The sequence below is a fragment of the Tursiops truncatus genome, chromosome 11 (genome assembly GCF_011762595.2).
Source record: "Tursiops truncatus isolate mTurTru1 chromosome 11, mTurTru1.mat.Y, whole genome shotgun sequence".
NCBI classification, from domain to species: Eukaryota; Metazoa; Chordata; class Mammalia; order Artiodactyla; family Delphinidae; genus Tursiops; species Tursiops truncatus.
The window spans coordinates 89,915,252-90,203,609 of record NC_047044.1 but is presented as its reverse complement, the minus strand read 5'-3'; the positions used below and the strand labels follow the sequence as shown (position 1 = coordinate 90,203,609).

The window sequence follows — 288,358 nt, the reverse complement described above, 5'->3', positions numbered from 1 at the left end:
CATCTCTCATTAGCTTTCTCACTCCAATAGCCCTGGTGCTCAAGAAAACTCCAGCAACCTTAAAGATAATTTTCCTGATAACAGTGCTTAAATCCAAGTTTTGGCAAGACAACAGCAAAAATATGCCCCAGATTCCAAGTCTAATTTCATCTTAAAGAACTTGGATACACACACACACACACACACACGCGCGCACACACACGCGCGCGCACACACACACACACAGAAATCTCTAAACGCGTGTTGGTTTTCCGAATACACTTTCCTTTCCTTTAATGGACACTTTTTTTTAATGCAAAGCTTTCAAAGCATTTTCCACACTTTCTTATTAAGCAGAGTGTTTACCTTACTAACCATAGTTATCATTGTGCACATTAAGGGTTGTACTTCACAAGTACACAATTCCTTACCCAAACCCTTGCAACCAGATGTTTGCATCTTGTGAAGGTAACGTGACGCTTATACCACATACGTATTCATAGCAACCCAGCAGGGTTGTAATTAACACATTATTTCTGCAGCAAATCATATTCACACAAATTAGAACGAAGTTCATAAGTAGCCTCATAGCACCTCAGATTCGATTTGCTATCAAACAAGCACAAGTCGTCAGACTTTGTCACCAAATGAAATTTGAAAAAACAAACAAGCAACTTTTTAAAAAACTTTTGACTTGACCTTGCAGATAAAGCTGTTATGCACCTGTATGATGGTGCCACAAGGAGGAACTGCCTTGCTTGCCTTGCATTTGAGACTCTAAATGGCTATCGTTTTGAGGGCTTGATGTCTTCTGCCTCTTGTGTGCCTTCCATCCATTTTGTTGCTGTGACTTCCTCTACCACCTTCCTGCCCAGATACTTTATTATGTTTAATCGGCTATGACCTGAAAAAAAATAGATAACCAAGTTATTATAATCATGTATGAAATAGAGTAAGTAGATTATACATAAGGAGCGCTAGAGTTATTTTGTGATATGTGCATTTTGCTTGCATTCTTGACAACACCTATTTCAACAAGTTAGAGGCTTTGGTTTGCTAATGACTGTCACCTGTATTCACAATTTTTGAGATTTTTATCCTTAAAAAAGCAACTCTAACTTCCTGTTCTAAAAAAAAAATACAATGTCCCATTTTATAGATGTCACCAGTTTCAGAAACGGACATCTTGTGAAAGCATGCTATTCTAATATATGCATATATGACCTTTTGGTCATATGCAAATAAGCTGAGGGCTAAAGTTTATTTACTCTTGCACAAAAAATAAGTGATGACAATAAAGATTAAGGTATTTATAAAACCTTAAAGTACAATCTCAGGGTGACATTTCTAAATCATCACAGTCACTCGCCTGTATTTTTCTTCTTTACTCAACTTGCAAGTCCTTCTGTATTTTGACCCCACTCTGTACATCTACCTTCATTTATTAGTGCTCCTGCTGTGAGCTTTCCACAGCTCCAATATGTAGAGCCCTTCCTTGGTGTTGCCCACACAAGGCACACTTATCACTGCAAGACAAAGAAACCTGGGGAGGAGTGCAGAGTCATGACTGGAAATCAATGCAGGAATGTCCGTGATTCAAGTTTCCAGGAGGAAAGTAGCCAAAGCAAGTGAAAGATCAATACCAGGTGCTAAGAGAGTGACATGAAAGAAAAGTATTGAAAGCAGTAAGAACCCAGAAACCCAATCAGATGGCTCACTAGTGAGAAAGCATCTAAAGGCCTCTGATTCATTCATTCAGCAAAGGTTCAAGCACCTGCCAAGCACAGGGATGGGCTTTGGGGATATAAAAAGGAGCACAAAATGGTCCCCACCCTTGAGGGCTTGCAGTATTAGCAATTAAACAGACAGAAATAAATAGAGACAACCATATGCCATGTTGTAACAGCATAATGTAATACCAAGCACTATCTGAGCCACAGAGAAATGAACGCTCAACTCTGCTGTGCAAAATCAGGCTGGCATCACAGGGACTCACTTGACTGCCCTTCGCTGATCACCTTCGAACCTCCTTGCTGTTCCTCAAGCACCCTGGCCTGCTTCCACCGCAGCCCTAGCACTGGCTGTTCCCTGACCCCTAACGCTCTTCTTCCAGATATCGACAGGGCTCACTCTCTCACTTCATTCAGGTCTCAGCTCAAATGCTACCTCATCAGAAAAGATTTCTCTGACCAATCACCCTATTTAAAACTATGTCACCCGGGCTTCCCTGGTGGCGCAGTGGTTGAGAGTCCGCCTGCCGATGCTGGGGACGTGGGTTCGTGCCCCAGTCCGGGAAGATCCCACATGCCGCGGAGCAGCTGGGCCCGTGAGCCATGGCCGCTAAGCCTGCGCATCAGGAGCCTGTGCTCCACGACGGGGGAGGACACAACAGTGGGAGGCCCCAACAGTGGGAGGCCCGCGTACCGGGAAAAAAAAAAACCACAACACAACTGTACCACCCAAGGGGAAGGATAAATTAAGACTTTGGTATTAACATACACACACTACTACTATATATAAAATGGTTAACCAACAAGAGCCTACTGTATAGCACAGGGAATTATATTCAATACCTTGTAATAACCTATAATGGAAAAGAATTTAAAAAAAAAACAAAACGGTACCCCCAGACACACACACACACACACACACACACACACAGAAACTCAACTCTTTCTCTCTCTTTCTCCCTGTTGCCTGACTTTGTCTTTTTTTTCCTCAGCCCTTATCATAATCTGCAATCATCTTGTCCAATTATTTATTGTCTGTTTCCCTCATGTAAATTCTGTGAGAGCAGGGATTTATCATTTGTATTTACTGCTCTAGCCCCAGCACTGGACAGAGTTGAATGAGTGAATGAATAAATGAATGAATGAGGAGAAATTTGAGCTGAGTTATGAAGAGCATGTAGTGGCTTGTCAAGGGAACAAGGCGTGTGTGGAGGCAGAGGGAGGACTCAGAATGTACAGAGACACCAGGGTAATTAAAGGGAGTCAAGGCACCTTGGAAGGAATTTAGAGAGAAATAAAATGATCTGTGCTCAGCACACAGTGGGTTTTCATTCAACGTTACTAAGTAAATAAGTGAGAGAGCAAGTGAGTAAATGAGTGAATGAATACACGATTGAATTAATGATCAGGTTTTTGTCTTAGAAAATGTGTGAGCCTAGATGGGCGGAACAGAAGACAGGAAGTAGAGATCATTGAGAAGGCTGGTCTTCTACAAAGAGGAAAATAAAGAAGGCCTGAATGAAGCAAGTGGGAACAGAGAAGAGAGACCACACTTGCGAAGCAAGTAGAATTGTGATGTGATTGAAGTGGGGGAAGTAGGTGAACGCAGAGGATCCCGATGTAAGTGCCCAGATGGGTGGTGGTGCCGTGGACCACACGGTAAAACCAGGAATGGTGAAAGGAGGCTGCGCTGGGGAGATAATCTATCCTGGGTTGTACATCTTGGGATTGAAGTCTCTCTGTAATAGGGGAAGACAACTAATATGTAGTTGGAAGCGTTGACCTAGGAGAAAAGTCAAGACAGAAGACAGGTTTGGAATACCTTTATGGATGGATGTCTTTATCTTCAGGAAAACATGTTAGGATAAGAAGACGAAATTCGAGGATAATTTAAGAGGTCGAGAGGCAGAGGGGGGAAAAGGAACGTCCACTGAAAACTAAGAAGCAGCTAATAGAGTGGTAAGAGGAAAACTAGGAGTTTAAGCCCATGAGAATTAGCATGTGCTGTCTTGCTCATTACTGTAGCCCCAATGTCCTGGTACAGGATAAAGAGACATGCAAATACTTGTAAAAAAGGGAAGTAGGGAAAGAAGGAAAGAGGGAGGGATGGAAGGAAGCTTGAAAGGAGGGAACTGGTTAACAGTAAGACTACAAAGCTATCAAGAAAGATAATGGGACTGCCCCGGTGGCGCAGTGGTTAAAGAATCCGCCCGCCAATGCAGGGGACACGGGTTCCATCCCAGGCCGTGGAAGATCCCACATGCCGCGGAGCAGCTAAGCCCATGAGCCACAGCTACTGAGCCAGCGCTCTAGAGCCGCGAGCCACAACTACTGAGCCCACGTGCCACAACTACTGAAGCCGGCGTGCCCTAGAGCCCGCACGCTGCAACCACTGAAGCCTGCGCTCCTAGAGTCGGTGCTTTGCAACAAGAGAAGCCACCACCGTGAGAAGCCCGTGCACCTCAACGAAGAGTAGTGCCGCTCACCGCAACTAGAGAAAAGTCCGCATGCAGCAACAAAGACCCAACGCAGCCAAAAAAAAGATAATGATAGCTAAGAAAACTCAGATTTATTTTATTAAGGGATTATAACATGCCAGAGACCCTTTTAAGCAGTTCACACGGCTTGACTCATTCAATTCTCAAAACAACCTCGTGAAGCAGGGGTGATGATGATGATATGATGATGACGATGATGATTATCCCCTCTTTATAGATGAGAAAATGAGGCACAGAGAGGTGAAGTTGTCCAGGGTTACACAGAAAGTAAATGACAGAAGCAAGATTTCAAGTCCAGCCATCTCGCTCTGAAGCCTCTCTGCACAGATGGAAGAGCGAGTTTTGTGAGGGGCCTTGAGTGAGTATGGTTTCAATGGAGGGGCAGCTCTGTGGCCTGGGGAGGGGAAAGGAAGGCAAAGAAGTGGAGAGGGCAAATGTAGACTGCTACTGCAAGGCGGTTCACTAGGAAGAAAGAGGGACAGATAGTAGCTGGAAAGGAACACAGGGATGTCAGAAGCCGTTTTGTGGTTTGTTTTTATTTGCGGTTCGTGGGCCTCTCACTGCTGTGGCCTCTCCCGTTGCGGAGCACAGGCTCCGGATGCGCAGGCTCAGCGGCCATGGCTCATGGGCCCAGCCGCTCCGCGGCATGTGGGATCTTCCCGGACCGGGGCACGAACCCGTGTCCCCTGCATCGGCAGGCGGACTCTCAGCCACTGCGCCACCAGGGAAGCCCCGTTTTGTGTTTTTAATGAGCAAGTCTGGTGCATGTGGACTCGCTACAGTCTGTTTACATCACACCCCAGAATTGCTAAAAGAAAAATGAGGGGGTTGGCTGAAAAGACACTCAGGTTACTTCCAGCTCTGATTCTACTATTCCACAACTTTGAAATTCTTTCTCAGTGCAGCCAGATGGAAGATTTCGCTTGATAACATTAGTTGGAAAAATAATTTAATACACTTTTAAAGAGGTATATAAATAGAAGTCCAGGGGCCTCTTTGAGTTTCCTTATGATTCATGAGCTTTTCATCTTTTCACATCCTAGTCAGTGATGCGTCCTGTCTTTATGAGGAAGCTGAAGTTTTTCTTGTCTTTAGATTTGGCCTAAGAACATATTTTTACTTTCTTTTCTTAGGTTAGGAAAGAGTCAGGGTCATCTAGGTTCACATCCTTTTTCTCCATTGCCTTTTCCCTTTTGTACTCTACCCCTCCTTGCACAGGAAAAAATTAATTTAAGTGCAGGCAGTTATACACAAGCCATAATGTTTCTTTCACAACATGCCCTAAACTGTTTAACCATTAGTGTTGTTTCCTGCGATTCTTTCTCTGCTAACTATTCCTTGAGACACTTTTCCTCTTTCCTAAACTTCTCCTTTCCTCCTCCTCTATGACCAAGTGTAGTGGACACATACCAATCCCAGAAATTACACTAGACCCTCCTTTTCCCTCTATTCTTACCTTATGGAGCCCTTTATTGGCACACATCCTTCAGTGACACATATTCCTATCTTTTTCACACCTTTGAACAACTTTTCCATCTCTAGTTGCTCCTTTTCCTAGCCACGCAATGTCAGTTTTCAACGATCTCCTAGTAGGGCTATGAGATGGGGGAGAGATTGGCTATGGAAAATAGCAATATAAGACTCATTTCTTTTCTGGCTTTGGGATGTGTTTTCACACTTACCAAAGTTGGTACATACCCAAATTTGGAAAATCACAGCACTTCAAACAAAGTAAAGCGCTACTTGGAAGACATGTCTCAAAAGGAATTAGAAAGCTATCTACTTAGCTAATCTGTGCTCGTTGCCATTTCTCTTCTGGGCGCCCCTCCAGACAATGCATGAATGGTGTTTATCTCTTAGACAAACGCAAGTAATCTTCACAGAGAGATCTTTATTTTCCTCTCCAAAGCATGATATCTTTCTAGCTCTCAATTCCCCGGAGCAAGGTGATAATTAAAGTGTTTCAGGTTCAAAGGCCCTCTCTCTAAAATTCCTGATGAGCTAGTTTCAGACAGGAATGAGAGTAAACAGAGATGGCTATGATATCATAAGTGAAGCAGGTTATAATGTTAATAAGATGCTGAAAAGAAGACGTGTCTGCCTAGTATCAGTAATTGACTCTGTTCACATTTCCCTGACACATGTGAATCCAAATCCTATCGTTCAGAAGAGTCTTTATTTTGGCAGGTGTATGCACCAAGCAAAGATGAGCAGAGTGCAAATAAAGAACCTTTGTCAGTACTGTAGCCAATACCATGATAGCACCTCATTATAAAGAGACCTAAAACATTTCATGACAGCAGGCAACCTTCCTCTAGAAATCTCCATATCTCTGAAGCCAAATAATGATTTGCCCCCTTTATCTTTACAGGCTGTGCTTTTGAAATTATAAAATAGTTCAGAATACTCAGCAGTGATCTGGGACAACCCAAGTACTTCTTTCTTTATATATAAGGAAAATTTTCAAATATTGACAATGCTGATGATTTTCAACCAATTTAATCAGTTTAATCAGCAAGGATTCCTCCATCTTATTCTTTGTAAGAATTATTCTCACATTATCTGATACAATAAAAAAATAAGTAATATCTTCATTCTATTTTTCCTTATTTCTGCTTGTTCTTGATTAAAAATAAGCTAAAACTGAATTGTCAAACCAGGAAAATATTGCATTGGCTAAGAATATGGAACTTTTTTAGCTAAAAATAATTAATTTGCAAAAGGCCAATGCAAAATGCTTTCTCTCTATTAAACTTTTATATCTATTTTTACAAAGGCAAAATATATCTAGAACACGTGATTTATGCCATCTAATAGTGAGAATTCATCTGTATATGAGAACGTAAGATGCATCTGTAGAAGGAAAATTTTTCCCAAAATGAGTTTTTGAATTTCCTGTATTTCTGGGTCACAGTAGTTTCTGGCTGTGTTTTTGGTTTTTTTTTTTTTTTTTGCAGTACGCGGGTCTCTCACTGCTATGGCCTCTCCCGTTGCGGAGCACAGGCTCTGGACACGCAGGCTCAGCAGCCATGGCTCACGGGCCCAGCCGCTCCGCGGAATGTGGGATCCTCCCGGACTGGGGCACGGACCCGTGTCCCCTGCATCGGCGCCACTGCGCCACCAGGGAAGCCCGTTTCTGGCTGTTTGACAAGACCCATCTCCTAGAGCTTCTGATATTCCTTCCTAAGAGTCAGTGAGAAGAAGCTTCCTTTCACTTTCTCTGGGAGGAAAGGCCAGAACAACTCTCAGGCCACTATTCTCTCTCATGACCTCTTGTCCTTCCCTGCTTTTAGCTCCCAGGGGTCCTGCCAAAGATTGCCCATTGGTTTTAATCCAACTTTTTAAATGAGGGCTTAGAGAAGCAACTTAGAGTTGTATAACTTTTTCCTCTTGTTTTATAAAACATGAGATAAAAAGATTACTCTAAACTACTGACTTTCAAACACCTAAATGGCCTTGGCCATACCTTTATTGGCAGAGTCTAAGAGACCACTGTGGTCCCAAGACCCTTTATGAGGTGGAATCTTGTTTCTGAAGTGGATTTTGGAACATATGCAGTACGTATAAGAAAGTTGTCTTTTCCAGCCACAGTGGAAAACATCTGCTTTGCTAATGGATTTGACTCTACTTGCCAGAATAACTTCCCAGATGTTTTGAAAGCTCTAAACAACTGGAGCCTTTCGGATCTGCTCTGACTCAAAAATTAATTTACTAAGAAAACATGTAGGTCTGTGACATAAAAGAAAATAAAAATATTTCTCTTAACGAATCTGTAATACCAAAATATTTTACATATGGCCTCAGATTAATGGTCTTTTTTTTTTTTTTTTTTTTTTGCGGTATGCGGGCCTCTCACTGCTGTGGCCTCTCCCGTTGTGGAGCACAGCCTCCGGACGCGCAGGCTCAGCGGCCATGGCTCACGGGCCCAGCCGCTCCGCGGCATGTGGGATCTTCCTGGACCGGGGCACGGACCCGTGTCCCCTGCATCGACAGGCGGACTCTCAACCACTGCGCCACCAGGGAAGCCCCTAGATTAACGGTCTTTTATAGATTTTTAAATTTTTTTAAGATATGCATTCAGACAGGTATATACATAGTCTCTCGGAAGGGACTGGAATGCGAATAGAAAATTCTTTCCACTTTTCTGAATGCAACTAGTACTACTATTTATGCTCTTTTGTCAATTCCCCAGCTTTCAATAAATGATTTCCTGGTAAATATATGCATGTCCCGCTTACATTTTATCTTACTGGATCTGATTTAAAAAAAAAAAACTCCTAAATAGCATAAAAAGTATTTTATATTATCGACTGTTCAGCCTTCTTTAGCTTCTGCCTTGGCTATTTCTTCCTAGTTAGACTCCAGCTGCTGCTTTGTTGCTTAATATTTACATAATTTAAAGAGACTACTTTTATTTTGTTCTTTTATGATCGGCTGCCAAGCAATACAATATTTCTTTTTTCTGCCTCATTACACCTACTGACTTCAGTCTCTGTTGTTTTTCCTAACCCTGTTTGGATCTAAATCCTCTATGTTGTCCTTCCATTTCTGTGTTCTATTCAACTTTTCCTCTGCCTTCTTTACGAAATCCTCCAGGAGATCATACTCTCGTGTCCACCACAATCCAGAAATGCAAATGTTTTAAAAGGAAATTCTAAATTAAACAGAACAAATCAATTGTGCATTAAAATTTAGTATGTATTTTCCCTTATAAATACTTGCCAACCTTTTATATGTTTATTTCATATTATACATACGTTTCTAAACAGCAAGAACCTGTATTTTAAGTATGTTTTTAGATGCTAAAGCTGGTCAGTCATTTCTAATAACCACACTTCTTTGCATTCATCCCCTAGAATGTAGGCTTCATCTTGCCCACATCTGCATTACCAGTGCCCAAAGCAGAGCAGCTGCTAGGCACTCAATTACCATTTGCTGAATAAATCTAACACTCCATAGAGGAGTGGGGTCGGTGAGTATTATGTCCCAGTCTCTATGCTAAGTAATTTTACAAACACACACACACACACAGAGGCACACCCCATATATTCCACGTAATCTTCTCAAGAACTCAAGCAAGTATTGCTTTCCCCACTTTACAATTGAGGAAGCAGAAACTCAGAAAGGGAGGGAAGTAACCGATCCAAATTTACACAGGTAGAAAGTTGCAATATTTAGCTCCAAAGAAGGCTCTTTGAATAAAATGAGAGATAAACATGACCCATACAAATTTCTTTCTTTCCCATTTCTCTCTCTTGTGGCTGGTCCTGAAGAAAACTTTAAAAATACAACTGATGTTCAGTTCTTCTTTCCTTTGCCCACAAGACCTAACTTTTGGTGCCCACATCCTTTGACTTATCCATCCCAACCAACTCCAAAAGCTTGTCCTGTGGACACTCCTTCCCTCACCCAGGGCCCATGTGCCTGGATCTGTATGGCCAGCTATCCTCAGCTGTACTAAAGTCTGATTTCCCTTCAGCAATCTTGCATCTCATTGCTTCACAATACTTGAGATTTTGAGATTGAACACTTGCTTATTAGATAACACTTCTTCCCTAATACAGAAAAGCTGGAAGAGTCTAGAATTATTTGATCATGATTTTGTGGTCAAAATGTCTCTGCAATTATTGTAACCAAAAGCAGTGAACTTAAATTGGGCTTCCCTGGTGGCGCAGTGGTTGAGAGTCCGCCTTTCGATGCAGGGTACACGGGTTCGTGCCCCGGTCTGGGAGGATCCCACGTGCCGCGGAGCGGCTGGGCCCGTGAGCCATGGCCGCTGAGCCTGCGCGTCCGGAGCCCGTGTTCCGCAACGGGAGAGGCCACAACAGTGAGAGGCCCGTGTACCGCAAAAAAAAAAAAAAAAAAAGCAGTGAACTTAAATTGAGCTGAATAGAAGCTTAGGGGGGCACCTTGGCAGGAACCTGGTTGTCCATCTTCGATCAGACTTCACCGGACTAGGCTGACCTCTACTCTATTTCCTAAGAAGAATCCTAGTTGAGATACACAAATGCCTTTAAATTTTCTTATGTAGCTTCCATCTTGAAGTCAAAATTAGAATTTAGTCAATGGTAGGGTCCAAAAATGTAAACAGAAATAAAACTACCAGAAAATTTATTAATTATTGTGTCATTTTGTTAAGTTGCACAAACACACATTGAGAATACAGTCCTCCTTGGAAATTATGATGTCTGCTTTTTGCATATTTATGTAATTTAAATACACTGATGTAATCATTAATTTATTCAACAAGTAGTCGTTGAGTATCTACTGGATATAAGGCAATTAGTGGTACAAAAGAAAGATTTTAATCCTGTAATCAATATAAATATGAGCCCAAATGATTCAAATTTAAAGCATTTGTGATTGCTGTCAAAAAATAATAATAAAAGGACAAAATAGTTGGAGATTTCAGAGTGAGGAAGGATTATGAAGAGCCAGTGGGAATCAATGGTGATTTTGACATATTTATCTTTATATTTTACCTTATATTTTACTTACAGGAGCAATAATCGAAGTTTTTAAACACAAGCTATTTTTCAGACACAGTGGAGGCTGTTTATAGCACTACTGAATTGATTAGGATGGCTTTTGGCTGCAAGCATTAAAATATCCTATTACAATTTACTTAAGCAATAGTGAGACGTTAAGTTATTTCACTCAAAAAGCTGTCTGGAGGTAGGCAGTTCAAAAATAGAGGAAGACTTTCAGTAAAATCATAAACAGCATGGGTTCTTTCCATCTTTACCTTCTGCCAATTTTGTCATTGCAAGATGGTTAAAGAACTTTCTTTAGCATCATGTAGTCACACAAAAAAGTTTAAAAACAGTAAGAAAGGAGGTATTCTCCTTAAGGGCCTCTGTTAATAGGAAAGGAAATCTCTTCTAAACATCCCCAGCTAACTTTCCCCATGTCTTTTTGGCCAGACTTGGTTCACATACCCTCCCCTAGAGCAATCAATCATGAAGGGGAATAGGGTTGTCACGATATAGTAACAACTACATACACTGCCTCCTCGCCATCTCTCAAGTCCCCAATTTAAATAAACAATGTATTTGCATGGATAATAGAATTTTTAAATTACTGTTTTTAATTTAAAAACTAAAAGAATTATTACGATAGTTTTCTACTTGTCAACGATGGCTACAGTTCTGTCCATCAAAGGTATATTAATCTAATTTTAGTAGCCAAGAAACAGTAACTATTGTTTAGATGGAAATAGTAATTCATTGAGGTAAAGTTATATTTAATTTCTTTGTCATTTTGCCCAGTCTGTGATCCTAGTGGGTTCCAACTAGGAACTTGAGAATGAAAACTGGCCCATGTCAAGCCATTACTGTAGTGTCAGAGAAAGTACATAGCCAGTGGAATTGAATTAATACAGCTAGCGTATTTGGAAACATTGTATCTGCCAGTGTTGTACTCTGAATTCAGTGTTTTAATTTCTTATACCTTTTGTATTTAGCCAGAGTTCCAGCTTTCCACTTTATTCAGTCCGAACATTAAAAGTAGTAACTCTACTCTTATTATACATAGTATGAGAGAACTATTTTAACCATTAAAAAAAAAGCAAAAAGAGTTTGTTTTAACATCATGTGTCTTTGAAACAGCAATATAAATATTTTATTTATGGAATCTTCTTCACTTACACTATGATATTTCTAAGGCTATATTCTAGTCATCTATTACTGCATAACAGACCACCAAAAATGTAGCAATTTAAAAGAACAATAATCATTTTTTTGCTCATGAGTCTACAGTTTGGGCAGGGCTTTGCTTGTCCACCACAGCATCAGTTTGGGTAGCTTAACTGGGGCAGAATCCACTTCCAACATGACTCTTTTACTTAGCTGGCAAGTGTACTAGCTCTGCTGCAAACTCAACTGGGGCTATTGGCTGGGTACTTTGGGTCCACTATGCATGAGGTTCTCCATGTGGGCCTCTACACAGGACTGTTTGGGCTTCTTCATAGCATGGCGATTGGGTTCCAGAAGCTAATATTCCAATAGAAAACTGTCCATATCTTAAGGCTTAGGCCCAGCAGTTGTCATAACATCACTTCTGCTGCGTTGTAGTAGTCACACAAACCCTACCTAGATTAAAGACATGTCTCGTTTTTAATCTCCATAGACTGGAAAGAGAATTTGGTTCTATTTTCAAGGTTCATTCCCATGGAAATTCTCTATTCTTTATGGTATGTTATGGCCAAACCCTGAAGATTACTCTAGATTAGGGCTTCCTTGGTGGCGCAGTGGTTGACAGTCTGCCTGCCGATGCAGGGGACACGGGTTCGTGCCCCGGTCTGGGAAGATCCCATATGCCGCGGAGCGGCTGGGCCCGTGAGCCATGGCCGCTGAGCCTGCGCGTTCGGAGCCTGTGCTCCGCAACGGGAGAGGCCACAGCAGTGAGAGGCCCGCGTACCGCAAAAAAAAAAAAAAAAAAAAAAAAAGTCTAGATTAAAGCTTTAACTGGAAACATCAACATCCTCTGATATCTAAAATTAAATTGTGCACTTTGTATTTTATAAATTATGCTAATACTGCATATTATTTTAGATAATTATTTTGTTTGGGTTTTGAGTATTAGCAAGTCACAAGTTAATTTTTTTCTCTTTAAAGTTATTTGGAAATATTTGCAAATTTGAAAGCGAAATTAATAACAACGTGTAATTATAGAAACCCAGTTTTTTTCTGAGTCTTTTTTGTGGCATCACTTTACCCTTACAACATATACTGGGAAAGTTATCTTTCTCCCCTTACAACATATACTGGGAAAGTTATCTTTATCCCCTTACAACATATACTGGGAAAGTTATCTTTATCACATTTTTTAAGACAAAAGCCTAGGTATATTAATTAATTTTTCTTCCAAGATTACTAAAAATATTAGCAACAGAGTCAGGACTCAAGCTTAAGGTCCAACTAATGCTTTTCTACTCAGAAAATTGGTCAGAACAAATTCTCACCACAGAGAAATGTTGGTGTGTTATTTAATATGGTAATAATGACTAAGTAAGAAATGTCCCTTGCTTACACTTCTTTGTTTTGATCAATAATTCTTAATTAGGTAAGGTATTTTTTCCTTTTAAAAAGCAACATTTTAATTCTATAATCTGTTAAATATTTTTAAATTGTACTTTGATATTTAGTTATAAGAAAGTGAACTAAAACAGGAAATTTTTCTATTTGGAGTTAAATGGAACTTGCAAGATAACTTCTGATGGTAAATAAACAAAAATTATTATTATATACTGAGAGAATAGTGCTAACTCAGTATCAGGCACACTGAGGTAGTTTTCAATTAACTTTTTTTATGAGGATTATGTGCTTGGATTTTATAGAAATTGAAAGGTTTCATGACACAGTAAATGACAAATCTTATGGGCTTTCTTCTACTTATCATTTTGCTGGTATAGAGGAAAATGCCATTTTATTTCTTTGATTTGTGAGAAAACTCTCTGTTCTCTAGTTTTACAGGCATCGTTATTATTGTTTGTCGTTTATTGTTCAACAACAATGTGCACGATTAGGCATGAGCAGTCAAAGCAATAGAGAGGATAAAAAAATAAGTAGGTATTTGCACTGGCAGTGTTTTTCCTTCCAAGGATAAGCTATTCAGAGTTTCTAGTGCTCAGTCAGAACATCACTTCCTCCTTGAAAACTGTGATGATACTGCTATTTTCTCCCACAGGCTTTATATTACCTAACCAGTAGCTTCCTTGCAGTCTTCAACAGTCTACCTCCTCTTTCTACCTGGAGACTGTCACATCTGCAGAGTGCTGCACCTGTTCCTCTTCTGCTATAATTCTACATTTCCTGATCACAACTCCTAATATTCTGACTTCTAGCCCAAACTTTTCTATTGAGTTCCACACCTATAAGCCAGCATTTCTGTCTATATGTCCTACAGGATGTCATCCTTCTTCCTAAATCATTGACAGTTGCTCCCTTTCACCCACATCCACTAGGTCAATAGGTCCTATCAATTTCTTCTTAAAACACACGCATGTTTGCCAGATCCTTTTCATCCCCCTTACCACTAACGTCTTTCAGGTCTATATTTCTTTCCCATTGCAAAGGTCTCCTTACAGGTCAAGTTATCTCCAGTTTCACTGCAAACCATCCTGTGAACTGCTGCCCGAATGACTGTCCTCAAAATACAACTAAGATCACGTGACTATCATACTTGAAACATCTTCCTTCATCGCCTATAGAGTGGAGTCCAGTCTCTGTCATCAAATATAATACGCCCTCCATGATACGGCCCTTGCCTTCTTCTCTATTATATTTTTTCTCCATTGATTCCCCAAAATATTCATAGTTTCCTGAAAGAAACATCGTATTTTATCAGGCCTCCATACCTTCATAAGCACGCACACACACACACACACACACACACACCCTTTTAAATGGAATTATTCCTTCCCTCTCTTCATAGTTATAGTATCTCTGTTTGCCAAGACCTTGTGTAAACATAACCCTCTCTTTGAAGCTTTCCTCACCCCTCCATCTCTGCTGCAGGTGGTTTATTGCTAAATGTATTGTGCTACCAATTTTGCCTAAACCAAACATAACTTCTATTATCGCACTTACAAGATTGTATTTCTATAATCCTTCGCATGTCCATCTTCTGCAGAAAAGTATCAGTTCTTTGAGAGGAAGAACCATGACTTATAACCAGCAGCATCTGGCTGCAGAACCCTCCACAAAACCTACCAATTAAGCTGTGTAGTATGAATGGAAGAAAAATGTGAAGATAAACTATGCTAAATATAGAATGCTTATTAACTTCTAAAACTGTGTTGAGAGAGTACTACACTTTACTTTGAGAGAGAAAAGACTTAAAATTAGATACCCAGAAGAAGTAACACTTTGAAATCCAGTCACAATAAAAAAAAAAGTTCAGTCTGTCAGGTTTAAATAAGTAGAATCAGATGCTTTCCTATGTAATAATTAAAACCAGAAATTTTTCAGAAAACATGATTGGAAAAAAGCAAATGAAAGTAATTAACTTTCTAAACAATTACAGAGGCAGAAGATATTGAAAATTATTTGCTATTGTATAAAAGTTTTTATATTAGGAAAATAATAATGTGGAACAATGTGAAACACAGAATAATCAGCAGAAAAGGAAGAAACAAAATTATAAACAGCTACAGTAATAATAATTTCTACTATTTATTATTATATGCCAGGCACTGTGCTGGAACTCTATATGTTTTATCTCATTCTATTCTCACAACAGTCTTAAATATAGGTATTATTGTTTATCCCATTTTACAGATGAAGAACCTGTCTTAGGGGAGTTAATTAAATTATCAAAGTCACATAGTCTAGTAAGTGACAGAGCCAGGTCTTAAAGTCTGACTTGGAAACCCAAGCTCTTCCCTATTACACTAAAACAGAAATAATTCTTTAACCATGTTTGACCATGTTTCTTTTGTCCCTTAGTGAGGAGAAACTAGAAATCACATCAGAATCAAACTCCATTTTAACTGTGGCAGTTGGATGAGGCTAAATTTTGTGATCACGCTCTTGGGATCATGAGAGCAGCAGTTGGGAATGGTGTACTCCCTGAAGGGGCTACATATTCACCATGTCAATCATCTATCCACTAAGTAAACCCCATGTCCATAACTGAGAATCAGAGAACCAGTGACAGCTGAAGATGTGAGAAGAGAGAAGTTTCCTATCTCTTGGGCTAGAAAGCAGTCGATCTCTGTCTCCCAAAAAAGGAGATATGAAATGGTTTTGGTGGAAATTGATGACCTGCCCCTGGCACATGGATTTAGTCAAGGTGTTTGCCTGATCAGAGAAGGGGGACGAGAGGTGGGATTTGTGCAGAAGTTGTGCTTAATTCTTGGAGTTGCAAAGGCAGTGAACAGAAGGAAGCTCTGCCTGGCAAGGTAGATACCTCATGAAGGTCAGAGGCAACAGGTGGGCTCAAAATAGAGAAGCCTGGGTTAAACAGATGAATAAACGCTGTATACCGAGAACAGCAGGTGCCACAGAGGCAATGCCATATAAATGCTTGTCATTGTGATGGACACGATTTGATCACTGACAGTAAATATGATCTTAGTTTTAGTCACAGGCTGTTGAGGCCTAGACTTCTAAATCACATTACTCACATGAATGCCCGACTTTAGGATCCTTAGTACCTCCATACTGCCCTCAAAAGGAAGCTCAAATTCCTTAGCATGGCACAAGCAAGGCAATTCCTGAACAGTCTGATTGCCAATGTCCTCTCCCACCAGTCTTCTGTCACCACACACAGGCCCTCAAGTTCAAATATACTGAATTATGAGCATTTCTCCAAATGTGCTCTTCTCTTTTGCGTTTGGATATATGATACAGTTTCTGTGTGTAATTCACTTCCTCAAATGCTTTACCTAGTTCTGTCTCTGAAATTTATTCTTTGGGGCCCAGCTCAAGAGTCATCTTTTCCTAAAAAGAGTGGATATATGTATACATAAAACTGATTCATTTTGCTGTGCACCTGAAACTAGCACAACATTGTAAATCAACTATACTCAAATAAAAATTTTTTTAAAAAGGGTCATCTTTTCTAAGAAGCCTTTCAGGACTAGAATTCAGCTTTGGTACCCCTATTCACCCTTAAAACTCTATGGAGACTTAAACTTTTGCCTTTATCACTCTGCATTGTTATGATCTGTTTACTTATCTACTTCTTTTTTTACACTATGTGCATCTGGAGTGCCTGGCCTATGGCAGGACGCGATAATATTTGTTGAGTGAGTGAATGGCCAGTAATGCTCTTGGCCATGCATAGTCACTGCTCTAGTCCTAGGAGATTTGCATGTGCCCTTTCTTTTGTAAAAGTCATGTAGGCTGGTTCTTCCTTAAATTTGCAAATAAATCTGACCAAAATTGAAATTAGTGAGGAGGGCAGAAAAAGACTTAAAGAGAAAAATTTGACAATGTATTTTTCCCTTCCTTAGTTATAATCATTTAAGTTTTATTACTGATATTTTCATGTATTATACGAATTAAATTGATGATACTTAGGACATGTCCAAATGTATAAAATATAGATATATTATGTACTGCTTTCAACATAGCTCCTAAAGGAATTATGTCTTTTTTTTTTTTTTTTTTTGCGGTACGCGGGCCTCTCACTGATGTGGCTTCTCCCGTTGCGGAGCACAGGCTCCGGACGCGCAGGCTCAGTGGCCATGGCTCACGGGCCCAGCCGCTCCGCGGCATGTGGGATCTTCCCGGACCGGGGCACGAACCCACGTCCCCGGCATCGGCAGGCGGACTCTCAACCACTGCGCCACCAGGGGATCCCCTAATTATGTCTTTTTTTGTGTGTTCACTAATTAGATTTTCTCACTATGAACACTTTTTTGGTTGTTTAATTTTTTTTGAGCTTCGGAGTTTTTTATTGAAGTTGATTACATAGGCATGATTGATGGAATTATTGGCCACAGGATTGAGCTCAGTCTCTGGACCTCTCCCACCCCTTCCCAGTAGGTCTGATATCACACGGCTCAAAGCCCCAACCCTTTCATCACGTGGTTGGTCTTTCTGTTGTGAACAGCCCCCTTCCTGAGTCACTTGATTAGCATAAACTCAGGTGTGCTCCCAAGGCCCATCATGAATAACAAGGACACTCCTATCACTCAGGAAATTCAGAGGATTTAGAGTCTTCCTTGTAGGAATCAGGGACCAAGACCAAATTCTTCATCATACACCACTACCTAACAGGTGTGTTGTGAGGCTAATGCATTTAAAACCATGTGGTATATAATAGGCACTTGATAAGTAGTAATTACTAGTTATTATGTTATAGCTTATATTATAAACTATTAAGAAAAGGTCTTTGTATAATACCTGTAGAGTACCACATGCAAGAGGACACCTAACAAAGCATTCTTTTTTTTTTCTTTTTTTGCGGTACGCGGGCCTCTCACTGTTGTGGCCTCTCCCGCTGCGGAGCACAGGCTCCGGACACGCAGGCTCAGCGGCCATGGCTCACGGGCCCAGCCGCTCCACGGCATGTGGGATCTTCCCGGACCGGGGCACGAACCCGCGTCCCCTGCATCGGCAGGCGGACTCTCAACCACTGCACCACCAGGGAAGCCCTAACAAAGCATTTTGATGATGATGGGATTACTCCCTTTTTACTAAAGTTGTTAGGTCCCTTTGGAATTGGTAACAGGTTCTATGTGCAAAATAAAGACCTGCTAGCAAATGTTTTAGTTGTGGGGGAGAGGGGATTAAATGGAAAGAAAACAATTTTATATTGATTATGCTGACATTAAGATACATTTTAATTTAAACATTTTAATATACAGGATTCAAAGAGGGTTGAAATATGTGTTCTTTCTCACCAATGGCCTTTTGAAGATGCCTACAAAAGCTGTTGCCTCATTTGCTTGCAAAACCTCCTACCCGAGCGTATCATAATTTCAGTGAACTTATATCCCAGGCTGGATTCTTCATTGAGGAAGCCTATGATCACATTGTTAGAATTTTTAATGTTAGCTACATCACCAGCGATATTTAATGATGTGGGAACTATTATCTCTAATATAGTACTGTACACCGAGATGATGTAATCTTTTTTTTTGGATGACTTGAATAATATAATATATATATTTTTATATAGCAGGTTCTTATTAGTCATCAATTTTATACACATCACTGTATACATGTCAATCCCAATCGCCCAATTCATCACACCACCATGAACATTTTTTTTATTCTCCTTTCTCACTGGAAAAGAAAAAAAAAAAAAAAGATACACTTTCCCCTTAAACGAGGTGCAGTATTTGAAATGAATGAGAATACTTCAGGAAACAAAGATTTGATTAATTCTCCCAATGCATACCCACTATGAATTCACAGCTCTTTGTAAATAAGTTTTTCACCATCATATCATTTTCTGGCACTGTTACCCTATTCATGGAGTAGAAGAATGTATTGATCTGATCCTTGACCTAATAATCAAATTTCATTAAAATTTTAAATGATTGAATTACAACAGTCTGTAATAGAGATCAATACTTGCTTTTTAACTTAATACGTATTTATGGAACAAACTGTTTTGCTAGAAGTTTCTATTCCAGATTTTATGATCTTTCTATTTTAAATGATTAAGGGAGAGCACCCATTAGCCTCTCTGCTATTCCACTTCTAGGCAGTGTGAACATGTGTCCACAAAAGAACTTGTACATAAATGTTCATAGCAGCATTATTCATAATGGCCAAAAAGTGAAACAATCCAAATGTCCATCAACTGATGAATAGATAGACAAAATATGCTATATCCAAACAATGAAATATTATTTGACCATAAAAAGAAATGAAGTACTGATATAAGCTACAACATGGATGAACCTTGAAAACATTATGCTACGTGAAAGAAGCTCATCACAAAACATCACATATAATTCCATTTCTGTGACACGTCCAAAATAGGCATATCTACAGAGACAAAAAAAAAAGATTAGTGCTTGCCTAGGGCTGTGGAGGGTTTGGAGGAAATGTGGAGTGACTGCTAATGGGTTCGTGGTTTCTTTTTGGAGTGATGGAAATGTTCTAAAAATTGATTATGGTGACAATTGTGCAACTCTGTGAATATACTAAAAACCATTGAATTGCACAATTTAAATTGGTGAATATATTATGGTATGTGAATTATATTTCAGCAAAACTGTTAGAAAATACATAGAAGGAAAAAACCCTACATATTGCATAGAGAATATGTAGTAGACGCCCATTCAGATATCTCCAAAATTTTTAAATATGTTGTTTTGCACCAAATCTTTTTAAGAAACAAAAGGCTACAAAATAAGTTGAAATCCTTGGTCTTCACATTTTCCACCTAACCCAGAAATAACCACTATCATGAAGCTGGTGAGCATCGTTCCCATGCAAATTTTGATCATTTCACGACTTATGTGCATATCCATAAATAAAACATGAATCTGTTTTGAATGTTTCTGACATTTTACATCAATGGTATAATAAAAAATAGCTTTCAAACCTCACTTTTTTTACTTGGCATGGTATTTAAAAATTTTAAATGTCCAGTAAACATACAGACCTACTTCATCCATTTAAATTCTGTATAGTACTCCACTGTGTTAAAATAGCACAATTAATTTACCCATTGTTCTAGTGATGAAAATTCAAGCTGTTTCCAAATATTTACTGCTAGAAAAAACACTGGAGAAACCATCCTTGAACATGCTTTTATGGGTGTGTTTACCGAAGTTTATCTAGAGGTATACTTACTTGAAGTTGACAGTTTCTGGGTTAGAGGTTATGGTCAGTTTAATTAATTTCCAAAACATTTGTATCAATTTACACCTTTGCTGAAGTGTCTGAGGATACTAATTCCTTCCACCATGGCCATCTCTTGGTATTGTCAATCACCTCAAATTTTTGCTAACGTGATAACAGTGTTCAATATCTCATTGTATTTTAATTTTATTTTTTTGAATTCAGGTGTGATTGAGCATCTTTGTGTTCATTGTATTTTGGGTGTTGTTTCTGTAATATTTTTTCCCTATCCGTTGCTTGTTTTCCTATTGGGTTATTTATCGTATTCATACTGGTTTTCAGGAACTCTTCATGTATCACTATTTTGGATTGTAATCGTCTATTAGTTAATATATGTATTTCAAATATCTTTCCCAATTTTGGTTTGCTTTTCAAGTTTTTAAATAACATCTTTGTCAGATGCAGGTTTTCAACTTTTATATCATTAAATTTAACAATCTAGGGACTTCCCTGGTGGTGCAGTGGTTGAGAATCCACCTGCCAATGCAGGAGACACGGGTTCGAGCCCTAGTCCAGGAAGATCCCACATGCCACAGAGCACCTAAGCCCGTGCACCACAACTACTGAGCCTGCTCTCTAGAGCCCACGAGCCACAACTACTGAGACTGAGTGCCACAACTACTGAAGCCTACACGCCTAGAGCCCGAGCTCTGCACCGCAATGAGAAGCCCGCGCGCTGCAACGAAGGGTAGCCCCCGCTTGCCGCAACTAGAGAAAGCCTGTGCACCAACGAAGACCCAGTGCAGCCAAAAATGAATTAATTACTTAAAAAAATTAACAATCTATTCTTATGGCTGGTGCTTTTAGTGACATGAACAAATTCTGCTACATTTTTTCTAAACATTTTAAGGTTTCACTTGTCATATAATCCACCTGAAATTTATTGATTTTTTTTGTATTGTATGAAGTAGAGAAGTATTTTTCTCCTTTTCCTTAAATGGGCACTTATCCCAGAACCCTTTCCTCAATTGATTAATAACTGTTATACATCAAGTTCCCTGTATAGATTTTTGGCTGTTTCTGGTTTATTGATTCTTTCCCCTTGGTCTATTTATCATTTCTTGTGTGAATACGATGCTGTTTTAATTACTATATCATATAAGTCTTGCTATCTGGTTATTTTTTGGTACCCTATCAGCAATGTTTTGACCAATTACAGAATAAACTTGTGAAGGAAAATACTTAAGGAAATAGATTTCTCAAAATGATAAGATGTTGGCATTGATTTTGGAATGTTATTTGGAATAATTCACAGTGGTACCTGTTAGTGATACGTGCAACTATCTGAAAAATTTTTTTTTTAATTTTTATTTATTTATTTTTGGGTGTGTTGGGTCTTCATTTCTGTGTGAGGGCTTTCTCTAGTTGCGGCGAGCAGGGGCCACTCTTCATCGTGGTGCGGGGGCCTCTCACTGTCGCGGCCTCTCTTGTTGCAGAGCACAGTCTCCAGATGCGCAGGCTCAGTAGTTGTGGCGCACGGGCTTAGTTGCCCCGCGTCATGTGGGATCTTCCCAGACCAGAGCTCAAACCCATGTCCCCTGCATTGGCAGGCAGATTCTCAACCACTGTGCCACCAGGGAAGCCCAATCTGAAAATATTTTGAATCATGACCAGCTGCTATGATTTTGGCTTACAAAGGAAATTGCCTCTGGATATTGAATATTGTACCTACCACGTACTGATAGAAGGATTTTCATCTGAAGATGCATAGAACTCTGTTAAAATACTGGTGACGTGAGAAAGACTTGTTTTCAGTTTTTTTAGAATATAAAACTATGTGTATGTGGAATAATTATTTTAAAGGCAAAATAACCAAATTCTGAAATAGTAAGACACACTAATAGTAATATAAGTTTCTATAGTGCATGAAAAATCCATACACACTTATGTTTAAATGTTTATGGTAAAAATTATTGAATATACTGAAATATACAAATAGAAAAATTAAGAACATGGAAACGGTCTTACCATAGTAGTAATAAGTACTAGCCACATAGCAACTTTTCTGACACTGAGATCCCAATAATTGCCTGTTGGGAAATCTCCTCTGAGTACAGCATCATTAATTAAAACTCAACATTTCTCAAGATGCTTTGCCCACATGTCAGTTTCCCCTCTTGGCGTTCTTATTTCTCTCATTGGTATCAATGTCTTTACAGTTTCCCAGGTTCAAAACCTTGGAATTAGCCTTGATTTTTTACCTTCATGTAATCTATCTATGGTGGGCGGAATAATGGCACCTCCCTCTCCCACTCCCCAACGATGTTCATGTCCTAATCCCTGGAAACTGTGAATATCTTATGTTACATGGCAAGGGGAAATTAGGGTTGGAAATGGAATTAAGGTTGTTAATCTGCTGTCTGTAAAATAAGGAGATCATACCGATTTGTATGGGTGGGCCCAATGTAATACAGGAGTCCTTTAAGTGTGGAAGATGGAGATAGAAGAGTCAGTGTTAGAGTGATGCAGCCTCAGCAAGAGTGATGCAGCCTCAGCAAGATTCAACAGGTGATTTCTGGCTTTGAGGGTAGAAAGAGTCCACAAGCCAAGAAAGGCAGGCAACGTCTAGAAGCTGGAAAAGATAAGGAAACAGATCCTCCCCTGGAGCCTCCAGAAGGAATACAGCCCTGCCAACGCCTTGATTTTAGTCCAGGGGAACCCATTTCAGACTTCTGACCTTCCAGAATGGTAAGATAATACATTTGTGTTCTTCTAAACCATCAAGTCTGTGGTAATTTGTTAGAGCAGCAATGGGAAACAAATACACTGTCCACTCACCAATCACGTCTTCATTGGTTCTTACTTTACACTTCCTCTCAAATGTCTTTTTCATCTCAATTCCAAATGGCAGTATCTAATTCAGGCATTCATTCGTTAGCTCTGGATGCTGCAACAGATTCCTAACCACGATACGGCGTAAGCAGTCCTAAATTGTGAGTGAGGATACTTGGGTTCTAGCCTGTCTTTGTTATTAATTAGCTTGTGACCTAAGGGAACCTCTGTGCCAAACTTCCTCGCCCTCCACACAACACACACACACACCACATTCTCACGTTATCAGAAAACGGGTAAGTTAAATAAGATGATTAATTCATTTATTTCTAGCCCTTGTAAGGGTCACTGTATAGACTGTCTACCTCTTACCTCCTCACTTCTTCAGTCCATCCTATACATCAGTCCAGAATTCGTCTTAAATCCTACGTGGTATAAATTACACACATATGTACAAACTTGCGTTGACTTTTCGTGGCTCATAGGTTCAATTAGTCCCTATTAAGGATCTTTTACAATCTGCCGACTGCCCCAAATCCCTCCAACATTTTTTTCTCTCCCAGAGTATCCTGTCCTACCCATTTCAGCAAAACAGATCTACTCATTCATTCCTCAGACATGGCCCACTCAGATCCTCCCTCCTTCCTGCAATATCCATCCCACATATTTCTAGTTATCTGAGTCCCACTCTCTCTGTAAAGGGCCCAGCAACTACCACCTTCCACAATTATTGCCTACACTGTGTTTCTCAAATAAATTAAATTATGATCGGAACTGACAAATGATCTAAATTTTTCAACTCAACACTTAGTGTTGAGGATGGTAAAAGGCTGACAGAAGAGGGATAAAGAAAAAGAGAAACTAGCTCAAAGGGCTAAAGCTTTGCCTTCCAAGTCTCTGGGGAGAGTAAGGAAACAAATGTAGTCACAACTAATCTGGTATTTTCTTGCTTTACTAGTTCTCCCTTTATGGGTATGTCTTGTCTCGCAAAGTAAGAGCCTTTAATGACAGGGTCATTTCTCATATTTCTTTCTATCCCTGTCAACTAGAAAGAGTTTGATATTTTACTAACAATAGTTGCTCACTTGTTTGCTCGGTGTTGTAATGCATAAATAGCAACGACATTAACATACCAAATCCAGTTCAGTTTCCATAGTTCATGAGGGATACAAAATACTTAGACTGAAACAACGGGTTCAACCATCAAGTATTTATGAAAAGTCTACCTGAGCTCAGTATGTGTTAGCCAAATAATCCCCAATGCTGACCGTGTAGACTCTCACTTCATCTCCCTAATTTCTTGGCCTCCCAAACCCGCCTCCCTAGCAGCACTTTTCGGTATGTGCCAAACATGACGCATACTTCTCTAACCGCTCTCGAATGTCTCTGGATTCTGGGAGGGAGCTCCTCCTACCAGTGGTCCAAAGCCTATTTCACTGCAAGCTGCACAGTCACATAAATCCCAGAGATGGTTCCTTTCCCCCACAACCACCAAAAAAGATCAATTTCTTAAGAAAGTGGGCATCTGTGGAAGGTAGTATAAAAATTAATTCCCATCCTGCAACTTTACGAAACATTTTTAGATTTCCTTGATTTAGTTAACTCATAATAGCACTTATCCAGATTCTTGGCTTGAAACTCTGTGTCCAAACCATCTATTCAGCCAGTATTTTCAATTCTGACTATAGCGTCATCTCCATGGGGGCTTTATAACTTTGCCATCCTATTCTGAAACCAGGATTTCTTCCTGATCAACTTACACTCTCATACTCCATGAGGCTAACACCTGAGTTGCCACAATAGAGGTGAGCTCTTGACTCACGTCTGGGGTATTGGTTTTAACCCAAAGTGAACCTGAGTACTTGGTCTGAAATCTCAGACACCATGTCAGCACAGATCCATCACTGAGAATCTTAAGCGATAATGTTTAAGAACCGTTACATATGGTTAAACATTTGTTTCAATTGGCTGTTCTTTCTCTATAGTCTATTTTCTTTCAGTTTTCTTTTTCCTTTTTTTCCCCACACTTAAATTCATTTCCACATACATATTATACCAACCGTCAGTAGCGTACAAATGCCTCCTTCTTTGGCTTGTCAGTGACATAAATTTTCTCTAGCATATCCTGACAGGGGCATTGTATTCGAAATGTCATTTCCTTCTCTCATTTAGTCACAGATTTTAAGTCTCTTCCAAATATTCTGTCTTTCTCATACAAATTCTTTTGCCTGTACAACATTTTTTTCTCTCCCACACAGAACGTATATTTCTATATGACATAATAAAACTGGTAAGGAAATAACTGCTTCAGCTTTCTAAAACCATGATAGTATCTTGGAGCTAATATACTATAAATTAGTTATTTCAGTCATGTACATGTGTGTATACATAGATATACTTGCAATGCATAACCACCTTTAAACCATGAGTCATGTACAGACATACAAAGTCACACATATATATTAACTGTTGCTGATTTAAACATACAGTACAGGTCTACCCACATAACTACAATTTCTGACACTTCTATTTTCTCTGATCTTTCTCCCTCTCTTCTCCTTCTGAACTATGTTCATCACCACCAGACTATGATGAGTACATAGTCTCTGATGGATGATGTACTATGATGTACTGATGGGTAACCTGTCTATTGTACCCAACACTGCCTGGAACAGTATTCAGATGAAGTACTTTGCCAGAATGAACACCATTGGACATCAGAGGATAGTGCAAAATATTTCTTTATTTTTATGTACCATCTTACTAGAAGATATAGAATAAACCTTATATGGGCATCTTCAAGTCACCCTTCTGAGAAGCCACACTTGTTTTCTATCCCTCAGCACTACTGCTCTACCCCAGAACACCCTGTCTACATCGTGAGAGAGCAGAAGTGAATTTAGGCCTCTTTATACTCCTTCTTGGAAGTAGGCTTCAGTGTTTCAGATTCTTCAGAGCAGAGCAACTGTAAAGCAGACAAATCTTTTCTTTCTAACACTAGTAACCACTCAATGAAAAATTTCAGAGCACGATCATGCTATAAAGAACCAGAGCTGAGAATAGGAAAACATAAAGGGATAAAGTAAGTAGACAGACAGTCCTCTCTCTCCTACCACAAATATGTGACAGCTAGCTGGACATACCAGACAGAGGGGCTCAGAGCCTTGAGGCCCAGCTCAGGGTGGCCTGGACAAAACTCTGAATGACCTGAGGCTTCAGGCCTACATGGGACAATGGCTTTAGGCCAAGAGAGATACCCTGAACGGAGAGTGAGGCTTTGAGGAAATTGCCTGGAGATGTCTTGAGGAACTCAGTCCCGTCTTTGATAGGAGTGTGGCTCCTAGCATATAGGCAAAATTTGACTCATGCATGAGACTTAACAAGGAAGATATAAATAGCAATGGAACACGAAGCAAGAGTGTGTATAAAGAGTAAAAATGGGGAAAAGACCAAGTGCGAGCTTCAAGGTAATGTTGACAGTAATTCAGAAGGAATAAAACAGCCAAGGATGAAATCCCTTAAACCACTAAGAAGCCTAATAATAGAATATAAGCTCTGTAAGGGCAAGGATCTAAGGATTTGTTAGGAGAGGCAATCTGCTAATGGGCCCTAAGAGTCCCTGCACAGTCTTGCTAAGTATGCCAAGAATACCAGGTCTTCACTGGTCTTTACCTGGTTCATTTTTCTGGGTTATATTTGTAGCAAGTAACTTGCGAGGGAAGAGGTAACACCTCCCTCCAGACAAAGAACAGACTTGTTCATTCTGAAAGTGATGGATTCTCCAAGCGCAGTGCTCCTCTCCTGTAATGCAACCCAACGCCTGTGTAGGCAACCACGTAGGCCCGCCTGTGTCATCCTGTGGAAACTGGGGGTCGTGAGACACTGACAGAAGCAGACAGAAAGCTCACGCTGCCCGCTGTGCCATGAGTAATATAGTCCTTCATCTCTGACCCAAGAGTCTCATGTCTCTTGTCAGCGTGCAGACACAATAACAGGCTAGCTTATTAGCGTGAAAGTTGAGTAAATTCCCGCCCCTTCCTCAGCTCTATTCCCAGCATTTAGAATAACACCCAGCAAAGAGGGGTCATTCGAGTTGTTAAATGAGTCCCTCACTTAATGAATATTTGAATTTGCTTTATCTTACTATTAACCTCATTTATGAGCACTAAAATAGTTGATATATACTTGTGAAATCACATGTATATATTATTATTTATTTATTTATTCCTGATTAAAGGATCACGCTAGGTGTTCACTGCTCAAATTCACATAAAATGGAGTTAGTGAGATTTCCATTAAGAAATGCTGCTCATAATTTCTAAATATTTGTCAAATCATGTGCTAATCAGTTATGATAGATATTTGAGGGAAAGCATCAGAATCTTAATTATATTATATATCACATATTTTAATTTCATGTGTCTAATATTTTTTAAATGTGTTTTATGAAAATAGTGAATACCAATTAATAAAGAAATGAAAAAAGACCTCTCACCACTAATTTTACCCAGACCAGAAATCCAGATCAAGAAGCCCTGGGAAAATAAACAACTTAATTTTCCCCTTCACCCTAAGGAAGACACTGGTCTTAGAACCTCTGAAGCTACTGACATTAAGACCTCATGGATAATCCTCTCAGTTCTATCTATAATTGATTTATCAATAAATAAATAACCACTGATTAATGATACCTGTCAGCAGAATCTTTATCCAGTTATATACTAAAAAATAAAACAATTTAGACTTGAACTATCATTTGCAAGGCATGTGTGGTATACCAGTCTCTGCTATGTACTTTCACACCCACAGTGATGCAGAATCTCTGAGCAACACCTGGCAGGTGTCAAGTCTCTGCAACTGGCTCATTGTATTTTTCTCAATAGGTTGCAACACTTTTTGCAATGTGGGCTCCACACCTTTCTAAATATTTACTAATTTATGGGAAAGGCAACTTTCTTTTCCTGGTGAGAGGTTGTAGAATTTGTTTTAGCTGAAATGGAGAACTTCCTTTTTATTTCAAACAATGTGAAACTGTAAACTACCAGCAGTGGCACAAGTAACACTGGAACAAAACTTCAGTGAGCAAAATGGGTCATCAATGTTTAATTCAAGTCTTTAAATATGGCGGTTGCCTTGAAGTGATCTTACTGAATAATCTTCTCTAGATGTCTAAAAATATATTGAAGCTGAAAAGTGCATTATTATGAAGAGAGTAAATTGGGTCCATGTGGGTAACCTCGTTACACTTTTTACCACCACTCTTTCGTCTTTCTCCAAACAATTCACTCACATAGGATTCTGGAGCCTTGGGGTTTGGACTAATATGGCCAATTAAGTCCTATGTTTATAAATAAAGGTCAACTAAAACATTTAGATTATTCAGATCATCACATTTAGTGGAAAAAACAATGCCCTTTGAAGAAAAAGAAACGTGGAAACATGTGAATTTTCCTAGGAGGCGTTGCACCTAATAACAATACAGGACTTACTAAAATGTATATGTATTTTTATGTCATCACATAACAAGTATGACAAACATTAATGCAGATTTGCCTCACTTCTGCTCTGAAGCAGAATTTTTGAAGATGACCAATGATCTCATTACAACCAAATAAAATAGTCTTTTGAGTTCATTTTTAAAAGCATTTTTTATCCTTGTTAGTCACACGCACTTTCTTGCATATTCTTCTTTCTCCACTTAATATATTGATATTTACAGTCATCTCCTCACTAGTGTGTTGCCAGCACTGGAGGACTGAAGATCCTTGATGGTAGAGACTATCTTACTCCATTAAGTGTATTTCTATAATCGTGCCTACCTAAGTACTTGGAACACCTTAAAAGGTTAGTAAATGTTGGCTGGATAAATAAATTTGTATCCTCCTCTATTCAGTTTTCAACTTAGAGCTCTTTTAACTCTTCACACACTTCTTAGGTTTTCATTCGTATATGGAAAGCGCCTAAATATATCTGTCCATCCATCCACTCCTGCTATATAACGAGTCTTTCGACTCCAGCTGATTGCTGGATATTTCCCTCTGAATGCCATAATCTCGACATGTGTAAAATTAAAATCATAGTAGTCTCCACAAATTCAATTCATCTTCAAAACTACAATTCAAGAGATATTTCAATGTCAATATCAAGAGATATTGACATTCCTATGTAAACAGCACTCCCTAGACAATGCAGGTGAGGTGAACAAGAGTAAACCACAGTGTCTGCCCTCAAGAAGCTTACAGGCTAGTAAGGGAGATGAGCACTTGCAAGGTACAGGGTACAGCGTGGTAAGCATTATAAGAGAAGAGCAAACTAAGAACAGAAAATTCTGGAACTATCTCACAAACACCAATTCTTTGGGAAGTAAGAACATTTCATCAAAAGCTAGATATGAACTTCAAAAAAATTTTTTTTTCCAAAGTCCTGGATCATCCACAGATTCTTTACATTGGCCCCAATGCCCTACTTATATCCACAATTTTGGCTTCAATTCTTGGATCCTGACCTGCCATCCCACTTGCTCACCATTCTTAGCTTTAATGTGCCGGAGGTGGTCTGGATATCTCCCCAACCTTTAGATCCCTACTTGCTGTCTGGGAACTGGCATCCTGGCTCTCATCCATCTGGCCTTCCATGCACTCATCCAGCCTCAAGTTGTTTCTAAATCTGTAAGATGGGCTTCCCTGGTGGTGCAGTGGTTAAGAATCCGCCTGCCAATGCAGGGGACACGGGTTCGAGCCCTGGTCTGGGAAGATCCCACATGCTGCGGAACGACTAAGCCCGTACACCACAACTGTTGAGCCTGCGCTCTAGAGCCCGTGTGCCACAACTACTGAGGCCCATGCGCCTAGAGCCCGTGCTCCGCAACAAGAGAAGCCATCGCAATGAGAAGCCCGTGCACTGCAATGAAGAGTAGCCCCCGCTCACCGCAACTAGAGAAAGCCCGTGCGTAGCAACGAAAGACCCAACACAGCCTAAATAAATAAATAATAAAATAAATGAATTTAAAAAAACTGTAAGATGTATGCTAAGAGGAAGTAAAATATTATATTTCAGGAAATACTTTAAGAAAGAATTAGCATTTGACTTGAATATTAAAGGATGGGTTTGATTTTAAGAGGGCAGCAGAATGGGAAAACTCGTCAAGGTAGTTGGACTTGTATGAGCAGAGACACCAGAGAACATCTAAGGGCATATTCCAAAGAGAGTGGGTAGGATAATTTGGTGTGCTTGGGCCTGTTTGGTGCCCAGCTACGAACTTACTACTCTACTCACAGAGCAGGACCATTTGACCAATATTTTCCTCACACTGAAGGACTAACCCTAATATCAGAGAAAAGGAATAATATCATGCCATAAAAGGGGGAGTGGAAAGACCGAGAAGGAAGTAAACATGCAGTTAAAAAAAAAAAGCAGGAAATAAAGTAAAGCAGTAAATAAAGCTTGAGGGGGTGGCAGAGTTGCACAAAGGCAATTTGAGGGTGTGGGCGGTGTTGGAATCTTACATGATTCCTCATTCATCAGCCTGAGGCCAGACAGAGAGAGCTATGAGCAACAGAGTAACAGAATGGCACGCACTATAAAGAGGCTCTGGATGAGTACCCACCACATGAAAGCTATCCTCCTGTTTCCCTGAGCTCTTATCCTCTCCCGGGCAGTATCAGAGGACCCAAGAACTCTCCGTATTGGCCTATGGGTACCTCTAATGGCAGTAGTCTCTGTGGAGAGAACAGACTAATGCAACACTGTTCCTTATGATACATGCTTCATCTCCTCATCCCCATGGCATTTCTCTGATGTTGTTGCTGCCGCCAGCTTCGTCTCTCCACCCAATCTCTCCTCCTACTGAGGCTGCCAATGCCGCACCCACTACATCCAAGATGACTTGCTCTGAATTACGTGCTCTTTTGCTATAGCCTGGGCCCTGGGTTGTATCAATCAATTGTATGTTATGGAGATGAACAGATAGGGTGGAGGAATATTGTAGCATAGAAGAGAGAAAACGAAATGGTCCTTGGTAGAATAAGGTAGAATTTGTCCTGAGCTTTGAATGATAGGGGAAGGGGAATTTTGAAAGGCAATGAAGATAAAGGAGAGCTTTCCGAGTTTGAATAAAAATGTCAACTATGCAGCTACATGTAAAAGAATGGAATTAGAACACTCCCTAACACCATACACAAAAATAAACTCAACATGGATTAAGGACCTAAATGTAAGGCCAGACACTGTCAAACTCTTAGAGGAAAACATAGGCAGAACACTCTATGACATAAATCACAGCAAGATCCTTTTTGACCCACCTCCTAGAGAAATGGAAATAAAAACAAAAATAAACAAATGGGACCTAATGAAACTTAAAAGCTTTTGCACAGCAAAGGAAACCATAAACAAGACAAAAAGACAACCCTCAGAATGGGAGAAAATATTTGCAAATGAAGCAACTGACAGAGGATTAATCTCCAAAATTTACAAGCAGCTCATGCAGCTCAATATCAAAAAAACAAGCAACCCAATCCAAAAATGGGCAGAAGACCTAAACAGACATTTCTCCGAAGAAGATATACAGATTGCCAACAAACACATGAAAGAATGCTCAACATCGTTAATCATTAGAGAAATGCAAATCAAAACTACAATGAGATATCATCTCACACTGGTCAGAATGGCCATCATCAAAAAATCTACAAACTAGGGCTTCCCTGGTGGCGCAGGGACTGAGAGTCTGCCTGCCGATGCAGGGGCCGCGGGTCCGTGCCCCGGTCTGGGAAGATCCCACATGCCGCGGAGCGGCTGGGCCCATGAGCCATGGCCGCTGAGCCTGCACGTCCGGAGCCTGTGCTCCGCGACGGGAGAGGCCTCAACAGTGAGAGGCCCGCGTACCGCAAAAAAAAAAAAAAAAAAAAAATCTACAAACAATAAATGCTGGAGAGGGTGTGGAGAAAAGGGAACACTCTTGCACTGCTGGTGGGAATGTAAATTGATACAGCCACTATGGAGAACAGTATGGAGGTTCCTGAAAAAACTAAAAGTAAGGCTACCATATATGGTATATGCCCACTACTGGGCATATACCCTGAGAAAACCATAATTCAAAGAGAGTCATGTACCACAATGTTCATTGCAGCTCTCTTTACAATAGCCAGGACATGGAAGCAACCTAAGTGTCCATTGACAGACGAATGGATAAAGAAGATGTGGCACATATATACAATGGAATATTACTCAGCCATAAAAAGGAACGAAATTGAGTTATTTGTAGTGAGGTGGATGGACCTAGAGTCTCTCATACAGAGTGAAGTAAGTCAGAAAGAGAAGAACAAATACCATATGCTAACACATACATATGGAATCTAAAAAAAAATGGTCATGAAGAACCTAGGGGCAAGATGGGAATAAAGACGCAGACCTACTAGAGAATGGAGTTGAGGACATGGGGAGGGGGAAGGGTAAGCTGGGACAAAGTGAGAGAGTAGCATGGACATATATACACTACCAAATGTAAAATAGCTAGTGGGAAGCAGCTGCATCACACAGGGAGATCAGCTCGGTGCTTTGTGACCACCTAGAGGGGTGGGATAGGGAGGGTGGGAGGGAGGGAGACGCAAGAGGGAAGAGATATGGGGATACATGTATATGTATAACTGATTCACTTTGTTATAAAGCAGAAACTAACACCACTGTAAAGCAATTACACTCCAATAAAGATGTTAAAAAAAAAAATGTCAACTATGGAATGACAAAGTGTGTTTGGAAGTCCCGTGATAGAACTGTTTAGCAGGTGATAAGGATCCACGTAAGGAACTAGTGACATTCTGTTTTGTCTCGAAGCTAAATATTTTTTAAAATTTCATTACAGAAAGGGAGGATTAACATAAACAGTAACTTTTTATGAAGGTGGAATATTTTTTCCTTTCTTCATTGTTGAAGAGAGTTGAAAGTTGTCTTCAGCATAAGTTGAGAATTTCTTCTTAACATGGTCTTCACACAGAGAAAGGAAGGCACATGTTTAACTAGAATAAGCAGAATGAAGACATTTATCCCAGTGGTTCAAGATTCCCCAGGCACGGTTAGTGCATTTGCTTTGCGGGCCACTGGGGTGGTATTTAGAAGGGCCACAACCACTCCACACAAGAGCAGTTGTATGAATGAGAAAAAGACACCCCCTTCATCCAAGCAGGTATATTCTCACATAGGCACATAGACTGCTAAACCAACTGAGAGCTGGATTTAACCCCACTTGCCCCCTTAGCAGGTGCCCTTGGGTAGTGCACACACACACACACACAAAGCCGGGCAACCCTCAGGTTCTAGCTACATTTAAAGTGAATTGGGAGGCTCCACTCCTCTTTGCTGCCTGACTTAGAAATAGACACTTCAAAACGACAATTAGTCTATTTTCTGGCACACGACACAAACCTGGATTCCCTACTCCCACGCCATTTTTCCTGTTCTGTCTCTTTGAGATTGCATTTCTTGTAGTCTTGAGTGTTGAAAAGGGAAGATCAAACCCGTTTATTTAATGTCACAATCAATATTGATCCTAGGTCTATCTACTGGAATAGATTCTCTGTAGGCCGTGCTTACTGGGGCTCTCAGGAATTCAGGGAGAATTTATGAGCACAAATCTTTTTTCAGTTGGAGAGGAAGCACATTCAAGATGTACTAAAATAGCTGAAAAGAAGTGTAGTGCCCTACTTTATGAGCACAAGATGAGCTAGTATTTACTAGACAAAGAATTTATAGCTGGGAGAAGTAGATTTCAGCTTATAGGAATTTCTAACTGTCTTTGTCCTTGCTCCAATAGCTCATTGTAGAAAACTGGTTTCTGAGAGGCTCTGAAAAATGAGAAGGTCATAAACAATTGGATAATAACATTCAATTACTGGCTTTCTCAATGAATAATATTGCCTTATGGTTTAGTGCAATTGCAATTTATAAATAGCCACTTAAAATACATTCTTCTATTACATACAGTGAAATATAGCTTTTTAGATAGGTTATTACAATAGAAAGTAGCTACCTATAAACCATGCTTTCTTTTGAAAGATTTGCTGTAGGAATCTAAAGAAAGTGTGGACTGGAAAGTACTTTTTCAACTTACATAATTGTAAGACCAGATGAAGCATTTTATACTTTATGACATCTTTTAATTATAATACCCTGTTTTGTTGTCTCTGGTATTCATTTGCAATTACATGCAAGGCTAGCCACAATTTTTCTTAAGTTATAAAATATGGAAAAGATTCACAGTAGGGCTTCCTGTTTCAAACAACAAATGAACAAAGAAATTAGACAACTGAATCCTACCTTAACATCCTGTAGTATGACACTGAGCATGTCACTTCACATTTTGGCATTTTCATGTTTCAAATAGGTGTTTTAACTCCCATTACCCTAAGGTCTACTGTCACAAAATAAGAGCAATGATCACCTCATAAAGATCAGATAGAGTAAAAACTCTGCTACTCTCTTCCTAACATAAATCCCTATTCTGCTCTCCTTGTTGTCTTGTAAGAGATAAGGGTCAGTTCTAATGGCAAACTAGTGCTCAAAATATCTCCCATCCCTGAAGGTGTGTTTCATTACTTTCTACCTCCCCAAATTCTACTTATAATCCAAAGCCTCTCTAGCAAGCTCTCTCTAATCCATCCTCCCTCCTTTGAGATCTGACATCACTTATATACTCATCTAACTTTAATGTAATCCTATGCCATCTTACAGTATGTCTGTCTAATATGCATGAGCTTTGTTTCCCTAGCAACACTGTAAGCCTCAGAATAGAAAACAAGGTTTATCTCATTTTTGCTCTTGTATAGAGCTTGGTGTAGAGCCGAGCACAGAACTAGTGCTGCTCAATTTAATTCAGTAAAATTGATTCAGCTTCCCTCCAACATAGACTGTGTAAATTCCCAGGATGTTTGTTTTTGTGATCAATGATCACCCCCATATACATCTCCTCACCCACCACTACAAACTGTATATATATATATTTTTTTTTAACGACCAACACTCACCAGATTTAATCACCACTTAACCATAGTCTACCACTGAATCTCATCTAAAGAACAAGACACATAAAATTAAAATATGTCAAAGGAAATTTACATTAAGATTCACTTCCCTCAAGAGACTTATTAATAGTTTGAAAATTAAAAGTGTTTGAGAAGGCATAATCAGCATCATAATATGTGAACGGAGAATGAATGTGGACTACCTCATCAAATGCATGAAAAGAAGTAAAGAGGAGCTCTTAAAGTTGAAAAGACTGGATAAGGATATATCAAGAACAATACATAGGGGACTTCCCCGGTGGCACAGTGGTTAAGAATCTGCCTGCCAATGCAGGGGACACAGGTTCGATTCCTGGTCTGGGAAGATCACACATGCTGTGGAGCAACTAAGCCAGTGCGCCACAACTACTGAGCCTGCGAGCCACAACTACTGAAGCCTGCCCACCTAGTGGCCATGCTCTGCAACAAGAGAAGCCACCGCAATGAGAAGCCCATGCACTGCAACAAAGAGTAGCCCCCATTTGCTGCAACTAGAGAAAGCCTGTGCACAGGAATGAAGACCCAACACAGCCAAAAATTTAAAAAGTCAAATAAAATAAAAATTTAAAAAAAAGAAAGTTCTGTTTAAAAAAAAAGATCTAAAAAAAAAAAGAACAATACGTAGGTTTAAGAATAGATTTAGATAAATTCATGAATGAAAGATGCAATATAATCATCCAGAGGGAGAGCAGGAATATAAAATAATGTCTACTGCTTCCTGAGCACTTACTGTATATCAGGATCCATTTAAATGATGTCTCCTTAATCCTCACAATGATCCTTGGTGGGGGGGTGTACTGTCATCTTCGTTTTGTAGAGGAAGAAACTGAGGCATAGAGAGGTAAAGTTGCACAGTTAATCCATGGAAGAACTGGGATTCACCCAAGAAAATCTGATATCAGGTCTGGAGTTTGAAAACAGGATACCCATTTAACCATGTGGGTTTACATCTGATGGCAGCTACTGCACATTCAACAAGGCCCTGTTCTTTAAAAACCTGGAAGCCACTTTGATCTGAACTTCTTCCAAAGTTGCTCTGAGCACAGACTTTTTGTGCAGATACAACGTAAGGTGACCCTCAATGAGTCATACACCCTTGTATAATTTCCTTCCTCTGACTGCAGAATGGAAACTGCAACTTGCTCTAACTAAAAGAGTATGGCAAAGATAATAGGATGTCACTCCCATGATTAGATTACATCATATAAGATTCTGTCTTAGTAGACTAGACAAAGATACTCTCTTACTGGTCTTCAAGAAGCAAATAGCCATGTTGTGAACTGCCTATGGAGATGGTTACATGGCAGGGATCTGTGGGTCACTGCTGGGAGTGACTGTCAGCCAACAACCAACAAAAATCCAAGGTCCTCAATCACACAGTTACAAGTATATGAATTCTGCCAACAGCCTGAATCAACTTGGAAGCACTTACTTCCCCAATCAAGCCTCCAGATGAGAACACAGCCTAGCTGACATTTTGATTACAGACTTGTGAGACTGATAAGCAGAATTCTAAGATTGTCCCCAAGACTCCCTACCCACAGGTGTACACCCACCTTCCCCCAGTTATTCAATCAAACATTAAGCTAAGTGCTATTGTGAAGGGATTTTGCAGATGCAGTTAAGATCTGAAATCAGGTGACCTTAAAATAGGGAGAAAAAAAAAATAGGCAGATTATCCAAGTTTGGTCTAACCTAATTAAGTGAAGCTGAAAGAGGGACTAGGTCGGTCCTTGAGATATTTGAAGTGTGAGGAGTATTCGACACAAGGGAGATTCTCCATTGGTGGCTTTGGAGAAGGAGAGGGCCACGTGGCAAAGAGTGTAGGAGGTCTCTATGAGCTAAGAGAAGCTCCCTCCTGACAGCCAGCAAGGAAGTGCAAGCCTCATTTCTACAGCCATAGGAACTGAATTCTGCTTGGAAAAAGGATCATGACATCCAGTTGAGAACACAGCCTTGCCAACACCTTGATTTTAGCCATGCGAGACTCTAAGCAGAGAATCCAGGCACACCATGCCCAGACTGTCCAGACTTCGACACAACAATAAGCTAATAAATGGGTGGTATTTGTCGTAATTTGTTTAATTTGTTACACAGCAATAGAAAACTAATATACTTCTCATATTTAGAGTTGACATAAATTGAATTCATAAAATGAATTTCATAAAATGTAATTGAGTCATTTCAATTAAGCAAAAATGAAAATAGCCCGTACAATTGCCTGGAACATAGAAGATGCTAAGCATTTGTGGGACTTCTTTTCCTAACAAGCCTCTGAAATAGAGAATTTCTTCTATCATTGTCAAAGTGACCAGTAATGTTTGTAAGAAAAAAAATGTTCACCATTCAGAACAAGCGAAAAATACTATGCAATAGTCTATGGAAACACAGTGTAGCCAAACTCTCCTTTGGAAATCTGTGATTACCCAGGAATCAAAACCAAGAGAATAAAGTCACTAAACTTTATTTGCACAGCTCAGAATTGGAATTCAAAGAATTCAAGTTACTATCCTGGTGTTTGAAAGGTAGAATTTTAGGGGGAATTCCCTGGTGGTCCAATGGGTAAGACTCGGCGCTCCCAATGCAGGGGGCCCGGGTTTGATCCTTGGTCGGGGAATTAGATCCCACATGCATGCCACAACTAAGGGTCCACATGCTGCAACTAAACATGCCGCACTGAAGATCCCGCATGCCACATCTAAGACCCTGCACAGCCAAAATAAGTAAGTAAATAAATAAATATTTTTTAAAAATAGTATACTTTTAATATTTCATATTTTAAATTATTCCACAACTTACTATTTCTCCAACTTCCCAGCTTTTCACAGTAAAGTCCAAGGATACTGAGATCATGCGGAAAGTTTCAATAAATTGTCTCCTGACTGAATCATAAAACTTGGCGGCTGTGAATTTGTTTGTCATCTACATAAGATGATCTCTGTGCTGAGAATTCAAGTGCTTAAATTCTGGCCTATGTGTCATAGATAATTTGAGTATCGGTTCCAAGGTCTTGGGATACATTCCAATGTAAGTCTGTGTTGTCTGAAATTTGGAAATTCTCCTGCAGCTGAAAGCTTCTCACTTTCTGCTTTAAGAGAAATTACACACCAATTTAGTTCTATCCGAGACTATGCGGCCTAGAGGTGATTTCACATCACTGGTAAAAATCAATGATTCTCACATACATGCTTGTTGGCCATTTTAGCCCCTTGGGTTTTGAAACTTGTAAGTGATCTTGACCATTTCAGGATCCCAAGTATTAAGACTGAAATGAGGGCATTTAAATTTTACTCTTTAATAAGCAAGAAAGATTCAGCATGTTGCATGGCGACTTCAGGAGGGTTATGACTGATATTTGAGCACTACAGAAAGAGTTCGTACAAGAGTTTGTTTTCATTAGAAACAAGTTTGAATAAGGAACAAGGTACTTTTCAAGTTTGTGCTGGTAAGGGACAGGACTGGGTGCAATCTCCTGAATTTTTACTCATGTAAAAAATGTATGACCCCCATAAAGATAAATTTATCCTTTAAAAGATAAAGTAAATTTCTTGAGACAGTGAGCTTTTTTATGTGGGTTGTGAGTTTATCATACACAATATTTCTCTTTTTTCTGCAGGCACATTTGATTTTGTGTGTGTGTGGGGGGGTGCACTGCTTGTAGAATCTTAGTTCCCTAATCAGGGATTGAACCCCGGGCTCCAGCAGTGAAAGTGCCAAGTCCTAACCACTAGACTGCCAGGGAATTCCCACATTTGCTTTTGAATGGAGAAACAGGTCAATATTCAGTTAAGAATGTTTTCTTTCTTTCTTTCTTTCTTTTTTTACTTTAAACATCAACTAAATTTGCTATCCAAACCGCTAGTCCTGTCCTTAGAAATAACTCTCTGTTGTGAAAGATAATGTACTGCTTTAGAAATGTAGAGGTTCATTGTTTTTTTCTTTTTTAAGGAGCATAGTGGCATCTTTTGCTTATGAAAATACTATCTTCAGAGACTCTGACTGGTACTTAGGAATTCACAAATTCAATCTTATAAAGCTTTATACTCATGCTCACCAAAAAGGCTGGTTCACAATTTGATACAAAAAATATATAGGAAAAGTGCTACCCGTTAAGGATTCTGGAATGTCCAAGATATGCTCAATATATGTTGAACAATAATCTCCTTTTAGAATGACCTAGTGGCCTACCAGTTTTTTTCTAAATTTTATCCTTGTGTTAAAAGGGATGGGGATGGGCTCTATAAGATCAGTGAAACACATGAAACGTACACCAGGTCAAGGAGCCTTTACATATGGGGAAAAATAGAGGATTCTGAAAGCAATCTTCTAAACAGAATATGAATATTAAGAGATTCTGGAAGCCCGAAAAAATTCTTGGAAGGGAAGAATGATAGCCCAAGGTATGGAAAGATAAAGCCCAGTTAAGTACAATATAATAATCAGCTCTCTCTCGGCTCTCTAGCTATCTCTTGAATCACCTTTCTTCGATTTGCTTATGAGTCCCATTATTTCCCCACAACTCAGGTCCCAAAGCAGAATTCATTATCTTTCCTAAAACACTGCTCTCATGGATGGCATCACCACCAAATGCCTAAGACTCATCCTCCCACTCTTTCACGGCCTGTGTAGTCAATTACAAAGTCCCTTTGCTTAAAGCTTCTAGATACTTATCAGATTCCTTCCACTGCTTCACTCCCATTGCTTTGACTTTAAGACAAACCCTAACCGTGTCTTGTCTGAAATACTGTACTAGCCTCCTCCTAACTGGTCTCCCTGTCCCCACTGTCACCATGTCTATCCCTTCCCCACACTCCCAGCCAACCTCTGCTCTGCCAGAAAGATCTGTCTAAAAATCTTATCTTCCCATTTCCTTGTATGATCTCCCTTGGCCTAAAGAATACAGTCCAAACTCTTCAGTGTGACGTGGGAAGTTTTTGTGATTCTGCTTCTACTTGTTCAGCTGCTTTTCTCACGGTTCCTCCATATACGGAACGTCCTGCTCACACGAGGATGTCTTCCCCACGTGCTCTTCTCAGCCTGTGATTCCCTTTTCTCCCTTGTCTGTCTGATCAACCTCTACTTGTCCTTCTATTTCTTCTGACTGCCTACTCAGTCGATCTCATTTCTTTCATTCATCCATGAGCAAATAACTGTGAAGGTATAAAGCTGAATTAGCACACAGCCTACCCCCAAGAATCCTAGTCCAGTAGAGTTCAGTGTAAACACAGCAGCAGGTTGAAATGGGCACATGTACCGAGAGATGCCTGGCACTGTGCTGTGAGGGTTCAGAAGAGGGAAACAAAACAACGGGTTTTGCATTTGCATCCTGTTGCCATCTTTCTTAGCAGAAATTTAAAACCACAGACTGCAGGCTGATCCAATATAGTGTCTCAGTTATTCCCCAAACATTACATATTTAAATTTATTCCTAGCATAAGCCATAGCTAAATGCAGCAATGGTGTTGATATAATATCATGTACAAGTGAATGTATTTCCTTTTCTTGCTGTTTTTTTGCTAGGTACTAATATTCAACAAACATTTCACGTATAAACATGATATTGAAGTTCGTTCAGCTGTATTATTGTGGTTTATCTTTTGTTCTGGCTCATAATCAATGATTTTTTCCTAAATGTACTTCAGCTATCTGTATAATAATCCAGCCCCATTTACTTTATATTGTGGCTCGGTATCAGTTAAAGTACTTGCTGAAATACTGTAGTGGCATTTGCTTTACTGTATTATGTGATCTCCAGTTACCAGTAAACTTGCTGTGTGGCTGCGTGCTATGTGGCAGTATTCCAGGGAATCAAAGCGTTTCTTTTGAGATTTCAATTGCCACCTTTCAGGGTTAAGAGTTCTGCGAACCCAGAATTGATGCCTTCCTGCTGCATTACAGTATTGGTATTTGCATGAACCAAATAATACATTTTTCCTCACAAAATCAATTTCAGTACATGTTTGATAATGTGCACTCATCCCCACATCCCATAACACAAATTTCATTATAAAATGGAGGCATATTTTCTATACCAGCAAATGTCAGCAAATAGAGCACTTCCAGTTAAGGGATTTGGGGAAAGATCTGTAGAGGAAGTAACATTTCAGCTGGGCTGTGATGGATGGTTTTTTAGCAACACAGGACTTACTGAGAAAATAAAAGCAAGTCTAGGAGGAAAATTCATGAAGGTAGGAAAGTTCAGCGTGTAATTGTGGCCCCGCTGTAACTCAGGAAGACTACGAACAGTGTGTATAAAAGGAATTTTAGGAGGAAAAATTGAAAAGCTAGGTCGTGGAGCCAGATCATGGAGGCCCTGAATGAGAGGCTGTGAGTATAGAAGTTCATTCTGTAAGAAATTGGGAGCCATTTAAGGGGTTTTTGTTTTCATTGAGCTTTAATTGAAATATAACATCGTGTAAGTTTGAGGTGTACAGTGTGTTGGTTTGATAATTTATATATTGCAATATGATTACCACCATCATGTTAACACCTTTATCATGTCAAATACTTATTATTATTTTTTGTGTGTTGAAAACAGTTAAGATTTAGCCTCTTATCAACTCTGAAGTTTATAACACAGTATTGTTGACTATAATCACTATGTTGTGCATTAGATCGCCAGGATTCATTTATCTACTTGTTTGGGGTTTGTACACTTAAATATCTCCCTACCCCTGGGCCCTAGTAACCAGCATTCTACTCTCTGTTTTTACAAGTTCAGTTTTTTCCTGTTCCGCATATGTGAGATCATACAGTATTTATCTTTCTCTGTCTGACATCTCACGTAGCGTAATGCCCTCAAGTTCCATCCATGTTGTTGCACTTGGCAGGACTCCCTTCTTTCTCATGGCTGATTAATATTCCACATCTTTTTTATCCATTCATCTGCTAATGGACACTTAGGTTGCTTCCATATCTTGGCTCTTGTGAATAATGCTGCAGTGAACATGGGTGTGCAGATATCTCTGAAGGGTTTTTATTTTAAGAATGGAAAGAGTACAATAGCTGCCCTTTGAAAGAGATTAACCTGGCAGCAGCACTTTAAATGGATTAGAGAGGAGCTCTGGAAGGTGGGGGACACCTGTAGAGAGGCCAGGAGTGCACATAATGTACCATAAATACAATGAAAGTCTAAACCTGAGCAGTAACACTGGGACCCTGCAGAAAAAAGAGGAGAAAGAAAAATAGGGTAGAGATTGGATCGAGAGAATTCATTGGTTATTTGGATGTGGAAGGCAAAGGAAAGAAGAGGTAAAGTTTGCTGTTGGTACTTGGGAGAATGGTGGTATGAGTTAGGACAGAACTAGATGTTCATTTTGGAATGCACTGAATCACTGAATTTGAGGTGTCAGAGGTCATTCTGATGGAGCTTTCCAGTAGACAGTTCACAATTTAGGAGCAGGAAAGAGGCCAGATTTGGAGCTGCTGATTTGGTGGCTGTGTCAGCCACCAGTGTCAGGAATGTGCCTGACAAATGTCCTACTGTAGGGAAAGTAATTAACTGAAGGTCCCAGCTATTGGACTGTAAAGTCACCTCAGTATCGGAGCTGAGGACATACATCTCACAGGTGACTTCCAGACAATGAGTAGGTGCAGTAGCAATACTAAGGCAGACCAGCTCAAGAAGACAAAGCATTCCATGTAAATTTGTGCAGCTGCTATGGAAAGCAGTACGGAGTTTCCTTGAAAAACTAAGAATAGAGTTACCATATGATCCAGCAATCCCGCCCCTGGGTAGATATCTGGAAAAGATGAAAACCCTCGTTCAAAAAGATATATGCACTCCAATATTAATACCACCACTATTTACAAAAGCCAGGACATGGGAGCAACCTAAGCATCCACTGAAAGATGAATGGATAAAGACGTGGTACATATATACAGTGGAATATTACTCAGTTGTAAAAAAGAATGAAATAATGCCATTTGCAGCAACATGGATGAAGCCAGAGATTATCACACAAAGTGAAGTAAGCCAGACAGAGAAAGAAAAATATTATATGATATCACTTATATGTGGAAACTAAAAAATAATACAAATGAATTTATTTACAAGATAGAAATAGACTCACAGGCACAGAAAACAAACTTATGGTTACCAAAGGGGAAAGAGAGGGGTAAGGGTAAATTACAAGTATGGGATTAAGATACACACCACTATATATAAAATAGAGAAACAAGGATTTACTGCATAGCATAGGGAACTATACTCAATATCTTGTAATAACCTATAAAGGAAAAGAATTGGAAAAAATAGGTATATGTATATAACTGAATCACTTTGCTGTACACCTGAAACTAGCACAATATTATAAATCAACTACACTTCAATTTTAAAAAATAAGAAAGAAAGAAGAAAGAAAGAAAGGCAAAGCATCCCAATGTCGGCCAACTTTGGTTCAAGGACTCACCCATAGCTTTGCTGAACCTTCCATTGACTGTAGTGAAGTCTACAAGGTCCCAGCCACACTTCCTTCTTCCCATTCTTCTTCTCTCTTCCTCATTTGGGATCAGACTTGCATCAGGGTCTGATTTGTCTCCCAACCATATCCGACCTCTCCCCATTGTTTTTTAGCATAAGCATTTTACACTGGCCATAATTTCCTTATTTAATGCTGTCTTGGCATCTGCTTCTCAGAGCACCTAGATTAACACAATAGTTATTTGAAAGAGATGATAAGAGATGATATTAGAACAAAATTCTAATTTTGTTCAATTAGAATTAATGTTCAAAATAGTGATCTTAAAATTTTCTAAGATCTTGACTCATTAAAGCAATATAAAAGTATAAAATTTAACTCATAAATTATAAAATTATATTTAGTAGGTTATAGCTTTAATGTGAGGATATTATGCATTTATATTAAAAAGATTACTTTAAATGGAAAGGGGGAGTCATTATAAGAAATTCGAGCAGCTGATTGTATTAACCTCCAGTAAATATTCCAGCGTTACAAATCACTGAGTTGGAGTTACAGATAAGAGTGACCTTTGAGGCAATGCAGTACCCCAGGTAATTAGTATCTTTATTTTCCAGCTACTCAGAAAGATGAGGATCCATTTATGTTGTTCTTTGGAACCCTTTTCCAACTTTTTAAAACTTTTGAGCAAGATTACTGCTTCTAGTATTAAAAAATAAATTGTGATAATAGATGTATTTTATAAATAAGATGGATAAATACATTTTAAAAATCTGACTAACCAATCACTACAGCATATTACAATAAGTTTAGCAAACACTGTAGGTCTTTTTGATTGCAGGCAGCAAATAATCTAATGTTTCTCTTACACCATTGTTTCAAAAGAAATCCATACTCTCTAAAAAGGAATTACTTAGAATCAATCAAAGCAAATGATTTAATCAACATAATAATTAGGTTAGCAACTGAATCATTCACGAAGTTATGGTGTTCAGGTTTATTGATGTGAGTATTCTAAAGGCCAGTGTAATTTGAGAATTGTAGCTTTGCTAGAGAATGGTAGTGTATCTCTTTAGAGGTTAGAACTTGACTTTGAAGAAAATGTCCTATGGATAAGCCTTTACTCAAAGGACTTTTGCTTCTTCACATTCTTAGGAATTGTTTACTTTCTCTTTTGCATTAAGCTGTGGTTTAGAAATCAAGTTTGCTGTTAATTCTATCTCTGTTGGATGCCTTTTGACTCAGGAGACTAACAGACTCCTAAATGTTAGCAGAAACATCAGTTGATCTTTTGAAAGGTAACCAATGAATTTGGAGTTTTCTTGGCCAGACAAATCAGGGGATCACAGCCCAGTCCTGAGCTAAACTTAAGGACAATAAGATTAGTTCTGATATCTAGAAAAAGAATGGAACGTATGGGAAAATGCTAGACTTAGAAAAATTAATATTCTCTGATTTTTCTTCACAGTTAAAATTAACGGAAAGTTAGAAAGGCTAGAAACGTTGTAAAAACTTATATATGCACAATTAAAGAGTTGAATAATTACGTGGAAAGTTTGAATTATATAAAATTTTGCTATGAAAAAAAGACCCAATACAGATCTTTTCTTTTTTTAAAAAATCTTTATTGGAGTATAATTGCTTTACAATGGTGTGTTAGTTTCTGCTTTATAACAAAGTGACTCAGTTATACATATACATATGTTCCCATATCTCTTCCGTCTTGCGGCTCCCTCCCTCCCACCCTCCCTATCCCACCCCTCTAGGTGGTCACAAAGCACCAAGCTGACCTCCCGGTGCTATGCGGCTGCTTCCCACTAGCTACCTATTTTACGTTTGGTAGTGTATATATGTCCATGCCACTCTCTCACTTTGTCACAGCTTACCCTTCCCCCTCCCCATATCCTCAAGTCCATTCTCTAGTAGGTCTGTGTCTTTATTCCCATCTTACCCCTAGGTTCTTCATGACATTTTTTTTTCTTAGATTCCATATATATGTGTTAGCATACAGTATTTGTTCTTCTCTTTCTGAGTTACTTCACTCTGTATGACAGACTCTAGGTCCATCCACCTCACTACAAATAACTCAATTTTGTTCCTTTTTATGGCTGAGTAATATTCCATTGTATATATGTGCCACATCTTCTTTATCCATTCATCCGATGATGGACACCTAGGTTGCTTCCATGTCCTGGCTATTGTAAAGAGAGCTGCAATGAACATTTTGGTACATGACTCTTTTTGAATTATAGTTTTCTCAGGGTATATGCCCAGTAGTGGGATTGCTGGGTCATATGGTAGCTCTATTTTTAGTTTTTTAAGGAACCTCCATACGGTTCTCCATAGTGGCTATACCAATTCACATTCCCACCAGCAATGCAAGAGTGTTCCCTTTTCTCCACACCCTCTCCAGCATTTATTGTTTCTAGATTTTTTGCTGATGGCCATTCTGACCGGTGTGAGATGATATCTCATTGTGGTTTTGATTTGCGTTTCTCTAATGATTAATGATGTTGAGCATTCTTTCATGTGTTTGTTGGCAATCTGTATATCTTCTTTGGAGAAATGTCTATTTAGGTCTTCTGCCCATTTTTGGATTGGGTTTTTTTTTGTTATTGAGCTGCATGAGCTGCTAGTAAGTTTTGGAGATTAATCCTTTGTCTATTGCTTCATTTGCAAATATTTTCTCCCATTCTGAGGGTTGTCTTTTGGTCTTGTTTATGGTTTTCTTTGCTGTGAAAAAGCTTTGAAGTTTCATTAGGTCCCATTTGTTTATTTTTGTTTTTATTTCCATTCCTCTAGGAGGTGGGTCAAAAAGGATCTTGCTGTGATTTATGTCATAGAGTGTTCTGCCTATGTTTTCCTCTAAGAGTTTGATAGTTTCTGGCCTTACATTTAGGTCTTCAATCCATTTTGAGTTTATTTTTGTGTATGGTGTTAGGGAGTCTTCTAATCTCATACTTTTACATGTACCTGTCCAATTCTCCCAGCACCACTTATTGAAGCGGCTGTACTTTCTCCACTGTACATTCCTGCCTCCTTTATCAAAGATAAGGTGACCATATGTGTGTGGGTTTATCTCTGGGCTTTCTATCCTGTTCCATTGATCTATCTTTCTGTTTTTGTGCCAGTACCATACTGTCTTGATTACTGTCGCTTTGTAGTATAGTCTGAAGTCTGGGAGCCTGATTCCTCCAGCTCCTTTTTTCGTTCTCAAGATTGCTTTGGCTATTCGGGGTCTTTTGTGTTTCCATACAAATTGTGAAATTTTTTCCCAAGAAAGCATAACGCAAGTCTAAAGACCACACATTAGGTTTCCAGTAAGAGTCCCATTTCTATCCACTGGCATCCTACTCAGGTTATGCATCTTTTGCTGGCTTTGTGGGTTTACAGAATTGCTGTTTGTAGCTTGATGGTCTGCAGAAAGAATTTAAAAAGTGATTAACTTCCCTTTTTGTTTACACATAAGCATTTACTTTAAACATCAATTTCAGGTGAAATAAATAAAATTAAACTCTGTTTAGAAAACAGTAAACCAAGACATCTGTGATGCACTTCATCCTAATAACTTGTGCATTCTTCAGTTTGGGGAGCTATCAACTCTGCCTCATTGTTTGAAATGTTTTTATTATGTTCATCTATTTGGGGAATGATACTATGACTCAGAATTATGTGGTAAGAACTGTTTAGATGATACACAACACCAAAAGAATAAGTTAAAAAGAGAAAAACATAGCTAACCAACTGATTATCTTATTTAGGTGCACAGTATCTGTATAAGAATGAGCTCTATACTTAGACGAACTGGGTTCAAACCCCATTTCATGTATTTATTATGAAAGGAGGCTGATTAATAGTATCTACCTTTTAGGGTTAGCGAGATTAAGTGGGAGAATTCCTGTAAATCCCATTAGCACAGGGGCTGACACATAGACAGGGCTTGATGACTATGAGCCATATTGTTATTGCCAAGCTCAGCTGTCACCTCATCTGCGAAGCTCATCTCCCAAATCTTCCAAATCCTTTAATGAGAACCACCCCTTTATTTCTGTACTACTTTGGCATTTTGTTTACATCTCTCTTACAGCACTTCTACTGTGAATTACGGTTATCAACATATACTATACTGGTCTTCTGCATTAGATATTAGGCTCCAGATGGCAAGAAGCACGTCTTCTTCATCTTTATATTTTAATCTCAGTACCCCTTTCCCAAGACCTAATACGAGGTTTATGCGCACTGGACTTTAAATGACTGTTTATTAAGTTAACATGACATGTTCCTCGTCACCCTTCGGGTCTCATATCAAATGTCACCTCTCTGTTGACTGATTCCAAGAAGCCTCCTCAGCCCTACCCACCCCCTAACCAAAGTAACTCTACGACATCACGCTGTTTATTTCTTTCACAGTCCTTATGATTTGGGGAAATAATGTAATTAACATATATACTCGTTTGTTGTTTGTCTCTCCTGACAGAATGTAAGCACCATGATAGTGGAGCTCTTGTTCACACTGAATCCTTAGCCCCAGGACAGTCAAGAGTCAATTTAAGTACTCAGAAAGTACTTCTTAAATGAATCATTATACCTCCGAGGGCCCAGGTATGACAGTGGCAGTAGAAGTGATGTGTCCAGTGCCCCTCGTTTAAAGAGCTAGTAAAGTTGCTGATGGCTTTTGAATGTTTAAAAAGGTGACATTCAGGAACAACTGTGATAAGGTGCCAGTCCCCACCTCACTCCCTTTGTCTTTGCCATCCCCATCCCCCTCTGCTCACAGAGAGGCCCCACCTGCAGGCTTAAGTCCCAATGAATTCCCAAACCAATAATGGCATGAGGAAGGAAAGCCTCAAACAGCTGTTGGAGCCATGACTGAAAGAGTTAATGAGGCTCCAGTCATCCCTGCATGGTTTAGACAAGGTTTGCCTACATGCGAGGATCTGCCAGATAGTACTCCCCAGACAAGCACTGTCTCTTCGTATAGGTAATGCAAAACCCTGGTTCACTAGCGTCTGGAACATTGCACCATTTGAATGATGCAACCAAAGTTTTGAATTACTTTTATTAAATGTAGTAGATGAAGATGGTCTTCCACTTGGCTCATTCCCAAATCTGTATTGGGGTCTGGTGAATGACCTGGGGACTTGAGAACTAATCCAGAAGATCTGGTAGGATCTTCCGTAGAAATAGTGTTGGAGCCTGATCAGAACAAGGCCTTTTTGTTCTTTTTCTGATTGAAGAATACAGGAGTCTTAACCAATTATACAGAGTGTTTCATATATTATGGCGTGGTAAGAAAATAAACCCTTTTTGCCAGAATCTGTGACCTTGGTTTTTTTGTTTTGTTTTTTATTTTTGGCTGTGTCAGGTCTTCCTTGTGGCGTTTGGGATCTTTTTTTTTTTTTGTTGTGGCACACAAGCTCTTTGTTGCAGCGCTCAGGCTTCTCTCTAGCTATGCGTGCGGGTTTTCTCTCTCTAGTTGTGGTGCGCAGGCTCCAGGGTGCTGGGCTCTGTGGAATGCGACAGGCGGGCTCTCTCGTTGAGGCGCGTGGGCTCAGTAGTTGAAGCGCACAGGCTTAGTTGCCCCGTGGCATGTGGGATCTTCGTTTCCCGACCAGGGATCGAACCCGCATCTCCTGCATTGGAAGGTGGATTCTTTACCACTGGACCACCAGGGAAGTCCCTGTGACCTTGGTTTTAAAGAAATTACATGAGCTATGCCACAGTATAAAATTATCAACTCAGCTTCTCATTAACTAAAAGATGGTATTACTTGGACCAGAAATCTTGACTCTGAAGCTTCCAGGTTGGTGACCACGTGGAGGTGCCAGGATAGTGACACTCCCAGAGAGGGCAGGGAAGTGCCACATTCCTTCCCGCACACCTTGCCCTGTGCATCTCTTTTGCCAGTTGTTCCTGAGTTATATCCTTTTATAATAAACCAGAAGTAATCTAAAACACAAGACACAGAGACAGAACATCACATGGGGACAGAAGCGAGGACTGGAGTGATGCACTTACAGCCAAGGAACACTGAGGATTGCTGGCAACACCAGAAGCTAAGAAAAAAAATAAAACAGATTCTTCCCTAGAACTCTGAGAGAGAGCACAGCCCTGCCAACACCTTGATTTTGCATGTCTGGCCTCCAGAATTGTGAGAGAATAAATTTCTGTTATTCTAAGCTACCCAGTTTGTGGTACTTTGTTTCGGCAGCCCAGAGAAACTAGTATGGGTTCCTCTACATGCTGCCATGCCCATCTACGGATTAACCAAATAGTAACAAAATTTTCCTCTGAGCAAAGCATTCACTACATAGGGAAAGAAGCACAAAAAATTTTTTGCTTCTCAGAGGGTTTACTATAGTGGCTAGGTTGTTGCTTCCTGGAGAAGGATTGAATGCATTTTCAGTTGTGATGGATTCCCGTAATAAGAGTAAAGAAGGATACATGTCCTCTTCTGTGAAAATTGTAGAAATAGGTATGAAAAGAGGAGCCCTCAATGTTCATTATATAATGTTGGGTATAAATGAGAAGAGAATTGGTTTATCTGCTTTCCAGGGATAATTTGATGAGTCAGGATTTTAAATTATATCGTCTTTTCAGACAAAATTTAGATCCCCATGTGCTCAGTTGTATTCCACCGGAATTGCAAAGTTTTGCTGTAGGAAGACTTAGCAGGACAAATGAGTGATAAAACCATAAGAAATTAGGTTTTAGAAAAATGAAAACTAACTTCTGGGAAGTTGCTGGAATAACACTGGTCAAAGAATAACGCAAGTTGTATTTTTACACAACAGAATAGGGGCATTTCATACATGTAAATACGTCTCTCTTTCTTTTTGGCCACACTGCGTGGCTTGCGGGGATCCTGACTAGGGATGGAACCTGTGCCCCCTGAAATGGAAGCTTGGAGTCCTAACCACTGGAGCACCAGGGAATTCCCAATATGTCTTTATTAAAGAACAAAACTCGACTCTCTCACAGCCTCCAGCCAATCCACCAGCATAGTTTGGCTATGTGTCCTTCAAAGCATATCTAGACTCTGACCATCTCTCTTCTCACCCTCACTGCTCCCGCGCTAGTACAAGTTTCCATCCTTTTTCCTGGGGGTTATTGCAGTATGCTCCTAATTTGTGTCCCTGTGTTACCCCAGATCTTCTCACTGCTTCATTCAAAACTCTCCAGTGGGCTATTCAATTCGTTCTAAGTGATGGCCAAAGTCCTTACAATGCTCACAAAGACCTACATGGCCTCCCCCTGTGCCCCTGCCAGCAACCCGCTACCTCCCTTATGGTTACCTGCTACTGTGTCCACCTTGATCACTCCACTCAAGCCTCGGTGGCCTCCTTGCCCCTCCCATCCCCTGAAATGCTCTTCATGCAGGTAGCCACAGGGCCACTCCTTAATTTCCCTCGGGACTTTGCTAAAATGTGACTTAATCAGTGACCCTCCCTCTATCCCACTGCTTTTCTCCATATCTCTCACCACCACGTGTTGCACCATACATGTTATTTGATTAGTCTACCTCTCCATACCCGCAAGGTTCTGCATCTGCAGATTCAACCAACCTTGGACGGAAAACATATGAAAAACAAAATTCTGGGAAAGTTCCAAAAAGCAAAACTTAAATTTGCATTGCACCAGCAACTATTTACACAGCGTTCACACTGGATTTACAACTATTTACATAGCACAAAAATACTGCGCTATTTTATAAAAGGGACTTGAGCATCTGCCGATTTTGGTATCTGTGGTGGGTCCGGGAACCCATCCCCTGCTGACACCAAGGGACCCCTGTATTTATCTACTCTCTGTCTGCCCCCGCTGAAACATAAGTGCAGTGAAAGCAGAATGTTTGTATGTTTTGTTCACTGCTCTACCCCCAATCTTTAAGACATGCCCTGGACCACAGCAGCACTAAACAGATATTTTTTGATACATTTCACTCTACAGTTTTCTGACTCCTTCATTAGACTCTAAGTAAAGACTGTTTTATTCACCTATCTCTGTGCTCCATATATGTGCTTTGAATGAATTAATATAAAATGTTTTGAAAGAAATTTATAGCTCCATTTATTTTGAAATTCACTTTACACTGACAGCAAATAGCAACTAATAGGCACAGATGGTGTTACTTTTAGGTTTGTTTGTTTGAATAAAAGAGGAAAATAATTGAAAGCAACCAATGTTCATTTTGAATATTGATTTCTAATCTTCTTATTTTAAAATTCAAATTATGCTCTGAAATGTCCTAAAGAACTGAAGCAGACATTTTCAATTCCATGGACATTGAATCCATATTTCTTAGGTTGATGCAAAACTGAGGCTCCCTGTTCTCTTATTTTAAATCTCTCTCTTTTATTCCCCATTTCTATACACAGGGGATAAAGGGAAACATTCATCCTCGCAGAATGGCATGGCACGCAGAAGTGATGAGGGTTGCACTCTAAGAGGATTAAGCACACAAAGAAGATAATTAACTTGCTGAGGCCCTACAGAAAATTGTGGAATAGTAAGAGCAGCATTCAGAGTTTCTGTTATCCTAAGAAAGATCGATTCAAATAGCTACAGTGCATGCCTCAGAGTTCATTTGTAAGCCCCAAGTGTTAACATAAATGAAGAAGAATATTTAACCTTAAACGTAAGGCAGAGAAAATAAAATGTTCATAATTTAAAAGTGGCTTGCTTTTAAATATAGGCTGACATCTTGTTTAAGACCAAAACAGACTATATTTTTGTTACTGTCTTTAAAATCATTCACAATAGCAATAGAACTCCACATAATAAAATTTCACTAGGGAAAAATGATGAGAATGCAGAGATACTAGGCTTACTTCTCTAAATGCAAACCCTTATAGGTGGTTTAAATAGCTTCTTATAGGGTACTTTCCCTGGATGGGGAAATTATGAGCAATTTTAATTTTCCTTCTTTGAGCTTTTAGAGTCTTTCAAAAGTTTTATAAAGAACGTATAGTTTTTAATCAGAAAAAATTATGACAACTATAATGTGCTTCTATATTTTTCCTAGTACATATAATGCTCAGCCCTTAGACATTAGAAATGTCCCTCACGTGTTCGAAAGCAAAACGCCCAGTTGATTGGGCAGAAAAACAGCTCCAAGGCTACTGAATTTGACTCATTCCCTTAGTGCTGTTTATTGTAAATTGAAAATGTACTGCCAGACAGATAAGTCATCATCTAAGAAAAGTGAGTCAGAGCGGAACCACTTTTGACAGGCAACTGGACTTTGGAAAGAAAGGGCTAGAGAAAGAGAAACTAACTGGAAAGAATTGGAGATTTCTTTGATGCCTGTAATACCCTACATGCAAGCATCAGTGAGAAATGGGCAACAGTTAATGTTTTAGATTTTGCCTAATGATCTATTATCCTCTAAAATCTTGGGAATATTCACTAATACTCTTGAATACATTATTTCAGACAAGATTTAAAATCATTCTGACACAGATATGTGCCTTCAGGACATTCCCCACAGGAATATCTTTTCTCCTTCCACTCTCTGGCTTTGGGAAGTTTGGTTTAATTTGACCCAACTCTTAGGTCTCTGCCAACGCAGAGCTGCTATACGCAGAAGGCTGGTGGCGGTCTCTTAGTCTTGATAATACCAGCTAGATGAGTAATTCCTCTGGGTATCATCTGCAAGCCTAAAGGTGTAAATCAAGAAGAAAAGCAAAAGGAATTCAAGGGTGAAGGGAATTTCTGCCACCTTTTAAGTAGTGAGATGGGGCTAATTGGAGCAGAATTGGTTGGGACAATACAAATAAATATGAGGTGTTTATAAGGAAATTGATGTAAATTTTAGATAATTAAAAACCACAATTTTCTTAGTGTGTATTCAAATATCTTATAAATATAAACAATATATTATAATGTGTCAGTTTAAAAACAAAAATATTTATGTAAACCAGGCACAATCCCTTCAGTTTCTTCAGCATTATAAATGGGGCAATACATGGGAAGAGTGCACCATCTAGTGGACAAAGGAAAAATACATTTTTGTGTAGGAAGTGGGGGGCAGGGTTAAAACCCTTTAAGCAAATGTTAGCATTCCTCATTATACTATTTTATTAACCAAACACTTCTTTCTTAATTCAGCATCAAGTAGATTCAGATATTTTGATATATACAGTGCTTTAAAACACGTAAATGATTTTGCCAATACATTCTATTACTTTTTTTCTGTTTAAAAGTGTAACACATGCCATTGTAGAAAATTTCTAAACTACAGAAAGGTACAGAGAAGAAAGTAAAATCTATAACCCTGCTGCTTAGAGACAACACAGTTAACATTTTAATGAATTTCTTTCAACTCATTTTCTATGCATTCACAAATGTTCATATAACTGACATCTCAGAAAGTAATGTTTGAAGGGTGCTTTAAAACATTAAAGTTACACTACGTGTTTTTAACCATGCGATTAAAACTTGCTATTGTTCGGGGAGGTTCCTTTCCTGGAGGGAATAAACTATGCATTGCATGGATAAGTGAGAGAATATCTTATGTTTAGGAAACTGCGAGTGGCTCAATACTGTTGGAAAGTGAAGTTAGACGTTTAAGTTCAGTGAGAAGAATGAACAGGAGTTGGAGAGGTATGTGGAAACTGGATCAAGAAGAACCATGGGTATGCCAGTTGGATATGTTGTCTGTTGATAGGGATAACTATTGAGGAATTTGGGGTAATGGACTGATGTTATTGGATATGGATAGCACACAATAATAAAAAAAAGTAATTTGATACTAATATGGAGAGCAGACTGAAATAATGTTTCTCCAAAGCTTGCTGTACTTTATTTTTTTTAATTTATTTATTTTACTTATTTATTTTTGGCTGTGTTGGGTCTTTGTTTCTGTGCAGTGGCTTCTCATTGCGGAGCAAGGACTCTAGGCTCGCGGGCTCAGTAGTTGTGGCTCGCGGGCTCTAAAGCGCAGGCTCAGTAGCTGTGGTGCACGGGCTTCATTGCTCCGTGGCATGTGGGATCTTCCCGGACCAGGGCTCGAACCCGTGTCCCCTGCATTGGCAGGCGGATTCTTAACCACTGCGACACCAGGGAAGCCCTGGCTGCACTTTAGAACTACCTAGGGAGCTTTGAAAATACTGATCCCTGGGGCTTCCCTGGTGGCACAGTGGTTGAGAGTCCACCTGCCGATGCAGGGGACACGGATTCGTGCCCCAGCCCGGGAGGATCCCACATGCCATGGAGCGGCTGGGCCCGTGAGCCATGGCCGCTGGGCCTGCGCCTCTGGAGCCTGTGTTCCGCGACGGGAGAGGCCGCGGCGGTGAGAGGCCCGCGTACCGCAAAAAAAAAAAAAAAAAAAAAATACTGATCCCCAACTCCAGTCCAAACCAATTAAATCAAGATGCTTGGGAATGAGATCTTTTAAATAGTTTCCCAGATGGTATTATTATACAGCTTGGGGTGAGAATCACTAAAGAGAGATGAAACCAGAGACGGAAAATACCACTAAGAAGGGAGTTGCATTAATTAGGTCATGTGAAAAATTATGTGTGCCTAAACTAGGTTACTGACAGTAGAGGTGTGGAGAAGTTGCGTAAGCGGTAGAATTGACGCGAGTTGATAATTAATTGAACACAAAGTATGAAAAACAAAAGAATTAAAGATTATTCTCTAATGGTATCTTGGCAGATGGTGTCAGCAGGAAATACAGCTGATTGGGCAGGTGTGGGGGAATCAGAAAGTGTTTTAAGAAGCAGCTACAGGGACTTCCCTGGTGGCGCAGTGGTTGAGAATCCGCCTGCCAATGCAGGGGACACGGGTTCGAGCCCTGGTTCAGGAAGATCCCACATGCCGCGGAGCAACTAAGCCCTTGCACTACAACTACTGAGCCTGCTCTCTAGAGCCCGTGAGCCACAACTACTGAGCCCATATGCTGCAACTACTGAAGCCCACGTGCCTAAAGCCTGTGTTCTGCAACAAGAGAAGCCACCCCAATAAGAAGCCTGCGTAACTCAACAAAGAGTAGCCCCAGTTCGCCGCAGCTAGAGAAAGTCCATGAGCAGCAATGAAGACCCAACACAGCCAAAAATAAATAAATAAAATTAATAAATTTATTTAAAAAAATAAAAGCAGCAGCTACAATTTCCCTTTAGATTCATCACCAATGACACAAACACACTTAGATATATTTTGTTTGCCTGTTGAGCCAGATAATGTCTCTCAGCTCCACCCCACCCTTTAATTCTCTCCTTTGGTGACCTTGGGACCCAGACTACAAATCACATCTTTCCTCCACTAGGTTCTTCCAGCAGGGGCATGAGAGGAAAACTGCAACACTGGGAAAGAAGAGGGATTTGCTCTTGCCGGTTTGCCTTTTTGGTGGCTCCCTGTCTGACAGGGGTTCTACTGAAAATCGCTTAGGCCACACATTTTTCACCCCTGTAGACATCATGCCTTATCTGTAGCCACCACTGACTCCAATTTGCAATTTTTTCAGCACTTGTAGAACCAGCCTCAACCCTACCCCACCCCCGCACAGACACCAGCGGCCAACAATCCGGTGTCTCCTCCTCAGAGGTCTGGGTTTCAGCACCCCAGGGACCCCTCTCTAAATTTCTAAGTTTTTCTCTTTGTTCCCTTTGCTCCTTCAGGCCTAGGGATGGTACATGCTTCCAGAAGTTGCTATTTACACGACTCCTTAGAGTTCTCTTTTTACTCATTTAGTTGTTATCACCTTTATATCTATATGACTATTCCTTATATTAAGCTCTTTCTACTCAAATAACTTGTGTAGTATCTATCTCCTGACTTGACCCTAGAGGGCCACGTTGGGTAAAAAAGTGCACCCTCAGCCCTAATTTGGCCTGACCCTCATTCTAAGGGCCACCACTCTATATTCTAGACTAAATAAACACTGAGCTACAATGGCCGTTTCAGCAGCTCTTTTTATAGAAGAGTTAAATAAGCATTTCCAATCAGTAGAAAGTATAAAAACCTAGAAGTTGTGGCTTTACCTAATTCTTTCTCTTGTACCACACAAGGGAGAGAGGAAGAGGGAAAGCCTCAGGGCTTCAGATTGTTGTCCTTTGTTTCTGAACTCTATCTCCCCAAACTCTAACACTCTTCCTGCAGACCTTGCTCAAGCCTCCACCATCAAGGGTCTCCACCCATTTTCTCAGGGAAATTCAACTTCTTGCCACTTGAGAAAGGAGCCACGTTCTTGTGTGTAGTTAAACACACAGGCTTTGTTCACAAGGTGATGGGGTTTTCCTGGGCCTGAGGTTTCCCAGAGGGACAGAGGAGTTTGCCAGTGGCCCTGAGGGCTCTGGTTTTGTGGGGCAAAGATGGTGAGTGCTCTGATTCCAGATTGGTCTCTTCATCAGTGGGGCACTCTTACCATTTTCCACTTGATTTATAAAAGAACAAAGGGGACTTCCCTGGTGGTCCAGTGGTTAAGACTCCAGGCTTCCACTGCAGGGGGGCACAGGTTCGATCCCTGGTCAGGGAAATTCCACATGCCACATGGTGTGGCAAAAAAAAAAAAAAAAAAAAAGAACAAAGGCAACTCACTTCCATGAGTCTTCTTCCCAAGACAACACAATCTAGCATTATATGAGGAAGGTATAATCTTCATATTGATGTGACTTTAACTCTACTTTTTTGGGAAAAAATAACCTTTGAATTCCTAGATATGGACCTTCTGGCTTTTTCCTGAGCATGTCCATGTTACTAGAACCATCACTTTAGTTAGGAATTGCTCTGTATGAATCACTTAGGGAAAATGCCAGCCTCAAATGGATTCTTTCTGACAATGTAATATTTCCTCTCAGTAAAGTGTAAGTGATGGTGGAGGAAGGGGATCTTTTTTATCCCATCAAACTGTCTCTAACTCTATCTCTATCTCCATCACTTTCTATCTCTGTCTCCATCCACAAAACCACCACAGGGGGTGGGATAGGGAGGGTGGGAGGAAGACGCGAGAGGGAGGGGGTATGGGGATATATGTATACATACAGCTGATTCACTTTATTGTACAACAGAAACACAACATTGTAAAGCAATTATACTCCAATAAAGATGTTATTAAAAAAAAACCCACCACAGCTGATCTTTTGTCCAAAACACTAAGGTAGGAGCAATATCAAAATTATCCATATTAACTGTCTCCCTTCTCTTCACTTGGAATATAATTTGAGATTTCATACCCTACAAGCAGTGGATTTCATTCTAAAATCATAAACTAAAAAGCTTCTGCACAGTAAAAGATAACAAAATGAACGGGAGAAAATATTTGCAAACCATATATCTGATAAGGAGTTAATACCAAAATATATGAAGAACCCATACACCTCAATAGCAAAAACTCAAACAATCTAATTTTAAAATGTGCAGAGGAACTGAATAGACATTTTTCCAACAAAGACATTCAATGTCCCACAGGTACATGAAAAGGTACTCAACATCACGAATCATCAAGGAAATGCAAATCAAAACCACAAGGAGATATCACTTTATACCTGTTAGAATGGCTACTATCAAAAAGAAGAGATAACAAGTGTTGGTGTAGGTGTGGAGAAAGGGGAACCCACATGCACTGTTGTCGGAAATGTAAATTGGTGCAGTTACTATGGAAAACAATACGGAGGTTCCTCAAAAAATTAAAAACAGAACTACCATATCATCCAGCAGTCCCACTTCTGAGTATATATCCAAAGGAAATAAAATCAGTATTTCAAAGAGATATCTGTCCTCCCATGTTTATTTTAGCATTATTTACAAGTAGCCAACATATGGAAACAACCTAAGTGTCCATTGATGGATGCATGGATAAAGAAAATGTGCCAAATGTGTGTGTGTGTGTATATATATATATATATATATATATATATATATATGTATATATATAATGGAAAATTGTTCAGCCATAAAAAAGAATGAAATCCTGCCATTTGTGACAACATAAGTGGACCTTGAGGGTATTACGCTAGATGAAATAAGTCAGATGGAGAAAGACACTGTATGATTTCTCTTAAATGTGGAATATAAATTTTAAAAAAAAAAGCTCATAGCAACAAACATAAAATGTAATTTAAAAATATGCCATGTAGGGCTTCCCTGGTGGCGCAGTGGTTCAGAGTCCACCTGCCGATGCAGGGGACATGGGTTCGTGCCCTGGTCCGAGAAGATCCCACATGCCGCGGAGCGGCTAGGCCCGTGAGCCATGGCCGCTGAGCCTGTGCATCCGGAGCCTGTGCTCCGCAGCGGGAGAGGCCACAACGGTGACAGGCCCGTGTACGGAAAAAAATATATATATATATATTTTTTTTTTTTCTTTATATGTAATCTCCATAAGTAATCTTTAAATAATCACAGATTTGTAATTTTCTTTGCAACGTTTATGCCTTATTGGGTTACCTAAGCATCTAGTTCAATGCTGTATTGGAGTGATAGTGGTAATCATTCTTATTTTGTACCTGACCTAATAGAGAGTGATTAAGTGTTTCATCATTATGTGTGCTGCTTCTTTAAATATTCTATCAAGTTAAGGAGGGCCCTTCTAGTTCTGGTATCTAAGTTTTTATCATGAATGAATGCATATTAAATTCTGTCTAAAATTTTTTATACAATACAATGAAATACATATTGATATCATTTTTCTTTTTTAGTCTTTTAATGTGGTTAATCATATTAATTGAAGTAATCTTTTAATGTTAAACTGACTTTGAACCCCACACGATTGATCATGATAATAATACTCTTAGAACTCAGAATCCAAATGAGTAGGAACTATACATTCTTTAGAGACAAAGAAGTTTTCAGTTGTAAAACTTACCTACACACAACAAGCAACAAATGGACATATATTAATATTTTACTGACTAGCTCTAACTTGTGTCTTTATTTACCTCCATCAGTAATGCATCTATTTATTTAATAATCATTTGTTGAGCATTCACTAAATGTCATTCACTCTTCTGGTAATAAGAGTACAAAGATGACAAAGACATAACCTTTCCCATTAAGGAGCTCATAATTTAAATGTGAATGGAGTGTGTGTGTGTGTGGGCTGGACCACAGGGTGAGGTTGGCACAGAGAGAACAAAAGATAATGGAAAACATATACAGTAAGTGCTCTACTATAGATGAATGAACAAAATGCTAAGGAAATAAAATGGGGAAGTACTTCAAGTGTTCCTTCAAGTAATTAGACTTGAATCTTCAATGAAGATACATGTTTATCACCAAAAGATGATGCAGAAGGAAACACTGAGAGACTTTTGTGCGGATTAAATATGTGTTATATGCCAAGACATTATGGCCTGGGGGATAAAGCAGTGAATAGGCCACGAAAATCTCTGATGTTTTCGATTGACTTTCTAACCAACATCAAAGGAAAGAAACAACTTGCCCAGAGAAAGGACCTTTCCTGCTCAGTACAGCTTTTGTATGAGCACTCCATCAACTGTTCTGGATGCCACACAACGCAGCGATATCCAAACTGGGCAGACTGCAGGAAGATAATACCAGCGTTTCTATTTATATTTAGTTTTTAGATTCTTCTAGTATTTCTATTTTTGTCTATGCACTAACATGAACGTAATTTACAAATTGTTATCCATAGACTTGGAGTGCGGACTCAAGTTTTATTGATGTGGGTATTTCATCCAAAAATTTGAGGACCACTGCTCTAGAGTCCTCCGAAGTCCTCAAAACAAAAAGTAATTTGAATTTAACTGTCTTGAAAGTTACTTAACACTTCTAAAACACTAGCAATGGAGGAATGTTACACAGCATTAGGGGTGGCTGGGGAAAGTACTTTTCTTAAAGGCCTTGTAGACAATCCCGGAGGAGCTGCCTATATAATTGTTAATAAAGATTGAAAGAAAAGTTCTTAGTGTTTGCAGGTTTGGGGCGCCGCTGGGAACAACTCTGGTTGTTCAGCTTAAATGTTCTGATACTAAGCAGAGTCCAACTGGTTGGACTGCTCGGTGCGTAATCCACATGGGCCGCCAGGTTCAGGGTCTGAGCGGAGAAGGACCCGCTTTCGCCCCCCCCGCCCCGAACTGCGCCCGAGAACAGCAAGGCCGCGACCGACCGCTCAAAGTTGCTCACCGGGATTTTTATCCAGAGCCTAGAGCGCTGCCAGACGCCGTGCGTAGCGGGCGCAGGTCCAGCGTCACGTGTTCAACGAACGCTGATCTCGCGCCTGCGCGCTGCCGTCCTTCTGGCTCCACTAAGCCTCTTCTACCTGGCGAACCCGCCTTCCCGCCGGATCGTCACTTCCGGCGTACGCTCTGCGTGGTTGGTGTCGTCACTTCCTGCCTATACCGGTGTAGACGGTGTGGGTCGTGGCCGCGGATTCTGCGGTTCTCCCCTCCCCTACTCTCCTCCCTCCCTCCCTTTCCCTCCCTCGACGGCGGTCGGTCGTCCGTCGCAGACTCCCTGACCCGTCCCTAACCCCTTTCTGACCTCGGGGCCACCGGATTGGCCTTTTCCCGTTTCCCGGCCCAACCCCAGAGTCAGGGCGGGGGCCTTGAGGAGGCGGAGGCGGTGCCACGGAGGAGAGAAAAGACGAGACGACCCTCGGCTCCCCCGCCGGATCGCACGGCTCGCAGCCACCATGGCGATGAGGCAGACGCCGCTCACCTGCTCGGGCCACACGCGGCCCGTGGTGGATCTGGCCTTCAGTGGCATCACGCCTTACGGCTATTTCCTGATAAGCGCTTGCAAAGGTGAGCAGGGCCGCTGATCGGGCCCCTGACGGCTGGGACTGGGCGGAAAGGGAGTGGGGGCCGGCACTCCCCTTTGCCGAGCGGACTGCGGCTCTCGCAGCCTTTGAGGTTAGGGTCCACGGTGGGCTGATGGGGAGAGGAGTAGTGTTACGGTTTCCTCAGCTGACACCCAGGGGCTTTGCTAAGTAATGCCCCTAACCAAGGTCTCTCATTTTAGCTTTATTGCTATTTCTGGAGAAGCTGAACTGTGCACTTGCTTAGACGCCCCGGCCAGCAGACACCGTAAATAATCTTTCAAGGATTCGGGGAATGCAGAAACTAGGCCAGGCCTTGTTTTACACCTTAGTTTACAAAGACTTGCTACTCCTGTTATCTCATAGGATACTGTTTGTTGTATGGAATTTTTCATTTTTCAAATGGAAGCTGAGACTTACTGTTAAGAAGTTCGTCCAAAATAAGACGCAAATCTAGATTGTTTTGAGGCAGATCAGTAGTCTTCTCACCGAATTACAAATGCTTCCCAAAGAGAGTGTCCAGCTCGGTTCTTCAGTTAATTTATTTCTGGACGTTCCTTAGTGATCCCTGTGAGTGAGAATAGTTAGACAACAAAAGCAGTTTTCCACTTTGTTTTTCAATATGATCATTTTATGTTTGAATCTTAAATTTTAAGTAATCTAAACTTGTAAATCACATGTCTTCTTAAATATCTTTTAGATGGTAAACCTATGCTACGCCAGGGAGATACAGGAGACTGGATTGGAACATTTTTGGGTCATAAGGGTGCTGTTTGGGGTGCAACACTAAATAAGGACGCCACCAAAGCAGCTACAGCAGCTGCAGATTTCACAGCGTAAGTGCCGCCGAAAATGGCCACCTTTGGAGTTGTCTGTGGATTGTGTTCTGAAATGATCAAAACTTCAATCAAAGTATTCATAGAATTCTCACTGCCTGCCATATAGAACACATAGTGTTTGATCTCACCAAAATTCCACCCTGATCCTGCCTGCTTCTTTCTCTTAAATAGTTCTCACAATGTTCAGAGACTTAAATGACTAAATTCTGCATGTCTGGATTGGGACCCAGGAATCTGCATTATTAACAGACACTTCAGATAATGAATGTTGATGGTCATGCTTCCAAATACTGCCCCACATGTGCTGGCTGAGTGGTATCATTAACTCCTATGACTTCCTAGTGCTTAATGACCCCACATTTTTAGCCCAATTTCAGTCTCATTTTTGTTAGACATATTTAAAACTCCCCAACTCAATTATTCTTCATATTTTAAGTTTTTTAAGACTGAAATCTAAATCATTCTTGATTTTTCCCTTCCATCTAGATTATCATCTTCTTTGTTGATTCTACCAGCAGAATGTTTCCTGACCACATTGTTTGTTATGCCTCGGCCACTGCCATATTAGTTTAGGTCCCTAATACTTGTCCTTTCCCATCTGTTCATCCTCCCTGGTGCTGCCAGTTGTATTCGTGAACACAGATACAAATATCGTCATGTCAGTTCTCCATCTCATGATCTCTTGTCTTCCCTGTGCTTTGTCGGTGGTCCATGATGTTGGGTGTACATTAGAAGCTTTTAAAATACTCAGATGCATGTATCTAGAAATTCTGATTTAGTTGGTCTGGGGGTGCTGTCCCGAACATCAGTTCTTTTCCTTGAAGGTCTAGGTGATTCTGATGTGCAGCCTTTAACCACTGGCCTAAAGGTTAAATTTCACTTGTTGGCTCTTGAAAATTTGGTCTCATCCTAGTTCATCATTATCATCATCTGGCACTGCACACTGTATGCCCCACAGTCTAGTTATACTAATATTGTTGCCAGAATACACCTTACTATTCTGATTTTTGGCCTTTGCGTGTGTTATTAAAGTGATTTGCGGTGACCCACTTTCCCCATCTGAACATGTGTCATATATAACTTTGGTACCTCTAGTTCCTAATTGTGTTTGTGATTTAGCAGGCACTTAAATGCTTAAACTAAGGAAGGCAATGTCAAGGGCTGTTGCACATGTAATACTCTATTAAAAGATTTGAGGCTCTGGAGAGTAAAAGTGGTCTTGTTGATTTTTTTTTTTTTTAACAGAATTTCACACTAGGGAGCAATTGTAAATGTGTTTGTTGCTCCTTTGTATTAAGCAAATTAAACATACTAAGTTTATTATGAAAAATGAAGGCAGATTGATTGAGTGGTGGATACATGACTATATATTTGATGAAACTCGTAGACCTCTATATCTTGGAGTTAGTTTTACTATATGTAAGTTTTTAAAAATAAAATTTTTAAAATAAGAGGGAGATATAATCCCATGCTTATGTGGGATTAAATTTGAGACGATGAGAGAGCAGTAAGAAAAGTTGTAAATGTCAGTATGAACTTTTTTTCTGTGCCTTCAATGAATAGATGTTATTATGTTCATGAATAACCATTGTAAGGCTTTGCACGCTGCCCTATTGTGATTGTATGAAGTTCTGGTAAAATAAGGAACTGCTTGGTTTTATGTCAGTCCTGTAATGTCAACAGCTTCAGGTCAAATGTTGCTGTAGATGTCAGCATGTGTGCTTATAATGTGACAGAGACTCCTTTGATTGTTAATTATGAGAGGTGAAAAATAGGAAGTAAAAGTGATTCTCAGACGAGGAAGACTTGAGGAGTGTTGGAAGGTGAAGGTGCCCATTCCTTCTTTTTGCTCACACTGTTCCCTGTGTTAAACTTCTGGCTCTTACAGTACTTATTGATTTCAGTGTCATTGCTTTTTGAGGCCAGAGGCCATGTTTTATATTTTTTTGTATCCCTGGTTTGTTCAGTACTTTATGTTTGTCAAATAAATAAGTTAAGGAATTTTTCTAAAGTAGAAGGATAAAGAATGGACGAATTATAGATCTTGGTTTTGCTTCTAAGACATTTGTGTCTGCCATGAGTTCAGCTTTTTTTTTTTTTCCCTTTAACTCCTCCAAAGTTTGTTTTTTGCTCAGTCCAGTAGGAGCATTGTCATTGGGAATGAATGTCATTGATTTTATAACAGAGATGGAAAATTGGAATTAAAAGCTCTAGATTTCAGATATTTGGTAAGTGGATTTTACAAATGTCATTATTGAAACTAGGTCCCAGTTTGGTGGTAAGTTAATAGTTAATAAAGTGGTATTTTAAGTTAAATATAATTAGGTAATAAATGTAACAAGATCTTAGACACTATAGACATTAGCATTAAAAGAGACAAGCTTTTGTTTTTTGTTTTTTGTTTTTTGTTTTGCGGTACGCGGGCCTCTCACTGTTGTGGCCTCTCCCATTGCGGAGCACAGGCTCCGGACGCGCAGGCTCAGCGGCCATGGCTCACGGGCCCAGCCGCTCCGCGGCATGTGGGATGTTCCCGGACCGGGTACGAACCCGTGTCCCCTGCATCGGCAGGCGGACTCTCAACCACTGCGACACCAGGGAAGCCCCAAAGCATTAATTTTAATGGGGCCATATTGTCTGTGTTTGAACCCAGGCTCCATCCTTTAATAGCTCTGTGACCTTGTGAACTTTATTTAATCTCTTTTTTTTTTAGTTTCATCATCTATAAAAATGAGAATAGTAATAGTGCCTACCTCTGGTTGTGAATATTGAATAAGTTGATATGTTTCTAATATTTAGAATATTGCCTAAAATCTAATAACTATGTAAGTGTTACATGTGTAGGGTAACACTGGTAGCTACCACCCCTACTAGACCAAAATCATGTGTTATTTTGGAACTTCTGTGCTAAAGCCATGAAACCTTTCGGTTTCATGCAAGGAAATTTGAGTAGATTTAAATAACAAGAGGGAATAGTTTTGGGTTCTTCCCCCCTCAGTTAAGGCTCTCAGGTGCCATCATACAGTGAGAAAGATGTAAGCGTTTACATTAGCCAGGCCTGAGTTTATGCGCTAGCCATGCTGTGTATTTTCAGTTTGATCATGGGATGCTTCTTAAACTTTGGTTTTCACATCTGTGAAATGAGTGTAAGTCTGATTTTTGTGCAAATCAGAGAGATCTTTCTCCACTTACATGGCTGGAGTCTAGCATAGTGTCTGTTACATAGTAGGTACTCGGTTAATGGACGCTGAGTCTTACCCTTCAATTGCTCTGTGTCTGTGAGGTGTGGGAGTATGTGCATTCTTTGTTTATATTCTTCTCTTTTAATGACTTGTATGGGGTCTGCTGTTATGGAACTTGACCCAACTAAAGAGCTCCCCAGCTTACCTGATTAATCGTAGTTGGTATAAATTATTTTGGGGTGATTGTTTTTGTTCCCTCATTCTTAGGTTTCTCAGAAAATTCATTAATTTCATGTTTATCTAAAGGATAATTTTGTTCCTATTTCTTGTGGAGAAAATATATTCAGCAGAGCCGGTCCGTGTGTCAGTTTAGAATGTTAACTTGAGGTAATTCGGGCAGTCAAGTCAGCTGATGTGTACACTGTCCCTGAAACACCATCCTCTTTATGTCTTTTAATTCATAGAGCTAATGTTAGCACTACATCTCCTGATCCTCTTCTCAGTCCCTCTACTGTCTTCATCTGGAGAGTGCCAAAAGTAAAGAAGATGCCTGTGCTCTGTCCAGAGGGTGCTTAAGTAGATCTAGTACAAGTGACTAGAACATGCTCTGTCGAGAGTGCCGAACTCAATTTTACTAGTGTTTCTAAATAGGAGGAAAACAACTAGATGCGTGGGGCTTCTGGATGATACTCCTCCAGTCACTCCAGTGCCTTCCTCCTCACCAGTGAATGGACATGGTCTAAGCAGCATATTAAGATTTTAAGGAGTTTGGGGAAGATGATTGAATATACTTGAAATTAGTATTTCTAAAGACATTGCCCAGAGTTCCTTTGAGGTGGCATCATATGAACAGGATAGAGGTTTCAGGTACATTTGATGTTTTCTTCACTTTTGACACCTTCTGTTATTGCAGCAGTCTAATCTTTGTGAACTCTTATCACTGATTTCCCTGTCATTAAGAGTAAGCATATGTAAACAAAAGTTAAAGCAAAGCAAAGTTAAACACAGTAGTCAGTATAAGCTGAGCTTTGTGGAAAAAACAGAAAGGAATGGTTAATGGAGGCGAGATAAATAGAAGATTTAGTGAAAAGATGAGGGTGAGTAGAACTGTGATAGCTGAGAATGTAAAACACATGCTTAATAGAACAATATGAGCAGAGACAGAGGAGCCTGGAAGAAAATACATGGCTTGTTTGAGGAGTGGTCTATAATCTGGTGTGACTAGATTAGGAGAAGTAATACAGAATGAGGTTGGGGAAGTAGGGTTGGACCAAGAGAGTTGAATTGGAAACGGGGGAGATTAGAACAGGTTTCCTGTGCAAAGAGAAATTAATATTTGAGAGTTTAGTAGCAGTACCACTCATAGTTAACATTGTTTCTCTCAGAACATATTTACTCAGCTACTCATGACTCAAGTATATAATTTGCAAGGTTTCTATTGTATCATCAGCATTTATTCCTGTTAGATGGTTCATGTTTCTTTACCGTTGCACATGCTATTAATGTTTATCTACAATGGCCTTTCCCTTTTTTTTCCCCTGACGTATTTCTACGTGCTCTTTAAGGCTACAGGTTTTGATGCTTAGAGTTTCTGGACTTTCTGGCGTAATTAGTGGTGTGTTTTTTGTGTTTCTGTAGTCATGTGTGTTTGTCATTTAATTATATTTCTTAAATGTATTATTTAATGGATTTTTTTTTTCATCTCAGCTAAAGCTAATGCTCTACTAAGGCAGGAACTTTCTTTGGGATCATTTTTTTCCTCCCTTTTGTGCCCTAGTACTGAGTCTAGAGTGACATACTTGATATATTTATTGTGTGTTTAATGAATAAATGAAGAAAAGATACTCCTTGCTTTTCTCTGTTTTTCTTTCTCCACTATTTCATTGTTCACTTTTTTCCTAAAAATAACTGTCAATTACATTAAAATGGAAATCTTTAGGGAGCGTAGCTTGTTCCTCATAACAGTTTCTTTTCCTGCGTGGAAAGTTTTCTTGTTTATTTTTCAATGACCTCTTCTGACCTAAAAGGAATTGTTTTTTTTCTTCTTCTTTACTGTTTAAGCTTTTTTATTTGGGGAACCCCTTACAGTATTTTTATGAACTATTATTTCATCATTATCCTCCAACGTATACACACACATACGTATGTGTGTGTAATCACATACATATTTTGGGTTGGGTTAGGGAAAATAACAGTTGAGAGATTTAAAATCTTCTCAACATTAGCATTATATAATCAAAGGCTGTTACTTTGTGTGGAAGTTAATTGGACTAGGATTTGAGAGTTTAAGAGTCAACTTTGAGGAAGAGATGGGGAGAATATTTTCTTCTCTACTGTCTTGTTTTAAAATTTCATGTAACTTCTGTCAAGGCTTTTCATTCTCCTGTAAAATTCTTTTAAAGGACTTCTTGTTTTTCATTTCTTGTTTCTCATGTACACGAGAGTAAAGAATAGAGAAAAAATATTGGAAAGGTGAAACTGAACTGGTTAAAATGTTTACAGTCTTGCTAAAAGGATATTATGGCTACAGGCTAAAATGAAAGTAAGAATGGATTGCTTCATGAAACTTGTTTACTTAAAATTTGATATTTTCCATTGTCAAAATTAGATTGTTATATTGTTTTTACCTTATCATGTAGTTATATAACATTTCAAATATCTAACTTATTTGGTAATTAATTATCAAAATTACCACATGTTTATCTTTTAATTTTACTTTTTATTTTTAGCAAAGTGTGGGATGCTGTCTCAGGAGATGAATTGATGACCCTGGCTCATAAACACATTGTCAAGACTGTGGATTTTACGCAGGTATCAGAAAATGTAATTTGTTTTAGGAAGTTAAATTGCTGTTATTATAGGGTATGACAATGGTTTTATATTTGATTGGTTTGTATATTTGGTTTTCTGGGGGGATATTTGGTGTATATTGGCTTATATTTGATTTGACTGTAGATTAAACTGTACACCTTTACAGTTGACTCTTGAATAACACAGGTTTAAACTGTCTAGGTCCACTTAACATGGATTTTTTCACTGATAAATACTGCATACTGCAGTATCCCATGGTCCACAGTTGTGGAATCTGCACATGTGGAGGAACTGCATGTGGGAGGAACCACATGTATAGAGGGCTGACTATAACTTATACGTGGATTTCGACTGTGTGGAGGGTGGGTCCCCTGATCCCTTTGTTGTTCAACTCAATGAGTATTTCTTCTTAGTTGATCCTATGAGGCTTTTAAGAACCCTGGAACTCTTGTATCAATACTTCAGCAATAGCAACAAATATCTGAAAAGCCCAAATAATGTTTCCCAGCCACTTTCAAAAAGGGAGAGGATAAATTTGAGATCATCACAGATGTGCTCCTCAGTAGGCAGCCGGATCAGGGCCGCTAAGAGAAGCCATGTGGAGGTGGTATGACATTTGAACTGGGAAGCTTACAGGGCTTGAGAAAGATAAATGCTCTGCAGTATTTTCTCAGGAGTAATTGGTCTGTATGCATCTCCTTGTGACATCTGTGAGCCTTATTTGGATTCTGTTTAGTGTTGAAGAAGTTTCAAAGAGATGTAGCTTTTAAAATGGTTAATCTAGTAAGATCTTACTTATGTGTGTTTTCAGGATAGTAATTGCTTGTTAACCGGGGGACAGGATAAACTGTTACGCATATATGACTTGAACAAACCTGAAGCAGGTAAGTGTAATTTATACGTATTTGTGGTTTTGTTTTCTTTTAATTTAAGTAACTTTTCCTGATTAAAGGAATTCATATTTAGTACTCAAATTAGGAAAATAAAGATAATCACAAAGAAAAAAATTAAAATATAGTCCATCATCCAGTATTATTAATTGCTGATAACGTCTTTAGCTTTTGGTTCATGTTTTTCCAGTTCTTTTTTTAATGCAGATATCTTTTGAAATATTGATTTATTTACTACATTGTGCTTGTATAGCCCTCCTACAATTTAAAAAATTATCATGGTAAATTTTTATTATGATACTGAGTCTAAAAAGGTGTGTAACAGTGTTAACTACATTTTGGTTAGAAGGAGTGGTTATTATCTGTAGAAGGTGAGAAGGGTAAGAATTCTCAGTGTGTATACATACTTAGACTTTTGAACCACAAAGGTGTATTAGCTATTCAGAAGAATTTTAAAAATCTGTAATAATAGTTTTTTCATGTCTTTAAATATTCTATTCATTCTTTCTAATGACTGTGTGGCTCTCTATTCTGTGGGTAAGTGAACTAGCCAATCTCCTATTATGGCTTATTTGGTTATTTACAAATTTTAAAGATTATAAGCAGTGTTGTGCTTAACACCCTTATAGTTGCATATACTTCCACAATTGTTTCTGTAGGATACCTACATAGAAATAGAATTGTTGGGACAAAAAGGAGGTATGCTTGGAAGCCATTGATAGATACTACCAAAGGGCCCTCCAGTGAAGTATAAAAATGTATCTATAGCTAACCTGTTCTAGCAAACACTGATAACTAGCTTTATCTTTGCCAATTTAATAGAAGAGAAATGATTGTCTTATTAATGTGCACTTGAAAAATTATTCATGAGATTAAAATACTGTTGAATACCATTTTAATGTACTTCTTCTGTGAACCAAGCACCTGTACATCTTTTTATTACTCATTTTAAAGTTTCTTTATTGTATTCTCAGTAGTCATTTGCTTTTAAATTTTGTCAGTAAGGTTTATGGTATGCACATTTTTAAAAATTGGGTGGTAAAACCTATCATTTCCTTTATGAATTCTCTCATTGCACAGAAGTTGTAAGATATACCTTTTCTTCCCTAGTCAGATATTCACCTCTATTTTGTAGTATTTCAGTGCTTTTCTAGTCACATACTATGTATTTTAAAAGCTACCAAAATATGACAAAAAGAATTTTGTTTCATTTATTATATATTAGTTAGGGTCTTAAATTTTGTATCTTGGGTACTACTGTTTATTCATAAGTCAATAAATTTTTGAAGTTTGTAAGAAAGTCAAAGCTACATTGGAAATTAAACAGTTGTTCTTGAAATATCTTTTCTAAAAGTACTTCTAAGGTGAGGAAACAAACTACCTTTGTGGATTATTGTCCTTTGGCACCTGGTAATTTTTCTCTTCATTCTGTCTAATAACCTTATGCCAAAACATAGCAAACTACTCTGACCTCACTGAATCAGTGTATCTGTCTGACTCAGCAAGATAGTTCAGGGCTCAGGTAGACAACTTCCGTCGTCTTTTACCTTTCTCAAAGCTGCCTTTTGAAAGTGGCCCTTCCACTGTCTTGCATTGGAAAGAAGAGCAATTAACTGAGCTTTTACTGTCTGTCAGAAACCCGATTAGAAACTTTAGATGATGGCTGCTGTAACGTGTGCATGGTTTTCATCTGTGTCTTGGTAGCAGTGTCTGTCTGTGTTTTGCATTCAGCTCTTGCTATCCACTCAAACATCATGCAGCCAAAGAGTAAGTTGGGATCATAGTACTGGTGTAGTGTTGTCTCTTTGGACATATCCACCACTGGCCAGCCTCCAAATTCCCACACGCAGAACTTTGGGAATAGAGATATTGTCGCTTGGGGGAATTTAATGTGAAATACCTCTAGTAACTCTGTATTTTTTTTAAAAGGCAAAAAAAGAAACTTTGAATGAATATTCTCATTTGATTCTTATACTCAAATCTAGGGTATAGTAACTATTGTTAATCCAGTTTCCAAGTGAAGAAATGTTGTCTTCAAAAGGTTGTGACTTGCCCAAAGTCAAAGTTGTGTTGAATGTTATTGCCTCCAACTTCTCCTTTCGCCCAGAGATAACAAGTGGTTTTGTTTTTGTTTTTTAAGTCTTTGGAAAGTCTCGAACAGAGACCTGTTCCCACCTTTTTTGATGCTCTTCTCTGCCAATAGTGGCTTGGAAGAGGGTCCTAGCATTAGTGTTAGCACTAGAATTAGCTCAGGCTGTCTTGTTCCTGCGTCCATATTCTTACTAAATTATGCCACCTTAGTTATTCTTTTATTTCACTGAAGTACGACAGTGCTTTCAAAAGCAGAAAAGTAAGCAGGAGGGAGTGGTGTATTCAGTCCCATCTACATGTATAGTTCTTGGGTTCCTTATCACACAGATAAATTTTTGTTTCAGTATGGGAAAACTAAATGTATCCTAGGTAAACATCAAGTTTAAATTGTGGTGGGCTTTGAAAAGTTGCAGTCTAATTTAAAACATAGTATTTCTTTTCTTTTTACATAGTTGTTCAAATATTGCTTAGTTTTAAAAATCAAATATTAACAAATGTATTTTAAATTGTTCTATCTTAAGACCCTAAGGAAATCAGTGGTCATACCTCTGGTATTAAAAAGGCTCTGTGGTGCAGTGAGGATAAACAGATCCTTTCAGCTGATGATAAAACTGTTCGGTAAGTAATTTTTCTTTAATAATTTAAAGTTTGAAAAATATTTGACCTTAGAGCTTATATTTGAAAGTTTTTTATAACTACTATGTAGGAAGAATCGTGTCTGAACATTACAACTTTGGCTGCACAGGGGTCACATTTTTCTGAAGCTATCCATTTACTGTTACAAACATAGAGCAGAATTCACAAGACAATTAAGACTACTGACACCTTTATACGCAGATGCTCTTAACCCGGGTCAGTGGGCAGGCTGGCCACAGGGTGTCAGTAAACCCCTGAAATTCTGTACACAGTTTTGTGAGCTGACACCTAATGTATTTTTCTGTGGAAAGATAACTATCAGACTCACAAAAATCAAGTGTAAGAACCATTATTTAGAGCAATGCTGAAATTGATTAGATTAGGAGTGTCTTAATAGCACAGTTTTCCTGAATCATTTGGGAAGTATATTTAAAGTATTAGTTTTGATTTCATCGACAAGCTACCAAATAATTTGATGTTTTATAGGATCCCAAAATTTCTCAGTATCATCTGTAATTTATGAGTTGGAGTAGAGGTTGTTTTACAGTTGTGGTTATTTCATTGGTTAACCTGCAGATGTAATTTAAGCTGTAAGCGTTTTTCTTAAATGAGTAAATACCTCCTTACTGTCCTCTTTCTCTTTTTTTTCTTCAGCCTTTGGGATCATGCTACTATGACAGAAGTGAAATCTCTAAATTTTAATATGTCTGTTAGCAGTATGGAATATATTCCTGAGGGAGAGATATTGGTAATAACTTATGGACGATCTATTGCTTTTCATAGTGCAGTAAGGTATGTCTAAGAAATACCTTCATTTTCTTTTCTGGTAATACAGGGGCAGTTTAAGGTACTTAAAAATTGGAAGGCATATGCTAAGGTACTTAACTCTTTTAAAGGCAAATTTTGGCCTATATTATGTATATGGAAGGAAGTGTTTCCATACCCAATAATAATGAGTTTTTTAAGAATTTGGTATACTTTAATCAGAGGAATTAATCAAATTAATTTCCAGATATTTAGGACATTTATTGGTAAAATTCACCAATGTTTAATCAGTATTTTTCTTAAAAGGATCACTAGACTGGTGCTGTAGTTTATATTGTTCATTACTCTATAAAACCTCTGTGATCTTGATTCTGCTATTTATTTCACTTCAAAATTTCAGAGAAATTAGTGATTTTTTTTTCTGCTTCCAAGTATGGTATAGACCTAATGATTTTTTAAAAAACAGACTTAATTTTTGTGACTGTAAATGTATTAAATGCTGATGTTGACAATTTAGAAAATATAATTTTTAAAAACCTCCAGTCCTACAGCCAAAAGGTTCGTGATAGCTATATTTTTTGCTAGTCTTTTTTCTTCGTGTGTGTGTGTGTGTGTGTGTGTATTACTATGGGTTTTTTTCTTTAGTTACTAGTACCCTAATGAATATAACTTTTATTTTTTATATTTTTTGCTGTACGCGGGCCTCTCACTGTTGTGGCCTCTCCCGTTGCGGAGCACAGGCTCCGGACGCGCAGGCTCAGCGGCCATGGCTCATGGGCCCAGACGCTCCGTGGCATGTGAGATCTTCCTGGACCAGGGCATGAACCCGTGTCCCCTGCATCAGCAGGTGGACTCTTAACCACTGCGCCACCAGGGAAGCCCTATTTTTTTTATTCTAAAATACTCTTAGCCATTAAAATTCTTTGCAAACAGTTTTACTAGGTGTTTTGCATCATAGGTTATACTAAATCATGTATCAGTTCCCCTGTTTTAACACTGCAGTGAGATTTGTGGTACATCTCTTGAATGTTTCTTTACAAGAGAATCCTGTAAGTAGAATCATCAGTTCAAAGGTTAGGAATGTCATGGCTGGAGCAGTCTGCAGCCTGCGTGCTGCTTTGTCACCTGACCCACCCTGCCTGCCACGGCCCTGGGTGGGTGCCTTCCACACGCTGTGCAATCTGCTCTCCAGTGGGTAGATTCACAGAGAAACATGACAGCAGAAATGGTGTTGGAACAGTGGAGATCAGCAGTTTTTCACAGGAAGCTTTGGGAGATGTTGTTTAGTGTTGTCTGCCTGAAGTTGGAACGAAGTTGAACAAACAAGATGAGTTTGGTGCTTTGGAAAGTGTGAAAACTGCTAGTGAACTCTGTTCTCCTCTATCAGGAGAAGTAAGTGAAATTAATGAAGCCCTTGCAGAAAAGCCAGGACCTGTCAATAAATCTTGTTGCGAAAATCAAGACGACACTGAGCAAACCCTTCAGAATTAGATGAACTAATGGGTGAAGAAGCATGTGAGAAATACATAAAATCTATTGAGGAGTGAAAATGGAACCCCTAAATAAACTAGTTTGAAACAAACAAAACAAAGGGTGGCAATGTGTTTAAAGTTCTTAGTAAACATGCCACTTACTTGATTTCCATAAGGAATATACCACATTATACTCTGACCAGCAGTCCTAACCTTTCCTCTAAAGGGCCATCTGCAGAGCTAAGCTTCACTGAATGGCAGAAGGAAAGAGAAGGCAGTCATAATGGACATGAGCAATTAAGAATGTAAAAGAGTTCATACACACTCAGTGAATTGATAATAATAGTAAAGTTATTGATAATAATGATGTTATTGCTCAGAACCATTAAATGATACAACTACGTTCATTGTTTCTGGATTTGGGCAGCGTGCAGCCCTGCTGTAGAACGTTGCCTGAAATGGTGGTGGTGGAGGTTTGCTGGCCTGTTAATATATTCTAACATTTAAGTCAGAAAGTTGCTATTCAGTGATCCTGCGTAAGTCAGCCTTAATTTTCATGCTTTGTAGTGTGTGATGTGGGAATAGGATGGCAACATTTCGGAGCTGAAATACTCTAACGTTGTGTGTTGGAAACCTTTCAGGATTTTTAGGGTTAGACTGGAAAAGAGCCGATGTCCAAACTCATTGATATTCAGGTGATGCTACTGTTATGCATTGATTTTTGTTATGTAGCTGTAGTCTCGGATTTCGTTATTGTTTTATAGCCTGATAGTTAAAAACTGATCCATTTTTAGCAGTTCTGTATTTCACAGTATTAAAGGTTTTTCCTGTTGCAGAAACTTATAAATTCTCAGCAGTTGAAAATAATATACAAATAATCCTTTATATTAATTACTTACTGTAAAAACTTTTCTATTTACAAAGATAATACATGCTTGTCCTAGAAAAATCAGCCAATGCAGAATTAAATTTTTTTCAAAGCAAAAATCCCAGTATATTAGCCATACTGTTTTAATTAGCCAGCCCAGTCATTTTCAGGAAGGCATTCACTGCACAAAGTGTGGATATCCCTCTGTGGAAGTATCTTTGTATTTTGCAGATGAACTTCACTTGGGCATAGTATCCTTCTGAATTTTTTATTTTTTTGCTAATATTATTTAGAGGGGTTTTTAAAGGTGTTTTTACTCTTTTTTTTTAAATTGAAGTGTAGTTGATTTACAAGGTTACGTTAATTTCTGCTGTATAGCAAAGTGATTCAGTTATACATATACATACATTCTTTCTTTATATTCTTTTCCATGATGGTTTATCACAGAATATTGAATGTAGTCCCCTGTGCTCTACAGTAGGACCTTGTTGCTATCTATTCTCTATATAATAATTTGCATCTGCTAATCCCAGACTCCCACTCCATCCCTTCCTCCCCGCCCCACAGCCACCAGTCTGTGTTGTGTCTGTGAGTCTGTTTCTGTTTCGTAATTTCATTTGTGTCATATTGTAGATTCCATATGTAAGTGATATCATATGGTATTTGTCTTTCTCTTTCTGACTTACTTAGTATGATAATCTCTAGGTCCATCCATGTAGCTGCAAATAGCATCATTTCATTCTTTTGTATGGCTGAGTAGTATTCCACTGTATATATGTACCACATCTTCTTTATCCATTCATCTGTCGATGGGCATTTAGGTTGTTTCCATGTCTTGGCTATTGTGAGTAGTGCTGCTATGAACATAGGGGTGCATGTAGCTTTCTGAATTATAGTTTTGTCTGGATATATGCCCAGGAGTGAGATTGCTGGATCATATGGCAACTGTATTTTTAGTTTTTTAAGGAATCTCCACACTGTTTTCCATAGTGACTGCACCAAGTTACATTCCCACCAACAGTGTAGGAGAGTTCCCTTTTTTGCACACCTAGAGGGTTTTTTTTTTTTAACATCACTGTGTTTGACTAAATGAATATTGGATTATTCCTTGAGTTTCAGAGTTTAGGAACAGTTTAAATGTATAATTGTTTCCTTATTTATTAACTAATAAAAATTTATAAATATTATCTAAATTTTTTTTCTAGTTTGGACCCAATTAAGTCTTTTGAAGCTCCTGCAACCATCAATTCTGCATCTCTTCATCCTGAGAAAGAATTTCTTGTTGCAGGGGGTGAAGATTTTAAACTTTATAAGTATGATTATAATAGTGGAGAAGAATTAGGTGAGTTGTCCTCCTTTTCTTAAAATGTAGTTACCTTGATGAAATGTTAGGTTTCAGTGATTAACACCTCAGCCAGTTTTTTAGCTGCTACTTTGCTTTTAGCTGTCTTGCTTTACCGCCCAATGAACTTAAACTTGTTAGAATTATACGCAAAGAATAAAAGACAATTTTATGTTTTGTTTCTTTGGGAAAACTGATGGATTTGGGTTGGGTAAATCAAACCTTGGTGAATAGACTAAATAGAATCTGTTTTAATTGGTTATGGTTCATCCTTTATTGCTTGAATGTAAGTGACTTTTAAAATTTTATTTATTTTTGGCTGCATTGGGTCTTCGTTGCTGTGTATGGGCTTTCTCTAGTTGCGGTGAGCAGGGGCTACTCTTCTTTGTGGTATGCGGCCTTCTCATTGCAGTGGCTTTTCTTGTTGCGGAGCACGGGCTCAGTAGTTGCAGCGTGTGGGCTCTAGGGCACGCAGGCTTCAGTAGTTGTGGCACTTGAGCTCAGTAGTTGTGGCTCATGGCTCTAGAGTGCGGGCTCAGTAGTTGTGGTGCACAGGCTTAGTTGCTCCACAGCCGGTGTGATCTCCCGGACCAGGGACTGAACCCCTGTCCGCTGCATTGCTAGGCGGATTCTTAACCACTGCGCCACCAGGGAAGTCCCTATAAGTGACGTTGAAATAAGAGATTCTTTTCCATTGTTTTTATTTAATGTCACTTTTCAAAGTTTTAGAATGTTTTGGCCACATGTTTTATGCTCTGAAAAAGAGAAGTAAATTATTTGCCTGGTATCTGAGGTCACAGTTAGTGAATACTGAACCTTGGACCCAGACATTCTTATTCCAAAATCTCATATTCTTTCTATTCTCATGATAATTTTTTACACTCATGGTAACATGATCATGATATTCTCTGGGGGAAGCTAGTGTGTGAGTGTCCTTGAGTTGAATAGACATGGAGACAGAACAGGATCACTTGTCTAGTAAACAGCTTTGAAAACTGATAAGGTGATAAGGCATTAGAAAGTAAATGAGAAAAGTTCATAACTAAGGATGTGCCTTAACCAGAACACCACCACTACTAATCTGTACATTTTCTCTTTAAACTCCATATAGGATCAGCATTGATCCTGTATCTTCATGTTCTTTGTGACAGAACGACTAGTGCACTCTAGGTAGATGGCTGGGAAATGAAGAGGCAGAGTGTGTAAAAGAGCTCCATCTGGTGGCTCTCTATAGTCATAATAAGAATTGGTTCCCTAGTAAACAGACAGTGAGTTTGGGATTTGGAAATGGGGATTGAATTCACAGACTTTAGATCTGCTTTCTGTAGATTTTAGAGGGGTTTTCATTTACTCCCTTTCTTTATTTTTATTGGGACATGGCGCCTCAGTTTTTTGTATTTTCTTTTTTTAGAGACAGTCTGAAACCATAGTGTGTGCTAGGATTGCAAAGGAGTAATCTTACAGAGATATGGTAGACATGATGAACCAGTTTGTGATGAGAATCACTTTATTTTTAATTAGGTATAGTTCTTTAACTTTGCCCTCATGAATTTCACATCTTCCCAATAATGTAGACAATATTTTCTCTAGTGTATCAATACTCAAATGTCATGTTTAAGTATTAAATTATCTAAAAGCCCTTCTCTTCTTTTTCAGAATCCTACAAAGGACACTTTGGTCCCATTCACTGTGTGAGGTTTAGTCCTGATGGAGAACTCTATGCTAGTGGTTCTGAAGATGGAACATTGCGACTATGGCAGACTGTGGTAGGAAAAACATACGGCCTTTGGAAATGTGTGCTTCCTGGTAAGAATTTTTATTCATGATTTTGTATCATTTTGCACTGTTAATTTTTTCAGTATTTCTGTCTTTATAGATTTTAAAGTATATAATATGGTTACAACAAGGAGAAGCCCCTGACTAATAAATCATCCACTGTGTTCTTTTGTTTAAATTTTTTTGTTGTACAATATATTCTGTTCCTAAATTTTTACCCTAGATCATTTGGTGAATGGAATACTCCTAATTCAAAATTTGCTAGAGGACAGTATAAAGAACTTATAAGTAAATATATTTAATCTCTGAATAATACTACTTAGTGATTCTTACTAGTAAAGTAGACATGTTTTTTAATAAAAATACTTAGTTAATGATCCCAGAGTAGTTGTAGTATGGATTTAAAAGTATGAATCTAAAAGACATACTTTTTTAGAACCACAATTATTAAGAAAGCTGTTCCTCTTATGTTTTGTAGCTCATCGCTTGGCATAGTCTCGGCGTACTCTTCTTGCTTGTTAAATGCTAGAAATTGCTAGTGATATTATAATTCACATAATCATCATTGCTTTTATTTTCATAGAAGAAGATAGTGGTGAGCTGGCAAAGCCGAAGATCAGTTTTCCAGAGACAGCAGAAGAGGAGCTAGAAGAAATTGCTTCAGAGAATTCAGATTCCATCTATAGTTCAACTCCTGAGGTTAAGGCCTGAGCATCAGGCAGATGTACACAACTTATGGACTAAAACAAACAGAGAAAAGCATCAGCCTCCAGAGTTACTCTCTGCTTAAGGCAAACATGAGCAGTAAATAATGAGGAATATGAATGAGCTCCAGTGCTGGAACTAACCAACTTGGTGATACCTGTAAGTGAAAACACAAGAGTATCAGCTGAAGGCGGATGGAGTGATACTCTTGTAGTACGATAGTCTGTTGTCTTCTTCATGAATATGTGCAAACCAACATCCAATTTCTCTTATTACAGGTAGATTTCTTGTAGCTGTTTATGTTATTATGAAGAGGGAAAATATATTGGCCTATTTTTCTGACTTTTCCCTTAAAGCAGAAAGCCATTTTTTTTTGCTTTAGTTATAAAGAAGAGGGGGAATACATGATAAAGTAACTGGTTTGATTTCTCTTTCATTGTACACTGCTTCTGAACATCTAATTGTTTTTAGTTGTCTAAATAAAATGCCTCTAAAACAAAACTGTGTTTGTTTCTTGGGAAGCATTGATAGGTTTGAGTTTTATAAATGGAAATTGCCAGAAAGTTTTTCTACATCATAACTATATTGAAAGACAACCCGGTTAAAGATTCTGTAGTGAACATAAATTGTTTCCTGATTTTGAAATTCAGTTACTTGTACTGGACTTTTGAAATTTTTATGTGCTTTGGTAGGGTTGTATATACCTTTCTTCCTCCTAGACTGGAAAGGCTTACTTGACCTGCCTTTTAAAAAAAAATTTCAGAATAATGACTTATTTAAATGATACTTGCTGGTTAAAAGAGAAAAAAAAAAAGCAATTCAGAAATAGCAGAGGGCTTCGCTGGTGGCGCAGTGGTTGAGAGGCCGCCTGCCGATGCAGGGGACGCGGGTTCGTGCCCCGGTCCGGGAAGATCCCACATGCTGCGGAGCAGCTGGGCCCGTGAGCCATGGCCGCTGGGCCTGCGCGTCGAGCCTGTGCTCCACAACGGGAGAGGCTGCAGCGGTGAGAGGCCCGTGTAACGCAAAAAAAAAAAAAGAAATAGCAGAAAGATATCAGAAAAATCACTCAAAATCCCACTACCCCCAAAAAAATTGTTAAGATTGAGTGAACATTAACACACATGAGTGTACCTCTGAATGTGTATATGCAGATAGATAGGAAAGATTTTATAAAAATGGGGTAATTGTAGACCTGCAATGTTTGTTTTACTTTATCCTTTTAAGTTCAGGTGGTATTCAGAAAGCCTTTTTTTTTTTTTTTAACCAACCTTTTAATAAAATGAATCAACTGAGTTTAGATTTGTGATACATTTATTTTTTAATATGGAAGGAATATTGAACTAGTAGTTTGTAAATACTTTAGAGAAATAAATAACATCTCTGCCAAATTGCTTTTTCTCTATCTTGTGAATGACCCTTGATAACTTTCCTTAAAAGGAATAACCAACCAAAAAATAAGTTTTTGAGGATTTCTGGTAAACTGGCGGAAAGCACAGTAGGCTGTGACTGCCTTAGAGGGCCAAGAGAGGTGTGTCATGGGGAGAGCCGACTGGTAATTCACACGGGGTCTCACAGCGTGAGGGTGTTTTCTTGTCAACTTGCTACATGCCTGGTTCTCTGCTTTGCAGCAGCAGTATTGTCAGTGTACCACAGACTCTAATCCTAGTCTGACTTATCTTAAATACAGTTGAGATTTATATGCACCAGGTTGGCATTTTGAAATTGCTTGGTATTTATGAAGTTTATGACCAAAGCAAGTCTCTTCTATTCAGGTTTCATAAAAGTCAAAAGAAAATACAGGGACTTCCCTGGTGGTGCAGTGGTTAAGAATCCATCTGCCAATGCAAGGGACACGGGTTTGAGCCCTGGTCCGGGGAGATCCCACATGCCGCGGGGCAGCTAAGCCCGTGCGCCACAACTACTGAGCCCGCGCTCTAGAGCCCATGCTCCGCAACAAAAAAAGAACATGATTCTGTTAACTCAGAGTAAAAAAAAAAAGAAAATAAAGGTGCATACTTACACCATCACTGGGTGGCATATAGCTTGAAATCTGTAAAAGTTGTTTTAAGTTTATGAGTTGAAGAATTTCAGGCCATGGAGCTCTGTCATACCATAACTTATACTTGTGTGATTAGCGAGTTCATGTTGGTCAGACCTCTGGTTGACCGTATTGTCAAGTTCTTAGGTTTTTAGATTCTGGTTACCCAGTCAAGTCATTTTAGGTTTTGGCTTTTGCCGGATTAATGATCGTTAGCTATAATCAAGGTGTTGGCAGAGCTGCATTCCTTCTGGAAACTAGGAGAGAATCTATTTCCTTTTTCCAGCTTCCAGAGACCACTGGCATTCCTTGGCTCGTGGTCTCTTTCTCCGTCTTCAAAGCTGGCAACATAGCATCTTCAAATCTCTGAGTCTCCTGCCACCCTCTTTAACTTATTAAAAGGACGTTTGTGATTACATTGGACCCACCTGGATAAACTCCTCAGTTCAAGATCCTTAACTTACTACCGTCTGTAAAGTCCCTTTTGCCGTGTAAGGCAACATTCGCAGGTTCCAGGGATTAGGCTATGGACATCTTTGGGGGGCCATTAGTCTGTTTACCAGACCTTCTAATGGTAGAATCCTATAGTAGAAATTTAGCAAAAAGTTAAAGTATATATTTACGAAAATTGCATTTGTCAAAGTCTCAAGTGTCCTGTGTGTTTCTAACCCAGTGGTCACTTTTCTCATCTTACTAAACCTTCAGCAGCATTCAGTAGTTGTCTACTTCCTTGTTTTTGAAATACTTTATTTTTTTCACTTCTCTGCAGCTTCTATCACACTCCTGGTTTTACTTAAATCTTTCTGACTGCTTCTGAATTTGCCAATTCCTCCTTTTCTGCTTCAGGTCTGGTCTATACTTTCTAGCTCTGCTCTCCAAAGGGAAAACTCATTGTGGGATTCAGTGTTTTCTGAAATCTTTCAAATTCATATATCCAGCCTGCTGCCCTGAGCACCAGAGTTTAATGGCATAGTTGATGTTCTACCTTAACCTTTAGTAAGCATCTCAGACTTACCTGTGGAAAACAAATCTTAATTTCTCAACCAAACCTATTTCCCCAACTTGTTACCCATTCTGATAATGGGCACTGCCTAAACTGAAAGACATAAAGTCCTTGAGTCTGTTCTCCTATCCCTATTTTTAGTCTATATGTAAGTCCTGTGGGTTCTCCTGAGTCTGTACTTGCCTCATGTCCACTGTTAACACCCTAGACCAGGCTCCCTCTGTTTCTCACGTAGACGGCTGCAGTGCCTTCCTAACTGTCCCCTCTTGCCCCTACTCCCCCACCCTGCCCTCATCCCATCCATTTTCTACACAGTAGGAAAGGTAATTGCTTTAGGGCTTGAAGAGGCTGAGTGACTGTCCCGTTTAAATCCATAGTGTCTTCCTATTATACCATGTTTTTACTATTTTCTGACTCTTGCTGCCTTTATGACTTTTCATTTTTCCCTTGCTTGTCCTGCTCTAGCCTCAGTGGCTTCATTTCACAAGGCCTTTTCACTTGGCTTGCTATTTCTGCTACTGGAGCCACTCTTAAATATATGCATGGCTGACCCTTTCTTGTGATTCAGGTCTCAAGTCCTGTGACCCTCTTGTCACTTGCTATTTTGCCCTATTTTATTCAGAGTTCTTACCAGTCTGAAATTACCTCGTATATTTTTTGTCTTCACCAATATTGCTTTGCTTAGAAAGGTGGCTGGTACATCATAAGTGCTCAATAGATGTTGAAACAAGTCCCTAAATGAGCACCAGATCTTACCAGACCAGTAAGATTATTTTTCAGTTATGCAGCAGACCATCCTCTCCACTGAAGAGTCAGACGTGGCCAGAACCTACTCAGAGCACTTGCCTCTCCAGTGAACTCATGTACAGCTTTATCGGACTTGAGGTCCAATAACCTAGGAGGACTTCAGCTTGTGTGATACAGTCTCCCCATCTCCACCCTGCTTCCCATTCCATTCTTCCTCTGGCACTTCCTCTCTGTCTTAACGTCATGGTAGCTCAAATCCTGCCTAAGTTTTAGTAATTTACCCTACGAATCATTGCGTGTCCATGTCATCTAGAGGTTTCTTCTAAGAAACCAGGGTTGAGCGCAGTCAATTCTCTTGAGAATTTTTCATGTCAGTAAAGTTCAACATATTCGTTTTAATGTCTACAAAATAGTAAAGATGTACCATAATAGCTTAAAGGTTACATGTGTTAATAGTTCAAATTCAATGGAATTATTAATTTAGCTGCCTGGTTTTGAGACGAAGGTGGAGGCAAATGGATGTAACTGTTCAGGATGGAGCGACAGAATGGGGAATTGAAAATGCAGACCAAGGGGAAATATTTCTCTTGTAGGAACCTGATGTTTTACACCTGAATATTTTCGGACAAACAGTGATTCTGTTGAGTTACATGTGGGTCTCACACTAGGGGGATTCCTGAAGAAAAAGAATCACTGGAGGAAGAACATTCTCAGATAGGCTTAGCTTTTCTTTGCTTAGCTATAGGAATGCACAGTGTGACAGTGTCACCTAGATCAGTGTGACTTTAAAATCAACAGAGTTCTTGGAGAAACAAATGAGGCATCTAACAAATTTACCTGTGGAAACAAGGCCGGAGTGTGCATCTAAATGATAGCTAATGAGCAGTAACCATCCTTTATAGGTTGAATCACTTTATATAATTAATGAGAGAATGGAACTTGGTCAAGTGGAAGAGAACTGGTGAAAGTTTACAGATGTGTGTAGAAATAGTATTTTTTTAATCTCTCCAATAACCCAGTGGAGATAGGTAGTATCTACATTATACATATGGGAAACTATTTTAGAGGTTAAATGACTTGTCTAATGAGTTTGGCTTCAAAGAAATAGTTGGAACAGTAAGTGTGTGGTCTGTAGGTTATATTGCCTGGGTTTGAACAGATTTGGTGGGGAGGGATCAAATAATTGATGGAATGGGCTTAACTCATACGAAGCACTTAATATTAGCTAGTGTTATGTATTTATCAGTGATTTCCCAACTTTGGGATTTGGTGGAAAAATAGATTAAAAAGGCGGGGGGGGGGTTAGGTGGGGGTCGATGGCAAGACTGAGTGGTCTGCCTCTAATTTTGCCAAGTGAGGCTATGAAAACATCTACCAGCACAATAGTCATGAAAGAAAGGTCATTTTAAAATCCAAGTTGGTAGTGAAGGGCATAGTGTCAGGACTGTTCTTTAAATTGAATAAAACTTCATAAAAGACTCAGTATAATTCTTATTTTTCTTATTTCACCATGAAGTAGGAACTAGATGTTCTAGAAGTCTCTCTGCAGTTCTGAAATATTTTGACTCTAATATTCATACTCTCCCCTAGTCCTCCCTGTTTCTACACTTTCCCCCATCTGATTTAGAAATACTGTTGACAGTCCATAACCTAAGTGAATTTTTACCTAAGGAACCTGTGAAGGACTGCTCTAAGAAATCATAAAGCCTTCGGTTTTTAAGTAAAAATAAAAGACACAGTCTTCATTTTCACCAAGAACTTCATTGAACAACATATTTACCCTTTTGTTCCACTACCTTCTGCCATTTTTCAGGCAACTTTGTAATTCCATCTTCCCAAAACTTTTTATCTTTTTGAGCAAAGAAGTGTTCCATGTGCCTTTTACAGTCTTCCAGGGAATTGGAGTTTATTTCATTAAGAGAATTTTGTAAAGACCGAAATAAATGGAAATCCAAAGATGCGACATCTGGTGAATACGGCAGATGAATCAGAACTTCTCAGCCAAGCTGTAACAGGTTTTGCCTGATCATCAAAGAAACACGCGGTCTAGCGGGCTTCCCTGGTGACACAGTGGTTGAGAGTCCGCCTGCTGATGCAGGGGATACGGGTTCTTGCCCCGGTCTGGAAAGATCCCACATGCCGCGGAGCGGCTGGGCCCGTGAGCCATAGCCGCTGAGCCTGTGCGTCCGGAGCCTGTGCTCCGCAATGGGAGAGGCCACAAGAGTGAGAGGCCCGCGTACCGCAAAAAACAAACAAACAAACAAAAAAACAGAAACATGTGGTCTTGTATTATCCTGATGGAAGATTACGCGTTTTCTGTTGACTAATTCTGGACGCTTTTTGTCGAGTGCTGCTTTAAGTTGGTCTAACTAGTACTTGTTGGAATTAATCGTTTGGTGGTATTTTATTTCACTTGCCCCACGATCTCTTCTGTTCCACATAATTGTACAGTATCCATTTTCATCGCCTGTCACAATTTGTTTTAAAAATGGAACATTTTCATTACGTTTAAGTAGAGAATCGCATGCAGAAATATGGTCAAGAAGGTTTTTTTTTTTTTTTTTGCTTAACTTACGTGGAAACTAAACATCAAAGCGATCAACATAACCAAGCTGTTGCAAATGATTTTCAATGCTTGATTTGGATATTTTGAGTATGCCAGCTATCTCCCACGTGGTATAACGTTGATTGTTCTCAGTTAATGTCTCGATTTGATCACTATCAACTTCAACTGGTCTACCCGACTGTGGAGCATAGACCAGGGAGAAATTCACAAACTACTTTTGACACGTTCCATCAGTCACAGCACCTTCTCCACACACTGCACAAATCTTTTTTTACATTTCAGTTGCATTTTACCTTTCTTGAAATAATAAAGCATATTATGCTGAAAATGTTGCTTTTTTTCTTCCATCTTCAATATTAAAATAGGTATACAAAAATTTACCAATTTTGATGCCTTTTTTTGTTTGTTTGCAGTACGCGGGCCTCTCACCGCTGTGGCCTCTCCCGTTGCGGAGCACAGGCTCTGGACGCGCAGGCCCAGCGGCCATGGCTCACGGGCCCAGCCGCTCCACGGCATGTGGGATCCTCCCGGACCGGTGCACGATCCCGCATCCTGTGCATCGGCAGGCGGACTCTCAACCACTGCGCCACCAGGGAAGCCCCTTGATGTCTTTTTTTAAATGCATGCTGATAGGACAGCTGTCACATACAATCTTAAAAAAACTGTGGGTCTTTTTTTTTTTTTTTAATTAATTTTGGCTGCGTTGGGTCTTTGTTGCTGTGCGCGGGCTTTCTCTAGTTGCGGCGAGCAGGGGTTACTCTTCGTTGCAGTGTGCGGGCTCTAGGTGCGCAGGCTTCGGTAGCTGTGGCACGCGGGCTCAGTAGTTGTGGCGCACGGGCTTAGTTGCTCCGCGGCATGTGGGATCTTCCCGGACAAGGGCTCGCACTCATGTCCCCTGCATTGGCAGGCGGATTCTTAACCACTGTGCCACCAGGGAAGTCCCACAAAATTGTTTCGCATGAAGTTAAAGACAACTAAGTGCCACTAGAGCCATCTTACGGAAAAAACTGAATGAACATTTTGGCCAACCCAATAGTTCATGCCCTTTGACCTTTAACTTTTGGATTATTCCTGTCTTCCAGGCCAGGTATGTTCTTGAGGTTTCAAGATAAATATGACATATTCTTAGAGCTTTAATTTTCACTGAAGGAGAAGTGGGGGTGGGAAGATAAGTAATTTATCCAGTAACTTTTTATTTAAAAACATATCCACAAAAAGGAATGGCATGCAAAATGGGTTAAAAGAATACAATAAAGACAATGTTACTCTTGTCAGAGCCAGTTTGGTCTCTAGCTCCAGATTGCATGCATAGCTTCTCTGCCTCTAGGCTGGTGATTCTTTGCATTTAGCTGGCATAAACATCATCAGAGGGAATCTGTTAAGAATACAGATTCCAAGGTCCTAGAGATTCTTTTTTTTTTTTATAAATTTATTTATTTATTTTTGGCTGTGTTGGGTCTTCGTTTCTGTGCAAGGGCTTTCTCTAGTTGTAGCAAGCGGGGGCCACTCTTTTTCCACTCCTGTTGCGGAGCACAGTCTCCGGACGCGCAGGCTCAGCGGCCATGGCTCACGGACCCAGCCGCTGCGCGGCATGTGGGATCTTCCCAGACCGGGGCACGAACCCGCGTCCCCTGCATCGGCAGGCGAACTCTCAACCACTGCGCCACCAGGGAAGCCCGGGGGCCACTCTTCATCGTGGTGCACGGGCCTCTCACTGTCGCGGCCTCTCTTGTTGCGGAGCACAGGCTCCAGACGCGCAGGCTCAGTAGTTGTGGCTCACGGGCCCAGTTGTTCCGCGGCATGTGGGATCTTCCCAGACCAGGGCTCGAACCCGTATCCCCTGCATTGGCAGGCAGATTCTCAACCACTGCACCACCAGGGAAGCCTGGTCCTAGAGATTCTGATTCAGTAGGGCTGTGGTGAAGCGTAGAATCTGTTTCAGGAAAAAAACTTTTGGGAGATTCCAATGTAGTAGTGGTCCAAAGAGCTAAGAGGCCTTACCTTAAGGATGGATACTTCAGAAGTTTCAGAAAGCAATAAATTTAAAAGGGAAGTCCACAAAGTGAAACTTAGCAACATTTCTTCATTAAAAAAACCCTCACTTTTTGCATTCCATCCCTAGTGTCTCTGAATGCTGCCAATTTGACATACGTTCAAACTGTAGAGATTAATTCCAGATTAGTACTGTGCAACAGGCCAGTTTTAGAAAAAATCCTTGAGAAATTCTTGTCAGATATATTGCAAAACTGTTTGCTACAGGAGGCTGTCCTGATTCTGGTTTTCCAACTAAGTTAGGATCTCACAGCTTTTTTTGGTTTCTTTTAATACATTTACATTATCCATGAATGCATAATGCATGGCTTGGAATCTGGCTTAGAGTTGTTATCTGCCTCTAAAAAATAGAATTCCATTTATTGCCTTTATATCTTTTAGGGATTTCTGGCCTCTCCAGCCAAATATCACCAGGAATAAATTTGGGTTTACTGACTTGCTGCAGTAAGGGAGAATACTCACCAGGGGAACTGTGAGATGTCTCAGTTAGAGGGTGTCAGAAATGACATAGGATTTGGGCTTGTGTCTGGTGATTTGGGGAAAGTTCAAGGAAGTGGGCCATCGCTCTGCATTGATGTTGGCAGGAAGGGGTGATAATTCCGACAGGGCATTTTAATTCTTATCTAAAATACAAGAAGAATGGGGTGAGGCTAAAACTGACAAGTAAAGAAGTGACAGTCACTTATAACAGCCAGGATTAGGGGGCTGTTTGGTCATTTTTGTGGTTTGGACAACGTTCATTTTTTGTGTTCAGACGTGATTACAAGGGGTCTTGTTTTTTATCAGGGGCACAATGGCCTTGGCTGATGTTGGTGTTCTGTGAAATTGTTTCACGTTCTACTGGGGAACACGGTGGTCTAGCTGTGAATGCTAGGCCAGCTCGGGGCTTTCAGGGTGAAGACAGAAATAGGTAAAATGCTATTATATAAATGAATGGGATGTAGACACTTTCAAAATGTTTGGCAATGGCTTTGTGCTGACAAGGCTGAGAGGCAGCTACGTGTGGGGGGAAAAGACTGGGATTACCTTTCCTATGTAGCCTATAATTGCTGTGTGAAGCTGACAGTAACAATCGTAGCTTCCATTTGTTGAGCACCTACTATGTGCCATGAAGTGTGTTGTACTAGATGCTTTACACATGTACAGCATCTTTGCAAGTCAAATCTATTTTGAACATCCCCATTTTACAGGCAGTAACATTCCTGGAACCAGCTAGTCATTAGGTGGAATTGTTGGTGTATTGAGTTGGACCCGTTTGGAGTCTGCTCCATTACATCAGGATGCCTCTGTTCATAACTTTGGTGTCTGTAGGTAGAGCAATGGCGATACAGTATATACTTGGCAGGATTGTTCTGGGATTCGAATGCTATCATCTCTCTGAAAGTACCTAGCATAGTAACTGGCTCATGGTAAACAAGCCATAACTAAGAGAGTTCCTTCTTTCAGCAGAGTGGAGCTGTCTCTGACCGTGAGTACAGAGTTGATTAGTAGCCTGTGTTGAGTGACTCCAGATAACTTTAACCTCCTGCTCACAAAAAAAGCCTGAAAAAATTCTTAGTATCACAGAATGAGAATTTTAGAGCTCCAAGATGTTGTCAAGGGACTTCCCTGGTGGCACAGTGGTTAAGAATCCGCCTGCCAACGCAGGGGACACAGGTTCGAGCCCTGGTCAGGGAAGATCCCACATGTCGTGGAGCAACTAAGCCCGTGCGCCATAACTACTGAGCCTGCGAGCCACAACTACTGAAGCCTGCCCACCTAGTGGCCATGCTCTGCAACAAGAGAAGCCACCGCAATGAGAAGCCCGTGCACCTCAACGAAGAGTAGCCTCCATTTGCCGCAACTAGAGAAAGCCTGCACGCAGCAACGAAGACCCAACACAGCCAAAAATAAATAAATAATTAAAAGAAAAGATGTTGTCAAGGTGCTTTCTTACAGATAAGGAAAATGAAGCTTAGAAGGGCAGTTGATGGCCCAGTGTCACACTTAATCGCTGCCAGAGCAAAGCTGAGACCCCAGTTCTTCCCACTCCTAGGCCCCCTGGTTTTCTAGGCCACAGAGTTGCTTCTCTTCAGGAAGCCAAGCGTAGAAGTCACATGGCACCGGGCCCCAGTTTGCTGGTTGGCCGCCCTTACCAGGCTAAGGGATCACCGCTCCCGTTTCAGGTGTGGGGTCCTCGACCTCTGGTCTCAGGCAGTAATTGGAAGGATCCTCTCCCTTCTTGTTCTGTAATCCTACTGTGAAAAGTCTCCAAATGCTTTTATTCAGTACATTCAGTAACTTAAGGGTTTCACCACTAGTTCTGGCAGCATGGTTTACGGGAGTTAGTACCCGAGTTCCGCACCTGGTGGAGAAGACCGAGGAATGCGCGCGACGGATTTTCCTGGCAGAGAAAAGGACCCGGGATCCCGCCTCCGCGGCGCGGCCGGGGGCTCCGCCCCCAGAGCGGAGAGGGCGGGGCGTGCGGCGCACGCGCGCGCGCGCGGAAGCAGGAAGGGCAGAGCTAAGGCAGGCGGGCTGGCGGGCGCGCGGGGGCGGGCGGTGCAGTGGCGGCCCTACCATGTCGGCGCACCAGGGAGGCACGGAGCTCGGTAAGGGCCCGCGGTCGCTCTCTCCCCTCTCCGTTGCTCCCGGTCCCCTGTCTCTTCGAACCTCGCGCCGCCCGGTGCCCTGGCCAGGGGTCCCTGGGCGCGTGCTCCCCGGGGCGGGAGGCGTAGGCTTGGGGGCCGCACCTGGGAGACACAGCCCCTGCGCCCGTGGACCCCGCAAACCTTGACTCACAAGCCTTATATTTATAAGCGGAAGGAATAGGAATGGATTAGACTTTTATCTTCCAACTCATTAGCTCACCTGGTTGCGAAGAACAGCAGCAACAAAAAAACCCCAAAGACCCCCAGACAAACCAGATGAAAACCTCCCTTCCACGCTCCTAATAGAATTATCTTGTGCGATTTAATGCCGGGTTTCCATAGGTAGGTGTTAACACAGCCGTATCCCCAGAGTGATCGTGCTGTTGGAAAAGTTGTCTCTGGACTATGTAACTTAATGTAAATTGTATGATTTTTAGAAGTACAGCGACTTTTAAAAGTGCTTGGATTATTTCCTCATTTATTTCATTTCATTGATGTTCTAAAATATTTCTGGCAAGAAAACTTAGTTTTGATTTCCCAAAATGTGAAAAATTCGCAATTCAAACATAGCAAAACCATGATGGAGCCAAAGGTTAAGGATCTCAGTTTAAGTATTATAGCTTGCATATCGGTATCCCGGATCTTCAGTTTAGCTCTGTGACTTTGGGCAAATAACTTAATCACTCTGTGCTTAAATTTCTTAATCTGTAAAATGGTTATAATAGCACTTACCTCATAAATTGGTTTGGAGATTAAATGAGAGGATGTTAATTGTTTGGCACATTGTGAGTACCTAGTGAGTATATAATAGTATTATATATATATAGTAAGTATGTAATAGTTTACTAGGTACTCACAATGTACCAAGTAAGTATGTACAGTAATAGTGTTAAAAGGTGAATTCTGTTTTTAGGGGCCAGTTTTGAGAGAATTAGCTATAAATTGTATGTAAGTCATACGGGTACACTTTTTTTCTTTAAAAGTGGCTGTTCTAACTAGAGTCTAGGCTTCATGAGATGGCCCAGAACTTTTGTCGAATGGTAAGAGCTTGTCTTTATAAAGGCAGGTGATTTCCTCACCGAACTGATTCGCCTTTACTCACTGCCCTTTAGCAGGTTATATTTTAAACTCTAGTTCTATCTTTGGAATGTGGACTTTAGTAATAAAGGAGTTCCCTAGATTGGAAGATCCAGAAAGATGGTGGATGGGGGATAGGGATGGGCTGTGGGTCTTAGTCATCTTGGTATCTTCAGGTTATGGCTGCGTGACTTTGTTCGCCATTTGATGCACTGTTATTTCCCCAAAACTTAGCAGTTTATTTTTCTTTCAAGAAACACAAACCTTTTTCTCTTTCTTTTTCTTATTGAGGTATAGTTGACATAGAACTTTTTTTACTTTATTTGCAAGAATTAGAATCACACCCATTCATTTGTTGAAAAGTAACAGTATAGACAAAAATCAATTGCTATGTAGAATAATAGTAAATGTGATTTTTATGCAGCTATTTAAATGATCATAGTTTTGTTTTATTCTCTTTGTTTAAATAACATCAGATATATTTCTAGGGTGTTTTTCCTTCACTGGTATTAATCATTAATCCAGACAGAGATTTGGCCTAAAATAAATTATTTGAAATATTTATGTACTAGAAAAAAAAATCATTCAGTATTAATTTATGCAGTTTATTAGTTGATGCCTTTTATAGAGTTTTCTAATTAAAAGTCTTTTAAAATAAACACTAACTTTTTTAAAGAAATAAACTTTTATTCCCTTATTACGAAGGAATTCATGTTTATTGTAAAAATTTTAGAAAATACAGTTGGAACAAAACAACTAAAATTATTACTGATAGTCACTAATTTATATTGTAGTGCATGTATATACTTCTTGTTAATAGACTTTTTTTTTTTAATAAATAGGTTCATTTGAGACTGAATCTGACCCTCATGATAAAAACTTCAAGGAAAACATTCTTTTATGGACCCATTGGACATGAGAAAGAAAGAACAGACCCTCTAATGTTCATTTTTATGTCAGTGTTTAGCGATCAATCCTATCTGTTTAAGATATTTTCTACTTAAAACATTAATTTCTGATTTTCTCCAACTTATACATAAAGCTAAAAACCTCTTTTTCTTTGGGCAGTGTTTGCCATTAAGTGGGTAGGTGACAGCTGTGTCCTCCTATGGAGAAGGCTTGACCAGTTTGGAATCAGAAGGAAAAAGAACCCTAAATCTGGTCTAGCTCCAGCCTGTGGCTTTGGCCAGGCTATTTGCTTTCTTTGAACAGTAGATCAGCGGTTCTCAGAGTGTGGTTCTGGGACCTACAGCATTAACGTTAGGTGACAGCTCATTAGAAATGCAAATTCTCAGGCCACATTGATCTCTTAATGAGTCAGAAACTCTGAGGGTGGGCCCTGGCATTCTGGTGGTTTTAAAGTGGTTCTGAAATGCACTCAGATTTGAGAACCACTGGCTTAAAGATCTTTAGGGCTCTATGGAGTGCTTCTGGCCCTTTGCATTCTATTAAAATGGACCGATGATGTTCTTTTCTTTATTCTGCTAGACGCCTGTTAAGTTTTGCCTAAAATGTAGGTGCAGCAGGGGCAGTGATCTTTCTTTTCTTCATTGATGTATCCCAGGCAGTTAGGATAGTGTCTGGCACACGGAAAGCCCACAAACATGCCTGCTGAATGCAGGAGTGAATTTAGAACTACTCCTTGCTTGGGAGTACTGGGGTGTCCACCTGGGCCCTTGTGTGTGGACAGGTGCCGTGCAGTCTCTACCTTCTCCCTCTTTTCTGAATAACGTTACAATTCAATTTTGTTACTTCTGTCTTTAAAGAGATCTCAAGAGGCTTACGAAGGATGTTGGCAGTGTGGCTTCCTTTCAAATGTGATTTTCTTTGGAGGCATCTGGAAAATGGGGGTGTTTGTATTAGGTGACTTCTAAGGGTCTCTGCTCTGTATCTGTCTGTATATCTGTAAGGTCTTGTGTTCAGAAAGGAAATTTACAAAGATATCTGAAAAACAGAAAAAAACTGATTGAAAACTGATTTTTAACTGGGACGGGATGGGGACAATTCTAGGAATTTCCTGTGTTGCAGTAAAAAGAGATTGTTTTAGGCATATATCCCCAATTGGAATGATCAGGGACCATGATTACTGAGGAATGTTTTGCTCTGTAGGGGCATTTTTTGTAATCCAAGTCAGAACAAACAGAAGGGGCAGTTTATTTGCTTAAAATACAGATAAACGAGATCAGTTCTGGATTAGTTGCCAAACCAAGAAGGAAGACGGGATTTTGTATTTTACAAAGCACTGTTATTCATCCAAAAAGTAGTTATTGAGTACCCATTGTCAACTGGGTAGTATTACCCTGGGCTCTGGGGAGACAAGATGGACAAGGGTAGTCCCTGTCTTCACAGAGCTAGGTCCGATCCCTAGCTGGGCGTCAAGCCAAAACTACAATTAAAATAAGTGCAAATGTGATATGCAGTTACTTTGCATTTATTTTTGTCTATTTAAGAAATTAGATAGTTGTGCCTAAACTGTACCTTAAATGAGTTGCCGTAACAGAGTTCTGGCCGTCTTGGCCTTGTAACTTTTATTTTCCCTTTAAGAACTTAGATGAGAATCAAAATGTAAGTAGCTCATTTCTGCCACTTGTACTAAGGCATAACTTTGGTGTAGAATGCTTCTGATTTTGGTGGTGGTGATTTTTCCACTGCAAAGTTATCTTAGAAAAGTTAAAAAAATTTTTTTTGACTGGAATCTTAAACTTTAAAGTTAGGCAAAACATGGGTTGCTTCCACAATAATTCTTTATTTAACACTAGACACTATGCCTAGGTGCTGGGTATAATGATGGTGGTTACCATAGAGCTTTAGTTTTGTGCCAGGTACGATACTGAGTGCTTTTTGCATTATCTCATTTAGTCTTCACAACAGCCCTGTGAAGATTTCATTATGATCTCTGTTCTACAGATGTGCAAACTGAGGTATAGAGAGTTTTTTTTTTTTTTTTTTTTTTTGGTATAGAGAGTTTGAAGTAACTTGCCAAAAGCCAGTTAGGCAGAGCTAACGTGGCAGAGCCAGAATTCACACCTAGATGGTTTGGTGCTAACACTACGTGCTTCAGCACTGCAATTGGTCTATATGTGCTGCCTGGGGCACTCGATCTGTGATGTAAGAGAAGGCAAGTTGATAGCTAGTGAATAATTTTACTGTGACTTTCTTAGCTTTGATTTGCCTGTGTCTGTGTGAAAGATTTTTGTTTTATTACCATAACCTATATCTTTTTTTTTTAACTTTTTATTTTATATTGGAGTATAGCTGGTTAACAATGTTGTGTTAGTTTCAAGTGTACAGCAAAGTGATTCAGTTTTTTATATATATATATATATATATATATATATATATATATACACACATGTATCTATTCTTTTTCAAATTCTTTTTCCATTTAGGTTGTTACATAATATTGAGCAGAGTTCCCTGTGCTATACAGTAGGTCTTGTTGCATAACCCACATCTTAACCATTGCAATTTGTTTGGGGGAAGGTGAAGTTTATCCTGAGGGAGAATGGAAATATCCAAACTTTGGTGGATTATGAGAGTAAGCTTAGATGTAACTGAATAAGTAATTTTCTGGGGTGGCATCTTAAAGCCAGCCTTCCTCTGGGATTTCTTCAGGTAGGTGTGCTGATGTGCCTCAGAGCATCATGGGGTGGGGACCTGGGAGTGAGCTCCAAGCGGTCAGGTTTTTTTTTTTGTCAGTTGGTTTGTTTTCTTTTTCTTGTCTCTCTGTAGTTTTGAAAACCCCAGCTCTCACACTCTAGTCTTTGGGCTTACTTTGGCTTCCTGGGTTTAAAAAGCAATCCTGTCTCTTGATGTGATCTTTAGGTGTAGAAAGAAAACGAGAGAGAGAGAGAGAGAGAAAGAAAGATAGGAAGATGGAGAAAAATTTTGATAATGATCTTTTGTTGATTTCAGGTAACTTTTTTGTCTTTGTTTTGTGTCTTTTTTGGTTTTTTTTTTTGGATTTCTAATTTTGGGACCTCTTTTTATAGTTTCCTGAGAACTAGAATCTCTTTAGTTATAAACAAGGCAGTTTAAGGAGTCTATAGATTTCAGGTGAGAAACAACGTGAATTACCTTTCCAGAATCCCTTTTGTTGTTTATTTTTTGAGAGACAGAAGGGCATTGAAGATTAGGTAAGAATAGAATTGAAAATTATTAGATTTCTGCAGGGGATTTCCCAAGTGGAGTTAACTGGAGATTTCCTCTTAACTGTAAAATTGATTTGTGCCATATTTTAAATTAGTGTGGATTTTATATCTGAATCCAATGTTCTTTCTCTTTAATACTTAGTATATGTATATTTCTTTAGGTTTACTGTGATACTTCTGCAAACATTACCTCTTTTAATTCTCCCAGTAATCCTTTGGGGTGAGTTGTTATTTTCACTTCATAGGTAATGATTCAAATCCAGAACATCTGAGTACAAGTTCTTTATTCTTTGCTTTACGCCATAGCTGCCTCTGTGTGTATATGTAGTATTCTAGGTACTAGGGAAGAAAGATAATATGAAAATAATTATTTTTATGTAATTCTGATCTTACACATGATGAATTTATTATCTTCCACTGAGTACAGGTATCCCACTGCACTTGGTGACCTTACGCCACTTCACTTATGAAATGCCTGCATTAGTACCTGTTTTCACTAACGGAAAGAAATTCAAAAGAATTTTTGCTTTTACGAAAAGTTACTAGACCTACTAATATAGGTCTTCCGTAAAAGCGAAATGGCATAATGAGAACTTTCGGAAAGTGGGTGATACTTTTCACTTTGTGCCAGTTCGGCTGACCAAAGGTTTCCTAGGAGCCCTCTACTTTCAGATAGTAGGGGAAACCTGTATTGATTATAAACTAGAATAACAAAAGTTTTTTGCTGTACTTTTTTTTTTTTTTTTTTTTTAACTTTAAAGCAATGTCAAACTTTTAGGGAAGTTGTAAGTGCAGTAGAAAGAACTTTTTCCTTTGAACCACCTGAGGAACACGGTTGACTGACACGATGCACCACCACCCCTGGATACTTGAGTATTTCCTATGGGTAAGGACAGTTTCCTCAAAGGCTGCAACAACCCTGCAGTCCTCAAAGTGGGACCTTTAACGTGGATACATTATTACCATCCAATCCACCAACTTCATTCATGTTTGGCCAGTTGTCCAAACAATGTTTTTTATTTCAAAAAGATCCGTTTCACAATCATATGTTGCCTTTAACTGTCTGTCTTTTTAGCCTTCAGGCTGAAATGATTGCTCAGTGTTTCATTGACTTTTGCAGCATACGGGCCAGTTATTTTATAGGATGTTCCTCCGTTTCTGTTTGTAGTGTTTTTTTCATGGTTAGATTCAGATTATGCATCTCTGGCAGGAATTTCACAGAAATGATGCTGTGTTCTTCTCACTGCATCCTGTTAGGTAGCACATGATATTGACTTGTCTCATTATTGATGGTGTTCATTTCGATTATTCGATTAAGGTGCTGTCTCCTAGGCTTCACTGCTGTAAAGTTACTTTTTAACCTTTGTAATTCATGTGTGTTTTGTGTGGTGGTACTTTGAAACTATTTAAGTACCCTGTTCCTCTGCAGATTTTCAGTTTATTTATGTTTGTTTATATCAGTATATATTTGAGGTTTCCTATTTTTTCCAAATGGGTTGTAATTGTTACTATTATTATTTAATATTCCAATTGTTTAGATTTTGCTAAGGGGAGCCCCTTCATCCTAGCTTCTCTCTCTTTCTGACGTGTACCATTATTTTTGAAGTACTTCATTCTTTTCTGGCTTACCAAGGTGTCCCAGGCTTATCTTACACTTCCCCTGCCCCAGCACTAGAGTCAGCTCTTTCTCCAAGGAATGTTTCTTTCAGTGGATAATGGTATTTAGATGCCATGATCTGGGCGGTGGGTATGCACATGGTGACTGGAATGTCTCTGCTCCGAATCCCCTTACTTGGTAGAGCTAGAGAATGTGTATACACACACACCCACACGTTTACTTCTCTAACTGTCTACTTATCATCTGTCTATATCTCTCTATATAGTGAAAACCAGGAGTCAGACCGATTCCTCCAATTCCAGTACAATACCACGGATTTGTTCCGTTTTTCTCTCTTTGCATATTTGAAACCCTTCACGTGCTGGGCTGTACATACTCCACGGCCAGTAGACATTCTTCTGGACTTACTCAGGTTCTGACACTCTGAGCTGGGTACCTTCATCCAGCCTGGGCTCCAACTGCTTGCATCAGGCTGCCGCCCACATTGATACCCCGCAGCAGGTCTATGGCTCTCTGGGCCAGGCTGCCCATCCACGTAGATAGCCTCCTTTTCCTGCTTGTCTCGACTCCCATGTCTGGCTACCCCTTCCCTTCATGCAGACACCCTCTGTGTTGCGATTGGACTCTGGCCTAACCCCCGTGCTTAAGTGCCCCCCTAACTTGTTGGGCTCCCATAGCCCACTCTGGGCCATAGTTAGTCCCCCTCCTGACCTGGCTCAAATGACTCCCACCCTCCCGTGGTGGGGGGTTAGGACAGTTGTTTAGGAGGGGAGGGGACCAGAATGCATTTAAAAAATTTATTCTTATGTATTATAAATTTATACACATTTAAAAAAACCCCCAAAACAAAGTAGAGTTCCTGCTGTTCCTGGCACTGGTTACTTGTTGCTCGTGGTAATGGCTGGGATACCAGAGTGACCATAGCCTGGTCCCTGCTTTCCTGAAGCTTACAATCAACGAAGGGACACTGTCATGTACATCATCACAGGAGGATACAGGTGACCGTATAGAAGTAATCAGATTGGAAAGTGATGGAGGAATTTACAGGTAGTCCAGGGGAGGTTTTTGGAAAGGATGTTTTTGACAGGGAGTAGTTTCTGCAAAGGAACTTACCCAAAACAGCCTGGCATGTTTCATTAACTATAGGAACCCAATTTTCAGATTTCTAGTGTAATCTTCTCATTCTGTAATGGCTAACAGTAATATTTTAGTGAAGAAAGAAGAAAAAAACCCTTCGTATTCTATGTATGAAATTCATCCACAGAGTCAATATAACGATCGTGTACGCTTTTAGGTTTTAAATTGGGCATCCTTTTCTGAACTCAAACTTTGATTTTTACCTTAGAAGTCTTACCATTTGCTTATAAGCATGAGTGATGAGACTGTGTTTTATTATTCTGATACTGTTTTGGTAAACAGAAAGAACTATAATTATTTGGGTTTGTTGTATAATCAAATAAATAAAAGTTTTCCATGGTGCCTGCTAATTAAAAAAAAAACAAACAAAAAATTTTTTAAAGCATCTGAGCTCTGTGGATTTTAATTGTTAGGAGGGAACACGAAGTTCAGGCGCTCATTTGAAATGGGATACCTCTGCCGGGAAAGAAAGACTAGTCAACGAGACAGCGGAGAGAGCCCTGGAGGATGCGCTTTAGACGTGTCACTAGAAATTGTTTAAGTGGAGAGCGCTGGCCCTTTTAAAACGCTGCCTGTCACTGGAGGATTGGGTCACCTTGAAATGTGTTCATCTTTGAGTTAAAGGCATAAAAAGGCACTTTGAAATTTTTCAGTTAACTTTGGTGTGTGGTGTGTGTGCATCTGTGGATGTACCACTCCTTTGCCTGCCTCAGCCATGAATAGTCATTTCCCTGGAAACCAAAGTGGTCGCATGGGAGAGATAAATGTTTCATCTCCGCCCCAGCAAACTGTACAGATTTGTAAGTGTTGAGACTCTCCCGGGCTGCAACTTCTGTCTTTGTAGAGTCAGGCCTACTTCCCCTAAAGCAAAGTCTGAGATAAGAGCAGCCTCTGGTAATTACTTCCTAAAAAGGTGCTACTTAAGTGGTGCTTGGGTTCTCCTGGAATGTGGTTAATAATGTCAAGATTGTGGTGTTTAATGTCTGGTAAAAATATCCAAATTAACTGCTCTTGTAATTCAGATTCAGGTAAACTTTGCAACTGAACACCTAGTGGACACAACTCCTGCCCCATAGCCACAAGGTAGAGGTGTGTTTGTGTGTGTGTAAGTGTGTGGTTTCATTCAGTGTCTAACATTTGGCGTTGAACTAGATGACTGGCATGTTTAAGGTCTACAGACTATTATCTCTGATGTAGAGATCCTTGTATAAACATTACTTAGGAATATGTCAAACACTGTTTCCTAGGGAAAGAAATAGTGTCCGCATTTATAAAACTACCTTTTTTTTTTTTTTAAACATGTCACCGTTTCACAGCAGGAAGGCATCTTAGGTATCAGTCTCACAGATGATACCTTGTATTACAGACGAGTAAATGGGGACCTAAGGAAGGTAAAGCTATGGTCACAGGGCTGGTTAGAGGCAGTACTGGACTTGAGGCTCAGGCTCTGTCTTTGCTGATTTATTCCAATACATTGCGTTACCTCCATTTACCATTAGCTTTGTAGGAGCTCGGCTGGGTTCTGGCCCTGAATCAGGATCACCTGAGATGCTTGTTAAAAATGCAGATTCCTGAGCTCCACAATAGCTTTCCTTACCCATATGAGAGGAGAAGCCCAGGAATCTACATTTCACAAGCTCCCCAGATGGTTCTCATGAACACTGCAGATTGAGAACCCTGCAGTAAGCCAGAGTGACCCAGATCAGTTAGTTTCAGGGCATCTTCCGTTACTGTATTCAGTTGGCTTGTATCCGCGGGTTCCGCATCCCTGAAGGGCTGATTGTACTGTGCCATTTTCTGTAGGATATTTGAGCATCCATAGATTTTGGTACCCGTGGGACTCCCGGGACGAACCTGTGGATACTGAGGGACGACTGGATTACTTTTTTTGAGAAATCCTTTCTCTGTGACTTTTACCTTTACGTTAATATCTTTTATATGTCATAGTTTTTTGTATATGGTTACCAAAGCTTCTGCAAGCAAATCTGGGGACAATTTAGCCTTTTATTTTCTAGTCGAAATATGTCACCAAACGTGCAAAGCATATTGTGAAGGCCTATCGGAAAAATCAGGAGTGTAAGGCAGTTAAGTAGGTGTATATATCTGAAAAGCGCATTGTATCTGAAATGGAGCATATTTTATTCAAATAATGCCGTGGCTAAATGGAAAAATATAGTCCAACAGTGGTCCTGATGATGATTTTGGAGACTTAATCAAGAGTATCTTCTCCACGGTCTCAGAGACTGGAGGGGGCAGACCCTGAAGATCCCAATACCCGCAGATGTGATATTGTCTACCAGAAAGGGTAATTTAGTTAGTTTTCTGGTGGGAGAAAGAACATATTCATATTTCCTTGGAGACTATTAAGTTGGTGTCGTGGACTCAGGGAGGAAGGGGACAATCCTCTATATATTTGTATTTGGCAAAGTGGCTCCAGCTCCGTATATGTTGGCGTTTTGGGGGGAGATTTTTTTTTTTCTCTTCCGTATTTAGGGAGAAACCGAAATGCTTCTGGTAATTCCCAAAGAAACAAGAAATGTATTTTAGTCTTGTATCTTTATAAGCAGAGTTTATTTTCCTTTTTCAAAAAGTTTTGACTCTTCAGGAGGTAATTATTATTATACTCTCAAACCCTTCCATCCAGCACATATATGGAGAGTACCTAGTGCGGACTCGGCACTATCCACGTCTTTGTGAAAGAGACGAGGGCCACAGAAGGCGGGAGGCCCCGCCCTTGAGAAACTTGTCTTCATCAAACTTTGAAGTGTCACTGGGAAAGCACAGAGCTTTACTCTTGTCAAGGAAAGCAGACTTCGCTCATCCTTGGGATATGCCGTTGCCCTGTTTCAGACAATGAACCCGTCAACATTGTATTGATATTTATTCCTAACATTTAAAACTACTGTGGGAAATCTCTTGCATGAGGCAGAGATCTCGTATGGATTTTATCAGTGAAAACACCTCATGGATCTGGCTCCAGGAAGAAAAAAAATCACAGTTTCATTCTGCAGATGAATATTGTTTGACTGGTTGTAATATTATGCCAGTAACTACATAAAGTAGAGAAGCTGTGGGACTAAGTGACTAGCATGTAGAGTCTAGACATTAGGCATTGGTGCTGGTAATACGGAAGATGCCTCAGACAAAAAGCAGACTTCTCTCTGCTTCTGAAAGAGAGTTAAATTGTTTTGGTGCCGACAAGAGTGCGTTTACCTGTCAAGTGAAATCAGGCATCCTGTGGAGTGAATGTCGGGGGATCTGTACCTGGCCATGTATGCTTCACCCAGTGCATTGTGGTTTATCAGGAAAGGATACAGGATTGGGAGGGACCCAGGCATTTTGGTCCTTTCTCTGACAGCATCTGGCCATGTGACCTTGGGTAGGGGACTCCAGTGCCCTGGCTTGTGCTTTCCAAATTGGTGAGACAGACATATGACAATGTTCGTTGATCCGTTGTAACAGATGTGCCACTCTGGCGGGGGGTAAATGGGAACTCTCTGTACCTTCCACTCAGTTTTGCTGGGAACCTCAGACTTCTCTAAAGAATGAAGTCTACTGAGAAAACAAAACATGGGTAATGGGGAGGGTATGCCTGTGTGGGGCGGGGGGTAAATGGGAAGTCTCTGTACCTTCCACTCAGTTTTGCTGGGAACCTCAAACTTCTCTAAAGAATGAAGTCTATTGAGAAAACAAAACAAAATACAGTCACATGATCTCTGAGAGTCCTTCTGGTTCTGAAGTTCTTTGAGTCTTCTGGTCATTGCTTAGAGTTACCGTTCTGTGGAACTGTAGGTCTGCGATGGTCTCTGTGCTTGGAATTCATACCTTTCCCTCCTTCTATGGTCATCACATTCCTCCCGGGTTTTCAAGGCTCTGAGTTCCAGTGATCAGTTTTTATCCCCCACCCTGCATTCTGTGACGATTGGACACAATGAAATACATTATTATGTATTTTCTTTCTCCCTAGATGTTTCATGAATGTACATCTGGACTTCACAGGTCTTTCACGCAAGCAGAGCCTTTTATTTTGTATTCATTCCTCTGCATGGCAGAGTATTGATCATAGTCTTAGTGTTTCATTCATAAAAAGTACCTTGTAGATTCTTCTCTTCCTCTTTTCTTCTGTTCCTAGACTTCGCTCATTCTATCGCATATCTAAGTCATGACAGTGGTCTTTCTCATCTGCCCCAGGAAAATCCATATTTGATTAAACTTTTCCTTACAGTTTATTATTCAAATAGAATAACAGCTTATCTTCTCATATTTGCTATTTTGATTATTTGGCTCCTTTAAGATGTATTTCCATTTCATGAAAAATATAAAATCTGACTTAGTCAAATTAATGTAATTGCGGTCTTTAGTAGAAAGGCGTAATTGAATTGGGGGGACAATCAAATAGTGCTGTCACCTAGTGTATGGCTTAGGGAACTCCGCTCAATATTATGTAACAACCTAAATGGGAAAAGAATTTGAAAAAGAATAGATACATGTATATGTATAACTGAATCACTTTGCTGTACACCTGAAACTAACACAACATTGTTAATCAACTATACTCCAATATAAAATAAAAAGTTAAAAAAAAGGAATGAATCATTTAAAGTAACTGAACCATATATTAAAAAAAAAAAAATAGTGCTGTCAGGAGGTGATGAATGGGTTTAGCCACATAGGAATTCTTACAAGACTGGAAGTGGAAATGTCTGTTAAAATCTGTTAAAGTTGCATGTCAAATAGTTGAATTAAGTAAATATGCTTTTCACTCTAAAGATTTTATATATGGCATCGTAGAAATAGCTTGAGTTTGGAATCATAGAGAGCTGTTTGAATCTTAGCCCTGACATGTGCGTGTGACCTTGGATAAGTACTTTAATCTCTGAGGTTCAGTTTCCTCATCTATAAAATGGACCTGATGTCTTCGTGGCAGACTTAGTGTGAATATTCAATGAGAAATATAGTTACATCACGCTTAACTTGATGAGTGACCAATAAATGGTAGCCATTATTCCAGTAATCTTCCGAAAATACAGCTTTCATTGTTTCACCTCCTCTGTTAAAGGCTTACTTCGTTTCCTCTGCTGTTCACTACTCATCTCCTGAGGTCCTTTGCCTTGTCTTATGGCACCTACTGATTTCTGTCCTGTGTTTGCATGTGGTAGTGATGCTTTATATAATAAGCTGCTCGAGGGTAGCATCTGTGTTTGTTGGGTCTCTGTGTCCCTCATATTACATAGAACAGTAGTTTTCATGGTGCCTGTAATTGTTTGTATTAGTGTTTGTTAAGTGAATGAATAAAGAAGCATCAGTGCCTTTTCTAGCAACTTACAATGCCTGTTGTGCGAAGCCCAGACATTTTGCTCTCTCTCTTTGAGGATCCTGGATCATTTGGCCTGTTCCTGTTACCCACACCTTCCCCCTTGGAGGTCAAGCTTAAATCCCTCCACTCTCCTGAAACCTTCTCTTATTTCTTTTGTTTAGTAGATGTCTTTTAAATTATTTTGATTATTTTTTCTCTGTAACTTTGCTTCTCACCATGTTGATTACCTGTTCCTTAACACCAAAGATGATAACTCCTACATAAGAGGCATACCTATCTGAAAACTTTGGAAAATGAATCAGTGTGGAGGTCTTACTCTTTCAAAGTATGAATGAAAAATGTTTAAAATTTATGCCATTTAGGATGAAATTTTCCTAAACTTAAGTATCGTTTTTTGTTTTTTTTTTGCGGTACGCGGACCTCTCACTGTTGTGGCGTCTCCCGTTGCGGAGCACAGGCTCCGGATGCACAGGCTCAGCGGCCATGGCTCACGGGCCCAGCCACTCCGCGGCATGTGGGATCTTCCCGGACCGGGGCACGAACCCGTGTCCCCTGCATCGGCAGGCGGACTCTCAACCACTAAGCCACCAGGGAAGCCCTAAAAGGTGTTTTTGCCTAATAGGTAGTATATAGTCATCATAGAAATTAAAAAAAAAAAGTATAAACAGAATGAAATTAAACTTGCCCACTATCATACCATGGAGAAGCAGAACTCTGAAGGTTTAGTCTCTGTGTGAAGTAGAGTGCACTGGGTAAAATTTAATTGTTTTTTGGCGACTTGAAGGCTCGTCATTACAAGCATGTTAAGTCCTTGTAAGTACTCTGTATCGTAAGTACTCAGTAAATATTAACTTTTAGTAATAAAAGGTATAAATGGACTCCTGAGGCCTTTAGAGCCACTTTTCTCTAAAGTGCCTGGGCTGCTCTGCTTTTTTCTGGTTCACTGAGTGTATTTTTAATAAAGTTTTTGATTCCTCTCGTGTGATCAGGATGTCACTCTTCTGCTATGGAGATCTGCACCTTCTGACTTGCTGTTTTGAATATGCACTAGGCTAGAAACAAGAGCATCGAGGTTTCTAGAATTGTGAGAAAACTAAGAGCAAGAGGGTTCTGAGTGGAGGTTCCAGCGGCCTTCCACAGTTGGGGTCTGCAAGAGAATTAAGCCTTAATGCCCTAAGGCATCCATCATGTATAATGAAACAGTTTTTCTCTGATGCATTTGGAAGGGTACTAGTTCTCTCCTGGGAGGAATGAGAAAGTAGTCATTCAGATTTATTATTTGTTCTCTGGTTCAGATGAGGAACTGTGGTTAAGAAAGGCTAAGGCTCTCCAGTGAGTCGGGTGCATAAACACCATCTGTGATGCTGTGAAACCTCTATTCACAGATCAGAGCCCTTCTCCATTTTTTTTTTTTTTTTTTTTTTTTGCGGTACGCGGGCCTCTCACTATTGTGGCCTCTCCCCTTGCGGAGCACAGGCTCCGGACGCGCAGGCTTAGCGGCCATGGCTCACGGGCCCAGCCGCTCCGCGGCATGTGGGATCTTCCCGGACCGGGGCACGAACCCGTGTCCCCTGCATCGGCAGGCGGACTCTCAACCACTGCGCCACCAGGGAAGCCCTAGTCAGTACCATTTTTATCCTGACTTTACAAAGTGAGGGGGCTGGGTTTTGAGAGGTAAGGCATCTTGCCTATAATCGTATAGCTGGCAAGAGTGGTGGGCTGGGACTCAGCCCTAGTCTGTGTGACTTGGGAGACTGCTCTTGACCTGAGAGCTACCTTGCCTCTTTATATACTTATTTTTAATTTTTCATACTTACGTTTGTTATTCTTCATAAAACCTCACATTCCATATATGACCAACTGCTAATTACCAGTCTTAATTGGAAACCAATGAAGGTAGACAGGAAATCTATAGATAATGTCCAAATGTTATTTTAATTAATAATTTTAAAATTCTTACTCATTCTTCTTATATAGGGGTTTAAAAACAAGAGACAAAAAATGATTACTTTAAAATTCAACTTTTTATATATTTATAATTTGGATTACATGGTGGACATGCCATGGGCAAGCAATGAGAACAGGCAACGGCCAGGGGCCTAGAGCGTCCTGTCTGGATCATTAACCCCTGGGTAATCAAGGGTTTAGCAGGTGTTCAGCTGCTTTAGCTGGTTTAATCAGCTGGTGTTACGGATACTGCTTATGGAGCAGGGGAAATTCTGCCTCTGGGGCACCTGCCTCTTGCTGTGAGCTTTCCCCTGAGCTGTCTGTTTGGAGGGTGCCTTTCCCCTTGTTTAAGAGCTGTCTGGGACAAGAATAGAAAATTCCCTTCCCACCAACGTGTGAGAGATGGATGGTGTAACGAACCACTTTTCCTAGGAAAGTTACCTTTAATAAGTACCAAGGAATGACAGCTGTGCAATTTGAAACGTTTAACCAGAGGGAACATTGGGTGGTGGGGAGCCTTCTTGCTCTTCCCGAAATCTTGCCATTTTGACTTCTGTCCACTCTGCTGGGTATAGCTGACCTTACGTAAGTCTCTCAGTCTTCTAGGTCTGTAGCTGTTAAATCCTCCCCTGCAGACCGGAGTCGCCTTGTCTGCGAAACTTGGACCAGATCCAGCTCCTGTGGAGCGCTGACTCAGTCACGTGACTGCAACAGGTGCTTTCAGTTCTGGAGCAGGTGGGGTGGGGGGGTGGGGGGGTGGATTGGGGAGGGGGGTCTGTGTTCCTGGGGTGCACCCCCAGGGGGAATGCTTCCCAAGGAGCGTGGCTGCAGAGATGCTCTTGTAGAGCTGACTCAGCCTAACTTCCGAGTTGGCAAGTCTAATCACTTCTTGTTTAAAATAGGGGTGCTGGTGCTTTCACGTTTTTGATGACTTGTCACAGAGCACCTCAAAGCCCCGGCAAAACCAGCCCCCTTGTTAAAAACCTGTGCCACAAAAGAACTTCTTCCCGAAATTGCAGAAGGCTATCAGGTGCTGCCTTGGGAAGCAGTGTTTTGAATCAGCACCCAGCACGTGGTGATTGCCACTCGAATTCAGTTTTGAACAGAGGTTCCCAGGCAGTGTTGGCAGTCACGGTGCTCCATAATGTGACGGGGCTGGTTTGTTGGTTTTGGAAGGCAGTGTCAACTGGAGCCCTGTCTGCTTGCAGTCAGAGTGTTTTATTTTATTTTATTTTTTAAACATCTTTATTGAAGTATAGTTGCTTTACAATGGTATGTTAGTTTCTGCTGTATAACAAAGTGAATCAGCTATACATATACATATATCCCCATATCTCCTCCCTCTTGCGTCTCCCTCCCACCCTCCCTATCCCAGCCCTCTAGGTGGTCATAAAGCACCGAGCTGATCTCCCTGTGCCATGCAGCTACTTCCCACTAGCTATCTATTTTACATTTGGTAGTGTATACATGTCCATGCCACTCTCTCACTTCATCCCAGCTTACCCTTCCCCCTCCCCGTGTCCTCAAGTCCATTCTCTACGTCTGCGTCTTTATTCCTGTCCTGCTTTTTTTTTTTTAGATTCCATATATATGTGTTAGCATACGGTATTTGTCTTTCTCTTTCTGACTTACTTCACTCTGTATGACAGACTCTAGGTCCATCCACCTCACTATAAATAACTCAATGTCATTTCTTTTTATGACTGAGTACTATTCCGTTATATATATGTGCTACATCTTCTTTATCCATATTTTAGCGCATGTTAGATGCCTGCTGTTTTAGGGGTACAACTACATCCCAAGCTCCTTCTGCATATGTTTAAATATATGTATTTAAGCATAGATAAAGGCATTACTGGAGAGTGGGCGACTGTGGTATGTAGGGATGTGGAAAGCGTTTGATATTTTCTGCAAATAAGAAGGTAGTGAGAAGATGATAGAAGGCATGTATGGTACGGACAGTAGCTATGCAATAAATGTTTATTTAAAAAATTTTTATTTTTCTTTCAAAACTTAGTTCACTTTGGGTTCAAAGGTTGATCTCGTGTCCCAGTTTGAGAATTTGGGTATGTAGTTCAAGACCATCCAGATTAAACTTTTCTGCAAATAAATACATATGTTGGGAAGTATAGCCTTTTATTTATTTTTTTAATTTTTTTCTGGCTGCGCCGCACGGCATGTGGAATCTTAGTTCCCCAACCAGTGATCAAACCTGGGCCCCCTGCAGTGGAAGTGTGGAGTGCTAACTACTGGACTGCCAGGGAAGTCCAGTATAGCCACTTTTTTGAAAGGAAATTGGCCTTTGAAGTCAGACTGCCTGGGATTCAAATCCTGATTCTTCTACCCATGAGTTTTGAGTTTTCACACCTAAAAAAACGTGGTGAATAAAAGCTAGGCCGTAGGGTGAAGATTAAATGAGGCATTACATGTAGAGCATCAGGCATGGTGCCTGGAACGTTGTGAGCTACAATAAGGATTACTTACCCTTCTCTTTACACAGGATATAATAGGAATGTTGGAAAGTTCTGACCTCAGCGCCGAAGAATAACTGATTGTGAACAAGGATATTTGTCAACTGGAATATAACATGGGGTTGTGAGGGAGAAGTTCAAAGGGTCTAGGGCAGCTGGAGCCCCAGTGTGTACTAGAGTGTAATGGGGTTGAAGTTTGTACTCAGTACTACCTTTATAGTGATTTGCTTCCCTTCATATGGAAATATATTAAAGGTAGTTATCATTGGGGGCTTTTCCCCCCAATGGGAATTTATCCATCCTAAGTTCTTTTATTTTTTAAATTTCTATTTATTTATTTATTTATCTTGGTGATCAGCGTTTTTGAAAACTGAGAAATAGCCAGACTGTAGAGTGTTTATTGGATAAGTCTCATTGGTGCCATCCTATGACTATTTTAGGTAACTAATCACAGACAAGTGCTCATACACTATTACTTGAGAACGGCGATATTTTTTGGTAAAAGTGGACATTGGTTTCAAAATCGAAATAAACAAATTTTTTTTTTTTTAATTATTTATTTTTGGCTGCGTTGGGTCTTTGTTGCTGCATGCGGGCTTTCGCTAGTTGCGGCGAGCGGGGCCTACTCTTCGTTGTGATGCACGGGCTTCTCATTGCGGTGACTTCTGTTTGTTGCAGAGCACGGGCTTCAGTAGTTGTGGCATGCGGGCTTAGTTGCTCCGCGGCATGTGGGATCTTCCCAGACTAGGGCTCGAACCCGTCTCCCCTGCATTGGCAGGTGGATTCTTAACCACTGCGCCACCAGGGAAGTCCCGAAATAAACAAATTTTAATAGCAAAATCGTAGTGATTCTCCAGAGGTCATTTAAAAAATATTTGCCTAAAAGGTGAAGTGTCAGGAATAATATGAACTCATAAACTTCCATTAACATATTTATTCTTTCTTTTTAGGGGGGAGATTAACATACTTACGTAAATTTAAAGCAAGTAGTTTTTATTATTTGTAGTTCTATTACGTAGCCTTTAAATTATGCTTATGATATTTTGATAGGATTAGTTGTGTGCAGGTCTGTTCCAGCATGTAAGGATCCTTGCAGACTCTACCTTGTGCGACTAGCACGACGTCCAGCATGGGTAGCAGCTTTATGAATAATGTTTTCTATTAAAAAAATAAAATGCCCAGAGCATTTTGGGATGCTTTCCGATTTTAATTTAGGAAAGTCTGTAATCAAGTCTGTCATCGGGAGGAAAGAGTTAAATAGGTTTTCTCTGAGGCTCTTCGCTCCTAGAGTAATTAATCAAATCTTCCCAAAGGACTGAGAGGTGGATCTTTACCAATAGGGGGCCGAAGTTTTCCAGCTGCTGGATGAACTTCTCCGAGGTCTAACGATCGCTTCTGAACACTAGGCACACTGAGGGGCTTGGAGAAACTGTTTAGAAGCTTTCTCAGAGTACATTGAATTGAAAGGCTACGTATTTGGAAATCCAGATGTGGTTTAGTAAGTTTGCTGATGTGTCTTTAGGAGAGTGTACGGTAGAGTGGTAAAACCAAGATCCTCGCAATGAAATGTCTTGTAATATGGGAAACTGTTAACACATTTATTTAAGGTGTTAATTTGTCTGAAAGACATGTGGTTTCCAAATTCGACAAGCATATACGAGCCCATGAAGGTTCCTAAGTTGCTTTGCCTGGCAAAGTAACAGGTATAGAGACTGAAGAACCAATGCTTGATTTAGGCTGATAGAGTGAGTCTGTGTTATAAAGGCAAAAAATAGGCTAGGTAGAATGTAAAAGAAAACGTAAAGGACTTTTTGTCTTCTTCCTTCTTAGATTTTTTTCTGCTATCCTTACAAAGCAAAGCGTCTGGGATATGGTGAAATGTCAGTTATATTGTAAGTCCATGTGTTAAGGCGGAGTCCAGAATGTGAGTTCTGGTGGTCTATAGAAAGGAGATGCTGCGCCTTTTAGGAGTACGGTGGTATACTTTCCAATCACATTTCTGAAATAGAGGGAAAATGAAATACGGGAATGCCTTGTTTTACTGCACTTCAGTGTACTTGGCAGAGGTTGTGCTTTTTACAGATTGAAGGTTTGTGGCAACCCTGCGTCGAGCAAGTCCATCCTCACCATTTTTCCAACAGCATTTGCTCATTTCTTGTCTCTCTGTCACGTTTTGGTAACCCTCGCAACATTTCAAACTTTTTCATTGTCATTTTATTTGTTATGGTAATCTGTGACTTGGGATCTTTGATGTTACTATTGTAACTGTTTTGGGGCGCCACGAACCACACTCGTATAAGATGGCAAACTTAATCAATAGTCGTTGTGTGTGTTCTGACTGCTCTACCGACCTGCGGTTCCCCCATCTCTCTCCCTCTCCTCAGGCCTTCCTATTCCCTGAGGCTCAACAGTATTGAAATCAGGCCAATGAATAACTCTACAATGGCCTGTAAGTGTTCAAGTGAAAGGAAGAGTCGCACATCTCTCATTTTAAATCAAAAGCTAGAAATGATTAAGCTTAGTGAGAGAGGAATGCTGCTAGGCCTCTTGCACCGAGCAATCAAGTTGTGAATGCAAAAGAAGAGTTCTTGAAGGAACTTAAAAGTGCTACTCCAGTGAATACACAAATGACAAGACAGCGAAGCAGCCTTATTGCTGATATGGAGAAGATTGTAGCGGTCTGGAGAGAAGATCAAACCAGCCACAACATTGCCTTAAGTGAAATTCTAATCCAGAACTAGGCCCTAGCTCTCTTCAATTCTGCAAAGGCTGAGAGAGGTGAGGAAGCTGCAGAAGAGAAGTTTGAAGCTAGCAAAGGTTGGTTCATGAGGTTTGAGGAAAGAATCCATCTCCACATCAGAGTGCAAGGTGAAGCAGTAAGTGCTGATGTAGAAGCTGCAGCAAGTTATCCAGAAGGTCTAGCTCAGATAATGCAGGTGGCTACACTAAACGACAGATCTTCAACGTAGATGAAATAGCCCTATTTTGGAAGAAGGTGCCATGTAGGACTTCCATAACTAGAGAGGAAAAGTCAGTGCCTGGCTTCAGAGCTTCAAAGGGCAGGCTAATTAACTCTCTTGTTAGGAGCTAATGCAGCTGGTGACTTTAGTTTGAAGCCAGTGCTCATTTACCATTCTGAAATCCTGAGAATTATGCAAAATCTACTGTGCCTGTGCTCTATAAATGAAACTACAAAGCCTGGATGACAGCACATCTGTTTATAATACGGTTTACTGACTATTTTAAATCCACAGTGAGACCTACTGCTCAGAAGAAGAAAATATTCCTTTCAAAATATTACTGCTCATTGACAATGCACCTGGTCACCCAAGAGCTCTGATGGAGGCGTACAATGAGATTAATGTTGTTTTCATGCCTGCTGACAACAACATCCATCCTGCAGCACATGGATTAAGGAGTAATTTTGATTTTCAATTCTTATTATTCAAGAAACACATTTTGTAAGGCTGCCATGTGATTCCTATGATGGATCTGGGCAAAGTAAATTGAAAACCTTCTGGAAAGTATTCACCATTCTAGGTGTCACTAAGAACATTCATGATTCATGGGAAGAGGTCAAAATATCAACATAAACAGGAGTTTGGAAGAAGATGATTCCAACCCCCATGGATGACTTTGAGGGGTCTAAGACTTCACGGGGGCGAAGTAACTGCAGATGTGGTGGAAATAGCAAGATAACTAGAATTAGAAGTGGAGCCTGAAGATGTGACTGAATTGCTGCAATCTCATGATAATACTTGAATGAATGAGGAGTTGCTTCTTAGGGATGAGCGAAGACAGTGGTTTCTTGAGATGGAATCTACTCCTGGTGAATATACTGTGAAGAATCTTGAAATGACAACAGAAGATCTAGAATATTGCATAAGCTTAGTTGATAAAGGCACGGCAGGGTTTAAGAAGATTGAGTCCAATTTTGAAAGAAGTTCTTTTGTGGGTAAAATGCTGTCACAGCATTGCATGCTACAGGGAAATCGTTGGTGAAAGGAAGAGTCAACTGATGCGGCAGACTTCATTGTGGTCTTATTTTAAGAAATTCCCACAGCCACTGCAACCTTCAGCAACCACGACCCTGATCAGTCAGCAGCCATCAGCTTCATGCAGGACCCTTCACCAGCAAAAAAAGATTACAATTCACCAAAGGCTCAGATGATGGTTAGCATTTTTTAGCAATAATTATTTTTTAATTAAGACATATACTTTTTTTTTAGAAATAATGCTATTGCACGCTTAATAGATTACAGTACAGTATAAACATAACTTTTATATACACTGGGAAACCAAAAAATTGTATGAGTTTATCGCGATATTCACTTTATTGCAGTGGTCTGGAACTGCACCTGCAGGATCTCTGAGGTCTGCCTGTAACGGGATGGAACTTAGAGAATTACTATAGAGAATTTAGTCTTATCTAAAGAGAGTTCTAGTTTTTGCCTTTGGCTTTGGGAGGTAATCTCTAAATCCTTGAAATGTCCTGCCTGATAGGAGTGGTTTTGGGCCACACCAGGTGACCTAACAGTGTGGTTCATGGTGAATGCTTTGGGTCATGGGTATCAGGGGCACGGTAACCATGTCTTTGTGACCAAACCCTCATAAGAACTCTGGATGCCGAGGCCCAGGTGAGCTTCCTTTGTTGGCAGTACTCTGCATATTACCGTGCATTGCCACCGAGAGGAGTTAAAGCTGTTCGTTATTCCACTGAGAGGGGACAGCTGGAATCTCTGTGTTTGGAACTCTCCTGGACTCTGCCTCGTATGTCTCTTCCTTGGCTGATTTTAATCCATATTCTTATGCTGTGATAAACCGTAACTGTGAGTATAATATTGACAGCTTTTTAGCTTTCAGTGAGTTCCAGAAGCCCTTTTAGTAAATTATCAAACCCGAGGGTGGTCTTGGGGGCCTCCCCACCCCACTACTTATAACTGATGTGAGAAATGAGTGTTGTCCTTGGAAAATTCCTCCAATTTTTTTATCAGTAAAAAGCGCATTAGATGCTTTTTGGGCATGAGTGGGGCTTCTCAACTATAGGATGATCCTGCTGGGGCATTTCATTGAAAGACTCCCAGCTGTTCATTAACTTTGGGTCTTTCTTCTTGGCCTGGTCCGTTTCTGCGGAGTTGAATCCTCCAGTCTTCTGCCTGGGGGAACAGAAGCTACACTGCTAGTGTTCTGAGGGTAGAGGAAGGGAAGGGAGCTGGTGGTAGCTCTGGATTTCAACTTTCACTGTTCCTTCTGTTTTCTCTATGATGATCTTGACGGCAGAAGTAGTACAGGGTGTTGAGAGAGCACGTGATTGGGGCACCTAGTGTATATGGGGTGTCAGGGAAAGCTTCATAGAGAATGATTAAACTGATATCTGAAGGATGAGAAAGGAGCTTGCCAGGTGAGAATGAGGGAATAGTATTCTAGGCAGAAGGCTTATAAATTTGAGTAGATATATCAGTATTACTTGGGAAAGGGGAGCAAGTAAGTTGTCAATTTGTTACAACCGTCTATATAATCAGAAAAGTGGCACCAGGGATGTAATACCAAAGGTGATTTGTAGATTGAAGGGAATCCCTCTTTTGGTGGTTAATAATATTAACTAATTAATACCATGTCTTCTTCAGATATGTAAATAAAGGCAGTGAGGTTCCAAATGAAATTCTTGCTTAGGAGTCAGGATTTAAACTTACCACATTGGGTGTGAGAAGTTGGACTTTGTGAAGAGTTGAATGTTTACATTAGTCATAAGTGTTCTTGTTAATTTGTCTTAAGTTGCTTGTTGACTTTGTCTTCTAGATGTCACTTGAGGTTTGTTTGTTTTTTGTAGTGGCAATATGACCAATTAGAGTAGTTTTAAGTAGATGCTGAAATTTAGATTAGCTGTTACTTGTACCTAAGTATTCAGATGGCAAACTAATGGTTTGCAAGAACTTTTGAACTTGCCTTTAGAATCCTAGGGCAGATTATAATGACACTTCCCAGGTTTAAAACTTTGAAATGTCTCCCGGTTTTCTGTTGAGTTAGATATAATTGTCTCAATCTACCAATCTTCATCTTTCAGGCTTTGTTTCTGTTTCTCTCTGATATGTACTTGATTCTTCAGAAAAGAAAAAAAAGTTGGATTTTTCCTGAACTAAATTTGAGTTCTTCCCCCTTAGGGTCTTCCTTCCAATGCTGCTCTTTGCCTCCTCAGCTACCCGCCACCTCCATCTCTACCTCTTCATAGCTGTTGGTGCAGTTCTTCCAACATGACTTTTTTTTTAGTTCCCCCACCAGCAAACCCTCACTTTCTCTTAAACTTCCATAGCACCGTGCCCCTTGTTTACTCATTAAAAAGGCAGAAGAAGGCTTAAGGTCCTCATTTCTACTCTTATTTTCAGTTCTCTTGGGTGCAAGTTATCTAACTAATTTTGGCACCTGGTGTGATAGGACTTACTAAATCTGTTTATAGCTGAGTTGAATTCAGATTCCTGTTTATTTTCCCGATGATCTGTTTTCAGGTTTTCTCAGTCTGCTTTAGAGAATGCATATGTGTTCTAATATGCCCATTTTATTTACCTCTGTATTTGACATTCTAATTTGATATCAAAGGCAAAAGAGCCTACCCATTTGGCCCTGTTTTTTTTTTCCTTTTAACTATTTCTTTCAACTGTTTTTTTTCTTTTTTCCAACTGTTTTAAACTAACTTATTTTTTTCCTCCCAGGTTTTGAAAGAAGTAAATGTTCGTTATACAGAATTGGCAGCAACTGGGCCGTAGTTTTCCCCCCTTTCCATTCTATCTTACATACCAACTGATCAAATCAATTAACAGGGGTTCTCCAGTATTTCACATGTGGGGTCCTCTGTCTAAATGTCAAGATTCTCTGTGACCTGCTACCACCTTATCTATGCCACCATATCTTTATTCCCAGACACAACTTTTGGTCATTGTTATTGTTCTGTGAACAGACCATCACCATTCCTATATTGGTCTTTATTCATATTATACCCATTGAAATGTCTTCCCTCTCCTTGACTTGCAGTTAATTTCTGCTCATCTATCAGGGCAAGTAGGACTGTTGAAAGCTTCCTTGGCCGGCCTAGCCTTCTCATAGTGACGGAGTGTAGTGACGGAGTTGGAGCCAGAACCCAGTGTCCTGCCCTTTTCTGTACCGTCATGTCCTCTGTTTACCACTCCTGCCCAGATCCATTGAATGATGACTGTCACACCAAGCTGGCTGGTTCTTTCCTCCTTGGCAACGATGGCTTTCTAACCTGGTGGGGAAGTTAATCAGCGAAGACCTATATCATCACACCAGCTGTACTATAAAAACATTGTAAAAGTGCCCAGCAGAGTCAGTGCTCCATAAACAGTTGTCCGTGGTTTTCCAACTCCAAATCCAATAATGCCCGTATCACAGAACCAGAATCTGGAATCCCTTTCTTCCAGGGCAGTGCTGTGTATCCAGAGCTGGTGCCCCTCGTGCTCCTCTGAAGCCCCTAACGTGGCAGCCTAGTACAAGGCCTCAGTAGATGGCCTGTGGGTTCAGTCGTGTTACCACCGTGCTGTTAAAAGTTTTACAGTAAACTCACTTGGAACTCTAGTAAATTAAAAACGAAATGGGTGGGAACTCTTGGATATTTTAACCGCCAAGAGGACATTTCTCAAACAGCTTTGATAAGTGGACTGCTGAGGAAAACTACACCGTCCCAACCTGGCAGGTTAACAGTTCTTTGAACTAGTTAATGAAATGCTTCCTACTGGAAACCTGGAGAAATGCGTAGTTTCTGAAAAACCTTTTGATAATGCTTCCCCTAAGAGTTTAAGAAAAATGCCAACAGAGTAAAAAGTACTGCTTTTTTCATAGATTTCAACATGTTTAAACAATAGCAGGAAAGAGTACAAGGGAAATAGCGGCTGTTTGTTCCCCAGGGAGGTCGGTCATTGGTTGACACCAGTTTTATAATGGCAAATAATATTTTCAGTGGTAACAGAACTCTTTGCAGGAGAGCTTAGAAAAACAGCTGATGGGCATCAAGCTAAAGGTGTTTTGAAAAGTGAAAAATATGTTAGCTTTGTAAATAAATTGAGGTGGATTTAAAAACGGGCACGCATTGCTATGCTATTTAACCTATAGAGTTTCACTGTAGTTTTTAAAAACATTTAATTGAGGTATGTCTTAGTCTATTCAGGCTGCTATAGCAGAAATATCATAGAATGTGCAGCTTATAAGAAACAGGAATTTATTTCTCACAGTTCTGGAGGCTGGGAAGTCCAAGGTCAAGGTGCCGGCAGATTCCATGTTTGATGAGGACCAGCTTCCTCGTTGGTGGCTGTGATTTCACTGTAACCTGACAAGGGAAAGGGGCAGGGGATCTCTCTGGGGACTTTTTTATCAAAGTGGTTTTTTTTCCTTTTTTTTTTTCCCCCGGTACGCGGGCCTCTCACTGTTGTGGCCTCTCCCGTTGCGGAGCACAGGCTCTGGACGCGCAGGCTCAGCGGCCATGGCTCACGGGCCCAGCCGCTCCGCGGCACGTGGGATCTTCCCGGACCCGGGCACAAACCCGTGTCCGCTGCATCGGCAGGCGGACTTTCAACCACTGCGCCACCAGGGAAGCCCTGGGGCCTTTTTTATAAGGGCAGTAATCCCATTCATGAGGGCTCCATCCTCATGACCTGTTCACCTCCTAGGGGCCTCAACCTCCAAATACAATTACTTTGGGAATTAGGTTTCAACATATGAATCAGGGTAGAGGGAGGGCACAGACTTGCAGAGCTAGCAGGGCATGATATATACAGTAAAGTGTTCTAATCATAAATGTATTGTTTAGTTTTTAGATATAAGTGAGTTTCAGTGTAATTTGATTTACACATTTGTATTAGTGGAATGTCAAATATTTACATTTTAAAGTTTGAGAAGGAAAATAATAGTTCTTAGTCTGCCACTTTGTACTTGTGAAGCAGTTTGCTATTACAAGCTTTTCATATTGGTTTGTGTATGTTATTTATTGCTATGAAGTAAATTACTACGAAACTTAATGACCTAAAACAACAATAAACATTTATCATGTCACACAGTTTCTGTGGGTCAGAAATTTGCGAGTGGTTTAGCTGTGTGGTTCTGGCGTGGGGTCTCTCATGAGGTTGCAGTCGAGTTATCAGCCCAGGCTGCAGTCACCTGCAGGTTTGACTGGACCTGGGGTTCCACTTCCAAAGCGTCTCCCTCCAGTGTTTGCAGTTAGTGTTGGCAACTGGTGAGAGCCCTCAGTTCTTGGCCACGTGGACCTCTCCCTAGGGCTGCTCGAGTGTCCTTATGACATGGCCTCTGACTTCTCCTAGATCCTAGATAGTAAGGCAAAAGCCTCAATGCGTTTTATTACCAATTGTTGGAAGTCACACACTGATATTTCTACAGTATCTTATTGGTCACAGAGGTCAGTCCTATTCATTGTGGAAGGAGCATGAATATCAGGAGATAAGAATCACAGAGGGTGATTTTGGAGGCTGACTATATTGGTTTCCCTTATTCATTGTGTTATTTATTTAGCTTGTTTTTGTATATAGTTTTTTTTTTTAAGATTTCAAACATTCCAAAAAGTAGAAGGTCTAATATAAAGAACACCCATATATACCAATCACCTAGACTTAAGAGCTGCTAATAATTTGCTGTGTACTTTGGCAGTTTTTTTCTGAAACATTTTAAATTAAAAGTACAGACATCGTGACATTTCACTTATAGTTTTTGCATCTTTAAGAAATAAAGGTATTTTCTTGCAATACCATAATACCATTGTGACAATAACAAGATTTTTTAAAAATTTACTTATTGTTTATTTATTTTTGGCTATGTTGGGTTTTCGTTGCTGCATGCGGGCTTTCTCTAGTTGAGGCGAGCGGGGGCTACCCTTCGCTGCGGTGCCCGGGCTTCTCACTGCGGTGGCTTCTCTTGTTGTGGAGTGTGGGCTCTAGGCACGTGGACTTCAGTAGTTGTGGCTCGCGGGCTCTAGAGTGCAAGCTCGGTAGTTGTGGCGCACGGGCTTAGTTGCTCTGTGGCATGTGGGATCTTCCCAGACAAGGGATCGAACCTGTATCCCCTGCATTGGCAGGCAGATTCTTAATCACTGCACCACCAGGGAAGTCCAGACAATACCAAATTTAAAATAATTCCTTGATATCCTGTAATACCAAGTACACATTTAAATTTCCTTGGTTGTCCCCATAGGGTATTTTGTAGCTGGTTTGTTCAAGCCAGGATCCAAAGAAGGACCGTGCATTATATTCAATTGTTGTATTTGTCTCCCTTAATCTGGAACACCCCCTTTTTTTTTTTAACTGCCATGAGCTCGATGATACCGGGTTACCTGACCTGTACATTGCCCCAACTTCTAGATGTATCTGATTATTTCCTCATGATGTGGTTTAACTTATTTCTCTATCTTCTGTATTTTCTTTAATTTGGAAGTTGTATCTTGTGTTGGTCTGGCTTCTCTAGAAAAAAAGAACCAGTAGTAGATAAATGGATAGATATATAGATCGATAGATAATTATATACATACATACATACATACATATATATATATAGAGAGAGAGAGAGAGAGAGAGAGAGATTGATTGATTGATTGATTGAATATAAGGATTGGCTCATGTGATTTTAGAGGCTGAGAGGTCCGGTACCTGCAGTTGGCAAGCTGGAGACCCAGGAGAGCTTATGGTGTAGTTCCAGTCCAAGTCCAAGTCCAGAGCTAGGAGAATACTGATGTCTCAACTCAGAGACAGTCAGGTAGAGAAAGAGAATTCTTTGTTACTCAGCCTTTTATTCTATTCAGGTCTTCAATAGATTGGATGAGGCCCACCCACCTTGGGGAGGGCAGTATGCCTTACTCAGTCTTCCAAGTGTTGACCCCATCCATAAACACCCTCACAAGACACGCCCAGAAATAATGTTTAACCACATATCCGGGCACCTTGCAGCCCAGTCAAGTTGACACATAAAATTAACTATCACATATCTAAAACTTGATTAGATTCAGATTAACAGTTCTGATAAGAGTACTGCATAAGTGGTGCTGTTTATTTCATTTTATATCATATCATGAGGCACAAAACAAGGCCTGAGTTGGATTTTGATAGGGGTGACCTAGCATTCAAACTAAATACTTTTGATCGTGAAAAGGGGCACTATGAATACTTAAAATGGTATAATTGAAAAATATTTATTGATTAACAAATTGTTTTTATTTTTTGGTGGGCCTTCTATTCAAGAGAAAATAACTATTCAAAAACTTGTAAAAAATTCATCCTAAAGGAAAATATATTCACGTGCATCAAAATAAAAAATGTATTCCTATTAATTTTTCAGCATTATAAAATAACATAAGTTGAATTATTACTCAGCTTTAATTAGTTTCTTAGCTGTATCATCTCTGATATGCCATTGGTAGTTTTTTGAAGAATAGTTTTTTCAGTTTCTTAAAGTATTAAAATGTTCAGCAAGTTTTTCAAACTTTCATTTTATATTTCTTAACTTTGAAAGCCTTGACACCTTCAATTGATTTTTCTTTGTGGAACATAATATTTTTAATTGACAAAATATTTACAAATGCTGAAGGTACTTGGTAAACTTAGAACACATTCTGTAAATGGCGGATATTCTCAATTCTCATGGGTTTTTGTATTGAAATGTGTAAATATTTCAGCACAAGTAGTCTCACCGTTAATGTACTTTGCTCCATTCTGAAGCAAAATAATATATATTTTTATAAGACAAAACTTGTCAAATAAGATGTCTCAGTTTATGATTCTTTTGAAGGTTTTGTTAAGTTTATATACTGTAACGTCACAGGCCCTCTCAGTTTCGTTTCTGTGACATTGTGATTTATAGTAAGAAATATATATTTAGTGTTCATCCTTCCTCGGCACAGAGCTCCTAAACCCTTCACATTTCCTATGATGTGAGCTATAAAGGTGTCTGGTTATGGCAACGATGTGGTTTTCGGGCCTCACCTAAGCGTGGGGCCTGGCTGCCTAGAGAACCAGCCACTGATGAGGTTGTTGGAACCTTCTCTGCCACCCCTTAACTGACCTGTGGGTTAGGGAGAGGGGCTGGAGGTTGAGTTCGATCGCATATCATGGCTAGTGATGTAATCAATCATGCCTGTGTAATGAAGCCTCCATAAAACCCCAAAAGGGTTAGGGTTTGGAGAACTTACGGCTTGGTGAACATGTGGTGATTCAGGGAGTCATTCTCTTAGAGAGGACTTGGAAGCTCTTTGCCCTTTCCCCCGCCTTTCCCTTTGCATCTCTTTCATGTAGTTGTTTCAGTTATATCCTTTTATAATAAACTGATAATCTAGTATTCCTGTGAACTGGTCTAGCAAATTAATCGAATCCATGGAGGGGGTTGTTGGAACCTCCAGTGGTAGGTCAGAAACACAGGTGGTAACCTGGACTTGCATCTAGGTCTAAAGTTGCGGGGGGGAGGTAGGGGGTTGGGCAGTCTTGTGGGACTGAGCCCTTAACCTGGGGAATCTGATGATAGTATCTCTGGGTAGATAGTGTCAGAAGTGAGTTGAATTGTAGGACATCCAGCTGGTGTCTGGAGCATTGTGGTAGTGTAGGAAACCCCTTCTCCCCACATTGGAATTAGGTGTAGAACCCTTAAGTTCTTTCCAGTACAGAAAGTAAATGTATGCAGTTTAAAATAGGAGCTTAGAGTAGCCAGTCTTCAAAGATGGACCAGGTCTCCGGGATTGATGTCTTTGTGTCGTCCTCTGCTGCATTGACTCAGGCTCACCCGAGACTCACTGTAACCACAGAAGGTGACAGAAGTGATAATAGCTGCTGTATGATTGGGGAGCCCTCAGCTGCTCTGTGAGAAGTTCAGCTGCCCTGTTGGAAATGGCACGTGGAGAGGGGGACGTTCGGACCGACATGGAGGTGTCCCGGCAGAGCCCAGTCTCCTGCCGCTCCTCTGAGGCACCGGACATGTGAGTGCAGCCATCTCGCATGTTTCAGACTCATCGTCATCTGGTGGCCGCCACACGAGATCTCAAGTGAACTGCCCAGCTGAGCCCCAGTCAACCAACAGAATCCGGATAAATAATAAAAGGCTTGCTGTTTTTCGGCATGACATTTTGTGGTGGTTTGTTACATAGGGATAGATGGTAAGCAAAACAGCTAAGTCGAGATATTCCAAAGTACAATTTTAGAATTTTAAAATTCAACCTGTACGCTAGTTGAAATCTCATTTAATTTGTCCAAGTCCTCTCATTTGTAGAGGGATAAATTTCAGTGTCTTCCTGTTTGCAATATTTACAAACAGTTGTCAACAATAGTTGTAGTTCACTAAGTTTCAAAAGCTGGAGGCTTTGGGTATTTTATTTATTTAATAAGTTTTTTTAAAAAAATATTTTTCAACTGATATTGAAAAAAAAAGTAAAGCCAACATTTAAAGGTCTCATTTATAAAATAGTTCAAGACTTGAGTATGTCAGCTTAGGCTGATTGACAAAATGGTTCTTCCTCTTCAAACAGTCAAATGTTCCTAATAATCAACTGATGATAACCAGCAAAGAGATAGTGCACACTGCCAGGAAGAAGTATTTATTTTTAATTAAACATCAGCTTTCTCACAAAGATCAGGTAGTTCACTTATTCTGTGTATATATAAAATATTTAAAATTTGACAGCTATAGCTTGTGTTTTGATTGTTAGACTAGACTATGGAAGCTTATTTGGATGAAATTATAAGTTAGGTGTCTGTCACAACCAGATTCAAGTGTATTTCTGCTCCCTGGGTTTCTTAATAAGAACATTGTTTTTATTGTGATGCTATACGCCAACAAAATTTGCATCTGTGTCATCTCTGCAAAATCAAATAATTATTTGTTCAGTGCTAACCTCTTTAACTGAATTTACATTGGCGGTCACAATAATGTCAGGTGTTTTACCTTCAACAAATAGATTTCTGAAATCTTTTTCTTTGATTTAATGTTAGGTTTTTAAAAATGAGCCAATATTTGAATTAATTTAACTCATTTTTCTCTTTAAAGCACCCATGACTTATATAAAACTTATATTGTTCAGTTGTTTGTGAAATTCTTCTGCTTCTGGAGCCAACAAATTAATAACTACTGCTTTTCTTCTTGTACATGCAGTAGAATTTTGGTTGTGAAAACAGGCACTATTTAGAGTACTCATTTTATCTCAATGAAAAGTCATGCTTCAGAGTTTTATGTAACTGTATCTTCTGAGGCTTCTGTTAAATTGCCATCTTTAAGCACAGGCTTCTTAACTGCTAATTTTTTAAGTAAATGTGAGTGTTGTTTAGCAGATTGGGGTCTTGTAGAGATATGCTGGCCTATGATAAATGTTCAAAAACATTTTGTGTAAATTATAGATCATACTTTTCCAAGAAATGGAAATTCAGAAGTTAATTTTTCATTAAACATTTTTTTTTCTGGCTGCACCACGCTTGAGGGATCTTAGTTCCCTGACCAGGGATTGAACTCGGGCACTCGGCAGTGAAAACGTGGAGTCCTAGCCACTGGACTGCCAGGGAATTCCCTAAACATACTTTTCTGAGTTCATTGTTGCTGATAGATTTTTTTTTTTCCAAAATAAAAAAGCCTAACCCCAAATACATACTTTCAGGCTTACAGAATATAAAAATGATAAAAGCAATGCTTTCAGTTTGCTATCCTTCGGGAATCTAGAGGTCCCCTACACATATGCCGTGGTCACCTAACCTACAGGTTCTCTTGCTTCTCATGCCCTGCTGACTGCTGGCATGGTGCGTCTGTGTCTCTTGCAGGCTTGGGCTCAGGCCAGGGCCCAAGCAGCTGGTATGTTCAGAGGCACAACATTATGCGTATTTCTCCCACCACCACCCAAGACTGGAGGGCGCCGCCCGTATTGCAAGCACCTGTCCTCATCAACGTATGTCCAAAACGCTGGTACTGTTAGTTTTGTAATGGCTGGAAGAAGGGTGGGGAAAAGAGTGAAGTTTTGGCCTCTACAGAGTGACCCACATGTCCAACTGAGATCTCTTCACTGCTCTCGTCTCTCACACACTTTTACTGGTGATGGTGGTAGAAGCTGGAGTCTACCAAACCCATGCTGGTTTGTTTTAAGGTTTATTAAAAACAAAATATACGGGACAAATGCTAAACCAGATGGGACAGGGGGTGTACACTGGGCATGTCCTGGGTGAACTAGGATGATGTGGTTCCCCTAGTGAGGACCAATATGTATGTATATGTTTATCTGTCTCTTCTCATTAGAAAAAGCTCTGTGAGAGTAAGGGTTTGTTTGTTCATCCGCTGCTGAATCCGCAGAGCCTGCATCAGTGCTGGCGCCATCGTGGGTACTCCTTTGATGTTAGTTGAATGAATGAGTAAATGTAATTCATAGCCAGAATTGCATTTAGCAAGCTTCCCATGAAGAAAGTCCCTTGTCTGTCTCTTATCTTACGTATAAGCTGTTGACTTTGGGATGGAGACCCCCGTAGACTCTGTAAGTAGGCCTAGAGCCATTTAGTTGGAAATGCTGGGGTCCTGTGCACCTTGAGCCTGGACCAGAAGGGGAATGTGATCTTGGGGAAAGTCTGTACTCTCAGCTCCACAGACTCCTTACCTACGGGGAAGGGCACTGCTATGGGAGGGCCAGAGCAGAGCAGGCCCTCTAGAGTGTGGGCCTGTCTTGCCCAGGTGTGATGTTGGTATCATATAGGATTCATGTAATAATCAGCTTCTGTCTGGTGGCCCATGGTGCTAAGGTTTTGGTGATCTTTTCTATGGGAGCAGTAACAGTGGCATCTGGTATTATCATTTCTGCCTGGCACTGTGCCGTTGTGTCAGGCTGGCCTTGTGGAAGATCTCTGTGGCCAAGGATTGGTCGTGAAAGGTTTGGTGGGGTGAAATGCCCCAGGGAAACATTGCACATGCTGATGCCTGGGCTACAGCAGCAGCCGTCTTACTGGTCTACCTACTCTTGTCTCCCTCCCTTTCCACCTGTCCTGCACACTGCTACCTGGCAGTGCCTCTTAATTCCAAAGAGTTAAGTATATTTTGTTTTTACTGCTCGATAAGGTAATGCGTGCTCTTTGTAAAAAGTTTAAAGTATTATGTAAATGAAAGTAGAAATCTTAATGTAATTCTACCTCTGAAGAGAAACACTTTTGTCAATTTGGTATACATTCTGTTATTTTTTTGCACATATACCAACAGATATATGTTTTGTACTTTTGGGTTTTTTTAAACATTTTTAATTTAAAAAATCACTGCTGTGCAGGTTACTTATTTTCACTTAGTAATGAATCATAATTAGTTTTCCGTGACAGTACTTACTGATCTACCTCATTCTTTTTAATGGCTGGATCATATTCTGTATTATGGATTTGCTGTGTTTCATTGAGCTGATCATAGATCTTGGTGTCATTTGCAACAATACTACCATAAATACCTTTTCATATTTGCATTTGCATACTCGTGTAAGCATTTCTATGGGACATATACTGTATGCTGATTAATTTTTAGTAAATACTTCTTTAATTCTGTTACAGCCCAGTTTGGAAATTTTCAGTGGCTCTGATCAGTTTTAGGATAAAGTCTAGAGCAGTGCTGTCTAATAGAAATATAATGTGCAACAGAAAGTAATCAAAAATCTTCTAGTATGCATGTTGTAAAAAGTAGAAACAGGTGAACATAATTTTAATAACACTTTATTTAACCAAATGTGTCCCACATATTATTTCAATTCAGTATGTAGTCAGTATCAAAACATAGCTAAAATGATACTTTACATGCCTTTTTTGTACTAAATCTTTGAAATCTGCTGTGTATTTTGTACGTAAAGCACATCTCAATTTTGATGATCCACATTTCAAGTTCTCGAAGAGTTGCATGTGGCCGGGGGCTACTGACTGGCTAGCACAGATCTAGACTCCTTAGCCTGGTACTTAAGGAGCTTTACAGGTAAGCCACTGTCAATCAAATAGAGCCAACCTGCATTTGTTCCTGGTATCCCTGTTACCCACAAACCTCTTGTACTTCCTCTATATTTTTCGTGAAGCCTGCCCATCACTCGGGCAGGGTTTCTCAACCTTGGCATTATTGACACTTGGGCTCAGATAATTCTTTATTGTGGAAGGTGGTACCATCAGTCCTGTGCATTGTAGGAAGTTTACCAGCACTTCTGGCCTCTGCTCACTAGATGCAAGCGGCAGTTTCCCACCCGAAGCTGTGACAACCAAAAATGCCTCCAGGTTGAGGGCCATACTTCAGGGCCAATTTCAAACCTCTGCTTATCCGTGGAGGGTTTTTTTCTGGCCAACTGGATGAGCCTACTCTAACCTACCCTTCATCTGAACTTGCCTTATTGTCCAGCCAGTGTGGTAAGTATGTTATAGGGAAAAAACATTTAGCGGTCAAGTTTGAGAAGTGCTGGATTAAAGAAAATTCCAGAGGTTTCTTAAATGTGGGCTTTCTCGTGGAGTTTAATAAGCTACTGTACCTTCTGCATCTCCAAGAGAAGTTTTCCCATCTAGCATGTCCCGAACTTATTGATCATTGTCATAGACATTTATCCTTTTCTGCTCTTCAACAACCAACTCACGTCCTCTTATTGTTGGGAGATCTCCTAGTATGTAGGCTCGGTTGGGTCTACTACAGAGGAAGGAGTAGATCTTTCCTCTCCTACCGGGCCCCGCAGTCACGCATGGGTCAAGTACCGGATGTGTTTATATGGACTTGGGGCCCCGAGTGAGTTAAAGATGGCAGTGGTGTCCGGCAGCAGCTGCTGGTGGCATCTTGTCCAGACTGTTGCTCTTAAACGCTGGCATTATTCTTCCAGCTTTTGGCTCTCTTTGGTTCCGTCTGTTTTCTGAGCTTATTCTTCTCGCCTCCATTATCTGAGTTCTTAATATCCTTCCTTTTTCCTTTTTTGTTTCAGTCAGCAAAGTCAGTTTTCATCATTTTTCAACTGAAAGATTCCTAACTGATGCAACCTGTGGGATCAGTTGGGAACCGCTGGTTGAAAGCATTGCTTTTTGCTCTCATGTGTGGGCTTACATTTTGTATTATTCACTTCCTTTCCTCCCCAAGCTTTTTCAGGAGAGGAACAACCTATTTACTGCCATTGCGTTCCCCACGCCGTTTAGCACAGTGCCTGTACCGAGGAAACGCTAAGTGGAGAGGCTGCAGGACTTGCACGTGGGCACTTCGTTCCGCCAAGGATTTATGCTCGTCCAGCTGCGTAACTGCAGCCACCGACTGCTGCTAAGCTTTTGAGGCTGATAACCAAGTGATTATGGGCATCCTGGGAACAAGTGGAGCTGAAATAGCCAACTGAGGACTGGACCAAACAGTATTTTAGGTGCCACAATAAACGGTTGGGTTCTCCTTTCAGTGTCCAGAGTCACCTGCTGACAATAGCTAATAAATCGAGGAGTATGATTGACCGAAGGAGGCAGCTGATTACCAAAGAGCAGCAATAGTTGAGAAATGGCTGATGTCTCAAGGAGGGATGAAGGATAAAAAGAAAGTGAGGAAGCTTTAAAATCCTGATGTGGCGCTGCTGTGCAAAGCCAGGTGCAGGAATGCACACGCCTTGTCACATGAACCCGAACTATCTTCCGCTCTGATGAGGTATTCTGAAAGAGTGGTATAACCCATGTAGCTGGGGATGTAAGACCACCCGAGGGAAGAGGAGTGTAAGCAGAGGATAGACAAGACTGGTTCAGAGGAAACCAATCGGCAGATCAAGTTGGGCTTCAACTTGGTGCCAGCAGTCTAACGGAAGTATTTCAGAGGGTGTAGTAAACTCATCACTCACCTGGGCTTGGGTTGGTAACCTGAAGAATGGTCTGGCTGGTGAATGTATGTGGGTCGGGACTTAGAGATTTAGGAGCAGAGTTGCTGTGCGGAGATACCATAGTAGCAGGGCTTTGTGGGCTGTGGCCATATATGCTGCTAGGTTGCTGCTGTTTTAGTTTCTGGACTGTCCGTCTGGATTCTAAGGACTGCGCTTACACAGTAGAATGTTAGAAGGGTTGGCTAATGCCCAGTGGGGACATGGATGCCTGGGGACATGGATGCCTGGAGGGCTCACCCAGGGTTTACTGGATGCTAGACTAGACCTTGGGAAGAAGACTCATTCCAGACCCCACCTGCTGGAAAGGATGAGGCTCCCAGTACAGTCTCTGTCTTGTATCTTTATGGCTTAGGATCTGGGCAAGGCTGAGTCTCCTCACTTATGTAAATTGAATATCTTCCTAGCTTGGCTGGATCGGGCATATATTGACCTTCAGGGCTCCTTTTTTTTTTTTTTTTTAACAAAGATAACCAGGGCTAAGTTTGAAGGACTAGACATGATGAAGTTGATACTTCACCAATTTCAGTGTCTGAGGTAAAAGATAAATTTCCTGTGATGCAAGGGGTTTATTGAGCACCTATTTCTGTGCTAGGCACTTGTAACTGATTCCTGGGAAGTTGCAAATTAGAATTGAAAATAAACAACACAGAAATAATAGACATCTGGGTGCCTACAGTAGGAAGGGGTTCTCAGTAATAGACTCTGGGATTAAAAATGTACCGCACAAGAAAGGGGTGGGGTGGGAGAAATTGGGAGACTGGGATTGACACATATACATTATTGATACTATGTATAAAATAGACAACTGATAGGAACGTACTGTATAGCACAGGGAACTCTACCTCATGCACTGTGGTAACCTAAACGGGAGGGAAGTCCAAAAGGGAGGTCGATATCTGTATGTGTGTGGCCGATTCATTGTGTTGTGCAGTGGAGGCTAACACAACTTTGTAAAGCAACCATACTCCAATAGAAATTAATAAAAAAAATGTACTGCACAAGTGCATATGAAGAAATGGCTGGAGACAACACTAAGGCAGAAATTTGGGTGGTACAATTAAATGTAAAAACCCAGAAAGAATGAGAAGTAAAAACACAGGAAGTTTAGTTTTTCTTTTCCAAATTTGGGCAAGTCTCTAATGAATTATCACAATTGATTTTTCTCCTTTGAGAACAAAGGTGAAATCAAAATACAACATAAACCTCCTTTCGTGAAGTTGTCATTGGTGTTACACGTTTTAGGAATATTGTACAGAAGTACAGGTATGTCCCTGCAGACAAATGGAAGTGATGGAAAGGCTATGAAGTACATTTGCAGGGAAAATGATCTCTGTCCCCACTGAGACTTAAATAGGAAAAATAAGAATAATAAAAAATTGTGAGAGGAGTATTTGAGAACAAATTTATAACTGAAAGGAGGGCCTGAAAGCCGCCAAAATGGCATACTAAGAGTAACACTGGAGTTTTCTTCTCGAGAGAGTTTTCGGAAAGGAGTATCATCACCTTCCAATTGTGGCTTCACGTCTGTTCTCCCCAAAGGCCCATGTACTCGAAACCCCTCCTGGCCCCGTAAGAGAAGCTTCTATGATCCTGATGAGATTGTGTGCCTTAGAATCACTTCTCCTGGAAAAAAAGACGCTAAAGGGTACTCGAATAAAATATTAAAAATGGTGAAGGACATAACAAAGGCCAGTCAGTCCTTTCTTTTCCCCAGACCCCATAATAGGAGAACAAGGGTTATTTGATGAAATTAAGGAGTAGCAAATTAAGTGCTAATAAAATGGGATAGTCACTTATATAATTCATTACCATGGGAGATCACAGAGGCAAATTCTGTGGCTGGATTAACTATGGGGCTGGATGATGTTATGACCACTAAAGATATTTTTAGCTGTGATACTGTGGGAGAAGTAATCCTGTTACATTCTCCCAGAGATGGTTTGCAGGGACCTCTCTGTCAAGTGGTGTCTGAAACGTGTGAGAGCAGGCCTCGTGGGTTCTAACCTTTGGTGAGGAGTTGTACTAAAAATTAGTTTTTAAGGGGAATGTCCTCAGGTATTACATTCCTGTCTCTGTCCCAACTTCTCTTGTGGAGATCCAAAAGCCTTTAATTAGAAGCAATTGGGGTACAGAGTTTCATTATACAAGATGAGGAGTTCCTGGAGATCTTTTGTATAGCAGTGTGACTATAGTTAACAGTGCTCTGTTGTATACTTTAAATTTGCTAAGAGAATAGATCTTAAATGTTCTCAGCATACATAAAAAACAAAAAGAAAAAAGGATACAGAAAATGTGTGAAGCAATAGATGATGTTAATTAGCTAGACTGTGATTATTTCACAGTGTGTACATTTATCAGGACATACACCTTAAATATTTACTATTTTTATTTGTCAACTATACCTCAACCAGGCTGGGGGTAAAAAGTAAGCAGTAAAAAAAAAACAAAAATAAGAAGCAGCAATTTGGAAAGACATCGCCCAGATCATTTCTGGCCTTTGGGAACCCTTAGTTTATTTCTTGAATGCCACCCGTGTGTCAGGTACCTTGCTTGGAGTTTTAAAAATCTGTTGGGAATACGAACATCTGGACAAATCAGTGCCATTCAGAAGGCACTAAAGATGGACTGTAAGTATTGAAAGCATGGAAGCACAAAGAAGCAAAGGAGTAGCTCAACCTGTGTAGTTCAGGGAAGGTTCACAGAGAAGGTGGCAAATGAATCGTCAGGATAACGGAGGGCATTCTAGGCGGAGGGAGCAAACAGCACACACAGGTCCAGAGACAGAACACGATGTGATGTGTCAGTGAGCTCCCAGGAGTTTAGGAAGGCTGTGCCTCAGGGTTAGGTGGGGTGGAGAGGGAGAAAATGGCACGTGAGGGAATCCGAGGATGGCCTGAGACCTCCCTCCTGCAGCAGGGCCTGGGGGTGGGGAGGGGAGCTTCTAGGAGGTGTCATGTGACTGATTAAGGACCACACCTCAAAGCCTTGCCCTATCTCCTAGGCTTCCCTCTTTCGGCCACTGTCAGCAGTGGCTTGGCGGTCAGACTTGTATTTCACGCCACTCCTTACTTCAGTAATTTTGACTGTTGGCAGGGAAACAATCTTTACCAGGAACCTAATCACCATCATTAGTAGTGCTTTTTTGTGTTTTTTTTTTTTGCGGTATGCGGGCCTCTCACTGTTGTGGCCTCTCCCGTTGAGGAGCAACAGGCTCCGGACGCGCAGGCTCAGCGGCCATGGCTCACGGGGGCAGCCGCTCTGCGGCATGTGGGATCTTCCCGGACCGGGGCGCGAACCCGTGTCCCCTGCATCGGCAGGCGGACTCCCAACCACTGCGCCACCAGGGAAGCCCCATTATTAGTAGTTTTTTTTTTTTAAAAAAAGCCTCTCCAGCCTTTGGGTAGAGAGGGCTTGTTACAGGTCTTAGATAAACTGGGATGAGTCTAGCATGTCTGCCTGGTCTGACTCTCTTGGGCTCTACCTAGACCCAAATCAGTCTTTGGGTGGAGAAAAAGAGGCAGATTTCATGTCCCTGACCGTAGACTCCCATTTCCTCTGTGAAGCTGGGTCAGCAGACAAGCTGGAAAACATACAGTGTCTTCAAGGAGCAGATGGATTGAAACATTAAAAATCTGTTTTGTTACAAGATTTTGACTAACAGAATAATTTAACCAGAAAAAAAAGCGCTCAAACTTTGTTCCTTCTTCAGTGATATTTATTTATTTTTAATTTTTAAAATTCTTTTTTTTTTTTGGCCACACTGCGCAGCTTGTGGGATCTCAGTTCCTTGACCAGGGATTGAACCTGGGCCATGGCAGTGAAAGCTGGGAATCCTAACCACTAGGCCACCGGGGAACTCCCATTCTTCAGTGATACAAGAATATCATTATTAATCACTCAGACTCTAATTTGGAATTTCTATACCGTTAATATTGATAAGAAGAATTGAATGAAAGTGAGAGAATGTCTTTTGTAGAAACTGGTTTTCTTGGTGGTCTTATCTTTGAGGTGGATGCAAATACTTTATTACTATTATGATATGTGTTATTACGTAGTACAGTATGCATTCAGCAGTTTTCTCTATCACGTTATAAAGAATTGTGTAATTGTGACATGTTTCCTAATGAATCACCTTTCCCACAGCAGTTTTTTTTTTCTTCTTTTTTTAAATAAATTATTTATTTATTTTTGGCTGCATTGGGTCTTCGCTGCGATGCGCGGGCTTCTCATTGCAGTGGCTTCTCTTGTTGCGGAGCACGGACGGGCTCTAGGCAGGCGGTCTTCAGTAGCTGTGGCTCACGGGCTCTAGAGCGCAGGCTCAGTAGTTGTGGCGCATGGGCTTAGTTGCTCCGCGGCATGTGGGATCTTCCCGGACCAGGGTTCGAACCCATGTCCCCTGCCTTGGTAGGTGGATTCTTAACCACTGAGCCACCAGGGAAGCCCCAGTGCACTAATTTCTAATACACTTTGAATATTCTCCTTTGAGGAAAGAATGGGCTGTATCCTATCAGCATCTAGTAGTTATTAATTTTATCAGCAAGGATTTCTTTAACCCCCAATATTAATTCACCTATGTGTTTATTAACCATTCATTCTCCTGGACTGGACACTCACAAATAAGTCTCTGCTGGCAGAAGTGAGGCCCGTGGCCTGAGTAGCACACTTTCCTCCGTTGTTAGACATATGTGTGTAATGAATCAGTACAGGTTCTCCTAGTTCCAAATGTACTTGATTTTACACGAAGTAGGCCTTTTCATGGCTGGGCTTCCTTCAACGAGGTTATTTATTTGTAGTTCAGCAAAAAAGAAATATAAGGCTTAAAAGAGCTTTGCTACTTAGTGATAAATCTGTCCTTTCAAGGACCATGTAAAAGCAGGTGAATATGTTGAATAAAACTTTTAAAGTGTTCTTCTTTTGCCTTTAGACCTTAGCTGGATCTCCAAAATACAAGTGAATCAACCGGCAGTTCTGAGGCGTGCAGAACAAATCCAGGCCCGCAGACCCGTGAAAAAGGAGTGGCAAGTAAGGGTTCTTCTTGAGAATTCTCTCCCTGTCGTTTACAGCCCTGGTCTCTTCCCTCAAGGCCACGAGATTGAATTTTGCTCAAGATGCATCTCAACTTAAAAGATTGCAGCTGTCCATGACTTATTTTCATAATTCATATATGATGATGATGGGTTGGAGAACGATAACACGTTTATCCAAACAAGTTAAAAATCTTATCACTCTTGAGTGGCAAAGCCACAAATGAATTTGAGGCATCTTTATTCATGAGTGAATTAAATGGCATATTTTGTCAATGTATTTATTCAGTTTCTTAGACGTACCTTCTTTGGTTGGCTTCTATTTTAATTTTAAAACCGTAACACCTAAACCTGGCGTGTCCGCTGTTGAGGCCCTGAGGTATGAGTTGACCTTCTTTGACCATCATGTTTACCATACTAATTAATTTTCCTAAATCATTTTTCAAAATTCGAAAAATGATGTTTCATAAAGTACTTGTGGTCAGCATATTCTTCAGTGTGTACCAACGAAAGATGTGCTATGCATCTCAGGACTAAAAGGCATTCAGAGTTTATTTCACAAGTGATTGAATCCTTTAGGATGACAGGTCACATTTTGCTCATCCTTAGAAATAATCTGATTGCAAAGATAAAAGGAATTCATCAGAATGAGTTGTGAAATATGAATATTGTTTAAAAATTATAATTGGATTAAATTGGAAAAAAACACAAAAAACAAAGAAGATGGAGACTCCTTTTACAGTGTCTCATTCCAGACCCCAGGCTGGAGGTAAAATGTACAATACAAACTCTTGTTCCCAAGTTCTCCCCTAGCGGGTGGCCCTCTGAGGCTCCTTGTGAATGAAATGGAAAAGTCACATGTGGGGAGACTTGATCTATTAGGGATTTCAATTTGGGTTACCTATGGGAGAAAAAACATTTATAAGCTATTTTCTCCCCTTTTATTTTATTCTATGTAACCTTCATCTTGTTGGTCACTCTTGAGCATGTATCAGAACATATGCCTTAGAACAGCATAGACAAGAGATTTTAGCACCCATATGTGCCTAATGGTTCTTTACTAACTAACTGGGTTGGAGATTAATTATTTTTTTAAACCTTGTTTTTAACTTTTCTTCAAACCAGGCTGCTTGGCTCCTGAAAGCTGTTACCTTTATAGATCTTACTACACTTGCAGGCGATGACACACCTTCCAACATTCAAAGACTCTGTTATAAAGCCAAGTATCCAATCCGGGAAGATCTCTTAAAAGCTTTAAATATGCACGATAAAGGTAACGTGTAGTCTGTCTGGTGTTTACCGTTTTTACAATAACAGTTACTACATCTAAGAGGACTTAAGATTCAGCTGTTAAAATGATGGTAGCAATAAAATCCATGATAGAATTGTGTACATAGAGAAATAATTGAGATTCTTCTCTGAGAAACAGCAGAGGAAGAATCTGAGTCTCATTTTTAGGTCAGTTCTTTCCCATCATGGATTAAAGTTGCAAGTATTGAGTTTATTTTTCTTTCTAGTTCTTCAGTTTTGGAAGTTTTCTATCTAGTGACTCTCAAATACTGATTCTGATTCCCTAGCCACATATGAAAAAGCCAGTCTCATTACTTAATAATCACACCTCATACATAAAGTATTTTCTGTGAGTAAATGAAATGCTTTTGAGAATAAAATACAAATGGGATATATTGCAAGCTTGTATATTAGGTTAAATCTTTTGAAAAAAAGTTATACTCACTCTCTTCGTATACATGAAAGAAAAAACTTTCTAAAGTTGCCGTAAGTTTAGAACCTTAACATTTCAGAAATGGAGGAGATTTTAAGAGTCGATGCCCTTGTTTCTAAGTGAGGAAACTTGAGACCTGGAAGGCGAAATGATGTTTCCAGGACAATGTGTGTTGTTACTCAATGGGCTTGTTTTAGGAATCAGATCTAAACCATGAAGGGATCCTTCATGGTTCCCAGGTGCCTGTCTATAATGAATGCAGCTAGAGATGCTGCATTGGCCCAATGCAGGTATTTTATCCCAAAGAGTTTGTAGATAACTTATAGACCTAAACAAACCTACAGCTTTTGAAAAGTAGTATTTTTCTTTTGAGTTGACAGTAAAACACCTACCATTTATACCACTGAAAAGCAACAGCTTTGTATGAGTCCTATGTTATTGTTTTACAGTGGCTATTTGATTTTTCAGTTTAAGATCTTATTCCTCAAAATGAGGGCTTCAGATCCAGATTTTATTATTTTCTGCAAAAGAGGGAATAGAATTAGGTAAATGTCGTTTTGCGAAACAGGTGTAACTTGTTTTATTGCACTTTGCAGATACTATGTGTTTTACAAATTGAAGGTTTGTGGCAGCCCTGCGTTGAGCAAGTTTATCGGCGCTGTTTTTCCAACTGCATTTGCTCACTTCATGTCTCTGTCACATTTTGATAATTCTTGCAGTGTTTCAGACTCTTTTTTTTTTTTTTTTTTTTTTTTTGGTACGCGGGCCTCTCACTGTCGTGGCCTCTCCCGTTGCGGAGCACAGGCTCCGGACGCGCAGGCTCAGCGGCCATGGCTCACGGGCCCAGCCGCTCCGCGGCATGTGGGATCTTCCCGGACCGGGGCACGAACCCGCGTCCCCTGCATCGGCAGGCGGACTCCCAACCACTGTGCCACCAGGGAAGCCCCTCAGACTTTTTCATCATTGTTATATTTGTTATGGTGATCTGTGATCAGTGATGTTTGATGTTACCATTGTAATTCTTCGGCATTTTCTAGCAATAAAATATTTTTGAATTAAGGTATGTACTTGTTTTAGACATAATGCTATTTCACAGTTAATAGACTACAGTATAGTATAAACGTAACTTTTATATGCACTAGGAAACCAAAAAATTCCCGTGACTCACTTTATTGCGATATTCGATTTATTGCGGTGGTCTGGAACTGAACCCGCACTATCTCCAGGGTCTGCCTGTACTACCCTGTAAGGTTCACTTACATTTTTCTTCATCTGCTGTCCTGTTTGAACGCTGTAAAAACCTGGATTTTATTATCTGCATGGAATAAAACAGTTTCATTGGATCAAGGCCACCAGGTTTACTGTTTAGGAATTTTTTTACAAATGGCACTATGTTAACCTCCAAGAACAATGTATCAAAAGTATTTGATTTCAGTGCTTGCTTCGGCAGCACATATACTAAAATGGGAACGATACAGAGATTAGGATGGCCCCTGTGCAAGGATGACACGCCAGTTCGTGAAGCGTTGCATATTTTTTTTAAAAAAAGAGTTAAACATAGAACATGGCACCATAAAACTCCTAGAAGAGAGCATAGGCAAAATATTTTCTGACATAAATTGTACCAATGTTTTCTTAGGGCAGTCTCCCAAGACAATAGAAATAAAAACAAAAATAGACAAATGGGACCTGATCAAACTTGCAGGCTTTTGCACAGCAAAAGAAACCATAGAAACAAAAACAACAACAACAACAAAAACAAAAACAAAAAGACAAGCTATGGAATGAGAGAAAATATTTGCAAATGATGCAACAGACAAGGGCTTAATCTCCAAGATATACAAACAGCTTATATAACTCAACAACAGAAAAACAAACAACCCAATTGAAAAATGGGCAGAAGACCTTAATAGACATTTCTCCAAAGAAGACATACAGGTGGCCAGTAGGCACATGAAAAGATGCACACCATCACTAATTATTAGAGAAATGCAATGAGGTTATCACCCCACACCAGTCAGAATGGCCTTCTTCAAAAAGTCTACACATAACAAATGCTAGAGAGAGTGTGGAGAAGAGGGAACACTCCTACACTGTTGGTGGGAATGTAATTTGGTGCAGCCACTATGGAAAACAGTGTGGAGGTTCCTCAGAAAACTAAAAATAGAATTGCTGTATGATCCAGCAATCCCACTCCTGGGCATATACCCAGACAAAACTATAATTCAAAAAGGTTCATGCATCCCTATGTTCATAGCAGCACTATTTACAATAACCAAAACATGGAAACAACCAAAATGTCCTTTGACAGATGAATGGATAAAGAAGATGTGGTACATATATACAATGGAACACTACTCAGCCATAGAAAAGAACAAAATAATGCCATTTGCAGCAACATGGATGCAACTAGAGATTATCATTCTAAGTTAGAAAGACAAATATTACGTGACATCACTTATATGTGGAATCTAAAATATGGCACAGATGAACCTATTTACAAGACAGAAACAGACTCACAGACATAGAGCACAGACTTGTGGTTGCCAAGGGGGAGGGGATGGGGGAGGAAAGGATTGGGAGTTTGGGATTAACAGATGTAAACTATTATATATAAGATGGATAAACAACAAGGTCCTACTTTATAACACAGGGAACTATATTTAATATCCTGTGACAAACCATAATGGAAAAGAATATTAAAAAAAAGAATGTCTAGATGTGTATAACTGAGTCACTTTGCTGTGCCACAGAGATGGGCACAACATTGTAAGTCAACTATACTTCAATTAAAAAATATAATAAAATTAAAAATATATATCTATTTTATTCCGTTACGGTGATAATGAGAAAATGATCCACGTTGTCAAGAGCCAGAAGGGAATGTGGCCAGTAAAAGCCTTTTAATTTGTTGCAGCATCGTAGGGGAATTATTTTTTCTCTCATTTTGATTTCTGCCAATGTTGAAGTATAAATAATAATTAAAAGCATATTGTGTGACTTGAACTTCACATAAACTAGGCTGTTACGATTTCTTTCTTCATAGGCATTACTACAGCTGCCGTTTGTGTTTATCCTGCCCGGGTATGTGATGCAGTGAAAGCACTAAAGGCTGCAGGCTGTGATATCCCAGTGGCATCAGGTAAAATTTGTGGCTTCTGTTGTCGTTTAATCAACATGTTTCCCGTTCTTCAACTCAGACACTTTGGAGTAGTATCTCTGTAGTTTTATTCTATGATTTTAATTAGTTTTATATATTTAATTGGTTGTATTTATCTATTATTTTCATATTTATTAATTGCCTGTTGAGTAGCAGACATTATATGTATTAATTCCTAAGAATATAGAACTGTATCTCTGTCCTTAAAGGAAACTTATCTGTTTAGGAGGAATAGTCAAGTTTAAAAAAATATTGTAACACAGGACATGTACTATTATTTATATGTAAAATATAACAATAAAGATATGCAGAAGGTACAGTTGTAACCCCGAGTGGGTAGTGATTTATTCTGCAGAGGTTGACGACACTCAGTGGGTAGGGGGATGCTTCACAGAGGAGATAGTAAGACCCCTGCCTTGGGTCTTAAGATTAAGGAAGAGTTTAGAGAGTTGATAAGCTAAGGAATGGCGTTTTAGACAGAGGAACTAGCACATGTGAAGGTGCAGAAGCACAGTTCAGGGAACTGAAATGGCTTTGTAATTGTAGGATCCTAAGGTAGGACAAAGGCAGAGCTTGGGAGTTGAAGCTGGAGAGGCAGATTGGGGTCAGATCCCATGGGGAAACCATACCAGGCCGTGGCATCTGGGTTTTATTTTGGTGACGGGGAAGATACCAAAAGATGTTAAGCAGAGACATACCATGATCCGCTTCATGACATAGTTAGGTTAGGGGATGGTAGTGGACAAATTATGGAGGGGTGAAATGGAGTTAGTTAGACTCATCACGGGCCACATGGGAGATGATGAGAGCCACCCCCAAGCCTGAAAGATAAAGAAAAGAGAGTGTGTTCAAGAGTTTTTGACTTAAGATAGATGTAGGGACTTACCTGGTGGTCCAGTGCATAAGAATCTGCGCTCCCAATGCAGGGGAGCGATCCCTGGTCAGGGAACTAGATCCCACATGCTGCAACACAAGGCAGCAAAGATCTGGCACAGCCAAATAAATAAATATTAAAAAGAAAAAAAGATTACTGACTTAAGATAGATGGAGTAGGAGAACGAGGCACGAGGGAGGGAAAAGTCTTACTAAAAGCTTCCCTGTATGTGTGTGTGTGTGTGTGTGTGTGTTTACATATGGATAGATACATATAAAATTAGATTCTCCTTTTAAAAAGTATTAGAGGAATATCCTGGTGCTTTAAAGAAGGAAGCTAAGAAAATCATTATTTTATTAGGGATACATCAAAAGAAACAGACTATACAGTATTTATATACAACCTATTTGTGAAGATTCCCAGAGTATTTGTTAGCTAGCTACAGCTTTATCACCCTTCATTTTTCATTAGCCTCAGTCAATTCAGCTTTTCCTTTATACAACAGGGAAACATGCTCTCCTCTAAGGTAACAGACCCAAGGAATTTAATAACATCAAGGAAACATGAAAGGTTATCTCTAGACACAGGAATGGAATTAATGATTAGCATGTTAAAAATGTTAATACTTTTTCCAAAGTGTCATTGTGTGTTTATTTTCCTTTTATTTATGCGTGGCCCTGCTCTTCCCAGTTTACCCCTGCCCCAGTTTTGTGGGCGAATTAGGTGCTTTTCCATCGTACAACATCTCCCCTTTATTCTCATCTGCTTGGCTGTTCACTTTAAAATGGGCAGTGGGAGGAACCTATATTACAATTTGGTTACAACAGCTCTAAATGGGAATGAGTAAATCATGACAGTGATAGCCAACTTGGTCATGAGTAGGATCCAGAACTGACTAGTGTCCATCAAGACAGGGCTGTAGCTACTATCTTATGACTTTCACTTTGACGATGACATATCTTCTTAATTGCTATTTACTTAAAGCACCCCCATGAGCATCTCTGTAGCAACTTAATTTCAGGTCTTCCAAAGGCTATAATACTAATATTTATCCTAACGTCAGTACTATATAAAATTGCACTCAGTTTCTTTACACCTCACTTTGCAAGGTAGGCATGAAGTTCTGAAGTGTCATTCATGCTTTGGTCTAAATGCTAATTTTTTTGGTCTGAAATTCTTTGTTGAGATACTGACCAATTGAAATTTGTCTCCCTCCCTCCCTCTCTCCCTCCCTCCCTCTCTCCCTCCTTCCCTCTCTCCCTCCCTCCCTCCCTCCCTCACTACCTTCCTTCCTTTCTTTTTTTGTTTTCTTCTTTCTCTGCTAGTGGCCACTGGCTTTCCAGCTGGGCAGACTCATTTAAAAACACGATTAGAAGAGATCAGATTGGCTGTGGAAGATGGAGCTTCAGAAATTGACGTGGTAATTAACAGAACCTTGGTGCTCACAGGCCAGTGGGAAGGTAAGCGCACACACATCCTTACCCAAGAGGGAGATTTGGTTCTTCCCTGGTCAGTCAGATGGCAAGGATCTGATAAGAGGCAGCATGGCGTGGAAGTCACTGTTCTAGATTACAAGTCCCTAGATCAGAGGGTGAATTAAGGAGAAAACTCGACCAAGATTGCTCATCCTGCCCACCTGCATGAACTTTTTAGATCCCTTTAGGTGATTAGTTATTTCCATGCAGTGGATTATTAACTTTTATTCTATTCTCTACTGTTTTGCTACTCAATACAAAAATCACTCCAGGCGAGTCTTTTATGCAGAGTTTATTTTAATATGATGGAGGAAGCTTCCCTTTTTTATGTTAATCTTTGTGGGTTTGGAGGATGTGGGATTATTAATTAGTCTGCTAAGTCTGTTTTTACTCCTGTTCTTGAACGTAGCTCCTCTGGGTATTATTACGTATTCACCTTCGAGATTCATGATTTACTATCATGTCAGTTATAATAGGGCATTTCCCATTCCAGTAACAAGCTATTGTTTTTTTGATGGAATTGATTTTACCTCTGCCTTAAATGTATTTTGTATACTTAGAGATTGTTGATAGCTAAAATAAGTACAATTCTGTATTTCAGAAAAATCATTGTAACAAGTAGTTTAAGTAAAAATTTTTAACACAGTCATAGAATTAAGCCAGAATAACGTGTTGTCTCTTTAGATATGTGAATATCAAATAATTGGCGTATTTTATTCTAATTACAAAGGTTATACCTTCTCACTGTTAAAAACAAAAGTTCTGACCAGTAATAAAGAAGTGGATGTTCTACATAATCTCATCCTCTACAAATAACCCTTGATAACACTGCAGTGCACAACTCTGCAAACTTTTTTCTCTTCATATACACACATGCAACTCCCATCCTTCTGTTAAGTTTAAAATGAAAATTTTTAAAAAGTGAAAAAATTAAAAATAGGACTATATTTAATGTATTTTTTCTTAACCTACCTATCGGTCTTGCCAATATCTCATGGATATCTGTGACTCTATCCATCATTCCATCTATCTCATCTTCTGTAAATTATAATTCCATTGTTTATCCATTAAGAATTGCTTTTGGTTATAGAGCAACAAAGATTCAGTCAGTGGTTTAAATGCTCAAGGATTTACTCTCTCACATGAAGTTGGGAAGTAGGTGTTTCAGGGGTGTGGTGAAATACAAAGTTCTTGGAGACCTGGACTACTTTTATCTTCCACTTCCAAAGAGCGTGGCTTCCGTCCTCATACTCAAGGACACTCCATTGTCTGTGATGGCTTTTGAAGCTCCAGCTTTTACATTCATCTCCCGGACAACAGGAAATAGGGGCTTGTCCGGTCCCCAAATCTCACACACCATCTTTGCTTACACCTCATTGGCCCTAAGTGAGTTCCATGGCCAGGCTTGGCTGCAAGTGAAGCTGGAAAAGGCAGTCTTTTGGCTTGGAATATTAGCTACATTCCCATACATTCTTTTTTTTTTTTTAATTTATTTATTTTTGGCTGCTCTGGGTCTTCGTTGCTGTACGTGGGCTTTCTCTAGTTGCTGCAAGCGGGGGCTACTCTTCATTGTGGTGTGCGAGCTTCTCACTGTGATGGCTTCTCTTGTTGCAGAGCACGGGCTCTAGGTGAGCGGGTTTCAGTAGTTGTGGCACACGGGCTCAGTAGTTGTGGCTCGTGGGCTCTATAGCGCAGGCTCACTAGTTGTGGCACGCGGGCTTAGTTGCTCTGCAGCATGTGGGATCTTCCCGGACCAGGGCTCAAACCCATGTCCCTTGCATTGGCAGGCAGATTCTCGACCACTGTGCCTCCAGGGAAGTCCCCCCATACATTCTTAATATGTTAGATGGTGCACATTTCTGTGCCTTAACGGAAAGGAGTTGGCAGGGAAAGAGAGTGGGCCGCGTGAGCCAAACAGGATGTGATCATAAAACGCCTCACAGCAAAGATTGAGGCAAAACAACAATAACAACAGTGTTTAAATAAAAAGATTTATGAAGTCAAAAGGCACAGCTGTCTGGACAGCTATGAGGCAGGGCATCTCAGAGATTCCAGTAGCCCCTGGGAGCATCCCTGTATTCAAGGAGAATCCAGTCACACAGCAGTTCTGAAGGATCTAGGAAAACAAATGTCAGGCCATGCCCATTGCCTGATACTCCCATCTGTACTTACCAACATCTTTTAAGCCTTGCCAGGTTTAAATTCTTGACAGTTCACAAATATCTTTTCGTGCTTTTGATTTTTGATCCTTTTCTTATAGTTCACGTGTGCTTTGGGCAGTTGCAATCATTCTTAAATGGCTTATTTTAAGTAGATGTCCCTTGTCCTTGTATATTAATTCTGCTTGTCTGTTCCTTGTCATAGATTTCAGTTAAGATTTAGGGCCTAGAGTAAGAAAAAAATGAGTCAGCATAGTAACTTAAAACAAATCTAGAAATAAACTCTATGTCATTTAGTTGGATAAAAAACTGTATGTCCTTTATCTTTTATTAAGTAGTTACAGATATAGAAGTATAGTTTATATTATAACTTGTGCTCTTGTCTCTAGAATACTACTAATTGGAAAATAAAATACAATAGGAGATGAGATTTGATGTAATGGCCTTTCCCTTAATGAACTAGAAATGGTTGTTTTTAAGAACTGATAATTTCCCAATAACAAACATGCATGCAAAATATAATAACACATCTTTGTCCCAGACCATACTTTTCTATTAACTCTTTTTATGGTGTTAATAACCTCTTGACCCAAAACAAATTGAAAAGGAACATTTAATACTAGAAATTTAATTCTAACTAGAAAACTGCAAATGTCTTAGGCCTTTTTTCACTGCAGTATTTTATCTTAATTTCAGTTCTCAGTTTGATTACGTATTGTATTTTTCAGTGTCATGTTTTAATATTAGCTCTTTACTAAAATATGAGCCTAACATTGATTTCTTGGAATTTGCTGATGGAAGTGTCTGTGAGGCTGTTCCACCTTCTAATCCAGGCTCCTCTTCTCTGTGCACTGAGGTGTGTAGGACACTGGTTAAAGCACAAAAGAAAGCATCTTGTTTTCTAAACCTGGCCATTCAGAGTGTATCTTGTGACCCTTGTGTATGGTCACAAGGGTCCACAGTTTAGGGTATGAACTCAAAGGGGAGACTGGAGAGGGCTCGTATTCCTCTTCTTGGATTCTCCTTGACGACCATTTAAAATCTACTCCCTCAAACTTGTAACTTTTCCACCCACCTTGAGGCTCCTTAAGTACTGGCAGACAACCTACCTGCTGCTTCTCGGGAAAGGTAGAATCTGTTACGCAGGAACTTCTCGGTGTCCTTGCATAAAATCTACTCCCCTTGCTGCTCCTCTTCTCCTTCCTCCTGAATCCAGTCCCTGGGCCGTGCTGTGGCTCCCACCTCCTCCCATAGTTTCACAGCCTTGGGCCTTTTTTTTTTTTTTTGCGGTACGCGGGCCTCTCACTGTTGTGGCCTCTCCCGTTGCGGAGCACAGGCTCCGGACGCGCAGGCTCAGCGGCCATGGCTCACAGGCCCAGCCTTTCCGCGGCTTCGTTGTGCGCGGGCTTCTCATTGTGGTGGCTTCTCTTGTTGCGGAGCATGGGCTCTAGGCACGCGGGCTCAGTAGCTGCGGCTCGCCGGCTCTAGAGCGCAGGCTCAGTAGTTGTGGTGCACGGGCTTAGTTACTCTGCGGCACGTGGGATCTTCCCGGTCCAGGGCTCGAACCCATGTCCCCTGCATTGGCAGGTGGATTCTTAACCACTGCGCCACCAGGGAAGTCCCTATCCAAACATTCTTATCCAGTAAAAAAAAAAAAAAAAAAAGCCTACATGTCACCATTCCTCCTCATCCCCAGCTGAGTCTCCCTTTCCATTCTCCCCTTTGTGGCTGAAATTCTTAAAAGAGCCATATGTACTTGTTTCTCTTGAATCTGTTCTTTCCAAGATAACAATGCCCTGTTATTTTGCTATGCCCGGGAGATACTCTTCAGTCGTTTAGCTTTGTCCTGCAGCAGCAGCTGACACAGTGGACCGTTTCCTCCTGGAAACACTCTCTTGTCATGGCTTTGGTGACCCTCCTTTCTTTCTTCAGGTTTTCCTCCGTGTTTCTGAATACTGCTGCGTCTTGTTTGCAAGCTCCTCCGCTTCTTCTGTCATCACTCAAGTTCTGTCCCAGCAAACTCTCAAACTTCTCAGACTCTGCACACTCTCCCTTGGAAACCTCCTATCCTCACTGATTTCGGCTGTTCCCTGTGCTGAGGACCAAACCTCCAGAGCACGGAACCCGCATCTGTCTGACTCTGGAATCCGTGTTCCATTTCCCTACCAAAATGATTCCCCATGAAACGATGCTTTTCATCGATTAGTTTCACATAAGCAGACATTCAAATTCAGTGAATCTTGACCAAAGCAGAGTTTTAGCCACTTTAGAAAGAAGTTCATTAAAAAATATTTACATTTCCCCGACTTTATTTACACTTTCTATTAAATACAATTTTTTCTAGATCATTCAGAACTATTGTATCAGTGATTATAGGCACCTCATTTTATTTCACTTCTGTCTGTTGCACGCCACAGATTTTTGCAAATTGAAGGTTCAGGGTAACCTTGTGTCAAGCAAGTCTGTAGGCACTGTTTTTCCAACAGCGTTTGTTCACTTCATGTCTCTGTCACATTTTGGAAATGCTCAATATTTCAAACTTTTCCATTATTATTATTATATTTATTATGGTGATCTGTGATCAGTGATCTTTGATGTTACCATTACAAAAAGATTATGACTTGCTGAAGACTCAGATGGTGGTTAGCATTTCTTAGCAATAAAATATTTTTTAATTAAGGTATGTACATTGTTCTTTTAGACATAATGCTATTGCACATTTAATACATTAAACTATAGTGTAAGCATAACTTTTTTTTTTTTGCATAACTTTTATATGCACTGGGAAACTGAAAAATTCATGTGACTCGCTTTATTCTGATATTTGGTTTCTTGTGGTGGTTTGGAACTGAACCCGCAGTATCTCTTGAGGTTTGCCTGTATATTATCCTGGAATACAGTGACGTTCTTAGGGGCTACTGACGTCTCCAAGGTGACTTGCCCCATAGCAAGTCCAGACTGCTAATGGTCCAGACTGCTGTGCTTTTTTTTGGATTTTGTATCTTTTTATTTAAACATCTTTGTTATTGTTGTCGTGCCTGGTCCTTTGCTGTTAGGCTTTTTACTGTCAGCTCGTTATACTGTCCTTCCCTCACTCCTTTCCATCTGGGTACAGAAACGTGCACCATCTAACTTATCGCTCCGGACAGTGGTTTTAACTGGATAGGGTGTGGAATGTATTGCTGGTTCTCAGAATTATCTGACAGATGTTTTCTGATTACTTGCCCCAGCTCCCTTCCTCACAGAATCTAGCACATTCCCCTGAGTATGTGTAACATCAGGATTGGGGGTTGGATGTAAGGGAGGAGTAAGATTCTACACTGAAAATCACTCTAGGTGATTTTAATTCCACCCCTTCTTCCCCTGCCATCCCATAGTCCTAAGGAGAAGCACTAACTTGGAGCATCTTTTTTGTTTGTTGGTTTGTTTTTAATATACTTCCGGTTCTTTTTTTTTTTTCTTTTTTTTTTGGCCCTGCCAAGTGGCATGCGGGATCTTAATTCCCCGACCAGGATTGAACCTGTGCCCCCTGCATTGGAAGTGTGGAATCTTAACCACTGGACTGCCAGGGAAGTCCCCCAAAGCTTCTAGTTCTTGATTCTGCATAGTTTAGGTGCCGCGTAATCGAAGCATTGCTGGATTTACATATTGATTAATTAGTACAAATCATATCTCCCATGTGTTGCCATTTATTTAACCTGGCTCTGCAGTTAGTCGTGAACAGGAGGCTTAAGGAACAGTGTTACTATGGTGTGTTTAGCCAGAAAGACATCTACTTCTGTGCTCTTGGGCGGATGGTTCTCCTCTCCCTGGGAAGACTGTGCTCTGAGATGAAGAGAGCAGCTCTCCTGTGCTGTACCGGGAGGGGGGGGGGTACCTAGCCGGCCAGATGGGTCAACTGTCATTGGAGTCACAGACCCAGAACATACCCAGAAGGGATACATTGTGGAGGAAGAAGGGGGGTCACTCTAGGAGACCCGAAATAGTTGGTCTGTGCAGGGTCTTTGCATTAGACAGAACTTGGTTGGAATCCTGGTGCTATCGTCAGTAGCTATTTGCTCTTAGACAAGTTACTTAACTTCTCTGTACCTTCTGTTCCTTCTCTGTAAAATAGGAATAGCGGTATCTACTTCATGGGGTCATAATAGGGATTAAATTAGATAATGTGCGTAAATTGGTTATCCTGTTGCTTGGCCCAGATGAATCCCTCCTTGCCAACTGCGGTTTCTTCTCTTTCCCCCTCTTCCTCCTGATGAGGATAGTATGTTGTCAAGGGAAGTATCGACACAGCACATGCATTGAGTTAATGAGGAGGAACTCACACGGGTTTTAGTATTTATAATTTTGCCAATTTACACTGAGTCCTTGGGCAAATACTTCTCTCTGCCTCCATTTAAATAAGCTACCAGTGAGGGGATAAGACGTAAGGACTTCTGCAGTCTTTTAGAGCTACCACGGCCTGTGATTTTGTATTTGGTGTTTTCATTGTCTGTGTATATTATTCCAATGATAAGGACTTGTAATACGGTATTTTTTATGATGATATTGAAGTTGACACCTCAGTTGCGTTCCATAAACAGTTCTTTGAAGAAAGAATTCACCAGAAGAGGTTCATCATCTTATAAACCTTATTGAGCAGGTTTTGAAAATTAAATGCATTCCATGTTCTGTAAATATACAAAGGTGTTCATTTTTCACTTTTTTATGACCTCTCTCTGTCTGCTGCATATATTTACCTAATACATTACCAGTGACATGGAAATGCTATCAGATTCAAGAATCTTCCAGGACCTTGAGCTTATTAGGACCTAGAACTGGCTTTCCTAGTTTTTGGAAACCCATTCCACACTGGAGCACCAGCACACATGACTCCAGAGGTGGCTACTTCTGTGACATTTTTCCAGCATTGTGTGTTCAGAATCACAACTGGAAATACTGTTTGTCTTCTGTATCCAGAGCCTCACGTACTTTTTTTTACCCCATTCAGTTCTTCAGCTTTGACTTGCTTTCCCACATTTGGTTTGTGGAGTACGTGTCTCATGACTCTCAGGAGCTTTAGGGTGAGAGAATGAAATATTCCAGCCAAAGCCACAGTATCTATCATTGTGTTGCATGCAAGAAGATCTTGAAAATCTTGACTCTGGGCAACTATTTATTTTTCTTATTCGCTTATTTTTACAAAAGAAGGGTGGTAGAAAGAACATCTCTTAAAAGAAGTTAGGATTTTTCTTTGTTTTGGAGAGCTGTTAATCATAGTATCTTACGAGAAAAGCAATCTCTAAATCTATAGACACTTTTTGGGGAGGAATCACATAACCCATAATCTGTGCTTTCTGTTTTGAGGGTTGTTTATAAAAGAAGAAATCTGGAGATACTTACGGTAGCTGTATGCTTTTATTTTATTATTATTTTTTTGATGCTATGATTCTTCAGAACTTCAAATACTGTTGACAAAAATGTGTGTGTTTTATCTCTTGCAGGTTACTTTACTACCTCGTGTTTTAGCTCATCTCTGTTTTAGTCTTACAAGATTAATTAGTTGCCTTAGTGGATGAAAACTGTTCTTGAACATTTTGTGGCTTTTTTAGATTAAAAGGTTGCTGTATAATTTTATATTAAGTGTTTGACTGTACATATAATTATCTTAAGAGTTATTTTCAGGCCACTCATGTGCAGTGTTGAACATCTTTCCGGTACTCAAAAAATAATTGCTTAGATATGTTCGTTAACAATTATTTTTTAAGTGCCTTTGAATAGCATGAAATGTAAAGGGAAATCTACTTCGTGGCTTTTAACACTTGGATTCTTACTCAGTTCATAATTCCTATACATGAAAGCTTCACTAACATAGTTTTCTATGTCTACAGCAGTGCTTTTCCCAGAAAACTTAACAAGTTGCCAGCAGCCACAAAATTAGGAATTTGTTTTCCTTTTAGGTGGGAGCTGGAAAGAAAGAGGATAATTTTAGGTAGAGAAACGTAGACTGCTTTAGATGAGAGTTGCTGCTAACATGGGGAGGCAGAAGGTAGAGCCAGCGGTCGCCCTGTTTTGGATGCTGTTTAAAACTGATGCAGCGTGAGCCCCTCCACCCCCTGGATCAGGATCGTCACGCACACAGGCCATTCCCAGAGTGGCTGAGTTCTCTGAGTCCTACCAGGGACCACTCCTCCAGCACAGCCCCGCTTGTTGTTCCCACTGGCAGTGACAAGCTGAAGGTCAGGCTATGACCTCCGTTTCTCTTCCTCAGTGTAACACCAGTAGGAGGGATGAGACGGGACAGACAGGAGACCACACCTCTGCTGGTTGTGCCGTTGTATTGATTAAGGATCTACAATGTGATCCATCCTGGGTTTCTCGTATACCCACTCTTACTACTCCTGAAAAACCTCGTTACAAGTCAAAACATTTATTATCACGTTTTTTAATGTGACATCACTATGCCAGCCACTTCTCTGCTGTGTGTGTTTTGTTAAATTTTGCATTATTCTGACTAATTTGCAGTCGTGGTATTTGAATTCCATTTTCATTTGTCAGTCATCTTTTATAATAGCCTTCCAAATTATTATTTTTCTGGTACGTGAAAGAATTGTTCTTTCTTTTTTTTTTTAAGTGGAGAATTTTCTGTTTCTGTAATGTTTGAATTTTTAACAATGAATATGTACTATGAGTATGTGAGTAGAAAAATTAATAAATGCTCTAAGGAATATGTCATGATGTAGGCAAAGACTTAACTATAAGGGTGTTTGCTGAAGTATTGTTTATAAGAGCAAAAAATCTGAAACCTTAAATATCCAATAATAGAAAGATGATTGAATACATTATTTACGACCATGCGATGGAAGATTGTACAGCCATTAAAAATTGTGCTACAGGCCTGTATTTATTAATTTGGAAAGATGTCTATGATATATCAAAGGGAAAAAAAGCAGGTTATAAAATAATATGTGCCACATATAATCACGCATTTTTTTCTTTACAAAACAGTAGAATGGTTGATAGTTTCAAAAGCCCTCCCATGAGAAAAATACCTGGATGCTAAATAAATTACAACAGCATTTGTTGTAACTTTTTAACTTTCGTTTTTGAATAATTTAAAACTTACAGAAAAGTTACAGAAATAGTACACAAAACTCCCGTTTACTCTTCACTCAGATTCCCCAATTATAAAATTCTACCCGGTTTATCTTTTTGCCTTCCCTCCCTCTCTCTGTGTGTAGGCAGATAGATATCAATAGATAGATAGATAGATTGATAGAGATTTAGATATAATTTTTCTTCGAATTATTTGAGATTAAGTTGCAGAGCTCTTGATCCATTACTATTAAATACTTCAGTGTGTATTTCCTAAAAACAGGGACGCTCTTATATGAAGCCGCAGTGCACCATCAAAGTCCGGAAATTAGCACTATCATACTACCATTAAATCCACAGACTTCGTTCGGGTTTTGCAGATTATCCTAGTAATGTTTTAATTAGGTCCAAATTCAATTGTTACATGTCTCTTTGGGCTTCTTCAATCTGGAATAGTCCTCGATCTTTCCTTGTGTTTGAAGAATAGAGGTCTATTATTTTGTAAAGCGTACCTCAGTTCGGGTGTGTTGCATGTTTCCTCATGATTAGATTCAAGTTAGGTATTTTTGATAGGAATAACACTGAACTTTTGCTCTGTTCTTCTCAGTGCATTATTTCAGGAGTCCCAACATGTTGATTTGTCCCATTATTGATGATGTTACTTTTTTACTTGGCTAATATGGTTTCTACCAAGTTTTTCCGTTGTAAAATTCATAAGTATTTTGTATTTTAATAGGTAATTAACATCCATTATGAATGGAGATATTTTGAGACTATGTTAATATCCTGTTCCTTATCTTTTACTCAGTTGTTTTAGTGTTCATTGATAATTCTTCAGTTATTACTCCGATAGTTGCCAAATGGTGATTTTCTAATTCCATCGTTTCTTCTGTACTTACTAGTTAGCATTACCTTCTCCTCCCTCCCTTTCTTCCTCTCTGTAAGAACTCATGGATGCCTATTTTACTCAGTTGGTTATAATCCATTACTGTCACTATTTATTTTGGTACTCAAATTGTCCCAGATATGGGGAGTGGCAGCTGCTTCAGACTGGCTCCTCTGTCCTTTTGACATGTTTCCGTTTTTCTCTAAGACCTTCCTTGTAATTCTTATACAAGATATTTCCAGCTTATTTTCAGCTTTCTCTGCCCCAAGCTTGGAATCAGCCATTTTCCCAAGGAGCTCTGCTTCCTTTTATTAAAGACTGGTATTTAGAAACCAAGATCTGGGTGCCAGGTGTACTCATTGCTACAGGGTTGTTGTTTCTAGGCCTTCTCAGTGGAAAGCTCTACAAAATATGTGAATGTATACAATACACATAAAACACGCATACATCTGTCTATCTGTCTATCTATCTATCTATCTATCTATCTATCTATCTGTCTATCTATCTGTCTTAGAAACATGAGTTCGCGCGGATAACTTCCATTACAAGCCAACAGCACATGGTTATTCTTGCCCTCTCCTTTTCTATATTTATGCCTCTTTTTCTTGTCAGTGAGAAATTTTCCTCCCATTTTCATCAGTATAGTTACTTATTTGCTCAATTCCCTTGTACGTAACAGTCTCTCGACCGTGCAGGCTGTCTCCCTGGCCCAGTACTGCGTACTCAGGCCTGCTGTGCTTACCAAGTTTTCCAGAATTCCCAACCCTCACTGGTAAGAGCGTCCCTCAATGTGTAGACAACACTTTGAGAATTTTTGAAGGAAGATGCTTTGAAAACTTGGAGGATTTTTAATTCTTTTGGGTAATGATTCCTAATGAGGAATTTTTTGGAAGGAGGATCTCTTGAACTTATTACTTCACTTGTAATTTCCTCCACATATATAGTCCTGTAGCAATTATATAAACCTACATCCTGCTGCTGTCCTTTCCTGTAAATGAGGAGGAAACCCACCCATTAGGTTTTTCATTGTTTTGCTTATTCATATTGAAAGGAAAGTGAAAGTTGATTTGATTATGATTTGAGGTTGACAAGGTTACATTTAAGCCATCAAGTTGCTTTGATTTGCATGTGGCATTTATCTAGTTTCCAGGGTGACTGTTACTGCAATGCCAGGTGTTCAAAGCTACCTGTGCTTCTTGTGGCTTCCATGGTTTGTGTTGGAGTGAAATGGTTTATTTATTTATTTTTTTTGTAAGTAAGATCTGTAAATTCTAAGTATATTTTTATAAGTATTAGGACAGTACTTGCTTTGATTTGTTTTTTAAAGTAATTTTTGGATTTCAGAAACTACATAAGGAAAAATATAGAAAACTAGTGGAATAATTAAATGCTTAGCAAATGCCTGGTACTCTTCTAGCTACATGTATTCTATTTAATCTTCCCCAAAATATGTGAGCAAACTGAAGCCCCCTAAGTAATTTAGGCTTAGAAAAATCGTAATTCCTACAAGTTTACATGACTAGCAAGTAGCTAAAACTGTCTTATACCAGCAGTCTCTGCTATCCAAAGGAGCATGGGCGGCTCTGAGTTAAACAAAGCTAAAAGAAGTTTGTGATATGGTAAACTAGACTTCTGTTCTAGTGCCCCAAAGCGGTCGTATCTTATGTTCTTTAGGAAACGTAGATCATGGTGTCCTCTGCTTTTGTCAGTCCCTTTGTGCTCTGAACGTGATAAGCACTCAGCAGAAACTGTAACAGCATCACCGCCACTACCAGCAGCAGAACAAGTGACTGACGTTCCCTGATTGTTAACTAGGTGCTGGATACTGTCCTTAGAACTTTTAATGTATAGTAACCTATTTAATGCTCGAAATAACTCCACAAAATATGTGAACCTCTATTATCCCCATTTTATAGATGAGAAAACCAAGGCAACGGTTAAGTAATTTTGTGCAGATCAAACAACACATTAGTTTAGAACTAGGATCTGAATCCAGGCCGTCGGAGCACCCACACTGTTGCCCACTACACCATACTTCCCCAGTCTTCTGTATGTGTTATACTGGAGTCGTGGGTTAAAAACTAACGAAAACAATTCTGATTAAGCTGAAAAGGGATTCATTAGGAGGATGTAGAGTAGCTCACTGAATCCGTGGGAAGCCTGGAGAACCAGGCTTAGAAAACAAGCAGGACCATGAAAGAGTGGGGAGCTGAGAATAAGCCAGCTGTGCCACAGGAAGAGTCTGCTTACAGGGCCACTGCCGGTGTTGCTTCCACCGGCCAGCACGGGTACCGTGCTGCTGGCTGGTGGCCACTGGACTCTTGGATCGGCTGCCACTGCTGTTGCTGCAGTACTGATGAAAACCCCTGACTGTTCTTCATCTTTGCATCACTCAGTAAGATTCAAAGGACCAAGGAGAAGCATTCATTTGATGGAGCGCAGGCAACGCTTTAAAAAGGCCAGACCTGGTGTGTGCTTCTTGATGTAATTGTCCTGGTATACTCTGGGCAGAATGGTAACAGAAACAAATAACAACTTTCCCAATGTTGATCTTTAAAGGTTTAAGTTATTTGCTCAGAAAACCTTGATCCTGTTATGTGGTGAAATAGGTCAGTAAAATGATTTGAGGAGTTGGCAGTTAAAGAATCAGAAGGCACTAGCTCCATATTTGTTAAATCCAGTTAAGCTTGAAGTGACCATTTTTGGTTCATTCTGTTTGGATCATGGATTAAAAAGCGTAAACTCCAGGTGGCTGATAATTGAGTCATAAAATACATCTGTTTTTTCTAGTTAATTTTAACTGTAGGTGAAGAAATTCACTGGGTCAAAAGGTAATATGTTTCAGAAAAAGGCTGGTGGTAATTTTGTTCATAAACATGCTCAGGATCAATGTTTTAAGAATTTTGCTATACAGGCCGAAGTTCACTTTAACAAATGCTGTGATAAAATATTTTCAAGCCTTATCTGATGGCTCACTGGTTGTAAGCACTAATCCGTATAGCAAAATTTCGGTGCAGTACAAAGAGTTGGCTGGGTCAGGCCATGTAGCACGATCTGACTTTTATCACACAACACTTAGTGAAAACTCATTTTACTAGAATTCTGAGCTTGATGATTAAACTTTTTGAGTGCTTACAGTAAGACGGGCAATGTGTGAAGTACTGTATATATATCTTCTCTTTTAATCCTCATATAACCCTATAAAGTAAATATTGTTATTGACTCTTTAAGGATGGAAGTGAGCTGAGAGAAATAACTTGCCTGAGGTCACACAGGAAGTGACGGAGTTGGGTTTTAAATCCCCATTGGTTTCACTCTTAAGCTTGCTTTTGATGGCAACATTGTACTAGGAAGAAAAATCATTAATTAAATCATAAGTTAACTGCACATTAGCCTTCTTTTTTTAAAAAAATTTAATTTTATTTATTTTTTTGTACAGCAGGTTCTTATTAGTCATCAATTTTATACATATTTTTATACATATTTTATACATAATTTTATACATATCAAGTGTATACATGTCAATCCCAGTCACCCAATTCATCACACCACCACCCCCATCCCCCTGCCGCTTTCCCCCCTTGGTGTCCATACGTTTGTTCTCTACATCTGTGTCTCAATTTCTGCCCTGCAAACCAGTTCATCTGTACCATTTTTCTAGGTTCCACATATATGCGTTAATATACGATATTTGTTTTTCTCTTTCTGACTTACTTCACTCTGTATGACCATCTCTAGATCCATCCATGTCTCAACAAATGACCCTATTTCGTTCCTTTTTATGGCTGAGTAATATTCCGTTGTATATATGTACTACTTCTGCTTTATCCATTCATCTGTTGATGGGCATTTAGGTTGCTTCCATGACCTGGCTATTGTAAATAGTGCTGCAGTGAACATTGGAGTGCATGTGACGTTTTGAATTATGGTTTTCTCTGGGTATATGCCCAGTAGTGGGATTGCTGGATCATATGGTAATTCTATTTTTAGTTTTTTAAGGAACCTCCATACTGTTCTCCATAGTGGCTGTATCAGTTTACATTCCCACCAACAGTGCAAGAGGGTTCCCTTTTCTCCATACACTCTCCAGAATTTGTTGTTTGTAGATTTTCTGGTGAAGCCCATTCTAACTGGTGTGAGGTAGTAGTAGTTTTGATTATCATTTCTTTAATAATTAGAGATGTTGAGCAGCTTTTCATGTGCTTCTTGGCCATCTGTATGTCTTCTTTGGAGAAGTGTCTATTTAGATCTTCTGCCCATTTTTGGATTGGGTTGTTTGTTTTTTTAATATTGAGCTGCATGAGCAGTTTATATATTTTGGAGATTAATCCTTTGTCTGTTGATTCATTTGCAAATATTTTCTCCCATTCTGAGGGTTGTCTTTTCATCTTGTTTATGGTTTCCTTTGCTGTGCAAAAGCTTTTAAGTTTCATTAGGTCCCATTTGTTTATTTTTGTTTTTATTTCCATTACTTTAGCAGGTGGATCAAAAAAGATCTTGCTGTGATTAATGTCAAAGAGTGTTCTTTGGGGTTCCCTGGTGGCGCAGTGGTTGAGAGTCCACCTGCCGATGCAGGGGACATGGGTTCGTGCCCCAGTCCGAGAAGATCCCACATGCCGTGGAGCGGCTACGTCCGTGAGCCATGGCCACTGAGCCTGCGCGTCCGGAGCCTGTGCTCTGCAACGGGAGAGTCCACAACAGTGAAAGGCCCACGTACCCCCCCAAAAAAGAGTGTTCTTCCTATATTTTCCTCTAAGAGTTTTATAGTGTCTGGTCTTACATTTAGGTCTCTAATCCATTTTGAGTTTATTTTTGTGTGTGGTGTTAGGGAGTGTTCTAATTTCATTCTTTTACATGTAGCTGTCCAGTTTTCCCAGCGCCACTTATTGAAGAGACTGTCTTTTCTCCATTGTATATCCTTGGCTCCTTTGTCATAGATTAGTTGACCATAAGTGCGTGGATTTACCTCTGGGCTTTCTATCTTGTTCCATTGATCTATGTTTCTGTTTTTGTGCCAGTACCATATTGTTTTGATTACTGTAGCTTAGTAGTATAGTCTGAAGTCGGGGGTCTGATTCCTCCAAGTCTGTTTTTTTCCCTCAAGACTGCTTTGGCTATTCAGGGTCTTTTGTGTCTCCATACAAATTTTAAGATTTTTTGTTCTAGTTCCGTAAAAAAATGCCATTGGTAATTTGATAGGGATTGCATTGAATCTGTAGATTGCTTTGGGTAGTATAGTCATTTTCACAATATTGATTCTTCCAATCCAAGAACATGGTATATCTCTCCATTTGTTGGTATCATCTTTAATTTCTTTCATCAGTGTCTTAAAATTTTTGTACATACAGGTCTTTTGTCTCCTTAGATAGGTTTCTTCCTAGGTATTTTATTCTTTTTGTTGCCATGGTAAATGGGAGTGTTTCCTTAATTTCTCTTTCAGATTTTTCATCATTAGTGTATAGGAATGCAAGAGATTTCTGTGCATTAATTTTGTATCCTGCAACTTTGCCAAATTCATCGATTAGCTCTAGTATTTTTCTGGTAGCATCCTCTATGTATAGTATCATGTCATCTGCAGTGACAGTTTTCCTTCTTCTTTTCCAATTTGTATTCCTTTTATTTCTTTTTCTTCTCTGATTGCCGTGGCTAGGACTTCCAAAACTATGTTGAATAATAGTCATGAGTGGAAATTCTTGTCTTGTTCCTGATCTTAGAGGAGATGCTTTCAGTTTTTCACCATTGAGAATGATGTTGGCTGTGGGTTTGTCGTATATGGCCTTTATTATGTTGAGGTAGGTTCCCTCTATGCCCACTTTTCTGGAGAGTTTTTATCATAAATGGGTGTTGAATTTTGTCAAAAGCTTTCTCTGAATCTATTGAGATGATCATATGGTTTTTCTTCTTCAATTTGTTAATATGGTGTATCACTTTGCTTGATTTGTGTATATTGAAGAATCCTTGCATTCCTGGGATAAAACCCACTTGATCATGGTGTATGATCCTTTTAATGTGTTGTTGGATTCTGTTTGCTAGTATTTTGTTGAGAATTTTTGCATCTATATTCATCATTGATATTGGTCTGTAATTTTCTTTCTTTGTAGTATCTTTGTCTGGTTTTGGTATCAGGGTGATGGTGGCCTCATAGAATGAGTTTGGGAGTGTTCCTTCCTCTGCAGTTTTTTGGAAGAGTTTGAGAAGGATGGGTGTTAGTGCTTCTCTAAATGTTTGATAGAATTCACCTGTGAAGCCATCTGGTCCTGGACTTTTGTTTGTTGGAAGATTTTTAATCACAGTTTCAATTTCAGTGCTTGTGATCGGTCTGTTCATATTTTCTATTTCTTCCTGGTTCAGCCTTGGAAGGTTATACCTTTCTAAGAATTGTCCATTTCTTCCAGGTTGTCCATTTTATTGGCATAGAGTTGCTTGTAGTAGTCTCTTACGATGCTTTGTATTTCTGTGGTGTCTGTTGTAACTTCTCCTTTTTCATTTCTAATTTATCAATTTGAGTCCTCTCCCTCTTTTTCTTGATGAGCCTGGCTAATGGTTTATCAATTTTGTTTATCTTCTCAAAGAACCAGCTTTTAGTTTTATTGATCTTTGCTATTATTTTCTTTGTTTCTATTTCATTTTTTTCTGCTCTCATCTGTATGATTTCTTTCTTTCTGCTAACTTTGGGTTTTGTGTTTTCTTCTTTCTCTAGTTCCTTTAGGTGTAAGTTTAGATTGTTTATTTGAGATTTTTCTTGTTTCTTGAGGTAGGCTTTTATAGCTATAAAGTTCCCTCTTAGAACTGCTTTTGCTGCATCCCATAGGCTTTGTGTCACCGAGTTTTCATTGTCATTTGTTTCTAGTTATTTTTTGATTTCCTTGAATTTTTTTTTTTTTCTTTTGGCCACACAGCACAGCATGTGGGATCTTAGTTCCCCGACCAGGGATCAAACCCCTGTCCCCTGCCGTGGAAGCACAGAGGCTTACCATTTGACCACCAGTGAAGTCCCTAGCCTTCTTGAATTTTTAGATCAAGAGATTTCCTTGTCATTAGTTCTTAGTGGACAACTTTCTCTTTTTAGATTTGGTAACTCAATAAATGTCATTCCATCCAAGATTCATGCTCTGAGTTAAAAGAATATAAATTGTTATTGCCACATATTCTTTGGCTGTTTATACCATTTTCACATGTTGTCATATTGGATGTGTGGGTAAGATGATTTTGTCATAGTTTATGTGGGATGCACAGGGTAAGGTGGGAGGTGTGGCATCTCAGATGGTCTCTAATACTCAAAACTATTGATTATTAGGGATTTGTGAAACTATTCAATTCTTTCTTAAGAAGCCTGTGGGTACCTCTTGGAGGCAACGAACACTGGACTTTACTGTGCATCTTGTAATAGAATCCTTGCCTTTATTTGTGTTCAGTTTTCACTGTCGAGGTTCAGGTTAAGTTCAAGTTTTCTAGGATTGAGAAGACAAGTTTTGTTTATCTTATTATAACTTTCATGGTTTGACTGAGTTTGCTGACTTGAGACTAATTTTTTTTTTTTTTTAAATCCAGCTGCTTTCAGAGTCCTAATGGAGTTCTAGAAAGCCAAATGTGCTATTGGGGTCAGAGGTTAGTAGATTCAAAGCTGCATCTCTGAATCCTCTACAGCTGGATTTGTGTACATATATCCATCACTCTCTGGCTCAACACGTTTTAGTCCGATATATAGACACATACCCTGGCAGATAGTGGGGCAAGCTCTTATGTCTTTATTACCATTAGCAGAGCTCTCAGGAAAGGCCTGCTTTATATTCCAACAAGAGAACTTATTTTGTGTGAATGTGAGAATTAATAAGGACCTGAGGATTTTTTTCTTCAGTTTGCAAAGTAGCATACCCCTGTGTATCTGGTAGATGGATTTCTTTTTTATTGTAAGTAACCATCATATGGAAGCAGTAAAAACTATTTGTAATTTCCATGTCATTATAATGATATTTTAAAAGTTCCATGGCTCAGGACCTTGGGCCAGGGCATAGAAAGAGTTTCAGGATAGCAAACTAAGCATTCCTTGTAACAGGATGTGAACTGCAACAGAATGCTTGAGGTGATATTAAATTGGGGTGATTTTTAGAAAGTGACAAATGGTTTATGTTTCCTAAATCTGAGATGGGTTCTACCAGCTCTGAACGGCTGCCAGGTTACGTTATCACTTGCCTGCTTTGTAACTGCCTCAATTATTTCCTTCCCCAGCCCTGTATGATGAGATTCGTCAGTTTCGCAAGGCCTGTGGGGAGGCTCGTCTCAAAACCATCTTAGCAACAGGAGAACTTGGATCTCTTACGAACGTCTATAAAGCCAGTATGATAGCCATGATGGCAGGTAAGCCAGGTTTTATATTGAAATGATGGTATATACTGCATTGATGTTTTTAGAAGGAATAAGTGAGTCAGAGCATTTGGCTGTTAGCTGCAAGTGCTGACCACTTGGAGTTTGTGTTGGTGGGGCGTCAGATACTTTATGAATACGTGTGCAGTGGGAAGTGTTCACAAACTTGGCTTTCTTCCACGTTTTTTAGTGGCGTTTTATCATTGCACTATCCTTGTAAGGCAGTAGATGGCTCTCTTGTTAGTGAATTGCCTTCTGTGTTATTCTTTGATTATTCATTCATCAACATATGTTAGACAGAAATTTCCTTAACTGACTTCTTCCCCTCTGTGAATTTAGGGTTTGATTTTTCTCAGAGATCCATCTCCATACTGTCTAAGGCAGCCTGTGCTTTGTTTGTGTTAATTTTTTCTTCTTAAATTTAGGGCAGTGTCCTTGTTTTTATATTTTGAAATGTAGCTTGACTTATTCTTTATCTTTACCAACAGCATGTCTAGCCAGTCATACGCCCAAGCCTGAAACTTGGGAGTCCTGCTGGATTGCCTTTTCTCACCTTCGTGTGAATCAGTGAACGATTCTCGGGAGTTCTACTTTTTTACCGTATCTAATACGTCCTCGCTCCATTCTGTGTGCTGCTCTCTTAGACCACTGTCACTCCCCACACGGATCACTTCCGGTCTCCTAACTCGGTTTCCCTGTCTCTACTTCTGTCCCCTTTCAATCTGTTCTCCACACTGTTGCCAGAATGACCTCTTTAAAATGCCAGTTTGGTTATGGTACTGCTTGCTGAAAATCCTTCAGTGGCTCCCCTTCATTTTCAAGATACAATATAAATTCCTTCAGCCCGACTTTAAAAAAGGACCTTCCCAGGGAGTTCCCTGGTGGTCCAGTGGTTAGGACTCCACACTTCCACTGCAAGGGGCCCAGGTTCAATCCCTGATCAGGGAACTAAGATCCTGCAAGCCGTGTGGCACGGCCAAAAAAACAAAAATAAAAAGGGTCTTTCTCCAGACCCTGCCTGTGCCTCTGCCATCGCCTCCTTTTCCCTGCATACCGTATGCTCCAGCTCTCTGGAATTACCCGCTGTGCTCTGCACATGGCACCGTCCAATCCTTTGGAGTCTTTGTACCTGCTGTGTCCCTGCCTGGAATGCCTTTTGCCCAAATAACTCTTGAACGTCTTTAGATTCAGCATAGTTGTCACTCTTCTCGAGGATATTTCCCCAATACTGCTTCCTCCCCCACCACTTGGTTTATTATTCCCTCTGCATGCTCTCATAGTGATCTGTTAAAACCTCTATCAGATACTATACTGTGACTCAGTATTGGATTTTTAGGTGCCCTACTAGTGGCTCCATGTTTGGAAGATACGTGACTTCTCAGGTCTTAAATCTGGGCCTTTGTTGTGGTCACCCTCTAGATTTTTCTACTCGTGCACTTTTTGAAGACTCAGACGAAGCATCGTTCCCTGGAACTCTATCAGCCAACTAGGCATTAATGAAGCTGTTACTCTGTTCACTGCTGCTGTATCCAAAAGATCTCTGCTCTGCTTGTTTTATTTAGAGCGAAATCTCTGAAAACCCAAGGATAGGGAAGAGTGGATCACTTTAAAGAGTGGGTCATCAGTTATGTTGGCATTTCAGAGGCCCCCAGTAATAGAAGGAACCTGGGCAAAGCCCATTGGAGTCTTAGGTAGACAAGTAGCCTCCCTTTTCACGCTCCTCACCAGGACAAGGGAGTTAGCCCAGAATGCCGGGATCCAGGTCACAGTGAAAGTATATTCATTCTGGGCCGGCAGCCAACCCTGTCCTACTCCCTGCACCTACTGTGTAGGATAGGAACATGGTATTAGGTCCTCGTGCTTGGACACTTCTGTTCCATCCTCCATCCCACCCATCACAGCCACAAACAGAAATGTGACTAGAAACACGCTCTCCCCTGTTCCTGTTGGCTTGTATCCATGTCCATGTCATTGTTTATCTCCTTCGTTTCTTCATCTAATCAGCGTCTATTACTGTGAGTAATATAACTTTGTCTGTGAGGTGTTTTACTAGATACGTTATAATAATATTTCTTCACCTTCACACCAGCCCTGTAGTTGATGAAGAAACTTAAGATGGAGAGACTTGCCTAAGGTTCACAGCTAATTGATCACATAAGTCATTATTTGAACCCAGGTCTTCTGGCTTCAGGTGTATTGCTTTTTCAGTTGTAACCCAGCTGTCTCCCAAGGCACTGTGCTAGGTCTTATCATGAATCAAAGGCACATCTTTGTGAAGTATCATGCACTTCCTGGCCCACAGTTTATGCTTCCTATTTTGTTAAGAAGGTACATAACATAAACGAAGTATGTTTTGAAAGATTTTTTAAATTAAAAAAATTTATGGACTAAACTCATGTTTCATCCTATTTCTGTAGTATTTTTTAAAACTGTTTTTGTTTTCTTCAAAATCAACTTCACTGAGGTAAATTTACATTCAATAAAGTTCAAGTGTATGATATGATGAGTTTTGACAATTTGTATATTCCATCATACCAGAATATCCTTTGTTCCCTTTTGCAGTCAGTTCCACTCTTTCTACCTTCCGCTCCAGGTGCAATAACTGACCTGATTTTATCACTATAGATTAGCTTGCCAGTTTTAGAACATTATACTTATATAGTGTGTACTCTTTTGTGCTTGTTCCCCCTCCCCCACCCCCGCGGTAATAGCTGTGAGATCTGTCACGTTGTTCTATGTATAAGGAGTTTGCTTAGTGGCTTTTCATTGTACACATATATGAGTTGCTAAATTTATTGGTCTGAAGTGTTTGTAATATTCTCTTAGTAGTCTGATGTCTGTAGGGTCTATGGTTATGTCTCCTTTTTTATTCCCGATATTGGTCATTTTCGTTTTCTGTTGTTGTTATTGTTCTTTGTTTCATTTTGGTGGAAAATAGTCTTGCTAGGGGTCTGCCAGTTTTATTAGTCTTTTCAAAGAGTTCAAGTTGGTTGATCACACTTTTTAGATCTGATTTGCTTGGTTTCACTTTGGCGTCCTTTTTCTATTAATTGCTGAGAGGGCTGTTAACATCTCCAGATATGATTGTGGATCTGCATACTTATCCTTTTAGTTTTGTCAGCTTTTTCTAACTTTATTATGGAGCTCTGGAGCTCTGTTGTTAAGTATAGACACTTTTAGGATTGGTATGTTTACCTGTTGAATTAGCATATTCATCATTATGACATGTCCCTTGTTATCTCTGGTACTAGACCTTCGTCTGAATGTTCACTTTGTCTAATTTTTTTTTTTTTGCGGTACGCGGGCCTCTCACTGCTGTGGCCTCTCCTGTTGCGGAGCACAGGCTCCAGACGCACACGCTCAGCGGCCATAGCTCACGGGCCCAGCCGCTCTGCGGCATGTGGGATCTTCCTGGACCGGGGCACGAACCCGTGTCCCCTGCATCGACAGGCAGACTCTCAACCACTGCACCACCAGGGAAGCCCCCACTTTGTCTAATATTAATCTAGCCACACCGGCTTTCTTGTGCTTACCATTTGCATGGTATATCTTTTTCCCATCCTTTTATTTTCAACCCATCTGTGGTTATATATTTATTATCCCTTAGAGACAGATTTTTAAAAAATTCATTGTGGTATTCTCTGCTTTTTAATTGAAATGTTTTGTCCATATACACTTCACATAATTATTGATATGATAGGATTTAACTGTATCATCTTGCCATTTGCTTCCTCCTTGTTCTGATCTATTTTTGTTCCTCTTTTCCTGCCACCTTTTGGGTTCATCAGATGCAGCACTTCATTTTTATTTTTTCTATTGGCTTTTTATCTATAACCTCTTTGTATTTTTCTAGTAGTTGCTCTAGCAAATTACAGTATGCATTCTTAACTTATCACAGTCTACTTAGAATTAACATTACATGTGTACCATAGAGGTAGTGCAAGTTTGGGTCCAGACCACTGCAATGAAGCGAATATTGCAATAAAGCAAATCACATGAATTTTTTGGTTTCCCAGTTCATATAAAAGTTATGTTTACACTGTACTATAATCTATTAAGTGTACTATAGCATTATGTCTAAAAAAATATATACATACCTTAGTTAAAAAATACTTTATTGCAAAAAATGCTAACCATCATTTGTGCCTTCACAGAGTTGTAATGTTTTTTTGCAGTAGTAACATCAAAGATTTCTGATCACAGATCACTGTAACAAATATAATAGTAATGAAAATTTTTGAAATATTTCAAGAATTACCAAAATGTGGCACAGAGACACAGAGTGAGCAACTGCTGTTGGAAAAATGGTGCCAACAGACTTGCTTGTTGCAGGGTTGCCACACACCTTCAATTTGTAGAAAATGCAGTATCTGTAAAGTGTAATAATGCAAAGCACAGTAAAGCAAAGCACAATAAAATAAGGTATGCCTGTATTCCACTTTACACTTCAAATGGCACAAATGTAAAAACCTTACAGCAGTTCCATTTGCACCCTCATTAGTCCTTTGGATTATTTTAATGTACTTCTTCTTCCAACTATTTATAAACTATTCCTCAAAATGATGTGATTTTTGTTTTGACAGTCATTTGTCTTTTAAGGAAATTAAAAGGAAAAAAACTAAGTAAAACTAGTCTTTTACATGTCATTTCCATCTTTTATCCTTCCTGTAGTCTGCTGGTGATTAATTCTCTCAGATTTTGTTCATTGGAAAATGTCTTTATTTCACTCCCCTTTTTCAAGGATGGTTTGCTGAATATAGAGTTTCAGGTTACAGTTTTATTTTTATTTCAGTGCTTAACCATATCATTCCATTTCTTGGAATTCTGTTTCTTCTTGTTTTCTTATAAGTAATGTTTTATCAAATACCCAGTCAATATTTTCTCTTTATCTTTGTTTTTCACTAATTTGACTGTGAGGTGCCTAAGTGTGGGTTTCTTTGTATTCATCCTGCTCGTAGCTTGCTGAGCTTCTTGGATTTGTAGGTTGTTGTTTTAGGACTTCTCTGCCCCACTCTCTTTCCTTCTAGGACCCAAGCACCTGAGTGTTAGATACTGTCTCACAGCTTACTGGCGCTATTCATTTTAATTTTAATCTTTCTCCCCCGCCTCTGTTTTTCTGCGTGGCTAATATACGTGGATCTTTCTTCAAGTTCATTGACCCTACTTTCCACCTAAAATTTACTTTTATGCCCATCCATTGAAATTTATGCTCTTGAACATTTTTAGTTTTAGAATCCATTTATTCTTTTTTAGAATTCTAATTTTTCTGCTATTTCCCATTTTTTCACTCATTGAGATCATTCTTTCTTTAAAATCCTTGAACATATTTGTAACAGCTGATTAAAGTCCTTGTCTGCTTATTTGTATATCTTAATTATCTTAAGGTCTGTATCTTGAGCTGCCTATTTCCCAATGCCTAAAAATAGTTGCCTTATGTATTTTGCTCAGTTATATAGTTATTTATAGCAGGAGGGCAAGTCTGGTAACATTTCTTCTCACATGTCTGGAATTCTTCATGGCTTTTGTTTTCCCATTAATTTAGCATCATAAATCTCAAAAGGAAAGGGGTTTGTCATTTACATTCATAATAATTTTTATCTTACAACTTTGATAGCCATTTCGATTATTCTCTCAAACACAGTTCTCTAAAGAGAGCAAGGTGGAAATACATAACTACGTTAGTCTAGTATCATACATTATTGTAAGTGAAATCTTAGCCAGGGTGTGTTTATATTTTTGCTCAAATAAGTGATTCGTAGCCTCCTTTTGGTTTATTCTTGTTTAGGAATCTCTCAGAATGTTTTAGGGGAAGGAGCCATGTTCATAGGAGTTAGAAGACCTGGACTCTTGCTCTATCTTGCAGAATTTGTGACCTTGAACAAATAAATTAATCTGATTATAACTTCAGATGAAGTAATGTATGTGACCTGTGGTGTAACTGTAGGAGGTGAAAGCTATTGAGCTGGATTACATTCTGTACTGATCCCAAAGCTTACTGTATTCGTAGGATTGTTCATTGAATCTTACATATGAACTTGTTTTGCTGGCTTTTGACTCTGTCTTAAAAAAGAAAGGTGCAAAGAATATCTGATTCGTTGAGAATCGCAATTAGACGTGGCCCAGTTTCTTTTTCTTATGGTACAGTTCTTAGCCATGGTTGTCATTGCTCCTGATTCTTTTACAGTGGAAGCGGTAGCAGCCACCTCAGCTCTTCAGACATGTATAAGGTCACTTACTCAGCAGCCACAATGATCCAGAACCAAGCCAGGAACCAGAAAAAAATAAGTCAATAAAATATTTGGAATAGATGAAATATATGTGATATAATGTATAATACAACAGTAATGATAGGTAACATTTCTTGAGCATTTACCGTGTGACAGGTACTATTTTAAGGGCTTCATATATATTTACATTTAACCTTCACAACAACTCTACGAGGTAGGTACTCTTCTATGGTAAAATAACAACATCAGTTAAAAGGATATCTTTGCTGCTATTCTGTACGGTCATTTTTGCTATTTGTAACATCCCAGGTATTTCTGTCTTTGTTATATCATTTTCTGTATCTGTTATAGCCTTCTCCCCTCCTGTTAGCTGTTTTTAAAGATCTAAGTGAACTTTTCCTACTCTGTCAAATCTCTCTATTATCCTTTAAAGGCAGAATTAATTGTTCATACTGTCCTTCTCTTAGGTATATAATACCAGGAGAATTAATACTGGTATATAAATACCAGTAGCATTTGTCATCTAGTATCACCATCAGTTGTTTTACCTCTTAGTTTTTTTTATAAAACTATGAACCTCCTTGAGGCCAAGAATTATCTTACTTATCTGTATTCCCCTTTGATTGCTACCCTGCCTGACATCTAGGAGAGCCTAAGGAAATACTTTGGAATACACCAATGAGTCAGTGAGAAAGACAGACAGAGGTAAGGAAGAGTGAAAACAGGCAAAGTGAAATCAGATTAGATTAGGTCTAGATTCATCTTCCCAGATGTGCCACCACCTTGTAGAGTTTGGACATGTTATTTTGAGAGTTTTTATTTTAATTGAAAAAAAGATAGAAAATGTATACCTTTGACAAGGAGATTATATATACAAAGTATGGCTTAGGCAATCCAAGCAGTGGTATGATGTATAAAAGTTTTGTAGGATTCTCAGAAAGTTCTAGAAGCAAGGAAAAGACCAAGGAGAACTTTTTGCCTTGGCCTTTTGGTCATTGAAAATGGATCTTACTTTTACATTATTGGAAATGTGGTGAGAGAAATATAAATAAAGGAGAAGGTGAGGTGGGAATAAACGGTTTGAAGGGAAAATAATCAGGGAAGAGAAACGAGAGCCATATTTTTTTCATCAAACAAGCCAAGAACAAGGTGATAGGAAGTAAGATAGAAAGGGAAACATGCTTATAGAAAAGAGAAGTCAAAAAGCTGACCTGCTAAGGGATTTCAGCCCAGCAAATGCACACATTAAGAATAATGCCGGAATGTAGAAAAGTGGCTTTATCTTTCAGTAGCCTGGACTGTTTGCACACATGCAACAGCTAACAAGCTCTGCTCTGAAGTTATGCTAGACCTTATCTTTGGACATAATGCAGGCATGATAAATAAGGTTGGAGTAGAAAAGCACTAAAGATGCAATCATAATGTCATCAGGTTTGAATTGCTGATGAAGATCTGTGGGAAGAGTACTAACATAAAAATATGGGCTTGAGAAAAGCAGACCTTGAAGGGAATGCAAAATGAGTTTTGAACTTGGCTGGGATTTCGTAACATATAGGAAATGAAAAATGAAAAAAGTAGGAACCAGGGGAGGGAATACTCGAAATTCAACCCAATAAGATCAAAGTAATACAGAAACAATGAGATGAAGCAAAGAAATAGACAAAAATAGGAGGGAAGCCATTAAGTAAATAAAATAAAGGGGGAAAATAGTGGGAAACTTGCTATGACTAAAGGAAACCAAACTCCTAAAAAATGCTATGATTAATAGCAAATTAACATCTAAGATTTTTTTAAAAACATTTAAAAATATGAACCAAATAGTAGAATAAAAGACCGTGTAGATTTATTTTTCTAAAGATTGTCAGAAGTCACACTGAGTCCTTCATCTTAGGCTGCAAATCTTTGTATTCTCGAGGAGTATTGATCCAGATGGCACATACAGACCCCTGGGGTGTTCCAGCCTGTTTTTTTTGTTTGTTTGTTTTTGTTTTTTAAGTAAGATCTTGCCTTTCATAGGAAGGCATTTAATTTATGAAAAAGTATGCTTCAGTTGAAAATTTATCACAGGGGAAAGCATGAGACTATAGATGTGCATTAGGTTAAGAGGTAAAGAATTTAAAGTGTAAATTTATTTACAGTTCCTTAAACTAGCCCTGAAAATTAAACCACTTACAGGGTAAAAACTAATTAACTTGCCATCTCTTTCAAGGAGTCAATTTAAATTCAAGGCCCCAAGCAAAAATATCAGAAAGTTTACCTTCACTCACCCACGCCCTCCCCATCCTTTCTTGAGTGCAAAGTAAAAAACTGCAGAAGAGAGGAGTTATCATGTTTTCTGGCCTCCCAGCAGTACAGGAACTACTGATGGTGCATTTTGGTCTATGCATGTCATTTTTATAAAAGGTTAAGTCTATACATTTAAGCATAAAGCATTTTCTGTGGCTCTTCACGGCTGGGCTTCTGGAGGGAAAAAAAAAAAAGGGAAAGCTTGAAAGCTTAGTTTTTTGTGTGTTATATACTAGCCTGTGTAAAATTTTACTGTGTGAAATTTTTTTAAAATGTAACCCACCTTATTCCAAAAGCACGACTGCCTTCTACAGACCTGGCTTTGCCTAGAGAAGTTCCCGGCACAAAGGCTCGCACGTAACAAGTGCCTAGAAAATGCTCATTGATGGGTTAGGTTATCAGGTACAAGGACATCAATAGATACCTTTGTAAACAACATGCATAAAATTCATTTTTTTAAAGAAATTTGTATTTTCTCAGCAAAAGAATAAGGGATTTTTCTTAATGAAATTCTGGTATACGACATAGAGGTGAGACCTATAGGTAGTTGCTCATGTCTCTGAGATTCTGTTATTCATTTGTCTTTAATTCCTAACACGTTAACTTTTGTTACTTACTCTTTAATGTCTGTGCCAGGTAGTTACTGATCTTTTAGCAAACTCGTAAATGCTGGGAAATTGGAATCCTCGAATGGGTCCCTCAGTACTTTGTACCAGGTAGATACTTGATAAACATATTTGTTGAATGATTTCGTGAATAAAGGTTAGTAAATCATGTGAAGTTAGTAGTTTACTGAGTTCTTTTTGCGGTTGTTTTAAGAGGGAAGTAGGGGAGGTACCTTATCAGTGTTGAGTGGCTGGAGACCTGAAGCTCGGAAGTTAAGTGACGAGACCAGGGCCACGCATTTAGGACGTGGCAGGATTCTGGAGGACTCTGGACTCCAAATTCCATGCTTTAGTTGTCGTGCAGTTCTGCTCTCCACCTTGCAGTTGATCTGAATCATGTAAGATACGTTTAAGCTGTGTTTAACCTTTGGAGGCACAGATGTCTTTCTGGAGTCACTGAATGAGATTTATATATTGAGCTGTACTTTTCTATTGAGGACAAGAAAAATAAGACAATAGACCGTTTGGAGAAAAACTCTAGGGGGTGGTGGACATGAAGTACACATGAAAGAGCAAGTTGAAAGCAAGCCTAGAGCCCCGCCTGTGATGGGCCCACAGCAAATCCTCGTTGAAATGAAAAGGAAAGTTGCAAGAGGACCCTGACCTCAGGCAGCTTCCACTGTAATTTTGTGTCCACCTGCGCTGCTGATGGTTCCATGATGATACACTTGGCACGTGAGCAGGGTCATGCTTATCAACTGCTACTTGAGTTCTGTACTAAGGTTTTTGTTTGTTTTCAGATTCCCCTCCCTGGGGTGCCCAGGGAACAGCTAGGGAGTGACAGTGGAAGTGGACCTTTTTCTTGTCCACCTGAGGAAGGAGAAGGAGAGAGGACAAGGCTGAGGACAGTGTAAGAATGAAGGAGCAGAGGGATGAGGTGAAAGGGTGCAGAGGACGGGAATGGTATTGGAGCGTGTGGTATTGTAGCGTGGGATGAGGGAAGTTGAAACCTTCCCATGAAGAGTGATGCAAAAGATAGGGGCGCCTTATTTAGGAGTAGCACGATCATTGGGGCTGTGGTATTGTGTTCAAATACTTGTACACACGTATGTACACAAAAAATGATGAAAAAGCATGATTGTTATCTGTTACTCCAAGGTAGGAGGGCTGGGACCATCTTTTAGAAGTTATAGGAAGATGGATTTTGGCCTGGTATAAAGCAGAGTTTTGTTAAAGTTCAGGTATTCTGGAACTTGGATGGGCCACGTCAGGAGGTAGGAGGTGTTCAAAGCACAGGCTGGGCGACAGCCCGATGGAGCCAGTGTTAGATACTCAGCAACCATTGGGGTGCTTTCTGCTTTGGAGTCAAGTGTGATCCTAGAAGAAGAAACGTTTTATGTGAATCTTTGGACCTAAACATTAAATGTGATCCTTTGGAGTCGAGTCTGATCCTAGAGGAGAAAAATATTTTACACGCACGCACACACACAGGTTGTGTGTGTGTGTGAAATTTCTGGGTAGATTTCAAGCCAGGATAGACAGGGCCCCCAAATATGGAATTAATGGGAAAAGAGGGAGGGTGTTGGTTTTCTAGGATTGCCGTAACAAAGTACCTCAAACTCGGTGGCTTAAAACAACAGACATTTATTCTCATGGTTCTGGAGGGTAGACGTCCAAAATCAAGGTGTCCACAGGGCCGTGCTGCCTCTGAAATCTGTAGCGGAGAATCCTTTCTTGCTAGAAAGCTTCTGGTGCTGGCTGGCAGTACTTGGCATTCCTTGGCTTATAGAGGCATCACTCCAATCCCTGCTTCCATCATCACATGGTCATCTCCCTGTGTATTTCTGCATCTCTTCTCTTCTTATAAGGACATCCACCATGTAATGGCCCACCTTACTCAGTAAGACCTTACCTTTACTTAAGTAATTGCGTTTGCAATGACGCGATTTTCAAATAGGTCACTTTCTGAGGTACTGGGGTTTGGAACATCAGCATATATTTTTAAGGGGCACAGTTCAACCCATAACAAGAGAAGTGAGGTTCTTGCACTGTGGTTCTATTATTTCCTGTAAAGACCTGAAGAAGTTCGAGAAAAATACTTTGAGTCAGACCAGCAAACTTAAATTCAGGTACAAAAGATTGATTTTTCCCTCTAAGCAATGTTGGTTGGCTTTGTGGATAGGGGAAATCTAGTAGATATTAAATATTTTTATCTGCAAAAAGCATTTGGTAAGGTTCTCAATGGGAGATTAATGGCTAAAATAAAGAATGAGGCATTAGGAGATAAATTTGCTTATGAGCAAGAGACAGAGACTAACAGTAGAAGGAAACACTTTTTAGATTGGAAAGGAGTGACATACAGCACAAGCCAGGAATCAGTTTTGGGACCTATGGGTTTTTCACTTTATTTTTATTGGACTTTGTAATAAAAATACAGATCTTCAAACAGTCCAAGACACAGAGTGAGTAATACTACAAGCATCAGTAATCCAAAGTTATTATGTATCATAAACTAAATGACTGATGATAAATACTGACACAAGACTACACAATGTGCTGTAATATTATAAAATGGAGCAAGCAATTCTCCTGTATTCTCTTTTCTTCTGCATTTCTTTGTTTTTCAAAAAAATATTTGCAAGTTTCTAGGTTTACTTTATAAGCCAAATCAATGAAAAAAAATATTTTAAACTTGGAAAGATGTGTTAACTAAGAGAAAAATTGGTTGAAGCAAGACAAAGGTTATAATGCCATCCCTAGAATAAAGAAATTAGGGACCCTGTATGTTAAATTGCTCAGTGAGCTATTGAACAAAAAGATTTCAGGAGCGAGGGGGCGTTATTGAAATCATCAGCTTATTCTGCAGTCATGGTTTTAATGGAAGTATGTGCAAAAAAGTCATTGTTAGAATGATAAAACTACGTATCTGAGGGAGTGAAATATTATAGTATGGAAACTTTTTTCTTTTCTTTTCCTTTTTAAAAATTTGAACATAATGGCTCTAAAAAAAAAATCTATAAAATTGAGTGATTGTATATGTAACTTTTGTCCTCCCAGGAACTAGTTGAGTATGTGGGCAACATACTTTTCAAATTGGAATTTTGCCTGCAACTCCTTCTGTCTCAGTCACTAAAAGGTCTTTGCAGATTCCTGTCTGTTTTTTCTTGACTTGTACATTGTCAGATAAGCCAAGAGAAATAGAGCAACTAAACATTAAAAAATTAACTCATAAAAGTTCTAAATGCTTTGAAAACTGGGAAGGCTCATAAAGAATCCTGTTCATCTCAAAGCTTTCATTTTATAGGCGAGAAAACCGAGATCCAGGAAAGTCAGATTCAGAAGGAATTTACCCCAGAACAGATAAGTCAAAACATGGTCTAGAACGAGGTTCTCAACCCGGACTGCAAATCAGAATATCCTGAAGCGCTTCTTCCATAAACTGGTGAAAAGATCCTACCGCCCAGAGGTTCTGATTTTAATGGTCGTGAATGGAATCAGTACTTTTTAAAATCTTCTCCTGGTGTGTCTACTGTGTAGGCAGGAAGGAGAGCCTCTGATCTGGAATCTAGGTTTCCTGGTGTTAAGACAAGAAGTTTTTCCACTCACCCTGATAGTTTAGAAATTATTGAGAGAGAGAATTTCAAATTCGAGGGGAAAAACCTTTAACGAAGATACTCCACAATGAACAGGCTGATTGTCCCTGTAGTTACAGATGGCTTGTTGGGAACTCTGAACCTATATTCCCACAGAAACAAGATCGTAAGTGGTTATTTGGTCTCTCTGCCAGGCCTGAGTTTAGCAGACAGAATAACTGAAGTTTAGCTCTGCAGCAGTAGTTCTGTACGTCCTAACTGACACGTGACAATGTTTTTTTTTTGGAAGGACGTGAATTTGTATTTCTAGTTAGGTCTCTAGGAATATTTTTCATCCTTCTGCCGCCTTGATAGTATTGAGGTCTCTCCTCCTTCCATCTGCAAGTTATTAGGTTTAGGGTTTGAATGGGGACTCCCCACAGTTCCAAGCTGTGCTGGGGGGATGGGAGGAAATGAGGGGGTGAGGGGTGGTAACAGCTGTGGTGAAGACGGAGGGGCTGGGGGAAAGGCTAGTTGGGAAGAGAAGGGCTAGGTTTTCTGTCATCCTAATACCTAGGGTGTTTGTTTCCCTCAAATGGGCTCATACAGCAAGTATTTCATGAACATCTAATGTTTATCAGTGCTATTCTGGGCACTGGAGAAGGATGAGACGAGAGACAAGGGAGAGAAAAATAAGTAAGATGTAGCTCCTTCCCTTTAAACACTAAAAATCTTTTAGTCTGGTGAGGAGGTGAAAGTGGGGTTTATGGTTTGCCCTGTCGGGAACCCAGAGGCCAAAGGGACACTTGCGCTGGGGCTGCAGGAACCTGGCGAACCCTCTGGAGGACTCATGGATGGGTTTGCAAAGCAAGTGGCCTTTGTGGAGGAGTCATTAGGTGCAGAGGTAGAGGAAGGGCTTTTCAGGCAGAGAAGCACGTGCCCTTTTATACCCGTGAAGAGCATGTCATGGTGAGAACGCTGGTATGATTGGGGTGGAGAAGTGGTGGGAGAAGCGGAGGAGGAAGCAGGTAAGCTGTCTGGGGCTTATGGCCATGCTATGGAGTTTGTGTTCCCATCTGTGGGTGTGGAGAGTTTTTAGCCTTTGAAAGTTTATAGCCGGGAAATGAGCAATCGCTTAATTCATTCATCCATTTATTCCTCCACCATGTGCCAGGCACAAGGGATAGAGATCAATAAGACATCCTTACTCCAGGCTCCTCTTCCTCCCTTACTGCTCTCTGCAGTACTGGAGTAGTGATCAGATTTCCACTTTAGAGGCAGTGGATTTGGGCTGGAGGCGGGGAAGCTGTTAGGAAGCTGTTGTAGCAGTCTGGCCGACCAGGACGAGGAGCTGAACCGGGGCAGTACGGTGGGGATGGAGAGGAGTGGACGGCCGTGGCGGGTATTGAGGGGGCAGAATGAATCGTACTTGGTGAATGGTTGTCTGCTGAGCAGGGAAGGGTGAGGACAGAACAACTCATCATGGTGCACTTTATCAGGTTAGGGAATTCAAGAGAAACAAGGCTTTTTCCAGCCCAGGAAGCTGAGCCTCTGCTTCCCATTAGAAGACCTCCACCTGTTCATTCTGTTGTCGGCTATTTATTTCTATTTTATTTATTCTAATTTATTTATTAATATAATTATTAATAATTTATTTATTTTATAATAAATTATATAAAATAAAATTATAAAATAATTATTTTATAAAATTATTAAATTATTTTAATTTAATAAATTAAATTATTTATTATTATTAAATTATTAAATTAAAAATATTTTATAATTATTTTATAAAATTATTTTTATAAAATAAAATTATAAAATAATAAAAATTAAATTGTAAAAAAATAAATTTTTATAATTATTTATTTTTCTAATTTATTTATTCTATTTTTCTATATATTTCTATTTTTTGGTTTAAAAACATTAGCAAGACAAAGCACATAAAGCAAAATGGAGAATGAATACAGTTATTTTGGTGATTCGGGAGGAAAAGGAAATTCATGTTTTTACTTCAGTTATCAGGATGATGCTTCGCTTTCCTAGTGACCCAAGATTGAGTGTTATAATATGCTTTTTGTAAAAAATTTATCATTAACTAGGGCATCGAAAGTTAAGTTTCCTATGTTACAAAGCTGCTAAATTCGGCAGGGACAATGGGGGAGGCACTGAACAGTCAATGAAATGGGAAAGAATTTAGATCATCCATGTCACATGAAGCCAGCAAAAGGCTGTTTGTAGAATGTTAGCTGCTATCACACTGGTTTTATGTTAACATTCTAGTGAATAATTAAAATTTTCCTGTTTATTTTTTAATAAAAAGGAAAAGCACATAAATTGTCTCAGAGTTTATAATATTATGTGTAGTCACATTCACAGATGTAGAGGTTTCTGAGTAGGATTGCAGATTAGATAACTTAGACAGTTAAAAAGCAGATTTTCTTCCGCCATTCCAGGTGTTCTCATCTCACCGTGTTCATTATTATAATGCCTTTCAAAAATATAAAATGAAAATCCTTAAAACTACTACTTTGAGACATTTTCATTAGAGGTGGTATTTTCTAAATTGAGTGGTTATTAAATATTTTTTTTCTGCTGAAATTATTTTTGAAGTACATTTCTCATTTTCATCTTCTGTCCATAAGCACACACCCAGGCATGGTGGGTTCTCTCTTCCCGCTTTGTTTTTTAACATCCAGACTCCCATGAGGTGATCAGGGACTCCCTTATAATTCACTATACTTTTCAGTTAAACCCACCCTTCTCCACTACTGTTTTCCTTGGTTGTTCCTTGAGGGCTAGACTGGAAAAGCTTGGGATTTTTATTCAAGCAGTTGACTCAGAGAAAAAGCAGCTCGTGCACAGATAGGGAAGAGATTCAGCCTCAGAAACAAAGAGGAGACAGACGTTGGGAAGCCACTGTCTTACGGTCTTGGGTGATGCTGTATTTGATGCTTTTACGGATGTATTCACGGTCCCAGAAGACGAAGAGAAAAAGAAAGGGACTGAGAAAATATTTGAAGAGATTATAGTTGAAAACCTCCCTAATATGGGAAAGAAAATAGTCAAGTCCAGGAAGCACACAGAGTCCCATACAGGATAAATCCAAGGAGAAACATGCCAAGACACATATTAATCAAACTGTCAAACGTTAAATACAAGAAAAAATATTAAAAGCAGCAAGGGAAAAGCAACAAATTACATACAAGGGAATCCCCATAAGGTTAACAGCTGATCTTTCAGCAGAAACTCTGCAAGCCAGAAGGGAGTGACAGGACATATTTAAAGTGATGCAAGGGAAAAACCTACAACTAAGATTACTCTACCCAGCAAGGATATCATTCAGATTCGATGGAGAAATTAAAACCTTTATAGACAAGGAAAAGCTAACAGAATTCAGCACCACCAAACCAGCTTTACAGCACATGCTAAAGGAACTTCTCTAGGCAGGAAACACAAGAGAAGGAAAAGACCTACAATAATGAACCCAAAACAATTAAGAAAATGGGAATAGGAACATACATATCGGTAATTAGCTTAAATGTAAATGATTTAAATGCTCCAACCAAAAGACATAGATTGGCTGAATGGATACAAAAACAAGAGCCATATATATGCTGTCTACAAGAGACCCACTTCAGACCTAGGGACACATACAGACTGAAAGTGAAGGGATGAAAAAAGATATTTCATGCAAATGGAAACCAAAAGAAAGCTGGAGTAGCAATTCTCATATCAGACAAAATAGACTTTAAAATAAAGACTATTACAAGACACAAAGAAGGACACCACATAATGATCAAGGGATCAATCCAAGAAGAAGATATAACAATTGTAAATATTTATGCACCCATCACAGGAGCTCCTCAATACATCAGGCAAATGCTAACAGCCATAAAAGGGGAGATCGACAGTAACACAATCACAGTAGGGGACTTTAACACCCCACCTTCACCAATGGACAGATCATCCAAAATGAAAATAAATAACATAGGACATTCCATTCAAAAACAGCAGAATACACTTTCTTCTCAAGTGCTCATGGAACATTCTCCAGGATAGGTCATATCTTGGGTCACAAATCAAGCCTTGGTGAATTTAAGAAAATTGAAATCGTATCAAGTATATTTCTCAACCACAATGCTATGAGACTAGATATCAGTTACAGGAAAAAAAAGCTGTAAAAAATACAAACACATGGAGGCTAAACCATACGTTACTAAATAACCAAGAGATCACTGAAGAAATCAAAGAGGAAATCAAAAAATACCTAGAGACAAATGACAGTGAAAACACGACGACCCAAAACCCATGGGATGCAGCAAAATCAGTTCAAAGAGAGAAGTTTATAGCTATACAATCCTGCCTCAAGAAACAAGAAACATCTCAAATAAAAAACCTAACCTTACACCTAAAGCAATTAGAGAAAGAAGAACAAAAAACCCCCCAAAGTTAGCAGAAGGAAAGAAATCATAAAGATCAGATCAGAAATAAATGAAAAAGAAATGAAGGAAATGTTAACAAAGATCAGTAAAGCTAAAAGCTGGTTCTTTGAGAAGATAAACAAATCGATAAACCATTAGCCAGACTCATGAAGAAAAAAAAAGGCGAAGACTCAAATCAACAGAATTAGCAATGAAAAAGGAGAAGTAACAACTGACACTGCAGAAATACAAAGGATCATGAGAGATTACTACAAGCAACTCTATGCCAATAAAATGGACAACCTGGAAGAAATGGACAAATTCTTAGAAAAGCACAACCTTCCGAGACTGAACCAGGAAAAAATAGAAAATATAAACAGACCAATCACAAGCTGAAATTGAGACCTTGATTAAAAATCTTCCAACAAACCAAAGCCCAGCACCAGATGGTTTCACAGGTGAATTCTATGAAACATTTAGAGAAGAGCTAACACCTATCCTTCTCAAACTCTTCCAAAACATAGCAGAGGGAGGAACACTCCCAAACTCATTCTACGAGGCCACCCTGATACCAAAACCAGACAAGGATGTCACAAAGAAAGAAAACTACAGGCCAATATCTCTGATGAACATAGGTGTAAAAATCCTCAACAAAATACTAGCAAACAGAATCCAACAGCACATTAAAAGGATCATACACCATGATCAAGTGGGATTTATCCCAGGAATACAAGGATTCTTCAGTGTACACAAATAAATCAATGTGACAGACCATATTAACAAATTGAAGGAGAAAAACCATATGATCATCTCAGTAGATGCAGAAAAAGCTTTCAACAAAATCCAACACCCATTTATGATAAAAACCCTCCAGAAAGTTGGCATAGAGGGAACTTACCTCAACATAATAAAGGCCATATATGCCAAACCCACAGCCAACATCGTTCTCAGTGGTGAAAAACTGAAAGCATTTCCACTAAGATCACGAACAAGGCAAGGATGTCCACTCTCACCACTGTTATTCAACATAGTTTTGGAAGTTGTAGCCACAGCAGTCAGAGAAGAAAAAGAAATAAAAGGAATCCAAATTGGAAAAGAAGAAGGAAAACTGTCACTGTTTGCAGATGACATGATATTATACATAGAGAATCCTAAAGATGCTACCAAAAAACTACTAGAGCTAATCTATGAATTTGGTAAAGTAGCAGGATACAAAATTAATGCACAGAAACCTCTTGCATTCCTGTACACTAATGATGAAAAATCTGAAAGAGAAATTAAGGGAACACTCCCATTTACCATGGCGACAAAAAGAATAAAATACCTAGGAAGAAACCTACCTAAGGAGAAAAAAGACCTGTATGTACAAAACTATAAGACACTGATGAAAGAAATTAAAGATGATACAAACAGATGGAGAGATATACCATGTTCTTGGATTGGAAGAATCCACCTTGTGAAAATGACTGTACTACCCAAAGCAATCTACAGATTCAATGCAATCCCTATCAAATGACCACGGACATTTTTCACAGAACTAGAACAAAAAATTTCACTATTTGCATGGAAACACAAAAGACCCCGAATAGCCAAAGCAATCTTGAGAAGGAAAAACGGAGCTGGAGGAATCAGGCTCCCTGACTTCAGACTACAAAGCTACAGTAATCAAGACAGTATGGTACTGGCACAAAAACAGAAATATAGATCAATGGAACAGGATAGAAAGCCCAGAGATAAACCCATGCACATATGGTCACCTTATCTTTGATAAAGGAGGCAAGAATATACAATGGAGAAAAGACAGCCTCTTCAATAAGTGGTGCTGGGAAAACTGGACAGCTACATGTAAAAGAATGAAACTAGAACACTCCCTAACACCATACACAAAAATAAACTGAAAATGGATTAAAGACCTAAATGTAAGGCCAGACACTATAAAACACTTAGAGAAAAACATAGGCAGAACACTCCATGACATAAATCACAGCAAGATCCTTTTGACCCACCTCGTAGAGAAATGGAAATAAAAACAAAAATAAACAAATGGGACCTAATGAAACATAAAAGCTTTTGCACAGCAAAGGAAACCATAAACAAGACGAAAAGACAACCCTCAGAATGGGAGAAAATATTTGCAAATGAAGTAACGGACAAAGGATTAATCTCCGAAATATACAAGCAGCTGATGCAGCTCAATATCAAAAAAACAAGCAACCCAATCCAAAAATGGGCAGAAGAGCTAAATAGACATTTCTCTAAAGAAGATACACAGATTGCCAACAAACACATGAAAGAATGCTCAACATCACTAATCATTAGGGAAATGCAAATCGAAACTACAATGAAGTATCACCTCACACTGGTCAGAATGGCCATCATCAAAAAATCTACAAACAATAAATGGTGGAGAGGGTGTGGAGAAAAGGGAACACTCTTGCACTGTTGGTAGGAATGTAAATTGATACAGCCACTGTGGAGAACAGTATGGAGGTTCCTTTAGAAACTAAAAATAGAACTGCCATACGACCCAGCAATCCCACTACTGGGCATATACCCTGAGAAAACCATAATTCAAAAAGAGTCATGTACCACAGCGTTCATTGCAGCTCTGTTTACAATAGTGAGGCCATGGAAGCAACCTAAGTGTCCATAGACAGATGAATGGATAAAGAAGATGTGGCACATATATACAATGGAATATTACTCAGCCATAAAAAGAAATGAAATTGAGTTACTTGTAGTGAGGTGGATGGACCTAGAGTCTGTCATACAGAGTGAAGTAAGTCAGAAAGAGAAAAACAAATACTGTATGCTGACACATATATATGGAATCTAAAAAAAAAAAAAAAGGTTCTGAAGAACCTAGGGGCAGGACAGGAATAAAATCACAGATGTAGAAAATAGACTTGAGGACACGGGGAGGGGGAAGGGTAAGCTGGGACGAAGTGAGAGAGTGGCATGGACATATATACACTACCAAACGTAAAATAGATAGCTAGTGGGAAGCAGCCGCATAGCACAGGGAGATCAGCTCGGTGCTCTGTGACCACCTAGAGGGGTGGGATAGGGAGGGTGGGAGGGAGATGCAAGAGGGAGGAGATATGAGGATATATGTATATGTATAGCTGATTCACTTTGTTATACAGCAGAAACTAACACAGCAATGTAAAGCAATTATACTCCAATAAAGTTGTTTAAGTAAAAAAAAAAAAAAGATGTATTCAATCATTGTTCGGGTAATTGTACACCCATATGGGATTACTGGACCCCACCAATTTCCAGAGGATTTGCCTGAATTTAGGTCTGTTTGAACGGTGTTAGTAGGTAGGAAGAGGGAAAATGCAGCTGAGGAAGGAGAAGAAGAGAGTAAATGGTATTAGAGGAAGAGTCTTCTGAAGAGGACGAGATAATGAGTACGAGAATCCTAACACTGAACACTGTGTCTCGTGCTCCCCAGGGTCAGAAATGGGGGGAGGAGGCGTTTGGCTGGAGACTCGTGAAGTGTTCAGGTGCTTTGGGAGCTTAGAAAGGAAATTCCAGTGTGGACTTTTCAGACAAAACATTCCTTTCATTAGTGCCCCAAATAGGTCCAATCAAATGAAAGTTGGATAATTGTTACTGGGCACTTTATAACAGCAAGGTGATCAATTCTGAATTATTTGCTAGAGAGATTCCAGTTGGAGGAAGAAATACCAGGTAGGACCCAGTGTATATAACCTTGACTTCAGTGTGGCTTTTATGCACAACCAGGAACTAGCAAGAGCAATGGCAGAGGACATGGGGACACCCTGGCTCTTCAGAGCCCGCTGCCCTCTGGGAGTGGCCCTTTTCTCCCCTTCTCCTACCTCCTTAGCTACTCCCTGCCTGTGACTCTTTCCTTGTCGTCTCCTGAAATTCCACCTTGTCTTGGGCAGGACAGCCCCATCCTTGTCTTCTCTTCCTCTGCATCTGATGCCCTGCACAGCCCAGTGCTGCTTTGTTGGCAGTGCCGTCCTTTCTCATCTCTTTATTTGTCTCCTACCTGGTGAAACACCCTGGAGAGTTGTTTGGATTTGTTCTGAAACATAAGTGACATAATCTGAGTCTTTGCGCTGTTCAAGACCCACTTCTTATCACCTGTGCCTGTGATTCCTTTTTTTTTTTAATGGATTCTTACATCAGTTTCCTAGGGTTGCTGTAACAGTGCCACACACTGAGTGGTTTAAATAATAGAAATCTGTCGTCTCACAGTTCTGGAGGCCAGAAGCCTGAGGCCAGGGTCTCAGCAGAGTTGGTTCCTTCTGAGGGTGAAGAGGGAGAATCAGTTTCATGCCTCCCCCTGGCTTCTGGTGGTCTGATGGAGTTCCTTGGCCTGTAGAAACATCCCCCCAGTCTCTGCCTTCATGTTCACATGGCATTTTCCCAGTGTGTCTTCACATGGCATTCTTTTTACAGGTCGCTAGTCTTATTGGATTAGGGGTCCACCCTACTCCAGTTACTAATGATTGATACATCTGCAGTGATTCTGTTTCCAAATTAAGTCACATTCCAGTATGCTGGGCTAGGTTTGAACTTTGACATATGAATGTGGGGGAAGACACAATAAATCCCTAACAAATGAGTTCTAAATAAGGAAAGTAAAGCTAGAATTTAGGGAGGTACACTGTTTCATTGAAAACTACTCTGCCGAAGGGGTCTCGTGGTCAGACAGCTTTGGGGACATTGCATTATATGTACCCTGTAAGCCATTCACAGTGCATACGTACTTAGCAAGGACCTCAAAAGTTCACAAAAAGGACAGTTTTGCGCTTTTGTTTAAACCCATCATACAAAACCTAAGTGTGGCAAAGTTTTTCTTGTGTATCATTATTAATATTGAACCAAAGAATAGAGTCAGTGAATGCTTACTAGGTTCTGTGAGGTCCTGTAGACACAGAAGATTATACTCTGTGGCACTGAGAGAAGATTTCAGTGCACATGTAACTGCGGGAGCATAAGCGTTCCAGTGTAAGTGGTCCAGTTTTAGAAAACCTCCCTTGCAGTCTCTTTAAACATCGCCCCCCTCCCTGCTCATGTGGCTAATGTCTGAAATCCCCCTGTTAGAGCCTCATTTTTTAGTTTAAGCCTATGAAAATTTAAATCCATTTGGAGGAGGCCACAGGTTCAGTAACTGTGTACATTACTTGTGCCAAACCAGTCAATAGAAGAGCGCTGGATGTGGACTTTTTGAAAATATTTGACTTAAAAAAAAAATCCACTGAGTTGAAACCAGAGGTTACAGTCCCCAATCCCTTCTTCACTGTGAGCGTGCGTGTGTGTGTGTGTGTGTGTGTGTGTGTGTGTGTGGTGGGACCACCCACTGAAGAGATGTCAGGACATTTGTCCAACCAAAATCAGAAACTCTTCAAGAAAAGAGAAAATTTCTCCTTAGGCTGCAACAGTGTTGCCAATCAGGATATTTTACGTGAATGCTCTGACTAAATAAAAAGCTTAGAAACGGAGAGCAGAAAAAAAAATTTAATATAATTTTGCTTAGTTAAACTGAATGAAACTAGGACTAAAATCAGAAAAACAACATGCAAATTTCACCAGTGAGTTAGTGGAGAGCCCTAATGTAGAATGTGCTGGAACTAACTGGCTCTGTCCCCATTCACTGCTCCTCTGACTTCACCACCGGCCGAGGACAGAAACCTCAGCCCTTCACTTCCTCACGTTATAGCCCCTGTGGATGGCAGATCTGCCGCTGCACCCTGACTGCACCTGTTGACTGCTCTGTGCTCCCCAGCACTTTTTACACACCACCCAGCACATATGCCTGCCTCTTTCTCAGAAAGGAGGGTATTAATCATCGCTGAGCACAGCCTAGAACACAGCAGTCATTCACAAGTACTTGTGGTGGGACAGACTAGGCCAAGGCAAGTTCCTTGGAACCAGAAGCAGAAGCTTGTGCTGCCGTCAGGGATTTCTCAAGATTTCTTCTTGGATACTTTAGCTTTACAAATATGTCTCCTCCTTTGACCCCTGAACTTCCGCAGCAAGATAGCTTCAGTTGAAGATTGAAGTGTCAGATACCTGATTTATTTTTCAAGATACGTCAGGTGACGTATAAAGCTCTTAGGACGATGCCCAGCACATGGTAAGTGCTGTGCCAGTGTTTATTAAGGAGATGAAAGAAGTAAAAACCCATTTATTTATACAGGTAGGCAGCTGTGGAAGAGTTTAGTTATGTTCAGTATAGACATCATGCTTTATTAAAGCTTGCCTAGCACTGAATTCATTTAGCTTTTGTATTGATTAAGTTTATGATTTGACCGCTGTGCCACCGAGATGTGGTCCATATCACGATGACGAGTGGATGGGGAGTGAGGGGCAGGCCCAGAGAGAAATTTCTCAGCTTATTCACTTGCAGTATCTTCTCCAGTGAGATTTAAAGACTTGAATTTTAGTTTCTTCCTCCATATTTTACTCTTGCTCAAGCTCCTTGTATTTTCCCTTTGTTAATAAAACAGTTCCTTGCTGTCTGTTTCTTGAGTAACCTGTTCAGACGGATTGGTGTACAGAAGCTTTGTTCACGAGTGTCTTAGGTGGTTGCTTCTCCACCAGAAATCTCTGCTGTTCTGTGATTTTGTCCTTTTAGCTTTTCTTAGTAATTCCTGACAGCTTTCTCGGATCCCTGTTTACCTGCTACTTTTCCTTCCACGTTTTATTCAGCTGGACTCTGATTCCTTCTGTCTGATTTGCCCATGTGGATAGAGTGGAGAGTTAGGGGCCCGGATAGGCATAGGTGGTAGTTTCCTAGAGGTCTCAGCCCCGCAGAGCAGAGCATGTGTAGGGGGTGATACTTTGTGTCCTTGGCTGCAGAGAGCAATTGCAGAGAGAGCGACATTAACAGATGTAAGATGTAGTGCACCATTGAATTTCTAGGTCAGCAGAGGGAAAGTAAATAGTCTAGGGACTGCATCAGTTAGGATGGAGTGTTACAAATAGCACAGAACTTGACAACGATGGCTCAGATAAATAAGGAATTATTTTTCTCATATAACAAGAAGTCTGGAGGTGTAGCCAGCCACTGCTGTTAGTTCATCATCATTGACAAGATTGGTGCCTCTGTTATTCTCTTGGCTTTTCCCTCATGGTTGAAAGATGGCTGCCACAGCTCCAGTCATCACATTTACATTCAAAATGGGAAGAAAGCAGTATCAGTGCCATTTCATATTGAAGGAAACAGTTGAACTGGGCCAGGTAGGATTTTGACGGAGAGCAAAGATGGAGAGTAGAAAGTTGATAAGGTAGAGGGTGTTTCTGCAAAACAATAATGAGTCTGATTTAGGACGTAGAAGTGTGTAGTGGTGAAACGCCTGGACTTTGAGTTAGAAAAAGCTGTGTTATTCCATTTATGAGACTTTAAAAAAAATAAATTTATTTATTTATTTATGGCTGCGTTGGGTCTTCGTTGTTGCGCGTGGGCTTTCTCTAGTTGCAGCAAGCGGGGGCTACTCTTCGTTGTGGTGTGTGGGCTTCTCATTGCGGTGGCTTCTCTTGTTGTGGAGCATGGACTCTAGGCGTGGGCTCAGTAGTTGTGGCTCATGGGCTCTAGAGCTCAGGCTCAGTAGTTGTGGCGCACGGGCTTAGCTGCACTGCGGCATGTGGGATCTTCCCAGACCAGGGCTTGAAGCCATGTCATCTGTATTGGCAGGCGGATTCTTAACCACTGTGCCGGGGAAGTCCCCATTTATGAGACTTAAAAACTGTTGTCTTAGACAGTTTCTTCTATATCACCTGGTTTCATCATTTGTAAATGGAGATAGTAAGAGTACCTGTCTTTCAAGTTATTGTGATTAGTTGAGAATAGATACATAAATCCAAGCTCATAGTAAGTTCTCAGAAAAAAAAAAAAAAGACCTCCTCCTCTTGTTGTTATATTATCATCATCAGAATTAGCTGGAGTCCAAGATACTTTAGGGTGAGCAGCAGAAGGAAACAGTTAGGCTAAATTCAGATCCTGGAGAGCGGAAATTCTAGGATTTTACTCTTTAAGCAGTTGAAGGTTTTGAAATGAAAAAAATGCCACAATTAAACCCGTCTTACCTGTTCATTCCATATTTCAACACTTTTTAGCTCCTCATACTTAAAAATTTTTGTGCTCTTTTATTTCCATGTATTAAATATAAAAACCTGGGCCAAGTCAACCCAGAGAACCTTATTCTTTCTCAAGAATAAATTTATGATATTTGTGACAGAAACACAAGTAAATGGATCTCCAGCACAAGCTGACACTGTTAGCTGTCTCTAACCCAGTTTTCTAAATGCCTTTTTCCCTCATAGGTTATCACTGTGAATCCCATTTCCCATTTTTGGTAATCAACTTAACAGCTGAAATTTTTTCTTCACTGAGGTTTTACATTTTAAAGTTACCTATATATTCACTTTGAATTTTGACATTTAATAACTCCCCTGAAATACCTGGGAGAAATTACATCTATGATAAAACGTACTTTAGGGGGAGGAAATAAATGCTACACTCAAGGCAATTATACAGGCAGTATTAAAAACATTAAATATGTGTCAAAATTTTTAAATATAGGTCTAAAAGGAATGTAGATGAAGACTTAACATATACATATTAAGAAACTATTAATATTCTGCTTTTTGGGGGAGGAGATCTCCTAAAATGCAGCAGCCTTAAATCAGACTTACTAGTTTTGTAATAGGAAGTTTTGTGAAAGACAGATAAAGCCCCTGTATTTAGTGTGTGGTGTAAACTATTTGTATGAAATACATATTCTTACCGTGTGGTTATATGCAATTTCTATTTGAGAGTTTTGGAAAAGGAACCCATAGCCCTTCTGCTATGAGGGGAATACAGGATATGAGCATATATATTTATTTATTCACTGTCAAAGCAGTGCCTTGAGGGGGGAAAAAGTTGGCATCCAGGGAGGTCTTACATGAGTTCTGGTTAATATGTAAAATGGATCCAGCATGCAGACACGTTGTATTAACTCATGACTTTCGCACAGTCTAGGTCAGAACCATTCTTCCTGCCCAGTTCACAGACTTCTTCTTCCTCCTTTTCCCTGCCTGGTGTGTTTTCAGGAATTTGTGAATGACCCTAACATCCTGATGGTGCATATGACTTGGCAAAAGTTTGTGGTGACCCGTTCCGATTATACCCTCACCCACAGATGAGATCCGCTGGGCTCTGTCACTTTTTCTTTTACCAGCATGTCTGTCTTTTGTTGACGACTCAAGGTCTCTGGTGGTGGCTGAGTGAAAAGGAATAAAGATAAAAATGAAGGTGTGACTAGTTGAAAAATAGCGAGAATTTAAACTTGATAACAATTTGTGAACAGAGGCGGCATTGTCTTTGTAAGTGGTTGGTAAGTGCTAACTGCATAACCCAGGTGGCTGGCTAGAGAGCTCCACGTGGTAAATACTTTCCATTCAGAGCTTTTCAAGGTTCACCCATCTATGGATCTGCTAATGGGAAGCAGATGAATCTCCAGGTACAGTGAAACAGTCACCTAGAGATAACACCCCTTAGAAAAATTAACACAACTTCTTTTATGAAAGGCAGGTCACTGTAAAAAGTCACTCTACATACTTACCATCAATTGTTGGAAAAAAAAAAGATTTATGACGACATTGAGGTATGATAATCTCAAATATGCTCTGCATTGGTTTTTTATTGTTTGTTTGTTTTTGCGGTACGCGGGCCTCTCACTGCTGTGGCCTCTCCCGTTGCGGAGCACAGGCTCCGGACGCGCAGGCTCAGCGGCCATGGCTCACGGGCCCAGCCGCTCCGCGGCATGTGGGATCTTCCCGGACCGGGGCTCGAACCCGCGTCCCCTGCATCGGCAGGCGGACTGTCAACCACTGCGCCACCAGGGAAGCCCTCTGCATTGTTTTTAAAAGCTTTGTGTTTAAAATTCATAGCACTTTCTAATCCTGATAAAGTAGCCTAATTTTCTAGCTTGCTTTTTGTTCAGTAAAATGTATTTCTAAGTCCATTTTAAGCAGCTCTTTCTTCATTTTGAGTAATTTTCTCTTGAGTTAATAGATTCCACACAAGCGTTCCTGACTTTTAATGTTAATATATATTCTAGATATTCCAAACTTGTTAGTGACAATAGAAAGCGCAATCAGAATGAAATTCAGCTGTTATTTTGTTAAAACACTTCTTCATTTTACTCTTCTTTGCCAAAGTATAGTGATACCAAATCACATTTTACCCTGTATTGAGGTTGCATCTGCCTCTTCCCTCCCAGCAGATGGGAAGGAGAAAAAGATGTGTTAGGTATGGTTGTGTCATTTTAAGATAAGATGGCTTTAAATAAAATAGATGTTATTTGCATTGATTGGTTACTCATCTCTAGCATTATTCTAGTTCTAAAACTCATTTCAAGTAACCTAAGTTTTAGAAGTGAAAGGAAACTTCGGGCATATTAGACATAGCTCAAGGACTCTTGTTTGTGTCAAGCCATTCTACCATATATCTTTGTATGGTTACCATAATTGTTTAGAATATTCTCCTAGGGACATTATTGTCAATTACCAAGGATTATATAGTCAGTTCCCACCTTGCATTTCATTTGAATCATACTGTTCTGCATTGTTTTAAATGGCCACATTTTTGTTTTTATTGAGAGGAAGGCAACTGCAAGGAATGTGGTTATCATGAGCCAATCTTACCTTTAGGGTATTGGAGATATTTTCCAACTCTGAGATTGTGGTTGCTTTCTGATTGCCCTTCTGCTTGAACATGCCTTACTGCTTAACTGTGATGCTCTGTTGCTTTTTTCACTTGATGGACTGGACCAAATGAGAAGTATTTCCAGAGCTCACTCTTCAGATTGAAGGAAAGAACTGAGAGAGCTTGTGTTTCTATTTTTTTCTTTCCTTCTTAGGCTTTCGTCTTTCTTCTGGAAAACGTTTCCGCCACTTTTCACAAGATTAGCCAGTATCCCTGGATCACATAAGGATGGCTTTGTGCTGTACTTCCAGACTGAGCAGAAGCACCATGTTGCTATCTCCACAGGGGCCTCTGCTTCCATCCTTCCTCTGGCCAGTTCTTCAGCCATAGACTGGATCTTTTTATCTCACCCCAAATTATTTTCAAGCCTACGATGAGTGAAAGAACATAATATCTAAGAATATGGTTTTAATTGGGGGCTTCATATTTTTGTACAGTACATTTGTCTTTTGTTTTTTTTTTAAAGTGTCCCATTGCAGATTGCAAGTATAAATTACTGTCAGAATTACCATACAAAACTCGCTTGCTGACTTGAATTGGTGGTTTCTTACAGAGCAATAGAAAACATGGTGCTAATGAATAATGTGCCCAGAAACTCTTATTATAGGGTTGGCATGAATTCCGCTTAATGACGAGCTTTCTCAAGCGACAGTTGAGTTTAAATCCTCTTTTTCATTAGTGAGGTATAAAATGTTCATAATACCTTCCATTGTGCTGTTCTTTTGTAGCCTAGTAGCATATATCTTCCATGTTCACCAAGACACCCTTTAAGATCCTACCAGTTACTTCCTATCTCATAAGTAAGATTTGTTCAGGAAATAAAAATGTATGTTTTCCCATTGTTAGCTGTATGTTTTTCTAATAATCACATCTGAAGCTTATTAGGCAGTAATAGCCTTAAGATATTATTTTTTTAAATGTACTACTTTGGTCTTAATACTAGTTTTTAATCTCTTCTTGTTTCTGTGAAGTCTGAATGAGATTTTCAAAATTGAATAATAATTTGATCCGTTAATCTTTTGAAGCTAGTAATTTTATTTTCTTCTCTTTGCAGTCTCTGAGGTTCGCAAATGAATAGAGCTTCATTACTGCAGTCTGCATTTAATAACCATTATCCATTATCTTGTAATTAAGACTCCCTGTAACGAATCATGAGGACAATGCAAAAATACATAGTACATTTCTTTAATGAACTGGAAAATGTTCATCTTGTTCTATTTAGTAATGAGTTGCTGAATAGTCATTAAATCCACTGGAGAATAGAGCTAGATGGATTTTGAAGACTGTCTTGAGTTTGTGGTTAATCTATTAGAATTAGAATTTCATCTTCTATTTTTATCAACAGCTGATTAGAAGTCATTCTGTTTGACCGAATTGATTAGAAGACCGTATACAAGGGCAGCTGTTGCTTAATGAAAGTTTTTAATGAAACTGTACCATGGAGACTTGCAATTATAGGCCTTAGAAAAGCTTTGAGTTGCTTCAGACCACGAAAAAAGTCTTGTGCTAGAGATTTCAAATTTGGAAAATAAAAAAAATACAATATAATATCATACTATAAATTTATTATTAATTTTAATTTCAACCAATCACAGTTGAATACTAGTCTATTTAATGTGTTACTTTTGACTTTTCAGGCCTTTCATCTCCTAGTTTAGTTATTTCATTGAAATTATGGGCACTGATGAAAGAACATTTATATGGACAGCTATTTTAATTGTGAGATATTTTCTCATATTCTCATAAGGTTTTTTTCCCCAAGCTGAGCAGAGGTGAGCTTGGTTTAATGTCGGATTTACATGAGCTCTGAGGAGAATCTGTGGTGCTCTGTGGTGTTGGTAATTCGAAATCTAGCATTTATTTCTCTAGGGTAATTTTGTTTTAGCAGAGGGGGCAAGGGAAGCAATATTAAAATAAGTAAAACAAAGTGTGTGCCTATCTAGTCCCGCTGGAAAATCCATTGTTCTTTTGACAGTTGTAAAATACGAGTGTACTTTCTAAAGTATTTTGTGTAATTAAAGCTCGGCCTTATTCCTGGATTTAAAGAGATAGCCAGGAGTGCCTGCCTCCCTGCTATTTGAATCTCTTATGTGGTCTCTGATTCTCAATTGTCCTTCCGCAACCCCTCCAGGACAGACACCCAATTTAGTATCTTAAACACTGATCTCAGGTGATCAACGGATTTTTACAGTCAGTTTTTAAAACACGCATTGACACACACACCCCAAATATCACCACTCCCTGTCTCTCTGCTCCCTGTCCCTCATAGAGATTCCTTAGATGCATCCACTTATTATTGTTGGGATGTGTCTTGCACTTTCTATGCTTTTGGTGTTTCTTCTAATGGTGGTTTTCTTCCATCTGCCCTCTCATCTTCACATTTTCTCTCTCCTTCAAGGTCTCTCCCAAATTCCCCGTTCTATGAAACCTTCCCTTGTTTTCGCTAAAGTGAATCTGAACCTTTCCATTTCTTGTTGACTATAATACTTACTTGGCGTCTGTCCAAAACACTGTAAATACTGTATATAATTTGTATCTTGATCCATATGTGATTTCCATATGGATTTAAGGACTTCTTGCATTAAAATTTAAGGACTTCTGGTATCAGCTTTGACATGTGAAGAGCTTGGAAACTGTCATAACTGTCCTTGGAGCAAGAAAAAGCCAAGTAAACTGAAAATCAGTGACTTTTCTCAGACCCATTAAGGAGCTTAAGTCACAGGGCAAACTGCCACCTTGAAATCTGTAGAGACAGGAAGATCCTGAGGGTCACAGCTGAGATCTGCTTACCTGCTAGAGCCATAAACTGGTAGAAACACTTACACAGTAACTTTGACAAAGTGCTGGAGGCTGCATGTGGCCCCCACACTTTTGTGGCTTTTCCCTCCAGGAACCCCAGGTTCTCACAGTGAAGAGCCAAGGAAGATCCTCTCTTGGCCGTGGCAGGGGAAGGGGAAGATAATCATTATGAAATATGCCCAGAGCATTCTCCCTGTCAAAGGTCCGCTTTCCAGGGCAAAAGACTTTATTAGAACCTTATCCTACCTGGGAGGGCATTTCACTCTAGTCTGCCTACCTCACCAGAGTAGGGGAGAAAAGCCAAGACATACTTATGAAGCTTACAGCCCAAGGACAAAGGCCCACTTAAAGACTAAAATTTAATAAGACTATAAAATACTTTCTCTCTCCCATACACTATCATCACAGCAATAGGGCTCCAGGATAGTGGATTATGGCTGACAGAGCTAAAAGATATAGACTGTCTCTAAGTAGGAAGACTTAGGAAGCCTAAAGTAAACATGAGAGACAAAAACCAGGATGTTATAGGACTTGAAGTCTCCAATACCTGTGGCTACAACAGACATTAAACACAGCCCAACTCTTAGCCAGATTAACATAAAATTTCACACTGAAGTCCTATCTATCTCAATTCCTATTACCTGATGTCACGACTGGCATTCAACAGAAAATTACAAGAGAGGGGCTTTCCCAGCGGCACAGTGGTTAAGAATCCGCCTGCATGGGGATACTGGTTCGAGCTGGTCCAGGAAGGTCCCACATGCTGTGGAGCAACTAAGCCCGTGCACCACAACTACTGAGCCTGCATTCTAGAGCCCACGAGCCACAACTACTGAGCCCGCATGCCACAACCACTGAAGCCTGCGTGCCTAGAGCCGTGCTCCACAACAAGAGAAGCCACCACAATGAGAAGCCAGCACACTGAGACAAAGAGTAGCCCCTGCTCACCACAACTAGAGAAAGCCTGCACGCAGCAATGAAGACCCAGTGCAGCCAAAAATAAATAAGTAAATAAATCAATAAAATTTAAAAAAAATTTTTAAAAAGGGAAAATTACAAGACATCCTAAAAGGCAAGAAAAAACAGAATCTATAGAGACAAACAAACAACAGAACCAGTCAGATATGACAGATATGTTAGAATTATCAGAAAGAGAAATTTAAAGTAACTATGACTAATATGTTAATGATTTGAATGGGAAAAGTAGACAACATGAAGGAATGATACATAATATAAACAGAGAGATGGAAACCCTAAGAAAAACTCGAAAGGAAATGCTAGAAATCAAAAACACTGAAACAGAAGTGAAGAATGCCTTATCAGTAGACTGGATAGGGCTGTGGAAAGAATCAGTGACTATGAAGATAGGTCAAAAGAAATCTCCTAAATTGAAATGTGAAGAGAAGAATGGATGAAAAAAAACCAGAACATTCAAAAACTGTGGAACAATTTCAAAATGTGTGGCACATGTACCCAAAATACTTGAAGAAAGAGAAAATTGAGTAGACAGCATATTTGAAGTAATAATAGCCAAGAATTTTCCAAAATTAATGACAGGTACCAAGCTGCAGATCCAGGAAGCTCAAACACTTAGCAGAATAAATATCAAAAACAAACAGACAAACAGAAACAAAAAGCACTACCTCTAGATATATAATATTCAAACTGAAGAAAACCAAAGACAAATAGAAAATTTCAGAAAAGAGCCAGAGAAAAGGAAAAGGAAACAATTCCAGTGGACTTCTCATTGGAAACCGTGTCGGCAAGAAGCAAGTAGAGTGAAATAGTTAAAGTATCAAAGGAAAAAACCCCACCAACCTAAAAATCTATATTCAGTGAAATTACCCTTCAAAAGTGAAGGGCTTAGACATATTAAAAACTGAGGGAAATCATTGCCAGCAGATCTGCCCTATAAGAAATGTTAAAATGTTCTTCTGGAAAGGGGAGAATTATATAGGTCAGAAACTCTGATTTACATTAAAAAGGAAGGCTGTCAGAGAAAGGATAAGTGAAGAACAAAAATAAATTATGTTTCTTTCTCAGTTGATCTAAAAGATAACTGTTTAAAGATTATACCATATGGATAAGTGAAGATGAATTACAGCAGTGTTATAGGGGATAGGAGGGAGAAATTAGGAATACTTGGTTGAAAGGTAACTGCAGTACTTGTGTAGCAATATAGTGTTATTTGAAGGTAGATTAGTTAAAAATATATATTGAAAGCTCTAAAAAAGTATACAAAAGAAGTATAATTGATATGCTGAGAGGAGATAAAATGGAATCATATAAAATGCTCAGTTAAAACCAGAGAAGGTAGAAAAAGGTGTAACAATTAATAAAAAATACAACAAATAGAAAAAGGTATAATTAATTATAAAAAGTAAGACCCTATTATATGTCATCTGTAAGAAAGCCACTTTAAATATAAAGACTTTGAAGGTTCAGAGTAGAGAGATGGAGAAAGATATACCATGCTAACATCAGAGTAAAGCAGAAGTAGGGGTATTAATTTCAGACAAAGCAGACTTCAGAAAAAGGAACATTTTCAGGGGTTGGACAAAGAAGGACATTGCGTAATAATAAAGGGCTCATTTCTCCAAGAAGACATCCTAAACAATCCTAAACATGTATGCACCTAACAACAGAGCATCAAAATATGAGGCAAAATCTGGTAGAACTGAAAAGAGAAATAGACAAATCTGCTATTATAGCTGGACTTCAAGACCCCTCTTTCAGTAGTTGATAGCTCAAGAAAGCAGAAGTATCAGCTAGGATGTAGTTGACCTGAGTAGCCTTATTAATCAACATAATCAAATTGATGTTTATAGAGAACTCCGTCCAACAGCAGCAGAATACATATTTTCAAGTTCTAATGGAACATTCACCAAGAAAGGACACATCCTGGCTCTTAAAACACACTTCAATGTTTAAAAGAATAGACACCATACAAAGTATGTTCTTGGACTGAAATGGAACTAAACTAGGAATCAATAACAGAAAGATAGCTCTTTCTGTTATTGATCTTTCAGCTCTTTTTCTGAAAGATAGCTCTCCCAAATAGTTGGAAATTAAACAACATACTTCTAAATAATACATAGTTCAAGACATTCTCAAGAAAAATTTTAAAAATTTCTTTTGAATTAAATGAAAATTAAAATACAACTCATCAAAATTTGTGAAATGGTGCAAAAGCAGAGCTTAGAAGGAAATTTATAACATGCATATATTAGAAAAGAAGAATGATCAAAAATCAATAATCTCAGCTTCTACCTTAGGACATAGAGAAAGAACCATAATTTATGTCTCAGGCAAGGAGAACAACAGAAATCAAAATTAGAGCAGAAATTAAATGAAATTGAAAACAAAAAGAATAGAGAAAATTTTAAAATCCTAAAAGCTGGTTCTTTGAAAAGATCAATCAAATTGATAAACTTCTAGTCAGAATAACCAAGAATCAAAGAGAGAATACTAATATCAGAAACGAGAGATCAAAACTGTTCCTATGATCATTAAACGAATAATAAAGGAATACTATGAACAACTCTTTGCCCACAGTTTGATAATGTAGGTTACAGGGATCAATTTCCTGAAAGATACGAACAACCAAAACTCCCACAGAGGGAAATAGTCTGAATAGGCCTATGTCTATTAATGATGTTATTTTAATTTTATTTATTTTATAAAATGTTTTAATTATAGAGTGTTATAACATAATAAATTTGCTTATTTATTTAATAATATAATGATATTTAATACTTTAATAAATTATTAAAGAAAAATAATTAAAACCTTCCAAAAAGGAAAGTACTAGCTCTAGATGGTTTAACTGATGAATTCTACCAAACATTTAAGGAAGAAAATAATACCAATTCTCCACAGTCTCTTCCAGAAAATAGAAGAGAGAGCACTCACTCTGTGAGACTATCATTACCGTAGTACTAAAACTAGATAAAGACATTACAAGAAAGAAAAACTATAGATAATTGTTACTCATGAACATAGATGTGAAAATCCTCAATAACATAGTAGCAAAATGAGCCCAATGTATAAAAAGAATAATATACCACAGCCAACTGGGATTTACTCCGGATATGCAAGCCTGGTTCAATGTAATGTAATCCACCGTATCAAGCTAAAAAAGAAAAAAATGTATGCCAATATCAATTGGTACAATTTTGGCATTTGACAGATTCCAACACCTATTCATAATAAAATCTCTCAGCAAACTAGGAATAGAGGGAACCGCCTCAGCTCGATAAAACATACCTACAAACAGACTTTAGCTAATTGCTGGGAAACTGGATGCTTTTCCCCTAAGACCCCTCTAAGAACAGGGAAGGATGTTCTTTCTCACCACTCCTACTCAACATTTTACTGGAAGTCCTAGCTGGTGCAATAAGACAAGAAAAGGAAATACAATGTATAAAGATTGGGAAGTGTGGTAGACTGATAATGGCTCCCAAAGATAGGTTTACATCCTAATCCCCAGAACCTGTGAATATTACCTTTTTTGGGGGGAAAAAAAAGAGCCTTTGCAGATGTGTTTAAGGATTTTGAAATGAAGTTATTATTCCAGCTTATCCGAGTAGACTCAAAATGCCATCACATACGTCCTTATAAGAGACAGGCAAAGGAATATTAAGCTCACACACAGAAGGGAAGGCAATGTGCAGGTGGAGACAGAGATTAGAGTGATGCAGCCAAGGAATGCTGGCAGCCATAAGAAGTTGCAGAGACAAGGAACATGTTCTCCTGAGAGCCTCCACAGGGAGGGCAGCCATACTCACATCTTGATTTTGGACTTCTGGCCTCCAGAACGGTGAGAGAATAAATTTCTTTTTCTCTAAGCTACCAAGTTTGTTATAATTTGTTACAACAGCCACAAGATATTAATACAGAAAGAAAGATATAAAACTGTTTTTCTCTGTAGATGACCTCCCTGTCTATGGAGAAAATCTCTCCAAAACAACAAACTCCTGAATTTACTAAGTGAGTTTACCAAGGTTTCGTGATACAAGATTAATATACAAAAATCTGTTTCTTTCCTGTTTACTGTAATGGGCAAACAGAATTTGAAATTTAAGAAAACTACCATTTACAATAGTAATTCATAATTGACATAGTTGGTATAATCTAATCTAACAAAATATAATCTGTACTTGACCTGTACGCATACCCGTTAGATTGCCTAAAGTTCAAAAATTGACACCACCAATTGCCACTGAAGATGTAGAGCAACAGGAACTCTGATTCGTTACTGTTGGGAATGCAAAATGGTGTAGCTACATTGAAAGATAATCTGGTAGCTTTCTTCAAAGCCACATATGGTCTTACTGTAAAATCTAGCAATTTCCCCCCTAGTTATTTACCCAACTGATTTGAAGATTTATGCCCACACGAAAACCTGCATATGAATGTTTATAGCAACTTTATTCATATTTGCCCAAAACTGACGCAACCAAGATAGCCTTTAGTAGGTGAATAGATTAACAAATGGTGGAACAGTTATGCAATGGAATACTATTTATCAATAAAAAGAAATGAGCCAGGAAAAGACAGAAGTGAATGTTAAGTGCATGTTGCTAAGTGAAAGAAGCCAGTCTGAAAGGCTGCGTGATTCCAATTATATAACATTCTGGAAAAGGCAAAACTTGAGTTAGTAAAAAGTTCAGTGATTGCTGGAGTAAGGGGGAAATGAAAATGTGAAGCATAGGGCATTTTTTAGAGCAGTGGAAGTATTCTGTATGGTACTGTAAAGATGGATATATAACACTATACATTTTTCAAAACCACTAGAAGATTCACTACGCGTGAACCTTAATTATGCAAATGAACACAGCCATTTAGGGGGTCAGGGGATTCCAGGATGGAATGCGCACTGTGGCCAAAGAATCAAACTGTATTACACATGTACGGAACAGCCTCACTGAAGGAGCTGGGAGAAAAGGTGCTGAGCTACATATCTTTATAAATGAATTTAGTCTATAAAGCTTAGAGGCCAGTGAAACTGCACGTTAGCACTAGACAGTCGTTGATGCAGTGGTTTTCCTTAATGGTGTGGTTAACAATTCAGAGAACACGGTACATGCATACTGGATGTGCATTAAATACATGGATCATGGATGGTGGGTGCCAGGTTCTCACCGTTGGGGTGGGAGTTTACAGATAAGCAAAGGGAGAGGGCTAGAACAATCCTTGTAATGGGTCAGAGTTGGAGACATCAGTATAACTCGCCTTTAGTTTAATATAGACGTAGATAGTTAAATATGGAATTGTAAATATATATGTATATATCAATGGGTCAGAATAGATACACACATTTTTCCTTGCTCAGTCAGCTGAGACGGCCTAAAAGCAAGATTCCTAGCAATAGCAATGAGTGCACCTACCACCAAGATCTTAGTTTCGAACGCTATTTTCCAATAAAAGGAACCAGGGCTCTTTGGAGAAATGGCTTATTCTTGGACTGGGGTGGAAAACATATAAGACGAGCCTGGAGCATCTGGTAGTACCAGAAAGTAAGTGCTTAAAAAAACAAAAAGTCCACATTATGGTGGTGTGTCAAAGGAAGACAGGAAGCAACTGAAAGAACTCCCAATGGCCAAACCTAGAGCCGTTTGAGCAGCAAAATAAATTAAGTAATATTGGATTATAAACCCAAGTAAAGAATAAATATCTTTGAGTCTATATTCATATAAATAAATGATTATAAATAAATGAATAAATGGAGAAGAGACAAGTCTCTCATGCAAAAACATCCAAAGAATGTATGTCGCTGCTCCTCCCTGAAGGAAGTGGCTTGCAGCTCCCATTCCTAAAGTGTGGGATACCACTAAGGACTTCTTTCCAACGAGTACAGTATGGAAAATAGGAGGAAAGGAGTGACTTTTCACTGGAGAAACCTAGCAAGTACCACCTCCACCAGTGTTCAAGGTCAACTTCAACAGTGGGAAGTGATATTGTTAATATGTACCCTTGATGTGATGTGATGAAAATAGCACATTACCTCTGTGGTTTTCTTCCCCAAAAAACATGTAACCCCAGTGTAATCATGAGAAAAATGTCAGACAATGCCAGTTGACAGAAATTTTATGAAATACCTGACAAGTACTCCTTAAAATTGTCAAGGTCATCAAAATAAGGAAAGTCTAAGAAGCTGTCACAGCCAGGAGAAACCTATGGGGACATGACAAATGTATTATAGTATCCTGGATGAAATTGGATTCTGAGTAAAACTAAGGAAATCTAAATAAAGTATTATTTATCTAAATAAAGTATTATTTTGGTTTTAATAATACATCAATATTGGTTCATTAATTATAACAAATGTACCATACTGATATAAGTTGCTAATAATAGGGGAAACTGAGTGTGGGGTATATGGGAACTCTCTGTAATGTCCTCGTAATGTTGCTGTAGATCTAAATCTGTTCCGAACTTAAAATAAATAAATAAAATGATATTTTCTTCTACGCCACCTGCCCAATTTTGTTACTGGGACTGGAATGAAACCCCAAACTGTCTTCCTTTTCCCCATTAGTCAGTTAAACATGGAAAATATTATAATTTGCTTTTTCTTGGTAACTGTGGCTACCCACCCATCCACCCATCCACCCATCCAAAATTTATTAAGCTGCTCATGTGTGTCACGCTCTGGGGATACAGAAGTGCACAGGAAAGGTATAGCACCTGTCTTCAAACAATACAGTCAAGAAAGGGGCACAAACAATGTATAGGCCACCATTACAGCTCCGGGGCTGCTATCGCTACCACGGTAGGTGTTTTCTTCTAGGTGTATTAGGAAGACAGTCTCCTCCGTAAGGGAGTTTGGCTCTTTTGGTTAACTTTAGATGGTGTGATTTTTAAGTGACCGTACCTTTTTTTTAGGCCTCTAAATATGGCCTTGGTCTTCTGTCTTAATAATCTTCTCTTCTGAGATGCTTAGAAGAATTCAGATAGATCCAGTGTTGTACCCAAAAGCCTTCTAGTGAATCAGAAGACAGTGTCACCTGTTAGGAAAACACATCATGGTTGCAGTGTGAATTTTTTAGTAATGTTCCTCTCACCTCTTACATCTGTTTGCGGACTTTCATTTCTTCTCTTTGCTTGTTATTTCTGATGTTGTAGGTGCCAGGCATTGGTCGTGGAGTCCCATTTATTCACTCATTCATCACCTTAGCACATGCCTACCTCAGGGCCTTTGCATTTGCTGTTTCCCTGCTTGTGGTGCTCTTTTCACAGAGTCCCTTCATCAGTCTCTGAATTTTACTCATCAGAGATGCCTTTATGGTGACGATTTAAATACAGCTACCTCTCCCCAAATCCGTCACTCTCTTTCTCGTTATGTTGCATTATTTTTCTTCGCCACACTTCACCTGGCCTTTGTTACATAGTTCTGTGTTTGTTGTCTTTTTCTTCTAGAGAATCTAGTCACAAGGGCAAGAACTTGGTTTTGTGTCATGATCTGTTCCCAGCATGTAGAACGGCATCCAGCACATAGAAAGCGCTCAGTGAGTACTTCTTGAATGAATGCAGGCATGACAGGCACATCTCCATTTCCCCAAACGGGCCTACAGGCCCAAAGGAAAAAAGGCTTCCAGTGACCTGCTTGGATAGATCAGAATTCCTGTGGTTCTTACACAGATTGCAGCCCTACCTAGGTCTTTGCTCCATTTCTGTTTGTATAACACTTGACAGTTTTCACAGTCTTTTCACAGAGATTGTCTCTTTTGATTCTTTGTGTAACACTATGAAGCAAGTAAGAATTTCCAGACATGTTTTATAAATGAGAAAGGTTAGGCGATGGAATTTGCAAGGTAAATACAGTATCTGGCAGAGCTGGAAACCAGATCTCCTGACCTCTGGCTCACCAAGTGATTACCCAGGATTTATGTTTCCTCTATACCTGCTCATAGCATGTATGCTTTTGAGGGAAAGGGCTTGAATGATATGTGTTTATATTTCCCACTGTGCCTTTCACACAGTGTGCTTGCTGAAGGTGTGCTGATTTGAACCTTTCTATCCACAGGGTAGTCCTGGGCGTGTCTTTTGCAGTTGAAACCAGAGGGGAGAGTTTTGGCCACTTCTTGTCTCCACTTCTTTTGACCATTTCTTTGACAGACCTGGGAGAATCTCAGAGATTAGTCTTACGTAGGGTTCCACAGATTTTGTGTGCGAGGGCCATGCACTGGCCCAGGAATCACCTAGGAACCTTGTTTCTGTTCAGATTATGATTCAGTTGGTCTGGTGTAGGGCCTGAGAGTCTACGTTTTATTTGTTTATTTTTTAAACAAACTTTTTAAAAAAATTTATTTTATTTAATTTACTTGTTAATTTTTGGCTGCGATGGGTCTTCGTTGCTGTGTGCGGGCTTTCTCTAGTTGCAGCGAGCGAGGGCTACTTGTCAGTGCGGTGCACGGGCTTCTCATAGCGGTGCCTTCTCGTTGCCGAGCATGGGCTCTAGGCACGCAGGCTTCAGTAGTTGTGGCACGTGGGCTCAGTAGTTGTGGCGCACGGGCTTATTTGCTCCGCGGCATGTGGGATCTTCCTGGACCAGGGATTGAACCTGTGTCCCCTGCATTGGCAGGTGGATTCTTAACCACTGCACCACCAGGGAAGTCTGAGAGTCTACGTTTTAAACACGTTCCCTGGTAGTGCCTGTGCTGCTGATCTGTGGTCTGCACGGAGCATTGTGAGGATGGTTCACCACCTGAAGGATGGAGTCTGTGTTTGGCTGTCTGACTGTGTGACCCTCAGTAAGTTTCTTAGAGACTCTATAGCACATGGGTTAAGCTATATTGCTTTGGTTAGAATTCTACCTACCCCCTGCCCTTACTGTGTGACCTCAAGCAAGTTACTTTACACTTCTGTGCCTTAATTTCCTCTTTAAAAATGGGGATCATATTAGTACTTATACAGTTATTGTGAGGATAGGTTGAGTCAGTACTTACAAAGCACCTAGAACAGTGCATAGTGCATGGCACTCAGTGACTCTTAACTATTATTATCCTCTCTTTGTCTCCTTGTGCTATTTTGTTTTGGGTTTCTATTCTGCAGAAACCTACATCAATAGGTTTAAGATACATTTAAGAGACAGGAAGTGTTTAAAATATTTGCAAGTTGAAAATGCATGGTGTCTTTCATGAAAATCACAATCTGGTTGGAAGACAGAGCTTTCGTTAACGAACAATGCAGTAGGAATCAGCTAATGATGGTTCTCCTTGTGTTGTCACAGCTGTACTGGGTACTTTCTATCACACGTAAGAATATGAGTAGGCCCTCCGGTTTTGTCGTAAAGTGTTATGATATATGATGCTAAGCACAGGGCATGAAATTGTTTCTATTCCTCTGAGTTTTGCGTTAAATAAACCAACTTGGTTTTAATTGCTGATATGGAAATATAGAGACAAGAGCTCCAGGGATCAGTGAGAATCCATTTGGTGCCTAATTTAATCCATCGTATGGTCGGGGGAAAAATGTGGACAGAATGATTTTAAAGAGAGATTTGGTTTTAGTTTCTCAAATAATTGATGAAAAATAAAGTCGTGTTTCTCAGGAAAAAGAATTTACACAACTCGTTTCTTCCACCGACTCAAAAGTATAAAAAATAAGTTTTTTAATTAACATGGAGATTTTTCTTCCTTTTGTTTTAGGATCAGATTTTATTAAGACCTCTACTGGAAAAGAAACAGTAAATGCCACCTTCCCAGTAGCTATAGTCATGCTACGGGCCATTAGGGATTTCTTCTGGAAAACTGGAAACAAGGTATATTATTGCCAGCAAATCTTTCTTTGGAGTAAAGATAATGTTATTTACAATACTCGTCACAGCCACGATAGCTGTCTTTATAGGCATTATAGGCAGATGGTGTGAGTGCGTCACCTGTATTAAGATAAACGTTTAATTTACCTTTCACTACCAAAGCATACATTCGGGGGGAAACTGTGCGATTCACAGAAAGTGAGTATGAGTGTGGGCGTTAGGATGTGTGATCAAGGTGTAAACTCACCTTGTGTCCTTTTATTAACCGAAGACAATTTTATCACTGACGAGAGATTCCTAAATGGGTTCCTTAACGAACTAATTCTGCTGCAACACAGAAACTTTCTGGTAAGGCGTTGGCCAGAGAAAACAGGTTAATGCAGAAATTAAACTTCTTGAGGAATGGAAAGAATTGCAGAGTAACATTTATTGAATGATAAGCTGTGGTGGTGATATGAAAAGTATGCAATATAATGGGAAATAATCTTTTCCTGTCATTATTGAAGGACACACATAAATTGGTTTTTCTGTTAGGAAACCCCCGGTCCAGAAAAACTTATTACTTTTAATAATATGAGGTGAAGAGAAAATTCTCGAGGAGATGAACTTATTAAACAAAATAATGAAATGCTGTGAAACAGCAGGGAAAAGGTAGCTAGACGTTATATAGCTCTTGAATTAAATATCCACTTTTGCGTTTTATGGCAGCTGGAGGTGCTCTTCGGAAGACTGTTAAGCTGAGGAGGGTATATGCTCGCTTTTCGAAAAATAATACATATTTTTGAAACATGAATTTAAAAGGAAAAATGCATATGAGGTTTTTTTTTTTTAAAATGAGTTTGGATTTTCCTTTTCACTTCAAGTTGCTTGTTTAGCTGCAAATTATCTCAAAGGATTTTTTTTTTTAACATCATTGGCGAGAAAGGTAATTTTTATTTTTAAATGAGACTTTCCCTTCCTGAAAGGCATCTTTTAAAAGCAATCTCTTGATTTCTGCTGAATAGAAACCCCAAAAAAGAACTTTAATCCTTTGCCAGCTGGTTGTGATGACTTTATATGTGACTGTATTTCAGTTTATTTTGGAATCGGAGACCTTTTTAAGAAGGTACCTGGGTTTGAGAGGAAAGGAACTCCTTGCAGCATTTGCTCCTTCAGAATACCTTCATACCTAGAAGAGTACAAATAGGATAAATACCTACACGGTGACCTACATGTGAAAGTTAACCCAACTTGAGTAACCTCTACTTGGTAGCCTTTCTGCAATGGTCCAAATTAAAAAATAAATAAATAAATTATAAGAAAAGCTGTAAGAATGAGAACTCCAGCTTTGGGCCCCCCAAATGAGACCACCACCACTCACTCGATCAGTGGTTCTTACTCTCAGCCAAAGAACATCCCAATAGATGGGAAGCTTCTTATCCTTCCAGATGCCTGGGTCCTCACCCCGGCAGTCCTGGATCAGTCTTCAGGCATCTCTACGTTTCATAAACTCCATAGTTGGGGCTGAGATTCTCCAGTGGGGGCCCAAGTCCTGTTTTGTTTTCAGTAAACATTCATTGAGTCGTTACCTGTGTGCTATGTTAACCTATGTTAAGTGCTAGGGATACAAAAGTGAACATGCCCCTTCTCAAAAGAGCCCTTACACAAGAATTGCAATAAAAGTTTTAAGTGTTCAGTGTTCTAGATCAGGGTAGTGAGGGAGGAACATTTTGCTGTCTTTCATTACTTTCTTTTTAATTGTATCCCTCCTTTCCTCAGCTAATAAGTAAAGTTCATCCTGGTTTTATTGAGAAACAGGTACAAGTCAATTCATATTCATCTTGATCACATTTGATTTCACATAGGACCTGTGTGTGTATCTGCAAATCAGGGGCATTTTTTTGGATTGTTGACAAGCTGCCCGGGCAGCCCTTAGACTGTGACGCTTCCACATCATTGATTTAAGGGTGTTTTAAAATGTGACAGGCCGCCTTCCAGACCATGATTAGTGTCACTCCTGAGAAGCAGAGGCTTGATATTTCATAGCTGATTTCACTGCAGATTTATGTTTTCCATATTCTCTCCCTTAAAAAAAAAAAGGATAAACTTAATGCTAGAAACTGTCTTTCGAAACATTGCCAAATAGATTTGCTGACACAACTGAATTGTATAGAAAAATCTATATGCAGCACTGCCTAATTGACAGAAAATGCTCCTGTGATTAACGTGTATGCTAATATGAGCTAAAATTTATTCTTTTTTTTTTTGCCTCATCTCAATAAATAACCTGATTCTACCTATCTCCCCGTACTCCCCACACCTCCCTTCACTTTTTTTTAATTGTTCTTTTGAAGAAATATCATTTTATTTTATTTTATTATTTATTTAATTTTTGGCTGCGTTGGGTCCTCGTTGCTGCATGCAGGCTTTCTCTAGTTGCGGCGAGCGGGGGCTACTCTTCGCTGCGGTGCATGGGATTCTCATGGCGGTGGTTTCTCTTGTTGCAGAGCACAGGCTCCAGGCACGCAGGCTTCAGTAGTTGTGGCTCGCGGGCTCTAGAGCGCAGGCTCAGTAGTTGTGGCACACGGGCTTAGTTGCTCCGCAGCATGTGGGATCTTCCCGGATCAGGGATCAAACCCATGTCCCCTGCATTGGCAGGCGGCTTCTTAACCACTGCACCACCAGGGAGGTCCCTCCCCTCACTCTTACAGGGTCACTTGGGCTCCAGAGCGATAGGCAGATATGGTTCGAATCTCTGTACGGCTGTTGCTTAGCTGTGTGACGTGTGTCCGAGGCAGGGAAACCGGTTAGGAGGCTTCTCCCGATGTTCCAGTGAGGGCTGATGAGAGTCTAAACTAAAACAGTGGAAGGGAGAGTAGAGAGGAAAGTACGTGTGGAGATAGACGAGTTCAGAGGATGGGATCGGTGGGACTTGACTTGGTGGGTCACTGGATGTGATGTGAGGGACGTGGTGGAGTCCAGCTTATTAGGAGTTTCTGGGTTGGGTTTGCTGACCTAAAGCAAGTAGACCGCTAGCTATTTCTCCGCCAAAGCTGGGCTTATTTGAGATCAGCCACCATGGCGAGCCACATGCAAGTCCCTGCAGGGCAAGGAAAGAAGTGTGCTTTTAGAGAGGAAAAGGAAGACAGCGTATACTAAGCAAGGAGTCCGGGTCTTTTCATTGGCTGAGTCCTTTGCAGAAAAGGAGTCTTTCTTCTTCCTGTCAGGCTCTGTTATCCAGGAGTTAGAACCCCCGCTTCTGGTCTCCCGACTCTATTTAATCAAGGCTTCTGTTTAATCATTTTTTACAGGTTGATAATGGGACCATTCATTTATCGTGTCCCTTCTCTGGCATTCTGTTAGCGATCGCCCCCTGCTGGTGCCACCTGTCAGAGCAGCCAAACTCTGAGTGGTCGAAGGCATGAGCTTTAGTTCTTGGGCTTTGGGTGTTTACTGTACCGGACAGTCAAGTTCTTGAGACAAGCATATCCAAATAAGCAGGTTTTACTGTATATAGGACACGTTTATCATTTTCGAATGGACCCAGGGACATCATTTGCAAACATCAGACAGATATTGGCCGAATTGTGCCGTTTTGTGGTCACCTTCAGAGACTACTGAAGTGTAAAGGTCCCCTACACCGTCTTTTTCACCTGTACTTTCTTAACTGTTTGGCTGCTCTACGTAACTTGGTCTACTGACAACTTAGAAAAAGAGTCCCTGCAGTTAAGTTGATTAAAGTAACTGTCACCTCTCCTTGCTGGTTGCTGCTAATGTGTTCAGTGTGGCCTCACTGAGTCTCTCCTCTTGTTTTAAACCCACATATGTCTCTTTTGCAGCTCAGGATGGAGGGCTGGAAGGTGTACACTTCTTCTGGCCTCCTGGTAGAAACGGAGAATGCATGGGCTTTTGTGATATGTTTTGCTGTTTATTGACACCTCTCTTGTTTATCCCAGGTTCACAGCTATGGTCTAGATGGTTGAGGTTTATGACTTTCCAGTAAGTGAAATGTTAATGAGGGTCATTAACTCTCATTAGTGTCTCAGAGGCAGTGACATTCTTCCCATTAATCTTGGAAAAGTCGTTTTGTAGTGTAAATGGGCATGAGTCAGTGCTCTAAGGTCTTTTGCGGGGGGGCTGGGGGAGGCGGGGGGGACACGCGAAATAGGCTTTAGAAAAGAGAGGATGGAGACCCCGTATTAACACGGGACCAGTTTTTAAAGCAACCCAGTAACAATGCTAAGCATTGCTCTCTTTCCCACCTCCCCTTTTAGGTAGGCTTTAAGCCGGCAGGAGGCATCCGCAGCGCGAAGGACTCCCTTGCATGGCTCTCTCTCATAAAGGAGGAGCTAGGGGATGAGTGGCTGAAGCCAGAACTCTTTCGAATAGGTGCCAGCACTCTGCTCGCGGACATCGAGAGGCAGGTGAGGAGCAACCCATTGTCCTTGGAACAAACTGACAAGTATTTTTGAGAAAGAAATAAAAAGGCACTTATTGGGTTGAGAGAACTGGAGATGGAAACTCATCTGATGACCTCGTTGTACACAGCCTCTGCCTTCTCCCAAGCAAACCTCCACCTCAATAGGTTGGATGGAGATTCTGCTGAGTACATAAGGTGGGGTTTTATAATGAAATGTTAACTAAAATTATTATGTAATACTGTAATTATTAATTGATATGTATAGTAATATAATAATTAATGACTAATTAAACTCTGCTTTCCCCACAGATTTACCATCACGTGACTGGAAGATATGCAGCTTATCATGACCTTCCCATGTCTTAAATCAGCGACGAATTCCAGAAAAGTCCTTTACTATTTTTCTGCGTGATTGCTAAAACTATTTCATTAAAAAAATGAGGGAATAGGTAACTGACTTTTTTCCCTTAAAATTTCCATTGAATTTAACTCAAAGAATGAAAGGGAAAAGCCAGGTACACACGTGGTGTGTACACACATGGTCCCTGTTTCAGGCATGTCTGAAATGGTCTTGATTACTAGAAGATCTCCACTGTTAATTTTGTGAAGGTGTTCTCTTAAGAACTCTGAGTAAATTGTTAATGATAGCTTTGACAACATTAAATTCTAAGGAAGCAAGAGGTTGACTTGCCCAAGAACCATGCTGTAGCAAAAGAAAATGCAGCACCCCTGAACCGCTCTCGTTTTCTCACTGACTTCAAGATTCACTTACTCGGCACTAATTTCCTGCCCTGAAAATCCGTTTTTAATTTTTGCAGCAGCTACGCCCTTCTACTAATTGTTTTGCTAATGAAATTTCTGTCATTGTTATGTGAAACTATGGATATCATTGAAGTTTTTAATTAAAAAAATTCCTGTAGTTGTTTATTTTTAAAAAACCTTTCAATTGTAGTAATACATATTGAAAAGTTAATCCATTAAACATATAAAGAGGTTTTATCAATGACTTTCTAGTAGAGTCCTTGGGTATTTATCTCAGATAAAGCACCTCAGTACATTACTAATAAATACAACTTATGTCTGTATTCTGAAACTTTCTCTGATAGAGTGAATAGGGAAGAAACAGCAGACACTAACAGCACTTAGTATGTGCTAAGCTCCTTATGTATATCAATTTATTTCACCCTTATTTAATCTCTGTTACAGTAAGATTAGTACAGTAACGTTTTTAATCCTCACAACAGTCAGTACTGATGTTATCATCCTTTTATACAGATGAGGGACTGAGGCACAGAGAGCTTAAGCAACTTGCCAAAGGTCACAGAGCTCAGAATTAGCAGAGTCAAGAATCAAGCCGAGGCAGGCAGTCTGGCTCCTGAGTCTGTGCAGTCGCCCCAGGTATGTAAAACTGTCCCCTGGCACCCAAAGACCCATAGACAGAGCCCCCGGTCAGCTATGGGGAATGGTCATCTGCTTTGTGGGCTACCGGTTCCTTTACTGTCTCTCTCAACTGCCCACCTCCACCTTTTTGGCTTGCTAGCACCTCTGCCACATTATAGAACTTAAGTTTTCTTAAATGGTGATTTTCACGGAGAGCATCTTTTTCTTCCTCCCTGAACAAGTCTCCAGCTACTCATAAATGGAAAACTCTGGACTGAGGAGTTGGTTTTGGTTTCATCTTCTCATCTGCTGAATTCTAGCCCAGCCTCTTCCTCTTTCTAGCTTTGTGACATTAGTCCAGTCTATTCACATCTCTGGACCTCAGTTTCTTTATCTGTAAAATAAAGGGGTTGATGCAGATGATATCAAGATTCACTCAGAGTTCAATTTTTCTTACCCTAAAGATAATGGTAACACATCCAAGAAAACGGTACATGGCTCTAAAGAGAAAACACTTTTGCAGCAATCTAAATTAGAATTTGCCTCTCAGTAGTCAATTAGGCACATCCCTCAGAGCACCTCTCTAACTGTGAGTGAAATGATTAAAAATAAGAGCAGAAAAGATATTCTGCTTTCCCCTCACACCCTAGCAGAAAGCGAACTTTTGACGCAGGCCTTTGGATGTGGTCAGCGGCTCTGAATGCCGTTTCCACCTTCATAACATGCTGGTCCACGTGCCCACCAGCACAATGGCCAGTCACCTTTGGAGAAGAAACTTTTCAGAAAAGTAATTACATTCCATCACCTTTGAAGCTATTCCAATTTCACAGGCGTTTCTGTTTTCCTCCCATTAAACCCAGCTGGTCATTTCAGTTGATCAAGTGAACAGGCATCATTATCTTCAGTTCTAATTTATATGAGGCGTCCACTGAAATTGACCTCTGCGGACAATTATAGATTCACATAGGAAATTAAGACCAGTGAGCCCCTCAAACCTATTAGAGGCTGATGAACATGGCCTGATCTAAAGGTAAGTAATCATATATTTGGGAGGACAGTTTATTCCAAGGACTATCAGACACTTCATCAGGAATGTCTGCCCCTTACTTGGCTCTTGAAATCAAATATAACACAGATGACTTTAACAGGAAGACAGTAGTAAATGTTGGTTGCCATGAAAACATAAGAGGAAGAGGTCATTTCTGAGGTGACCATGATTTACTACAAGCCGATTTGGATACTTCAGGACCCGGGGACCAGATGCCTTATACAATCAGCAGATGAGTCACCCTATGCTGTGTTGAAAGCTTCTAAGTTAATGAAAGCAACCCCCAGCCCTTCTCACAGAAATTACTGCAGTTGTTCAATAGGCATATTTAAGCCTTAAAGATGTGTTAAACAACCAATCATATAGTTTAGGGGTCTAAAGAGACTTTAGAGAATATCTAGTTCTACGTTTTCATGAGAAAAGAAACCCAAAGTGGGGCTGTCACTTATGCAAGGTCACACAGGAAGTCAGAGCCGAGCCCGGAACTTAGATCCCCCTCATGCCATGACATATTTCACAGGACAGAGCCAGGGCTTTGGAATTAAAAGTGTCTTACTTGTTCATACACTGTGCCATACCAGATATTATGTTTGTTGTCATGTGAATTTCAGACTTTCAAGACTCAACTTTTGTCTCTAGTCATCTTCTAAATGGTGTCTTGGAGAAGACCAACCATCTAAATCTAACCGATAGTGTGGTTAATTTAATCTGTTAGACTTTCACAATTTTGGGTGATCTCAAGAATTGACTGTTTTTTGTTTTTTTAAAGAGAGTTGAATGTTACTTTGTGAGTTATTATTTTTAAAATTTTATTTATTTTTTGGCTGCGTTGGGTCTTTGTTGCTGCGCGCGGGCTTTCTCTAGTTGCAGCGAGTGAGGGCTGTTCTTCGTTGCGGTGCGTGTGCTTCTCGTTGCGGTGGCTTCTCTTGTTGCGGAGCTCAGGCTCTAGGTGCGTGGGCTTCAGCAGTTGTAGCACGTGGGCTCAGTAGCCGTGGCTCACGGGCTCCAGAGTGCAGGCTCAGTAGTCGTGTCGCACGGGCTTAGTTGCTCCACGGCATGTGGGATCTTCCCAGACCAGGGCTCGAACCCGTGTCCCCTGCATTGGCAGGCGGATTCCTAACCACTGCGCCACCAGGGAAGTCCCTTTGCGGGTTATTTTTGTTTGTTTTGTTTTTAAGAAAAAAGAGGGAGCACTTATTTGAATTCTAGTTGGTCTACCAATGGAGAGAAAATGACTAGTGTAATCACAAAACAATTTTGTAATTACAGTATCTTTGCCTCATTCTGGATTGTTTCAGCACTAATGGGAAATATAGGCAAATTAGTTTGCATGAACTATAGCTTCTAAGGAGACCTGTGCAAAAACAGGAACTGTTACAATATCTATGTGGAAGGGCAGCCTCACAGAGACACAATGGAGTCTCGGTCCTAATTGAGCAGAACAGTGGCTATGTCACACACATATGTCTTAAACCAAATCAGTTTCTTTGGAAAAGTCAACGTACACTTCTAGTACAGACAAAACCAACACGAATTTTTCTTCCATCAACTTGATCCTTTTTTGACACAACATAAATAGGACCAGGATGCAGAGTTAGAAGAAGAAAGAATTTGAATAGATCCTACTTTCAAAGGAAATGAAACGTTATGCCCATTTTGGCACTAGGAAAAAGGTGTGAGGTGAAATCCATTTCTCATTTGTTTTCCTGATCGTGCTCAAGAGTCTTGCTTCCCAAAGGAAAATATATATTTTATAACCACCACCAAATGATCCTTTCCAGAAATGACCGCAGGTAACATCTGGCTGATATATAAAATACATAGTAAAAATAATCATTTTTAATTAACTAAACCCTGCTCAGGAGAGAGAGAGGAATGTCCATCTGGTCAGTTCTTATTTAATGGGGCAAATGAGGATTAGAATGTTTAATCCAATATATATGAAATACTTAGTGACCTTACGATGAACTAAAACTTTCTTTAGGAAGAGGAACGGGGTGAAGAGGAGGAATCAGAATATGTAGAAAGGACAGACCTAAAATTTGATTTTTTATTTTAGGAAGTACATCTCATACTGTAAAACATAGGTAGAATATAAGAAACCTAGGTTTTTTGGCGTTAATTTCTATGGTTCCGTGATAGAAAATGTGTTTCAATTAAACTGAACAGTCAAATGAGGTTATGTTTTACTCTAGCTTGACAAGGATGATGAGTTTTTAAAAAGTCTTAAATAAAGGTAAAAGGGACTGAGGTTATTTAGCCTGAGGAGAAGATTGAAGGGTACTTCATGTCTAACATTCCCCGGGAAAAGAAACTTCCCTATGGGATCTTAGTAAGCAAGAGTCCTGTATCCCCTCAGTGAAGAAGAAATGAGTTTATGCTACATGTGAAGTTAAGCTAGTTCTAGGGAAGAACTCCTTTAATGCTCTGAAATGTGTAATTGAGAAGGTACATCTTGCTATTCCATCCTCAGAGGTAAGTTCTCCTTTGATTGGGGTGGTTTAGTTGTGCTGCCAAAGAAAGTGGTTCTCAAACTTCAGCGTAGAAAAGAAATACCAGGAGAGTTTATAACACAGAATTCTGGGCACCACCCCCAGAGCTTCCAATTCAGTAAAATTTTCATTTCCAAGAAATTCCCAGGTGATGTCGATGCTCTGATTCAGGAACCCCACTTTGAGAACCACTGTATGCAGCTCCTAGATTCCAAAGTAACTGTATCCGCTCAGTGGTAAAGTCCACCAGCAGCAGCCCTTCTTTATCATGAAACTCCAGGATAAATGTGTATATTTGATCGCTTTTCATAGCCAAGAACAAGAGAGGGAACAATGGAGGTAACATTATTCCTTAATCCTTTCACAGTAGACAGTGAACTTGATCACACTTCGGGCTTAAAAGCAAGCTTTGGAGATTAGCATTAAACTTTTTAGATGAGTTTAGAATCATCACCCATGAAATCTTCCAAAGGATTTCAGCAAGTCTGGATAGTAAGATTCAGCGGTATTTGATTTTACCTCTTAGGAATGCTTTAACTTTTGATGCTTCTCGTATAACTGCACTTAAAACCAAGACCTATTTTAACAGAGCCCATTCTTTAACTTATATTTAAAACAGATATAATGTTCTAGGAGAGGGACATATCACAGATACTTGGTATCTTAGTGTGAAGTTACTGTGTATACGTGATCTCTAGACTGGGAGCTAATGAAAACATTAGGTCCTTGGTCTTTTCAAGGTTAGTGGGTGTTTTAAATTTTTTTGTTTTTGGGTTTTTCTTGTTTGTTTGTTTTGTTTTTCAAATGTGTGTTCTGCCAGTACTATACATAGTCGGGCATTGTTCTTAGTTGTAAATAACAGAGCTCCCTGCTACCTAGATTGAGCAGAAAGTAAGGCTTTTTTTTTTTAATTGTATTTATTTATTTTATTTATGTTATTTTTGGCTGCGTTGGGTCTTTGTTGCTGCGCGCGGGCTTTTCTCTAGTTGTGGCGAGCAGGGGCTACTCTTCGTTGCAGTGCGTTGGTTTCTCATTGCAGTGGCTTCTCTTGTTGCAGAGCATGGGCTCTAAGCACGTGGGCTTCAGTAGTTGTGGCTTGCGGGCTCTAGAGTGCAGGCTCAGTAGTTGTGGCACACGGGCTTAGTTGCTCCGCGGCATGTGGGATCTTCCCGGACCAGGGCTCGAACCCATGTTCCCTGCATTGGCAGGTGGATTCTTAACCACTGTGCCACCATGGAAGCCCAGAAAGTAAGTATTTTTAAAGCATACTGAGTACCTTACAGAATATCTAGGAAGGCCAGATAGGCACAGAGACAGCCAGCTTGGAATAACACCCAAGATATTCTTTAGAACCACTCCAGTGGAAGCTCATTCCTACCACCTCTGGACACTTGAACCCAGAACCTCTGCCTTTGCCACCCCTGAAAGCTGAGACCCTCATTTATCCCAGTGGCCAAAGATGCTCTCTTGGTTGTCAAACTCTGGTGTGGTTGTGTCTGATGGTTGGAGCCTCAGTCACATGCCTGTTCTAGCTGTAAAGGAAACTGGGAAAGCAACTTTGGCCTTTCTGTGGAGAAGTGGCACATAGTATTCCAAAGATGCCGGATGGTCACTAGTCATGATAGTTGTCAACTACAGTATAACAAGTTGGTACTGGAGAGGTGGTTTGTGGTAGGGAAGGACTCATTCTCCTCAACTGTATTTTCACTTCCAGTCAGTCCCTAAAGCTAAACTCTGCAAAGTTGCCCCTTATCTGTTGGTCCCATACAACAGGTCTAAAGATATCCTATGATGTCCTTTCTCACCAGCAATATATGACAGTGCCCCTCCCCCCAAATACTTAAACTTGTATTTCTTTAGACAGCTGTCTGTTGACTTCCTGACATGAGTAATGGTAAAATTAGTTTTTTCCACTTTCTCCCAAAGTCACCTGATGCTTGATGATTACATAATTTTTCATATCCTATTCTTTAGACTTTGAGATGTATTTACAGGTCTGTTTCATGATTTATCAGCTTCAATAATCTTTCAGTCCTCTGCTCTACCAGACAAGAAAATCATCACGTTGACATTACCACCCACCATCTGTCCTCTTCCCCTCCAGACCTCTGCTGTATTATTTCTACATCATTAGCGTTTATAACATTTAAATTCTGTTCTGTGACCATAATCGCCAAAATTGTTTTAGTTTTAGTCCTACAGTTAAATGAGGTCAGTACTTAGGGCCAGTATTCCATTTATCTGGGCTCTTCAAAGTTTGGCTTGTAGTAGTTTCTTCAGGAAGGGTTTGGGGTATATTCCCTGAGTTTTGCGAGTTCAAAAATATTCATTTTCATTACTCTTGGATGACTCTTTGTGCACAGTTCTTAAGTCACGTGCTTTACATCCCCGAGGACTTTGTACCACTGCTCCAATGTCTTCTGGCGTTAAACGTTGCTGTGGAAAGTAACATTCCGACTCAAACTTTTTGCCTCAGTGCACAACAGTTTTGTTTTTTTTTTTCCTTTCAATTCCAGTAACTTTACTAAAATGTGATTCAGTGTTGAATGTTTTGTGTCCGTTTTTCCTAGGGTTCAGCATGCCCTCTCAGTCTGTAGATTTGTGACATTTCTGGAAAGTTACTCTGAAGTATATCTTTAACTTTTTTCCTGTTTTGTTGTGTTTTTACCTATTCTTCAGGATACCAGTTATTGCATATGTTAAGACCTTTTTAATAGTCCTGTCTCACTATTATTTTTTTCTAATTCTTTTGGATTCCTTTTTTTCTACTTCTTTGAATTTTCTACTTCTTCTTTTTCCATTTCTGACATTCTTGTTTCTTTCCATGTTTTTAGCAGAATCTGGTTGCTGCCAGTGACATATTTGTTTCCTGGGCTCTGCCAAATCACATTTCACTTCCTGTCATCTTGCCACATCTTCCCTGAGCTCTTGTATATTTGATATGATCTCTTGCTTTATAGATATGGTAGCTTTATTTTGGTCTTTTTCTTTGTTTTTAAGTTTATGGCAATATGTTGGGCCCAAATTTTTATCTGCTGTATGGAAACATTTTTTCCTGGTGCATATCTGTCTTCCATTTTTTTTTTTTTTTTTTTTTGCGGTACGCGGGGCTCTCACTGTTGTGGCCTCTCCCGTTGCCGAGCACAGGCTCCGGACGCGCAGGCTCAGCGGCCATGGCTCACAGGCCCAGCCGCTCCGCGGCATGTGGGATCTTCCCGGACCGGGGCATGAACCTGTGTCCCCTGCATCGGCAGGCGGACTCTCAACCACTGCGCCACCAGGGAAGTCCCTGTCTTCCATTTTATCTGGTTTTGTTCTCTTATTTTCTTGTAGTAGCTATGCAGAGATGCTCAGTTTTGAATGAGATGAGGTTTTTTTCTGGACCAGCTACTGGCAAGAGATTTGTGTGGGAGAGATGTCATGTCCAGGTTCTTCACAGACACATAAGTTCTTCATGACACAAGATGGTGTTTCTGAGTGAATTCTTTTGGCCTGAACTCTCCCTAGCCACCAGAGATCAATGACTTTCGGGCTACTCACATTGCATTCTTGTTCTCTGGCGCTGCCTCAACAACAGACTGCTTCCTGCAAATATGGGGATGCTGTATGATTTTTCTTTTAGCCCTATCTCCTCTGCTTTCTTTTTTTTTTTTTGCGGTACACGGGCCTCTCACTGTTGTGGCCTCTCCCGTTGCGGAGCACAGGCTCCGGACGCGCAGGCTCAGCGGCCATGGCTCACGGGCCCAGCCGCTTCGCAGCATGTGGGATCTTCCCGGATCGGGGCACAAACCCACGTCCCCTGCATTGGCAGGTGGACTCTCAACCACTGTGCCACCAGGGAAGCCCTCCTCTGCTTTCTTTATGCCAAACTGGGTCCAGGAAAACTCCTGCTGACAGTCTGTGCACCTACCCCTGTTGATCCATAGAAGTTATGGATGGATATGCCACCTTCTTTGATCTGCTGCCTTTGTCTGAGGCCAAGGATTTGAAATTTGTATATGACTATTACATTTGAAGAGGAAGAGTTGTTAATTGTGTTTGGGATGAATACAAATTCTGGTTCACTTTGAAATCTGAACTCTAAAACTGAAAGTGCTAAGAAATGGGAGTTGAAGTTGTAGCACCTGAGGCATCTAGTATTATTCACTATCTCACCCTTAGATAAAACATCTTCCCCATGAGAAGATGGAGGAGAATAATAAATCTGAACTTGGAAAGTGCCTGGCATGTAGAAGCCATTCAAAGAGTTCTAGTTCTCTGTTACCATGATGACACTACAAAAAAAGGTGGAAGATCACAGGTGTGAAAATATACTATTTTGGTAAATACAAATCTGATGTTTTTGAGTATAAACATGGCCCTTCTGCTCCAGTTCCTCCTGCTGGGATCCTTGAAAACCATCACTAAGCAACATCAGAAGATTCAAAATCAGAAGCCATGTCTCACTCTTATGACCTACTGTAATGGCTGGTTTCTATCATTCTTATAATAAAATTATTGCCTTGTGTGTTTTTTATTTTTCCTTTTATGGCAGGCAGGTTTTGCGGGGAGGGAGAAGTAAGGGGTGGGGAGGGGTCTAGGCTAAGTACAGTTGGTCCTCTGTGTCCAGGGGTTCTGCCTCCCTGGATTCAACGAACTGTGGGTCAAAAATGTTAGGAAAAAAAGTACCAGAAAGTTCCAAAAAGCAAAACTTGAATTTGCCATGCACTGGCAACTACAGGCATACCTTGTTTTATTACACTTCACTTTATTGTGCTTCAAAGATACTGTGTTTTTTTACAAATTGAAGGTTTGTGGCAACCCTGTATCAAGAGAGTCTATCGGCACCATTTTTCCAACAACCTTTGCTCACTTTGGGTCTCTGTGTCACATTTTGGTAATCCTTGCAATATTTCAAACCCTCCACCAGAGAAAGATTAAGATTCGCTGAAGGCTCAGATGATGGTTAGCCTTGTTTGGCAATAAAATATTTTTAAATTAAGGCATGTACGTGGTATTTTTATTTATTTATTTATTTATAAACATCTTTATTGGAGTACAATTGCTTTACAGTGGTGTGTTAGTTTCTGCTTTATAACAAAGTGAATCAGCTATACATATACATATATGCCCATATTAGACTTAATGCTATCACTGCACACTTAATAAACGGTGTGGTGTAAATATAACTTACATGCAGTGGGTAACCAAAAATGTTTGTGATCCACTTTACTGCAGTGTTTGCTTTATTGTGGTGGTCTGGAACTGAACCCACGGTACCTGAGGTATACCTGTATTTCCATAGCATTTACATCGTATTCAGTATTATAAGTAGTCTAGGGCTGATTTAAAGTATACGGGAGGGTGTTTGTAGGTTATATGCAAACACGACACCATTTTACATAAGGGGCTTGAATATCCTCGGATTTTGGTATTCTGCGGCGGTCTGGGAACCAATCCTCTGTAGATCCGGAGGGACAAAGCAGAACTGGCAGGTCTCTTACCTGGAGTTTTGCAAATCTGGGACTTGAGAGTGGAGAGAAACCTGAGCGAAGAGGCCCTAACTGTGTGTCACCAACACACAAGCCTGGGGTGGGTATAGGGAGCCAGATTTTAAAGTAAGAGGTCACGGAATAAGAAATTGGGGGTGTGCGGCAAACAGGTCAAGCAGGGATGGTCTAGGACAGAAGTGTGGCTAGCCTGTGGATTCTCCCTTCCTCATGGTGACCCATGGCCTGGAACTTGTAAAGTGACAGGGACAGAGCAGACTGTCTTGAATTCAGTCTATTTGTCCGCATTGCCTTTCTGCCCACCCTGAGTGGGAACCCTCAGGGGTAACACGGTTGCAGCCGACTTTAAACCCCGTACAATACCCAGTAAAGTACCTTACAGAGAGTAGGTGCTCCAGATTTATTTGTTAAATTAATTTAAAAGATAGTTATCACTTTGGATAAGTACAGGGAGGGTATGATTATAAAATAAGCCTGATCCACAAGATAAGTTAAAAAAAGTCAGTACCATTAGGTAGACAAAAGTACAGCTTGACTAGTGACTGGAATTCCAAAGTAAATGCATGATACATACTTTTAGGGGAGTTTTTCATAGAAGGTCCACACCTTGAGTTTAATGCATTTTCATTTTTTGTATCAGTGATCCATTTTACCAGTGGTTTCTGTAATTTCAGACTTAAAACTGTCTGGATGAGTTGCAAATGTATGAAAAATGGTTTGGGAAAGCAATTTTTATGCAAAGTTGTTTGTTTTGATGGGTTAAAAAAGCACGTATCTTTTTAAAGCAATGTTTATTTCATGTTTTGAGTGGCAGCAAAAATAATTGCATGTTTGAAATCTTTGAAATATGTTTTAATGCTTTTAAAATGACTTAAGAGCAAACGTGCCAGGTTTACCCACTGCTTTAGCCATTCCATGGTTGAAAGTTAGCTTCACTTTCCATGTTTTATGGAACTATTTAATATGCTCTTCGATTATGTCTTTTAAACTGCAGTCAGTGTCTGTACCTAGTGGACTGATTAGAACATTTGATACACCTACAGCAAGATTTTGTGAAGAAGAGATAGTACAGTTTTGTAGATGCTTGATTCTATTCTAAAAAAAATGAATATGTGTATTTTTAATATAATATAAAAGAATTATGCAAACATGGTCTTATAATAGGATTTTATTGGTAGATTCAGTATGTATATGCCTGGTATATATGCTGAGAATTCATTTTCAAAAAAGACTAACTGCCTTTCTAATTTAAAACCTTTTCATTTTAATGAGACAGGCATTTAGAAGGATTCAGATAAATCTATAAAATTAAGACCCAAGATCACTCTCCAGCATTTCCCGAGTGCCTAATAAATGTATATTTTAAGTTACTGGGAATTCATGGAATTGTAGAATTCTTTGAACACATATTCGCTGGTACGGACTAGTAATTGACAGTTGATTATACACTTAGTATGTGGTAGGCACTATTCTAAAGTGCTTTACATGTATTAACTCCTTGATCCTCACAATATGCCTATGAGATAGGTGTGATTATATTCATCATTGTATAGATGAGTTAGCTGATGGAGGCATAGAGAAATGAAGTGATTTGTTTTAAGGGCGCACACAGAGCTGGAATGGGAGGCCAGTTACTCTTGGCTCCAGCATCCGTACTTTTTTTTTTCACGTCTTTATTGGAGTATAATTGCTTTACAATGGTGTGTTAGTTTCTGCTTTGTACTTTTAACTACAGTGACAGAGTATGTGCCAGGCACTTTGGTAAAATGCTAACTTTGTGCCATGCTTCCAAGGAAAGGAAACTCACTAGAATTATAGAATTTCAGGGGATAAAAACAGACCCCCAAAGGTCATTTAATCTAACCATCCAGCCAATGATAGTGCTCTCAAGCAGTCTGCAAGCTGCCATGGGGTCGGGGAGGAATAGCAAGGCAGTAGAGTCTCTATAATGAGCTGTTCAGGGACAGAAACAGTGCCCTCCTTATAGGTTAAACATGTTATATCAGGCTTTTATTATATTTACTGCTGGGTCTTAGATCTGGGATGTGGCCCATGTTGTTTCTGAATCCTTATATAATGAGCTGTGTTACTGCAGGTTTCTACCATTATAGCTGTAAATTCAAAACCCACAAACACACAAAGGCATCCATCCAAGTATAAAATTACTAGGGAAATGGGAAGGACAAAAAATGAATTGTTAGGTTTGGGGGATAATTACTGGTGGCACTGGTGTGGCTCGATCTTGATAGTAAATGAGAGTAGTTTGGAAAGATTTCAGGGGCATCGTGAAAGTCAAGTACAGATTTGCGAGGGTCAAATGATGTAGACAGATTTCAGATGCTGTGATGACATGCCTAAATTATTCCATAGAAAAAGGATGCCTGTGTGTTTCGTGCTTCCAAATTTGTCGACAGAATGAACGTAGGGGATAAAAATCCGAGAGCTATATTGGAGCTGCTGTTGTAGATACTGTTTCCCTAAGTTTTTGAAAGCAGAAGTAGTACCTTATTTGTATCCTTTGTCCCTTGCCTGTTACGGTCTTACTATCACTTGTTGAATTTATATGTACAAAATGTTATGTAAGCAGAGGGGAGACTATGTCAGGAAGTTACATAAAGCTTCATACAATAAGTAATGTTTGAGTATGACTAGGGATTTTATAGGTAGAGAATGTTTTTGTGGTGTGTGTGTGTGTGTGTGTGTGTGTGTGTGTGTGTAGGTGGGGTGGGAGATACTCTTCATCCCCATTCCTGTTTTCTTTTGTATAAAAGTAAGCCGCTAGCCTACCACTTGTGGTTTCTCGTCTGAGTCATCCCTCTTCAGCAAACATGGAGTGATTTACCTGATTGTTGGTTATTGGATAAGGAACTGGGGATTTGACTGTGGCTCCAGTCATTCCTCCTCTCCTCTTGGGAGTGAGCCCTTTCTCCATTCTCAGCATATAATAATGGAGCAGGGGGCTGTATATGGGAAGAGCTGCTGTTGTCTAGCACCGTGTGTCTCTGGCTGGTGGGTCTGTAAAGTTCTGGAGGTGGAATATGGGAAAGCCCACTGTCGCCATCGAGTAAATTACACTCTTCAAAATCAGCTGCATTGGTAATAAAGGTGGTAACTTGGTTCTCTCTGTTTGCTTTTTTGTTTTGTCTCTCAGTTTATTCAGAACTTGGATAAGGTTATAATTTATTGAGCTCCCTCAAATCCCAAAATAGCCACCAGAGACAGGCACTCTTGGAAGAGAATAATACATGTGAAAGCATATAGAACTGAAAATGCATAATGTCAGAATTCTGGCTGCAGGAATGAGCACAACAGAGGATAATTGAGGAAGGGTTAAGGTTGAATGAAGAAAGGACTCTCATGGCACGCTAAAGAGTTAGCCTTTATCCTTTGCATTTTATGGTTCTCAAAGTATGGTCTGGAGACCGCTAAGGTCTCTAAGAACATTTCAGGGGGGGCCCAAAACTACATTCATAATAACACTAAGACATTGTTTACTTTTTTCACTCTCATTTTCTCATGAGTGTACAGGGGAATTTTCCAGAGGCTACAGGATGTGCAATATTGCAACAAATTGAATAGTTATGAGACTAAAGTTGATATGAGTCTCAAAGTAGATATGAGACTTCCGCTTCTACTATAATAGAACATCTTCTTTTCAGCCAGTAATTAAAGAGATTTGCAAAAATGTAAAGCAATGCCACGTATCTCACTAGCGTTTTTTAAAAAATACTTTCATTAAAATGTTATGTTAACATATGATGGATTTATCATTTTTAATGAATTAAATAAAAAATTAAAATTTTTGTTTATATTAACTTACAATAATATATCAATTTATAATGCAGCAAATATTAATAAACATAATTCACACAAACAAAAGCTGTATGGGGCCCTCAATAATTTTTAAGACCAAGTTTGAGAATGTGTCCTATGCATGAAAGAGAACCTTTGGAGGTTTTAAAGTAGGGGATCAACATGATCTGGTTCATATCAGATATTTAATTCTTCAAAAGTTACAAAGAATGGCCATGCCCAGTGTCGGTAAAGATGTAGGAAATGAGTGTTCCACTGGTAGGAATATGAATTAGTATGGCCTTTAAATAGGGTGTTTGGGCACTATGTACCAAAAGACTGTAAATGAGCATACTTTTTGGCTTAGGAATCCCACTTTCAGCAATTTATCCTTAAGGAAATAACTGAACAAATATTAAAGATATAAATACTATGTTTTAATATTTGTTGTAGTATTGTTTACAATACTTTGAAAAAAATAGAAAATGACCTAAATGCTCATGTTTTAGGTTCTACAAGTTTTAGAAATCACTCCACGTCCGGGGCCACACTGAGCCTTGATTATTTTAATTATAATGAGATCGAGAGTTCAGCATTTCAAGAGTTAGAGGCTGATGAAAGGATCTCATGTACCCTTTGTTCTCCATCAGAGTCAGCACCCAAATAATATCCCACACTTACTTGCACTGTGTTCAGCCGTCTCCCTCAAGGTGAGAGATTTAAAAGTCCAAAGGGTCCAGACACCCAGAGCGGACATTGTTCCCCCAGAGGCTGAGAGAGCATAGCAGTGAGTGAGAATCGTCCATGGCCACACAGCTGTACATTTGCAGATTTGACTGGGCTACCTTTCCTGTGATTAAATAAAATTCTACAATAAAATTCTTTTACATCTTCCTGTTGACATATTAAGGATATAAAAATGTGAGTTTCTCATAAAACTTCGTATATATATGTTTAAAAAAGAAACATAGTTCATAAAGTACACAGGTTCTAATCAAAGGATTCACAGCAGTGACTCATTTTCCAACAGTGCAAACCTACAGATTTCTTAGTGTAAGAGCATAGTGATCCTTGACAATATTAGATTTGTTCCCAAAAGAAGAAAAGAAAGCTCGCATGTTTGGCACCAGAATTTTCAAGCCCATTTAGTATTTCCCCAAGAATCTCCAACAATAATCCAACAATAAGGAATTCATAAAATTACGGTACATAAATATAATGGGCTACTAGTAACCTCAAGAATGAAGAAAGATGTAATTTTTATCTTTGTGCCTCTATAAGTAAGATTTTTTTCCCTTTGGTTTCTTTCAGGATTTTTTATCTTTGATTTCCCGTAGTTTGGAAATGATATGCCTAGATGTAGTCTTTCTAGCGTTTATCCTGTTTGGTGTTTTCAGAGCTTCCTGGATCTGTGGTTTGGTGCCTGATAATAATTTGAGGAAATTCTCAGTCATTGTTTAAAATATTTCTTCTGTTTCTTTCTTCTCTGGCATTTCCATTATGAATATGGTACACCTTTACAGTTGTCCCACAGTCCTTGGATATTTTATTCTGTTTTATTCAGACTTTGTTTTCTTTGCTTTTTGGTTTTCAAGGGTAGTATTGATACGTCGTTTAACTCACAGGTTCCTTATTCATTCACGTCCAGTCTATTAATAAGTCCATCAAAGACATTATTTCTGTTAGTGTTCCTTTGTATCTAGCACTTCATTTTGGTTCCTTCTTAGGATTTCCGTCTCTCTGCTTACATCGCCTATCTGTTGTTGCATGCTCTCTACTTTATCCACAGTGCCTTACCATATTAATCACAGCTGTTTTAAATTCCCCATCTGATAATTCCAACATCCCTGCCATGTCTGGTTCTGATGTTTGCTCTGTCTCTTCAAATTGTGTTTTCTGCATTTTGGTATGCCTTGTCATTTTTTTCTTGATAGCTAGACGTGCTGTACCAGGTAAAGGGAACTGTGGTAAACAGACCTTTAGTTGTGTGGTGAAGTGTGGGTAGGGGAAGTGTTCTGTAGTCCTGTGGATGGGTCTCAGTCTTTTAGTGAGCCTGTGCCTCTGGACTGTGAACTTCACAAGTGTTTCTCAGGTTTTATTCCCCTCCACCCCACCTTAGGTGGCATAGGGTGGCTAGGGTGGGCTGGAGTTGGATATTTCCCTTCCCCGGGTCAGTTAGGCTCTGATGATACCTGAGTAAGTTAGACTTTCGTTAACCAGTTTCCCTTGAAGGCAGGTCTTGTTAAAAACAAGGTGTTCTAAGGCTTCCCTGGTGGCGCAGTGGTTGAGAGTATGCCTGCTGACGTAGGGAACACGGGTTCGTGCCCCGGTCCGGGAAGATCCCACATGCCGCAGAGCAGCTGGGCGCATGAGCCATGGCCGCTGAGCCTGCGCGTCCGGAGCCTGTGCTCCGCAACCGGAGAGGCCACAACAGTGAGAGGCCCGCGTACCGCAAAAAAAGGAAAAAAAAAGAATGAATGCATTAAAATTTATGATTCAAATTTCCATTAATAGACTGTAAAACAAATGAAGAAATCCATATAAGTCTATAGTCTGTTTAACTGTTTTGTACCAATGTTAAGTCTCCTTAACTGTTTTGTTGCAGTGTTAATTTCTTGGTTTTGGTAATGTACTACAGTTAAAGTAAGATGTTATCAATGCAGGAAACTTGATGAAGGGTTCACAGGAACTCTGTACTATATTTTACAACTTCTTGAGTATCTATAACTATTTAAAAATAAAGTTCTTTTAAGTAAACGAAACTAGCAAAAACATTTACAACACAAGAAGGAAAAAAGAATCAAAGCTTTGATATATAAAAAGCTTACCAAGCAATAAACAATACATCCTAGCAGAAAAGTAGGCAAAAGGCATAAATAGGTATTTTGCAAATCATGGGTGGCTAAATTTATGAAAAGTTGTTCAAACTCACTCAGCCAAGAAACAGCAAACAGAAGACATATCGCTTTCTATTAATCAGCCTGTTAATGATTAACAATGAACATAATAATACCAAACACTGCCAAGCATGTAGGTAATCGGGCATTCCATCTACTGCTCGTAGAAGGGTGAGTTGGCACAATTTCATAGGAAGCCAATGTGATAACACACAAAGTCACAAAGAGTTGCAATTTCATATACAGGAGTTTATTTTTAGGAAAATAGGATATACACAAATATCTATAAAAATGTTCATCAAGCACTATTTATAATAAAAATCTTAAGGAACAATAATAGGAAAATGATTAGATAACTATAGCAGAATATCATCATTGTAGGAGAATATTAAATGGCATGGGGAAATGATGCCAAGTATAAAAAATCCAATTAAAAAACAATATGAAAGGATATGTACAGTATGATGCCAATTATACTTCCAAAGTTTATACGTAATGAAAAAAACATGGAAATAACAAAATAGCCATAATTGGATATCCTGGGGCAGTGGGATCCTGTATGATTTATTTTCTTCTTTGTGATTGTATTAGGTTTTCATCTTTTAATGTTGGTCATGTATTACTTTTATAAGCAAAGCAATAAATAAAACAGATCATAATAAAATCTGTAAACCAGATTTATTAAACTCTCATTATTCTAGGTCATACAGGAACAATACTCTTTTATACTTTTAAAGCTTATAATCTAAAGGATAAGCTAATATAAGATGGCAGGAACACCTAAACACATATATAATCTAGTAGAGTTATTATAGGAGAGCTAAGAGGAAGTTTGTGTGAAGAAAAGAATGTGAACTTGGCAGTCAGTCAGATCTGGCCTTATATCCTACCTTTAAAGGTTAAAAAAAAATATTTGGCTGCGTCAGGTGTTAGTTGCAGTATGCAGGATCTTTTAGTTGCAGCATACGGGATCTTTTTCGTTGCGGCATGTGGGATCTATTTCCCTGACCAGGGATCGAACTTGGGCCCCTGGCATTGGGAGCATGGAATCTTAACCACTGGACCACCATGGAAGTCCCCTACCTTTAAAGATTAAAAAGAAGTTGAGTTTTCTCATCTAAGAATGGGGGTAATAATACTTCCATCATCTGACCTGTGATGAGAATTAAATGAAATAAGATACAGAAGTGCCTGGTATACAGAATATGTTCAATAATTGTTAGTTTCCTTTCCTAAAGAGAGTTTTGGCAATAAAAGAAACATATCTTGAAAAGTTTGGAAAGAGAAAAATAAAAACGCAGTGAAGAGGTAAGAGGTCATAAGTTATCCAGACTGGAGTCAGATAGGGTGGGATGGATGTCGTGAGAGGGAGAAAGAAGGAAACTAATAAAAACTGCAATGAAATGGCAGAGAGCTGCCCCCTGAGCTCACTAGAGCTTCTCTGGTTAGGAGGGGAGGGAGGGGGATTACAGTAGAAAAGGAAAAGGGAAACTTGCTGAAATATTTATTGCTGTTCCACTGGAATTAAGCTTCTTGAGAGCAGGTACCTCTCTGCCTGGTTCACTATTTTTTCTTCCAGTTTTATTGAGATATAATTGACATACAGCACTAAGTGTGAGGTGTGCAGCCTAATGATTTGACTTACCTACATCATGAAGTGATTACCACAGTAAATTTAGTGAACATCCGTAATCTCATATAGATACAAAATTAAAGAAATAGGGAAAATAATTTTTTTCTTGTGATGGGAGCTCAGGATTTTCTATCTTGACAACTTTCATATATAACATACAACAGTGTTAATTATATTTATTATGTACGTTACATCCCTAGCAGTTATTTATCTTATAGCTGGAAGTTTGTACCTTTTGACCTCCTTCATTCAGTTCCCCCTCATCCTGCCACCCACCTTTGGTAACCACAAATATGATCTCTTTTTCTGTGAGTTTGTTTGTTTTTGAAGAATAATTGACCTACAACACTGTGTCAGTTCCTGTTACACAACATAGTGATGTGATATTTCTATACATTTCAAAATGATCACCACAGTAAGTCTAGTTACCATATGTCATCATACAAAGATATGACATAGTCGTGACTATATTCCCCACAATGTACGTATCTATCTATCTATCTGATTATTTTAAGTTACTGATTTCTTAAGTTCAAACGATTTTAATAACCCTGCATTTTTACTCCTTCCCCACCAACTTTACTGTTTTGACGTCATATTTTAAATCTTTCTTTTCTGTGTATCTCTCAGCGACTCATTCTGGATACAGATGATGTTTTTACTCTTTTAACCCTCCTATTAGCTTTATACATGGCTGATTTATTACCTTTACTAGAATATATTTGCCTTCACCAATGCGATTTCTCCTTTCATAATTTTCATGTTTATAGGTGTGGCCTTTTTTTTGCTGCTTAGACAAGTCCCTTTAACATTTCTTGTAAAGCTGGTTTGGTGATGCTGAACTCTTTTAGCTTTTCCTTGTCTATAAAACTTTTGATCTCTCTATCAAATCTGAATGAAAACCTTGCAGGGTATTCTAGGTCTTTCCCTTTCATCACTTTAAATATATCATGACACTCCCTTCTGGCCTGAGGATGTTCTGTTGAGAAGTCAGCAGATAGCCTTATGGGAATTCCCTTGTATGTAACTTGTTTCTTTTCCCTTGCTGCTTTTGATATTCTCTCTTTATCCTTCATTTCTGCCACTTTAATGACACCGTGTCTTGGTTTGTTTCTCTTTGGGTTGATCCTGTTTAGGACTCTCTGTGCTTTCTGGACCTGGATGTCTGTTTCCTTTCCTAGGTTTGGGAAGTTTTCAGCGATTATGCCTTCGACTATGTTCTCTGCCCCCTTTCTCTCTCTCTTCTCCTTCTTTGACTCCTTTAATGCAAATGTTAGTATGGTGGATGTTGTCTCAGAGGTCTCAAACTCTCCTCATTTCTTTTTATTCTTTTTTTCTGTTCAGTGATTTGCACAGCTCATTGACCTGTTCCTCTGTATCATCTCGTCTACTGTTAATTCCTCCTTGTGTATTTTTCATTTCAGTTATTGTATTCTTCATTGCTGTTTTTATTTCTGTGTACCTGGTAGCTTGGTTACATTTACTGACCTTGGAGAAGCGGCCTTTTGGAGGAGATGTCCTTTATGTCCCAGCAGCACAGTCCCCTCTGGTCACCAGAGCTGTATGCTCTAGGGGTGCCCGTTATTTGGGTTGTGTGGGTCCTTCTGTATGACAGCCTGACTACTGTGGGCAGCCTGGTAGGTGTAGCAGGCCCCCCGGTTCGGTTGGCTGCCAGGCGCTGCCTTGTGCAGAGGCTGCCAGCCTGTCCGACACGGGTGGACAGGGTTGGGTCATGAGGCTACTGGCTGTGGGATCCGGCGCGTCCCAAAGCTGGTATCAGCCTGCTGGTGAGTGCGGCCGGATCCCAGTGTGACCGGCTGAGGGGTCGTGCTGTCCTGTAGCTGGTGCCGGCCTGCTGGCGTGTGTTCTGGGTCCCGGTGTGGCAGGCTGCAGGGCTGTGGTGGTCCTGGAGCTGGTGCCCACCCACTGGTGGGTGAGGCCAGATTCTTGGGCTTGTGCTGGCTCACTGGTACGTCCTGGGGTCTCTGGCTTCAGGGCCATGGGGGTCCTGGAGTTGGTGTTTTGACCCTCTCGTGGATGGGGCTTGGGCCGGGGATGACTTGTGGCTGGTGCATCCCCATTCGTGGGAGAGGCTGGTCCTGTGGCTAGTGCTGGCCCACTGAAGTACAGGTCTGGGTTCTGGGCCTTCTGGTGGACAGGGCCGGGTCCCAGGGTGACTGTGGGCTCAGAGGGCCGTACGGCAGCAGACCTGCTGGTAGGTGGGGCTGTGTCTCCACCCAGCTAGTTGCTTGGCCTGAGTCATCCCAGTACTAGTGCCAATAGGCTGGTGGACAGGGCCAGGTTCCAGTGCTCAGAAACCGGAGGAGGGATTCCAAAGTGGTGCTTGCCAGTGTCCCCGCGGTAGGATGAGCTCCCAAAATGCTATTGCCAGTGTCTGTCTTCCCAGGGAGAGCTGCAGTCACCTCCTGCCTCTCCAGGAGGCTCTCCAAGGTCAGCAGGTGGATCTGACCCATAATCCTTTCAAATTCCTGCTTCTGCCCTGAGTCCCAGAGCGTGTGAGATTTTGTGTGCACCCTTTAAGAATGGAGTCTCTATTTTCCACAACCCTCGTGTTCTCGCAAAAGAAAGCCCCGCTGGCCTTCAAAGCCAAATGTTGTGGCAGCTTGTCTTCCCAGTGTAGGACATGTAGGCTGGGGAGCCGACGTGGAGCTCAGACCCCTCACTCCTTGGGGCGAACCTTTGCAATTGTAATTATCCTCTCATGTGTAGGTTGCCTACCTGGGAGTATGGGTCTTGATTATACTGCAGCTCTGCCCCTCCTACCTGTCTAGTTATGGTTCCTTTTTTTTTTTTTTTTTGCGGTACACGGGCCTCTCACTGCTGTGGCCTCTCCCGCTGCGGAGCACAGGCTCCGAACGTGCAGGCTCAGGGGCCATGGCTCATGGGCCCAGCCGCTCCGCGGCATGTGGGATCTTCCCGGACCGGGGCACGACCCGTGTCCCCTGCATTGGCGGGTGGACTCTCAAACACTCCGCCACCAGGGAAGCCCCGTGTGGTTCCTTCTTTATGTCTTTAGTTGTAGAAGATCTTTTCTGCTAGTTTCTGGTTTTTCTCATCAGTAGTTCCTCTGTAAATAGTTGTAATTTTTTTGTTGTTGTTGTTGTTGTTTTTTTGTTTTTGCGGTATGCGGGCCTCTCACTGCTGTGGCCTCTCCCGCTGCAGAGCACAGGCTCCGGATGCGCAGGCTCAGCGGCCATGGTTCACGGGCCCAGCTGCTTCGCAGCATGTGGGATCTTCCCGGACCGGGGCACGAACCCGCGTCCCCTGCATCGGCAGGCGGACTCTCAACCACTGCGCCACCGGGGAAGCCCAATAGTTGTAATTTTGATGTGCCCGTGGGAGAAGGTGAGCTCAGGTTCTTTCTGCTCTGCCATCTTGGCCACTCCCTGTCCTGTTCACTCTTGCCATCCCAGCTTCTGGAACAGTGTAAGGCACGTGGTAGCTACTCACTGAATATTTATGGAGTGAATAAATGTTCAGTTGTAATATTTATTTATGTGAAATGTTTATTAATACAACTTCCAAAGAGCATATCAAACAGAAGCCTCCTTTTAGTGTGTTAGAAGTGTATTCCTTTAATTCTTTGATTGTAACAGGTTTACCAAATGCTTACATGTGCCCTAATGTAGGACTTAACAGTAACGAGTAACAAGGGGACCCGTGTCCTCAAGCAGTGGTGTGCTGGAGCCAGTTAGCATTTCCTTGTGAGAGTCAGTTGTTTAAATTTCAGGAGTTTTTTGAAAGCCGGTTGTTAAGCAGAGCCATTGTAAGAAAATTAAATTATATGACCTTAGCAAAACCAATAAATTATATTGTAAATAAAGTTAATAAACCCTCAATACTTATTCCTTCCCAGTTTATTTACAGCATTTTACTATCACTGATACTCCTGAGGTTCTTTATTCTGTTGTATCTGAACAGTAGAAATACTGTATATTAAGTACTGCTGTTTATTTCTTCCCAACTTTGTGATAACTGAGACCATGTTGGTGGCTTGAATTTGTTCATGGTGTGGTGGAAGTATTTATACCACAGGAGTTGATAAACACTATAAATCAGGGTGTTTTCCTAGGAGAATCCATTTTAAAACATTACCAGAACACCACTGCTCTCAAAAAAAGAGTACATTCCATGCATAGAGACCCATAGAAGGGAACCTAGTTTGTGGGGTTTTATGGCCAGGTGGGCAGAAAAACATGGCTAATTAGGGGTTCCCCATGTATAGCAAGGCTTGAACCACTACTTGAGGCTAAGAGATAAGGCTTTAGTCACCAAAGAAGGGGGGCCAGGAAGAGCAGAAGGAAGCGGGGGGAATCAAAGTGGCAACCCATTCCTGAGACCTGATACATAGGGCAAGGGGAGCTTCTCCCAAGGCTGTACGGTGGACGCCAGTGGTTGCCCCTGGGCCACCAGATCCTAGGATATGGGGGTCAGCCAAGGGACTTGGGAAGTTCCATTGGTCAGCATCAGAGTACATGGAAGAATGTCTAATATGAAGCCCCTCTAAGTATACATGGATTTATGTACTTATGTCCATATGTGTGTACGTACATATATATGTATATATGCATGTATGTATGCATTTGTATGTATGTTGTGGGAAGAATGGAGGTTTATTTAAATGCTTCTTGTACCTTGCCTTAATTCCTAGAGGAACTGAAGTCTGAGTCTTTGAATGCCATGTGGGAACAAAGATGGTTTGACTCAGCTGTGTGGTGTGAGAATGAAGATGATTTGATGTAGCTGTGACCTCAGCGGAGGCAGAAGGCGAGGAACTAAGGTAGGTGGATGCAACCTAGAAACTGGCAGCCCATGGGTGGAATCCAGTTCCTGTATTCGACTCCCACAGTCAATTCTCTTATGCCATCACTTTCAGAACCTTTTCTTGCCAGTGACCTGTGTTCTTTGTTTCCAGATTGGGTGGGACTTTCCCTTTCTTTGTGACTAGTACATCCTGATAAATGTACAAATTTATCAGTAGTCAGTCTACATTTCATGACTCATTTTCTCTCTCTCACAACGTGATAAATCACCATGGTTAATAAGGGCTGATAGACTAGGTTCTGTATCTCTGTAAATACAAAGCTAGTACTAAACAGTGGAGGGCCAGCTGATGGCACTGGTTTTTCTACAGGTTTTGGACTGAGATTGGCGTGATTTTGAGTCCCAGCTCTTCATTTTTATTGTGTGACTTCATTGCCCTCTCTAAGCCGCAGTTTCCTTGTCTGTAAAATGGTGATAATAGTACCTTACCCATTAAATGATACAATGCATATTAAACAACTACCATAGTGCCTGGCATAGAGAAAGCACTCAAAAGTTTTAAAATTATTTTTATGGATTTAATCTTAATGTAATAATTCTACATTGTTACATGCTACAATCTGTATGTGTGTGTGTGTGACAATAAATGTGTTTTATGACTGGAAATGGGACAGAATGTTTGTGGATGTAATAGCAGAATAGTTATTGCCAAGCTGACGCATTCCATTATCTGGTTTCTTTCACGCAAGATAATATCTATGAGGCGTATCCATATTGTTGCTGTATCAGAAGTTTTCTCCTCTTTATCTGCTGAGTAGTATTCAGTTGTATAACCATACCACAGTTTATTCACCTGTGCAGAGACGTTTGGGTCATTCCCAGTTTAGGACTATTATGAGTCAATTTGCTATGAACATCCTTGTGTTAGGTCCTGTTGTGGATATATGTTTTCATTTTTATTAGGTAAATACCTAAGAAATGGAATTGTGGGGTCGTTGTGTAGATTGTGTTTAACTTTATAAGAAAGTGCTGCACCCATTTCCAAAGGAGTCACATCACTTAACACCACTTAACACCCACCAGCAGCTTCTTTGTGTTCTGATTGCTTCACGTCTTTACCAACTTTGGTGATGTTATCTTTTTGCTTTTATCCATTCTACTGGATGTGTCGTTATCTCTGTTATCTCGTGGTGGTTTAATTTACGTTTCTCTGGTGACTAATGATGTTAAGTATTTTGTCAGATTTTTGTCTTCTGCACTAATTTGATGTCCTCAAACGAGGATGACGATAATGTAAAGTCAAACACATCAGCTGTGTAAAATACCTCCTACAAGCAGTTTGCTTATCGATTCACTTTTATTCCCACCCCAAAGTGTTATTGTATATACACCTTGAGGACATATGTAAGTTTCTGTCTCTTCCATGCATTTTTTTTCATTATTTAGCTAGATTTAGTACAAAGTGACGGTTCTCTTGGTAAAATCCCCCTGATTATTTATATGATAATCATGAAATGGTGCTTTTCAGATTACTTGTTGCTCCATACTTGGAGGCCTTCCTTTCTTTAGGAGAATTCAAAGTCTTTTGATGTTGATATTCACAAAATCTTTGTGAAATGGATGGGAAGCCCTGGGAGAAGAAACCAAAATTTCCAGAAGGCGAAGTGACTTAGCCCAAATCTCAAAGCGAACTGGAGAAACGCAGGCTGTAACTTGAATCACAGTCATCAGATATGTCCTTAGACGTACCACAGCCTAGCAAACCAAGGTACCTCTCCTCAGGGGGTCAGACTGATAAAGGTTTCAAATAAAGTCACATCGCTTCATCTGCTCATGTAAAGTTAATATCGTTTCCCCCTAAATCTTTTCAGAACTAGAAAGTTATCATGAGGCGTGCCGTGTAGAGCCCCCATGGATTTGTAAAGAAAAACAGAGTCATTCTGCCCCATGGAAAAAGATATGTGAGAATGCAATAATGCAGGAAACAAAACTTTCAAGGAACGATACACAGAAATCTCTTATCCTCTTGCATACACATAAATATTTTCAAATACGAAGACTCTGTGTTTTGAGAAAAACAACAAAGAAAAGGATAGGCCGTCTAGCAATAAAAAAAGAAAACACACCAGTGTTCCAGGTTGGTTTTTCCTGTATCTGAAAATACTGCATATTTAAAGAGTCACTCTGAAGGGATATGTCTGATGTTTAACAAATATGCCAGAATTCACACACCCAAATATGGTGCTTTTTTCCCTCAAAGTAGGCATCTCGGGATATTTATACACTTATTTCAATGTCACTTTGTCACTGATAAAAACATTGTTGGAATTGCTATTTCGGAATTGACTTCAAAGCCTCCGGAGCGTTCCTTTGAATGTCTTCAGGATCCTGTGTCTCCTTAAGAAAGTATGCCTCAAATACTTCCTTGCCATTTGACTGCTTTTAAGTCTCAGACTCCTTATTCTGGTCTCTTCTAACTCCACATCCCCACCCAGTTCTGATCCTCCTAGTTTTTGAATTTATTACTTAATCTCACGTTTGCATCTCATTTTGTAATTTAGGCACGACAGCGAGCCCACAATCTCAGCTGTAACCTTCACTCCTTTCCCTGACCACGCTCTTGACCTGTCTTGTGCCTAAGGCGCTATGGGCAGCTCTAGGTGGAAACCCTCTTTGTCTAGCCTGGCTCCAGGAACAATTCTCCCGCCCACCCCCAGGACACATGACTACACACCCAATGCATCCATCATCCCCGGAACGGTGGCTAAAGACTCGGTGGCAGTGACCCTCATCATCTAAGGGCAAAATTAATTTGTTAAAAGGGCCTACGGTCCTTTGGTACCAACGACAGACATGTAGGGAATGACATGTCAGCTCAAACTGCATAAGGAAAATAAAGGTTGAAAAGTGGCTGTAAAGTGGAGAGACTAGAGTTGTCCCGTGGCTCTGAGGGCCGCATTGAATCCCTCCCCATAGCCTAGGGGATGCTGCCTGCATGGCAGCGTGGGCTCATCTGTTGCTCCCACTAAAGTTGGGTCAGCTCAGGCTCTGCTCCACATCTTCCTGGGACCCACGCTGGGCCTCGTCTCTTGATGGAGGAAAATGTGACATAGTGAACCACGCACTCACACATATTTTGGGTACCGACGTAGAGTTGGAATAAACACACGGCTTGCCGTAGTTGGTTGAAGGGAAAACTCATTTAGGTTTATTTCAGAAGGCTAAATTTCTATTGGTTTTGTTTTAAATATCTTTATTGCGTGGAGGGCTCTTCTGTTCCTATCTCCAGCAACTTTGAAATATTTACACTGTAGAAGGAAAAGTTACGTAACAGTAAATAAAAACACCGACAATAAAAATACATTAATGTTTTCTTTAGGATAGTACTTCTTTTTTTTAACATCTTTATTGGGGTATAATTGCTTGACAATGGTGTATTCGTTTCTGCTTTATAACAAAGTGAATCAGTTATACATATGTTCCCATATGTCTTCCCTCTTGCGTCTCCCTCCCTCCCACCCCCCCATCCCACCCCTCCAGGCGGTCACAAAGCACCGAGCTGATCTCCCTGTGCTATGCGGCTGCTTCCCACTAGCTAGCTACCTTACGTTTGGTAGTGTATATATGTCCATGCCTCTCTCGCTTTGTCATAGAGGACAGTACATTTTTATAGTGGCATTTATCAACTTATATTCCTCATTGCATTTTGCCTGAATTGATAGGAACACAAGTTATATTTTCCAAGTGCAGGAAAACAAATTATCCCAAATATAGAAATGAGGAAACTGACTATGTCTGTGTGTTGGTTCACAGTCTTAGGAGTCTCCTGGGAGGAAATCTGAACCTGGACATGGAGGGTAAGGAGAGAACAAAGAAAGAGGCAGACCCCCTCCAGACTGGTAGGTGGCAGCTTTCACAAGCAAGGGCACTTACAACCAGGCTTGTTTCGGGCAGCTGCAAGATGAGTAGATCTCTGCCCTCACCAGCCAGAATCTTAGGAGTTTACATAGAGGCCTTAGTGGGGTTCAGTCACATGTACTGTCCAGGTGGTCTCAACACCACTTCAGTCTCTCAAGGTTGCGTCCTTGAAATGGCCCCAGCTATAGGAACGGGGGGCAGAATGTACCGAATGCATTCCCAGGACAGGAGGCTGAGAAGCCTCTGATTACCTGAGTCCCTCCAGCTCATAGGTCAGCCACCAGTCACATCCTCTTCCTGACTTGTTTTCAACACTGTGGTCACTGCTCACGCGCAAAGAGGACCTCTTTGTGGGATCCTGGATCCTATGTTGGGGTAAGTCAAAATCCAGTGCGTGGTTTGCAATATTTCTCACGCCAGCTTCCCCTGAAGAAGCTGACATAAAACCAAAAAGAAAACCACCTAATTAATAAAAACACTAAGATCCTAGTGCCAGGGTTTCGGCTAATGCCTCAGAAAATCAGATGGTTCTCCGAGCATGTGTGGGAAAGGGGCAACTCTGAGAATTTATGGGAGGGCAGGGCAGGGCAGGGCAGCCTAGGCAGGAGAGGGTCGGGGAGCCCGGGCAGCAGGGGCCTTGTCTTCATCAGCAAGGCTGCCACAGACCCACAAGGAGGGAGAGAACAGTGAAGGCAGGAAGTTGTATTGCATTCTGTTTTCTCTCTACACGCTGAGCTCGGGGTTCCTGACATGCAGGGGAGAGGATGGAAAGGGCACGCTGTCAAAGCTGCATCATCGCAATCCTCCAAAGGAAACAGGTTTTAAAAGCCGCGAGAAGGATTTATGACTTCAGGGACGTTTGTGAGTCCTTTTAGTAGCCTAGTCCATCACTTTCCTCCCATCCTTATGCTGACAACACTCCTTAGCCCTTCCCTGGATTTCTTGTCAAACGGGGCAAGTATATAAAATGAACAGACCAGAGCTGCAGGAAAGGGCTGATTGAGTCCTGTGTGTGCCTGCGCATTAAGACGCAACTGTATTCTGCTAAGAGGTTCTCTTATGCGCTTCCCGTGAGGGACTCTCGGATTGTTTCTGACAGCTATGTGTTTTTAAAGAGTTTTATCTTTTCTTACAAGGGTCTTCCTGAGAGCATAAATCAACATGTAAAGAGAAGAGCGTGCTAGCCTAAACAGTTTCACAGAAGTTATTTGAAAGTTTCGAGAGGGCTCTGATGAATGTGGCTGGCCCACGACAGTGAGTGAATGGTGCAGGCCCTTCCTTTCAAGCCATCTATGTAGCTGCCTTTTCATTTCTACTAACTTTATGAACGTGAAGTTCACAAGGGACAGCTCAAATGTTATCTCCTCTATAAAGCCTTTTTTTTAAATTGAAGTATAGTCGATTTATAATATTGTGTTAGTTTCAGGTGTACAGCAAAGTGATTCAGTTATGCATATATATGTATATATTTCTTTTTTCAATTCTTTTCCATTATTGTTTATTACAAGATATTGAATATAGTTCCCTGTGCTATACAGTAAATCCTTGTTGCTTATCTATTTTATATAAAGTAGTGTGCATCTGTTTATCCCATACTCCCAATTTATCCCTCCCCCCACTCTTTCCCCTTTGGTAACTATTAGTTTGTTTTCCATGTCCATGAGTCAGTTTCCGTTTTGTAAATAAGTTCAGTTGTACTGTTTTGTAGATTCCACATATAAGTGATATCATAGGATATTTGTCTTTCTCTGTGTGACTTACTTCACTTAGTATGATAATCTCTAGGTCCATTCATGTTGCTGCAAATTACATTATTTTATTCTTTTTTTATGGTTGAGTGATATTCCATTGTATATATATACCACATCTTCTTTATCCATTCATCTGTCGATGGACACTTAGGTTGCTTCCATGTCTTGGCTATTGTAGATAGTGCTGCAATGAACGTTGGGGTGCACATATCTTTTCAAATTAGAGCTTGTAAAGCCTTTCTTGATTTCTCCAAGATTAAATTAATTTCTTCTCTGTATTCCAACAACAAAAACAACAATGAAATTAATAGTTGCAAAAATGTAATGAGCATTTACACGTTCTGTAGGCTTTATTCTACACGTGACTCACTGATTCTCTACAACAACCGTGTGATGTCTGCCTGTTATTTTCCAAGGCTCAGAACAGTTAAGTGACTGGACCAAGATCTCACAGCTACAAAGAGGAAGAGCATGGATTTTTACCTAGACATAGGCAGTCTGACTCCAGAGTACACATTCTTTCTTTCTATTTCAAACAAGTTCTGGTTTGAAGAATAAGAATACCCTCTCAGGCTGTCAGTACTGCCACTTTTAGTCAGTCATAGACATAATATGCTCACCGTGTACTTGCTTTGAATCTCACTGAACTCTCATGCGTGGTGGGTCCACTGGAATTCTGTGCTCACTGGGATCCTGACTGTGCTACACCAGTGGGGGAGCAGGGCATTCACACACATTGAATAGCACACACATTGTGCGTGTCTCCTCTGCCCACGGGCACGCTCCATTGTCACCTTGGACTGCACTTACAAAACACAAGCCAAAACAGAAAATTATTAATAATTTCAAGTTAGTGACATCAGAGCATTAAACCAAGTGCGGGCCCCTGCTGAGCACAGGGTCCTGTGTAACTAACTACTCAGGTTACGTATCCAAGAAGTCGGGCATGGTTACAAGGCAGTACTTTATTTTTTTGTTTTTCAGATGAGATAGTGATGGTTTGAGAAGTTAAGTAACATACTTAAGCTCAAACCAACAGAAATTGGAGGAGCCTGGATTTGAACTCTGGGCTGTCTGATTCCTGAGTTCACATTCCCAAGAGTTCAGTACTGTAATAACTCAGCTATGCAATTGCCTGCCCATAACCATTAGTGGATTATAAAGAGTGGATTATCAATTATGTATTATAAAGTGTCCAAATTGCTCTCCCTCTCTATTCATTCTCCTGTGTAGCACTTGACCGAAGTACCTGACCTTTACTGCACTTTATATCTTTCTAAACACCTTCTTTCTCGATACCTTTGATCATCACCACAATCTTAGGAGAGACTTAGGGTCATTAGTCTTTCTGTAGGTGAGGACGTTGAGGCTGAAACGCACGAAGTGACGTTCCCAGGTCACTCCATCAGAGCAGAGACAAGTCTGGAGTTCTTTCCTAACGAGACACCTTTTGAGCCAAAATTCAAATAAACAGCAGGACTTGTGACCAGATGATAAGGGAAGGAAGAGTATTGGCTCATAAAACAAAATGAGGTTTTCCGATTTCCTTTACATAACAGGGAGCATGATTTAGTGGAAAGAACCTGTGAATTGAGGTCAGAGAGCCTGGACTTTAACACTGCCAGCTAATAATTGTATAAACTTGGCAACTTCCACTTCTGAGCACTAAAACCCTCATATGCAAAAAGGGATATTTATGCTTACCCCGAAGGACAGTTTTATCAAATGAGAAAACTTGTGAGACTCGGTAAATGTGAGTTTCCCTGTTCCTACTGGTCATGATCTATTGGTCATGGAGATGGTGGAGAATGCCGTCTAACATCCTCTACTCCAGAGAGGTGAGGCTGGCCTAAGGCAAATTCAGAGTGAAGGAAACACCTAGTCTTACTATGTTTCATTCTTCCTCTTCACAGTCTCTGCTTCTGCTTCTATTGCATCATCAATATCAGGTATGAAGAAGAGACAGCACCAGGTACTATAATTAATACATAAAAGATGTGCTAAATGTGTGAGGCCGTGGATGTTCTGGTCTTTATATGAAACCAATTCAGATATTTCATTGTGAAGTCATTTAAAAGTATGAACTAATGGGCAGTTTGACCACACTTACCAGACTTGAAATCATTATTAATTTCTTTAGTACCATAATAACATTGATTTAGATGAACTTTTATGACATAGAAAGTGTATGGTATTTAGCAGTAATTAATATCCTTTAATTAGGAAGAATTGCCAAGTAGTTTTCTCTCTTGTGTCTGTTGTTGGCTAAGTGCAGCTGGATGCAAATTCAGCTTAATTACAAAGGGGACAGCTTGTGTTTTACGTTAAATTTGCCTTTAATGGATTAAAAAATATTCTTTGGTATTACATTTTGTCATAAAAAGGCACATTTGAATCACCGATGTTATAGAATGTGAATAGTCCAAATGTCATAAACCTTACGTACAAAACCATTCACCTACAGATGCACACATGAGATATAAAGTGAGTGTGGAAATTCGATATGTCTGTCCATATGCTCATCGAGCTGTGTAAGTCTTAATCCTGGCTTTGCTATTATTATTCCTCTAGAAGCACAATATAAAATTTCACGTTTTCACGTGCATTTATAGCAAACGTTACTCCTTGCTAACCAGAGAGGCATTTAGGCAATTGCGGGGTATGAAAATTGCTGACATTTTCTGAATTTCAAATGACAAATGAGATGTTCCTGTCAGTTTACTGTGTAACTCCATAGCATATGGCGCTTCTGCTGGTGGGTGTTATTTCAAAGTTTGCAGATCACACCACTAGAAAGTCCCTCTGGTGGGCTCCTGGAACACTTAGCAACTGTGAATCTGGAGTGACAGTACAGAGGGAAAAGACTAAAAAAAAAAAAAGGAGTTGCTTTTTTTTTTTGACAGTGAGAAGGCAGTACAAAGTGAATGATAAGTTAATACAGGGAGGTGGGGTGTAGAGACACTGATCTAGTAAAAGAAAAAAAAAAAGAAGCAGTTTTCCCTTTTATAGGACAAACCAGGAAGTTATCTAAATTCTTAAAACAGAGTATAATGTCGGGTTTCAGAGAAAGAATAAGAACTAAGGGACTGACTAGAATTAGAATAATTGTCAACTGCGTTACACAGAAATGGAGGGGAGATTGTTTCGGGGGACAGAGAAGAGTGCCAAAATTATATCTATACCAGAAATCACAAAATAACTCTGAATAAGGAAGATTTGAAAGGAAAGCCTCTGCTATTCAAAATGGGGCAGCTTATTTAGAGCCACCTCTCCGCAGAGCCCTGTTCCTTTCATTGCGATCTATTTTAATGGGTCACTCTGTTTTGCTTTGTTCAATAATGCCTGCATTCCAGAGCGTTTCTGAACAGTGGTCAAGCTACCAGTCAATTAAATGGAAAAAGCCAGTGAAATTGGTTGCTGGAACTAACTGACTGGCCAGTTCCATTACAGTAGTTCCAACTGCCCTAAGGACCACTGCCCAAGACTCGTTTTTCTATATGTTCCTCCTTGGAACCCAAAAGCTTTCCATTGTTTATCAACCACCAATATTTTCATTGATGCCTAAAGAGTGTAGAAGAGTGAGTGACTTAAAATGCTGTGTTTTTAAAAGAGTTCAACTTCCCATTCCTCTTATTCTGGAATCTTTCAGTATTTTCACCCCCAAATCTATGTAACACTCGATATTTCACATAGGAAAGGAGAAATTATCCAGTAAAATAAAGAGTGTGCTGAATGGTATTGAGTTTCTAGGTTAGTGAACTTACAGGTGTTAGGAGTCGATGCAGACAATAACAACAGATGTTAATAATAATAGGTAAAGTGTATTCTGTTCTAAGCATGTCATGCAAATGTAATCACATAATCCTCACACAAAAATATTTACTATCCCTATTTCACAGATGAGGAAATTGAGGCACACCGAGACTAACTAGCTTACTCATATTCCCTTGGGAAGTAGAGTAGCAGCAACCTTCTTCGAGTATTGATGAAAAATAGGTGTTGGTTAATTTGTCTTCTGAACCTTGAGCTCCCCTCTCCCCCATACACTCCTTAGCCCCAGGTGAGCCATTACAGTCTCACATTTATACTTTATGACTCTGACCTCTCAGGTCATAGATAATTGGCTATAAAGGGTGGGTCATCTAAAGGCTGGAATGGGCCCAATATTTTCTTTCTCCAAGACTGCTGGGCTTATCTTAGGGTTGGGGTGGCCCAGAGGCACCTGACCAAGGAGACGAGGCCAGGAGGCTGACAAGGAGAATCACTGAAGAGAGCAGTGGGAATGAGAGGAACCCTTGGTGAGACGGAAAGAGCAAACTAGCAGCATTTTTACTCCCCAGTTCTTGTCTGCAAGAGACCTGGATGTCCTTCTTGACATTGAGTTCCATGGGAGACCCCTATGGCTTTCTACCAAGCCTCTTTTTGTATTTTCTTAACCATGCTTGAGTGAGTTCCTATTATATACAAGCAAATGATTCTAAAGAAAACTCTGATTCTTCTTTGAGGGGATTCTGTTCTGCTTCACCCCGAACCACTCTGAATTGCTACACCGAAACACATGTTCATTCGTGGGCTTCCAAAACACCTTTGTATTCCCCCCGACACTGGTACTGTCATCAGAAGGCAGGATTGACAGAGGGTAAAAACAAAGATGCCGGGAATTCCCTGGCGGTCCAGTGGTTAGGACTCCGTGCTTTCATTGCCGATGGCGTAGGTTCGATCCCTGGTGGGGGAACTAAGATCCCACAAGCCGGGCGGCACAGCTATGTGGGTTTTAACAAGAGAGTATATGTCAAATCACCCATCATGGTGCTCGGCAGATCAGAGTCCCTTAAATGTTTGTTTTCTTTTTCTTCCCATTTATTCAGTAAACCTTATAGCAACAGTGGGTTCTATATTTTGTAGGTTAAAACCAATGGAAATCTCACGTTCTTCCATAAATATGTGAATGTGTGTTAATGTGTGTGTCTCTGTTTTCATTTGGGGAAACATGCAGTGGAGCAGTGTGATTAAAGGGGTGTCAGATTGACTGATAATGACGTCAGTCATTATCAGATTGACGTCAACTTGGCTGGGCTAAGGGATGCCCAGATAGCAGGTAAAGCATCATTCTTGCATGTGTTTGTAGGGTGTTTCTGGAAGAGACTAGCTTTGAATTGGTAGGCTGAGTAAAGAAGAAAGTCCTAATCAATGTGAGGGGGGCATCATCCCATCCCTTAAGGGCCCGAGTAAAACAGAAAGGTGGAGGAAGGACACATTCACTCTGCTTGAGCTGAGACATCCATCTTCTCTTGCCTTTGAACATCAGCACTTCCGGTTCTCAGACCTTTGGCCTTGGACTGAATTATACCCTAGCTTTTCTAGGTCTCCAACTTGCAGAGAACAGGGCATGACACTGTTCAGCCTCCATAATCACTTGAGCCAATTCCTATAATCAATCTCTCTCTCTCTCCCCACCCCATGGAGAAAGATTTATTATATTAAATAATATATATAATAATTCCCTCTGTATATGTATTTGTATCTATCAGTATATATCTATATCTATACCTATATCTGTTTCAGGGTTCTCTAGAGAAACAGATTGGTTCTATTTTGTCTGGAGACCCCTGACTAATATACCATCTAGAGGCTTAGAACGGTGCCTGGCTCAGTGAAAGAGTTCAGGGAATGTTAGCATTAATTATCATTTTTATTAGCATCATTATACTTCTGACCCCTTTCCTCTCTCAATGACATCATTTCTACATTTTTGGATTAGTACTGACCAAGCTTATTCTCTAGATTCTGTGGAAGGATATTATTGATGAGTAAGTTTGATTTACAGTAGCTGCCTGTGTTCCTTTTCTTAAAAGTAATGGTTATTAGGCCCACTATATCTTATTTGCTTGCAAATCTTATTTTTTTCTCTGTTTCTCCAAGAAATATAGCAAAACACTTAAAGCTTGTGTATAAATTTGTTTTGTGTGACACTTTTTTATCATATAAAGAATTGCTTATCAAAGACATTTTAATAGAACTAGATTTAAGTTTACTTTCCAACTGTTTACCTGTTCTGAGTTTCTTTAGTAAATGGGGATATATATATCTTAAAATAAAGGAGATGGTTGTTGATAGTAATGCTTCATAAAATCCGGATAGTCAATGGTGCAGCTCTCCAGTTTTCTGCTTTCATTTAATATCAAAGCATCATAGAAAAGAGGGGAAATAATGTAAAAATAAAAGGGCAGTATACAGAATCCTACAGAAAGCCATGACAGGAAATATTAGATTGTACGTTACTTTGGGGCAAGGATATAATCTCTTCTTCTTTCTTTGTAACTTCGCCAGACTCCATAAATTTTGACTGAACTAACTGACATTTATTCTGCCCTAAATACATTAGAAAGAGAACCTTTCCTTCAACATATAATTAGTGTATTTCTTGAGATCAGCAGGATAAACAGGCTGCTAGGTGTTTATAGTAATGCTATGATTTCATTTTAGAGAAAAGTAATACAAATAGGAAGAAATGACAAGCCATAGTTTCATGCTGTGTAGATCTAGGCAGGTATCTATTACTGTAATGTCCTTATTAGTGGAGATACAATTGTGATTTGATGTCACAAAACATTACCCTTTCCTGACAGATGTTATAAGCCAAACTGCTTTTAAGAACCAGTCAGCCTCAAAATGACAGAAGTCCTGTATCCTCAACAGATTCCGCATGGGGAAGGGTTTCGTCTTTCATCTGTCACACTTACTTGATGTACATGAGGTCAGTTGCAAGGCCTACATTTGTAATAACAAGGTGTCCAGGTGTCCTGTTGACATCAAAGCTCAGAGAGCACAGACTGCTGTGTCGTTGGAGAGGAAGCCACTAGGATAGGGAACCAGTTGCCACATAGGTCAGTTCAGTCTGATGTGAGACACGCAGGGGTGCCAAGAGGTTACTAAGTTCAGTTTGAAGGCGTGGTCAATAGAAAATAACTAAGAGATTACACTCCCACAAATTTTCTCCAAGAGGCAGCCACCTGAGCAGAACAGTTGCTAAGAGCAAACCAGACTAAGAACAACCTTTGAACGCCAGGTACCCCAAAGCATATTTCCACGACTCTTTCAAAAACCACTAGGGCCATAGAGTGCCTGCATGAGAGTCTGAAAAAGGCATCCCTATGGGTGGACAAGTTAGAAGAAGGCTGCTGTCTAGCTGGATGTTCCAGTTATCAGTCTATGGCCTCTCAGCCACGGATCCACTCTTCCTCGCCCTGCTAACGACTCTGGCACATTTCTTCCTTCCCAGCTGGCACTAAATTAAGCCCGTCAGTGGAGGGTGCTAGAGAGACACGGAGGAGAAAGCCCCGGTGCGGGTGTGTGCTCTCTTCTGGCAGTAAGTCACCTCCCCATCCGTGTGTCCCTCCACTTCTCCAGAGGGTGGCTTTCCAGCAAGGTCTGCTCTGGCTGCACCTCAGCCGACTCCTCTGCCATTTCGTGGACCCCCGCAGTGCTCTCTCCAGCAAAGTCTGTGTGTCAGCCCTGGTGGACAGGCGTCTTTCTTCTAGGTTCATTCCTTATTTGGGTGCTTTGCCTCAGTCATCGAGGTAATAGCTGATGCCTACATCAGTGATCTCTGTATTGTTTCGACTTCTCTTTACCCTTGGTAGCTAACCTGTTACTCCAATCCTCTATTGTGGTTAATTATTCTGTATATTAAACTTTCCCTGTTCACAGTATATATGGTTTCTGTGTCCTGAATGGACCCCGACTGACACAGTGGATGAATTAGAGTGGTGGCCCTTTGATAAGATTTAGTGAGTACAAAGGAAAAGGTTCCTCTCTCCCCCATGGCAGCAGCCCTCAGCAGGACATTCCACTTGCTGGGTGAGCAAGGGCTGAATTTCCGCACCCATTTGCTTCAGGACATTGGCAGGCATCTTCCAGTGCTTGCATAACCTGTACAATTATCAGGAATTGCCCTTTGATGAACCATTGACACTCTATAAATCAAAGCATGCATTGCTGTCTCTGCTCTCAAGATGCCCTCAAGCTAAGTGGGAGAGACAGACAAGTAAACAATGGGAAATAGGCTTTGATGGAGGGAATCACAAGGTACTATGGAAATGTATAGGCATAGGTGAGAGACCCCGATTATATTGCTGCATAGAATATTCCAGAACACAGAGGCTTAAAACAACAGTAACTATTTATTATCTTACAGAGCTTCTATGCGTCAGGAATTTGGGAGTGGCTTAGCTGGACGATTCTGTCTTGGGATCTCTCATGAGGTTACAGTCAAGGTGTCAGCCAGGGCTGCAGTCGCTTAAAAGTTCAACTGGGGCTGTGGGATCTACTTCTAAGATGACTCACTTGCTTGGTGGCCAAGTTGATACTAGCTGTTGGCATAAGGCCTCACCATACTGACCTCTCCATAGAGCTGACTGAATGATTTCAAGATAAGACAGTGGGCTTCTCCCAGAGTAAATGATAGAAGAGAAAGCAAGGTAGGATTTAGTATTTTTATTATGACATAGCCTCAAAAGTCACATATTTGACTCAGCCATAAAAAGGAAGGAAATGATGCCATTTGCAGAAACATGGATGCAATTAGAGATTATCATACTAAGTAAAGTAAGTCAGAAAGAGAAAGACAAATACCATATGATATCACTTATACGTGGAATCTAAACTATGACACACATGAACCTATCTGCAAAACAGAAACAGACTCATGGCCATAGAGAGCAGACTTGGGGTTGCCAAGGAGGGTGGCTGGGGGAGGGATGGACTGGAGGTTGGGGTTAGCTTTTATATAGAGAATGACTGAACAACAAGACCCTATTGTATAGCACAGGGATCAGTATCCTTTGATAAACCATAACGGAAAGGAATGTTTAAAACAAAGAATGTGTATATATATATACCTGAGTCACTTTGCTGTACAGCAGAAATTAATACAACACGTAAATCAACTATATTTCAATAAAAAAATCACATATTTGACAATTTCCTATAGGTTACACAGGTCAAGCTTACTTAATTTAGGAGGAGACCGCACGAGTGTGAATAGCAGGAGGTACTATAATCAGCGGCCACTGTAAAGACTGGCCACTGCAGACCCCCTACAACAAAGCAGCGGGAGGAAAGCTTCCTGCCAGAGAGAGTATTGGAGGTGGGAATGGCAGGCTGCAGTAGCAAGTGGTGGAGAGTAAAATAATGTCCCAAGCAAAGGTATTAGCATGTGCAAATGTATGGGAAGGTGAAAGGTACGGCAAGTGTTGAAGTATCATTCTCTTACACAATTCAGGGTTTTGAGGTAGGAGGGTAGGGCTGGGCAAATGCAGTGAGAAATGACTGGATAAATTGTCAGAGGTAAAAATCACAAAGGACCTTGTTCAGCATTCTGCTTGGAGGCTATGGGTAGCCATGGACAAAGTTTAATCAGGGTAATGATTTTTAATACTTGTACCTGGAAAGAAAGCCACTCAGATTCAGTGTACCTATTGCAGTGTTAATTTCCAACTCTTCTTAGAAGCACAAATACCTTCATTGTGGACCTCCTGCCCTATTCTCTGTTCCTTCTTTCATTCTCTTGTCCTTGAGCACATCTGAAGCATAACAGGCATGGCCAGGGTGAATTGAGAGGTTCTGTTCCCGGTTCCTACAGCCTTCCTAGGAAGCCCCCGTTATGGGCCTGCTGGCTTGCTGGGTGTTGCAGGCACTGTGGTTGAAAACAGACTAAGTGACATCGGCTTCAGTCAGTGACAGTGCTGGAGTCAAGGGACATCACTGCTCTGAAAAGGCTGTTTCATACAAGTGTCTGTGTGGCAGGCCAGCTGGGGATTCTTCAGTCTTTTCCGCAGTAATCATAAGCAAGGAAAATAAAACTGTTGACATTAGCATTTTCAAAGAGAAAGACCAACAGTGTGTGTGTGTGTGTGTGTGTGTGTGTGTGTAATATATTACACAAATATTATATGTATTATAGATACATAGTATAATTTTGTATTTTATATATATAAATATAAACATAAACAAATTATACACACGCACACACACACATACACACACATATATGTTAGGTCTGAGACCCTGGATTAGGACACGTTACATGTCTCTTCCAGGAGCAGAAGCAATCCATTAAAGTCAATTTCCAATTTTCCATAGAAGAAGGAATAAGACAGAAAATTAGAATCCTTCCATATTCCTTACTCTCATTTCTATTGTCATAGTCTTCTCTTGAAGCACCTTAGAGGTGTAAGCAAGTCAGTTTACAAGTAACAAATTGCCTAATTTTAATCCCTTCCACTAATTTATTCACATGCCTTGGCAATTTACCTTCCCTTCTTAAGACAATTGGCTCACTGCATAGTTAGGGAGTAGGCATGGTTAGCCTTTAAAAATCTCTTTCAGATTGAAAAGATCCCGTTTTATGAATTTCAGTCCTCAAATACACACTCCTATTGGAGATGCTAATGGCTGTGGGAAGTGTGAGATATGAAAAGAGATACAGTAATTCCCAAGCCATATAATCAGTCTCTGAATAATTTAAAATTTCGTGTGCTACTAGACCCTGTGTTTTACTTGCTGTTGACATAATTAACAAAGGGAAGAGTCATCAAAAACTCCTAATGAAGAGGAAGTCCATCTTGCTGATTCCTGGTCTAATTTTTTTCGAGAAGTACCCTAACTGGATTAGTATAGCTCTTAGGAAAAGATCATACACGTTTAAAATTCACTGTCCATTTAAAAGAAAATATAGATAATTTTTTAAGATAACCTGGGGGGCCTTATACCTCCTTATTTAGTCCATTCTTCCGAAGATATTTCTTGGTTCCTTATACGTTTTCTCAGTGCTTTGGTACTGACTTGCACTCATGGTCCGTAGAGGCCCAAGGACTGAAGAGCCATCCCAGCGGCCAAGAAAGATACAGGAAGCTCTGGCCGACAGGGCAAAAATCCCAAACAGGAAAGACACATGCAGTTCACAAAACAGGGGCAGGATGGAAAGAGGAAGCTCTGATGAACACTGAATTACCCCAAAGTTCCTCAGTTACAGCTATTTGAGTTGACTGTCGATGAAATCTCAACTGGTCACTTATTTTGTTAGCAAATGTGATAGTTAACTTTATGTATCAACTTGACTGGGTCATGGGGTGCCCAGGTATTTGGTGAAACATTATTCTGGGTATTTCTATGAGGATGTTTTTGGATGAGATTAACATTTATATTGGTAGACTGAATAAAGCAGATTGCCGTCCCTACTATGGGTGGGTCTCATTCAATAGTTTGAAGGCTTGAACAGAACAAAAAGTCTGATTCTCCCCCAAGTAAGAGAATTTCTCCTGCCTGTGGGCAGAACTGGCTGCCTTGGTAGAGTATAATTATTTGGGGAGAGGGGCAGGGAAAACGTCTCTTTTTCTAACCCCACAAAAGTCTTTACTACCTACTGATAGATACCTAAAATTCTTCTTCTCTCTTCCTTCTTGATATATTTCCAAAACTTCCAAGAATATAACATTTTGAATAGTTATTTATAGCATTTTGGGGTCAGTTAGCATCCAGACAGGAAATTAGAAACCACATTAGGTATTTCAATAGAGAGAGTTTAAGATAAAGAACTGCTTAAGCAAATGTTAGAAGAATGAAAAAGCAAAGGGTGAATGTTTATGTTACACCAAGATAGTAAGTGTAGGAAGTAGTCCCCTTAGGAACAAAAGGAAGAGGTTGGAGTTATCTAAATCTACAAGCTTAGGGAGGAGGCCATGCAGAGTTGGAATTCAGACTTCTTGGTACGGGTAGCTGTCTAGCAGCATCTGGTACATAGAAGTCAGAGCAGTGGCCCCATGGATGCAGGACTCAGACACTTGAGTGGGAGAACTTCCCAGCTTCACCTCTCAGGTATCTGGGAGTGATGAAGAAGGCTGGGGACTGGGTCCACTAGGCTATTGCCGGCAACACATGAACACCTGGCGTATAAAAAGCAAGTCCATGTTCCATCTCTCCTGTCTCTCTCTCTCCTGCCCTCCATTGGTTATGCGTAACGGACAAAGGATAAACAGTTTTGCCAAGTCCTAGTCTTAGCATCTCATAATATAGAGGGTTGGATTTACATCTGGGAGATAGTAGTTTAATAACCATTATGAATGGAAAGATTTTAAAACAGGTTTTGATGGAGAAGAAAACCTAAATAGATAGATTCTAGTGGTATTAGAGGGGAGCATGAATGAAATTACAGGAGGGTGGACAGTGGAATAGAAAGGCATCCTTGTGACAGTTTTGTACAGTATCAGCTTTGATGCCTCTAGATAATAATAGTAACAAAGAAAGGTTAAAGCTAATGGTAAATAGTAGTAAATCTATAAATAACAAAACAATAATATACACTTATATTTAAAATCTGTATTGCTTATCCAGCTAAGCACGGTGTAGAAATACTTTATACCCACGCTGATACTTTGTAATCTTCAGTGACTCTGATAAAAATGATTGAACTTATTGTACATATAAGAAATAACGATAGTAATATAATTGAAACATTAAAACATCATCACCTTGGGAAATTATACAATATTCCAAATATTTAAAGAGCTAACATTGGATAATTACAATGTTCCTGGCAATGTTTTAAGGGCTTTAATGTATTAACTCACTTAGTTCTCAGCAGAACCCTATTTCTCTTATTTTACCCACTTTATAGATAAAAATGTCTATGACAGATATGAGTTAAGTAACTTGGAAATAATCACACAGCCCCAAATGGCAGAGCTAGGATTTTAGCCCAGTATCCCGACTCTAAAGCATTCCAGTTTACACTGTTAGTAAAAACATTTTTGGATTAAAAAAAAAAATCTCTTTCAGTCATATTGTGAGCTTTAGTTTCCTTATCTATAAATAAGGATAATAATTTCTGCGTGATAGGATGTTTGTAATGATTAGATAATACATTTGTTAAAAGTTCTAGTACGAGGTTTAACATGTATTAAGTCCTTAATAAGTGGTAGTTGTCATTTGTACTTCTGAATATCTTTACTGAGGTGGGTGAAAGGTAAGTCATCTGGTGGCTCACTTGATATTTTGGAAATGAACAAAAATACCTCCTGTAACCAAGATTCATGCATGAGCAAAGGGAGAGCTCATACTAGCCACTAATACAGACTGCTAAACAACAATGGACAGGAGGTCCATTGGACCTAGTATGAGCTAGCTAGGAAGGACAGCATGGATTTTCTTATGTTCTTTTTAAGCCGTTAGTTATATTAATAGATCATTATCCGAATAATCATCCTAACTTTTAGAATCTCAATTTCTTGGGGCTTCCCTGGTGGCGCAGTGGTTGAGAGTCCACCTGCCAATGCAGGGGACACGGGTTCGTGCCCCGGTCCGGGAAGATCCCACATGCCGCGGAGCGGCTGGGCCCCTGAGCCGTGGCCCCTGAGCCTGCGCGTCCGGAGCCTGTGCTCTGCAACGGAAGAGGCCACAACAGTGAGGCCCGCGTACCGTAAAAAAAACACACACACACACACACAAAAAACAACTCAGTTTCTTAAATAAATGGGAAGCATGAAAACAAAACAATTACTAGCAGAGACCTTTTGGCCTGCCCCACTAGCCCTACCCAGTCTGCACTCAAGAGGGAAAATACCATTTAGGGACTTGAACAGTGATGGGCTCTAAGGTGATTTATTTTTCTCTTTGCTTTTAAAAAGAGAGAGATGAGAGGATAATGCAGTGTAATGGCTGCATTGTATAATTGTGGATACAGGAAAGATAATAATATGCTTCTCTAGCATGAAACGATAATTCTGATTCCTTCTCATTATTCTGAAAGTGGATGAACACATATATCCAAATGTTCTAAATGAAAGCTTTGTTTTGTATGGTTATTTATTGAAGAGGCCTCGTACAAGTACCCATGTAAGACTAGGCCTCCATATTGATTAAAACTAACTCAGACGGGCTACAAAGAAGAAGAAGAAAAAGAATGCAACACTTTGCTCTTGGGGTGTTTTAGGAAATTTCAAAACGTGGCTAGAACTGTAATAACCAAAAGCATCGCAGGTTTGTAACCAAGGCAACTCTTCTGGCTCCGCATTCAGGCTTCCCTGTTTATCTATTGTAGTGCCAATAATTGCAGCTGAGAGGAGTCTCTGTTTGTTGTGAGAGACAATTAGCACTTGAAATAAAATAACAGATTTAAATAAATTGGGGGACTCAACAGTGTGACCTGATCTCTTAGAAACAAGCAACAGCTTTGGAATAAGATTGTGTTTGCAGCAGCCTTCAGAGCGAGAGAGTCATCATCCAACGTAACTTGAGGTCTTATTGGTGATTACTTTAGTTGTTATGGTTGAAAACCATTTGTTTCTCCTTAGATTCTGTTGGAAAATAGTTTAATAAATCCTAACCTTTAAGAAGCCTGCAAGAAGGCGATACCGAATTTCCAGTGATAGGCTTCTTCAAACAACTTGTCTCTACATGTAATGCTTCATTAAAAATATTTCCTCCAATTACTGTCACAATTACTCTTCTGTGTTCTATAGGCTGTACTTTAAATGGCTGCTTATTTTCATTCAGATGCAAATGGAAAGCTTTGCAACGCTACATCTTTGCCTCACCTGCAATTTTTGCTTTCAAAATGAAACTCACCGTTAGTATTAGGACCATTTACAGAAATCATTCCATGGCACAGGCTCTCCAAATCAGTGTTAATGAACTCGTGGACCCGTGACTCTTAGAGACCATCCGAAGTCTCAATAAATCTCAGTAAAGTGTTCCAAGGACACAGAAGTTTTCCCTGACTCTACTTTCTTTCAGAGTCTCATTTACTGTTTGTTTAACCAGCACTCTGGTCTCCTTTTCCATGTGACGAGATTTCTGCTAGAATGATACTCCTAGCCTCTCGCTTCAGCTCTCCAATTGGTGAGTTCAAGAGAAGAAACTGAACGAGCCGGACTCAACACATTCTGGACTTTTCTTTTTCAGAGTGAACTTGTCCACAGGATTCATGAATTCCCATCCACCCTCAGCCATGTGGTAAAGGCTCTGTTTCTAGGAGGAAGTGGCCTGCAGCTGTCAAACTATCCCATGAATAAAGAATCTTTTAAATTCACCGATAAAGGCAGATCTAAAGCCACATTCTCCAATCAGCTTTAACAGTAATAAAGCTGTTGGTTTGATCTCCACCTGTCTATCTCTTCTATCTCTGAATTGGTTCTGAACTCAACTGGGAAAGAGGGATGTCATGTGTTGGCTGTTCTACACACCTAGCATATGTCTTCCCTATCAAATGTAGTTGATAAATATTAACTAATGACAAAGTCCTAGAATGTAAATTCTATGAGAGCAGAGCCCTTGCTTGTGTTATTCACTGCCATTTTTCTGGTACATAAAAAAATACCTGTTGAGTGGCTGAAGTTACAGCTTCTTTAGCTCAGATCGCAAAGATTCTCACATTTCAGAAGAAAGCATTTGGGGCATTTCATTTTTTTTCTCACTAACACCCGAAAGATTGATGAAAGATGGTCTCAATGTAAATGAAAGGACTGGAACCACGGCAGAATTGTTGAATTTTTCACAGGAGAGATTGACAGTCTGGTGTGCCACGGATTGGAATTGAGGCTTATCTAAGGCTTCTTCTCTGGCCCGGGACCACAGGACTGGGAAATCTCAAAGGATGGAAAAGGAACAAAGAGCACTGACATGGGCCAGTGATAAAGGCTGGTCCTAAGGAACACAAGGAAGGGATTTGAGGGTGTGAAGGGTAGATTCTAAAGTAGATAAGGAGCTCACACAACGCTGGGTATGAAGCAAAGGAAGAGAATGTCTCTGAGCCACTGCCCCCAGCAGGATGTGTAGACTGACAGAGAATAGGGTGGCACAGGACACTGGGAAAGATGTTTTCAGAGCAGGAAGCCATTCCTGATGCCAACGGCAGTGGACTTTAAAATCTACACACTCTGATCCTGTCTGCCAAAGAGACAGGAACTGGCTGTGAGAGCTGTAGCAGGACAGACTACTCTGAGCCAGAAACAAGTGAAGAGGGTGAGTGCCTAAAACTACCTACTGGGGCTTCCCTGGTGGTGCAGTGGTTGAGAGTCCACCTGCCGATGCAGGGGACGCGGGTTCGTGCCCCGGTCTGGGAAGATCCCACATGCCGCGGAGTGGCTGGGCCCGTGAGCCATGGCCGCTGAGCCTGCGCGTCCGGAGCCTGTGCTCCGCAACGGGAGAGGCCACAACCGTGAGAGGCCTGCGTACCGCAAAGAAAAAACCAAAAAACTGTACCTACTGGAGGGGAGGAAAGCCTGCCAGAAAACTCAGAAAGGGGACACTTAAGAGAACTACGGGCAGCTGCAAATGAAAAGACTGAGAATTGATCCTAGAGACCTCAAAACAAAAAAGGCAATCCCACAGCACAAGAGTGTAGAACTGGGGCAACACACGGTGAAGAAGATTCAAGACCAGAATCTATTCTTTTGCTCATACGAGCTTAAGGTTCCTAAGAGGAATTGGTATGTTATCTCCACCATATAGTGTTTATAATTTGTTGTCCATAATTAGGCCTAAGAATAGCACAATGTATATAGCTCTCATTCCTGTGTATGAATTCAGGCATTCCCCAGAAATCTCTTAATGAAGTCCCGAGGCTACCTTTCGGGTACAGTCATATGTAGGACCCAACTATTAGTTAGTATTACGGTGCCTAGCATGGCTAAGAACGTGCAAACGGAAGTGCATCGTTCTGTTTTGATAAAGCACGTTACTTAAGTGACAGACTCCTGGGAGATCAGGTGTCGTGCCTGATTTCAGGCTCTGCAGTTAGAGCACCTGGGTTTGAACTCTGCCCAGCCACTTACTTGCTAGTTGTAAAAGCTGGAGTCAGTCACTCCTCATTTGTAACTTCAGTTTCCTCATGTGCCTAAACGTACACATGGAGATTAGGAGGGTGTTTACAATGTAGAGCTGCAGCAAGAATCCGATAAGGGGAGTCACATACATTAAATAAGTGTTTATATAAAATGAACTGATTACCTGTTTATATAAATGTCATGAGTTTTTCACGATAGATAATTCACATAAAACCCTTTGCACCGTGACTGGCATACGGCTAAGTTCACAGAAATGGTGAGATGTTACTGTTAATGGATCCTAAACGTGTGCTGAGTCCCTGCTGTGTACTTGAGTGACTGTCGAGAATGTGCTGAATATCCAGCTATTGCTATCCAGCCACCCTTTATATTTCATGTTTGGTCCAGCCTCTTTCAAAGCTGCGAATTTTCCTTTTCTCTACAGTATCACTGATTTTTTTTCTTCCAAAGAGCATAAGCAGTATATGATTGGTCTACCTCTCACAATCTACCTCTTCTCTTCCCTATTGATATTTTAGTGACAAGTGACTTGGTAATATGATCAGTAATCCCTGGACCCCCTGCTTTTCCCATCCTTGTATTATTCAAGGGCTCTGATTCCCATCGCCTCTTTCCATCCCCTTTCCCCCTCTTCCTTCTTTCTTCATGTATTTCTAAGCCTCTGTTATGTACACTGTATATTGCTAGAAGCTGTGGAAAATCCCAAGAAGCACACTCACATGTACACACACACACACACCATGTTCTCAAGCATTTAGAATCTATTTGAGGAGACAAGACATAAAAAGTTAAATATAAGACTTGAATGGCAATGCAAGACACTATTGTAAGATATGTACCAAAGCGGTTTATAATATGTGATCAGTGATAGTCCTTACAAACCTAGCATATCGCACCGTCAATCTCTGTTGTAAATAGTTTAGAGTCTCTGATTCCTTCTTGAACACAGAGATGGCTTTACTCTATAGATCATGAAGATGTAGAAATCATCTAATTCCAGTGATGCTAGATGAACTTAAAACCTTAAGCTGGAAGAAGTTAGAGATCCAGACGTCCACATAAAGGAAATTCAGTAGCAGTTATATTTTTGGAATTTGATGCAATTATTTGTTAGAGGGGCTCCTCGAAATCACCCCCAAATTCCTACTAGAGTGTGGATAAGCATAAAATATGAACAGAAAATTTGCCCACTAATGATACACAGAGAATTATTCCAAGTAGTGATGCTTTGATAAATGGAGCTATTGTATTTGGAAAATGTGCAATGAAACACAGATATTCAAGTAGGAGGAAAAACTTGGTAATGCTAAATGGACTGGGGTTATAACTGGTGACAAATTCATATGAACATGGAATGCGAGGGGGTGCAGAAAAGAAAGAATATGACTTTAGACTAAACAAAGAAATCACATTATGCGTCAAGGGAAACAGGCAAGTCTGTTGACATCTCCTTGGTGAAACACTTTTGGAATAATACACATGATCTCGGGATTTCAGCACAAGGAAGACGTTGAAAAACGTACGAAATTCCGATGTGAAAAGCACAAGTGGTTATGAGGACCTGCCAGATTGATTTATGAGGTGTGCCTGGTACAGTCACCACCTAAATCTGTGCACACATGTGAGCATCTCATACAGAAACCCAATGATTATCAAAACAATTATAGTCTTCTCTCTCTGTTCTCTTGTCAAGGATAAGCTTTTGTTGGCTTAAGATCCCTTGCCTTGAAAATGAGATTATTTTAAAATTTGTCATCAGGCAGGCCCTATCCGGGAAATAAAAATACGTGCAATTCACATACAAGTGTCAAATTCAAACTCAGTTGTAATGAGCTAAAGAGACTATAGTTCTAAAAACAAATGGTTCTAGAGGCAACAGAAATGAAAAATAACCTTAGCTGATGGATAACTAGTAGTTGTTGCTAGACTTAGCCTTTGCCAATAACCCAAGTGGGAGAGGAGAGGTAATAGAATGCAGAAAGAAATGGAAAGCAAGCAAACGAGGCTGAAGGGTGAGACGTGCGCATTCAGTGACATAGTTTCTTAGGAAAGATGAGAGAGCTTGAGCTAATTTAATGATCAACAGGAAGGTGTTAAAATTATCTGGTTCACTTAAAAAAAGATAACTCTATTGTAAACCATAAATTACTGAAATTATTATACCAGTATATAAGGAAAACACGAATGTTTTAAATATAGGATAAAAATAGTCCTTGTTGGAGATACTGTTTACTCAAAAGGCTGACTCTGCATATATAAATGTTACAAAAGAAATCACTTTAAATTCCTTATGTAGTCAACTGGCATTTTATAGTGAACTGCAAAAAAAGTCAACAGCAAATGCAAAGAATTTTAGAATACATATATCTCAGAAATGATTGCCTTTTACTTATAAATGCACTTTAGAATATATTCGGCATGAATTGTTTTCTGTTTGGAAATAATTGCCTATAAGTGGTATAAAGAAAAGGAAAGTTATGGGCAAACACACAACTTGTAAAACTAAAGTATGTTAATGATTGTGATTCCACATATGCTTGATTTTAGGGGAAGTGTTTTGAAATTCATGTAGAGCACTGAAAAAAAGTTATAGCACAAATGATTCAAGATGAGGTCAAGCAAATTATAAATCAAAACATAAGTGTACCTCACAGTACATTTATTTTCAACACAGTCACAAAATAACCTGTTTAGCCGCTGAAACAAAGCTTAAACAGGAAAAAATTTATTTTAGAATTAACATCTTTTGAAAAAGTCAAAATTAGCTCCATCTGTACAAAAACCTCCCACTGCTGACCATTGTTTATTGAATCAAATGAACAATTTTCAGCTTATAGGCAACTCAGTTATCTATTCCAGGCTGCTCCACAGTATAGATGACTCAACCTATTTTTCCTGTTTCATTAATCCATGACTTATAACTTAATAGTTGGTTACTTCTTTGTGAAGTGAACAGAATAATTTTAAGCACCTTCCTAATCAGAAAGAAATTCTTTCAAGTTCTTAGAAAATATCTCATATGTTTCTTCTTGACTAGTTGTTGCCCTTCAGATGTCTACGCAGGCCGTGTAGGTAACGTAAGTAGATACAGTGGATCTGGAGGGGACCAGACACTTGGGAAAGGACACACCTGTCTGAGGGTGAGCCTCTGCACAATTCCTGGTTGCTAGCTCTTCCAGTTCTTTAAGAGGAGCCTGAAGTCTAACTCTTATGTGAAATTTCCAACTTTTGAAAGTGGGAATTGATTTTTAAAAAAAAAAATACTATGTAAACTCCAAAAGAGAATCAACAGTTTCCAGGCTAAGTATGGTCCTTGGGCTTTCATCATTTTTTTTTTTTTCTTTTTTCAGCATCTGAAATCTTCTTCATAACAATGCAGGATCTGGAGTTAGTTTTTGTAGCCACGGCTGGCCTGTTGGCCTTTGGGCCCTTGGAGCATATGTGGCCGTGTGGGGTTCCTGGGGCCTTACCGAGATGCCTGGACACCTGTCGGCCGTTTCAAGGACTGGAGAGGAGGACAGGGCCACAGCCCTTGGGAGGGGGGCGTCCAGGGCCAGCTGGTCAAGGGGGAGGATCTTGCCCCTGGCCTTGGGGATGTGGCTCTGGTGCGGCCGCCTGCCCGCAGTGTCCTGGCCAGGACACTTCATCTTCCGGATCATCCGGTAAAGGGACAGAGGCGGCTGGTGGGTGCGACACACAAACAGCCTCTTCAGGCCAACCTGGTTGAAGGTGGAGTCAGTTTGTCCAGAAGCCTGTACAGATTGGCCAACAGCCTTAAGGAGATGTCCTGGCTCTTGGGCTTGTCAACGAAAATAATCAATAAACAATCAATAATAAGAATAGAAAAGAGTTTTATATGAGCCAAACTGAGGACTATCCTGGAAGCCCCCTTCCCAGATTAGTCTGAGAAGCTGCTCTGGAGAAGCAGGGTTTTCAGCACGGTTTTATATCTTGTCAGAACAAAGAACATTAAACAAGTGAGGGTTAGGCCTTCCCTGGTGGTGTGGTGGTTAAGAATCCGCCTACCAATGCAGGGGACACGGGTTTGAGCCCTGATCTGGGAAGATCCCACATGCCAGGGAGCAACTAAGCCTGTGCGCCACAACTACTGAGCCTGCGCTCTAGAGCCCGTGCTCCACAACAAGAAAAGCCACCGCAATGAGAAGCCTGTGCACTGCAATGAAGACCCAATGCAGCCAAAAATAGATAAATAAATTTATTAAACAAACAAGTCAGGGTTACATTTCTTCAAGGTTTCAAAAAAAAAAAAAGCAACACAAAACAACATACACAGTGAGTCAGCATGGCTGTGGCATCTGGGAAGGGAGTCTTATCGTCAAAGGAGGACCAGCATTGGTGTCCCAGGAAGAGGGCATTTAATCTTTACTTTTAACATGGACATTCTTTACTTCTGGTCAATGTGCCCTTTTTCTTTAGTAATTAAAGCAGATGTATAATGTGTGTTTGATAGGCCACCAACAGGCTATCTTAGTTAGCATACCATTCAAGTTAATGCATGTATGAGCCAGAATGACTTCCCTATATCTCAGTATGCGAACATTTCTTTTATCAGTCTCCTCGTGTCAAACCTTTCCGTCCTTGTTATGGGGATGTCAACTCCATGACGGTGCCCTGTCCTTGGCCAGGTCCCGAAAGAGAGAGCAGAGCCAGGGTGGGCGGGGAAAGCCTTCAGCCAGTGGCATCTTGGTCCTTGAACTTTTGGTTTTAACCGCTATGGCAAACTCTAAACCAACTAACTCCCAACCTCCAATTCAATTTTCTGCCCTTGTGTCTTTGTTCACACCAGTTCATGGACAGCCGTCTTCCCTTTTTTTCCCTCCAATTCACTCTGAAACTTCCCCCGATCCTCTTCTTTATGAAATATTCCTTCTTTTTCTCCAGATCTCTTTTTTATCCTCTGGATCCATGTAATAGTAAACCCTTTCCTACGCCAAAGTGTTCCTTGTGTCTTATTCATTTATGTATGCATTTTATTCTTCCTGCTAACAGTATAAAGTCCTTGAAGGCAGAGATTATTTTACTAATGCCTGACACTTAGGCCTTCAGTAAGTGCTTGTAGAACTGAAATGGATTGGATATGGAAGATATGACTTACAGGTGCACTGTTGGCAGTGTCTTTCATGGATACTCTTTTTTGAGCTGAACCATGTAGAGTTAACAGTTACAAGGCTAAAGTCTAGGAAAAAAATCAGTTAAATCATTTTTCTTTAACAGATGGTGCATCTGTGTTTCCTAATGCAATATCCTGACTCTGTATAATTGTCATAATTAAGTAATAGTTGCCTGCACAATCTTTGGTAAAAAAGAATCTCTCCTCTATGTGGAGTTTAAGGTAATGTCCCAATCCTGATGAATAAATGCTCCTGCATTTGACTCAGTGTGGGCTCTTTCTGGTAGATTTCCTTTTTTGACCCCAAACAATCGATGAAGTCCTTCTTGGTTTCAGTGTGTGAAGGTAGGTAGTTTAGAGCAAACCAGGCCTATGTGGTTAAATTCTGATCCTGGGACCCAGAACACAGAATTTTCTGGCTTTCTGGTCACTCACAGCTTGGTCTAATGCTTGAGTTAGTATTGGGGGGACTCAGCAGAGCTTGAGGAGTGTTGATGGATTTTTTTTTTCACTCACTTGAGCGCTAAGTACATTTATCCATAGAATAATGATAAGAATTAGAAATTGTTATCATTCATACTTCTTTCTGTTTGATCTATATGGAGTGCATTGGTTACAGGACAGTTGGGTGTGTGGTGGAAAGATCATTAAAAGAGACCAGCTGTTTGAAAAGCAAGGAGGTTACCTGAGCACCCCAGGACTAGTTTTCTCATGTGTAAGATAAAAAAATGATACGCCTGCCTCTTAGAGTAGTCCTCATTTCAGGATTAAATGAAATAATGTATGTGAAAACAACTTCGTGAACATGCTTTCCAAGTGTTCACCGCCGTTTGTTTGAAGAACTTACGCACTGTTCCTTTGGTGGTTGATATCTAATTTCTTGGGAACCCTTTTGAGTCAACAAACAATGGCAGGACCAAATCGGGCCAAACCCACTGGTTTACTTATTGTCCAAGACTGCTTCACTCAAGCATGGCGACGTGGAGTAGTGACAGCAGAAACCTTAGGTCCCATAAAGCAAAAAATACTTAATGTCTAGTTCTTTGCAGACAAAGTTTGCCTACTTCTGCATAGTTTTTCACTTGCACGAGATATTCAGACATTTGGCTTCAAGTCTGAACTTGAAGAGTGCCCCACCTAGACCTTCTTAGGTTTACTGTTTATTTTTCCTGTGGTCCCAGGGCAGGAATGAAAACACCTGTGGGATTTGGGACCAGAACAATAATTACTTCTCAGTCTTATCTGCTGAAGCCAGAAGAAAACATCTGCTTTTTTAATTTTGCAGAGAAGGGCAGAATTAAAACTCTCTGGGGAATTCCTCTGTATCTCTGGCACAGAGAAGGAAGGGTGGAAGGCAGGTGAGAACATTTCTGGTGTAACAATGCAAACTTAACACAAATCACATTAGCTGAGGGTGAAGCCTGGGCTTTAAAGTTTAAACCTAAATAGGTCTCATTGCTGTTCTTGAACCAGTGGATATATGTTGGCAAAAGTCCCACTAATTCTTCGATTTGTTTAATAAAAGTCATTTAAAAAAAAATCAAATGGATCACTTGGCAGAAATTTGACCAGAAGCACCTTCCAAGTGATAATTAGCTAGCCAATTTTTTTCTGAGTTTTATGTTACCATAAATATTCATGACACATTCCCCATCAAATTGTAAGTTCTTCAGGAAACACTGTTATCAGTTTAAGAACATGAATCAGACTGATAAAGCTAATTGCTTAGGCTTCTTTTTTCTCCTTCATTTTAAATAAAGCTGTCCAAGGTTCCCAGGGTAATGAAGAGCTTTGTTGTTATGACAACTGCTTATTCCTTTCCCTTTGAAGGAGCTTGTGATGTGATAGGCAACACATCAGGAATAATTAAAACAAATGATAAGCGAGACACATCCGCTTAGAGGAATAAACCAGCAAAAACTTAAACCATTTTACTGGTTTTCAATTACTGTTTTCATCGCAGGAAATTCACATCATTTGAGCTGGTCATTTGTGCCAATTTCCATCATTTCTTGATCCAAAAATCTTGTCAGTCAGGGAGGATTTAGTTATATACGGAGACCTTTTTTGCCCAGTGCTTTTCACTGTCTAACTTACTCTTCTCCAAATAGTCTGAAACACCAGAAGTGATGCTTTATCAGGGCAAAGGGGCACACTTGAAAATAATTCTGAAAGCTCACATGATTTACGTGCTCTGATTTCTTCAAGGAAAGGGTGGTTGTAGTACTATGGCTTTAGAGCTAACTTCCTAGAACCATAACACAGCTTTCACTTGTTGCTTTGTGCCCAGTTCTTTCACATCCCTTTCTCCTTTAACTTGTTGATATCATGTCCATTTCACAGCAGAGGACTCCAATCCCCCAAAGTCCAAGGGACACGCTCAAGGTAGCTGAAAATAATTAGGCGAGAATTCAAACTCAAGTCTTTTGACTCTAGTTGCTTTTTATAAGATGCTAAACTGAAGGAAAACATTGATTTGAATAATTAAAATATAGTGCTCTACTGAGGTGGGCTATTACTCGTACTCCAATTCCTCCTCATTTCTTTGCTAACCACTTCGACTAGCTAGCCTAATGCATTCTTCCCCCAACTCCTGGGCATGAACCATTGGGGGGTTATAAAAATTTTAGGGATAAAACACAGATTCTTTTCTTTTTAAAAAATTAATGAGAGACTAGGATATAAAGTGTCAGGGTTTCTTCACACGTTTGAGGGTTTTATGTATGGTTTTATGACTTTTTTCATTTTATATATTCTCGTGTATACTTGGTTGTAAGTCATGGTCTAAAAAGCTCGAAAGTCACTTCTCTATACTATCTTTGTTCACCTCTTAATTTTCTAATTTTATTTCACTTCTCTTTTTCTGCCTTTTTTGATGCTGATAGACATGAAATGCACTGTTAAATATTTGTCTTTAATAAATGGTAACTGCAAAATCAGACTTGGCTACCTCTCTCTAAAATAGTAAGAAAACAGAGAAAGCTGTCCTTCTTACATGAAATTTAAGACTCCGTTTTTCCATTATGAGAGTCAGGGAACTAAGACCTCAATGAAAAAAAAAAATGATGCTGCAGCCCTCTAAGTGAAATGCTATACATATATTGACAAGATTTTCTTCCATACTTTCTGCGAACCTCTTCGGTTTTACTGTAGGGTTCCTGGCTTAATTGCTACTCTTCTTGGAAGGAGCCACAGAGGATTGGGAAGGAATTTATATGAGAAGAGTGAAGATGAAAGTGTATTGGAGAGATGTAAACATAGGCTAGACTTCTATAAAGTATTCTTGCCAAAAATATTTCACCCAAATTCATGAAGCCTCTAGACCTAATCTGTAGAGTAGAGGAAATACGGGGGATGGAGGCACAAGTTAAGGGACACCATAGAGAAACAGACAAGTTCAGAGGGTGTGTTGCTTTAAAGGCAAATTTGTCTAGACTGTCTTAAAAGGAAAGGTCATGGAGGGCAAAAGAGTGGGCTTAGGTACTAGATTAAAAGAGACTAAAGAGACAGTTAACAGCCAAATGTAATAAGAGAGAATTGATTGACTACTGCATAGAAAGTGAATTTATAAAAGTCATTTTTTGCATAATTGAGGAAAATTAAATATGGGCTGGATATTAGATATTATGGAATTGTTAATTTTCTTAAGTGTGATTATATTATGGTTATGAACTGAATGGCTTTATTCTTAGGACATGCGTGGTGAAGTATTTAAAAATGAGGTGTCATGTCCATAATTTGTAATTTACTTCTTAATAATTCATTTATCTGTCTATCATCTATCTACCAATCCTGCATCTATCAAAAGAGAGAGAGGTAGATTGAGCAAGTGTGGTCAAATATTTACAGCTAGTAAATCTAGGTTAATGATATATGGATTTTTAAAAATACAGTCATAACTTGTCTCTAGGCTTAAAAAGTTTTCAGAATAAGAAGTCAGGAGAGCAAAAAATACATATGGTATGATTCCATTTATGTAAATTTCAAAAATAGACAAAACCAATTTATGGTGTTAGACATCAGGATGTAGGTTGCCTCTGGGAAGGACTGAAGGGATTATGATTGGGAAGGGACAGAAGCGGATTGAGGTCTAGGACTATTCTACTCCTTAACTTGGGAAGTGGTTATGTGGGTATGTTCCCATTGAGACAGATCACTGAGCTGCATATTTTGTATATGCCTTGTGCTTAAAGAAGTAAAAAGACAGAGTAGATAATTAACATTCGAGAGTAGTTTATTTCTGCTGGGGTTGAAGGGACTGATTTTTCAGTGTGAGAAAAGGGAAAGTAAAAGGCTGGACTTACATCAAAGGCCATGTCTGAGTTTGGGCAAGGCCTTCAGAAATCTCTTGAGTTTGGGGAAATGGGGGCTTAAGCTAATTTGTATAGTTTCTGCATGTGACTAATTAAAAAATATTTTGCTGTTAAAATTGCTTAGATGTAAAAACAATTACAGTAATTAAAAATTATTGCTTCAGATGTTGAATTTGAAAGCCCTGCTATACCATATATGGTTGTCATACTGCTGTAAGTTCATTATTATACAGTTGTGTTGTAGCTATTTCTGTAAGATTTTTACAACAAGATCCAAAATACTATGTATTTTTTATGCTAAGAGAGTATGTGCTTATCTTCCAAAGGTAATGGTACTGCCAGGCAGAATGGAATCTGGTTTATGGGCAAAAATGGCTATTTCTCAGTTGGTATTTCTCTAAGCTTTTAACTTTGGATTAGGAAGAGAATCAATAATTCTCCCCACTTTCTACTACTTCTCTCCTATCATGGGTGGTTGCAGGTTTCCTGGATGATGGTTTAGAACTCATTCATATATTGGGGCATTTGCTACCCATGGGGGTTATGAATCAAAAAAGTACTGCTAAGCTCCTACGGTGGTGTAAGATGGTCTTAACTGATGTTATGGTGATTCTTATGTATCACGACAGTTTCTGGGAAGTAAAACCATTCACTCTGACCTGGGTGCTGTTTATTTTTCTTCTGATATATTCATCTCTTCTTTCATTGACTTATTCAACAGCGTCTTTCACTTGAATGTACATTTCATGAGGGTAGGGACTTCATCTGTCTTGTGCATTGCTGAATCCCTAGTACCCAGTAGCTGGCACATGGGAGGTGCTTCAAAACTATCTGTTGAAATAACGAATGGATAAATGTGCTTCAAGAACTTCATATATGTTCAAAGCAGGCATAGAACAGAGAGGAGAATTGGAGGTTGAGACTTAGTGTGAGCAGAACAGTGGACTCCTCTGCCTGTCTTAAGGGATTTCAGCTCAGAGTTTTATCTCCTCAACTCTGATATTACTTAAGGTATTGCTGGCTGCCATAACAGGAAACTCCCAAGTCTTAGGGGCTTATGATATCAAACATTTATTTTTTACTTAAGTAACATCCAAACTTTGTGTTTGGTACCAGCTGAAGTGGAGGGTGGGGAAAGCAGGATCCGTGGAACACAGTTATTCTGAGATCCGGGACCATGGAGGCTCTGACATGCACAACCCAGGCATCCGAGCTCACTCTGACCAGTGATATTCAGCTGGTGGAAGAGAGAGGATGGAGAAGACACACGTGTTTCTTAACGATCTTGGCCTGAAGTGATATCTACCACTTCTGCTCACGTTCCGTTGACAAGAACTAATCACACCCTTCTTTATCCCCTACTCCAGATGCAATGGGGGCTGAGCAGGTATAGCTTCACAGGCTAATGACCTGTGCAGCACAGGGCCTCTTGCCTAGAAGGGTGCCGTGCTGGGTTTAATGCTCTGTTATCATTATCTTGAAATTATTGATAATTTTTTAAAAGTGGGGTCAGCATTTTAATTTTACACCAGGCCACACAAATTATTTACTGGGGCCTGAGGCTGAGAAATGTACTCTTTGACAGGGCAGCCCCTTCCCAACAATTGCTCTACATTATGGAAGGGAATCATAAATATTTGGTGGACAGCTAGCTATCTCTGCCAGCCCTAAGCGTTGTTTCCAAGTTTGAAGCAAATAAGGGTCCATGTGATATTTTAAAAATCCAGTATTTAAGAATCCCCAGTAACCAAGTGAAAAGAATCAAAAAAGTACTGCTAAGCTTAAAGCTTTTTTAAATGATAGAATGCCACTAGCTTGGCTAGGAAAAATTTACAGCAAGGGCATATCTTAATAGAATGGGCATCTGTGGAAAAGCAACATGGCACAGATATATGTGACAACTGTAACCACATGCCAGTTCTAGTATTTTGGATTCAAAAAATATTTAATAAGTATATAGTGTCAGCCATTCATCTATGGTTGGGAAACCACAGCTAAGATGGACCAAAAAGAAAAAATCCCTGCCAATAAATTTATATTTGGTGCCATTCTTTTATATGTATATATATGTATGTATGTATATACGTGTATGTATAAGAGAATGGCATTAAATATATATTTTATATATTTAATTGTATATATATATTTAATTGAAGTATAGTTGATTTACAATATTGTGTTAGTTTCAGGTGTACAACAAAGTGATTCAGTTATACATGTATATTTTTTTCAGATGATTTTCCATTATAGGTTATTACAAAATACTGAACGTAATTCCCTGTACTATACAGTAAATCCTTGTTGCTTATCTATTTTATGTATAGTAGTTTGTATCTGTTAATTTCATACTCCTATTTATCCCTTCACCCCTCCCTTTCCCTTTTGATAGCCATAAATTTGTTTTCTATGTCTGTGAGTCTGTTTCTGTTTTGTAAATAAGTTCATTTGTGTCATATTTTAGATTTCACATATAAGTGATATCATATGATATTTGTCTTTCCCTGTCTGACTTACTTTACTTAGTATGATAATCTCTAGGTCAATCCATGTGGCTGCATATGGCAATATTTCATTCTTTTTTATGGCTAAGTAATATTTCATCATATATATATATATATCTCTCTCACATCTTCTTAAACCAGTCGTCTGATGATGGGCACTTGGGTTGTTTCCATGTCTTAAATGCCATTCTTTTATATTTCACAAACAGCTTTATAGAAGTATAATTGGCACAATAAGCTTCATATATACAAAGCATATAGTTTAACTTTAAAATAGTGCAATTTAGCATATGTAATACCTGTGAAATCCCCTTCCCACCCCATTCAGTCTCCAAACAACCATTTATCTGCTTTCTACCAATATGGATTAGTTTGTATTTTCTAGCAGTTTATATATATGTACTATTTTTTGTCTGACTTCTTTTTCTCAACATAATTATTTTGATATTCATCCATGTTGTTGCATGTATCAGTAGTTCATTTCTTGTACTGCTGAGTAGAATTCCATCATATGGATATACCAACTTGTTTATCCATTCATTTGTCGTTAGACATTTGAACTGTTTCCAGTTACTGACAATTACAAATAAAGCTGCAGTGAACATTTGTGTACAAGTACTTCTGTGGACTTAGGCTTTCATGTATCTTAAGTAATACCTAGAAATGAAATGGCCGGTAGGTGTATGCTTAACTTCTTAAGGAATGGCTAAACTGTTCTTCAAAGTGGTTGCACCATTTTACATTCCTGCCAGCAGTGCGTAAGGGTTACAGTTGCTCTACACCGTTAGTATATTTTAAAATTTAATTTTTTTCTACAGCAGGTTACCATCAGTATTTTTAATTTTAGAGATTTTAATAGGTGTGTAATGGTATTTCATTGTGGTTTTACTTTGCATTTCCTGAACTACTAATGATGTTTAAAATCTGTTCAATACATTTTTCTTATTTTTGTTTTAAATGCAAATGATCTCTTAGGGAGCATTGTATAATAAGAAAAAAGTTTTTATATTATCCACATAGTTTCTAAGATATTATTTCAGCTTTTGCATTTAAAAAATATTTGCCTTCATTTTTGAAGTACATTTTTACAGGATATAAAATTGTAGGTTGACGGTTTCATTCTTCCAGTACCTTAAACTTGGCAGCTCCACTGTCTTCTCATGTCTTATTTCCAGTGAGAAGTCTGTTATCCTCCTTATCTTTGCTCTTCTGTACATAACGTGTCTTTTTTTCCTCTGGCTGCTTTAAATTTTTTTCTTTTTATGACTGGTTTTAAGCATCCCAATTGTGATGTTCCTTGGTGTAGTTTTCTTCATGGGTATTGTGCTTGGGGTTTGTTGAGATTCTAAGACTTGTGGGTTTATAGTTTTCATCTAATTAGGAAAAAATTTGATCATTATACCCTTAAGTATTTTATCTGCCCCGTCTCTTTCATGGATACCAATTACATGTATATTAAGCCACCTGAAGACGTTCCACAACTCATGGAAGATCTGCTCCTTTTTTTCCAGTCTTTTTTCTTTCTGTGTTTCTTTTTGGATAGTTTCCAGTTCTTTGTCTGAAAATTCACTACTGTTTTCATCTACAGCATCTGATCTATTATCATCCCCATATGGTGCATTTTTCATCTCAGGGATTATAGTTTTCACGTCCAGAAGTTTGATTTGCATTTTTTATATATTTTCATGTTTCTGCTTAACATGTTCAGTCTTTCGTCATAGTGAACATAGGAAATACAGTTGTCATAACTGCTTCAATGTTCTGGTCTATTACTAATCCCGTCACCTGTGTCATTTCTGGGCAGAATTCCATTATGGGGTATAATTCTTTTATACTCCAGGGCGATCCACTGTAGATCTTCAGAGCTCTGTCTGCAGCTCTCCACTCTCTGGTTACCCTTCTTTGTGAATTCTAGCTGCCTTGGCCTATGTGGACTTCCAGCTTCGTTTCCTCAACTCAGGCGCACCTCAGGGTTCTACCTGGGGTCTCCTCTTCTGCACTACAACCTGGGAACTCTCCCCAACTAGGAAACTGGGACAGTTGTTAGGCTCACCTCATTTCTTTCTCATCTCTCAGTGACGGTTGCCTTTAATTTTCTGGTGTCCAATTTCTTGAAAACCTCTTTTTAAAATATATTTTGTCTTTTTTTTAGTTGTTTCAGGCAGGAGGCTAAGTCTGGTCACTGTTATTCATCTTGGCTGGAAGTGGATATCTCTATGACATACTTTTTTTAAAAAAAATTGTATTGTATAATGGAGTATAGTTGATTAACAATGCTGTGTTAGTTTCAGGTGTACAGCAAAGTGATTCAGTTATACATGTACATGTATCTTTTCTTTTTCAAATTCTTTTCCCATTTAGGTTATTACAGAGTACTGAGCAAAGTTCCCAGTGCTATACAGTAGGTCCTTGTTGGTTATCTGTTTTAAATGTAGCAGTGTGTACATGTCAATCCCAAACTCCCAAGCGTTTGGTAGACATTCTTGACTACCTCTTAGAATCTCCCAGCCACCACCAACACCAGCACACACCAAAAAGGCCCTGTCAGAGAATTGAATCGTAGTGAAGAATATAAATTTCTTGTACACAATTGGTGCTCAATAAGTATTGCACAGGTAAGCGAATGAGGTACTGGAAGGGATACCTCTGAGAAGAAATACAAGGGAGGAGGAGAAGCAGAGTTGTATTTGCCTTCGTCATACCACACCTTGGTGGTGGGGATAACGGAGATGAAGCCTTCAGTTACATCGTTTGTCGGGTATTGAAGGTTCAGAAAGCAACGGTGGCAGGTGTAGGTGCCAGGGGAATGAAGCTTTGCTACGTAGCAGAATGGGAACACTTCAGTTCCTCGTGCTAATGTCGTCATAGGGATAAAAGCAAATACATTTTAGCAGACGCTAAAAAAACAGTGGGGTGAAATTGATAGTGTCTACAGTATGAAATATCTTTGGATGGAGATATACAGATATACAGTGAAATAATGTCGTAGCACTTCCAAGTCTCTTGCTGCCCTGATCCCACCCTGAAATTTCTCTTTCCTCACCAGTGAAACGACATATTGCATAAATGCCGTGATGTTTGGGGAGCACCCAGTGTATCCGTGCAGAACATTATCTTAGCTGTGTGTAACGAGGAATCCTGCGGCCTGAAAAAATGGGAGACTGCTGTGCCTGCTGGCATTACTATTATTCTCCACATAGAGCTGGGAGCTATTTCGAGTTTAGAAAAAATAAAAAACATGGACTAAGCCCACTGAGTATAATATAATTCTTGAAATACAAACTGTCCTACACTTTTCTTTTAAATCCAGTTAAGTACCTGAAAAGCTTTAAGGAGGGATTTTAATGACTTAATGCAAGAGCTGTGCACAGAATTAGCATGTCTGAAATTTTTTTCTTTCTCCTTTAAACTATTGAAGAAAGAACTGTAAAGAATTTCTGAGGTTGGGATATGTGGCTTATTGACATCAAAACCATGTACCACGGGGGCAGTTTAGACAAAGTGAATGTGGCTTTGTTGTTGGCCCTTAGGGAGAGGCTTTCTCTCCACCAACTTTCAGAGCACAACCCCTGTCGCTGAATTGGCGACACAGAGGATGAACCTACGTCCATGGTTTCTGTCTAGTGGACGATAAACACTAAATCCCCTTGTCACTGATTTGTTTTGGTGAAATTGTGTGATCGCATTGACCTCTCAACATGCAAATATTCCTAGGAGAGGTACCACTATCAGATCATTTCTTCTCTTTCACGAAAGAGACTGGTCAACATGAAAGGCCTGAGGATGTTGGGAAAGGAAGGAATAATAGAAGGGATGCAGAAAAAGAAAGCAGGACCCAAGGATGTACTTCCAATTTCAGAATTTTGCTAAGGAGCAGTAATGTCATCACTCATTCATCCATTCATGTATTCAAGCCCACAAGATTTTACTGAGTGTAAACACATAATTTATTATTTTCTGTCCTTCCTCATACTTAAAAGGATTTTTGTGTTTATGATACACACCCAGTTCCTAGTGTGGACATGACATAGACCCAAAGGCCACAGAAAAACAGTTTATAGAAAAATGTAAACAAAAAGGCCAATCATATATCAAAGTGTAAAGTGCTATATAAATGAAGGTGTTATAAGTTATGACAGGCACCGTTCAGAGGAAAGGAGAACTCTAAAAAGAAAAGGGAGGGGCTTCCCTGGTGGCGCAGTGGTTGAGAGTCTGCCTGCCAATGCAGGGGACATGGGTTCGTGCCCCGGTCCGGGAAGATCCCACATGCCGCGGAGCGGCTGGGCCCGTGAGCCATGGCCGCTAGGCCTGCACACGTGGAGCCTGTGCTCCGCAACCGGAGAGGCCACAACAGTGAGAGGCCCGCGTACTGCAAAAAAAAAAAAAGAAAAAGAAAAAGAAAAAAGAAAAGGGATAGGGTTTGGTAAATAACTAGAAGTGGATATGGCCCCAAGATCTCCAGTTTGGGCAACTAAGAGTTATCATAACTGAGATATAAAATACTGGCAAAGGAACAAATTTGGGGGAAAGATAATGAGTTCAATTTTGGAAATATTGAGTTTGTCTATTCTATAGGCAACATCCAATGGTGGTTGGATATACTGGTCTAGAGGTAAGAAGAGGCCTTTCTAAACTGGAGGTAGAGATTTTGGAGTTATCTGTTTTTATATAGTAGTTTACTATGTGAGTTGATAAGATTGACCAGGAAGGTCAAATACACTGAAAAGAGGGTAAGGGCAGAAGAACAATTTTAACGGGAAGCATAGGCAATGTCGAAAAACTGAATTAGGAGGTAGGGGCACAGAAAGGCAAGAAAGAAACCAAGGGACAGTGATGTGACAGAAACCAGGGGAGGAGAAAATTTCATGGGATTGGGGAGTGGTTGTCAATGGTGCCAAAGGCTTTAGAGGGGTTAGGGAGACCAGTGTAGGAATTGGACAGGACAATTCAAAAAAATCCAATAATGTGATGGAAGTGGAAGCTAGACTTCAGTGGATTGAAAAATGAGTGTCATGGAAGCACCCTAAATGTCCATTGACAGATGAATGGATAAAGAAGATGTGGTACATATATACAATGGAATACTACTCAGCCATAAAAAAGAACGAAATAATGCCATTTGCAGCAACATGGATGGACCTAGAGATTATCATACTAAGTGAAGTAAGTTAGACAAAGACAAATATATGATATCGCTTATATGGGGCAACTAAAAAGTGATACAAATGAACTTATTTACAAAACAGAAACAGACTCACAGACATAGAAAACAAATTTATGCTTATGGTTACCAAAGGGGAAAGGAGGGATAAATTAGAAGTTTGAGATTAGCAGATACAAACTACTACATATAACATAGATAAACAACAAGGTCCTACTGTATAGCACAGGGAACTATATTCAGTATCTTGTAACAAACCATAATGGAAAATAATATGAAAAACTATATATATATATATATATATATATATATATATATATATATATGTATAACTGAGTCACTTTTCTGTACACCAGAGACTAACACAACATTGTAAATCAACTATACTTCAATAAAAACAAACAAACAAACAAATGAATAAATAAATAAATACAGGGTTACATGGTTAGTTTACAAAAGAAAAGGAGTGAATGTCAGGGAAAGAAGTGTACATGCTAAGTTTACCCTTTCAAGGCAGGTTAGCTGTGAATCTATTAAACCCTCCAAAATGTGGTCTCTGGCCAAGAAATCGTATTGTGTTCCTAAGGAACTTATCTGAGATAAGCACAAAAATGTACATATACCAATACTGATCACAGCATTATTTATGATGATACAAAATTGGAAACAACTTTAATGTTCAATTATAAGGCATTGGTTAAGTAATTTATGGTTCAGTCATATAAAAAATACTACCATTAAATTTATATTGAAAGGAATATACAGACATAAGAAATGCTTACAACACGTTTTCTAAGACTTCTGCATTGAGACTATATTCATTTTGTAATTTTGGGAAAAGTCACTAAACATGCTGTCTCTACCCAAAATAAGCCTGGCTGTGAATGCAGAACAGAGATAAGGCGGTTAGTGGAGGGAATCAGTCAGGGAATGGTTTTCCTTTGCTTCATCTTCCTCTCCCTCCTCTGTTCCCCTTCTTCCTCTTTAGTTAATTAGACACCCTGGAACATACTTATTTGCTTGGAGGAAGGAGCCAGCAGTGAAAGGCTTAAAATACCGGGGACTTGTTGTGGGACGGGGAGGAATAAGAGAGGAAGCAAGATTCATCTGAAGTTGGGAGAAAATCAGATTCGGAGAAGAGATGAAGAGTGTAATGGTAAGAAAGAATGAAGAGAGGACGGGGGAGGGAGAGAAATAGATGGGGATGTAAATACGTAGATTGATAAGGAACGGGGGTGGGGGGAGACCATTTGAGAAATGCTCATTCAATACGCTTTACTTTTTCTGTGAAAGAAAAGCTAGATCACCCATCTGCAGAGTATAAGGAGGTCATGGGTGGTGCTGAAGGCTTGAGAAGGGTTAAAGTTTAGTAAGGGGACCGTTTGTAGGGAATGGGAGAGAACACATCAGTACCTGGAATGAAAACTTATAACGCTAATGCGTGCCTTGCTTCCTTTCATGTCAATTCCACGATGAGACCAAAAAAAGGGGGAACAGAGTGTGAGTGTGTTAGTGATAGGAATTTAACTGTAAGTGTGTGAATGAATAAGCTTCTGGCTCTCCATCTCATTACAAGCATTAACATGTATTTATTAAATTCTTATGATCAAGACACCGAAGGAACTACAATGATGAGATATGGTTCCCATCCTTATGGAACTTACATCTGGTTGGGGAGATGAATCACGGCCGCTTGAAAAATTAACTGCATTACAAGGTAATGTTGCCATAAGTGATGAAAGCGGCATAAAGAGTCAGACAAATGATTGATCACTTACAACTGGAGTAGTCAAGGAAGATTTCATATTATTTTTACATTGCCTTTGTGTATTTATTTATTTCTCCTTTCTGATAGAGTAGGCACTGCCATGTTCATCTTTAACCCCTGTCACATTTCTTGGTACGTGACAAGCACTTAATAACCCTTGCTGAATGAATGGACTAATGAAACAACAAATAAACAAGTCAAGTAAGATTTGACTAACGAGGGGAGGAGGGGTGGAAATTCATTTCAGTAGGGTTATGGTAACATGAAAATGTAGAAGCAAAGGGAAAAGAAGAAAGGGGAAAAAACAGCATTTACTGAGTATTTATACACCGGCACTGTGTTATATGCTTTTACCTACATTATAGAATCATTTAATTGTCACAATAACCCTGTGAAATCGCTATAAATATCTCCGCTTGAAAGGATGAAGAGTTTCAGAGAGATGAGGCGACTTGCTCAAGTAGCGAATAAATGTCAGCGCTGGGCCCGGAACCTCGGAACACGAGGCTGGTCCTAGGGCAGTGAAGAGGTGGGTTTGCAGTGAAGAGGTGGGTTTTCATACACCCCCTTGTGAGGACGTGGCTCTCGGCAAGTCCACTACAGCACATGTTATTCCTCTAGCCTTAAACTCCTGTAACTACTGGTTACGTCTCAGTGCATGGTGGTGGTGTTGACCTGAGTTCCCATCTCCCGAGTCTTCACTCTGGCAAAAGAGTCCCAAGTGTCCAGGTCCCTGCTCTCTCCAGCCTCATCTCAGGTGACCATCCCTATTCACCAACATCCACGCTCCAAGGTCCCTGAACTGTACTTGCTCATTCACCCTTTTCCACCTTCCCTCATGCTAGTCTCTGTGTCCCAAAGGCCCTCCTTGCCTTGGTACCTGTTCATCTTTCACAATCTAACTCCCTGGCCACTTCCTTTTTTTCTTGACTTGCAAATAATATTGGTTGCAAGAACTGATTCTTTTGTCTTCCTAAGTTTTCATCATATTCTCGCCTCTCTTCTTTTCATGCAAATGGCTATGTTCATGGATTCTTCGCTTCTCTCTCCTTCCCTAAAGAAGCGCCCCAGCCAAAGTGCAGTTTAATATTTCTACTGTGACTTCCAGTTGTGAAAGACAAGGGAAATTTGGGCACTTATCCCTAAGGCCAGGATCTGAAATATTGTACCTTCTGTAATTACAGGACCTACTCCCCTAATTCCATGGGATAAAGGAAAAAGAGAATTGAAGTTATGTATATGTGTATTGATTCATTCGGAGCCCATAAAATTGTTCGGTTTTATCAAGTTCTGGAATTCCTAAACTGTTCTATCTGCATCCTGTCTTGCCCCTATATATATTTCTGTCCATATTGGGGAGACCTGCTAAGCTGCTCGAGAAAAGTAGAGAGGCCACTTCTGTGGGCTCTGCCCCAAGGTGGTGGCCAGCATGCAACTCCGCAGGCTTCATTGAGCATTTGAACCTCGGAGCTGGGAGGAAAGTGCTGGTGCCTTGAGGGAGGCTTTCTCAGGAACAGAAGGAAACAACACACGTGTCTAGCTTCAGGGATTAATTAACACTATTCTAAAATAAATCCTTCAGAAGAATTTCCCTTCTCTTCGACAGAAATCCATTTGCAAATGTGGACTAATTTTCTATTAAATGAGCCTAAGGCTAGTCTCCTCACATAGTCTTCTGGAAGTAGCTGATGACGGCAGAGCTAAATACCACCCTTACTACCACTATGACCAGGGCATGCAGAGGGTGTGGCGCGTGTGGTCTCTGCCACAGGCTGGGCCTGCAGTTAAGTGTTCCTGGTAGTGGTGCCAGGAGAGATTGGGGTTGATACACAGTTTAACCTGACTCCAGTTCAAGAAGATTTAGAAATAGCCCATGGCAGTCACCTGGGCCAGAAGGGGAAAGAGGATTGTTCTAGGAACTCTTAGGAGAGTCTGTGCTGATCCCTTTCTCTATAGTTAGATGACAGCTGGAAGAGGGGAAGCAGCCACCTGTGCCCACAGTCCACCAAGAAGTTAGTCCACCAGAATTCCCAGCTCGTCCACTCCTCCAGGCCTTCCATGTCTCCCTCATGGGTGCGGAGGGGCTCCCTAAGGGGCCCCAGCCTGCAGCTCTTCTGCCAACTTGCTCTAGTGAAGTGGTATCACAGAACAATGGCAGGTCACCTCCTGTACCTCATTTTTACAAAATCATATGAATGTTGGCTTCTTATCAAAGAGAACAAGTACTGTCTTCCAACAAATACACAGGCCAAATCAGGATGTCAAACTAAGGATATTGTGACTAGAGAAGGGAAGGACAGGAGGTGGGAAGGTAGAGTAAGAGGCCATTGTCAGAAAGGATCAACATTACACCTTTTTTGTTTGTTTGTTTGTTTCTGGAAAGATAATCTATTCAGTAAGTATTTTCTGAATGTTTACTATTTTTTTTTAAATTTTTATTGGCATATAGTTGATTTACAATGTGGTGTTAGTTTCTGCTGTACAGCAGAGTGAATCAGTTATACCTATAAATATATCCACTCTGTTTTAGATTCTTTTCCCATAGAGGTCATTACAGAGTACTGAGTAGAGTTCCCTCAACAATACGTCTTTAAGTGCTTATTCATCAGTTTCTAAGAATCACCTATTCCTAAAAATCTCTGTGTATTGAAAAACTAAAAGCCATACGTTACCTAAATAAATACCTAACCTTTTTTCCAGAAGTAGAGTTTTGGTTTGTTTTGTTTCTTTTTGAGTTTGGAAAATGAAAATTAGGTCATGCTGGAAACCCTTTTTCTATACAAAATATATTCTCTAAATTAGAGGAAGTGCAGTGACTAAAGATAACAGGGACCATCCAGTTTGTTTATTAGAGAAATAAACAAATTAAAAACTCAAACGTCGTTTTGGCTCCATATTTGTGTACAAGTAAGATTATTTAGGATAAGTTCTTAGATGTGAACTTGCTGTGTTAAAGTATGTAAATTTCATAGATATTACCATCATATTGCAGTTCTGTGTCTTCAAGTTTAATTCATTTTAACATGCTTAACACATTAATATTTAGCACACTTATGGAGTCCTTCCCATCTTCAAGGGACCACATTAAGACTGGAGATAAAAAGGTGGATACAATGCAGTCCCTACTCTGGAGGAGTTCCTAATAACGTGGGGGACACTAACATGTAACTCAATCATGACAAAAAGCCAGAGAGGGTGTCCAGTATACGGGTAGTTAAAGGAAGCAGTGACTGATTATACCTGAAGGTGTTGAGAAAATCTGTTCAGATAAAGTGACATTTTAGTGAGGACCTTGAAGGATGAGTAGAAATTCACCAGATGGAGAACAAGTTGGCAGAGGGATGGTGGAGTCGCCGTGAAAGAGCAACAGCCATGAGTACCGGGTTTGGCTGCATGTGGGGTGTCTGGTGGGGTGAAGTGAGAGATAAGCTGGAAAGCACGTTGGAGTCAGAACGTACGTTTTGTTCTTTTGACTGTGGGGAACCTTAGAAGACATTTAAGCAGAGGAGGGATACTATCTTGTCTTTGTTTAGAATAACACCTCTGTTGGCAGTGTTGTGACGCAGGAGGTGGGAGGTCATTGTCATAAAGGATGAGAAATAAAGCAGAAGAGTGGGGAGGAGGGGATGAATCTAAATGATGCCAGTTGGGTAAAATAGTAAGGATTTGGTAATCGCTGAAGAAGGGTTGAAGTCACTTTGTGTTTTGGATGACTGGGATGGTGATGGTGATGATGATGATGATGATGATGGTGATGATAATGATAATGATGGGAATAATGTGCTTCCTCTTTTTTTTTTAACATCTTTATTGGAGTATAATTGCTTTACAATGGAGTGTTAGTTTCTGCTTTGTAACAAAGTGAATCAGCTATACATATACATATATCCCCATATCTCCCCCCTCTTGCATCTCCCTCCCTCCCCACCCTCCCTATCCCACCCCTCTAGGTGGTCACAAAGCAATGTGCTTACTCTTGAATGCGTTAAGTCTGAAGTGCATGCAGGCATCCAGAGAGAAACACCTCCTAGATGACAGGGAGAAGGTGTATGGATCAGAAGGATGAATACTTACAAAGGTGAAGACTTGGAAGACAAAGCAAATACACAGTAGTTGAAGTTGAAATAATATTCCACTGGGGAACAGAGTACGGAAAAAGAAAAAGGAATCACTTTAAAATATCAACTTTAGTGAACGTTTGAGAGGAGGAGAGCCAATGAATTGGAGTCAGAAAGATAAGATAAGAAGTAAAAGAAAGGGGCATGACAATACTAAGAGAGGAAAGAGTTTGAAGAGGAAGAGTTTGGTGAATGACTTCATATGCCATAAGGATGTGAAACAGAACTAAGTTGGACCTAGTGATTGTATTAGTTGCGGTTCACCAGAAACACAGAACAAACAGTGTGTGTGTGTGTGTGTGTGTGTGTGTATAGGAATTGGTTGATGCAGTTATGGAGAGTGAGAAGTACCAAGATCTACGCTTGGCAAGCAGGAGACTCAGGAGAGCTGAGGGTCTAGTCCAGTCTGGTCCGAAGGCAGGAGAAGACAGATGCCCTGGTTCAAAGATAGTCAAGCAGAGAGAGGGACTTCTTACTTATTCAGCCTTTTTGTCCTAATCAGGCCTTCAATGGATTGGATGTGGCCCTCCCACACTGGGGAGGGCAATCTGCTTTGCTCAGTCTCCCAATTCAAGTGTTGATTCTGTCTAGAAGCATCCTCCCAAGACACGCCAAGAATAATGTTTAATCAAATATCTCAGCCCCCCCTCCATTGCCCAGGCAAGTTGATACATAGAGTTTTCTATCACAGCAGAGAAAAGTCACTGGTGACCAGAGACCTTACCAAGAGGAGTTCCAGATGAGTGGTTCTGGTGATATCTAGATACCAAAGGACTGAGAAATAAACAGAAAGTGAATGAATGGAGACACTAAGTACAGACTGCTCATTCAAGAATGTTAGTTGACTGCAGAAGGAAGGGAAGAGAGAAAGCAACACATTCAGGAGAAAGATAAGTTGAGGAGGATTTTTTTAAGGTGAAGGAAATTTGAGTATGTTTAATATTTATTGGCTGAGACGGATGCATTTGTGAAGAGCAAATGATTGAAGTAACTAATGGGAAGAAGAATTAATTAATAGGGCAGGATATTGAAAAAGGCTGAAAGGAAAGTGATGTGTATGCAAATAGTTAGAATATAATGCAATCTGAAGTAATAATATTACAAAGTGAGAAATATGTTCCATTGCCCAAGTATTAGATTTAGGCTTTAAACCTACAGAAGGATCCATAGAGAATTATATCCTAACATATGTTCTATGCATTTATGCAAGAAAGTGAATAATATCAGATGATTACAAACACAGGTGGTGATTTTTTTTCAACTGTCCCAAAGAGTGAAACTTGATCATTATAAAGGTGTCAGGAACGCTATCCTGAATTGCTGTCTTAAGCCCCTGCCTAATTCATCTGCCTACTGTCTCAAATAGACATCAAGTCAAAGACTCCACTTAGCTCCGGGAAGAAATGTCTCAGAAGAATCTTGTCATGGAATTTTCAAGAATGACATAATTATCTTCTGTAGCAGTCAAGCACAGAAGGGAAGTAACATGAAGGATTACTCTGCACAGATACAGAGCATCATCATTATGCAGAATTGAACAACACTGAATGACAGGTAGCTTTAGCCCAAAGGCGACTCTATTCTATTCACCACTGTGGTCCTCCTGCTTAGCTCCCAGGACTTGGCACCCAGAAAGCATTCAATAAGTATTGGTTGTATGAGTGGATGAGAATGCTGTGGTCCTAGGAATGCATTGTCAGTCTTCACTTGAAGGTCAGTATGCAAAGAAAATTCTTTGAAGGCCAAATTCCCAGGCATCTTTGGAACTTTAAGGCAAAACTCTTCTTCTGAACATAAGGCCAAAAGGCACTGAAGGGGCCAGATGAAATGCAAGCTTGTAGAGACACAGTATGCATGGTCCACGGGTTGACTGAAGAGAAGTGAGGTGGTGCTCCGTCCCTATCCTCCTTAGGACGGAGGCACTCCTGTCCTTGCACCTGGAGATATTGGTGACTAACAGCTCTTACCTGAGGGACTGTCAGGGAATTGCCCTCAAAGGAAGACAGAGCTACTTAGCCTAAGGTCACACCGCTTCCCCAGGAGCAGCCTACATCCAGTGAGTGGTTAATGGCAGGGGTGGTAGGGGTGCTGGTGTCGTGGTGGGAGTGAAGTCCCATATGCCCCTTACCTCAAGGTGAGACAAGTCTGAATAGCTAGCCCAACTCCAGAGCTTTCTGTGGGATTGTCTGTGGTCTGTATTTTGCCTGCATCACAACTCCAGTCTCTTCTCTGCCCCATTCTTCTCCTTCACTCCCTCACGGATGGTGGTCCCTGTGGGCACTCTCTGTAAACCTCATGCATGCAGCTCTCGGTTTCTGGGTCGTCCTGCTGTGGAGACTGACCTGAGACATTCTATGTCACTTACTGTTTCTAGATAGACAAGAGGGCAGTCTTCTAAGCGCTAAAGCGTTCCAAGGAGCGTTAGACTGAGGGTCTTGGTTCCAGCTCAGTGCTAGGCACCTGCGTGTTCCAAAATACTAAAAATGGGAACCAGAGAATCAAGGGGGCCTGGCTTGGCTTGCGTGGGTCAGAACAAGTGTCTTTGTCCTGTCACGTAGGGGAGGTCACATCCTCACACCTGCAGCGCGCATCTGCTGGATGCTACGTGTCCGTGCCTCGCAGCGCCAACACGCACCTTGCTTGGTTTTGCCTGATTATTTCCGTTGTTCCTAAGGTTATTCCCCTTTTGTTCCTGTTGTTCCCAGCACTTAGAGTTAATTTTTTCCTCCTTTTGAGAGCTCTAATCCTGAAGGATAGTCAACTTCCCCTTCCAACCCAGGAAGAAAACAAAACTCTTCGATTTCATATCTTCCCTAGAGTCCAGTTCCCAAGATTCAAGCCAAATCTAGGTATTTCTTGAGACTTTCTCAGAATGTCTTGATTTTGAGTCTGTTTTCCACCACTTGGCTGTTTATTATGATGTTAGGGCATTTAAAGATGTTTTCAGTTTAATTTTAAGTATAGCTAATATTTATTTAGCACTCATTAGTTGGTGGACATTTCTATTGTAAAATATAACACGGATACAGAAAATCAAACAGAAAAGCAAAGAGTAGTGAACTGTGTGTATGTGTGTAACCCCCTCCTCAGGTTTAGAAATAGAAGTCTTCTGGGCTGCTACTCCAGCAGCCCCTCTGTGTACCCCACCCCAATCTCAACTCTCCTCCTTCTCTCCAAAGTAACTGCTACGCAGATTCTATAATAATCACCTCTTTGCACTTCTTCAGAGTTTTACCAAAAAGTGTGCATCCCCAGACACTGTACTTTTGTCTTGCCTGCTTTTAAAAATTCAAATTTCTTTGAATCTGCAATTTCCCCCTCCATCCCTTTCTTTTCCTCACACAGTATCTGTTGAAGAACTTGGGGCATTTGATCTGCAGCTTCCCATAGTCTGGATTTTTCACCTTATCGTTTTCTTCTCTCTTCTGTATTCCCTAAAAATTGGCAGCTGGATCCACACTTGACCAGACTTGTGTTTGATCCCTTCTGCAAGTGAAGGGATTTCAATCCCCATTCTATCCATTCAGATATCTTTATTGAAGCTCAAATTGTCCTGTATTTGGCTAGTGGGGGCCTCTTCAAGTTGGCCTCTGAGTCTTCTTTACATGACTCTTAGGTAAGTTCTTTGCTATTGGGTGTGTCGAGATTTTCCAGGCTTATCTTGTACATTTCTGGTCCCAGATATGGAAATAGCTACTTCTCTAAGAAGCTTTGGACATTTTTTCAGGGAAAATGATATTTCAAAACCACAATCTCTTTGCTTGGGATGATTATTGTTTCAAGGCTTCTTCACTGGACACATTACTTTATGAGTTCATACTAATAGTTCGAATTTAAATTCAGGAAGACAGGGCTTTTTACTTAACTTCTTCTGTATTGCATCTCTATTTACTTTCTTTTTTAAAAAAATATTTATTTATTTAATTTGTTTATTTTCCTTATTTTTTTTTGGCTGTGTCTGGTCTTAGTTGCAACACACAGGATCTCTGTTGAGGCATGTGGGATCTTTTTCGTTATGGTGCGCGGTCTGCTTGAGCTTTAGTTGTGGTGTGCGGGTTTTCTCTTCTCTAGTTGTGGCGCGTGGGCTCCAGAGCACGTGGGCTCTGTAGTTTGTGGCACGCGGGCTCTCTCGTTGAGGCATGAGAGCTCAATAGTTGTGGCACGCGGGCTTATTTGCCCCATGGCATGTGGGATCTTAGTTCCCGGACCAGGGATTGAACCTGTGTCACCTACATTGGAAGGCGGATTCTTTACCACTGAACCACCAGGGGAGTCCCTCTATTTCCTTTCTTCCATACCAAAATCCTAGTTCTCAAGGACACAGGGAATGATAGAGTCAGAATATTGCATCATTACTCATCATCATTACTCAATTCCGATAGTATATACACAAATGATACTAATGCTACCACTGGCAATATGATCATTGAAAATAACCACAAATTTTGTTGCATGAACTTTCCCCATCTCCCATTAATTTTTATAGCTGTACTATATCTATATTGCCTAATCGTATAGCCATTAATACTCTACTTTCCCCTTTTAATGCTCATTTGCTTATAGTTCTATAATAACTATATGTTTTATATATTTAGTTCTCACCATCAGTCCTTGTGTCTATGTCTCTAGTGATTTTGGTTCTCTGAAGCTCATTTCTAGAATATTCCTCAGGCAGGCTCATGGGAGTAATATTCCTTGAGTTTTTACAGGTTGATAACAGTTTGTGTATGCTCATTATGTCTGAAAGTCAGTTTTGCTAAATAAAAATTCTCTTCTTTATATTTCCTTTAGACACTTCTTTCCTTGAGTATGTTAATTAGGTCACTCTATTTTTTTTTTCCTGTCATAAAGCATTGCTGTCATAAAGTCTTATGGTAACTTAATTTTTTCCCTTATAAATCACTTGCCCTTTTCCCCTAGATGCTCAAATAATTAATTTTCTTTAAAATCCAATGACTTTATTAGAATATGCCTTGGTGTTGGTCATTCTGAGTTGATATTCTCGGATGTGTGGTGTGTTCTTTCAATATATAATTTCAATTTTCTTTTTTAATTTCAGGAAGGTTTTCTTAAATTATTGTTTTTGGCATTTGTTCTCTCTCTTGCTTTGGTTTATTTCCTCAGGGATTCTTATATTGTGTAATTTGAATCTGCTTTGCCTATATTCCTTTGTTACTTTCTCTTTAGTCCTTATCTCTTTATTTCTTTGTGGTTTTTAAAACCTTCCTTCTTTTCACCTGCTATTTTCTTAAGGTGTATTTTGTGCTTATTTGCTTTTGTGTTCCTTCCAGTTTAGTCTTTGTTCCAGAAATGTCTTTTCATTTATTTATAATTCTTTCCTATGCTCTGTCACCTCATTTCTGAGTTTTTCTAATTCTGACTATACTGTTCTTTTACATCTTGTATCATTTTCTTAATGTCTTCTAGTTTATTTGAAATAGGTTACAGTTTTGATCTGTCCCTGTCTTTCTGATATGCTTTTATTATCTATAGTGATGTTATTCTGCTTTCTATTCTCTTTTATCATATAATAACTTTGCATAGGACTTGACTTCGTTTTCTGCAGCTCATTTTTATGTGAAATCAGTTTTCTGAAATTTTAGAGGCCTGATTCAGGCTAGCTTTTCTAACTTCAGAGAATCCCCTCTTCTGCTGTTTTCCAAGACTTCTTGGTTCTGTTCTCCACCTCCACTTTTTTTTTTTTTTTTTTTTTGCGGTACGCGGGCCTCTCACCAATGTGGCCTCTCCCGCCGCAGAGCACAGGCTCCGAACGCACAGGCTCAGCGGCCATGGCTCACGGGCCCAGCCGCTCCGCGGCATGTGGGATCTTCCCGGACCGGGGCACGAACCCGTGTCCCCTGCATTGGCAGGCGGACTCTCAACCACTGCGCCACCAGGGAAGCCCTCCACCTCCACTTTTATCTGGATCTTTTCTTTCCTTTGTCTCAATTGGGCCAATTCTGTTCAATTTTCATTACATTCCAGAAGTTTCTCCTTAGTGCTGGGCCCTTTCCTGAAAGGGACCCCTGTCCTAGAAGAAATCTCATAAGTGATCAATTCTTCTCGTCCCAGTTTCTACCGAGAGCCCCCTTGCACTTGCCCATTGCTGGATTGCATACAGCCCTCCTGGTTTCAGTGGCCGTTCCCAAGTGGGTCCGTGGTGCTTTGTCTTTGCTTCTCTCTGCTTTCTGCTGCCTAGATGCTGGTGCCACTCTGGTCCTGTGACTGGTGATTTGTCCTCCCTGGCTGATATTTTGAGGTTTCTAAAGAAATCTAGTCAGCTAGTTTCACAGTAAATGTTGACCATGGATTTTTGGTTTACTACCTAATTGTCTTATCTGTTTTAATGTAGCGATTCAGAAAGAAGAAGAAAATTATGGCACGTCCACTGCCACCATCTTCTCTGGAGCACTAAGTGTTTGCCAAGTCCCCTTCAACTTTCAGGACATCCCAGTGGGATAGGGATAATTCTTCTTCTTCTTTTACATACAAGGAAACTCAGGCTCAAGAGGTCAAACCGCTTCCTAAGGTCACCAGCCAGTAAGTGGTAGCTTTGGGATTTGAACCTATGTCTCTTTGACTCCTGTGTTGGCTAAACTTGATATCCAAAATGTTATAAGATCATGCCTTTAACATTTAAAATGTGCATTCCCATAGAATGTTTTCCTAACCAAAATGTTGTAATTTATGATTAACAAAATATTAGAAAGTATTCAGCTTTAAACATAAGAATTTGGATGATTTTTTTCTTTTCTCTTCTTTTGTGCATATCCCCAAGTTTCCCTAATGAGGAGATATTAAATTTAAATTGGGAAACCCAATACACCTTATTTAAAAAATTAAAATGAGCATGGTTGAAAGGTTCTTTGGCTAGTCCCAAAAGTCTATTTAACTTATTATATACATGAAATACAGTACAAATATGTGTCTGCATGTGTGTATATGTATACGTGTAATACACATATACAAATCTGATTAACTCAGCAAAACATGCATGTGCAATATTAAATTATAGCACAATTGTTAGGCGCATAATCGTTAAAGATGTAGTATCTGCGTTCAGACAAACCTGAGTTTGAATCCTAGATCTTTATCTTATTTGGGTTAACGGGGACAAATTTTTCAGGTCATTCATTCAAGCTTCAGTCCCCTTATCTGTAAAATGGAGATAATTTCATAGCATTGTCCTGCACATAAACTGACGTACTGTGTGTGAAGCAAAGCACCTAAGACAGCGCCTGGCAAGAATAAGCACTCACTAAATATGAAAGGTTATTAACTACAACCAGGACAGTAGAGAAACTAGGCTTAGTTAGGGGAAGCAGATGGAGAATTATAGCCACTCTGAAAATAATTTCTGTGTAATATCAAGCCTTTAGAAACAGGTGGGGTTTTTGTTTGTTTGTTTGTTTTAGAGGGGAGGGTTTTTAAAATTTATCAAAGATCAGTGAGTGCCTTTAAAATTGTTTCACAGCTGGAAGAAACAATAGTTATAGTAAGTAGCCTTAGAGGAGGTGGTCCAGTGTGGAATTGACAACTCACATCACATAAAAAGCATGTATAGGTCAGATACTTCTTGTAACTTGGAAATCGACCTCCTGTAGTATTCTGGGGCCCGATTGAAAATCGCCCTGCTGGGCCAGTACATACTTGACAGAAAACTTTGTCAGACCTCCCCAGGATGTATTTGGAAGGCCATTTGTAACCCTGATAATTGTAAACAAATTGTACTGAGGTGGTAACTTGAAATGTGCACTGGTGACAATTGTTAGAATATTCAACTGCAATGAGTTTAATCGGTTATAAAAGAGTGGTTCCTATTGGACGATGTAATACACATTGTCCTTCCTGCACTGAGTTTGCTATTTTGTGACATTTGCTGTAGAGATAACAGAAGCATTTAATTTTATTGAGCAAAAACGTGTGAGTTGAAATATGTAAACCGTGATGCCTCCCTCTGTAATTTTCAGCTGTAACATCATTTGTTCGGTGATAAGATGCCAGTTAACATCCAGAAGCTGACCTAGAGGTCATTTTCTGTGCTCGGAACCCGGGGAAGATGGAGAAGGGGTGGGGATGGTACTTGTACTGCCATTGCAGTCACCTGGTGACTGCAATGGTGTCAGTCGAGGTGCATTTTTGCCAATTAAAGATTGCATTAGTACTGGTCCAGCTGCCCCTCATCATCCCCTCTCCCTGAAACCAGCTGGGAAATTTGAGTAGTGGTGACAGTAAGCAGGGGTGAGAACAGCTGCACTGTTGGCTCCAGTGCATCCTACGAAGGGAAACCATAATGTGAAAGAACTTCTTAGTTAATGTTTCGTGTAGAAAACCTCTGGCTACAAATGCTAATTGCAGTCTATACACAACAGATGAGTTTCAGCTCCAAAAATTGAGAATGGATTCTTCTCAGGTTCCGGTTTCTAGAAAAGGTACATTTTTCCTGAGCAACTAGTAGTTTTTATTTTCTGATAGGCATTTTGTGATTTTGAAACAAATAATGCTTTTCTCTTTGTTTAGGTCACTAGGCAGTCACGTTTGTGGCATCTCTACAAACCCTACAAGATCTAAGCCCAGTATATTTTTTTATCAAAAGATGTAAGCTAAGGTGAATGTAAAACCAAAAATTAAAATTTCTTTTCATATAGGCTTTATATTCTCCTAAAATATCCAAACTAGTCTGTTAAACATTCAAGGTAGTCTATTAAAAAGTAAAATACAAGGCTTCCCTCGTGGCGCAGTGGTTGAGAGTCCGCCTGCCGCTGCAGGGGACACGGGTTCGTGCCCCGGTCCAGGAAGATCCCACATGCTGTGGAGTGGCTGGGCCCGTGAGCCATGGCTGCTGAGCCTGTGCGTCCAGAGCCTGTGCTCTGCAACAGGGGAGGCCACAACAGTGAGAAGCCCGCGTACTATAAAAAAAAAAAAAGAAGTAAAATACAGAATATAGTGAATAAATATCAAAATTTTAAATGTAATTTAAGAGAGCTGACATTTTAAATTAAATTTTAAAACATTTAATTCAATCGTATTAAATGTTTTTATAAAGATAGAACAATGCACAATTCTAGAGTTCAATACCCATCAGGTTACCAACGTAGTGAAACCATGTCATGTTTCACAGGTAATGTCAAGCCTAGTGCTTCTCATGTGGGGAGATCTGGCAATTTCTGGAGATATTTTTGGTTCTCACAAGTGTTTTTGGGCGAGAAACTATTAGCATCTAGTGGAGAGAAGCCTGAGATGCTGCTAAGTAGGTTACAACGCGCAGAAAAGCACCGGCCCTCTACAACAGGAGGAACCACAGCAACAAAAGGAAAGAATTATCCTACCCCAGATAAACAGTTCCAAGGTTGAGAAATCTGAGTGTGTGTGTGTGTGTGTGTGTGTGTGTGTGTATGTATATATTTGTATTTATATATCCAAATTATATACACACAAATGTAAGAGTAACGTGAACATTTAAGGTTATAGAATGTTTCTCAGCTACCAGGTGCAGTGGTTGCACATATTGTACTAATTTGTGAATACCTCTGGAACCATGAATTGGAACACAAAAGCAAAAAAACCCCAAAAAACAAAAAAAAACACCCCAAAACAGCATTACTGGGAAACGATACTTCGTTATTCAATAATCTGTCGCATTCACATTCCCTCAGAGGAAAGATTTGACAGGCTAATTAATTTGCCTCATCTCTTAAGTACTTTGGCCACTGGAATCTCCTCCGTGCTCTAAAGCAGTGTCCATTCATCAGCAGTGGCACAACCCACAAACTTTCACAGTAATTGAGTGAAGTCACCTTTTGTGCAGAAGTTGTGGGCAGGAGATGAAGAGTGTTCCTCTGGGGTCTTAACAGCGGTGGTCACGAGGGTGGATGATTAAAATACAAATTGTCCCATGCCAGCGCCATATCCCGAGAGACAGAAGCACCCATGCAGTCCTTAATAAATGTGCGTGTGTTTGTGTATGTATGTGTGGGTGTGTGCATTCTTGTGTATGAACGCAGTGTGCTATGGGGACCCTCTAAAGCCCTGACCCAGTACTGTGGCCCCTTGTGCTCAGATCTGAGTACTGACATAAATACTTTTAAAAAATGGGTAAACTTTGAGGGCTTGGATTTTCAGCTTGAAGCCAGAAGGTGTTTAGGTGGGAACCAAGTCAGAAATAAGTTGGAGCACGAGGTACTATTAGAAGAGTTCGCTTACATTAATACTTGAATGTTGTAGTAAAGGACAAGCATTTCTGTATGTCTGATAGACTCCTGGGTAAAGGGTAGCACAGGTGTAACTGAATCCCGGGTGAAGCTGTTTGTGCCTAGAGCAAGATTAGAGGTGAAACAGCCGAATGTGGGTGAGGCCTGGGGGCACAAGGACCCTGATCCTGAGGCTGCCTTTGCTTAATTCTACCCAGGGGATAGCAAAGGCAAGAAAACTTAGGTTTAAATACTTTCACTTTCCAGGATCTTATTTCCCTTCCCCACTCCAATTTCCCTGGTTCATTTTCTCTTAATTGGTCCTGATTGGAAGTCATCATAAATCAGAATAATTTCTCTTTCATGCTCTTCAAATTTTAACTCACCAAAAAAAGTCTTTAGCTGGAAATGTCCATAAAAAATGGATGTCAGTGGTTTCATCTTTAACAGGGAGAAAATGAAACTCAGACATTTTGGAGTCACAGTCAAACTATCTGAGTATGATTGTGAATTGATTTATACAGGGCCTTTAAGAAACTTCATGTCCTTTTTGGAATATACTAAGTAGGAATCACTCTTTCGCAGATCCAGAAATTATAGCCAACCGTGAAGTTAAATGCTATATCTGTCTTAGCCTAGGTCTGTACCAGGCTGATAATTTACTTCGAGACTCAAAAAGGCGATTTGACTCTGCTATCGAGTTCTCAAAATGACTTATTCAATACTGAGTATTTAGATAAAGACTAAAGATTTCTTTCTTTTTCCCTTTCCTTCCTTCCTTCCTTCCTCCCTCCCTCCCTCCCTCCCTCCCTCCCTCCCTCCCTCCCTTCCTTCCTTCTTCCCTCCCTCCCTCTCTTCCTTTCTCCTCCTTCTTCCCATCTTTCCTTCCATTTTTTAAATCCACAGGCTCTGGAGTGACAGCCTGGGACAGCCCTGTGACAGCTATCACACAGGAGCTGCGTGGGAAATACTAATTTATATATGGATAGAGATTACACATGTTCCCTTAGCTCCGAAGTTGTAAATGGAACGACCTGCTTTCTAGTAATTTCTAGTCCTTATTTGAGTAATTTAAAGTCGAGTATGTTAAAGACCTTTATACATCAGTGTTTATGAGTTTGTTCGACACCAACTACCAAATCTAGGTTGTTGAGATAGAAGAGGGGTAGGGTACAGGTAAGTTCCTTCATTTCATTTGAATAGCCACTGGATTCATTTGATCTCTCCTGTAAACTTCTTCAGGTAGTAGAGTCTACGCGTGAGCATCATAAGAAACTTGAGAAGACGTTTCAGTGAAACAAACCCAAGTACCCAACATAATTCTTAGGGTAGTTTATTTTTTGGAGCAATTTTTAAAAATTCACTGTATTAATGCTGTAGAGATAAACTGAGAAGGTCAATCAGAAAGTCCTAGAAAAGATGACAGTCAAGAGAGTAGAACTTTCATGTTGGAATCATGTTCCATTCTTTATGGTGCAATAGAGACCCTTCCAAACAAAGCTCCTTTAGTGCTGTCGTCTCAGTGGAGGCAGATAGGAAGGCTCCCTTACGTTATTTTTTACTTCATGGCCATATGACCTTGAAGAAGCCCTGAGCTTCACTTTATCTATTTGCAAAATGGGGGCAATCGCTTTCCTTGTTTTGCAGAGTTGTGAAGCCCAAGAGTGGTAATTATCAGTTATAACCCTGGTCAAACACCAAAGCTTTATATTGATGTAAGGCAGTAGTATTGTGACAGACATCAGTGGTCTTAAAGAATAACGAAGAAAGGATAGTTCTTATTTTATGGAAAGCAAAGGGTGCAGGATAGACTCCCAGGATTAGGCAGGTGGAGTGCTAAGGGGCATTGTAAGAGGAGAGGTAAAAATGCGAAATATAAGTTTTTCCCACTTCGTATTTTGCTCAGGCTTTTTTTTTTTTTTGCGGTACACGGGCCTCTCACTGTTGTGGCCTCTCCCGTTGCGGAGCACAGGCTCGGGACGCGCTGGCTCAGTGGCCGTGGCTCACGGGCCCAGCCGCTCCACGGCATGTGGGATCTTCCCGGACCAGGGCACGAACCCCTGTGCCCTGCATCGGCAGGCGGACTCCCAACCGCTGTGCCACCAGGGAAGCCCTTTGCTCAGGCTTTGTTTGGCATTTAGTCATTCTTCTCACCTGATGTAAGGCCATTCCAGCTGCTGAAGGAAAAACAGAGATTTTAGGGTCTTCAGATTTGGGGAGTGGCGTCTACATGAGATACAGAAATAGTTTCTCCTGCAGGATGCGTAAAAGGCTGCCTGGCCAAGAAACTATGTTCCTCCCCTTAGCCTTCCAACACTTCTTTAGAAGAGTTTGAAGTCTTCTAAGTATTCATGTCTTGAATAGGACTTCTCATCTTACTGAGCTAAAGTAATTTGGCTTCGGCCTATTTTCTGCCTTTTAGTCATGTACAGCAAGGTAGTAATAGAAACAGATGGAAAGGGAAGGAAAAGGAGGGAACAGAGAAGGAAGGGGGGGATAGAAGGGACCAGAACATTTACTGAGTATCTGCTCTGTGTCAAACACTGCATCAGACATTTTATAGTTTAGAAAGTTAAACCATATAGTCTGGTACTTTCTTTGCCTACTCCAGTGACTACTGGACATTTGAAATTCATTTATTATTTTCAGATGAAGTAGTAATAACTTAAAAATTTACTTTCTATGTCTCTGAGCCAAGTGGTATCTTTAGGCAGTGTCTTAGTCAGTTTGGGCCGGTATAACAAAAATACCACAGACTGGGTGGCTAAAACAACGTTTATTCCTCTCAGTTCTGGTGGCTGGGAAGTTCAAGATGGAGGCATAGGCAGATTTGCTATCTATTTGGTATCTGATGAGAGCCTACTTCCTGGGTCAGAAATGACCGTTGTTTTCCTATGTCCTCAAATGAGGGTAAGGGCTAAGAAAGCCCTCTGGAGTCTCTTCTATAAGATCACTTCCCAAAGGCCCCACCTCCTAATACTGTCACATTGAGGGTTAGGATTTTAACATATGAATTTGGCAGCGGGTCACAAACATTCAGTTCATAACAGATGGGGAAAAAGAACTTCTCCCTGCCATGCTATTCTCTTCAACCAGAGTTTGGTCCTCTTCAGCTGAGTACCATAGACACTGACAGAATGCTACATGTCCTGATAAAGCTACTCCCCAGCTCTTGAGAATTTTCTGTGTCTCCTCTTCAGGAGCAGCAAGTTTAGTGATAAGAGATAGATGAATAAAGCCTAGAGACCAATTAACAGGCTAGATGTGTCTTATCAAACCAGGCTGTGACATTCAAACCCAAGCTCTCCTTGTGTGCCCGCCTAGAAGGTGTTTGGTGGAGAACACAGATGCTTACCAATGAGCACCTGCTTTTTAGATGAACAGAGTGGGATAACAGACGGGATTTTTTTTTTTCTTTTAAGAGTCCTAACTTTGGGCTAAAGGGGTTTGAAGTCCTCAGTGAAACTTTATTTTTTGTTTTCACATTTTAGGTAGACTCTCACTTGACTCTACTGGCCTGCTGAAATTCATAGACCAAGCAGAAACATAAGAGAAAGAAAGAGAGGGATCAAGCCGAATTTGGCAGTCCAAAGGATTTTTTTTCAATCAGCATGGTGGGGTGCTTTTGCATGGTGATCCACACAGTCTGCTATTGAAAGTGTTTAATAAGACCGACTCTCTGGTTAAAAAGTCCCAAATCTCCCCTTCTTGTATGAGGATGAAGAGCTTCTGTTAAAGCAATAGAATTCTGGGACCAGGGTTATTTTGACTTTCCATCAGTCCTTTACTTCAAAAGACCTCTCTCCTCCAGTGAACTAATATCAAGAATGCGAGAGCTGGCATGGGTTTAGGAAGGGGTGAGTTGGGAGAGGGGATGAAAAATGAATTCTGTTTGGACCCATCAAAATTGTACAGCTCCACATGGAGATACCTAATTAGATGGGTTTAGAATAGTTCTGGAACTCAGAAAAGAGGAATGAGGAGAGAGACTTGGCTTACTAGGCCTAGATGGTAGTTGACGCCATGAAAGTAAATGAGATTTTCTGGAACCAGTGATGCATAAAGTTAAGAAATGGAATCTAGGGTAGGACTATGGAGGGAACGCCAACTTCTTGTGGTGTCGATGGCAAAAGAAAACCAGTACAAGAAAACTACCACTAAACACACGATACCCAACTGAAATAGAAATGGAAAACTTCTGCTTGTCTAAGTCATGGTGATGACATTTTAGCCCTCTTCATAACTTATACTCTGAGAGGGGTGGTCCAGTTCGTGGTGGCTGGTAGTGAAACAGGGAATCTGTCAGAGTTCAAGGTTGGGGAGAGAGATGTGTGTGAGAGGGTCAGGGGACCAGAGTATGGGAGAGTGAGAGAGGGAGAGAAAAATATGCTTAAAAGGAGGGAAAAAGAGAAGCATATGTGTCTGTATGTGTATGTGCGTGTTGTCAACTACAGATTGGCCCTTGCCATTGGCACTCGCCAGCTACCTCTACAAGGATTTAGTTATGTGCTGCTGCAGCTGCTGATTTTCAACACCCCCTGAAAGGACTTCAGGGTGGAGAGCTGAAATGAGGCACTCTGTGCTCTGGGAGAAACTGGCACAGCAGGTCTTCAGAGAGATATTTTCAGGTGCCAATTTTATGAGCCCAATTCTTGTTTTTCCTCATATCTAGAAAAACACTAAAATCCTTCATGGTGATGACTGTTACTTGTGACTAACAGAAACCTTCTGCAAAAAAAATATGTGCTCGACGGCATGTACTCCCCCTTCACCAAAATCACATATATACTGACCTTCCCCCCACCTCTTTGGAGCAGTTTCTCGGAGCTATCTGAAATGCTGTCTCCTGGGCTGCAGTCCTCATTTTGCCCCAAATAAAACTTAACTCGCAACTCTCACGTTGTGCTTTTTTTTTTTTTTTGTCGACAGTGTGTATGCAGAGTTCAAGCTGCAGAATATTCAGTGAGTACCCCTTTATGTTTATCAGAGTTTTATAAAACTAACTAATAAATTGAACAGAAATATACTCCAGAGATAACTGCTTATGTACTTGATTCTTTGGTCGTGTGCATCGTCTACCTAGTAAAAGCATTGCTGTGAGGTTTAAAATTCTGTCTCCGATGTTCATCTCTGTCAACAACATGCATTTGAAATTTCAGAAATTCAAAATCTGAGGGTGCCTTTCCTTCCTTGGGTTCATTTATTAATTTTCAATTTTTTACTTCTTTTTTTTTTTTGCGGTACGCGGGCCTCTCACTGTTGTGGCCTCTCCCGTTGCGGAGCACAGGCTGCGGACGCTCAGGCTCAGCGGCCATGGCTCACGGGCCCAGCCGCTCCGCGCCATGTGGGATCTTCCCGGACCGGGGCACGAACCCGCGTCCCCTGCATCAGCAGGCGGACTCTCAACCACTGCGCCACCAGGGAAGCCCCAATTTTCAATTTTTTTTTTCAGACACCTATTGACTTTGATCTTTGTCCAACGTTTACTTAAACATATACAGGATCAGGGAAAATGATTTCTTCTTTTTGCAGGGCAACAGGGGCACACAGCAAAGCAGGACCTGGGCCTGGAGGTGAGAGCCGTGGGGATGCCTCTTGTGGACTCAGCAGATTTCTCCTCAGATAGGCCTCCCTAGAAGGTCATCTCTAGAGCCAAAGTTCAGATCTTCAGGCAACTGTATACAGTTGGCCCTCTGGATCCTTAGGTTCCATATCCATAGGTTCATCCAGCCACAGATCCAAAATATTTGAAAGAAAAATTCCAGAAAATTCCCCAAAGCAAAACTTGAATTCGCTGCAAGCTGGCAACAATTTACATAGCATTTATATTGTATTAGGTATTATAAGTAAGCTAGAGATTATTTGAAGTTTACTGGAGGATGTGCACAGGTTATGTGCAAATACTACACCATTTTATACAAGGGCCTTGAGCATCCTTGGATTTTGGTATTCCCCAGGGGTCCTGGAACCAATCCCCGTGGAAACTGAGGGATGACTATGGTCGGAACCAAAGCCGCCCAGAGAAGCTTTAGTCCCAGCGCATCAAAAGCAAAGTATCTAAAACTTGATTCTTCATCTTCCCTCCTTTGCTGCAACTTCTCCTCCTGTGTTTACTTTTGTTGTGACAGTGTTATCATCCCCTCAGT

At 40.0% G+C, this 288,358-nt stretch overlaps 2 protein-coding genes, 2 non-coding genes and 2 pseudogenes across 5 annotated transcripts; 5 read left to right on the top strand and 1 right to left on the bottom strand.

Moving 5' to 3' along the window:
* Positions 1 to 61,105: 61,105 nt before the first annotated feature.
* LOC101334171 (serine-threonine kinase receptor-associated protein) lies at positions 61,106 to 79,353 on the top strand. 2 transcript variants are annotated; one of them, XM_019937057.3, is made up of 9 exons: positions 61,108 to 61,464; positions 62,179 to 62,314; positions 68,226 to 68,307; positions 69,119 to 69,191; positions 71,810 to 71,906; positions 72,579 to 72,716; positions 76,235 to 76,371; positions 78,028 to 78,177; positions 78,731 to 79,353. In XM_019937057.3, exons 1-9 carry the CDS (start codon positions 61,353 to 61,355, stop codon positions 78,856 to 78,858), a joined length of 1,053 nt encoding a protein of 350 aa, XP_019792616.1. In that variant the 5' UTR covers positions 61,108 to 61,352; the 3' UTR covers positions 78,859 to 79,353. The 2 variants fall into 2 exon arrangements, with proteins under 2 accessions (XP_019792632.1, XP_019792616.1); XM_019937073.2 differs by lacking the exon at positions 72,579 to 72,716 and having other exon boundaries at positions 61,106 to 61,464.
* On the top strand, positions 70,863 to 71,047 carry LOC117314356 (small nucleolar RNA SNORA23). The gene has a single exon (XR_004529103.1). It is a non-coding gene; the product is annotated as a small nucleolar RNA SNORA23 (small nucleolar RNA).
* Positions 72,723 to 76,228, top strand: LOC141275901 (glycine cleavage system H protein, mitochondrial-like; annotated as a pseudogene).
* A 10,369-nt stretch (positions 79,354 to 89,722) lies between the features above and the next one.
* DERA (deoxyribose-phosphate aldolase) lies at positions 89,723 to 204,007 on the top strand. The gene is made up of 9 exons (XM_019937029.3): positions 89,723 to 89,849; positions 131,384 to 131,481; positions 132,609 to 132,756; positions 136,253 to 136,348; positions 138,566 to 138,700; positions 157,061 to 157,189; positions 198,493 to 198,605; positions 202,856 to 203,005; positions 203,311 to 204,007. Exons 1-9 carry the CDS (start codon positions 89,819 to 89,821, stop codon positions 203,365 to 203,367), a joined length of 957 nt encoding a protein of 318 aa, XP_019792588.1. The 5' UTR covers positions 89,723 to 89,818; the 3' UTR covers positions 203,368 to 204,007.
* Positions 134,641 to 134,744, top strand: LOC117314428 (U6 spliceosomal RNA). Its single transcript, XR_004529172.1, has one exon. It is a non-coding gene; the product is annotated as a U6 spliceosomal RNA (small nuclear RNA).
* Positions 204,008 to 252,418: 48,411 nt separating the features above from the next.
* Positions 252,419 to 263,841, bottom strand: LOC109550408 (large ribosomal subunit protein eL18-like; annotated as a pseudogene).
* Between the last annotated feature and the right edge of the window lie 24,517 nt (positions 263,842 to 288,358).

What these genes read in the sequence shown, in the direction of transcription:
- LOC101334171 (XM_019937057.3), top strand. Translation starts at nt 61,353, where the DNA reads ATGGCGATGAGGCAGACGCCGCTCACCTGCTCGGGCCACACGCGGCCC. An exon ending in TAATAGTGGAGAAGAATTAG is followed by an intron (nt 76,372 to 78,027) that starts GTGAGTTGTCCT and finishes CTTCTTTTTCAG; the next exon opens with AATCCTACAAAGGACACTTT. An exon ending in TTGGAAATGTGTGCTTCCTG is followed by an intron (nt 78,178 to 78,730) that starts GTAAGAATTTTT and finishes TTATTTTCATAG; the next exon opens with AAGAAGATAGTGGTGAGCTG.
- DERA (XM_019937029.3), top strand. Translation starts at nt 89,819, where the DNA reads ATGTCGGCGCACCAGGGAGGCACGGAGCTCG. An exon ending in CCGTGAAAAAGGAGTGGCAA is followed by an intron (nt 131,482 to 132,608) that starts GTAAGGGTTCTT and finishes TCTTCAAACCAG; the next exon opens with GCTGCTTGGCTCCTGAAAGC. An exon ending in TTTAAATATGCACGATAAAG is followed by an intron (nt 132,757 to 136,252) that starts GTAACGTGTAGT and finishes CTTTCTTCATAG; the next exon opens with GCATTACTACAGCTGCCGTT.